The 288358-nt window shown below is 42.4% G+C and overlaps 5 protein-coding genes across 6 annotated transcripts; 3 read left to right on the forward strand and 2 right to left on the reverse strand.

The window, feature by feature from the left end:
- Positions 1 to 8453: 8453 nt before the first annotated feature.
- LOC115141383 (growth/differentiation factor 6-A-like) lies at positions 8454 to 16189 on the reverse strand. Its single transcript, XM_029680182.2, has 2 exons — positions 15719 to 16189; positions 8454 to 11558 (listed from the first exon to the last, which is right to left on the reverse strand). Exons 1-2 carry the CDS (start codon positions 16068 to 16070, stop codon positions 10666 to 10668), a joined length of 1245 nt encoding a protein of 414 aa, XP_029536042.1. The 5' UTR covers positions 16071 to 16189; the 3' UTR covers positions 8454 to 10665.
- A 9537-nt stretch (positions 16190 to 25726) lies between these two features.
- Positions 25727 to 38497, forward strand: LOC115141384 (syntabulin-like). Of its 2 annotated transcripts, XM_029680184.2 has the most exons (8): positions 25727 to 28107; positions 30319 to 30373; positions 30679 to 30856; positions 31200 to 31394; positions 34774 to 34873; positions 35235 to 35375; positions 36476 to 36628; positions 36767 to 38497. In XM_029680184.2, the coding sequence occupies exons 1-8, from the start codon at positions 28025 to 28027 to the stop codon at positions 37887 to 37889; spliced, it is 2028 nt and encodes a 675-aa protein (XP_029536044.2). In that variant the 5' UTR covers positions 25727 to 28024; the 3' UTR covers positions 37890 to 38497. The 2 variants fall into 2 exon arrangements, with proteins under 2 accessions (XP_029536044.2, XP_029536043.2); XM_029680183.2 differs by having other exon boundaries at positions 28077 to 30373.
- A 2583-nt stretch (positions 38498 to 41080) lies between these two features.
- On the reverse strand, positions 41081 to 56506 carry LOC115141387 (receptor-binding cancer antigen expressed on SiSo cells-like). The gene is made up of 7 exons (XM_029680186.2): positions 56162 to 56506; positions 52303 to 52397; positions 51910 to 51988; positions 51514 to 51666; positions 50814 to 50921; positions 48680 to 48774; positions 41081 to 43141 (listed from the first exon to the last, which is right to left on the reverse strand). The coding sequence occupies exons 2-7, from the start codon at positions 52383 to 52385 to the stop codon at positions 43024 to 43026; spliced, it is 636 nt and encodes a 211-aa protein (XP_029536046.1). The 5' UTR covers positions 52386 to 52397; positions 56162 to 56506; the 3' UTR covers positions 41081 to 43023.
- Positions 56507 to 56885: 379 nt separating this feature from the next.
- Positions 56886 to 68700, forward strand: LOC115142096 (dual specificity protein kinase Ttk-like). Its single transcript, XM_065000145.1, has 24 exons — positions 56886 to 57430; positions 58848 to 59070; positions 59613 to 59719; positions 60221 to 60364; positions 60749 to 60878; positions 60987 to 61089; positions 61633 to 61739; positions 61827 to 61908; positions 62109 to 62217; positions 62412 to 62634; positions 62772 to 62878; positions 62996 to 63139; positions 63377 to 63543; positions 63765 to 63904; positions 64366 to 64498; positions 64697 to 64789; positions 65019 to 65176; positions 65911 to 66062; positions 66203 to 66327; positions 66437 to 66511; positions 66654 to 66830; positions 66946 to 67045; positions 67173 to 67258; positions 67345 to 68700. Exons 1-24 carry the CDS (start codon positions 57289 to 57291, stop codon positions 67378 to 67380), a joined length of 3063 nt encoding a protein of 1020 aa, XP_064856217.1. The 5' UTR covers positions 56886 to 57288; the 3' UTR covers positions 67381 to 68700.
- A 16817-nt stretch (positions 68701 to 85517) lies between these two features.
- LOC115141388 (2-oxoisovalerate dehydrogenase subunit beta, mitochondrial-like) lies at positions 85518 to 170231 on the forward strand. Its single transcript, XM_029680188.2, has 11 exons — positions 85518 to 85748; positions 93967 to 94044; positions 94168 to 94236; positions 96645 to 96778; positions 103475 to 103630; positions 104698 to 104806; positions 113628 to 113725; positions 115137 to 115247; positions 147266 to 147352; positions 161501 to 161662; positions 169741 to 170231. The coding sequence occupies exons 1-10, from the start codon at positions 85553 to 85555 to the stop codon at positions 161639 to 161641; spliced, it is 1179 nt and encodes a 392-aa protein (XP_029536048.1). The 5' UTR covers positions 85518 to 85552; the 3' UTR covers positions 161642 to 161662; positions 169741 to 170231.
- Positions 170232 to 288358: the final 118127 nt, after the last annotated feature.

Consider the following 288358-nt stretch of genomic DNA (forward strand, 5'->3'; position numbering starts at 1 on the left):
GGTTGGTGAGTCATTGGCCCAGTCTGACACGGACATAGTCTTCAAGAGCAGGATGAGATTTGTCAGTCAGGACTCAGTGAGCACAGGGTCAAGTGGAGCAAATCAGACATCAGATCCAGACCGACCTGGAGCTCTGAACATCTTCACTGAAACCAAGCACAATACACACACACACACAAGCGCTGATGCACGCATGTACACACACACGCACATACACACATAGATATACACACAGACTCACACATACAGACACACACACTTGCACAGAGAGAGAGAAAGGAATGCTGTTTGCTCACTGTTTGCTCACTGTTTTCTCACTGCACTCGTCCATGAATTTTTTTTCCATCTCAGTTAGACATTCTCTTCTGTTCTCTCCTTCTGTTCCGCAGCATGTCCAGCTACCACTGCCCCTTACCACCCCCCTCACCCCACTCCAGAAACACCACCACCACTTTACCAGCACAAAAAGATACGGCACGGCACTTTCCTTTTCACCCTAGCATGCAAGCCCCGGCCCCCACCCCATTTCTCCCACCTTTGTATCAGTTGAAAGGCATATGGTTACTGCCATTTGATTCCACCGGCTGAAAGTGCCTTTCACTTAACCTCAGTTCACAAAGAGGTCAAACTAGAGCAAACCGAAATATTGTGTGAGAGCTCTTTTTTGTTTTGCTTAAGCTAAGAGATGTGAGAGACACAAGAATAGAAAAAAAAGAATGAATACCTGATAAGGTTACATCTGGTCAAACAAAACTCACTACATTCCTCATGCCATAAAAGACCACAATAATTTATGTCGCTCTAAGTAGAAAGTGGTATTTTAAGGAACTAATCCAAATAAAAATCTAAAGTTATGGCAACTACATATCGTATAATTCAACTTTGAATAAATGCCCAATTTGAACCATGTTGGATGTCATAACATAAAGCAAAAATGGTCCTGAGGTATTACGCAGGTATTACACAGGTATTACACAGGTATTACGCAGGTATTACGCAGGTATTACGCAGGTATTACGCCAGTATTACACAGGTATTACGCAGGTATTAGGCAGGTATTACGCAGGTATTACGCAGGTATTACCCAGGTATTACGCAGGTATTACGCAGGTATTACGCAGGTATTACGCCGTCTAGAAAGAAGATCTGAGAACAACAGTGGCTACAGTCTTTCTGTGTAAGTAATGTCATATGGTGACATTTTCAGTGACCGACGAAGGCCTGACATCTCAAATATCATGTCACAATGGAAAAATCAATCAGCAATCTGACATTTATCCCCCCAGGATTGATTGGAGAGCGGCATCAAAAATGTCACCGTGGTCTCTCTGTGTGTAGCACGACAAGCCTGTGCTTAGGTCACAAAGGCCTCTGGGTCCTCTGGGCTATCTAGTCTCGCCAGACCTCTTTGTCTCCGTCTGGTAAATGATTCATATCAACTGTTCCTCTGCTGACCTTGTTTGTTAAAAGACTTGTACCTGACAACTTTCCACAGTTTGTTCTCTGAAGAGAAACTGTTGGTGACACGCACAAGCCTTCTCCTGTTTCAAAATGTCTCCTTGTGTTGGTTATGACTTGTCAAATAAGTTCAGCACTTTAAAGCTCTTTGGGTCCCCACTGCCTGCCATATAGTCTCTTTTGTAAACCTTAATAATTGTAGCCATGACTCGGAGGGGGACTTTTTAGTATGTAGCCCTGTAATTAGACTGCTGCTCATCCATCAATTTATGGCCAATATTTTGCTAAGGCATAAAAGCTACTGAACTGTAGATTTGATTCACAGTCCAACTTTAGGGGAACCGCACCAAAACAGCCTCTGAAAAGAAACCACAGCAAGAGACCTCGGCACATCAAACACGTCACTGAGAACCCAAAGAGATTACTGTTGGAAAAAAGTTAACCGGTCTTTACTGTTTGCTTTTTTACGATGGTTACTTTAAGCAGGATAACATTTGGTGTGAATGTGTCATAGTTGGTTTGATTCTCTGCCTGATATCTGTCCACAGACCAGGGGCTCTCCGAGGAGGTCTCCACAGTTTACTCCCTCCCGTGAAAAGAGGCTGTCGGCCAGCCTGGAAGCCTACCTATTGGAGGGGCCATCAAACATGTATTTTTCTTTTAGACTGCTGCCAACAACCTCGGTGACCATATAGGCCAGCTCGGTAGGAGGAGAAAACTGCTCTTGAAACATTTTGACTTACTCCTAATTTGAATATGCACTTTTTTTTCATGTTTCATCCACTTTAGGGGGAGAAGCCTTACAAAAATGTAACAACTCCGGAACTTCTCATCCTTGTGTGTGTGTGTAAAAGGGAACAGGGGGTGGGAAGGGGATGGCATTCCTGAATAGAGGACTGAGTTGCACCATAAATCTGTCTCTCATCGGGAAGACAAAATGAAAAGGGCCCCCGTCATAAAACATCTGTAACAGTTCCATCCGCCACCAACGCGTAATGGGGTAATTGCTGTGAGGGGGCTGGGACAGCGTGAAGCCTTTTACTCTCTTTTGTACACCATGCAGTGTGTGTACGTGCTCTCCTGCTACCCAACCCACCACCACATGACACAAGAGCTATAAAACAGACAGTATCGGAGAATCCAAAGACTCCAAATCCAAATGCTTATTGAGCTTTGCCTAGAAAGACTGTGTGTGTGTGTGTGTGTGTGTGGGTGGGGGGCTTAGCAAACTGTTAAAGACCTGGTGTATGTTCCCCTTGCCCTGTTGCTTTGGTAACAGACAGGCTCATCCAATCTGAAGCTGCATTATTGATGTCTGATCTTTTCTGGAGGCGGGGCCTGGGCGCTGTGTCTTCCACACCTCGTAATCAAGCGTAATTGAGGTGAACTGTACGGCGTGGCTGAAACGCTAGACAGGTAAGCCGCAACGGCTCATGATTAATGTAGTGTGTTAGTGTTCTGGGCTCTGACCTTTTGAGATACCCCAGGCACCATTTTTATAAGTGAAAGTTTTGCCTTCGCAGAGCTGTGGAGTTGCCCATCAAGTATTCCTAACACCCCACCACCCTGCCCCTCTATCTCCTACTCAGTGAGATCCTAGTCTTCCTGAATCATTGCCCCTGACCCATGTTCGTTTTTCTCCCTGTCTCGTTTTACAGTACAGAACAAAGACCTCTGTCTGTTTCTCCCATCTGGTCCATTGGTTTAATCAGGGGCTATGTTCTCACTAAATACGAATCAAACCAGGTTAATGTTCTATGTTGAAATGATTTGATATGGCTACCTGATGTATGGTTTCCAAATCACTCTGTTGGGTTGGACAAGCTCCACTTATGGTGTGTGCTTGAGGTCTTGACCAATGAAAGGCATGCCCAGCCCCCTGGCCAATCATCATCCTCCTGCCACCACCACTCCCGTGGCCATCACACATGTGATTTGACAGGGAGGTTGTGTGCTGGCTTTGCATAAGCATTGTCAAACATAAGCATTGTCAAAGTTACTGAGAAAATGTACTCTGGTCTTCAGCACATTCAGATTCACATACAAACACACACCAACACTAGTCAGTCTCACACACAGATACTCAGACACGTGCTCTCACGAAAAAACTATCTATACGCACACACAGGACAAGCGCTCAGTGAGGTGCATCTATTTGCATATGCTTATATGTCTACGGTAACGCCTGTGCTTAAGCCTTTGGTACACTGTCAATTTGAGGAAATGTTGCTTTCCTGGCAATAAGACAGTTCACCATCAGAGACATACTCCTGGTTAGTAGCAACAAGATGAAGAGAGATGAAAGGGCACTCTGGGACATTCCTTGAGAAAATAAACAGGCGCTTGAAAGGTGCCCCCATATAGATCAATCAACATCACCCAATTGACATTCTGTTTCTGGTGGAGTCTTCAGTCAGTGCTTTTATTTTAAAACCTTTCCCTCGGGATCAAGTCTTCCAAACGCCCCTCCCTCACCCCAATTTACAGCACCCCTCGCAAAAATCTATCCATGCTCCAATTTGATTTGGGATATTGAGATAGGATGGATAGTAAAGTGAAGAGGGCCTCAAAGGGTGTGATGTAATACAATTAGCAGGTGATCTGCAGGGAAGTGGAGGTGTCCGCCAGTCTGTCCCCCGTATGGCCTGATGGTACCCCTGATGGTGGGGTAGGGTGGGCTACCATAGGGCCACAGAGGGTCCTGGCTAACCTTCCACAGGGCTGGAGAAAAAAGAAGCCCAGCAGATGCCCCATCAGAGGGAACACCATAGTCCTTTGTTATGCTACTCCTGTGCTTTCCTTTTTTTTCGTACTTAGTGAGCAGCTGCCAAGGGCAACCACCTCTCTTTACAGCATCACTGTCTCTTGTGAGTCAATCGCAGGAAATATAAAGGTTAAAATCATGATAGATAGAAAAGGGTTCAATCATTTCTTCTTTTCTCTCTCATTCCCTCTTGGTTGCCCCACTCAACACGCTCGACTGTCTGCCTCAGAAGAAAAGAAGTATATGGACAAAATGGGACCTCTGGCATTAAGGCACAAGCAAGTATATTTAATGTTTGGATCTGCCCCTGCCTTTGTGTGCAGGCCAGTGGTTCAATGCAGGGTGTCAGTGGGGGTCAGTCCAGGCATCTGCCGCTACTCTGCAGCACTCATCTGCCCATCTGTGTATGCTGCTGTCCTTCTGTCCTCCAGCACACACACACACACACACACACGCACACACACACACACACACACACACACACACAAATACACGCACACACACACACATTACACAATATACATGCATGTTCACTCTCACATTCAAATATACTTGTACTCTCTAAACCAACACAATTTGTGTCACACACTCTGGGGTTCTGAGTATTTATTTTCTTTCATAGGGAAAGAAACCACCTTGCACTGGCCTGTGAGGCAAAGGGGAGGTTGGGGAATGAGCCACAACCCAGCCAGGCTCTATTAACGAATTAAAAAAGGAATAAGGAGGAATCTCTTTCCAGAGATAAACAGAAATCTCTGAGAGGAGAAACAGACACTGAAAATCCATGATAAAGAAATTCCAATTTGATGTCATCAATAGTGTCATGAACAGTTTGAGTTCAGGCCTTTGCACTGTCCCAGCATTCCCTTTCTCTGCATCCCAAATGCAGCCATTCAACAAATCACAATGAGAGTTCTCGTACTTAACAAAAATTATATCATACTTCACTATGCCCATTTCCCTATATACTCACTGAAAAGTTGCTTGCAGCCTAAATGTTAAGTTTGATTTATCTCCTCACTGCACAGTTTATGAGGACATCACTGATAACAGTGGGGTTAGGTATGGGGGAAATGTCTATCTCTATTGGAGCCAACTTGTGTTTTTAGACATTGGAGAGACTCCCGGACGGTTTGGAAAAACACATTGTAGATCTTGACTTTGTTATCATGCATCATCATGGACCATGAAGAGGCGGTCCACAGATGTGGGGTGTCAAGGCTATTTGTGTTAAACATTCTCTGCATATTCTGATGAAAAAGGAGCTGTGCCTTTGCCAATACAACACTGGTTAAATAAATATATTAGATAGAAATGTTAAACAAGGCATTCTCTCGGAATGGCTTCGCCATACTGGTGACTAAGACAATTATGCAACTATGAGGACGAACCTGTTATTCTTTATGAAACCATTAAAGCTAACGAGTGAGTGATGGAGACGACTAAACGAAAGCATTCCTTCCTTTTCATCGGCATGCAACCATTCTCAAAACTTCCTCCATCAACCCAGCGTCCAAGCCAGATATATAATGCCTGTGTCCAATAAAATAACGGGACCTAAAATGTAAGGGGAATTGAAATTCCAAGCCCTCATCTTTCACAGAAGCAGCGTACGCCATCTCACAGGTAAGGTAAGAGCATAGAGGACATTTGACTAATGGCAGTCAACTTGTCACACACATTATGTCTTTCCTTTCAGACCTGTGTCTGTGTTTAAACTTGTACTGCACGTCTGCTAGTAAGGTATCAACATGCTATGGGTATCACCAACGGACTGCACTTTAGGGGAGTTAGCAAGTAGGACCTAGCATTAGCCACATAGCATCCTGATGCTATTCAATATTGACACACAGACATAGCCTGAACGGCCATTTGGTTTTTGCTCAGGGAAGTCGTTGCTGTGTCAGTCATTTGCAGGGGCAACTAAAGAGTGCACTTAGTGTCCTCTCTTTTCCCCAGCAACCATGCGGGGAGTGACATGATACTGTACAAGAGCCTGGACAACGTATAACATTTCAAAGTCATTTCCTAATTGTTTCCAGGCCAAGGTCGATAGCCTATATGGAAGCAATCCCTGCTTTCAAACTTTTTTCATCCTTAGATTGGGAAACATTAAAGTGTTAAGTAAACTTGACCCAGGGGGGTGGCTAATTCATTGGGAAATAGCTGCGGTTCATCCATTCAGTACCATATCAGTGACAGTCAATGCATTTCCTTGTACTTGAATGGCCACCACATGTTAACATAGTTTTAGCATCGCGCTGAGCCGGCAAAACACTGAACAATGACACTCATTGTCTGTTTACATGTTAGTGAAAACACTAAATTATCCTGTGGCTTGAATCAGAGAGCCCTATGACTTCCAATAAGTTCATGACCTACACAGTACCATCAATCATAGCCTAAAGTGCCTTCAGAAAGTATTCAGACCCCTTGACCTTTTCCACATTTTGTGACGTTACAGCCTTATTCTAAAATTGATCAAATAAATAAAAACTCAGCAATCTACACACAATAGCCCATAATAACGAAGTGAAAACAGGTTTTTAGAACTGTTTGCAAATGTATTCAAAAAACGAACAGCCATACCTTATTTACATATGTATTCAGACTATTTGTATGAGACTCGAAATTGAGCTCAGGTGCATCCTGTTTCCATTGATCATCCTTCAGATGTTTCTACAACTGATTGGAGTCCACCTGTGGTGATTTCAATTGATTGGACATGATTTGGAAAGCACACACCTATCTATATAAGGTCCCACAGTTGACAGTGCATGTCAGAGAAAAAAACAAGCTGTGAAGTCAAATAAATTGTCCATAGAGCTCCGAGAAAGGCTTGTGTCGAGGCACAGATCTGGGGAAGGGAACCAGCATTGAAGGTACCCAAGAACACAGTGGCCTCCATCATTCTTAAATGGAAGAAGTTTGGAACCACCAAGACTCTTCCAGTGTTGGCCGCCAGGCCAAACTGAGCAATCAGGGGAGGAAGGGCCTTTTTTCAGGGAGGTGACCAAGAACCCGATGGTCACTCTAACAGAGCTCCAGAGTTCCTCTGTGGAGATGGGAGAAAAATGCAGAAGGACAACTATCTCTGCAGCACTCTACCAAACATGCCTTTATGGTAGAGTGGCCAGATGGAAGCCACTCTTCAGTAAAAGGCACATGACAGCCTGCTTGGAGTTTGGCAAAGGCACCTAAGGACTTTCAGACCATGAGAAACAAGATTCTGTGGTCTGATGAAACCAAGATTGAACTCTTTGGCCTGAATGCCGAGCGTCACGTCTGAAGTAAACCTGGCACGATCCCTATGGTGAAGCATGGTGGTGGCAGCATCATGCTGTGGGGATGTTTTTCAATGGCAGGGACTGGGAGACTAGTCAGGATCAAGGCAAAGATGAATGGAGAAAAGTACAGAGAGATCCTTGATGAAAACCTACTCCAGAGTGTTCAGGACCTCTGAATGGGGCGAAGGTTCATCTTCCAGCAGGACAACGACCCAAATCACACAGCCAAGACAACACTGAAGTGGCTTTGGGACAAGTCTATGAATGTCCTTGAGTGGCCCATCCAGAGCCTGGACTTGAACCCAATCAAACATCTCTGGAGGAACCAGAAAATAGCTGTGCAGTAACGCTCCCCATCCAACCTGACAGAGCTTGTTAGGATCTGCAGAGAAGAATGGGAGAAACTACCCAAATACAGGTGTGCCAAGCTTGTAGCGTTATACCCAAGAAGACTCGATGCTGTAATCACTGCCAAAGGTGCTTCAACAAAGTACTGAGTAAAGGGTCTAAATACTTATGCAAATGCGATATTTTTTTTATTTATAAATTAGCAAACATTTTTAAAAACCTGTTTTTGCTTTGTCATTATGGGGTATTGTGTGTAGTAGATTGATGAGGGAAAACAACAATGTTATCGATGTTAGAATAAGACTGTATAGTAACAAAATGTGTAAAAAGTCAACGGGTCTGAATACTTCCCGAAGGCACTGTATATCAACTCCTACCAATAAAGATGTATGCTTTGTTTACATTGCATACATTTTTAAAGGAAGCTGAACTCCATTGCCACCACCACTGAGTTCTACTGCATGAGTTCTACAACAACTATAACTCTCAATGTCAAGCGCTTCGGTGCTGTAACCAGCAGCACTAACTATAATCCTACATGGGTAGAAGGATCTGTATCCCCTGCTAGAAATAAAACACCATGCTTTGCTAAAAGCTAGTTTTGTAATTCAAGCACATTTAATGGTTCAAATTTGGAAGTACATCATGGATTCATTGTGATCCGATAAGACTGATATTAATGAAATATGCATAGATAGGGTTGAGCAACAGAACACTATACAAACAAACAGCATATCTGCTTATATACAGGCTTTGTAAGAAAGGGTAAAACAAGTGATTCTTTTTCCATAGTTAATATAATCCAATGATCAAAGGAGACATTCTTCTCACTTCTTATTTTGGTCAACATGAAAAAATGCACAAAGGCCTGATTGAAGTGTGAATTTTTCCCATTATTCAAATCAAATCCATGTAGACCACTTGATTTAGCATGATATGTACAATAACGTTAGGTACTGTAATTAGTGTGATTCATATCTGTAACTTCATTAGAAACAAGCCGAGTTATAAATCACCTAAAAACGATGTTTTCTCTCTGTCACAGAGGATCAACTCACAGATTTCTGGGAAATTAATTATAGGGGGGAGTTAAGTCATCCGAAGCACAAGAGTGTTGGATGTTTTTTTCTTCACTTTATTAGTACAGTAATAGTGTGGAATAATATCCATTAATATATATATATATATATATATATATATATATATATATATATATATATATATATATTGGCCTATATAAATGTATAATTTCATATATCATTTAAAAAGAATTTAACACAGTTGAATGCACCTCAGAACTCAGAACCTAGGTAATTATGAGGTAGACATCAATAATGGTATTTTCACCCTCAACATTTTTTTATACAGCTTAAATTACTCTCGTCAATGTAAGAAATATATGATTATCATGAAACTCTGTACATCACAATTAATAAAATTATTATAGAATAGATATTATAACGATTTGAGTGCATTTAAAGTATGTACATTTACAAAGAAATGCCTTTTGTCATTTCTTCATAAGTTGCGCTTGTAAAGTTTTAACTATACAAATATTTACAGCTCAAATAATGAACAGCAGTGCATTCAAAGCTAATGTGCATTTAAATATCTCGTTTGCGAGTCTTTTCTGGTCAGTCGATTATCATGAAAAAAGGTGTTCTTCCTGACTACATGACATTGGCGCAGTCAGTTGTGGAAGTGCCTTTAGTAAAGATGCAGACGTTGAAGATGCAAATGTTTGTCTTGATTATTTAACGTGGCCTTTGCTCCTGTGCGCAACCGGGTCCAACTGCCTTTCAGTGTGCCTTCAGCAAGTCATCGAAATACAGTCAGCTGTCAATGGCAGGCACAATACGAATGCCTATGTCCGTGTCCATGTTAAGAATCGTCTGTTTAGTCTTGCATTCGTTGCCCGAGGGCTGTGATGACTCGAGCGCGCACTCCATTCTGATGAAACAGGACGCACAGGGAAATCTCTTGTAGGCATATCTGCGCTATCTCTTTTCCTCCGCGCCCATTGTGTGTTTGGTAGATTACATTCACCTTTTAGAGAGAGAGGGAGAGAGAGAGAGAGAGAGAGAGAGAGAGAGAGAGAGCGATCGAGAAAGAAATAGATTTGAAAGAGAGAGATTGGAGGGGGGGGGGTGCTAGGGCCGATTGATAACGCATCAGAAGAGCTCGATAGTTTCAGCTGGACACTGGCAGTGAGCCTGGAAACACCCGCTACAAATGAGTCCTCTTTACAAGACCGTTGCAGGGAGCTGCAACAATGCACAAGGGCTATCCCGTGACTGCGGCCTAGTTTGAACAGGTGCATTCCACTGTGCCCATTTCGGACAGAATCCACTGATGGAACATCAAGAATTCCAAGTCTGCTCAGAAAAATTAAAAATAATAGCATATCACTAGTATGTTGATACCCACTCCTCTACTGCGGACTAATGGTTTATGACGACCTGCCTATCCATGTCCGGGCCTCGCAAAACAATAGACTATGCTCTTGAAAAACATGGACGCAAATGTAGGCTAGGAGTAGGTATTAGTTTAACACAAAAAATGGACATCTAAGACTATGTGAGATTGTACGGAGATTAAATTTGATCAAAAATAAATATGCTTGCATAGGCCTACGCTAGAAATGATGTCTCTCGCGGATCCCTTTTGAGTGAAGTTTAGGCGCACCATGATATGGCAAGAACGCATGGGTCTATATGCTTAAGATATGCCACAGCTTTCATATCCTGACCTGGACCGAGTGACTTATCTTTGATTTTGCGGGGTTTAAATACGCAGAAGAAAAGGACGCTACCTGCAGCCACACTGCTCTACCACCATGTCCTCATACTGTTTGTACACAACGTTATTGCCCGAGTCTATGTAAAGAATGCTGATGGGACTGAGTTTGGTGGGAACACAACAGCTAGGAGGTGTGCTATTGGGATCCATTGAATTCATGAGAGTTTGAATGATGGCATGGTTTGTTGGCTCTAAATGCGATCTCAAAGGGAAGTCGCACACGCCCTCACAGTGGTACGCCTCGTAATCCAATGGCGCAATGATCCAGTCATCCCACCCTAGCTCTTTGAAATTAACGTGCAGAGCCTTTTTGCTGCATCTAGATTTGGACTTTTTGCCATGTCTTTTCCCATGCCGATTGTTCAATGCAGTCCTCCGTCGGCGCCTGGCTTTGAACCGCAGGCCCCTCTCCTCCTCCGACCTGCTCCCCAATCCACGAGACCTGATCTTCTCTTTCATTTCGTTGAACAGGTTCTCCCTTTTCTTGGACCTGGTGTAAACCACCAAGATGGCCTTCTCTTGCTGAGTTCGACCGGTTCTGTCAAATCCCATCTGTTTTAAATCGATTTCCATTTCTGATTTACCAAGAGTGCCCTTGAGCTGGAGACAAAGCTGGCTCCCCTGGGCAGAGTGATGCCGGTTTTTAAACATTTCCCACACGTTCAAAACCTCCCATCCTGGTTTTCGGGAATCCAGAGGATCAAGGGATCTTGCATCCAGTAGCCGTTCTGATCGACAGGAGAGTAATTGAATGTCATAGAGACCTGTCGGGGACGTTTGCAAATCCCCGGGTACTTTTCTAAATATCCTTAATTCAGCTCCAACCAACTCCTCTTTGTCTGAAAGGGTTGAGACATCAAACAGATACTTTTGTCTTCGCAAAGGAGAGTGCAAGAGATCGTCTGCAAGATAAAAAGAAATAATTGCAGTCAGATTCACTTAGGGTGTACAGTGTTCAGGAGAGGGAGTGGGAGGAGGAGGGTTCACATTCTCACAAAAAGGCCAGATCCACTGGCCTTCTTTCTTGTTTTTCAGTGCCCATTCAAAAGTCGAGCTGAGACAAACTACGACTGACACGTCATTTCTGAGCAGAAAGGGTGTATTATAATTTACTGTATAATAACCATCTTCACTCTTAACATCAATAATCAACAGATGCAAACTTAGCAGAACAACTACCATAACAACTACCATAATAATTAAGGTGTCGCCTGTTTGAATCAATTTATTTCCATGTTAGTAAGATATAATTGTTGAGACAGTAACCTGAATATTGTAGGCTAAGCCTATGATCACAATACAACAGCTGGCAATTACCTCTTTCGGTCTCTCTCTCTCTCTCTCTCTCTCTCTCTCTCTCTCTCTCTCTCTCTCTCTCACACACACACACACACTGTCCTTTTGGATTTTATACCCTTTCGATGTGCAAAATACCGTTCAGTAGCCTATAATCCTATAATTTTGCCCTGTACTTTAAATGTTGTAAATTTTTACTATTAGATAAGACTCGAAATATAGCCTATGTATTTGAATTCTTATGGGGAGAAATGTGAAATTCGGAAGCAAACTTCAATTGAATTGTCAATTGAATCTTATCATCATTTTTGTATGTTAATGTAGGCTATTGTTTTCTAATATCATCCCGAATGATTCACTTCAGAGAATACTTTGCTTTTTCAATGTAGGTCTATCATCACTAAACGAAGAGCCTGATTAAATTAGTGACTATTTTATCAAACCAGTTTATTAATTATTCTTTGCTTGGGAAATATTACTTCTGAAACTATTATCAAAGTTGTGGAGCATAGAAACGAGGGGCCTAGTGATATGACGGGAGGGGATTCTGCCAGACTCAACCGACCGAAGGCGACATAGGTTACTGTACACTCAACTGAACAATACACAATTAATATATTATTCCCTGCTCGAGACCCACGAGGCCCAGGCTACACATATTTGATCCCAGCAAAGCAATGTGCTCTCATATAAATTGTAATATTGTTCATTTCTGCTGTAAAAGGTTTACTGGCGGTGTGCAGTGTTTTTTTTTATATCTAAAACCCAAGGTTTCATAAAATACATTAGAGCTTTTAAAACACAGTTTTCTAAAGATTTTTCGATTACTTACGAGACAGTTAGATTTTTGTCATATTTTATCAGTCAAATATAATTATACATAGGCATAATAGGGGAAATGCTCAAAAAGGCTGAAGTAAAAACGAATCTGTTTTACTTTGAAGGCTACCATGAAAAAAATGTGTTGCCCAAACACAGTGCGATTTTCTTCAGCATTCACGATAACAGGAATATACTAGGCATACATGAGACAGATCAACCTGTGGTCTTGGGAAATATCAATCAAATGTGATTCCGTCCATCAAATTAAATGCACTGGAAAATGTGTTCCTTAATAAAAAACAACATTTGTGGGTAGCCTGTTCTAGGCCTAAACAATTGCTCCCTGTGTATAGGCTATTAATCTATAAATCTAACATAGATGCCATATTTCAAAATAATATGAGTTTATTCGAAATAGATATTTGAATTTGGTTGCCAATACTTTCCCCCCTCTGTGAACCCTGCATAGTTTAATAGTAAACGTAGAGTGAAACCTTGTGTTTGTTTCAGTAACTTTGCGCGTATGGTCTGCATTAAGGTTTTTTATAAGACCTCAAACAAATCGTATACAAGGTCACCAAATAATTAACAGTTCTGAATTCCCCTCTTCCTCATTAAAATACTTCCCCGCTTATATTTCATCTCCTCTTGCCAACGACAACATTCCCGGTTCAAAAGTGCTTGGCCTGATTATGCTGACTTTAAGTTACAGCGCGAATCTGTTTTAAATAACTTGACAATGCAGTTGGTTGATTTTGAGATATGATTCGACAAATTAAGATACGCATTTCGATTCACCTCATTTGCTTGGAAAATATAAACATTTGGACATAATGGAGCCTGTGCGTAATTTACATATTTATCTGACCAAAATAGGAACGATACGACGTCAACCACTTATGTTAGGCCTATTGTTGTATTATCTGAGGTTGTGGACAACATATAACATTGATGTTACGCTTTCTTCTATGTATTAGGCAGCGACTTTCTAAAGGCTGAGAAAGAGAGCGAAGAGAGGAGCGAAAGAGAGAGAGAGACTTCTAGTGCTGTGGTTTCCGAGGCCAGCGAGCACCATCTGCGTTTTAATGAGTTACTTCAAGTGCCAAAAGTCATTTTCATACATTTGGTTTATTCTTGTCTGACCTTGCGACCACAACGAACATAGGGACGTCTCCTATTCTGTTTTGCATAAATTGTTTTCATTTTACCTGCAGAGGGGAAAAGCTACACAATATAAAATATTTCAGTTTTATACAAAAAATGTCGTCTATCGTACAAGTGTTTCCAAAAAAACAGCTGTGCGTAATAGCTGAAAAACGCAAAATTAAAATATTACGCACAAACGTTGTCGCTTGAGTATTACTGTTCGGACTTTTAAAGTGCAACAAAATAATATGTTGTAGTCTATTATACAATACAACTCAACACTCGAGGGCCTGGTAGAATCTTAACAGAAACCACCAATGTGCTGAGAGAACGGAATAAAAAAATATTTTCAACAATTAAAGTGGCGGTCGCACAGCGAGGTACACAGTAAAATACTAACCACTTCGTAGCGAAGGACATGGTCTTACATTTTTTCCCTTTGTTTTTGGTGATGTGCCATTGGCTGAGCTGGGTCATTATGGGAGAATAGACAGTATTTGATATGTTATGACATGAACACTCAATTAGATCACGAGTTCAAATACTCCAATCAGCGGTTCGATGCTAAGCAACCCTCAGAGAGTCCAGAGAAGGGTCAGAGCCAGTGACACATCAAATCAAAATCAGGGGGAAAGTGAGGCTTTTTCACATGTTACAGATGGGAAATAATGCCAATAATGACGTTAACTGATTGTATTTCTCCTCTAAAGATAAAGCTGACTTACATGTGTTCGGTTTGTTGGTGTTTATCTGCCGTTGTTTGTCTAATCAAATCCGTCAAATCACTTGGTTACAGAGTTAACTGTCCCTAATCACCTGCAGCCCACCACCTGCAGCCCACCCTAACCCATTCAAATATAACCGTTTATTAACTGCAGAGTTGGCTATACAGATTGCACTGATGGCATGACGATCTGTAACACAAAATGTTCATTCCTATCCTGATGCAAGCCAACTGTAAGGTCCTGTTTCACGTGTTCACTGAATCCTACACCAATGTTTAAATTAATGCACAAGTTCTGTGGAAATATAACTTTTTCTATGATTATCTCAATTGACCCTGTTTTGAGTCTAGTCTGACGCCAAGGCAAGGTTTGAACAGGATGGGTTTGGTGCAAGCGGGGACTCATAGAGAATGATTTACTACCTTCATTTAGATAGGGCCTCAATTAGTGTTTTATTGTCGTGTAACCTGGGGGTCAATGTAAGTCTAATATAACTTTATACTTTGCAAAACTGACGTACTCCTATGGCTCTTTAAACGGTGTCCCAAGGGCTCAAATGGAACTGAATGCGACAACAAAACGTAATGCGTCCCTCATAAAACGGTCCTAAAGCTCCAGTGCAACTAAAATAACTTTGAGGCTGACAAGATAATTGCACTTTAGCTTGTGAAATATCGTTTTATGCATTAATTAATGGTACATTTTACAATTCAAGCTGTTACATATTTAGATTGGATCACATCTAAATCTGCACCATCGAGTGATAGGCCAGCACACTATTTTGATGTGGTTATTTTATGTTATTTTATGGCAGTCTTTGTGGGTCAAGAGTAGAACAGGAACACAATTGTTCCACATTTCAACTTGCAACTCCAGCATGTCGTTCAATAACAGAGACATTGTAAAATTAATAGTTTATGTTATTGTGAAAGGGGCTTTATTTTCCAGATTAAAAAATGCATACCATGGCTGCAGCGATGTGTGCAAATCTAGAACAAATGTAGCAAGATTCTCACTTGGTCGTATGCAACCGTAGTAGACTACATAGCTAAGTCATTTTAGTTGTGACCAACCTGTTCCTCTGTCCACAAAACTTGTTATGGTGTTTGCAGACTTTGAGGAGCGGAAAAAACTTGCGTTTAGTCCGAGTCTCTCTGCAGCCGAATACGTCCTGTATATGGAGAGCATGTAATCGTGGGGCACAATTGCGTCCTTATTAAAGTCTTCTCCGTGATGGCTTAAGATAGGAGAAGATGCGAAGATCTCTTTGGGAAATTTGGTTGACCTTTGTCCATCATGAAGGATCTTGGCTCCCTTGTTTCTCCTTGGCACAGAAGGAGATATGATGGCAGCTGACTGAAAACATGGTATATTCCAAATGAAGATCAGTAACATATATAACGATAGTACTTGAAATACGTCCATGGTGGTAGTGTCCCAAATATGTTTCAAAGCCCTCTCCACAATGAAGCGATTTTAGACGGCAAGAGCTGAAGATAGACTGCGCGTCAGAGCTAGACTTCTGCGTTCCCTTCTCACCAGAAAAGTGCGTTCGCGCCCTCGACATCGCACAAGAGCCGAGACTGTTGAATCAACAGAGAAACACGCCCACTTGCAGACGCTCATGTAGGCTACTTATTGGAGAACTTTTCCCAGTCTTTCTATGGACGTTGAGACGGAAGAGACATCTCCGACGGCCGAGGAGTCGTGTCTCACCGCCATAAGTTACGCCACAGGATGCCAAGTTTAAAGGTACAATAACACGTTGACAAAGGTCAAGAGGTGGACAAAGATTTCAACAGAGCAGAGGTCATGGAACGTTCCAACCCAGCTGACAGAGTAGCCTATTGGCCTATATTGATGAATGTACCCAATTATCATTGTCTATTTGCATTTCTATAAACTTTTATGCACGAAAACATGAAGATCAGTGATTTATTTCAAACATGCACATTTTTTGGGGCCATTTTGTTTTACACCTTAGCAATAGTTCAGCTATTTGGGGCGATGTGCTACATCCCTAACGAAGGTCACAGATGCAATTTAGACTTTTCAAGACAAAGGGCCTCGGTTATATATATATATTGTATTTATGTCCGTAAACCAAACTGGCATTGTCCCCGAGGGCATCAATAGATTATGAAAGTACCGAAGAGAATATGTTCCATTCAATAAAATATATGGCAAGAAGAACACGATTCATTACGCTATTCAGCTTCTCTTTTTGCTGTACTCTACCGACCTCCAATGGTACTTCCGTGAACTGCAAGTGGCTTCAAAATCATACGAACCATACTTCTCTTAATATCTAGGCCCACTTGATGAAGACATGATAATAATTTATCCTCAAAAATGTGTCATTCAGATCATGATAAGGCCACCATGTCTCCAGATAAAGGACTTAATGAAAATCCCTTGTGGAAATCTCCACTCTTGAACGGGTTAGTGTTGAGATGTGTACATAGGCCTTGTCAGTAACATATTGACTAACTGTGGTGTTAGTAGGTCAACAAACAGACAATGTCCTTCACAGTGATAAGATGTCAAATTGTTTGAGACAGGAAACAACTTCACAGTGATTGATAATGCATGCACTAATTGTGTGTCTGCCATAGCTTTTACTCTGTGTATGTTTAGGACTATAGCCTATTTCTATGCAGACCCTATTTCTAATGACAGTTGGGTAAGATTGGATCCAGGGGATCCACCTACCGAATACCGTACCTATTTTTGAAAAACTCCACAAAATCAATTTCTGATGCTGATTTCTTTGTAGTATGTAAAGTTTTCGCTTTTATCTACATTACCGGTCAACAGTTTTAGAACACCTACTCATTGTCTATTTGCATTTCTATAAATTGGTATGTGGAGGAATAAACGTGATTAAATCAGTCCATAGAATAGCATGTGGTTGAAATAGCATTATTTGGTATTCCTTTGTGTAGCAGTACATTCCAACAGAGGGCAGCATTTGCCCACCATCGAGCTTTCACTCTTTAGATTTACTCTTAAAACACATGGACAGGGTCAGTATTTTATTCCAAATGTTTCAAATGAGAATAGGCCTTAGATGTCTCACACAATTAAGTAGCCGTTGGTCACAGGGGTAGGCTATTTGAATGTTCTGGCCACTACTCAGTATCCCCCACCTCTTTGACCTGGGCTTTTTGACAGCCTCCCTCCGCTGAATTATGTTTTTCATCTCTGCAATCTGAACATTGAGTTTGGAGAGCTTGTCCTCAACTAAATGTTGCTCTCAACAGCCCCGCTGCATTATGTTATTCACTTCTTTCGTCCGTATGAGCCAGTATACAGCATCAATGTAACAGTATAACTTTAGTCCGTCCCCTCGCGCGAACCAGGGACCCTCTGCACACAGACAACAGTCACCCACGAAGCATCGTTACCCATCGCTCCACAAAAGCCGCGGCCCTTGCAGAGCAAGAGGACCCACTACTTTAAGGTCTCAGAGCAAGTGACGTCTCCGATTGAAACGCTATTAGCGCGCACCACCGCTAAGTAGCTAGCCATTTCACATCCGTTACAAAAGCTGCTGAGCTGCTTCTTTTCCGACCTGGGCCAGTGCAGCCCACCGTAGACGATCTGGTGGGCCCGGGCTACCCCATGAGTACTATATCGACACTGAATTTAGTGCGGATACCCGTTCGACATAGAGCGCCAACCTCAGCTTCCGGGGGACTTGGGTTACAGGCACGCGCCCGGCGCCATCCCCAGCTGCAAGTAGAGGTGATACCGGGAGTAGTGTGTGACGCCATTTCAAAGGCACGCTTACAACCCTTTTCAAAGTCGACGAGTAGAACTAAAGACTATATAGTTTTCTATAAACTAGGCTTCAAGCGCTTCAAATTTACCCTCAGATTTGACAATATTTTAATAGAAAGTCGGAGTACAGAAAATCTCTGATAGTCATTTTTTTCTCTTTGTAAGATGATGGAAGGTTATCTGTGCTGCTGAAGGTTGTAAGAAATAAAGTAAGGTTAATGCATTTATGCTTTACCAAATATTGTGGAAGATTACAGTAACAACAAAAAAACACCTTGAACCACAATGAGATTGTAGTATTGTATTTGTATTTTTTAAATTTTAAAACAGTTACATAAATGCAATATATATTTTTTGAAAAAGCCATCATTTATTTTGACTTTTGCTAAGGCAAAAACAAGATTTGATAAACACAACCACATCATTTCTCTATGCGGATTTCATTCACAATGGACAGAAAATAAAAACCAAACGTAGACCTATCATTCATATTACCCATATTTTGCTTTAAATACATTCATTAATGTTGCCAATTATTCACCCTTACTGTTACTTTAGAAATATGAATTATTTTCACATTATAGTCAAAGACATAACTGAATTTCTGTATTGACAATATTGTAAGACACGTGGACAGGGTGAGTTCTTTATTTCAGCTGTTTCAAATGAGAAAAGTAGGCATGGATCACAGTAGTGCATTCGAATATTCTGGTCACTGCTGCGAAGCAGTTCAGTATCCCCACCTCGGGATTTTTTTGTTGACAGCCCCTCTCTGATGATCTGCAATCTGAACATTACATTTGGAGAGCTTTGACAGTTCCTTGACCTCAAATTAATTTTGCTCTCAACGGGCCCTGCTGCATTATACACTTCATTCATCAGTGGGGAGTCAGTTGAACCATAATCTGTGTTTATAGGATACGTTGAATATGGCGATTCTATTCAACCGACTCCCGTAAACCCAGATTCTGGTTCAGGAGTCAGTTGAACCATAATCTGTGTTTTATAGCATACGTTGAATATGGCGATTCTATTCAACCGACTCCCGTAAACCCAGATTCTGGTTCAGGAGTCAGTTGAACCATAATCTATGTTTATAGGATACGTTGAATATGGCGATTCTATTCAACCGACTCCCGTAAACCCAGATTCTGGTTCAGGAGTCAGTAGGCCCTATAACTCTCAGAAGAACAACATAAGGTAAACTGATGACGAGTTTGGTCGACTGGTTACTGTTAAAAAAAAATCATGGCATGTTAAATCTTTTGTAGAGGGAATTTTCATCCGTGAAGCAGTTTTTTTTTAAACAAGACAAAAAAAAATGATAAAGTAGACCGGGTTTCGATGTTTTGCCAAGGCTGCACTGCAGTGTCTACTCACTACTAGACGGAACCGGGGCTTTGACCTGGTTTGTTTCCGACCTGGGCCGGTGTACCCCTCTTTAGACGACCTGGTGGTCTCGGGCAGGAGCACCATATCACGAGCAAACTTGGTGCGGACAGCCGTTCTGCATAGCGTACTACAGCCCAGAGCTCATCAACTAACTCGATTCGCCAACTTCAGCCTCCCAGGGACTTGGATTACAGGGACGAGCCACTGTGTCAGGAGAAAAATGTAGCTGAAGGTAAAATTGATAAAAGGGGTAATCTGTGACGTCATTTCAAGAGAAGAACTAAAGACTGGTTGTCTATAAACTAGGCTTCTAAACGGTCTCAAATTACCCTAAAATTTGATATTTTTTTCATACAAAGTCGAAGTACAGAAAATTTCTTATGGTCAGCTATTTGTCTTTGTAAGAGGATGGAATGTCTGTGACGCTGACTAGCATGTTGTAAGAAATAAAATAATGTTTTTATGCTTTACCATACATTTTGGAAGAGCACAACCCCCCACCTGTAACTGATAATAAGATTGTATTTGTATTACTTTATTTAAAACAGTTACATGAATTCAATATAATTTTCAGAACAAACAATATTTTCATTTGAAATCTGCTTAGGCAAAACATGATTTGATAAAAATCATCATCATGTTTAGTTTCTGTTTCGGCCTAGTATGGTTCTCAATCAGAGGCAGGTGTCGTTAGTTGTCTCTGATTGAGAATCATACTTAGGTAGCCTGGGTTTCACTGTTAGTTTGTGGGTGTTTGTTTTCCGAGTCAGTGTTTGTCACCACACGGAACTGTTTCGTTGATGCACGTTATTTTTGTTTTGTTTGAGTGTTCAGTTGTTTTCGTAACAAATCATTATGGACACTTACCCGGCTGCATCTTGGTCCGATACCTACTCCTCTTCAGAAGAGGAGGAGGAATGCCATTACAGAAACACCCACCAACCAAGGACCAAGCAGCGTGGTAAAGGACAGCAGCAGCAGTGGCAAAGTACACAGGACTCCTGGACATGGGAGGAGATTCTGGACGGCAAAGGACCCTGGACTCAGCCAGGGGAATATCGCCGTCCCAAGGCAGAGCTGGAGGCAGCAAAGGCAGAAAGGCGCTGGTATGAGGAGGCAGCACAGCAGCGCGGCTGGAAGCCCCAAACATTTCTTGGGGGGGCCACACGGGGAGTGTGGTGAAGCCTGGTAGGAGACCTGCGCCAACTTCCCGTGCTTACCGGAGAGAGAGAGACCGGGCAAGCACTGTGTTATGCGGTGGAGCGCACAGTTTCCCAAGTGCGTGTGCATAGCCTGGTGCGGTACATTCCAGCTCCTCGTATCGGCCGGGCTAGAGTGGGCATCGAGCCAGGTGCCATGAAGCCGGCTCTATGTATCTGGTCTCCAGTGCGTCTCCTTGGGCCGGCGTACATGGCACCAGCCTTACGCATGGTGTCCCCGGTTCGCCAGCACAGCCCAGTGCGGGCTATTCCACCTCGCCGCACTGGCCTGGCTACCGTCTTCTGCCTACAGGTGCTCCCACCTGTTCAGCGCTGCCAGAGCCTTCCGTCTGTCCTGAGTCGCCAGAGTCTCCCGTCTGTCCTGAGCCGCCAGAGTCTCCCGTCTGTCCTGAGCCGCCCGAGTCTCCCGTCTGTCCTGAGCCGCCCGAGTCTCCCGTCTGTCCTGAGCCGCCAGAGTCTCCCGTCTGTCCTGAGCCGCCAGAGTCTCCCGTCTGTCCTGAGTCGCCCGAGTCTCCCGTCTGTCCTGAGCCGCCAGAGTCTCCCGTCTGTCCTGAGCCGCCAGAGTCTCCCGTCTGTCCTGAACCGCCAGTCTCCCGTCTGTCCTGAGCCGCCAGAGTCTCCCATCTGTCCTGAGCTGCTAGAGTCTCCCGTCTGTCCTGAGCTGCTAGTCTCCAGTCTGTCCTGAGCCGTCAGAGCCGCCAGTCTGTCATGAGCCGCCAGTCAGCCAGGAGCTGCCAGAGCCGTCAGTCAGCCAGGAGCTGCCAGAGCCGCCAGCCAGGAGCTGCCAGAGCTGGCAGTCAGCCAGGAGCTGCCAGAGCCGTCAGTCAGCCAGGAGCTGCCAGAGCCGCCAGCCAGCCAGGAGCTGCCAGAGCCGTCAGTCAGCCAGGAGCTGCCAGAGCCGCCAGCCAGGAGCTGCCAGAGCCGCCAGCCAGGAGCTGCCAAAGCTGGCAGTCAGCCAGGAGCTGCCAGAGCCGTCAGTCAGCCAGGAGCTGCCAGAGCCGCCAGCCAGCCAGGAGCTGCCAGAGCCGTCAGTCAGCCAGGAGCTGCCAGAGCCGCCAGCCAGGAGCTGCCAGAGCTGGCAGTCAGCCAGGAGCTGCCAGAGCCGTCAGTCAGCCAGGAGCTGCCAGAGCTGTCAGTCAGCCAGGAGCTGCCAGAGCCATCAGCCAGCCAGGAGCTGCCAGAGCCGTCAGTCAGCTAGGCGATGCCAGAATCGCCCTTCACTCCGGAGCTGCCGGAGTCTCCCGCCTGTCCGCCGCTCCCGGAGTCTCCCATCGCTCCGCCGCTCCCGGAGTCTCCCGCCTGTCCGGCGCTCCCGGAGTCTCCCAACGCTCCGCCACTCCCGGAGTCTCCCGCCTGTCCGCCGCTCCCGGAGTCTCCCAACGCTCCGCCGCTCCCGGAGTCTCCCGTCCGTCCGGCGCTGCCGGAATCTCCCGTCCGTCCGGCGCTGCCGGAATCTCCCATCCATTTGGGACCCATGGCTAGGGTCCCCAGTCGGAGGTCGGCGACGAGGGTTGCCGCTCATAAGAGGCCACGGGGGCGGTTGAGGAGGCGGACAAAAACTGTGGTGAAGTGGCCTAAAGAATTGTCAAAGACTCCAGTCACATAGACTGTTCTCTCTGCTACCGCACGGCAAGCGGTACCAGAGCGCCACATTTTTTATATATTTGCAAAAAAGTCTAACAAAGTTTTTGCTTTGTCATGATGTGGCATTGTGTGTAGATTGATTTGAAGATATTCAGGGCTTAGCCGAAAACCGGTAGAGGGGTCTAAGGGCATTCTCCCCCAGCACATAAAAATAAGCTACATGTAGCAACAGCTATATGTGTGAATTTGGTGCACTTTGAGATGAATATTGAGAGATTAGAACATTTAGAGATTTGATATTTTTCAGGCAACTTGTACCTTCCCACCTGTCACAGCAGACGCTGCCAGTACTCAATTACAATTGATGCTGTGGGTCTCTCTACTCTAGAACAATCTTTACTCTGGAATACATACATCTACAGTGTATTTCCAAAAACCATTAAACAACTTCAAACATAGTCCTCGACCTTACCAATCAGGCAAAACTGCTGAAAGAATGCCACAGTAACTAAACCCCCCACCTCTCTCTCCCTCTCTCACCTCTCACTCAGGATTGAAAGAAACCCAACCTTCATTTACGGTGTGATGCAGTCACAACCACAAGTCTCACAAAACTCAGATTTGGACAAGAATTACTTTATAACCCTAAATGATCCCATTTACACTTTGTAGTCAATTTTGACAAGATAATAATAGTTTCTGACTTTTCTTTGGGGTAATTGCTGTTTAAAGTTTCGACCAGGGCAACTCAGCTGTAAAGAAAAATTCAAGTGTCTGCATAATAGCGCAACACAACTCCAAACATGACAGATAAGAAGCTACATAGCCCCTAGGCCAGGGAGGGGCAACGCCAGTCTTCAGGGGCCGGAGTAGTGTCACAATTTCCTCCCATTCATAGAAAACACAGCTGATTAAACCAAATGCATTCTGAACTGGAGATCATGATTAGTTGATTATTGGAGTAGGGTTTGTGAACTGGGCCTGAGGCAAAAGTGTGACAACAATCAGGAGTTGCCCATCCCTACCCTAGGCAATGCATTCGGAAAGTATTCAGACCCCTTCCAAATTGTGTTACGTTGCAGTCTTACTCTAAAATTGATTAAATTAAAAAAAGTCCTCATCAATCTACACACAATACCCCATAAGGATAAAGCGAAAACCGTTTTTTCAACATTTTTGCAAATGTAGTATAAAAAATACAAACAGAAATAACTTAATTACATATTATCCAGACCCTTTGCTATGAGACTCGATATTTGAGCCCAGGGTCTGGATAATATGTAATTAAGTTATGTCTGTGTTTCTACAACTTGTTTCTACAACTTGATTGGAGTCCAACTGTGGTAAATCCAATTGACTGAACATGATTTGAAAAGGCACACACCTGTCTATATAAGGTCTCACAGTTGACAGTGCATGTCAGAGCAAAAACCAAGCCATGAGGTCTAAGGAATTGTCCATAGAGATGCAAGACAGGATTGTTTCGATGCACAGGGTACCAAGAAATGTCTGCAGTATTGAAGGTCCCCAAGAACACAGTGGCCTCCATCATTCTTAAATGAGCTGGCCATCTGGACAAACTGAGCAATCGGGGGAGAAGGGCCTTGGTCAGGGAGGTGACCAAGAACCTGATGGTCACTCTGACAGAGCTCCAGAGTTCATCAGTGGAGATGAAAGAAACTTCCAGAAGGACAACCATCTCTTCAGCACTCCACCAATCAGACCGTTATCGTACAGTGGCCAGACTCCCCATCCAACCTGACAGAGCTTGAGAGGACCTGCAGAGAAGAATGTGAGAATGTTTTATATACTTGCAAAAATATCTAAAAAACTGTATTTGCTTTGTCATGATGTGGTATTGTGTGTGTGTGTGTGGGGGGGGGGGGGGGGGGGGGGAGGGGAAACACTTTTTATCATGATTTACACCAACATCCTTTGCTTGCCCATTCACTAAATATACTGCTAAATAACTCTGACTGACACCCAATAGCTTAAGGATGCGTAGCGCTAGCGCTAATTCTAGTTTATTAGCATTGGTCAACCCTTATTCTGAGGGAGACAATTCAGTTAGCTACCACAAACCCTGCACAAACCTCTAACTCTGCTGCAATTTTTTGGCTGTCCTGCCATCTACACCTCATCATTGACATCTAACCGGTGCTACAAGGGTGGGCGAGGGGTCAAGGGACGTGACTGGTCCCCTGCGATGTGAAATCTCGATCAATCACAGCAGGCACTGTGTCATTCTAGGGGCTTCTTTCAGTGCCTTCTGCCTAGCGCATTATATTGTATTGTTTATTTATATCACAAAAATAAGTCAGTAAAACGTTTTCTTAGAAATTCTGCATAGTGCAAGTGATGTGTGGTTATGCAAACTCATATCAGACTGAAATGTAAGAAGGTTGACGGCTGGAGCAAAAAAAAGGCCTGATGATGCCACTGCTCAATTCCTGGACTCGCCCAGTGACTTCAGCACCATGGACAGGAAACTCTAAGCCGCGCCCCAATCATACTGACATTGCCTGAGACGCAACTGTATTGTTTCAAAATGTAGATATGTTGTTGTTATTTCATGCATTTCTTGTTGTCACACACCCTGATATTATTGTCTGTGTCATTCTACACGGGCTATGGGAAGTGGAAGTAGGCGATTCCAGGACGGAACAATCATGCCTGCGTTACTTAACCCAACACTGTTCGAACATTGGTCATATTTGACTTCGAGAGCGCGCTGTCACTGTTGGTGCGTGTTTAGCAGCTTCATCCTCGTCCAATCCTGTGTGCACAGTGTCATTTCCACATATCAAAACACAGAGTGGGATGGGCTCGACAGTCAGACTCGTGATGAACACTGGAGTAACAAGGGACTCGTTGTGGTGTCCGTGATTTAGGCTACACCCGCATCCTTTGCAACTGGGGGAATCATCACCAAACATCCAGGCTAGTACAATTATATGTTTATGTAAATAGTTGGATGAAAACATTTAGGAAAAAATAGGAATAGGAAAAAACGATACGCATGTAATTCTGATTTCAAGCTAGCCTATGATGTTGTTTACTTTCCCATTTATTATCACAATTTGCTATCCATTAGCATATTGTCGTATTTAGTTAAATTCGAAATTATGATTGTAAAATACATGTAATTTAGTTAAGCTATTGCGCACTAACCAAATGTTAAAGGTGGGGCTGGTTGAAAAAACGGTCAGGTTAAATTTGAACTCATACATCGCTTGATCATATTCAGCACCACGAGACGGTGGACAGCGCCAAAGATTTCAACTGCGTGTTAAATTAATCCCATGGGCGACCATCCTCCTATGCATTGATATCTTTCTTCTGGGATTACAAGAGCGACAAAACATATTTTGGTAGCTATATTTCAGTAAGTTTATGGGCTAGACTATATGTTTTGCATTCGTTGCTGGAGTTTGTGAGAATGGTCTAAAATCATTGACAAACCATTAAGAATTCATACATGTGGCGGGAAACTTTTGATTTTAGGCCTGCCTTTGATATTCAACTTGGGCAGAGCAGGTAAGAAAAACTAAAAAACTAAAAACTACAATAACCTTCATTCAAGTCACCATGAAGCACATCACATACTGTAACTTATACATTGACAAACATGGTCAGCATTTGCAGAAACAGATATTATAAGGATATTAAGGAACGTTTTGCCATCATAAATTGGCCGATGTGAGCTGTCTGTATTCTCTCTGTAAATAATGTGTATTTAGAGTATTTAGAGTGTATTTAGAACGCACTGAATTGGATGTTATTGACCACCAATAGCAAGTGAAAGGTTTTACACCTTGCCATTGTTATGGGTATTTACACACACCATTCAGGTTGATAAGGATAATCTATGTTGGATTTGGGGAAAATCTATCAAAACACTATAATAGAACTGTACATTTTCAGATGTGGTTTTATTGGAGACACTGTAATGTATTCCTTTGTGAACATTATCAAAAGACAGAAAATTAGACACCTTGAAACACAGCTTCTATCATCATCCTGAATGCTCACACATGTTTGCATGTACACACATACACACATACACATACACAATATGTCCTGTCCAATAAACTTATGTTCTCTGTTTTTATATGGTTTTAAATATATGATTATGTGCCATACCATATGTAAACCCTCTCAGAGGAAAATATTGGATTATATCATGCTTCATACAGTTGACTGCCCGAAAGTGCACACTCAAACCAAGCAGGCAGACTAAATACAGATTGAACAGATTAAGGACGCAGTATCGTGAGATAATTCCCAGATCAGAAATAACCTTTACGTCTAAGTACAACGCAAAAAAAAACAAATAAAACTACTTGAATTAAATGAAACCATTATACCCACTAAACATAACTAAATTATTTATCTTGTTAAAATATGAGCTTGCCATACCCTGTAGATCTGTGCAGCTATTTAAAGGCCCAGAGGTCTTATATATTTCCACACTGTGCTGGAAAAATACTGTGAAATTGTGAAAATTATAATAATACACTTTTAGTGTAAGAGCTGTTTGAAAATACCACCTGAAATGTCAGCCTGTTTTGCTGGGATGGCATTTTGGTGACACCACCAGGTGTTAAATTTGTGAATAGACCAAGTACAAAGAGCGTTCCAAACCTCTGCCAATGACAGCTAATTTCAGTTTTCCCCTCCCCACTCAGATTACTACCAGACAGTCCTAGCTACATTTTTGTTTGAGAAATTGCTCTTTGCTAAGAAGCAATTTTTTGGACCATTTTCATTTAAAACAATCACAGAAAGGTAAATAAAATGGTTACCCAGAAATTATTTGATATTGCGATAAACGACTGCAAACCACTAGAAGGGATGAGTAACCTTGCCTGCAGAACAGAACATTATGTTAACTCCCAAAGACTTTAGCCTGGTGGGCTAACACAGTCTTGAGTTATGCAGAACATCCGGATTTGATACCCAGTTGATTGCGTAAGTTCCAGCCGTAGGACCAATGCCAGGAACATTGTGAACAAAACAGCCAGGTCACCCGTGATACAAGTCAGTATTAGACGTCTATCCATGTCTGAGGACGTCAGGAGATGATGTGGAAACCAGCCACAATGGGCAACAGTGAGAGCTGTTAGTCTCAAATTGGTTTATGTTTTTGAAAGTGGACAGGGATGGGGATGGGTGTAAGCATCTACCTCTAATGCCAAAGGTTGCATGTTCAATCCAGCTATAGAAAGTAGTTTGAGATTGGTTTCCCTTACCTTAACCATTCAAAAAAAAAATTCTAATCTTAAGATTTCAACACTTGGGAAACATGGACGAATTCTGACGTGAGACTGTGAGAGCTTGTTGCAGATGGTCACGTTGTTTTGCATCTTATCTACTGAGAGCATGCATGGGCAGGCTTAGATGAAAACATCTCTCTGTGAATCTGAGGCTGTCAACCTTCCACCCAGGATTCTATCTGCTAAGGGACCACCTTTACCTGCAAGGTAAATGAAATGTTTTAAAATATTTTGAAACGGAGTGAAAATATGCGCTTTTTATTTGACAAGCCCAGGTAGTCTCTCACCGTTTCAGTCTGTTTTCTTTGATATTTTCTTCACCTGGGTCATTCCTCATGACCCAGGAGAAGGATATTTACAAGCCCTGCTGAGATTCAATCAGCATTGAGACACTGTATGGACATTATATGATAACAACTATTGAGTATAGTAATGTACAAACCTGATTGCATTTTCCTGACATTGATTGCTGCTGATGTGCACAGAGACAATGGCTCACGTGCGCTTGATCATATGGGAGCACACCTGACCTTGTTGTAACACTCCCCTCACACTGCCCTAGGCCACACCCGAAGTAAACCACATTGACCTTTGTTATGTTGCAGGAGGAAAACCCTCCTATTGCACGCTTGTTAGATGCAGAACTGTCTGCAAATTTCATTGGCCTGTCTTCCTTGCAGTAATTTTCCTCTGTTGCTAAGTATGTTGCTAGGGCATGGTTTGGTTGGTAGCTCTGAGACTGTGCCTGCTGCCTAATCTGATTCCACTTTGAAGCTGTGTGCCAGCTATCCAAAGGCGGGTAGAAACTAAAAGGAAAACATATCGAGGCATAAAATGCTGGCATACTGCTGTTTTATTGTGATGCTCATGACACACTTCTCAGTTGCCTTAAGAGGTACAAAAAGCTGAGCTCATTTCAGGTGAACTTTTGGGGTGTTCTCATATCAGGGCTGTAGGACCTAGAAGACTAAAAGTGCATACAATCTGATATAAAAACCTGCCTTCAAGTATAATCTCTTTGTGGTTTAGCTGTTGAACTTATTTCTTCACTCTTACGTGCTGAAAACATACCTGGAGTGTAAGACATGATAGTCAGGGTACACAGTGTTTTTCAAGATGGGTGTTTGCTTGGGGACAGGGACAGCAGATGTCCTGAGCTACATTTACCAACATCCTGGGTGCCATGCAGTCAAAATAAAGAGACACAGTCCAGATGCTAAGGGGGAAAAAGTCTGGATTCAGTAAAGAGAGAACGAATCAGAGCTTAGGGGTCAATTCCGTCATTTTTTATATAAAAAAAAAGAGAAGATCAAACACGTTCACACTTACATAACCAACTCCTTCAAGCGATGATGCTAAGAGAGGCACAAAATTCAACAGGAGAGGGGGAATGGATAAGGAATTGAGTGATGTCATAATGTGCAGTCAGGCATTATGTGAACCATGATTTATTCAGCCATGTACTGGAGCCTGGATGTCTTTTGTATGTCTATGTCAACATGGAGAGGGTGAATTCAACTACGTGTATAGGGTCTGTGAAAATCAATATAAACTCAAAACACCATACACTATTATTCTGTCATTCTTATCTCAATATTCAGTGAGCGGTTTGCCGGTGCTACTCTCTGGTGTCATCTTGTTGACAGCAAAAAGGCTATTTGGCACAGGATCCCAAATGGAAGAAATGTCATAATTCTATTATGTTTTTTGGCAGAATGAATCATGGCGCTGAGGAAAACCTTAGTCAGCCCCTCTCTAATAGATGTGCCCCCGCACTTTGACTCTGTACCTGTACATAGCCTCGCTATTTTTTTTAAACTTACCACTTATTTTTCTTTAAACTCCATTGTTGGTTAAGGGCTTGCAAGTAAGCATTTCACTGTACATGTCTAAACCGGTTGTATTCGGCACATGTGACAAATACAATTTGATTTGAGATGTTTGAATATGTTGCTGTGTGCTTTCCACCTAGTGGGACATCATTTATTCATTCATTTCTAAATGAAGAGTTAGAAACACACCCAGATCCTCTCTGCAGCATCATTCGCGACTAGATAATAGATTTTAGATTGTATTTTCTCTGGCACATGCATGTGAAGGACTGTAAACCTGGGTTTTATTGGATTTAAGAAAGGGTCTCATGCCTTTGTTCCATGTTTGAGGAAATACATGCAAAATATTTTCAAGTAAAACAAAAATGTTTTCAATCTGGTAGCCTATATTTGATTTGGGGCTCACTGGTTTAATGACCAAGGTCCGGTCAGTGTCTGTGCCAGGCAGGGGTGGACGTAGGCGGAGGAGACATTATTTACATAACCAATTTCGGAGAGTCGGCCTTGTTCGTAAATGGTTCAGTGCCAGTGTGCCACATCAGGATGCCTTGGACAGAAATACACCTCACCGTTACTTTTCTCACAGATCCAAAGGGGAAAACGCAGCGTCAAGCACAATGGGACCATTCCAGGAATATGAGGTGTGTGTCATTGCAACACTTTGAAAGTTGATCGTTTTTAATCTTAACAATTCCACTAATATTTTTGTTCAAATTTCATGAGAATGATAATAGTGATAGAATGATAATCTAATCTAGACTGTCACATAAGTAGACCATAATTATTTAATGATTGTGCTGCTGTGACAGAGCTAATGTAGCAAGACAAAAACAAAATGCGCAAAGTTGTATTTACTCACACCGAATCGCATATGAATTGGATTTGTTCTTGTGGCAAAAATGCAAGTGGTGAGTTGTGATAGTTGTGATACCTGTATGGTTCTCAGGAAAAGAAGTCAGCAGGGAAGGAAAGCGCCCGCAGCCGCATCCCACGCTTGATCCTTCATCCTTTCCACCCTAATGAGAAAGGGTCACCCTTGTCCGAATCACCCATTTCAGAGGAGGAGGGTAAGGACTGTGACATTAGCTCGGACAACTCCAAACGGACCATCAGCTTTTGCTCAGGTATGTTGTTCCCATGTTTCAGATCTAGGTTAGGGTGCATCATAAAAATCTAAAAATAGTTATTTTAATCTCACTAAATTTATCTGAAAACATAAAATGAATAGGAATTTGCTTTCACTTGTCAGTATTGTCACTAGCAGCCAGGGCAGTACTGGCAATGGCAGATGGGCTGGTCTCTCTTTAGCCCAGTGGGCCTTCCTAAATCTAATTTGTGTGTGCAGAATTAATGGCCGCCAGTGTGCTAGAAATGCCCAGGACGATTTCTGATCCCAAGGTTCAGTCCCTCTTAATGATTGACTGCTGTGTGTTCCATGCATATTCTTGGCTATACCTGTCTACATAGATGACACTGGCTGCCCCAGTAGTCAGTCTGTGTCCCCCTCCAAAACCCTGTCAGGGTCAGACAACAGTCCACATGGCTCCCCCATGCCCACTGCCGAGTGCAAGACCAAGGTGAAGAGGGTGAGGGTGATGGCAGAGTGGCACGCACCACCGCCGAGGCGCAAGAGGGAGCAGCGATCGTCCACATTGCCCAGAGGTAGGCCACTGCAGGGAATGGCTTCAGGTTTTTTGTGTAGGTGGGGTTAGGAGGCACGTACATACTATAAGGGCACAGGGCGAGACCCAGATGTAGACACGGGAGGCAGATGGTTTGAGTCTCTGATATTTATTATAATCCAAGGGGTAGGCAAGAGAATTGTCGTGGACAGGCAACAAAGTCAAAACCAGAGAGTTCAGGAGGTACAAAGTGGCAGGCAGGCTCGAGGTCAGGGCAGGCAGCATGATCAGGCAGGCAGGTTCAGAGTCAAGGCAGGCAAGGGTCAAAATCGGGAGGACTAGAAAAGCAGGAGCACGGAAAACCACGCTGGTTGACTTGACAAGACGAACTAGCAACAGACAAACAGGGAACACCAGAATAAATACCCAGGCACTAATGGGGAAGACAGGTGATACCCAGAGGTGGGTGGAGATAATCACAAAGACAGGTGAAACAGTACCCTCCCCCTCCCCAGGGGTGCCACCTGGCATGCTACCTGGGCACATACCTGGCTGACGGCGGTGAAAGTCGGTGAGGAGGGCCGGGTCCAGGATGTCTTTAGCGGGAATCCAGCACCTCTGCCCTGGGCCATAACCCTCCCTCAACCAGGTACTGGAAACGCCTGCCCCGTGGTTGAACCCTCAGGAGGTGTCTCACCGTATACACTGGCTGACCTTCGATGACACACGGGGGGAGGGATGGGCCTAGAAGCAGAAGGGCTGTGAGACAAGGGTTTAAATCTTGAACACATGAAAAGTAGGGTGAACACGGACTGGGTAACAGCAGTGGGACTAAGGACTCTAGAAGATGGGGAAAGTTTGCGGGATTCCACCCAGAGGGGCAGATCCCGTGTGGACAACCATTCCCTCTGCCTGACCATTCCCTCTGCCTGATAGCGGGGAACAAGAATCCGGAGGTGGTCCGCTTGTCGACGATACCTGGAGGTGGTCTTGAAAAAGAGCTTGGGCGGCTCTTCTCCAGGTACGCCAACAGCGGCGAACAAACATCTGGGCTGAGGGTGTTGACCTTCTTGTGAAGAGGGATGAAATGGGCGGCTTTGGAAAACCTATCCACCACCGTCAGAATGGTGGGGTTACCATCTGATGGGGGGGGGCCCTGGATGACAGGTAAGCCCGGAGGAGTGAGCCCATTCCAGGACTTGAGGCCATGTATCGAATCAGGAACGAACATCCGGTTAGCATTCCTGTAGATGTCCATCAATCCTAATGGTGAGGGCGATGAGGGAATCGAGATCCACTGGTAACACCCAAGCAGCTAGTTAAACTTTTATCACCTCTGATAATCCGTGAAGGTGGGTATCGAATAGGTACTCCGGATTCCAGGCACTCTCGGCGGCCAATTTACGAAAGTCAACAGTGTAGCCTGCCACACTACGGGAGTCGGCAGGGTAGCCTAGTGGTTAGAGCGTTGGACTAGTAACCGGAAGGTTGCAAGTTCAAATCCCCGAGCTGACAAGGTACAAATCTGTCGTTCTACCCCTGAACAGGCAGTTAACCCTAGGCCGTCATTGAAAATAAGAATTTGTTCTTAACTGACTCGTCTAGTTAAATAAAGGTTAAATTTTTAAAAAATTATTCAAGATATTTTTGGGCCACCTCTCTCCCGGATACCGAAGAATCAAAAACCTTCCTCGCCTCTGTTTGAATGTTAAATGACGAGATTACCCATAACAACCTCTGCCACGAAGTCTTCCAGATGATGACAAATAGCGGATTGTTGCTCCCAAACTGCCGTAGCCCAGGAGAGCGCCCTTCCCGACATTAGCATAATAATATACGCTATTGTCGACCGAGGCAAACATGGCTGCAACTCAAAAATGAGGGAGCACTGAGAAAGAAAACCCTGGCAGGTTCCACAATCCCCAGAATATCGCCCCGGAGGTTGTAAGCGAGGGTCTCTGGGAGCCGGGGTAGGCTGTACAAACCCACGACTAATAGTAAGAAGGTGGGTGGTGGTGGTGGGGGGGAGACACGGGAGGCAAATGGTTTGAGTCTGATATTTACTAAAACCCAAGAATAGTTGTGGACAGGTAAAAGATCATAAACAAGTGGCAGGCAGGCTCAAGGTCAGAGCAGGCAGGCAGGCAGTATGGTCAGACAGGTGAGTTCAGCGTTAAGACATAGAGGGGACTAGCAAAAGCGAGATAAGAAAAAGCAGGCACATGGAAAACCACACTGGTTGACTTGACAAGACAAACAGGGAACACCAGAATAAATACCCAGGGACTAATGGGGAAACGAGGGACACCTGGAGGTGGATGGAGACCATCACAAAGACAGGTGAAACAGATCAGGGCGTGACACATATGTTGTCTGACATATGTTATAGCAATCTGGTGCCCACCTATGACAACATCCTAAATATCTCTCACAGTGTACACTTGTTCACTTCCCTTCATGGATTTGAAAGGAACTGACTGGTATAAGAAATATGGTAGAAACTTCCTCTAGCCCGTGCCTACACCAATCCAATGCTTTTACATTTCTGGGGAATACTGAACGAGTGCAGGAAGAAGGAGATATTATTGGGACGTATTCAATGGTTGTGTTCCCCTGCTCAGACATTGTATGCATTAATCAATTGTTGCATGACACTTCATCAATTGTGCCTTTGGGCACCAGATTGCTATAACATATGTCATATGATGTGGTTAGCTGATATGTAAAATAGTTATCCAGGCCTTCCTTGTAAAAGTCTGGCATGCGTCAGCGACGTCTGTGCAGAGGAACGCCAACATTGAGGGGATTCGATTAATCTGGCCCGGGCACCCCGTTTGAAACCCACATTGATGTTGGCTCAAAACAAAAGTGATGTAAATAAGCACGTGGAGTATTGAGTAGGATTCTGTGTTTTCACGTGCAAAAGTTATTGCTTTTGATATAAATACTTTATCTGCCTTCCAAATTAAAAATAGTTTGAAAATTAAAACATATACTATATGTTTCTGGACACTGCGCCATGCTGCCTTGGTGACGACATGACCGAGCAGCGCAGATTACTGTTTGATTTAAGAAGGGCACTCCTCCCTCACTCCTTTTGCCCGTGCAGGTCACGGGCCATGTACTGGTGCCCCGAGGTTCAGCATAATTGAATCCGCCCAACGGCTTGAGCAAGGTTCCAATCCAGAAAGGCTGCTGATTGGATAAATAATGTTGGGCCTGAGGTTTTTCAATTTGGCTGATTAGTAGTTGTTAACAGTCAGACTTCACGTGTTGGTTGGCAGCACATTGTACCTGCAATTGACTCACTCAGCGTTGAAGGTTCTGTTTTGTTGTTAGTTCATCACAAATTCACAGTGAGCACTTTACTATGGTTTTATCGAATGGAAAGAGGTGCAATTCAGTGTGTCTGACTGCAGGTAGCGAAGCAGACTTCAGCTCCTCCAGCAGCACGGGCAGCCTAAAGAGAGGGGAGAGCCTGGCCCACAACTCCACAGGGAAGAAGATCTCCTCACGCAGGTGATATATGGGGTGGCTCTGTTTCTCTACTGCCTCCATTCTAAAAGCAGACGCTCCATTACCAATATCTTACCCCACCAGTGGGTGTTTACATTTAAAGGGCTAGTTTCCCCAGACCATATTCGGCCTTATCCTAAACTAAAATGCACTTCCAACAAAAATGTAATTGGGTCTGGGAAACTGTTTCAAAACGTATAGCTCTGCTATTTCTTTATTGCTGTATCTTTTCCTGCGGGTATGTTTTATTTATGAAAAATAATAATAAATCCTTCCCCAATGATAAATGGACAACATTACAAGACTGTTGTGGAAAAAGTAATCTCCTTAGCTTTGCCTAACTACTGCATGTATTTTCCCACAGTCGTGGTGCCCACATCAGGAGCCTAACGATGTTCAAGCTGGCAGGGAGCCCCTCAGGATCCCACGATGCAGAGCTCTATGCCCCATACAGGACAGTCCCCTCATCCACCAGCAGCAACTCCAGCCCCAAAATACCCTCCAGGTAAACAGCCATGTCACACCCATACACTGGCCAGTTCCAGAAACAACCTCCAGTGTTTCCCCTTCTGGTATTTTTGTTGTTGCCATATTGCTTATGTGGACAGGGCCTAGATCTGAAATGTTTGGATAGCTCAAAGCAGTATGGCAATAATTCTGCCCAGCCTATCAAAGTACAAGAGCAACTACCATGTTCCTAGCATTTCAACATGAAATGCCCTAGGAAGAAGGGGCTAGGGGTCCATTTTGTAATGGTGCATCTGTTGCTCTGGGAGGGGTGGGTGTTCACTAGGTGGGGAAATGGTGGATAGATTAGGCTCTATGCCGGGACTGTCATCTCCTTTTCTGAGACAGGGATTATATCGGTCAGGATTGGGCATGCCAAGATTATATAATTTTATAAACAGTCTGGATTTTGTTATTGTGTCTGTGTGCATGGGTGTCAACCTTGGGTTTATAGGAGAGGAAGAGGTCATGAATATTTCATTACTCAGTCAATAGCCAGACTGGCTTGCCTGGCTGCATTCCTGCCCCCCCACTGTCTCACATTTGGTGGTAGTGCTTCTGGGATCCGTGTTGCTATGTGGCAGAATATTCACTCCAGGGTTCCTGTGCTGCCATGACGGCAGCACTGCACGTACAAGCTCAACCTTGCCTTTCTGCTCGGACTGTAAAATAACTAACCAGAGCCCTCTTGAATTCAGCCCACAGGCTTAATGTGAGTCATTCCCTATGCAACACAATCCCTACTTATTTATCTTATGCGGAACGTCCATGACTGTATTTCTGTTGCTACAGGTAGTCCCTTCGGTAGCAGCTTTTTGTTCTCCCTAAAACGAGCTGTTTTGCGTCATGCACGTTGCACCAATACCTTTTATTTTTTTTCCATTGCCTAGTTCCTTCCCCAAATCCCTGATGGAGCCTCCTGTAGATGGGGCTCAGCACTGCTTGTTGTACTGAACACCGTACAGGATGGTGTGTACAATACATGGGGTGTCCTCTTCCTCAGTATCCATGTTGAGAAAAAGATGGTGTCTCACCAGCAGAACATACAGTATGTGATTCAGGGAAAACGTGTCATTTCCTGCCTCCTCTCCCCATAAGGATGCCCCCCGGACGTTACCACTCCTGTGGGGACAACCATGGGCTCAGATCCCCCAATCCAGAGCAGTATCTCACCCCCCTGCAGCAGAAGGAGGTGGCCATTCGCCACCTGAGAAGCAAGCTGAGGGAAGCGGAGAACACCGTCCATGACAGGTTACCTTCTCAGTGAACAGCTCATGTTTAGCTTGTTTCCTAAATGCATCCCATAGAGTACATTCTACCTACAGTGTAGAAAAACATTGCAATCCTGTACAGCTGTAACTACTAGCTTAACACTATTTTCTCCCTCAGGGACTCTGAGATCGAGGAGCTCAAGTCCCAGCTGGGCAGGATGAGGGAGGACTGGATCGAGGAGGAGTGCCACCGTGTGGAGGCGCAGCTGGCCCTAAAGGACGCACGCAAGGAGATCAAGCAGCTCCGGCAGGCTGTGGAGACCATGAAGAGCAGCCTGATGGAGAAGGACAAGGGCATCCAGAAGTACTTTGTCGACATCAACATCCAGAACCGCAAGCTGGAGTGCCTGCTGCACAGCATGGAGATGGCCCAGAGCGGCTCCATGCTGCAAGACGAGCCAACCATGGACTTCATCTGTGGTGACTCCCCTGTCAATGATAGGCAGGGGGAGGTGGGTGACCAGGCGGTGGAGGAGATGGCAGACTGTGGGCTGCTGGTCAACGACAACCTGGCACACATGCTCATGTCCACAGAAGTGGACTCTAGCGGTAAGCTACGCTGCCACCCAGAGGCTGGTCCTGGGGTGTCCACTCTACTCCACAGTCTGGAGGAGAAAATCGCACCACTGCCTCCACCACCCTCCAACACGTTCTGCTGCAGCACACTCCCTTTCCCTGCTCCAGAGGAGAAGGCCGTTCAGACCGAGATGGTGTCCTTCCCTCCTGACCTGCACGCCCTCCTGCTGCAGCTGCTGAAGTTCCATGGTGGTGCAGTTGGAGATGCTCTCCTTCCAGCTTCTACCAGCCTCCTACAAATCCCAGCACAGCAGGGCCCAGACTTGGCCCCTATCCCGTCCACCTTAAGCCTGCCTAGCTCCTGCCAGCCCATTCCAGTTCTGCCAGTGAGCCCTTATATGTTAAGTAATTCAGGGCTGTGTTGCTCAGACCCTGAGGTGGTCTCCATGCGCTTCATGGAGGAGCTGGATTTTGAGGTGAGCAGTGAGGAGCCCTGCAAGGCCCTCGGGATGGCTGTGGTCAACAAAAGCTATTGGAGCAGTAGCTTCCTTGTTGATCTTGTTGCTGTGGCCGTACCAGTGTTGCCCACAGTGGCCTGGCTGTATTCCCGGCATGGCGTGGATGGGGCGGCGCCAGTCTACAACATCGCAGCATTGATCCGCGGCTGTTGCATCATGGGATTGCACTCTCTCCGTCACGTCACTCATCATGGGGCAGATGTGTAACGGTCTCACGACCCCTGCGTGCACAGCCCGACCCCTCAACTTAAAGCACTTCAACATCCGTTAATCAAAGAGTATTTGAATATTTAGTTTTTCTACACTTGTGAATATTAATGCTACAGTTATTACTTTAGGTTCCCACGCGGTTACTTTGCACTGTGTACAGTTGTTGCGGTGAGTTAAGTCATTGTTTATGGTGAAGGGATTTTGTTAATTGTATTTATTTTGCCTCTGTTCTCTTGTGTATAATCTGAGTAGGTGGTTATGCATCATTGATGTCCTGGGCTGGCACTAGTTACCCCTACTTAAAGCAACCATGTTTTTTTTCTGAAAGTATTAGGATTTGTGAGGGTGGAGATGAAATTGAATGAGTGTTTGTAGTGGTTTATGTTCCAAAATAATCTTAAACCTGCAGCCAAAGCTTTATTAATGAATGTTTATTCTTTATTTTTCTACCTGGGAGTAGAGCGTACATGTGTAACAAATTGTTGATAGGTGTCTGAGACCAACGCTTCAAAACAACTCAGACTTGTTTGTGCCTGAGCTACTGTGTGTAATACTCTTAACATCAAATGTCCTAATATATTTACTATTAAAGCATGATAATCCCATCCATGTTTGATTCCTCTTGGGCATGTTCTGGTGCCAAGGGTTTAGCAGACTTTAGTCCCAAGCATTTTATAGTGAACATACATTCTAAATGGCATATATCCACAACTGTTATGTTCTGTTTCATTGTTCTACAACCAATTGAGATGTGTTGTCGTTCTCATGGGTGCCAATTTCAATGGGTGATTTTCAGTTTCTCTTTAAATGCCAACAAGAAGGATATTTGAGTGAGCAAATTAAACGAAAGACTTCTTGTATTTACTGTTTAATCTCCGGTTTATAAGGGGATCCTTAATTGCAAAGCCACATGTCTGAGGCCAGCTCTGAAAACAGCAGAACACAATGTTCTCGGCCCTGAACACGAGGGCACATGTTTCTGCATCCGCACAACAGCTCTTAACTACGGAACAAGTTCACATGAATTAAACAGAGCTCTGTCTGAGCCTTTGCATATTACGCTGAACCAAAAATAAACCCTATGTAAAGTGTTGGTTTCATGAGCTGAAATAAGATCCCAGATATTTTCCATGTGCACAAAAAGCTTATTTTTGAGCACAAATGAGTTTGCATCCCTGTTAGTGAGCATTTCTCCTTTGCCAAAATAATTAATCCACCTGACTGGTGTGGCATATCAAGAAGCTGATTAAATGGCATGATCATTACGCAGGTGCACCTTGTGCTGGGGACAAAGGGCCACTCAAATGTGTAATTTTGTCACGACACATCTGTGGCATTAAGTTTTGAGGGATCGTGCAATTGTCATGCTGAAATCCATAGAATAGGGACTAATTCAATTGACTGATTTCCTAATATGAACTGTAACTCAGTAGAATCTTTGAAAGTGTTGCATGTACATTTTTGTTCAGTGTTTACCAAACAAAAAATGCAATGGCTTTTTCAGGCTGTGTTCAATGTCCCCTGGGCAGATTACAATGGAAGTGCATTAGACTTGCCAGAGTGGAACTTCAAGATGGTGGTTCTGAGTCCGACAATCTTTGAAGAAGGGTCATGCCACAGATCAGCAGAGACTGTTTACACACACAGACTATGTTTTCACATGTCACGATACATCTATGTTTGTGTGAGGATTAAAGTAAATCTAATCACCCGGCAGACTGATGCATTGAGACTGGAGTTGGAATGAGAAGTCCCATGCGATGCTAAATAACCCATTTCCCCTACTGCCATATGGGGATGTTCCGTTACATAACCATGACCCTCTGTTCATTAGAGTGCAAGCAGACTGATGAATCATTCCATCTGCTGTAATCTCTCTCTGCAACCAGGCCTGGTAGCAAAGAGCAGGAATAATCTATATGGGGAGGGAGGGTGGAGTCATGCTGCGTTCGTTACCAGTGGGAATTTACCACATACGAATGGCCCTCCAACAGGTAATTACTAGTGGGGAACTCATTTATCATCCTGAGCTCTCATTTCTCTCACCTGTTGACCTCTGACATAAACTACTAAGGAAATGACCTTTGATAACAGCATTTTCGGCAGTTAAATGCAATAAAACTTTATAAAATGCAATCTATTAATATGGTTTTTGAACATAATTTGTTTACAGGCATGATAGCCGAACTTTTAGTTTATGTTTTACTCAGCTTGTTGGCCATTAGCCAATTAGCGTTTCTCAACGAGTTCATAGCATGTGAATGCATTCAACTGTTATTTATGACTTCACAACTGGTCAATTCCCACCTCCCACTTGGTTACAAATGCAGCATTAGCTGAGTTCAGGGCTGTCTCAATTTGTCTTTCTTCGAATCCATGCATCCTATCTCCCTGCATCCTTCTCAATTGTATTGGAGACAGACCAAGGTCCTTCCCCTCTGACCTTCTCCAATGCATTTTGAGGAGGGGAGGCCGATCGGATGTGAGGAATCCAGGAAAGATGGATTGAGATAGTGCCAGAGAGAGCTAGTAGTGGTTAACATACCAGCAGGATAAAATATGGATAGTTTACTTAGAATGGCTATTACTGACACAGATGAGACAATTTCATTTTTACAATGGAAAAATAATTATAATTCTGCAGGAACCGAGCAGATTATCCCTCAGCGATGTCTACCCCAACTCTTCCCGAAAAACTGATGAGTGAGACATTTCGTTCCTAAAAGTAGGTCATGATCAGTCTTTGAGTGGTTTGGTCAAGCAGGGGTGTTTTTGAGAGACATTGAATTTGTGATGATGTTGTTACATGTCTGACCTTGGATTTGAAAAGCATTTGAAAGGAATTTGCCTTGCACGAGATTAAAATGCCCTATTAATCTAGTTAGAGAACAAGCATATCTAATGACACTGGGCTACAGGCACGTAAAATGTTTATTCATAATGGGAGTTTTTCCTAATGCAATAAATCATGGGTGGTTCAGAGAAATAATATGGCTTGAGTGAATCTTGGGAGGACATTTTATTCCAATACTAAAAATCCACACAAGTATGAAAAGAGCAAAAGTGATTTAATCTTGAAATTCACTTGCTTCATTGGTTTTGTATTTTTGTTTCTGTCATGACTCTAAATATTGGTTAACATTTAGACAATTGAAAAGGGATCCAGAGATTTACCATAGAAAAATAAGGAATGTGCAAAAGAAGAGCTCTTTATTGACAAAGAAAAACATTTTCATGTATCCCCATCATGCGGACTTTGATAACAATTGGAAGAATTTGCAAAGAAAGCAAAAGGACAAAGGTCAGCAGTATTTTCATAATTGTCTGTGGCTAACAACCTTTCTTCCTGATCCAATGTTCCATGCAATGGGCAATATAATACTATCAATATTCTTTATTATCAATATCATCCATATCAATACTCTGAAAAAAATAAATGAATCCCTCATTTACCACAAAGCCCCACCTAAAATAACCATGAAAACACCAATGTTTAAAAGGCATCGTTCACTTAGACATTCAATATAAAAACTACTTTTGCCAGAATCCCCATATTATATTCAGGATACCCCACTGATGGTATAAGGAAAACACAAATGTGGAAAAGGGACTATCAATTGTTATTCTAATCCAACAGGTCTGTTTAATTGCAAATGCCTTACGTCAGTTCTACAGCGCCATCTCTGCAAACATGTTTCCATGGCAACCAGACCCTTCTGCTTGACATTCCAGTCTCATACACCAGTTGCTGGGCACTCGCACACAACACATACTTCCATCACAAAAAGATCCACTTGATTCGACACCGATTGACCATACCAAAATCATATTGATACGTAACAGGTTATTGGTCCAGGCAACGGAAAAGGCTTTAACTTATGAAATCTTTTGACTGATTCTGTTATTAACCATCCGCAAATTACTGAGGAGGGGAGCACAGAGCTTTGCATCTTTTTATTTGCTATGATCACTGATCAAGGATGTGAGTTGGCCATGTCTGATAACCAAACTTTCTCAGATAACACAGATACAGAGTTTGTATGCGTTATGCTACATTGAACGTGTAAAATAAAAAAATGAAAACACATTCAACATAATAATAAAGACAAAAGTCGTTAAGAGTCGCCGCTTCTATTTTGGTGTATTAAAAAGCAGGGATAAGAACAAAACAGGAAAATGTTTTGATTATTCAAGACGTCAAAAATGTTGAGCCTGGCCGATCAGTAACCATAGGATTACCATAGGAATCCACAGCCAACTCTTGAGTAAGGCTCAATTAAATTCCCAAATCCCCTTGACAGTGTCCACACCCTCAGTCTGAAACTCTTCTTTTAAAGCCTTCAATTCAAAATGTGCAATTCAGCATATTGAAGGCTGTACAGCAAAAGTACATCAGGAATATCAAGCAACGTCAATGAGAGAATGTGTTTTCGAACAATGACGACGAGAAACGTAATTAAAAAGCACAATAACCAAGCCAACAAAGGGATGTATGTAACTGATACACAGTGAGACTTACATTTAATTACACACCTTTGTCCTTCATGTTATAAATAAGACAATGTCATAGAAATAAGTCTCTTTTGAGACTCCACTTGTACTATAGGTACCAGTATATTTACACATATTCCTGGGAAATACAAATGGACAACTCAAAACTATCTACCTGAACCCAGTGTCATACTTAGCCAGAGTGACATTTGATACCCAGTCTCGGACATAGGGCAATACCAAAGGGCATTGCGCAGAGTATGGTCACGCGAACTGCAATTAAATCAGGGTAGTGTTCATTCAGCGCAAAACAGAAGAAAATGGACTGATACGGGGAGTGACTTCCTGGACTTGTCAGATAAGAAATGCTCATTTCCGTTTTCCATTGCGTGCCCTAATGAACACATCCCAGGAATGAAGTGCCTTCTGATAGCTGAATGCAACAGTCACTGAACAAACATCACACTGGCCAAGCCATGCCTCGAATGATGGCTGGTGGACAGAGATTTCTTTTAAATGACCGCTTTGTGGAGTAGAGATGATCTTCGTGTGGAGATGACTAGAGGATGGCATGATGAAGTGTGTCTCAGTGTTTCTTTTTTTGCCTTCTGGCTCAAGGGACGAGTGCTCTAAAAAAATGTTACGAGAGCTTGACAGCAATCTTCTGGTCCTTCTTCATCATCCTCTGAACCTCCTTCTCCATCTTCTTCCTCTGCTGTTCCATGGAACGCTTTTCTCTCTCTGCCATCTTCTGTTGTCTGGAAGACATTGAAACGACAGAAAAAGGTATGAGTTTAAAAGGATTGCAACAAACCTCATTACTAAGCTTTTTGAGAGAGCAAAGGTGATGGTTCACAGAGGTAGAGAGAGCAAAAAACCTCACAAAAAGTACTGCCAGACAAGTTTCCCTGAAGCCAGAATTTTCTTTGTGAAAATAATGCCGTTCTTTCGTGTTGAAGCTGTGTTGAACATTCTTAATATACTGCCACCTGCTGGATAACAATTAAACTTTTAGATCAACTATATGACAGCAATATGACACTGAACATGACAGGAGTTTCACATTGAACTAGGGCTGTCCCCAACTAAAACAAATATTGGTCGACCTTGAGCTGTCTAGTCTAGTTCTAAACGTGTATTCTTCCATAAAATGACACATCCTATGTGTTTTAACCAAATCAACTATACGCACTGAGCTTGTCTGATGCTCACCGTTTGATGAAATAATTCAAAGATACAAATGACTAGAGGGAGTACGACCGCATTTGATTTGATTGTGTAGGGCAGGGCTCAGACTTGACAGCGAGTGACTGTGTGACTTGCAACCATTGTCTCCCTCTCGTCCCTGCTGCAGTGAACACCACAGAACAGCAACAGTGTTTATTGCGCTGTCCATGTTGCTGAAGCTGCAACATAATTACAGCCATTTCTGACTGAAAAGTTATGTTACTGACATCCCTAACTTGTTTAGGAGAAACATGCCCTATTCCCTCAACCCTTGCTCTAGTTAGGTGACAAATGTATGCATCACATGCACGTGACCAATGGGGCCTGACCTATAGCATATCATAATCACATCAAACAATTGGTTATAACTAACTCTGAACACATGCAGAGGACGGGACAAATAAACTCGAAACGAGGGGAATGTTTTAATGGTTGCTCAGGAGGTAAAGGGGAAGTCAGATGTGTGGAATAAATGTTACTTTTTGTGGAAAATATTGGAGATCAACAAAAATGTTTTATTTGTAAAGCCTTTATCACAGCAAAGACTAAAAACAGTCGCATTCATTTGTGAATGCAATTTCCGAAATGGAACGTTTTATTTATTGTTTACAGCAATAATTTAAAAACGAAAATGCTTGATTGCATTTCAAATCATGAATGATTCGTATGCTGTGTGATGACATGAACAAATTAATGATTGATACAGTAGCCTATATAAAGTATTGAAATACAGGCCTAAGTAAGTTACGGTATAAAGCCTAAACAGGATGAGCTCTTAGGCCTACAACTCGATGGTGGTTATTCAAGGCTGTTATATAAGTTTCCTAATGACAATGACATTACTTATTATTATAATGATGATCATAATAATAATAACAATAAGGAGATCAAGAAAAAGGAGGGTCATTATTATAAATATAATTTTTCCTGACAATTTGGAACAGTGTAAACAAACACTAAATAAATAATACATACCAGAGGCACTGTTCTAACAGAAAAAAAAGTGAAAAGCTTTTATTACAGCATAGCAAAGATTAAAAACACACAAATGTGAAATTGTTAATCCGACATGTTTTGGTTGCACGAGGCTTGGTGCACTTAACAGTTAGGCTATTGATTATAGATCTAATTAAGTTGGGGATTCCAATCTCCTCACATTTCTTTGAAAATTAAGACAAGGGCTGTTTTCTCATCTCCTAACTCTGTTGCTGCCTCCGCCCATTGTTCTCAACAGTGGTGTAGAGTACTTAAGTAAAAATACTTTAAAGTACAACTTAAGTCGTTTTTGGGGGGTATCTGTACTTTACCATTTATATTTTTGACAACTTTAAATTCACCACCTTCGTAAAGAAAATAATGTACTTTTTACTCCATACAATTTCCCTGACACCCAAAAGTACTTGCTACGTTTTGAATGCTTAGCAGGACAGGAAATAGACCAATTCACGCACTTATTAAAGAGAACATCCCTGGTCATCCCACTGCCTCTGATCTGGCGGACTCACTAAACACACGGTATGTTTGTAAATGATGTCTGAGTGTTGGAGTGTGCCCTGGCTATCCTACATTTTTTTTTACATTTATAAAACAAATACAATAAAAATGGTGCCATTAAAAGGTATCTTTTACAATTGGTTACTTTTTTCACCATTGATTCTCAACTAGAGGTCGACCGATTATGATTTTTCAATGCTGATACCGATTATTGGAGAACCCAAAAAAAAGCCGATACCAATTAAAATCGGTCGATTTTGAAAATGTATTTATTTGTAATAATGACAATTACAACAATACTGAATGAACACTTTTAGTTTAACTTAATATAATATATCATTACAATCAATTTAGCCTCAAATATATAATGAAACGTGTTCAATTTGGTTTAAATAATGCAAAAACAAAATGTTGGAGAAGAAAGTAAAAATGCAATATGTGCCATGTAAAAAAGCTAACGTTTAAGTTCCTTGCTCAGAACATAAGAAAGCTGGTGGTTCCTTTTCACATGAGTCTTCAATATTCCCAGGTAAGAAGTTTTAGGTTGTAGTTGTTATAGGACTATTTCTCTCTTTACCATTTGTATTTCATATACCTTTGACTATTGGATGTTCTTATAGGCACTTTAGTATTGCCAGAGTAACAGTATAGCTTCCGTCCCTCTCCTCGCCCCTACCTGGGCTCGAACCAGGAACACATCGACAAAAGTTACCCACGAAGCATCGTTACCCATGGCTCCACAAAAGCCGCGGCCCTTGCAGAGCAAGGGGAACAACTACTTCAAGGTCTCGGAGGGAGTGACGTCACCGATTGAAACGCTATTAGCGCGCACCCCGCTAACTAGCTCGGGAGTTGATAGGCTTGAAGTCATAAACAGCTCAATGCTTGAAGCACAGCGAAGAGCTGCTGGCAAACGCACGAAAGTGCTGTTTGAATGAATGCTTACGAGGCTGCTGCTGCCTAACACCGCTCAGTCAGACTGCTCTATCAAATCATAGACTTAATAACACACAGAAATACAAGCCTTAGGTCATTAATATGGTCAAATCCGGAAACTATAATGTAGAAAACAAAACGTTTACTCTTTCAGTGAAATACGGAACCGTTCCGTATTTTATCTAACGGGTGGCATCCATAAGTCTAAATATTCCTGTTACATTGCACAACCTTCAATGTTGTCATAATTACGTAAAATTCTGGCAAATTAGTTCGCAACGAGCCAGGCTGCCCAAACTGTTGCATATACCCTGACTCTGCGTGCAATGAACACAAGAGAAGTGACACAATTTCCCTAGTTTAATATTGCCTGCTAACCTGGATTTATTTTAACGAAATATGCAGGTTTAATAAAATATACTTCTGTGTATTGATTTTAAGAAGGGCATTGATGTTTATGATTAGGTACATTCGTGCAAATGCGCTTTTGTTAAATCATCCCCCGTTTGGCGAAGTTGGTTGTCTTTGTTAGGAATAAATAGTCTTCACACAGTTCGCAACGAGCCAGGCGGCCCAAACTGCTGCATATACCCTGACTCTGTAGCACAGAACGCTAAGAGAAGTGACAATTTCCCTTGTTAAAAGAAATTCATGTTAGCAGGCAATATTAACTAAATATGCAGGTTAAAATACTTGTGTATTGATTTTAAGAAAGGCTTTGTTTATGGTTTGGTACACATTGGTGCAACGACAGTGCTTTTTTTCACGAATGCGCTGGTTAAATCACCCGTTAGGCAAAGTAGGCTGTGATTCAATGATAAATTAACAGGCACCGCATTGATTGTATGCAACACAGGACAAGCTAGATAAACTAGTAATATCATCAACCATGTGTAGTTAACTAGTGATTATGTTATGATTGTTTTTTATAAAGATACGTTTAAATGCTAGCTAGCACCTTGCCTTGGCTCCTTGCTGCACTCGCATAACAGGTAGTCAAGCCTGCCACGCAGTCTCCTCGGGGAGTGCAATGTAATCGGCCATGATCGGTGTCCAAAAATGCCGATTACCAATTGTTATGAAAGCTTGAAATCGGCCCAAATTAAATCGGCCATTCCGATTAATCGGTCGACCTCTATTCTCAACACCAATATGCTGGTTAACTTTGATATTACTCACATAGCAACAAGGTCTAGGAAAAGGCGCCAATTCAATATTGCACATATGTGTTCCAAAGCCGCAGAGAGTGACTGCTATCCAACACGGGAGAAAGCGCATTTGTTAGAAAATAATATAATTTTTATTAATGTTGCACCATTGTTCTTATGTAATATAACCATATATATTTTAATTCTAGATGATTTTGTGGTTCCAACTTTGTTTCAACAGTTTGGGGAAGGCCCTTTCCTGTTTCAGCATGACAATCAAATCCAATTTATTTATATAGCCCTTCTTACATCACGCGATATATCAAAGTGCTGTACAGAAACCCAGCCTAAAACCCCAAACAGCAACCAATGCAGGTGTAGAAGCACAGTGGCTATGAAAAACTCCCTAGAAAGGCCAAAACCTAGGAAGAAACCTAGAGAGGATGCCTCCATGCACAAAGCAAGGTCCATACAGAAATGGTTTGTCGAGATCGGTGTGGAAGAACTTGACTGTCTGCACAGAACCCTGACCTCAATCCCATTGAACACCTTTGGGATGAATTGGAACGCCGACTGTGAGCCAGGCCTAATCGCCCAACATCAGTGCCCAACCACACTAATGCTCGTGGCTGAATGGAAGCAAGTCCCCTCAGCAATGTTCCAACATCTAGTGAAAAGCCTCCCAAGAAGAGTGGAGGCTGTTATAGCAGAAAAGGGGGGAACAACTCCATATTAATGCCCATGAGATTGGAATGAGATGTTCGATGAGCAGGTGTCCACATACTTTTGGTCATATAGTGTATATGTTTGGTCTCATTGAAATAGAGTAGGCTGCCAATGCATGGGTGAAGAATCACTGGCAGTTATCTTTCCAAGGAAATGTACGACCTGAATATGATGAGGCTATAGTTTACTACATTGCCTAGAAATAAATATTTATAACCCATATTTGTCTTAGTCTGAAAGGCTATAAAAATAGCTCAAGAGAAAGTGCAAGTCTCTCCAACTCTGCTCTCTTCAAACTATGTCTAGCATATTGGCTGATACAGCCCAGTAATACCGAAGGCTTAATATAATGGGACACGCGAGAATCTCAGGAAATTTAACCTAGGCTATTTCCTGGGTTATTTTTGTGCATTTTGATATTGCCTAATGGTGCAAAATTGCTGGGACCAATGCTGGCAAGTGAGCTGCATCACATATGCCTAAAATAACATTGCAGGTCTGCAGTTGGGTTCAGAACCAGTTATGAGGTAGCGGGTGGGAGCAGGATGAAGCCATCAGTCCCGCGCAGACTACATTAAAACCAGTTCCACTGCTCCCCGCCCCCCCCACATTCTTCCCCTCCAATCAGGGACTGGGACACCAGGGTAGGTGCAATTCATTATCAGGCAAAACAAAAAACCAGCAGGTTTCGGACATTGTAGGGTAATATTTGAAAACCCCTGCTTTAGACAATATAGTAATAATAATAATAGAAAGTGCTATCACCTGAGCACTAAATCGGCCTCCCAGGCAGCATCTGACGACTCATCCTCCCAGGCGTTGGTATCCTCGTGCCAGGTATCCATGTCTCCAAGCTCAGACTGTGGGACAGAGAGGAGGACAGGAATGCAGTCAGGACACAGTCACTGACACAGTATAGGATGGCAGTGGTGACCTAATCTCCATTAGCAACTATTCTTCACACCGCTATAAACCTTAATTCAACCGGAATACAGAGAACTGTGGCCCTGGAGGACTTGTGCACTCCTGGAAATTTGCACTTCTGGGAATGAACAAATGTCACAGCACTGATCCAACTAAAGCAAACTACTTTTGAGATGGTGAACTAAAAAGAAACCCAGACTTCATCATAGTGCAGTTGTGAACTGGTCTGTAATCCTTGGAACAAGAAATTGGACAGGTGCTGGCTAGCTTCTCAGCTTTTGGTGGCTGAGGTTTTGAAATCTGGAAACAGTGGATGGAGCAGTGCAACCCCTCTCCAAGCTTCTGCCAAAGCCCCTCCCCAGCACGTCCCCTTTCAAAAGTCCACCTATGTTTACAATCCAGGCTGTACAACAAATTTAGGATGTTATCAGTGACCATTCAAGTATTTTTTTTTTTAAACCCACCCAACTTCAAATACCACCTCTGCAAAATCAGTATTCATCAAAAAAGAATTAGTGACAGTAATCCACCGTACAAGGAGCTCACCTCACCCCCATCTTAGAATCAGCAGAGGCCAACAGATGATAATATAAATGTTAACAGTCTGTTAACTGTAGTGGTACAGTGCCTATAGAAAGTCAACACCCCCTTGAACTTTTTTCCACAGTTTGCTGCCTTAAAATGTAAGAAGGGATTCAATTAGACACAACCTACTCCACAGTTTTAAAGTGAAAGTTATAGAACATTTTCCAAATTAAGAAAAAAATATCCAATTATGATACTTCAGTTTTGCTAAGTCTCCACCCCCATGTGTCAATACTTGGTGGAAGCACCTTTGGCAGCCATTACAGCTGTGAATAACTTGGAATAAGATTCTTCCAACTTCGCACAACTCTTAGGGCAACATTTATCCATTGTTTTTGTCAAAATTGCTCAAGCTCTTTACATTTGGTTGGAAATATTTTATGGACAGCCATATTCAAACCTTGTCTCTGATTTTTTTTAAGCAGATTTAAGTCAGGACTGAGACTTACACTCAACACCTCTTGAAAAGCCGTTCTAGTATGTCTATCCCAGAGTTAAGTTTTCAGAAACTGAACGCAACAACATTGCATTCACTCCATATTCCTGGCCTGTATGAAAAAGTGAAAATAAATAAGCCAGTGTAAAAAATAAAAAATTTTTTAAAAAACACTGCAAATGATCCACTTTGTTTGTAACAAGGCTGTTAAGTAATATTAAAAATGACAGGGTTGGGTCAAATCCAATACAACACAAAGTGAAACCCTCTCTATTTGCAAGTATTGTGGTGGCAGCATCATGTTATGGGTATGCTTGTCATCGGCAGGGACTGCGAATTTTGTCAGGATCAAAAAGTTAGAGGAAAACCCGAGTCTTCTGTAACCCTAAACCTGAGATATACTTAACCTTTTTCAGGGAGACAATTACACACATTTTAACGCCAAAGACACGCCAGAATAGCTTTCCAAGAGGTGTTGAGTGTTTCAGTGTGGTCTAGTCTCAGTCCTGACTTTAACCTGCTACAAAAGAATCTAAGACAAAGTTTAAATATTGCTGTCTCTCAATGATCCCCAGCTAAATGTTATGAGTTTGAGCAATTTTGACAAAAACAATGGATATATGTTGCCCTAAGAGTTGTGCAAAATTGGTATAATCTTATTCCAAATTATTAACAGCTGCAATGGCTGCCAAAGGTGCTTCCACCAAGTATTAACACAGGGGAGTGGAGACTTATCCAATTATGATATTTCAGTCGTTTTTTCTTCATTTAGAACATTTTCTATAACTTTCTTTCACTTTGAAAATGAGGTGTGGGTTGTGTAGCTCCGTAGGAAGAACAACATCTAAATCTCTTTTTAGATTTAATTTTATGGGAGCAAAATGTGAAAAAAAGTTCAAGGGGTTGTAAACTGTCTATAGACACTGTACATTGGTCGGTGGTACACGAACTCACAGATGGCTGGATGAAGGAGGTGTCCTGAGTGGCTGCCAGTCTGCTGGAGAAGCCCACACTGCCATCGGGCACCAAGTAGTTGAGTGGCTCCCTCTTCTTCAGCACAATCTGGGGTGGGGACAGAGAAAGAAAGGAGACAAGTTAAAACTACTAAGAATCAACAACATGATATGGCATGACTACAAGCAGCAGTGTGGCCAGCGATATTGTCGAACAGAGTGTGAGGCAAGAGGCTGCACTCATCATCACCAATATAGATACTGTTAAGCATCAGCGCATGTGCACGGGATTTTTCTTCACTCTCTCATGCCATGTGATAGCTGGGTGATAACAAAATGTTGAACAGTGCAGCCTCGCCCATTAGACTATTTTTGTTTGTGTTGGGAATTACCCTGCTCCTCCCTTTTGGTAAATGTATATTGCTAAGTCTACCTTCAATTAGTGTTGAGACGTGCACTTAAAGCTGGAATCTGTACTTAGTGAAAATGCCTCTTCCATTTGGGATACTTCAACAACAAGAAAGTTAAGTCAAACAACAAACACGTCCCCCCCCGGACATCATTGCATGCGCATCACACCACGCTGCAGGACACTCCTCTCCTGAGTTTCAACTAAACAAAACAAACACAACAACAAAAGATGCTGGGGCGAACAGTGGCACTTTACACAGATTTCAGCTTTAAATGAAGACCCAGCCTACTTTCTGTGTTTTCCTGATGGTGGGAGCCATGTCTTTGAAGTAGTCTGGTTCCTCTTCCTCGTCGGGCTGAGGTGGCACGTTGCCGTTACCGCCCTCGATCTTGATACTCGTGGGACCTTCTTCATCCCACGAGCTCCATTCTTCAATCTCTGGCTGCACAGGGTTTGGTCAAAAGATGTAAATTAACTTTATTGTAAAAAATAATATGACAAAAATAAAGAGAAAGCATTTAAGTGTGCCACAATCTAAAAAAAATCTGACTGTTGGTTGCAGAATAAATGTTTGATGATGTAATTAATGACAACAGGTTTGTTAGGGATGTAAAGGGAATCGACTAAGCACTTGCCTCATGTTAGCAATAATGGGCTGTAGCTTATAAACTTGTATATCACTGACCTGTTTGGGCACCGATGAGAAATCAACCGTAATTGGAAGAGATATCTGATCGCCGCTTAGCTTACGCAACCTCCCAGATCTATGTCGAAAAACACAATGTGCTTACCATCAAACTGTGGGCCACCACAAAAACATACATTTTAGAGCAAAGGCATTCCATGGGATGCAATTTTCACATGCAAATCGGATTTCATTTCTATGCTAATGTGTTTGTTGTCCTCAAGGAATAACGTACCAGGAGATTAAACATTCATTTCAACCAAGTAAAATGACTGGAAATCTTACACACTGTGGCTTTAAGATGTGGAAAAATCTATGCAGACATAGTCTGACACGGCAAAGGGTTCTAATCAGTTTTGCTTCTTTCAATTCAACATAATGGTTGTTCCTTACCTGCACATTAACCTTCTGAAGAATGAAAGGAAGGTTGCAAGCCATGTGCAAATCTTGAAAAGGCGAAACTGAGAGATGGCCATGGTGAAGTTGAGCTAAAAGGAGGAAATACCATTGTTAGCAAATCCATTGCATTTATAATCAGAATTTTCCAGCAAGACTGTCATCAACATCTATCTAATAATGAGTAAGCTTGCTAGCTGTTATAGCTTTTGACATTAGCATAGCTAGAAAGTTAGCTAGATATTTTCTTCCAGGTTACTTCTTCCTCCTGGCAAGCTAAAGAATACACAGTATGTGTCATAATACCCATAAAACCTAGTGGTCCAATAGGGAAACGGTTCCAATTGTTCTTCCACCATTAATACATTTTTCCCAGAGAGTATTTTAGAAACACTTAAAATAAGGACTGTATTTAGTGTAGGCTTACCTTGGCGTGATGTTTTAATAACCGTGTAAAATCTCTCTAGGACAAGGTGACTTTTATCAATATATCCGCCTGTATTGACCCAACAAAAATGAAACGCTAAATAGCTGCCAATGTCGCTATCATAAAGAACTACAGGTGTCAAGATGATCTGGATGACTGTTAAATCGGGGCAAAGGTAAGCAATCTCTGGATTAACTACCTAATGTTACCTAAATGTAGTAATGAACAAATTGGATACATTTCTTTAAATGAGAAATTCTGTGAACGGTCTTGTGCAAGTTTAAAAAATGTACAATGTCTGTCAGCAAAGGTGTCAGCTGGAGATGACATGCAGGAGCTTGCAGGGATTAAAGAAGTCTCGAGGTATTGCTCTCCTGAGGAAGAGTACCTTATGATAAGCTGTCGACCGCACTATCTGTATTATTCGTAGCCGTCTATTTACCAACCACAAAATAAAACTGGCACTAAGACCGCTCTCAACCAACTCCATAAAGCTATAAGCAAACAAGAAAATTATCACCCAGAAGCAGCGTTCCTAGTGACCGGGGACGTTAATGCAGGCAAATTTAAATCAGTTTTACCAGCATGTCACATGTTCAACCGGGGGGGGGGTCCAAGACCATCTTTACTCCACACACAGAGATGCATACAAAGCTCTCCCCCACCCTCCATCTGGCAAATCTGACCATAATTGTATCCTCCTGATTCCTGCTAACAAGCAAAAACTAAAGCAGGAAGTGCCAGTGTCTCGCTCAATATGGAAGTGGTCAGATGACGCAGATGCTACACTACAGGACTGTTTTGCTAGCACAGACTGGAATATGTTCCGGGTTTCATCCAATGGCATTGAGGAATACACCACCTCAGTCATCGGCTTCATCAATAAGTGCATCGAGGACGTCGTCCCCTCAGTGACTGTATGTACATATCCCAACCAGAAGCCATGTATTACATGCAACATCCTCATCGAGCAAAAGGTTAGAGCTGCCGCTTTCAAGGAGTGGGTAACTAATCTGAATGCTTATAAGAAATCCCGCTATGCCCTCAGACGAACCATCAAACAAACAAAGCATCAATACAGGATTAAGATTGAATCTTACTACACCGGCTCTGACGCTCGTCGGATGTGGCAGGGCTTGAAAACTATTACGGACTACAAAGGGAAACCCAGATACGAGATGCCCAGTGACGCAAGCCTACCAGATGAGCGAAATGCCTTTTATGCTTGCTTTGAGGCAAGCAACACTGAAGCATGCACAAGAGCACCAGCTGTTTTGGATGAACAGGTCAACATTCACAAAACCGCTGGGCCAGACGGAAATCCTAGGATGTGTAAACAAAGCATGAGCGGACCAACTATCAAGTGTCTTCACCCAACTGACATTTTCAACCTCTCCCTGACAGAGTCTGTAATACCTGCATTTTTCAAGCAGACCACCATAGTCCCTGTGCCCAAGGAAGCGAAGGTAACCTGCCTAAATGATTACCGCCTCGTTGCACTCACGTCGGTAGCCATGAAGTGCTTTGAAAGGCTGGTCATGGCTCACATCAAAAGCATCCTGGAAACCAATTTGCATACTGCATCAATAGATTCACAGATGACGCAATCTCAATCACACTCCACACTGCCATTTCTCACCTGGACAAAAGGAACACCTATGTTGCGAATGTTGACTACAGCTCAGTGTTCAACACCATAGTGCCCACGAAGCTCATTACTAAGCTAAGGACTGGGACTAAACACCTCCCCCTGCAACTGGATACTGGACTTCCTGACGGGCCGACCCCAGGTGGTAAGAGTAGGCAACAGCACCTCTGCCATGCTGATCCTTAACACAGGGGCCCCTCAGGGGCGTGCCCTTAGACCCCTCCTGTATTCCCTGTTCACTCATGACTGCGTGGCCAAACAAGACTCCAACACCATCATTAAGTTTGCTGAGGACGCAACAGTGGTAAGCCTGATCACCGACAACGATGAGACGGCCTATAGGGAGGAGGTCAGAGAACTGGCGCCAGGACAACAACCTCTCTCTCAATGTGAGCAAGACAAAGGAGCTGATCGTGGACTACAGGAAAAGGCGGTCTGAACAGACCAACATCGATGGGGCTGAAGTGGAGCGGGTCGAGAGTTTCAAGTGCCTTGGTGTCCACATCACCAACAAACTATCATGGTCAAAACATACCAAGACAGCCGTGAAGAGGGCACGACAAATCCTTTTCCCCCTCAGGAGACTGAAAAGATTGGGCATGTGTCCCCAGATCCTCAAAAGTTTCTACAGCTGCACCATCGAGAGCATCCTGATCGGTTCCATCACCACCTGCTATGGCAACTGCTCGGCATCTGACCGTAAGGCGCTTACAGAGGGTAGTGCAAACGGCCCAGTACATCACTGGGGCCAAGCTTCCTGCCATCCAGGACCTATATATTTCCTATCAGAGGAAAGCCCAGAAATTTGTCACAGAGTCCAGTCACCCAAGTTATAGACTGTTTTCTCTGCTACCGCATGGGAAGCAGTACCGGAGTGCCAAGTCTAGAACCAAAAGGCTCCTCAACAGCTTCTACCCGCAAGCCATTAGACTGCTTAACAATTCCCCTTCTACCCCCCTCTCTTGTACACTACTGCTACTCACCATTTGTTTGTTACCTATGCAGTCACTTCGCCCCCACCTACATGTACAGATTACCTCAACTAGCCTGTACCCCTGCACACTAACTTGGTACCGGTGCCCCCTGTATATAGCCTCGTTATTCTTATTGTGTTACTTTTTATTTTAGCCTACTTGGTAAATATTTTCTTCTTCTCGAACTGCACTGTTGGTTTAGGGTTTGTAAGTAAACATTTCACAGTAAAGTCTACACTTGTTGTATTTGGCTAATAAAGTTTGATTTGTAGTTTTGCATGTCTACTTTGATGCTACTTAGCACTTGAATCTGAGAGTAAATAGTTTAATGTATTGGTAAGTCACATTGTCAGAGATAACCATGGTTATCAAAACATCACGCCAGGGTAAGCATACACAAAACACAGCCCTTATTTTGTGTTTCTAAAGTCCCATATGGGAAAAATGTATGTTTGAAAAACGATTGGAACCATTTCCCTGTTTGACCTCTAGGTTTTATGGGTATTGTGACACCAACCACTGTGGTGCTCTATTGCTGCATCGTCTTATGCCCCATTCAAAACAACTGAGAACTCAAAAATATACTAGGTCAGTGATATTCAGGTCGGTGCTCTGGAAAGAGGTCCGAGTTCCCGAGTTAGATGACCGTTCAGATCTATTTTTTCTTTCGTATATCGTTTTTTTCCCTGAGTTCCGAGTTGTCTTGAACGGGGCATTCTTATCAAGTCTATGTAGCTAGATTTTTGTCTGAAACGGATATAGGAAGGTAGCCACAGTTCATTGTCTTCATAGCTAAAATACACTCACCGCACAGATCAATATGCTTGTTTAGCTGACAGCTGGCGAATCAGATGTGGCCGTCCCCAGAATTCATTTATTTGGCTAGCTTAGCAAATGAGCATACCGGTATGCAACGTATTTTTTCTTATAAATCTCACTCTAAAAACAGCACACTTGCAATAATGATATACCAGTCATATCACAGGCGTATGTGTCTAAAGCTGCTACCTAGTATCTGTTTTCATAATTTATTCCAGAAACATTTATCGCTTCTTCATAGCCTCATGGCTGCCATCTTGAAACAGAGGAGATGATGTGGAACTAAAGCCGGGGCAAGAGGCACCCTCAGCATCGCTGTGCTTTGCTATGCATTTGTCTTCTGCCCCCCAATGGTAGAACACATCATAGGACTTTGGCTTTATTTGTCTTCCCTGAACGAGCTGTTATGTGAAATGTAATAAGCTAAAACAAAACAGTATTTGGTTAATAAAAGCATAAATGTCATCCAGGCAAACTGGATTTATTATGGCCAACTAATTAGGGCACCCCGTAGCCCACTAACACATTGCAATATTGCAGGGATCATCAACTATATTCAGGTCCGCACGATTTTTAATTGAACCCTTGGAACGGATGGTCAGATGGTCGGAGGCCCGGAGCATAATTTCAAATAATTTTCATTGAAGTGGGAGGAGTATTTCGAATATTTGGGGGCGTAGTCAACCATACAAACTGACGAAGTAATTGGAAGTGGTGATTTTTAAACTAAGTGTGTTATGAACAGACAGACGTTTTTTTGTAAGGAAGTATAATTCTTTCACGTGAAAGTACATTTGTAGAAAATGTGAGATTCGTTTTAATCTAATGTACGGTGTAAAACAAAAAGTGATTTGGACTGCTTTTTAGCTTTGCACGTCTTTGTGCTCCGCAACGACCCGTAGCGAACTTGATAGAGCTAACGTTATTAACTAAGCTAGCTTTGCTTTGGCCAGACAATATGCAGATGGTTAGATACCTAAGGGCGTTAACTTAGCAACACATATCCCAACCAGCTGGTTATTTACACCAGGGTCCGTTTTCTGCTTGTTAATTCACACATCAGAAGTATATATCGCACTATAGCGTAGATGTCATATTTGTGTGTATAGATAGCTATGCTCACAGTCAGTAACGTTAGCTGCCTCAACATATTAGCTACATTCTGCAGAGATGTTGGAGGAGGAGCAGACAGACAGCACCAACTTGCCATGTTATGTCAGAAGCTCGACCGAATTAAAACAAGATATCTAATCGAAGGTAATAACACGTTTTCATACGTTCCATGGCGAAGACAAAATGCGTCATATATTGTACATAATGATATGCCCGTATATAAGACCACTAAGTTTGCAGATACAGTATCAGTCAAAAGTTTGAACACCTACTCATTCCAGGGTTTGTCTTTGTATCACTATTTTCTACATTGTATAATAATAGTGAAGACAAACTATGAAATCACACATGGAATCATGTAGTAATCAAAACTGTCAAATGTGAGATTCTTTGAAGTAGCCACCATTTGCCTTGATGACAGCTTTGTACATTTTTGGCATTATCTCAACCAGCTTTATGAGGTAGTCACCTGGAATTCAATTAACAGGTGTTCATTGTTAAGTTAATTTGTTGAATTTCATTCCTTCTTAATGCATTTGAGCCAATCAGTTGTGTTGTGACAAGTCAATACGGAACATTTCAAGAACTGAACGTTTCTTCAAGTGTAGTAGCAAAAAACATCAAGCTCTATGATGAAACTGTCTCTCATGAGGACCACCACAGGAAAGGAAGACCCTGAGTTACCTCTGCTGCAAAGGATAAGTTCATTAGAGTTAACTGCACCTCAGATTGCAGCCCAAATAAATACTTTACAGCGTTCAAGTAACAGACACATCTCAACATCAACTGTTCAGAGGAGACTGCGTGAATCAGGCCTTCATGGTCGAATTGCTGCGTAGAAACCACTACTAAAGGACACCAATAATAAGAAGAGACTTGCTAGGGCCAAGAAACACGAGCGCTGGAAATCTGTCCTTTGGTCTGATGAGTCCAAATTTGAGATTTTTGGTTCCAGCTGCTGTGTCTTTGTGCGACAGAGTAGGTGAACAAATTATCTTTGCATGTGTGGGAACCACACATGAATTGCGTGAATTTCGATATGCAATCCCATCTGGTTTGCGCTTAGTGGGACTATCATTTGTTTTTCAACAGGACAATGACCCAACACACCTACAGGCTGTGTGAGGGCTATTTGACCAAGAAGGAGAGTGATGGAGTGCTGCATCCACAATCACCTGACCTCAACCCAATTCAATGGTTTGGGATGAGTTGGACCGCCGAGTGAAGGAAAAGCAGCCAACAAGTGCTCAGCATATGTGGCAACTCCTTCAAGACTGTTAGAAAAGCATTACTCATGAAGCTGGTTGAGAGAATGCCAAGAGTGTGCAAAGCTGTCATCAAGGCAAAGGGTGGCTACTTTGAAGAATATTAAGTATTTTTATTGCTAAAACATTTGGTTACTACATGATTCCGTATGTGTTAATTCATAGTTTTGATGTATTCACTATTATTCTACATTATAGTAAAAATAAAGAGAAACCAGTGAATGACTAGGTGTGTCAACTTTTGATTGGTACTGTAAATGGTCACACACTGTCTTTTTCCTTGCATTTTCATGCAGATGAAACTGATAATATCAACCAGGCCATTGGCTCAAATTCCCCTGAAACGTGTCTCGCATATCTGATGGAATTGGAGAAGAAAGGAGACCCTCACTTGGATCCTAGTCATCTCACAAAGCTTACATACTTCTATACCCGTGTATTCTCAACTATGCCACTGGGAAAACACTGCAAAAATGAGAGCTATGCCAGAATGCTGGTCAGATTTGCAGAGCTGAATGTGTGAGTGATCCGTGATCATACTTTTCCATGAGAGGGTTGAGCCTTGTTTTGCAACATGTTCCTCTGTGATTGTACTTTAGCTACATCAGTTAAAAATACAATGTGTAGGGTGTATTAATAATATTTAAAGTGGCAATCTGGGATTCGGGAAAACAACAAAGTAGGCGCCCTGACACATTTTGGTTAGCAGCTGAGGGATAAGGTTAGAGAAATTTAACCACTCAAATTCATGGATGCAAGGACTGACCATCCATGAGTTCAAAATGATAGTTTTATCCATGTTTTGAAGCTATTCAGTCTTTGTTTACAATTACATGGTTTACAAATAAGTTTAGATGTTGGGTTCTGATGGATTACGATAGTTGAACTATAAGCTCATGAGAAATGTATACTAGTAAATGTATTTTCTTCCAAAAATCAATGGCTAATTTCCTAGTTTAAATCCCAAAAATGGATGTACCATTCCCAGATTGCCCATTTGAAAAGAGCTCTTTTTAGTATTTAGTTTAGGTCTGTCAAATGAGTCCTTTAATATCTTTCAGAATCCAAGACACCAATGGGGCAGAGGACAACTTCAATGTTGCGACTACACACTGCCAGGATTTTGCTTTTGTCCACATTGCACACGCTCAGTTTGAACTGTCTCAAGGTAGAGAGATGCACAACAATCTTAGGTTTGACTGTCGTAGATGATTTATACACACAGATGACACAATTTGGGTTATTTACTCAACTTTAGCTCCATGGATTTACCAGCTTTCTCATATTGATAAATACTCAGACACCCATAGCAACTATTGTATCTCTAACATCTTATTTATTTACTGACAATACATTCATCAGTCCAATCTGTGAAACTCATATTCAGAAACTCCATAATGCTGCAGGAAAGTACTATTGGTAGGTAGCCTAGTGGTTAGAGCGTTGGGCCAGTAACCGAAAGGTTGCTTGATCGAATACCCGAGCTGACAAGGTAAAAATGTGTCATTCTGCCCCTGAACAAGGCAGTTAACCCACTGTTTCCCGGTGAGCTGTCATTGTAAATAAGAATTTGTTCTTAAATGACTTGCCTAGTTAAATAAATGAAAAACATCTAGTCAGTAAGTTTATTTTTTATTATGTATATATTTTTACTCCCACATCTCAAAAGGCAACACAAAGAAAAGTACTTGGATACTTCAGAGGGCCATTGAACTGAGTGCCAAACCCAACGACCTGCTGGAGGCTGCTATGCAGAACTTGACTTTGGGCAAAGCAGAACTTCTTTCCTCTGAGGATAAGGAAAATGTACCAGGTTTGTTTTTGTTATTAACCTGAGACCATTGGGGAGGCAGGTTGCCTAGTGGTTAGAGCATTGGACTAGTAACCAAAAGGTTGCAAGATCGAATCCCTGAGCTGACAAGGTAAAAATCTGTCGTTCTGCCCCTGAACAAGGCAGTTAACCCACAGTTCCTAGGCTGTCATTGAAAATAATATGTTCTTAACTGATTTGCCTATTTAAATAAAGGTAAAAAATAAAAAAATCTTGATTTATATAATAAATAAATACATGTTTCTTCAGACCATGTTTCTTCAGCCTAGATTTTTTTAAATACAATCACAGCTTTTATGCTACTTTAGTGTACTAGTACTGTATATTAATTGTCTTAATGTTTTGTCAAAACTATTTTTCCTTCAGTCTCAACTTATAATACACATGGTTCTGCGAAAAATGGAACAGAATTTCGCAAAGTCTCGAGAAACTCCGACGGTACAGGCGACTGTACCGTCGGTACAGGCGAATCACTTTCCAGTGATTTTTCTTCAGGGTAAAAGAAGTGTTTTGTTTTTTACAGTTCCAAGTTCTCACACCAAGCTTCTCTCTTTGTTTTGCTTTACATTCTTCTATTCTGTCTCGTGAAAGACAATTGACACAGGTCTTCTCATTCTCTTCGAACAATGGAACCACGGAATGGACCCCAAGAGGACAAGGTTCCAGCTTGGAGGTCTGGTTCTCAACGAAAGAGAGCCGTTGGCATGGTTAGTTTTTATTAGTAGTAGTGTTGGGGTGGGGGGGTGGTGGTAATTGATACAGTTACATATCGCAATATTTTTTGGGACAATATTGTATCGATACTTTGACAAGTATCGATTGTTTTTTGTTAGGTAGTGTTAGCTAGTGCTAGTTGGCTGTACCTGTGGCAAAACTCGGATACTTTTCATCCTATAGCTTGTTCTCCATATTATTTTTAAATAGTGAGCCAACATCTTGTCTCATATTGTCAGCCCTTTTTTTCATGACTGATCAAAACTAGTTTTTTTTATTATGGCTCTCTCTTGTCTCTGCAGCAGACATATAGTGAGGGTTATGTTTGGAACATCAAATCGCAATTAAATCACAGTATCGAATCACAATGCATATAGAATCGTGAGAATCGCAATACATACCGTATCGGTACCTAAGTATCGTGAGAATATCACATCGTGAGGTGCTTGGCAATTCCCACCCCTAGTTTTAAAGTAGTTTTTCTATCACTTCTCTGGTTTTAAATAATATCCTGTTCTTTATTATCCTGCCTCTAGGCAGGGAGAGAGAGCAGTAGACTACAGGCAATCTCAGAAATGGATGATGATGACAGTGATGGAAGACAAGTGAATATGGAGGCTCTCATCTCAAGTAGCTTGTCCAGGTAAGCATTCTTTACCGATGTCAAGGGAACACTATCAGAACACACAGGATTACAAAGCCTAAACTGATGAATGTAACTTTGTTTTAGGCAAACTTCTGGTTCAAGTGCGATGTTATCCTTGTCCTCGGCCAAGAAGCGTGTTGAAGATGGGGATTTCCTCAATCTAAAGGTTTGTGAATGAAAATCCCCACCTTTCAGTGGTAATTCTAGATTGTTTAAGAATTTTCTAGTGCCTGGCCCAACTGTTTACAATTATATACAATAACATGGAGAGCAGAGCATAGTAAAATGACATCTTACATAATCTTATTTTAAAGACTGGAGTTGATTGGGACAGTCATATATATCATTGTTGATTTGCTCTCTCAGACACCTATCATTACCCCTGAGCCACGCCCATGGAAGGACATGGGAATTGTGGACTCCACCACTACACTGCTGCACAGGCAAGATAGGAGAGATGACACTAGGATGGAAGGTATGTACCTTTACATTGAAGTGAAACCATTTTGGCCTAGTTGATGACGGTGCAAAAATGCTTGTTTAGTGAGAAGCATTAGTTGGCGCACACCAACATATTCATAGAGGTGCGCACTAACGGAATGGTAAACTTGGGGGAAAAATGTATTCTCACGCATATCGAGTTTATGTTCTCTGCTGTTTCAATGGTAGATACCACTGACAATATAAACCAGATAATTGTTTCCAACTCCCCTGAGGCTTGCCAGATGTATCTGACCAAGCTGGAGAAGAGGGGCAATCCTCAGACAGACACCAACCTTCTCCTAAAGCTGAAGGACAGCTATTCCAGAGTCTTCTCCAGACTGCCATTGGGAATGTACAGCAACAGTGAGAGCTATGCCAAGATGCTGGTCCGATATGCTGAACTCAAAGGGTGAGTGTACTTCAGGATGTTTTAGGGTATAAAAAAAAAACTGCATATATTCACATACGTTATCCAGTATTCTAGAATTGGTTTGATGTATACATAAAAATAAAAAATTAATTAATTAAAAACGATGTCCTCCGTAGCATTGATGACCCAGATGATGCTCGGGACAACTTCATCGTTGCGAGATCCAACTGCAAAAGCTTTGCCTTTGTGCACATAGCACATGCTCAGTTTGAGGTTGCTCGAGGTAGATTGCTCTTTTTTAAATTTATTTGACATAAACGATTGTGCATAATATATGGTTTAGACACTGAACATTTATATTTTGATACTAAAGAGATTTTTGTTCATATTCTTCCAAAAGGTCAGGTCAAGAAAGGCACGTCAATACTACAGAAAGCCCTTCAGGTGAACGCAAAGCCCACTGAACTAATTGAGACTGCAATGCAGAAACTAAAAGCTGGGAATTACCAGTTTCTCCCCGCAGAAGACCGAGAGAGTCTCCCAGGTAGGTTTCATTTAAATGTAGTCAGTTATCTCTTTAGTTATGTTCAGTTATGTCTTGGTGGTGTTCATTAAGGCCTGGAATGGAAAACGGAGTCCCTCTCTCTTTTCTCCTGTTTGGTACCTAATGAACATGACCCTGTTCATCCTGACTACAAAGTGATAACGGCTTCAAGCTTAAAGCTTGCAAACCTGATGTAAGTTTTAGTTGAATATATTCCTTATGTGTTTCTTTTTTTAGAGCCACTGTCTCACGGGTCATTGAGTCTGTCAAACTATGGTAGAGAGAGGGAGCCGGAGATTACCACCCGTTTACCTCTGAGCCAGACACAGCCCAAACCCTCTAGCATGGAGCTGTCTTCAGGGTGGAAAATACCAGCCCATGTAAGCAGAGTCGTGTCTCCAGAGGTTTGGCTTTCCATTTTATTTTTGGGGTTACAACTATGTTATCAACATGGAAGGTGCTGGCATCAAACTCCATTTTAGTTTGTTCATTCTTATGACTGAGTTAAAACCTCTCTTTTTGCCTCTGTTTTGACACTCTTAACACTTATATTTTTGTTTTCTTTTGGGTTCTTCTATTTTAACCTCCTGAGTTTAACGTTGTGTGTGTGTTTGGTCGTCATCAGGAGAAGCACACCCCTCCTGATTTCACGCCCATTCCACGTCTGGTGGACTCTCTACCCACCCCGTCACTTCCTCTCCCTTCCAGACTCAACCCACCTGTCGCCTGCCAGATGCCCAACTACAAAGACACCAGGGCCAACAGGTGAGGGGCTGGATAGGACATGTATATAACATAACAGCTCTTGTACAATGATCCTAATCACCATAATCGAATGATTCTATTTCAGCTCTTGAGATATTAGGAAATGGTATTGTCAGTGTTGGGGAAGCTAATCTGAAAAGATGGTTTATCACGCTACCAATTACTTCCCATTGCAAGAAGTTGAGCTACAGTAAAGCTGCCCTCAAGAAAAATATAGTTGAACTAAAGTTACTTTGAGAACTACCTCGTGGAAAAATTATCATATTTAAATCTGAACTGTCATAATGCAAATTTAAGTCTGTCATCCATACTGTGACATGGCGTAAGTAACAGTCACAGCAGACAGTGTAGTGAGATCTGTGAGTGCATTTAGTCTTGGAATCCAGAGGAAAGATGGGAAGCAGTGATGCAAAAAAAAAAAGAGGACTTTCTTTGACATTTGAATCCCCCTCTCCTCACAGTTACTTTACCCCTGGGGTCAAGAGGAACTCCCCATATGCGGGCCCTCTCTCAGCAGCCCATAAAGCCGGCCCTGCCCAGCAGCAGCCGTGCACCCCCCTCAGCCAGGTGTCCTATGCCCAACAGAACCACCAGGTAAACCATAAATGCCATCCATGGGATTTCCCTGATCACTTGACCTGAACAGGCAAAACGCAGTCAGGCCAGGAGGAACTAAGTCATGGCCCTAGTTATGTTCTCTTTTTGTGAGTTTGCTGTTTAAATTATAGGCCTATTGTCAAATGAAATGTGGACTCTATGGTTTAATGACTCTGCACTTGTCTGTTACTTCAGGGTTCTGCCGTTGCTCTCTCAAACGAGTCCATTGTGATAAAGGGCAAACGGTTCCTCGTCCTGAAGATGATTGGCCGAGGTGGCTCCAGTAAGGTAGGGGTTAGTTGTCTTGTTCATTAGGGCACAATGTAACAAAAGCTCTCATAACATTGTGCAACGGAAAACAAAAAACAGACAACTTACTTGTTGGACAATTTAAGATGGTACTTCCCTGTTTCAATTGGTTTGAAACCTGAAGATACCAGGGAAGTACTACAGGTGTTTTTTGGGCTAATTGGATGTTTTTTCAGCTGGTGTGATGGTAGGTTCTCTGTCTTTTCAGGTGTACCAGGTTCTGGACCAATGTAATCAGCTGTTTGCTGTGAAGTATGTGAACCTGGAGGAGGCCGATGCCCAGACAGTGGAGAGCTACAAGAACGAGATAGAGCATCTCAATCGCCTGCAGCAGTACAGTGATCAGATCATCAAGCTGTATGATTAGTGAGTGTTCACTACTCTGACTTATTCAGCTAAGGTACATTTATTATATTTTTTGATGAAAATGGATACACATACGTATACATCCAAAACATAAGAAAAACTTGTGGTACTGGTACGTACATAAAAATAAAATACACATGGCCTAAATACAATTTTAAAATTAAGAATAACACAACGTATTTCAAATGTGTTTGTTTTTTTACCCCATTTTCGTGATGTCCAATTGGTAGTTACGATCTTGTCTCATCAATCTTGTATCAACTCCCCAACGGGAGAGGCGAAGGTTGAGTCATGCGTCCTCCGAAACATGACCCGCAAAGCTGCACTGCTTCTTAACACCTGCTCGTTTAACCTTGAAGCCAGCTGCACCAATATGTCAGAGGAAACAGTTCTACTGACGAGTGAAGTCAGCTTGCAGGCGCCCGCCACAAGGAGTCGCTAGAGCGCGATGAGCCAAGGAAAGCCCCCCGGCCACAAAACCCTCCCCTACCCGGAAGACGCTGGGCCAATTGTGCGCCACCCTATGGGACTCCCGGTCACGTCTGGCTGTGACACAGCCTGGGATCGATCCCCAGGCTGTAGTAACGCCTCAACACTGCGATGCAGTGCCTTAGACCACTGTGCCACTCGGGAGGACCCGACACAACGTATTTTGATTGTGGTCCTCTGTTCCATCCCACTATACATGTCATGTGATTCCCAGTGAGCAGTGCTTTTTATCTCTTTTATTCCAGTGAAATAACCAACAGCTACATCTACATGCTGATGGAATGTGGTAACCTGGACCTCAGCACCTGGCTACACAACCGTAAAACTGTCAACCCGCTGGAGAGGAAGTTATACTGGAAGAATATGCTGGAGGCATTCCAGACCATCCACAAACATGGTTATTATCTCTCCATCTATCTTGAACTCTGTATCTCTCTTCATCAGTATCCCTTATGTTTTCTAAGTTCCTAATAACCAAGCATTGCAGTCTCTATGACAAGCCTTTTAACTTTTTTCTGTAACTTTTTTTTTGTGTAGATATTGTCCATAGTGACTTGAAGCCAGCCAATTTTGTGATTGTGAATGCCTCGCTGAAATTGATCGACTTTGGCATTGCAAACCGCATCCAGCCTGATGTGACAAGCATTATGAAAGATTCTCAGGTAAGAGCACAACCCCCATCTCCAACTGTAGTTAATAATGTATGTATACATAACCAGAAGCTTTCCAGAATAAGGATATTGATCTTCAAGAAAAAAATCCTAAACACAGGTTGGGACCTTGAACTACATGCCCCCTGAAACCATCAAAGACACTTCATCCCAGCCAGGGAAGGCAAGCTCTAAGGTTGCGCTGATATCCCTTCCTTCTTATCCAAAACAATGTATTTTTAATACATGCATATTCCATATGGACTCATTTATATCAATGTTGGAAGCTTATGCATGTTTAATGATGTATGATGAATCTCTGTTGATTTGATTCATAGATTAGTACTAAAGGTGATGTGTGGTCCCTTGGTTGCATCATGTACTGCATGACCTATGAGAAGACTCCATTCCAGACCATCACCAACCAGATCACCAAGCTACACGCCATCATTGACCCGACCCATGAGATGGAGTTCCCTGACATTGCAGAGAAGGATCTGCTAGATGTGTTGAAGGTGAGCGATTCCATTCATTCTGCAATGTATTGGCTTTTTGGTTGAGTTTTTATTTATTGTGAATGACATGGATAAATGGGATCTGGTGGGTTATGTTTTTTCTCCTTACCACCAGAGGTGCTTGGTACGAAACCCAAGAGAGCGGATTTCCATCACGGAACTGCTGGAGCATTCATACCTAAAGCTTCAGTCTCAGCAACAGTCACCTGTGCCAGGTACATAAACGTGCACACATTATGCATATTTATACCTCATACCTGCCATAATACCAAGTTTTTTTTTTTTTATAAGAAAAATGATTGCAACAACTTTCATTTTGTCTGCCTCTCTATCTCCTTTCAGCACCTCCTGACAATAATGATCTGAAGAGGATCCTCAACGAGCTCGCTGCCTTACAGTCTCCCAACAGCATTGCCAGGGCTGCTAATGTAAGCATGACAATGTGGAATTTCCAATAATAATTGTCTTATCGTCGTTTGTTTTAACTGACTGGCGTCTTCTCTGCAATCGACAGAACTTGGCGACCAGCCATCTCAACTGGAAGATGTAGATGCTCCACTGATGGCCTAAAAAAAAACAAAGGGGTCAGCAGATGGGACTCCATTCCTAGCCTAAGTCGAGCTTTACCCGATAGATACACTGCCCATTCCATGCTTCAGCACAACCCGAAAAATACATGCTGTTTGGCAGTACACTGGCCCTGTTTGAATACTTTGAAAATGTTTCCTTCCCCTTTTTAAAGTAATCACTGATCTGTCATGTCTGGAATGGTGAAAGCTATGAAGTGGAACCTTTGCTTTTATTCTATCCAAGTATGTTAGATCAGCGATAACACAGAGGATGGGTCCATAAATGCCCTAGAGAGCTCTACCATCTCCATGTTTTATTCTCTCATGTCTTCATGACTTCCCCTTGCTTGTATCTTGAAGGATACGGATCTATACTTTTTTTTAAATTTTAAGATGGACATTTTTTTGTGTTTTTTGTTGGAAGACAAAATAAGGACAGAAGAAAAAGGAAAAGAAAAGGACAACAAAGTGAAACCTCTAAAGAAACAAGAGACCATAATACAAGAAACAGCACTATAGAGAGATAGAACAACAACAACGCAGCCACTGCCAGCTAGCCTACTTCAGCAGTACTGTATCATTTGAATTATTTTAGTCAATAAGATTCCTGCTACGTAAGCTTAACTTTCTGAACATTCGAGACGTGTAGTCCATTTGTCATTCCAATCTCCTTTGCATTAGCGTAGCCTCTTCTGTAGCCTGTCAACTATGTGTCTGTCTATCCCTGTTCTCTCCCGCGGCCACTCTAATCTGGTGGTCCCAGCGCGCACGACCCACGTGGAGTTCCAGGTCTCCGGTAGCCTCTGGAACTGCCGATCTGCGGCCAACAAGGCAGAGTTCATCTCAGCCTATGCCTCCCTCCAGTCCCTCGACTTCTTGGCACTGACGGAAACATGGATCACCACAGATAACACTGCTACTCCTACTGCTCTCTCTTCGTCCGCCCACGTGTTCTCGCACACCCCGAGAGCTTCTGGTCAGCGGGGTGGTGGCACCGGGATCCTCATCTCTCCCAAGTGGTCATTCTCTCTTTCTCCCCTTACCCATCTGTCTATCGCCTCCTTTGAATTCCATGCTGTCACAGTTACCAGCCCTTTCAAGCTTAACATCCTTATCATTTATCGCACTCCAGGTTCCCTCGGAGAGTTCATCAATGAGCTTGATGCCTTGATAAGCTCCTTTCCTGAGGATGGCTCACCTCTCACAGTTCTGGGCGACTTTAACCTCCCCACGTCTACCTTTGACTCATTCCTCTCTGCCTCCTTCTTTCCACTCCTCTCCTCTTTTGACCTCACCCTCTCACCTTCCCCCTCTACTCACAAGGCAGGCAATACGCTCAACCTCATCTTTACTAGATGCTGTTCTTCCACTAACCTCACTGCAACTCCCCTCCAAGTCTCCGACCACTACCTTGTATCCTTTTCCCTCTTGCTCTCATCCAACACTTCCCACACTGCCCCTACTCGGATGGTATCGCGCCGTCCCAATCTTCGCTCTCTCTCCCCCGCTACTCTCTCCTCTTCCATCCTATCATCTCTTCCCTCTGCTCAAACCTTCTCCAACCTATCTCCTGATTCTGCCTCCTCAACCCTCCTCTCCTCCCTTTCTGCATCCCTTGATTCTCTATGTCCCCTATCCTCCAGGCCGGCTCGGTCCTCCTCTCCTGCTCCGTGGCTCGACGACTCATTGCGAGCTCACAGAACAGGGCTCCGGGCAGCCGGCGGAAATGGAGGAAAACTCGCCTCCCTGCGGACCTGGCATCCTTTCACTCCCTCCTCTCTACATTTTCCTCTTCTGTCTCTGCTGCTAAAGCCACTTTCTACCACTCTAAAGTCCAAGCATCTGCCTCTAACCCTAGGAAGCTCTTTTCCACCTTCTCCTCCCTCCTGAATCCTCCTCCCCCTCCCCCCTCCTCCCTCTCTGCAGATGACTTCGTCAACCATTTTGAAAAGAAGGTCGACGACATCCGATCCTCGTTTGCTAAGTCAAACGACACCGCTGGTTCTGCTCACACTGCCCTACCCTGTGCTCTGACCTCTTTCTCCCCTTTCTCTCCAGATGAAATCTCGCGTCTTGTGACGGCCGGCCGCCCAACAACCTGCCCGCTTGACCCTATTCCCTCCTCTCTTCTCCAGACCATTTCCGGAGACCTTCTCCCTTACCTCACCTCGCTCATCAACTCATCCCTGACCGCTGGCTACGTGCCTTCTGTCTTCAAGAGAGCGAGAGTTGCATCCCTTCTGAAAAAACCTACACTCGATCCCTCCGATGTCAACAACTACAGACCAGTATCCCTTCTTTCTTTTCTCTCCAAAACTCTTGAACGTGCCGTCCTTGGCCAGCTCTCCCGCTATCTCTCTCAGAATGACCTTCTTGATCCAAATCAGTCTGGTTTCAAGACTAGTCATTCAACTGAGACTGCTCTTCTCTGTATCACGGAGGCCCTCCGCACTGCTAAAGCTAACTCTCTCTCCTCTGCTCTCATCCTTCTAGACCTATCGGCTGCCTTCGATACTGTGAACCATCAGATCCTCCTCTCCACCCTCTCCGAGTTGGGCATCTCCGGCGCGGCCCACGCTTGGATTGCGTCCTACCTGACAGGTCGCTCCTACCAGGTGGCGTGGCGAGAATCTGTCTCCTCACCACGCGCTCTCACCACTGGCGTCCCCCAGGGCTCTGTTCTAGGCCCTCTCCCATTCTCGCTATACACCAAGTCACTTGGCTCTGTCATAACCTCACATGGTCTCTCCTATCATTGCTATGCAGACGACACACAATTAATCTTCTCCTTTCCCCCTTCTGATGACCAGGTGGCGAATCGCATCTCTGCATGTCTGGCAGACATATCAGTGTGGATGACGGATCACCACCTCAAGCTGAACCTCGGCAAGACGGAGCTGCTCTTCCTCCCGGGGAAGGACTGCCCGTTCCATGATCTCGCCATCACGGTTGACAACTCCATTGTGTCCTCCCAGAGCGCTAAGAACCTTGGCGTGATCCTGGACAACACCCTGTCGTTCTCAACTAACATCATGGCGGTGGCCCGTTCTTGTAGGTTCATGCTCTACAACATCCGCAGAGTACGACCCTGCCTCACACAGGAAGCAGCGCAGGTCCTAATCCAGGCACTTGTCATCTCCCGTCTGGATTACTGCAACTCGCTGTTGGCTGGGCTCCCTGCCTGTGCCATTAAACCCCTACAACTCATCCAGAACGCCGCAGCCCGTCTGGTGTTCAACCTTCCCAAGTTCTCTCACGTCACCCCGCTCCTCCGCTCTCTCCACTGGCTTCCAGTTGAAGCTCGCATCCGCTACAAGACCATGGTGCTTGCCTACGGAGCTGTGAGGGGAACGGCACCTCAGTACCTCCAGGCTCTGATCAGGCCCTACACCCAAACAAGGGCACTGCGTTCATCCACCTCTGGCCTGCTCGCCTCCCTACCACTGAGGAAGTACAGTTCCCGCGCAGCCCAGTCAAAACTGTTCGCTGCTCTGGCCCCCAATGGTGGAACAAACTCCCTCACGACGCCAGGACAGCGGAGTCAATCACCACCTTCTGGAGACACCTGAAACCCCACCTCTTTCAGGAATACCTAGGATAGGATAAAGTAATCCTTCTCACCCCCCTTAAAAGATTTAGATGCACTATTGTAAAGTGGCTGTTCCACTGGATGTCTTAAGGTGAACGCACCAATTTGTAAGTCGCTCTGGATAAGAGCGTCTGCTAAATGACTTAAATGTAAATGTAATGTAAATGTGTTTCTTTACTTTGCACATTTTACTGTACTCTCAAACATGTAACTACAAAAAAATGCTCAACAAATGAACTAGCTAACTGTATTATTGATGTTTCTTTCTTTCAGCTGTCAATTTCATCTGTAGTTATTTATAGGTGTGTGTATATACAGTTGAAGTCGGAAGTTTACATACATGTTAGCCAAATATATTTAAACTCAGTTTTTCACAATTCCTGACATTTAATCCTAGTAAAAAAGTCCCCGTCTTAGGTCAGTTAGGATCACCACTTTATTTTAAGAATGTGAAATGGCAGAATAAGAGAGAATGATATATTTCAGCTTTTATTCCTTTCATCACATTCCCAGTTGGACAGAAGTTTACATACACACAATTAGTATTTGGTAGCATTGCCTTTAAATTGTTTATCTTGGGTCAAACGTTTCAGCTAGCCTTCCACAAGCTTCCCACAATAAGTTGGGTGAATTTTGGCCCATTCCTCCTGACAGAGCTGGTGTAACTGAGTCAGGTTTGTAGGCCTCCTTGATCACACATGCTTTTTCAGTTCTGCCCACAAATGTTCTGTAGGATTGCGGTCAGGGCTTTGTGGTGGCCACTCCAATACCTTGACTTTGTTGTCCTTAAGCCATTTTGCCACAACTTTGGAAGTTGTCCATTTGGAAGACCCATTTGTGACCAAGCTTTAACTTCCTGACTGATGTCTTGAGATGTTGCTTCAATATATCCACATAATTTTCCTTGCCATCTATTTTGTGAAGTGCACCAATCCCTCCTGCAGCAAAGCACCCCCACAACATGATGTAACCGTGCTTCACGGTTGGGATGGTGTTCTTCGACTTGCATGCCTCCCTCTTTTTCTTCCAAATATAAGGATGGTCATTATGGCCAAACAGTTATATTTTTGTTTCATCAGACCAGAGGACATTTCTCCAAGAAGTACAATCTTTGTCCCCATGTGCAGTTGCAAACCGTTAGTCTGGCTTTTTTATGGTGGTTTTGGAGCAGTGGCTTCTTCCTTGCTGAGTGGCCTTTCAGGTTATGTCGATATAGGACTCGTTTCGCACATTGGATATAGATACTTTTGTACCCGTTTCCTCCATCTTCACAAGGTCCATTGCTGATGTTCTGGGATTGATTTGCACTTTTTGCACCAAAGTACGACAGAGCATGTCTCCTTCCTGAGCGGTACGACGGCAGCATGGTCCCATGGTGTTTATACTTGCATACTATTGTTTGTACAGATGACTGTGGTACCTTCAGGCGTTTGGAAATTGCTCCCAAGGATGAACAAGACTGGTGGAGGTCTACAATTTTTGTTTGGCTTGTTTCTTTTGATTTCCCCATGATGTCAAGCAAAGAGGCACTGAGTTTGAAGGTAGGCCTTGAAATACATCCACAGGTACACCTCCAATTGACTCAAATGATGTCAATTAGCCTATCAGAAGCTTCTAAATCCAGGACATCGTTTTCTTTAATTTTCCAAGCTGTTTAAAGGCACAGTCAACTTAGTGTGTGTAAACTTCTGACCCACTGCAATTGTGATACAGTGATATAATCTGTAAACAGTTGTTGGAAAAATAACTTGTCATGCACAAAGTAGATGTCCGAACTGACTTGCCAAAACTAGTTTGTTAACAAAAAATTTGTGGAGTGGTTGAAAAATGAGTTTTAATGACTCCAACCTAATTGAATGTAAACTTTTGACTTCAACTGTGTGTGTGTGTGTATGTATGTATATATATACATTAATACTTGCACTGGTAGGATACAAATAACTGGAAGTCTTGAATGAATTATAAGTGAAGCTGCTAAATGGATGAGAGGAGGAATTTGATGTGGGGGTGATAACATGCTCTGACAATATAAGATGGGCTGATTTCAGTGTATGGTAATAATGCTGTCTCAAATTGATATCAAAACCAACCAAAGGATTTCAGCACCAGATCAGCGAGAGCTTTGAATACTGCATGCACCATTTTCTAATACCTCCATCAGCATGACTGTTCCATGCTCTTCATGACACCAGACATATTCCTCTCTTTTTTTCCACCTTTTGCACCCAGGAATGGTTTCCACTAGATAGCACAACCACAAAGTCAAAATGAGCTTTTGTAAAAATTCATGAAAAACAAAAATGTGCTTTTTGGACTTTAAGGTTAGCAGTGTGTTTAAACGCGTCATGAGTATACCTTTTACCTAAGCACAGTCCTTAACTTGGGCAGGAGCTCACCGGAAATGAGTAAAGGATTTTATTCTGCTAGAGTTCCTGAGCCTCCTATAGAATATTATCTCAAAGGTATTGAGTTCCTAAATATAAATGAGTACCGGCACGTATTTCAGGCCAAGTCAAGCACTGGCCTAAACTTGCATTTATAGTCAGGTAAAATTCATAGCAAGCAGTGGGGAGGGGGTGGGAAAACAAAAGGGATATATGGTATATATTGACAAGAATACATTTTATTTGGCAGATGCCTTTCAGGACACTCAAGAACATCTTACATAAAATCTGGTACTGTAAATTAAATCTATTTAATTTAGGTCTATGTAATGAATTAGAATTTTGCTTTATTATTTACAGGGAAAATACAAAAACATCATTTTAAAAACTATCAGCTTATTTTTAGAATAATGGCCAGGTTCTGACACGTGTCACTTCACACTTGTACCATGTGCAGTGAACAGTAGCTATTGCTGTGTAGGCTACACATCGTTAGCTAGACTCACAAGGCTAGCAAAAACAAGGGGCCAAACAAAGCTCACTGTTCAATGTTTTCAAGAGGCAGTGTATAGAAGATGATGTTGGAGCATGTGTCAAGTCATTTGATATCAGTGATTTTGCCATGAAGGGCCTCCAGTCCCCCTCTATATCAATCACTGATTGCATTGATCTAATCGAGGGCCTTAAAGACAGTTTCAGTACATTCAGAGGCAATGATCAGCACTACAATGCTGTTTTTATTCAGCACTTTTAGAAATCATGAAACACTCTTCTCCACTTCGACTTGCACTCCCTCCCTCGGGGAGAAATTACTCTGATTTGCCTCACAGGTAATAGGCTACAACAACTGGCCTATTACCAGTGTTTTCATATTGCCTAGTTTGAGACTCAAGTTTAGAAATATAAGGGACTCTACATTATATTAAGGGGAAGGCCTACATTACATCCTTTAGGCCTACAATCAGACCTCTTATTGTCACGCCTTGGTCATAGTGTTTTGTGTTTTAGTTATAGGGTTGGTCAGGCCAGGGTGTGACATGGGTTTATGTGTTGTATTTCGTATTGGGGTTTTGTATTAGTGGGATTGCGGTTGAGTAGGGGTGTTGTTAGGCTGGGCTGCCTGAGGCGGTTCTCAATTAAGAGTCAGGTGCTTCTCGTTGTCTCGGATTGGGAACCGTATTTAGGTAGCCTGAGTTCGCGTTGTATTTCGTGGGTGATTGTCCCTGTCTTTGTGTATTCACCAGATAGGCTGTAATAGTGTCACGTTCCGTTTGTTGTTTTGTTTTGTATTGTATAGTTATTTCATGTATCACGTTTTTCTTCATTAAAGTCATGAGTAATCAACACGCTGCATTTCGGTCCGACTCTCTTTCCACAAACGAAGAACGCCGTTACACTTATTGCAATTGAAAATAGGAAAGTGCATGAAACAATATTTCCAGTCAATGTAAATAGCTAATTTCCAATTAAATTGCATTACAAATATCTTTGCCCTGTGCTTTTCCACCAATGCACTATAGTTAGGCCCTATAGGCTATTGATAATTTAATTGATATCACACAATACATCGTCGGCGCACTTGATCAGACTTGCGCTCGATTTGCATTTTGATCTCGACTAAGAAAAGGTCGTTGACCACTGTTCTAGTCTATAAAGGCTATGGCCTATTATTATTTAAAAGCTGGGTGGTTTGAGCCCTGAATGCTGATTGGCTGACAGCCGTGGTATATCAGACCGTATACCACGGGTATGACAAAGCATTTATTTTTACTGCTCTACTTAGGTTGGTAGCCAGATTATAATAGCAATAAGGCATCTCGGGGCTTTGTGGTATATGGCCAATATACCATGGCTAAAGGCTGTATCCAGGTACTCTGCGTTGTGTCATGCCAAGAACAGTCCTTAGCCGTGGTATATTGGCAATATACCACACCCCCTCGTGCCTTATTGCTTAAGTGTATTAGCATACTCTTAGGTTATTATCTAAGTTTCCTTTAATGGTGTTTTAATATGCAGCATGTAACCTAACACAAAGCTGATCTAATTTGATTGGCCTTCTTGCCAGTGATTAACACTAGAAATATCTGCCCTCTCTGGACCCACCTTTCGGGCTAATGATGTGTCTTTTCAACATGCTAGCAGTCTAATAAACACAATGCATTCGGAATGTATTCAGACCCCTTGACTTTTTCAAAAATGTTATGTTACAGCCTTATTCTAAAGTTTATGAAATATTTTTCCCCCTCATCAATCTACACACAATACTCCATAATGACAAAGCAAAAACAGGTTTTTAGACATTTTTGAAAATGTATACATATATATTAATATATATATATTTATATAACATTTACATAAGTATTCAGACCCTTAACTCAGTACTTTGTGGAAGAACCTTTGGCAGCAATTACAACCTTGAGTTTCTTGGGTATGACGCTACAAGCTTGGCACACCTGTATTTAGGGAGTTTCCCCCATTCTTCTCTGCAGATCCTCTCAAGCTCTGTCAGGTTTGATTGGGAGCGTCGCTGCACAGCTATTTTCAGGTCTCTCCAGAGATGTTCGAACAGGTTCAAGCCACACATGCTTTGTCTTGGCTGTGTGCTTAGGGTTGTTGTCCTGTTGGAAGGTGAATCTTCACCCCAGCCTGAGGTCCTGAACACTCTGGAGCAGGTTTTCATCAAGGATCTCTCTGCACTTTGCTCCGTTCATCTTTCCCTTGATCTTGACTAGTCTCCCAGTCCCTGCCGCTGAAAAACATCCCCACAGCATGATGCTGCCACCAACATGCTTCACCGTAGGGATGATGCCAGGTTTCCACCAGACGTGACACTTGGCATTCAGGCCAAAGAGTTCAATCATGATTTCATCAGACCAGAGAAAATAGGTTCATGGTCTGAGAGTCCTTTAGGTGCCTTTTGGCAAACTCCAAGTGGGCTGTCATGTGCCTTTTACTGAGGAGTGGCTTATGTCTGGCCACTCTACCATAAATGCCTGATTGGTGGAGTGCTGCAGAGATGGTTGTCCTTCTGTAAGGTTCTCCCATCTCCCCAGAGGAACTCTGGAGCTCTGTCAGAGTGAACGTCAGGTTCTTGGTCACCTCCCTAACCATGACCCTTCTCCCCTGATTGCTCAGTTTGGCCGGGCGGCCAGCTCTATGAAAAGTCTTGGTGGATCCAAACTTCTTCCATTTAAGAATGATGGAGGCCACTGTGTTCTTGGGGACCTTCAATGCTGCAGAAGCATTAACCACACTTTTAGTATGTAAAGAGAGGTGGGAAAAGAGAGCCTCACCCCAACCTGCTACCCCATTCCCCCAACCCCACCCATCCAGCATGTCTCCTTTCAATATTATTGCAATTATGTTAGCACAGCTGAGAACTGTTGTTCTGATTAAAAAAACAATAAAACAGGCCTTTTTAGACTAGTTGAGTATCTGGAACATCAGAATATCTGGGTTCGATTACAGACTCAAAATGGCCAGAAACAAATAGCTTTCTTCTGAAACTCATCAGGCTATTCTTGTTCTGAGAAATAAAGGCTATTCCATGTGAGAAATTGCCAAGAAACTGAAGATCTCATACAACACTGTGTACTACTCCCTTCACAGAACAGCGCAAACTGTCTCTAACCAGAATAGAAAGAGGAGTGGGAGGCCCGGGTGCACTTAATCTTTTCTTTTTATTGGCCAGTCTGAGATATGCTGAAAGGGATATTCAATGTCAGATTTTTTTATTTCTATCCATCAACCAATAGGTTCCCTTCTTTGCGAGGCATTGGAAAACCTCCCTGAACTTTGGGGTTAAATCTGTGTTTGAAATTCACTGCTCGACTGATTGGCCTTACATATAATTGCACGTGTGGAGTGCAGAGAATATTATTGCACACAAAGTGAGTCCATGAAACGTGACTTGTTACGAACGTTTTTACTCCTGAACTTATTTAGGCTTGCCATAACAAAAGAGTTGAATACTTATTGACTCAATACATTTCAGCTTTTAATTTTGTATTAATTTGTAAAACTTTCTAAAAACATATTTCAACTTAACATTATGGGATATTTTGTGTAGACCAGTGACACACAATCTGAAATTAATCCATTTTAAATTCAGGCTGTAGCACAACAAAATGTGAAAAAAAGTAAAGATGTGTGAATACTTTCTGAAGGCACTACTTTTGTAGGAGAATTTTCAAAAGTCACTTTTTGGCACTCTGTTTCATTCCCCTGCCTCTGTGTCAATTCCAAGCTGCGTCTTCATATACAATATAAACAACTGATACAATTCTCACACATCAGGCTATTGTAAATGTAATCTTGTCTATCAGCTAACTATTGTTATATGTTTGAAATGACTTTTGGCAGAGTAATTCAAAAATGTAATTAGCTTTGAATCAATGTAAAGCTTTCCTGGTGTTAAATGGTTGCATTTGTGGCCCCTGAGCCAGTGAGAGGTTACCAAGCTCATTGTGATTATTACTGTTTAAATATAATTGATAAATAGGGCACTATGTTCTAGTCTCAGTCTATTCATAATAGACCTACGGTCAGGGTGTGAATTATGGGGTCTAAGATATTGTCACGTCCTGACCTTAGTTCCTTTTTTATGTCTCTATTTTGGTTTGGTCAGGGCGTGAGTTGGGGTGGGCATTCTATGTTTTTCATTCTCTGTTTTGTTCTGTGTGTTGTATTTCTATGTGTTTGGCCTGGTATGGTTCCCAATCAGAGGCAGCTGTCAATCATTGTCTCTGATTGAGAACCATACTTAGGTAGCCTGTTCCCACCTGTGTTTGTGGGTAGTTTTGTGTATTGCACCTTGCGGAACTGTTTGGTTGTTGTTTTTGTGCTAGTATTTATTAAACGTATTATGAATACTTACCATGCTGCACCTTGGTCCTCTTCTCCTTATCCCGACGATATTCGTTTTCAGATATCTCCGTTTCAGCTTAGAGAGAAGAAGCCTCGTGAGGTATTGGTCTGTCACATGTTATGAACTAGTATTGGACGGTCACTTGAATGAAACAAAATGGTAATTTATTAATGAATTATGCTAAATCATGCAAACATACCATCTGTGTAGAGCCATATATAAGACAACAGCTGGGACTGCCCAGGCAGAGCTCCTGATTGACTTATGTACTATGGGGCATTGAGTTGGTTGGAACCTCTCCAGCTCGCTGACAAATAAAGGATGATTAATTTAAGATTGACTTTGAGTGTCCCTATGTAAGAATTTCCATGACAATTTCACATCACAAACTGCATTATTGATTCTGCCCGGGAACTTTCCAGTGGCGGTCTGTATGGAAAACTGGTGGCACATTTTGGGAAGCGTGAGGGAAATTCTCGTCTGACCAAAAGACGACGAGATCCGCCCAGAACAGACCCTTACTGTGAACTGCCCATGATTCAATTTAAATGAATCTGTATAAAAATAAAGTACATAACCAATCAAATTAAACATAAAGATGTAGAAGGAGGGTACCACTAGCCTACAAAATAACACAAGGAGTTTTTGAATACGAGGTGTTATTTACATGTATGGTAAACGGCAAGACTATAGAATGTATGACTATATAAACTATTGACGCTGAGGGACTATAGAATGCTGTAGGGACCATTATTTTTTATTAATTTTACTAGGCAAATTCTTAGTTACAATAACAGCCAAACCCAGATGATACTTGGCCAATTGTGCACCACCCTATGGGACTCCCAGGAACCGTTGAAGGAACCGTTGAAAATACATATGACGTGGAAGAAGGCTTGAGCTATTCTTAGAGAGAAGACTAGAGCGAGAACAAGTAAAGGTACCACACTGACAGCTGTCTTTAGGCATTTATAAGAGAGATGTCTACGTGGTCTGCAGCCACTGGTATAGAACAGCATAAGGTGCCCTCTGTGCTATCATATATATATATAGTGAATATACATATGGTGCATAGGAGGTAACAGAGAATCGTTGAAATTACACGTGGTAATAAGGGAGATTACGGAGTGTGTTTTGGAATAGTATTATGTGGATGTGAAAGTTGTGTATGGTTGTGTGAGTGTGGAAAGGACGTGTTAAGCTGATTGACATTTGGATAATAAATTGATTGATTGAAATGTGGGTGTTAATCTCATTGAAATTTGGATAATAAAATGATTGATTGAAACTTAGACATTAAGAGATTGAAATGTGGATATTAAGCTGACTGTACAGAGTGAATGAGAGCTGTCAGGGGACTACCTCCAGTGTGAAAGAGGATTACTGAGTATGTGAAAGAATGGATACACCAACCAGTTCTGTGTGAGCTGAGGTTTGAGATCTATAACCTTATCTAGGGGTCTGTCCACCACTGCCCATCGATCTACAGGTAGTGAGCACTAACAGAAGAAGCCATTGAAAGATATGTGTACCTCTAGGGCTGCTGTGCTATGATTATTGCTGCGGTGTTGAGGTGAAAACCTAAAGATTTATAACGTTATAAAGGGATTCTGTTTGGAGATATGAAAGGAGAAAGTAATACTTTAAATAGAAAACTAGTGAATATTTAAACCCCTGTATGAAAAGAACACTGGGTGTAGATGAGGAATTTGTGATGTAGCACAAATGCATAATGGGTTACTGGAGATAAAGTAACATAATATTTGTATAATTGGTTATTATGATGATCGCTGGTGAAAAGTTTGTTTCTTTTGTAGAATTTTTCATCTCTCTCCCTCTCTCTCTCGGTTGTGGTTATAGTGGATAATTCAGAGTGACATTCGTTTGTTTCGTTATAGAATGGATGTTTCGGCGGTTGTCATTCTTTGCGTTCAATGATACCGAATTCCTAGCTGCAGACTAGTAATTAATATCAAAGACTTGTTCTTATTCTGTCAGTATCGATAGTCTAAGAGTTTAACCACGTGGTATGGTTAAAATATTCAGCAATGGTCTACAACCTTTGTCCCTCCTAATGGAGAAAAACATGGTCTGCAACCTTTAGCCATCTCGTAATTGAGGTAAACTCGGTTTGCTGATCGAAAACCAGAGTGGGAGTTTTATTCGGAAGGGCCGAATAGGGCTGTCCCAGGATGTCTGACCCTAACTGAGCTCAGGGGCGGTCCTCTGATTTAGTTCAAATCAAAAGGGAATTGTATTTTTCTTCATTAAACAGTCCAAAATCAGATTACACAATTTTACAAAGTATCATACTCACTCATTCATCTTATACAACAATTAGATGTAAACCTCATATCTGAGGCTATTATATAAACAGCTTTTTATGGTAACGTGGCCACACCGTCTCCCATGAGCTTCCCCAAGTTGTGACAAACATACCAGTTCGTAGCTGGATTCTTCACCGATCTTTTATACTTTCTCCGGAACATGAAATTTGTTTGTACCTCAAGTTCTGTGAGGTGGAAGAAATTCCTTTGTTCTCCATGAAAATCTACTCTCTCTATACTGTGTGGCCCTGTGGCAGGGTCTTCTCAGGAATTTACGACGTCTCTCTGACCACAGCAACCTAGTTGAAGGAGGCAAGGGGGAGGCAGGGAGAGGGGGATGGGTTAGAGATAACCTTCCTGTGGAACAATAGATAGCCACCAGTACACACCGAACTCAAACAGGCTGTGAGAGACACAGTGGGGAAATTTGGGACAGTTTGTACAGAATTGAATGTCAATGCAACAGGTAAAAAAATATTAAGATTACAAGAGATTCAGCTTACAGGACACCGTATCATCTGATGTTTCTGCAGTATAATTCTGTATCCGCATGGGTTTATTGAGACTTCCTGCCCAAGATGCAGCAAACTCGATTAATGATTAAGAATTTTTAGGACTGATTAAATTGTAGCATAGTGAAACTAAGTACATGTTTATTTCCTTTATTCCAGGACTGATGGAATGTCCGCTACCAAGTTTTTATTTTCATGTTCATCAATGATTCTGTATCTCTCCCTTTGAAAGGCTTCCTGAGGCAGGTGCCTTGGGAGAGCAGTTAAAAGTACCCGGATCCAGCTGTTAAGGGTCCTCCCAAATTAAGCAAGGCCTGGCCATGTTTACCCTATGATTTTTGCCACACATACCAGCACCCACACACCCCACCTGCTAATGAAAATGTGTTAGTGGTTAATACACTGTTTGATTTAGAAGTGGGGGTCTTTTTATTTGATTTTAGTGGGTTTTTCACATGTTAGAAATAATGCTGTGTCACGTTCTGACCTTCGTTATTTTGTTATGTCTTTGTTTTAGCTTGGTCAGGGCGTGAGTTGGGTGGGTTGTCTATCTTTGTTTTTCTATGATTTGGGATTTCTGTGTTTGGCCTGGTATGGTTCTCAATCAGAGGCAGCTGTCAATTGTTGTCCCTGATTGAGAACCATACTTAGGTAGCCTGTTTTTACCCTTGTTGTGGGTGATTATTTTCTGTTATGTGTATGCCACCGGTCAGAACTGTTTAGTTTCTCCTTTGTTATTTTGTTTAGTGTTCTCGGTTTAATAAATATATGATGAACACTTACCATGCTGCGCTTTGGTCCTCACCTCATTCCAACGACGACCGTGACATGCTGTACACAAATGAACATTTCTATTGTCAGAGTTTTGGTTGCACACATGTCCATTCTCTTGATTAGAAGATATGTACTGAAAAACCCAATGTAAACCTAATACACAATGTTTTAATAAATATCTTTAAATAATATCTGAGGTACAGGAAAACAAATACTCACTTAATAGGGCTGACCTCTGTTCTGACTTCCTGGTGAGGCTAGAAAGACAGCAGATATTATTTTTGTATTTATTTACGGGCTATGTAAAAACAAATATTTAAGAAGAAGTGTATAATTTATCAATAGCCTTAAGTTCAGCTGTGTGTTTTCATTATTTTCTAAATTTGTCTTTGGATTTCCTAATAATAATAATTTCTCATACAGTAAATCATTTGTCTGGATTTCCTGAATTACAAATGCCCTAAACTAAACTGTTGTTCTGGTCTGACCAGATGATCTAGTGTAACGGCGTTCTTCGTTTGTGGAAAGAGAGTCGGACCGAAATGCAGCGTGTTGGTTACTCATGTTACTTTAATGAAAGAAAACGTGGTACATGAAATAACTCATACTATGAAAACAACAAACAGAACGTGAAACCTAAATACAGCCTATCTGGTGAACTACACAGAGACAGGAACAAACACCCACGAAATACCAAGCGAAACTCAGGCTGCCTAAATATGGTTCCCAATCAGAGACAACGAAAGCACCTGACTCTAATTGAGAATCGCCTCAGGCAGCCAAGCCTATACCACACCTCTAATCAGCCGCAATCCCAAATAATACAAACCCCAATACGAAACATAACATATAAACCCATGTCACACCCTGGCCTACCCAAACAATTGAAAAAAACACAAAATACAATGACCAAGGCGTGACATCTAGATGATATCTAGATGGGTGGAAGATAATTCTGCCGAGAACAGTGTGAACCTCAACACCCCCTCTAACTGGCTGAAAATGGCGTTCAGTATGGTCCTTCACCACTTCTACAGAGAAACCTGAGTCCGAGCCAGCAACCTGTACACAGCATCCAGAAGCCGTCAACTTCCTTTTCTCTCATGCTTTTTCTCCCAGGAGTGTGATGTGGGTCCACGTAGAGTGAGCATGGAGAAAATCCAGTCTAAACTTCTCTCATGCTGCTGGCGTACTGGTAGGAAAATGGACAAGACATAATGGACTGTAAAGGACACCGGCGGCTCAGGTGAGAGACATTATCAACGGCCATCCACTTCAAATGTGCCATTAAAAGGACAAACTGAAACACTATCTGAAGAAGAACATGAAGAAATGCCAGGAAAGGAAGGATGAGTGCCAGGGACGGAGGGGGTGGTCAACTGTGCCTGTAATTGATTTAGGCTTATCCAAAATTGTTTATTTAGGGTATCAGGTTGATTGTGCACACAGCAAAATGTAAAGCAATTTAGACTAAGAATGCATTGAAATACCAATCTGTCATTACCATAGGTGATGAGAAAAGTTAGGGTCTTAAATTAAAGTGATAGAACCAACATGAAGCACTAAGGACTGTCATTATAAATTTGGTTTAGATAATTTATGAACAGTTATAGTTAGGATTTGGAAAGGCAAGGCTTCTAGAGACAGAGCTCTGCCCTAAAAATGTGAGGAGAGCCACTAGATTGTATCTTCGGCTAACCTTGCCCCGATCTCCTTCTTAGCAGGTTTGGTGTGAAACTGTTATAACATGTGTTCTCTTTCTCTTCCCTGTGAAATGTTATTAACATGCTGTAAGGTGATATGCACCTATGCACCTCCCATTTCCCCCTGTAAATATGGACGATAAGTAATGATTGAAGGTTGTTTTCTTTTAACAAGTTGGGGTAAGGTCATCTAAACCCTTAACCTGTTTACATCATGTGGAACACTGAGCTGATGAGCAAGCACCAACCTTGTGAAGGTCTTAGCAGAATTGTTAAATAAGAGGGTTTTATACTGTATTTCGACTAAGTTGATGTCCCAGTGACAGTTAGTGAAAAACATAGGTCAATGCAACCCAATTGTGGTGAGAAATATGGATACAATGGTTAATATTGAGAGATTTATTCACCTCAGTTTCAAGGTCTCAGATTAGAGAGAAGAAGCCTCATGAGGTATTGGTCTATCACATGTTATGAACCAGTTTTGGTCAGTCACATGAATGAAACAAAACGGTAATGATGAATTAATTATGCTAAATCGTGCAAATATAACTTGTCTGTGTATAGCCGAATATAAGAAAACTGCTGGGATTGACATGTGTACTATGGTGCATTGAGTTGGTTGGAACCTCTCCAGTGCGCTGACAAACTGCTTCTTAACACAGCACAGCGCGCATCCAACCCGGAAGCCAGCCGCACCAATGTGTCGGAGGAAACACTGTGAACCTGGCAACCTTGGTTAGCGTGCACTGCGCCCGGCCCGCCACAGGAGTCGCTGGTGCGCGATGAGACAAGGATATCCTTACCGGCCAAGCCGTCCCTAACCCGGACGACGCTATGCCAATTGTGCGGTTACAACAGAGCCTGGGCGCGAACCCAGAGTCTCTGGTGGCACAGCTGGCGCTGTAGTACAGCACCCTTAACCACTGCGCCAGCCAGGAGGCCCAGCGTGGCAACTTTGAGAGAAAAAACACTATAAGGGAGTTGTCTCGAGATGGTTATGCATATTCGTTAAATTAGTTGGGAGCATCTCTATCCATTGAATACAGGTGGGTGACGTCAACAACCCTCGTGCTTATTACATCACTTTACATCACTTTTACATCGAATATTCAAAAACAGATTTACAGTAATGAGATGTATCCACCAATCCAAAGAAAGGATGAGCGGAAGCTAGACAGCCCGCCGTGCCGTTTGGTGGACAACGATTCCCAGTGCCAGGGCGGAGAGACTATCTTGTCAGTATATCCATAATCTTTGGCACAACTTCATTACCTTAGTCAAAGGCTGTGTTCGAGAGCGTCAAAACCATGATGTATCATTGTTAAATTGTGACTGACTTACTGATCTACAAAGACTATTGAGTTGTTATTTAGGATGCACGGTGATTTGTAGATCAGTCAGTCTCGACTCGCTTTTAAAATTGGCTGCAATGTCGAAAAGTCAAGGTGGATGTTCGATTAATTTTGCCCGGGCGCCCGACTAGGCGTGTTTTACACCCGCTGAAAGTTGATTGTTGACTTCGGGCTAGAATCGGGTGCCCGCTCTGTCGGACGGCGAAGTTGGCTCAAAATAAAAGTGATGTAAAAAGCACGTGTAATGAGTATGATTCTGTGTTTTCCCATGCAAAGTGATTGCTTTTGATACAAATGCTTTATCTGACATCCAATAAAACAAACATAAAACATATATTTGATGGAAAATGTATGTTGTATGTTTCTGGACGATACCATGCTGCCTTGTTGACAACATCAACCGATCGGCGCAGATTACTGTTCGATATGAGAGGCGCTCCTCCCTACCCGCTTTCGCCAGACGACGTGACGGACACTTCAACGCGGGCCAGGTTAAAATAGGTCCCTCAAGTATTCAGGGTCGATTGGACAAGAGGCTTAAACCCTCTGACACCACCCACTGTTTCAACCAACTACAGTCCCTTTCGACTAAAAAGGGACGCTGTCATTATTATCTTCTTCCTGTTCAGTCCACTCACAACAGCAATGGCGGCTGCTGCACGGTTTCTTCTCAGAGGTGCAGTCTCCAAAGCCTCCATCGCGAATGTAAATGTCGGTGCTCAGAGCTCGTTTGGGATCACACTGCTGAGGTTATCCCCGAATTGCTCATCCAAAACTAAAACACAAAGAAGGAATGCTGCGCACTTCACCTACCACCCTGACCCTGTCCCCACAGAGTATGGTAAGTGAAATGCCCTTGCGTTCTAAAATAATTTCTCATACAGCCAACTATCTTTGCTGAAATGGTAAAGATCATTTGGAAATATCTTCAATTCGTGGTCTGTACATTTTTTTCTATATGAGTTAGCTAGCTATCTAACTAACATGATAACATTAGCTAGTTGGTTATAACGTTATTCCAGCTGCATTCCTGCTTTGCTTTTTCTGTTGGCAAATTGGCTGTGTTGCATGCCCATACTTTTGTTTGGCAGATGTAGATGGCCGTCACATGGCTCTTTCAATGGTATCAGTGAGCATTTCTGGCAGTGGACAGCTGTTTGGAGCTGCTTAGAAAGTAATTCATAATAATTTATTTAAAAATGTTTTCTTCATGTTAATACATTAATATATGAAGGGGGAACATATATATATTCAATACAGCTAATTCATGAGTTGAATCAACCGCTATGTTTAAACCCTTTCTCGTGCTTTGGAGTCTTCAGATTTGGCTAAAATCGAGTGACATAAAACACATGTTCTTTCCTACATGTATGATACATCTACCAACATGCACATATTTACCTCGACTAACCGGCGCCCCACACATTGACTCTGTAACGGTACTCCCTGTATATAGCCTCACTATTTTATTGCTGCTCTTTAGTTATTTGTTACTTTTGTTTCTTATTTTTTACTTATATTTTTCTTAGAATTGCATTGTTGGTTAAGGGCTTGTAAAGTAAGCATTTCACTAAGGTGCATGTGACATAAAATGTGATTTTGATACTGTTTGTTGTTATCATATACTATGCATTTTACAATTGAATTATACATTGACATTGATCCTGGGAAATTCCTGGATATTGCTGTGACTCACTTTGTTTTGTGTGGAGACCTCAGAAGTGTACTGTAACATTTCGTATCTCCCAATGTTACAGTGTGAAGTTTTCAAAGGCTCACATACATGAAGTTTATGTGATTGCAAAAAATTCTATGCTTCAAACCATAAAGAAGTACTTTAATATGATAAAAAACAAATTGATACTGTCATTAACAGGGTTTTTCAATAATTACTCATTGTTTTCATTAAGTGGAGACATTATCGCACAACATCAGCTGATTCAGGAAAGGATTTTTCTGAATGACAAGTTAAGTGATAAAGACCTTGTGTGATACTGCACACAATTTAACAAAAGCCAAAGTGCGGGAATTAATGTTCATCTCAAGGATTGACAGAACATTTGTGTCTGTTGGGGCGGTCAAGATAATTAGCCTACTACGTGGACAACATTAAATCAAGATTCCTGAGGTAAAGATTAGGGTTCGCGTATGTTTTGATTGTTTGTTTTCCGAGTTAAAACGGCCTGTTATTAGTTTGAGAATATAAAACCAAAAAAAACAACTTGATATTTAAATGGTTAAATGTGGAATGGCTGGTCAAGTGCACAGCCAACACTTCCCGTCCTTTCAAAGTAGGTCACCCTTAAATAAAAACATTTTTTTAAATAGGCTAGTCAGTTAAGAACACATTTTTATTTTCAATGACGGCCTAACAAAAGTCAAAAAGCCTCCTGCGCAGACGGGGGCTGGTATTAAAATATAGGACAAAACACACATGACGAGAAGCATCCACAATGGTCAGTAAGACTGTCCATGATTTGATTCTTTGAATGAAGAGATAAAAGGTCCAGTGAGGTTTTTTTGCAGTACGTTCCATTCGCTAGCTGCAGTGAACTGAAAAGAGCCAAAGTGCGGGAATTAATGTTGATCTCGATGAGGGATGTGTGTGCTTTGGGGACCTTTTAGCAGAATGTGACTGGCAGAACGGGTGTTGTATGTGGAGGACAGGGGCTGCTATAGGTATATCAGATAAGGGTGGGGAGTGAGGCATAAGAGGGTTTTATAAATAAGCATCAACCAGTGGGTCCTGTGACAGGTATACAGAAATTAGGAATATAGAGGGCAGTGTCCGATAAGGAGCATTGGTGGCAAATCCGATGGCTGAATGGTAAAGAACATCTAGCCGCTCTAGAGCACCCTTACCTGCCGATCTATAAATTACGTCTCCGTAATCTAGCATGAGTAAGATGGTCATCTGAATCCGAGTTAGTTTGGCAGCTTGGGTGTAAGAGGAGCAATTTCGATTGCGGAAACCAAGTCTAGATTTAACCTTAGCCTGCGGTTTTGGAGTATCTTGGCAAAGGAGAAATGATCTCTGACAGGGATGTAAGCACATTTCTGCACAAAATTTGAGTGAACTAAGCTTTTTGTGCATATGCATTTATTTCAACTAACACTTTACATTTTGCGTTTAGATTTTTGCTCAGTGTAGTATCAGCTGTCTGTATCTTCCTAACAGGTGGTTCTTTTTTTTTTTTTTACATTTTAAAGAAACTAAATATGCTTCTCTACATTTCTGCTGAAGTTTGGGTAAAAGATTGAAAGGAATAGTTCCTGGATGTTACAAGACTGTTAGCCCTCTTAGCTAAAGTCCATAGGGATGAGATGAGGAAGGTAATGTAAAGGATGACACACTGCTTGCTTCATGAGTACCGCTACCCCCTAATTCAGCTTATATCCAAAGTTGAGCTAGGGACCTCTGCTTCAGACATGTCTGCCCTTACAATAAAACACAGTGTTTTATTGGTCGTCTTAAACAAATCTACTTTGAAACAAAAGTATAGACCTTACACACATGGTAATGTTCTTTAAAAAAGACACCTGTACCATGTCAGATGTAGAGTTGAAATGTATTCAATTTTGAGTTTGTATCCCAATATTACACTTTTATACATCACAGAGGACTAAATTATAACGAAACTGTTTGACATAGAAACATCAGATTTTCTGCCGCCCCCCCACAAAAATGAAATTATGAAAAATATTAACATTCCACCCATGGGGGCACTAGGTAATTTTACTGCAGGAAACAGTAAGGATTCTTCAGTGAAGTCTGTTGCCATTCAACGAGGGATGACTTGTTTCCAGCCAAACTGAAGTATGCGGACACCTTTAGTTTCATGTCTCTGGCAAGGGCACATATTATAAGGGTAACGTGACTGACTGGGTTAAGACTTTGTTAGCCTGTGGAGCTAAGGCCTAGGCTTTGGTTCTGTGACTTGCGACGCTTTCGTGATGAGTAACTTGTTAGAGACCTGAAAAGTTGCATTGTGTCGTGCACAGGAGACCTGAGTTAGAACCCCATCAGTCAAACTAATATGTCTTCAGGTCAAAGGCAATAATGTTGCACATTACTTGCAGTCTCATTGGAGTACACAGAACCTTCTGCTTCTGTTTGCCAAAGAACGTGTTGTTGTGCAGTAGGCTTGAGGTTGAACCCAGTCAGTCATGTACAAAATTATTGGCACCCTTAATCAAGATGAGCAAAAAAATATTGTCTAAAATAAATCGTGCAAATCCTATGTTTTATTGTATGCAACAAAAAAAAAAAGTATATTTTATACTGAAACAATTGCCCAGAGAGATTTTGTTTAACAAGTGACAATATTTATTCTAAAGAATATGGGTCAAAATGATTTGCTCCCATGCTTAAAAAAAATGTATTTAATTTTTTTTATATACCTTTTAATACCTCCACCTTGTGAGGATGATGGCATTGAGACTTTTTCTAAAATGTTTAATGAGACTGGAGAACTCCATACATAATATTTCCAGATCCTTGATATTCTGACATGGCCATTGCAAAATGTAGATTTTTGTGGTCAATTAACAATTTCTTTGGATTTTGGGTGACTTGGGGTTATTGATTTGCTGGAAGATCCACCTTCTGGCCAAGTTTCAGCCTCCTTGCAGAGGCAACCAGTTTTTTTGGGGGCAAAAATATTAGGGTACTGGTTAAAGTTCATGATGCCGTTGACCTTAACAAGGGCCCCAGGACCAGTGGAAACAAAATGGCCCCATTAAAATCCGATCAACCACCATACTTTACAGTCGGTATAGGGTTATTTCCTGCTTATGCATCCTTATTTTGACCCCAAACCCACAACTGGTGTGCGTGGCCAAAAAGCTATATTTTTATTTATTTTATTCACCACCTTCCGGAGACACCTGAAAAAAGCTATATTTTTATATCACTGTTCCACCAACAAATGTAAACGCTAAATGACTTAAATGTAAATGTAAATGTATATCATCCAACAAATTTAATAAACTGCATTGGCACTTTGATTGGAATTGGTGCTATGGTCAGATGACGTGAGAAAAGGTTATCGGAGCCAAATAGCATTTCTTGTCACATATAACGTGTGTATATATAACATATAACGTGTCCTGCCCATTCTGTGAAGATAATGCAGAAGGCACAACCATGTTCCAGTGTGTCTAAGGTTTCAGGAATAGGGTCATAGTAGCTTATAGCCCAAGCGGTTCAAACGCTAGTCATGTTCATAGGAAGAAAATAAATTCAACATTTTGATTTATTAGGATCACCATTAGCCGACACCAATGGCAACAACCAGTCTTACGGGGGTTCGACACATAACGAAAAATACTATACAATTGACATTTAAAACATTAACGTGTGTGTATCTATCTGTTACACATACATGTCAGTACATATCAACAAGTAGGTCACATGAGGGAGAGGCGTTGTGCCGTGAGTTGTTTCTTTATTCTAACTTTTTTTAGACCAGGTTTGCTATTCACTTGCGCGATATAAGATGGGAGTTCCATGCCTTCATGGCTGTGTACGTTTCCTTGAATTTGTTCTGGACCTGGGGACCGGGAATATATCCTTGGTGGCATGTCTGGTGGGGTAAGTGTGTGTAAGTTGACTATGCAAACAATTTAGGATTTTCCAACACAATGTTTCTTAAAGAAACAACAAGTCAGTCTTTCCTCAACTCTTAGCCAAGCGAGACTGGTAAGCATAGTATTAATAACCATTTCTTTCTTTGCAGCACTTGACCATATGACTGGACAATAATCAAGATAAAACTAGAGCCTGCAGGAATTGCATTGTGGAGTGTGGTGTCAAAAAAAATCTGCATCTCTTTATTACGAACAGACCTCACCCCATCTTTACAACCTTTTGAATCTATGTTTTGACCATTACAGTTCACAATCGAAGGTAACGCCAAGTAATTTAGTCTCCTCAACTTGTTCAACAGTCACACCATTCATTACCAGATTCAGCTGAGGTTTAGAACTTAGGGAATGATATAATGCTCTTAATTTTAGAGCTGTTCAGGACCAGTTTTATTTCTGGCCACCCATTCTAAAACAGACTGCAACTCTTTAAGGGTTTCAGTGGCTTCATTAGCTGGGGTTGCTGATGCGTATATGGTTGAGTCAGCAGCATACTTGGACACACATGCTTTGATTAATGCCAGTGGCAGGTCATTGCTAAAAATAGAAAGTGTTGAGGGCCTCGAGTGCTGCCCTACGGTACACCACACTTTACATGTTTGACGTTAGAGAAGCTTCCATTTGAAAAAAGCTCTGTAAAGCCATAATACATACAGTACCAGTTAAAAGTTGGGACACACCTATTCATTCAAGAGTTTTTCTTTATTTTGACTCTTTTCTACATTGTGGAATAATATTCAAGACATCAAAACTATGAAATAACACATGGAATCATGTAGTAACCAAAATAAGTGTGTATGACAAGTAATTTTTCCACCAGTTGTTTAAGACAGATTATTTCACTTATAATTCACTACCACAATTCCAGTGGTCAGAAGTTTACATACACTAAGTTGACTGTGCCTTTAAACAGCTTGGGAAATTCCAGAAAATTATGTCCCGGCTTTAGAAGCTTCTAATTTACATAATTTGAGTCATTTGCAGGTGTACCTTCAAACGCAGTTCCTCTTTGCCTGACATCATGGGAAAATCAAAAGAAATCAGGCAAGAGCTCAGAAAAAAATTGGACCTCCACAAGTCTGGTTCATCCTTGGGAGCAATTTCCAAACGCCTGAAGGTACCATGTTCATCTGTACAAACGATAGTACGCAAGTATAAACACCATGGGACCACACAGCTGTCTTCCCTCTCAAGAAGGAGACGTGTTGTGTCTCCTAGAGATTACGGGAAACGGGTACAAAAGTATCTATATCCACAGTAAAACGAGTCCTGTGTCGACATAACCTGAAAGGCCGCTCAGCAAGGAAGAAGCCACTGTTCTTAAAAGCCAGACTACGATTTGCAACTGCACATGGGGACAAAGATTGTACTTCTTGGAGAAATGTCCTCTAGTCTGATGAAACAAAAATAGAACTGTTTGGCCATAATGACCATCGTTATGTTTGGAGGAAAAAGGGGGACGCTGGCAAGCCGAATAACACCATCCCAACCGTGAAGCACGGGGGTGTTAGCATCATGTTGTGGGGTTGCTTTGCTACTGTAGGGACTGGTTCACTTCACAAAATAGATGGCATCATGAGGAAGGGAAATTATGTGAATATATTGAAGCAACATCTCAAGACATCAGTCAGGAAGTTAAATCTTGGTCGTAAATGGGTCTTCCAAATGGACAATGACCCCAAGCATACTTCCAAAGTTGTGGCAAAATGGCTTAAGGACAACAAAGTCAAGGTATTGGAGTGGCCATCACAAAGCCCTGACCTCAATCCTATAGAAAATATGTGGGCAGAACTGAAAAAGCGTGTGCGAGCAAGGAGGCCTACAAACCTGACTCAGTTACACCAGCTCTGTCACAGAGGAATGGGCCAAAATTCACCCAACTTATTGTGGGAAGCTTGTGGAAGGCTACCTGAAACGTTTGACCCAAGATAAACAATTTAAAGGCAATGCTACCAAATACTAATTGTGTGTATGTAAACTTCTGTCCAACTGGGAATGTGATGAAAGGAATAAAAGCTGAAATATATCATTCTCTCTTATTCTGCCATTTCACATTCTTAAAATAAAGTGGTGATCCTAACTGACCTAAGACGGGGACTTTTTTACAAGGATTAAATGTCAGGAATTGTGAAACTGTTTAAATGTAGTTGGCTAAGATGTATGTATATTCTGACTTCAAATGTATCTAACAGTACAGCTCCCACAATCTTCCTATCGTACATTTCTTTCAAACAAACCAATCTTCAGTCATTCGTCAGTGCAGCACATGTTGAGTGCCTTTCTCTATAAGCATGCTTAAAGTCTGTTGTTAAATGGAATTGTATTTGGTCAAACACAATGTTTTCCACCAGTTTTCTGAGAGTTGGTAGCAAGCTGATAGGGCTGCTGTTAACCAGAAAAGGCCGCTTTAACACTCTTAGATTGCGGAATGACTTTGGCTTCCCTCCAGGCCTGAGGACAAAGACTTTCCTCTTGGTTTCGATTTAAAGATATGACACAGGAGTAGCCGTAGAGTGTGCTACCATCCTCTGCATATTTCCATCAAAGTTGTCAATGCCAGGTTTGTCATTATTGATCGATAACAATATTGTCTCCACCTCTCCCACACTGACTTTACTAAAATTACGACTTACATTGCTTTTCTTTCAATATTTATTTTTATGTATGAGTATGATGGCTCACTGTTCGTTGTTGGCATTTCCTGCCTAAATTTGCTCACTTTGCCAATTAAGTAATCATTAAAATAATTGGAAACATTGGCTTCAGAAACTGCCAGAAACCTGTTTAACACAGCGTTTGATTCTGTCTGTTCTCTTCTAGCATTCTTTGCTGGCAAAGTACCAGAATGTTGTCTCTGTAAATTCAGTTCTCCAAATTAATTTAAAATAACCAATCTGAATGCTGAAGTGCGACATGGTTACTCGCATATGTGCCAAATATTTTGCTGTGCATCCTGATGTAAAAATTTAGGGAGTGCCAGTGCGGCTAGAATTTATTTTTCATTGTTCTCCTAAATACCTTTTTGTGTGCCTACATTTTTCAACTTAGGCACTCATGTGTTCCTTGTAAAAAGGTCAGAGTAGAATCTTGAAATGTGTATGAGAAGATGAATATATAAACCTTTGGTAAAATTGGAAATTATAGTTGGAACTTGGTACACATACAATGAATGTGATATTTACCATATTGGAACTGATTATATAAATATAGAATTTTAATACTAACCTAATTTGAAATCTGAATGCAATATTCATTCAGTTTCAAATTAAATACAAGTTCAATTTATGAATTAAACGATTCCATCTGTACATTACAAATTCTCTCTCTCATATATGTCTATTTAAAAAATATGGAATTCAAATCGTTACTGTTGCACTTTAATCGTTCAATAAAATTCTCCCAACTTCTTCTAGGCCCCACTACAAAGATGAACTTATTTCAGTCTGTGACCAGTGCCTTGGACAACACTCTCGCCAGCGACCCCACCGCAGGTAATTAAACTGGTCTGGGTAGTCATTTCATGTATTCATCAATATCTTGGAAGACATGCAATTTAGAAATATTAGGTTTATGTATTACCGTGTCAATCAATATGAGCTTTATCTGTGCTTCAGTCATCTTTGGGGAGGATGTCGCCTTTGGTGGAGTATTTCGTTGCACCGTGGGTCTCCGAGACAAATATGGTAAGAGGCTGAATCCTTTCCCCTTACCATTTTAGACAAATAAATCAGTATGTTTGTGCTGATTAATTTTAATGACATTGTGATGCCACCAGATGGCAGCCGAGGATCATTTTCATGCCCTTGTTGGTCAGAACTCCTAGTGTGTGTGTGTTGTGTGTGTGCATACACCTATTGGCCAAAACTCCAAAATTGTGTGTGTTACTTTGCATGTGTGTGTGATAGTCCTGACATAGCTGTGCTTGCTTACAATTGTTGATGGCAAGGAGACTCATTTCTACAGAAGCTCTTTTTTTTCATATAGTAGTAATAATTTTTGTCAGCTATGCCCATGCATACTGTTAGGCTATTCATTGCACAGTTGTATTCCTTCTCTTATTATCCTAATATGAAATGATGGATTGACTTGTGCGGGTGTACTGCTGCTACAAATGTGCGGGTTTTGAAATGGCCATTATATCTTTTGTGTGCTGCCTCCTCATAATGTAGAATTCTTTACCCTCAACTCCATAATGTGGAAACCAGTCGTGGTTCACCCCTGGCTAGGTGGAAATGTATGATTAGGTTTTGGAAAAGCCAATGCACGTCTCCCTCTGCTGTCTTTTGTTGTCATTGACGTCAGATGTGTTGACCTTCTGCTAGGGATCATTATTTTTAATCTCGTCTGAGGGAGGTAGATGGCGGAGAGGGATTTTTAAATTTTTTATTATCCCCCTCTCTCTACCATTATACTACATGCAGGTTTATGGGCAGTATCCTGATCTCTATTTGTGTGGCTGACTGACTCATTCACCCCAGTGATGCATTACTCCTCCACTGAGTAGCGTGCGCACAGGAAGTGTCTCCTGCGCCGTTCACCTGGAAACGACTAGCCACTTCGACCTCGGTCTTTCAAACATGTGCAAGTGCAGTGCATATTCATCAAATGTGAGCTCCAAAAGTGTTTGGACAGTGACACAATACTTGTGTAACCAAAAGTATTGGGGCAAATTCACTTATGTGTATTAAAGTCGTCAAAAGATTAGTATTTGATCCCATATTCCTAGCACGCAATGTTTAAATCAGGCCTGTGACTCTACAAACTTGTTGGATGCATTTGCTGTATGTTTTGATCGTGTTTCAGATTAGTTTGTGCCCAAATGAAATGAATGGTAAGTAATGTATTGTGTCATTTTGGAGTCACTTTTTTTATTGTAAATAAGAATAGAATGTTCTTTTCGTAATGGTCAGAGGTTAGCGTGTCTTGAGGGTATGATATTTGTGCGTCTAACATTGTCACTCATTATTCACGATTCATTCAGGACTATCCGTAATCATGGTAGCATCCACATTCATGTAGAAGTGACTCCAAAATGACACGATACATCATCTGTAACACAACCAAACACAAACACAAACAGAAAATGCATCCATCAAGTTTGTAGAGTCACGCTATGATGTAATCATTGCATGCTTGGAATATAGGATCAAATACTAAACTTTTGACTATAATATAATACACAAGTGAACTTGTGGTCCCCTAAAATAGGGAGACTGTAAAAAGCACTGTCATTTCTAAACAGTTCACCCGATATGGATGAAGATAAAGTGCAGACGGTAACACCATAGTCATTGTATCATTTCAAATACAAAGTTCTGGATTACAGAGCCAAAACGACGACAAAGCATTCTCACTCCCCAACACATTTGGAGCTCACTGTGTCACTCATTGACCACCAGATTTATTTGTAAAACACAGCCAGAGTATACAACAAGTACACAGGATTCTTATTTGACTGACAGGTTGGCCTAATTCTTCATTTCTGAGGGCTTGTAGGGCTCTAATGGTGTCCGATTTTTGGTGAGAAGTGGGCACTTGTGGTAAGGACAGAAAAGAGGTTTGGAGGGATCAATGAAAGAAAATACTTGCTTCTTGGCCATTAAACAAAGCAAAGGACCCAAAATAACATTCCTCCCAAAATGTAGAGCCCCAGTCCTGCGGCTCCCAGTGAAGATTATAGAGTGCAGGATGGAAAAATAGTTTGTTTATTATTCAGACTAGGGCTTTTTAGTGCATCACAGCCTAATTTGCTCCAGTTGAGGTGGAGTCATCTCTCTCTCTGAATGTCACTTATTTTAAGTCCGGATGCTATTTTAAGGAGACACTGCAATGAATTAACACACTTATGAAGCAAGTGTTGGGTAGGGGAGTGACTGACAAAACCTTGTCATCCATCATTGTCCTATTACACTGCATTTTGCTTGGATTTCATCCCTAATTGAGAAGGAATGAGTGGATGTTTTTGAAGTGATTAGTCAGCAATGCACAGCATTAACTCTTTCCTTTGGTTGATATGGGTGTGCTGTTATTTGTCGTCATCAGCCCCCTTGGTAGATAACTGAGTAACCCTCTCCCCTCTTTCTCTCTCCAGGTAAAGACCGTGTCTTCAACACTCCTCTGTGTGAGCAAGGCATTGTGGGATTTGGAATCGGTGCGGCAGTTGCCGGTGCCACGGCCATCGCTGAGATCCAGTTTGCCGACTACATTTACCCTGCCTTCGACCAGGTGAGCCAGTCTGACTGTGCGCTGTGCATGAAGTGTAATTTCTCAGTCACTTGTTTGCCTGTTTGCTTACGCTGATGGTTTTATTTGTTATTGTCATAGCCCAGCCTCTTGTGTGACGGGAACAGATTTGATCAGGGACTACTGGGATCCATTTCCCACTTCTGCTTCACTCGTGCATATGTTTTCACCCACCAACAAACACCTGCCTCATCTGCATCCATGTCAATCTTGTGTAATTAGTGTAAATATAATATTTTCCCTAGTGAGTTCTCTGCTCATAAGTGATTTGGCTTCCTCACAATCAAGTTGTAATCAAACGATGTCAAAAAAGCAAAACATTATAATTGAGGTGCAATTTGGCCCGATGCCAACCACACACTAGCTTTTAACATGATCTGCTGACGCATTTCCACTCTAAATAGCACAGCTGGTGTTTGAAAGACAGGAAATTGACACCGGAAATCTGCCCTAACTATGCCTCCCTCACTGTAAAAATTTGCTCAAAGATAACACTAGGGTAGTGAGTCTACCTCAGAAGATAGCAATGGGGCTTTAATGCACTGACCTGGAAATCGTGCGCGGGTTCACTATCCGGCCTTGTCTGTTATGCTGGCACTCGTTTCCAGGCAGCATATCCGCATCCCAAAGACCAATGAGTTTCCCTCCCTTGTCAAGGCAACCGAAAAACTGCTGAATGTTGATAATGATGAGATATTTCAGACTGCTGCCATATTGCTACAGAGCAAAATGGCATACACATGAATCACACACACACACACACACACACACACACACACACACGCTACTCTCTCTGTACTCTCAATTAAAATGAGGGAATCCAACATGGCCCCCAGAGATGCATAAAATCAAGAAAGAATTGTCTACCTGAATATTAGATGAAATAGAGCCTTGGACACCACCAGTGGAAGGGTCAGGTTCTGGCAACCGTGAATACGTAGGGGGGGAAATGGTTCTGAAATCAGGGTTCCTAGGGACTTTGAGTTATTCACCTGTTTATATGATAGTCAGAATGTATTGACAAGAATGAAGTATGCTTGAATATATTAACCACAGACTTAAAAGACCCCTCAGAAGCTGTGGTCTTCAATAGTTTTTTTGTGGTGGTAAAGGTCAATTGTAGCGTGGTAATATTCTATATAAAGTATTTACTGTGCATTCTGAAAGTTTTCAGAGCCCTTCACTTTTTGAACATTTTGTTACGTTACAGCCTTATTATAAAATTGATCAACTATTTTTTTCCCCTCATCAATCTACACACACTACCCCATAATGACAAAGCGAAAACAGGTTTAGAAATGTTTTCAAGTATTCAGACCCTTTTGCTGTGAGACTCAAAATTGTGCTCAAATGCACCCTGTTTTCTTTGATCATCCTTGAGATATTTTATCAACTTGATTGGAGGCCACCTGTGTTAAATTCAATTGATTGGACATGATTTGGAAAGGCACACACCCGTCTATATAAGGTCCCACAGTTTACAGTATATGTCAGAGCAATAACCAAGCCATGAGGTCGAAGGAATTGTCCGTAGAGCTCCGAGCTTTCTGGAAAAGGGTACCAAACACGTTCTGTAGCATTGAAGGTCCCTAAGAACACAGTGGCCTTCATCATTCTTAAATGGAAGAAGTTTGGAACCACCAAGACTCTTCCAAGAGCTGGCCACCCGGCCAAACTGAGCAATCGTGGGAGAAGGGCCTTGGTCAGGGAGGTGATCAAGAACTCGATGGTCACTCTGACAACACTCCAGAGTTCCTCTGTTGAGATGGGAGAACCTTCCAGAAGGACAACCATCTCTGCAGCACTCCACCAATCAAGCCTTTATGGTAGAGTGGCCAGACGGAAGCCACTCCTCAGAAAAGACAAATGACAGCCCACTTGCAGTTTGCCAAAAGGCACCTAAAGGACTCCGACCATGAGAAACAAGGTTCTTCGGTCTGATGAAACCAAGATTGAACTCTTTGGGCTGAATGCCAAGCATCACGTCTGGTGGAAACCTGACAACATCCCTATGGTAAAGCATGGCGGTGGCAGCATCATGCTGTGGTTATGTTTTTCAGCGGCAGGTGAATAGGAGACTTCAGGATCAAGGGAAAGATGAACGTACAGAGAACCTTGATGAACGTACAGAGAGAACCTTGATGAACACCTCAGTCTGAGTTCCTGAGCAGGTTAAGGTTCACCTTCTAACAGGACAACAACCCTAAGTACACAACCAAATAGCGCAGGAGTTGCTTCAGAACAAGTCTCTGAATGTCCTTGAGTGGCCTAGCCAGAGCCCGGACTTGAACCCGATCGAACATCGCTGCAGAGACCTGAAAATAACTGTCCAGCAACCCTCCCCATCCAACCTGACAGAGCTTGAGAGGATCTGCAGAGAAGAAATCTCCCCAAATACAGGTGTGCCAAGCTTGTAGCGTTATAGCAAAGAAGACTCGAGGCTGTAATCGCTACCAAGGGTGCTTCAACAAAGTACTGAGTAAAGGGTCTGAATACTTATGTAAATGTCATATTTCAATTTTTTATTTTTAAACATTTACAAAACAAATTACTTTCTTTTTGCTTTGTCATTATGGGGTATTGTGTGTGTCAAATAGCCACCTGGACTATTTACATTGACAACCCCTTTGTTTTTACACTGCTGCTACTCGCTGTTTATTATCTATAAATAGTCACTTTACCCCTACCTACATGTACAAATTACCTCAACTAGCCTGTACTCCGCACATTGACTTAGTACCGGTACCCCCTGTATATAGCCTCATTATTGTTATTTTGTTTTTATTTTTTACTTTAGTAGTACTTTCTTAGCTATTATTTGAACTACATTGTTGGCGTGTAGGTAAGCATTTCACTGTAAGGTTATATCGGTGCATGTGACAAATAACATTTGATTTAAGATTGAGGGGGAAAAATGTGGAGAAAGTCAATTGGTCTGAACACTTTCTGAATCGAGTGTGTGTGTGTGTGTGTGTATATACTCATTAAAAACACTTTTTTTATATTGAGTTGCCCTCGGCAAACTCAATTTGTTGGGGCATGGAATCTACAAGGTGTCAAAAGCGTTCCATAGGGATGCTGGCCCATGTTGACTCCAATGCTTCCCACAGTTGTCAAGTTGGCTAGATGTACTTTGGGTGGTGGACTATTCTTGATACACACGGGAAGCTGTTGAGCATGAAAAACCCAGCAGCATTGCAGTTCTTGACATAAACCGATGCACCTGGCAGTTACTACCATACCCCGTTCAGAGGCACTTAAAACCTGTTACGGCTAGACGTTCCGCTGGCGACGAAAGCAAACCATGCGATTATCTGAGGACAGCGCCCCATCATACAAACACATGAAAATCATATTTCAACCAAGCAGGAGCGACACGAAAGTCAGAAATAACTAAATAATTAATGCCTTACCTTTGAAGATCTTCTGTTGGCACTCCAATATGTCCCAGAAACATCACAAATGGTCCTTTTGTTAGATAAACTCCTTCTTTATATCCCCAAAATGTCCATTTATTTGGCGCGTTTGATTATGGAAATACACCGGTTCCAACTCGCCCAACATGACTACAAATAATCAAATAAATTACCTGTGAACTTGGTCCAAACATTTCAAACAACTTTCCTAATCAAACTTTAGGTATCCTAAAACGTAAATAAACGATCAAATTTAAGACTATATACTGTGTTCAATAGCGGATAAAAACAAAGTGGAGCGAGCTCCAGGTTCCACGCACCAAACGAGTCCACTTGGCTTGACACTCAGACTGAATAGCCCTACTTCTTCATTTCTCAAAGGAGAAACATCAACCAATTTCTAATGACTGTTGACATCTAGTGGAAGCCATAGGAACTGCAACCAGGTGCCTCATAAATCTAGTTTCCCATAGAAACCCAATAGAAAACACAGTGACCTCAATATTTTTTTCCCTGGTTGGTTTGTCCAAATAAATTCTGTTATACTCACAGGCATTTATTTTAACTTTTTTTTTTTGTTGTTGAAAATTTAATGTTTTCTATCCAAATCTGCATATCCTAGCTTCTGGGCCTGAGTAGCAGGCAGTTTACTTTGGGCACGCTTTTCATCCGGACGTGAAAATACCACCACCACCTATCCCAAACTGTTTAAATATTTTGTATTGCCCATTCACCCTCTGAATGGCACTCATAAACAATCCATGCTTAAAAATATTTTTTTAACTTGTCCCCTTCTACACTGATTTTTAAGTGGATGTAACAAGTGACATCAATAAGGGGAGGATCATAGCTTTTACCTGGATTCACTTTGTCAGTCTGTCATGGAAAGAGCAGGTGTTCTCAATATTTTGTGCACACATGCGACCTGTAGTAAGACAATGCAATTGGCCTAATTGAAATGTTTTATCTGACTCATTTAACATTCTAGTAAAACTATGTGAAATCAAGTATTATGGAATTGTCATGATAAGTGAATATCAAAGCAAGTATTATTTAATAACTGTAAAATGAATGGATTCACATACAAGGCATAAAACTTACGTTACAAGGCAATACCGGGGTGGCAGGTAGCCTAGTGGTTAGAGCGTTGGGCCAGTAACCAAAAGGTTGCTAGATCGAATCCCCGAGCTGACAAGGTAAAAATCTGTCATTCTGCCCCTGAACAAGGCAGTTAACCCACTGTTCCCCGGTAGGCTGTCATTGTAAATAAGAATTTGTACTTAACTGACTTGTCTCTACAACCTTATTCCATGGGCAGGATACAGGAGAAGAGCGAAAACAGACCTTCATCCCATTTATACCAGATATATTCAAAATTCAGTTGTTGCCCAATCTACAGACTAAACCAAAGGTAGTAAAACTAACCAGCCAAAATCCTCTAGGAAGCGGGTCACTTCTATGTGTGAGGGGGTGGGCTGTGTCATGACGTTGCCCTCTGAGTACAGCGAGCACCATCCCCCGCTCTCTGCTTCTACAACCAGACTGCTGTGGGCAGAGTGAGGTCGTAAATTCCTAAGGAAAACCTTGCCTCATGGACACACAGAGTAGTTTTTCATGGAGACAAAGAAAATCCTTCCACCTCACAGAGAACAAATTTCATGTTCCAGAGAAAGTGTAAAAGATCTGTGAAGAATCCAGCTACGAACTGGTCTGTTTGGCACAACTTGGGAAGCTCAAGAGTGACGGTGTGGCCACATTACCATAACGCTGTTTATATAATAGCCTCAGATATGAGGTTTACATCCAATTGTTGTATAAGATGAATGATTGATGATACGGTTTGTATGATTGTGGACTGTTTAATGAAGAAAAATACCATTCCCTTTTGGTTTGAACTAAATCAGAGGACCGCCCCTGAGCCCAGTTAGGGTCAGACATCCTGGTCCAGCCCTTTTCTGCCATTCCAAATAAAACCCAACTTTGAGAAATTATCACGGGACCAAGCTTACCTCAATTACGAGATGGCTAAAGGTTGTAGAATCTTTTAACCATACCACGTGGTTAAACTCTTAGATTATCGATACCGACAGAATGAGAACAAGTCTTTCGATACCGACACAATAAGAACAAGTCTTTGATATTAATTACTAGTCTGCAGCTAGGAATTCGGTATCATTGAACGCGAAGAACGACAACCGCCGAAAACATCCATTCTATAACGAATGTCACTTTGAACTATCCCCTCTAACCAAGACAGAGGGAGAGAGACGGACAATTCTACAAAAGAAAGACTTTTCACCAGCGATCAAGACACACACTGAGTGTAAATATATATATATATATATTGATTGCAATTGTTCCCGAACGTGTGAGCGTTCATGTGTAAAGGATTAGCACTTTAATTGTTATAATTAACTCTGTAGTGACTTCTTGGTAAAACCCCCACTCCCCTTTTGTCAAACAAGCCGCCATGCCGGGTCAGCCCACTAGGGCACATTCCATCATTTCATGTAACCATATTTACTGTTTGTTTATGCATTTCTGTGAATTACTTAGTTAGTAAAAAAATAAATGATTTAAGACAATTGATGTATGGATGACTCCTAGTGAAGACTGGGTTCGTGCAGATAACCAACAATTTACGACGTTTGGAATGAGACTAACGTGAGGTAAAATAAATAAATCATTCATCAGAAGACTATTGATCAGATATGAAAATATCTGAATGGTTATATTGGGAAATTATAACATTGTAATCTGAATACTTTCCTTGGTGCCCCAACTTCCTAGTTAATTACAGTTACATGATTATTCAGTTTAATTGAGTAACTAATTACAGAGAATCTTTGATAAAAACGAAGTCTTCAGTTTAATGATAGTAAAGACACGACAGCTGGGTAGTACAATTTTATACAGTGTCGACAGACTCTGAACAACTGCAAGTAACCATAGAGATCATACATATAGCGTTCTATTCTGAAGACACTTTTTTGTTGTTGTTGTCTGTCAGCCATGTTTGGTTTCTTACACACATTTCAGTAGTCGATTCTCTGGTTTCTGTTGGAGAGTTTTGGCCCCTCGGAGGTGGGAAGGGCGTACTGGTCCTTGGGCATAAATTAGGGCCGAGCCTACAAAATCGTGTTGAGGTCCAAGTCTTTCTGTTATGGGGGACTGAGGTATTGTTATGAATGTCTAGCTATGACTGACCAACTTGATGAGTGGTGATGTTATTATTTATGTATCTCTGTCTGTCTGCCCTCAGATTGTAAATGAAGCCGCAAAGTACCGCTATCGCTCCGGCAACCTATTTGACTGCGGGAACCTCACCATCCGGGCGCCGTGGGGCTGCGTGGGCCACGGCTCGCTCTACCATTCCCAGAGTCCAGAGGCCTTCTTCGCCCACTGCCCAGGCATCAAGGTTAGACAGTCATCCCTATTTCCTTCCTTCCCTCCCTCCCTCCCTCAATCCCATCCTCCACTCACTCACTTCTCCACCTCACATGTACTTTTAAAGCACCTTATAACCTATTTACTTCTGCACTGCTTGCCCCTTCCTTAATGAGCCTGTCTTTATGGTCTAAGGCACACACACATCTTTCTCTTTGTATCAGTTAGCCAACCTCTCCCTTCACTTCACTGCACTTATTACACGTATTTTGGTGTAGTCGATCTCTGTGTATGTACCTTGCTAAAACACCCACTGGACTGTTTGGATTGTTGATTTGTTGAGGGTAGAAAAATATCTACCTCATATTGCTGTTGACCTATTCATGCACCCACTCCCTTCATTTCTAAACCCTGCTGGCTGCTGCATAGTGCTTTACATCCATAGAAATTAAAGGTAAATTAAGCACACAGACTCTCAAATAAATACCTGACTCACTGTACGCCGTGTGCTGTCACCTGGGGTTCAACTGGCTGATCTGTGAGCGTGTGTGATATAAGCTGGCATTTAAGGCACGTACGCTCGGAGGGAAACGAGTGCGTGCTAAAAATGTCAAATATGATTCACCCCCTCCCACCACACACCATCATGAAAGGAATAAAAGTCTAAAGTTCTCCTACGCAGCCAAGCACCACAGCACCAGTTAGCGCTTTACAGCCATAGTCAATTCAGTAAACATCCTCTGTTGTCTTTTTCAAAGGTCAAGGTAATAAACACTGCAAGGGGTGAGAGAAGGCTCAAATGTCTTGCTCAGATATAGAGGAAGCCGGCTTCTGCTTTCCACCCAATTGCACATTGTTTGGATCTGGGTTGTTTGTGTGCGTATCAGTTGAATAGTATGGTCTGTTCTGGTACAGATACACCCTGTTTGCACTACTAAGTCAAGGCTGTACTGTTGTCCTGGGTACACTGCCTTAGTAGTTGCTGTAACCGTGCTGAAAAAGGACAACGTTATAAGAAAATGTCCGAGCCAGTACAGTTCAGGTTGGCATGATATATAGTGTGGAAAAGGTAATATTGTACTATGTATATCACTCCAGGTTGTAATACCCAGAGGTCCGGTCCAGTGTAAGGGACTGCTGCTGTCGTGCATCGCAGATCAGAACCCCTGCATATTCTTCGAGCCCAAGATCCTCTACAGAGCAGCGGGTGAGTTAAAGAGCCCATCTGACCCAGGTGATGTGTGTTTGTAGGTGAGGTGTGTTTACAACAAGTTTCCTCAAGCATTCTCAATGACCTTCTGTCAGCCTTTTTGTCTCCTTGGTGACAGATGGCTTGTTATTGTTGTGCCAGAACAGAACAGCAAACAAACTGTGTCCTGGCTGCTTGGCTCTGGACTGAGTGTGAGTGAGTTCAACAGATTCAATCGCAAGTGTGAACCAGCTGGTCCAAATGGGCCGTAAAGTGCTGACAGCCTCTGGCCTGGCCTGTGTCCTGTCCTCTGGCTGGCTGTCCACTCTAGCTCTGGCAGGAATGGCAGCATGCTGGCTCGGGCGCCTGCCTCAGGCCTACATCGTTTTTTTGGGCTATTAGAGCAGGGATCGACGGCCTTCACGACAGAATGACCTCTTATTATCCCTTTCAACAAAGCCTATAATTTCCACACACAGCTTTGGGTGATAAGTCTATTCAATTTAGTTGTGAGATTGTTTTGATTAAGGCATTAGAAAGTTGTCATGCCCAGAACATTCTTTTTCTTCTCAGGCGTTAAAACCACTCGATCCAAACAAGCCTTATGTCTGTTTTTCCCTCTGTCTCTTCTGGGATTGTGTTCAAATCAAATTTTATTGGTCACATACACGTGATTAGAAGATGTTATTGTGGGTGTAGCGGAATTCTTGTGCTTCTAGCTCCGACAGTGCAGTAATATCTAACAACATACAGTTGAAGTCGGAAGTTTACTTGCACTTAGGTTGGAGTCATTAAAACTAGTTTTTCAACCCCTCACAAATTTCTTGTTAACCTCTCTAGGGTATAGGGGACGCTAGCGTCCCATCTGGCCAACATCCAGTAAGGTTGCAGAGCGCCAAATTCAATTACAGAAATGCTCGTTATAAAAATTCAGAAAACAAAACATATTTTACATAGGTTTAAAGATGAACTTCTTGTTAAACCAACCACAGTGTCATATTTATAAAATGCTTTTCGGCGAAAGCATACCTAGCCCAGAACATAGCCCAGTTGACAAATTATTACAAACAGTAACCAGCCAAGCAGAAGCGTTATAAAACTCAGAAATAGAGATAAAATGAATCCCTTACCTTTGATGATCTTCATATGGTGGCAATCAGAAGACATTAATTTACTCAATAAATGTTCCTTTTGTTCGATTAAGTCTCTTTATATCCAAAAACCTCAGTTTTGTTAGCGCGTTTTCTTCAGTAATCCACAGGCTCAAACTCAGTCAAAACAATCAGACAAAAAATCCAAATTGTATCCGTAAAGTTCATAGAAACATGTCAACCGATGTTTATATTCAATCCTCAGGTTGTTTTTTTAGCCTAAATGATCTATAATATTTCAACCGGACAATAACGTCGTCAATATAAAATATAAACAAGAAATGCACATGCGCCTGAAAACTCTGCGTCACGTTAGGTTCCACTCGTTCAGACTGGTCTTACTCCCTCATTTATAAGAATACAAGCCTGAAACGATTTCTAAAGACGGTTGACTTCTAGTGGAAGGCATAGGAACTGCAAATGGAGTCCTAAGTCAATGGATACTGTAATGGCATTGAATAGAAAACTACAAAACCAAAAAAAAAGATACTTGGATTTTTCTCAGGTTTTCGCCTGCTAAATCAGTTCTGTTCTACTCAGACACTATTTTAACAGTTTTGGAAACGTTAGAGTGTTTTCTGTCCAAATCTACCAGTTATATGCATATCATATCCTCTGGGCCCGAGTAGCAGGCCGTTTAATTTGGGCATGCTTTTCATCCAAAATTCCGAATTGCTGCCCCCTACCCTAGAGGTTAAACTATAGTTTTGGCAAGTCTGTTAGGACATTTACTTTGTGCATGATGACACATATATATTTTTTCCAAGAATTGTTTACAGACAGATGTTTTTCACATATAATTCACTGTATCACAATTCCAGTGGGTCAGAAGTTTGCATACACGAAGTTGACTGTGCCTTTAAACAGCTTGGAAAATTCCAGAAAATTATGTCATGGCTTTAGAATCTTCTGATAGGCTAATTGACATAATTTGAGTCAATTGGAGGTGTACCTTTGGATGTATTTCAAGGCCTACCTTGACATCATGAGAAACAAAAGAAATCAGCCCAAAATTGTAGACCTCCACAAGTCTGGTTCATGCCTGAAGGTACCACGGTCATCTGTACAAGCAATAGTACGCAAGTATAAACACCATGGGACCACGCAGCCGTCATACCGCTCAGGAAGGAGGCGCGTTCTCTCTCCTAGAGATGAACGTACTTTGGTGCGAAAAGTGCAAATCAATCCCAGAACAACAGCAAAGGACCTTTTGAAGATGCTGGAGGAAACGGGTACAACAGTATCTATATCCACAGTAAAACGAGTCCTGTATTGACATAACCTGAAAGGCCCCTCAGCAAGGAAGAAGCCACTTCTCCAAGACCGACATAAAAAAGCCAGACTACGGTTTGCACATGGGGTCAAAGATCATACTTTTTGGAGAAATGTCCTCTGGTCTGATGAATCAAAAATAGAACTGCCCATAATGACCATCGTTATGTTTGGAGGAAAAAGGGGGACGCTTGCAAGCAGAAGAACACCATCCCAACCTTGAAGCACGGGGGTGGCAGCATCATGTTGTTCGGGTGCTTTGCTGCAGGAGGGACTGGTGCACTTCACAAAATAGATGGCTTCATGAGGATGGAATTTATTTGGATATATTGAAGCAACATCTCAAGACATCAGTCAGAAAGTTGAAGTTTGGTCGCAAATGGGTCTTCCAAATGGACAATGACCCCAAGCATACTTCCAAAGTTGTGGCAAAATGGCTTAGGGACAACAAAGTCAAGGTATTGGAGTGTCCATCACAAAGCCCTGACCTCAATCCTATAGAAAATTGTTGAGCAGAACTTAAAAAGCGTGTATGAGCAAGGAGGCCAACAAACCTGACTCAGTTACACCAGTTCTGTCAGGAGGACTGGGCCAGAATTCACCCAACTTATTGTGGGAAGCTTGTGGAAGGCTACCTGAAACGTTTTGACCGAAGTTAAGCAATTTAAAGGCAATGTGGGAATGTGATGAAAGAAACAAAAGCTGAAATAAATCATTCTCTCTCCTATTATTCTGATATTTCACATTCTTAAAATAAAGTGGTGATCCTAACTGACCTAAGACAGGGAATTTTTAATAGGATTAAATGTCAGGAATTGTGAAAAACTGAGTTTAAATGTAGTTGGCTAAATGTAGTTGGTATGTAAACTTCCGTCTTCAACCCAATGCAAACAAATCTAAGTAGGAATGAATTAAGACTTTATACTAATGGACGAGCGACATCAGAGAGGAACGGACTAAGATACTGTAAAATAGTATAGAAAACAGTATATACATATGAGATGAGTAATGCAAGATATGTTAACATTAAGTGAATGATAGACCGTAGAATAGTATAGGAAACAGTATATGCATATGAGATGAGTAATGCCAGATATGTAAATATTATTAAAGTGACAAGCGTTCCATTCCTTAAAGTGGCCAGTGATTCCTAGTCTATGCCTATAGGCAGCAGCCTCTAATGTGCTAGTGATGGCTGTTTAACAGTCTGACGGCCTTGAGATAGAAGCTGTTTTTCACTCTCTGTCCCAGCTTTGATGCACCTGTACTGACCTTGCCTTCTGGATGATAGCGGGTAGGGTAGTTTGCCCCCGGTAATGCATTGGGCTGACCGCACTACCCTCTGGAGAACCTTGCGGTGATACAGCCCGACAGGATGCTTTCAATCATGTGTCTGTAAAAGTTTGAGGGTTTTAGGTAACAAGCCAAATTTCTTTAGCCTCCTGAGGTTGAAGAGGCTCTGTTGCGCCGTCTTCACCACACCGTCTGTGTGGGTGGTCCAGTTCAGTTTGTCTGTGATGTGTATGCCAAGAAACTTGAAGAATTCCAACTTCTCTGCTGTGGTCCTGTTGATGTAGACAGGGGGGTGCACCCTCTGCTGTTTCCAGAAGTAGTCCACGATCATCTCCTTTGTTTTGTTGACGTTGAGTGAGAGGTTGTTTTCCAGGTACCACACTCCCAGAGCCCTCACCACCTCCCTGCAGGCTGTCTCGTCATAGCTGGTAATCAAGCCTACTACTGTTGTGTCGTCTGATAACTTGATGATTGAGTTGGAGGCGTGCTTGGCCACGCAGTCATGGGTGAAGAGGTAGTTCAGTAGGGGGCTGAGCATGCGCCCTTGTGGGGCCCCAGTGTTGAGGATCAGCAGAGTGGAGGTGATGTTTCCTACTTTCGCCACCTGGGGGTGGCCCATCAGGAAGTCCAGGACCCAGTTGCACAGGGCGGGGTTCAGACCCAGGGCCTCGAGCTTAATGATTTAGCTTGGAGGGTAATATTGTAGTAATAATGCTATTTTCAATCTATGTAATTGATGAAAAAACAAACAACTGTCAAATTCCCGAAGCTGTAAGGTCATTATGTAGATTATTTATGACATGCATGCCACACACAGCCTAATCTGTCTGGTAGTAAGAGCATGTAGTGCTCAACTTGTAGTTGTGTGGAGCAGCTCACAGAATTAATATGGCAAGACAGCCTGTGTGACTGACACTTAAAAAAAAAAAAAATGTATTTGACCTTTTTATGTAACTAAGGCAAGTCAGTTAAGAACAAATTCTTATTTTCAATGACGGCCTAGGAACAGTGGGTTAACTGGTCAGGGGCAGAACGAGAGATTTTTACCTTGTCAGCTCGGGGAATTGTGCTCCATCATGGTAAGCGCCACACACACATAAACAAACCGGTTCCTCGATGAAGCTCCACCATAAATTAATATTAGAAAAGATTTCCCTGATTTCTCTGCCCAGGTTTTCAACAATATTATCTTTCGTCATGATTCGTCCAGTTTTAGCATGTGATTTGGCGCCATAGCCCAATGGTGGTTTTAGCTGAGTTATTTTTTTATTGCGGGGGGCAATACCATCGTATATCATTTACATAGTCACGATAGGACAAAGGTTGACATCGGCCAACCCTAGATTACGTAACAAAGTAAACAGAGAAGCAACGCACAATAGGCAGCAGTTATACGACTAACTATGAAGAACAACATACAGATGTCACAACTCACTTGGTGCACTCACACCATCCCACAAGTCCACAGAGATATGGAGGAGTCCAGTTGTTGAGGTGTAGGAGCTTGCTCCCCTTTCTGCAATTGCTTGGAGACTGTGTAGTGTGAGACCTGGAGAATCAGAAGGGTGTTTTGCCCCCTAGCAACTGCCATAGCTACTTCCTTGGCAACCAATAAGAGCCAGGTCACACAGGTCCGAGAGAGTTTGAGAGGTCAGTTTATGGTACCCATAGACTTTCAGGCACCACTCCTGGTTGGATGGGGAGTGGAGTGTGCAACTTGAAAGGGTTGTGAGGTGCTAGTAAGAGGCACTGTCAGGGAATTCGTGACACTATGCAACATTCTGCTAAATGTGGAAAGCTATGCTGTCATCAGTGTGCAGTTTATAATGTAGTCATTAACTTGGCGTGAGTGTATGCTTCCAAATGGCAGAATATAGGATATGTGGCAGTGTTGCCTTTTTTTTTCTTTTTTTTTTGTGCACCTCTGCCATTTCTATGTATGTCTGAAGTTTATTATTGCCTAAACTGCAGGTGTCTCCATTTACATTCAACACTGGGTTGATTTTTCCTTGAGCGGATGGTCGGAGAGAGGGAACATACTTATAAATAATGTATACACTGCCTATTGACCGCAAGAATCCCAAACAGATATAGTATTTGACAAAAACAATCATTTCAAACCTTGATTACATTGCAATATCACATATGCCTCTCTATTTATGGGTGGGAATAGTAGTGAACTTCCTAAATTAAAATAACTTTTAGCTGATTTTCCTGGTGATTTTTTTTAAAACAGATTTTATGCTATAAGGACTTTATGGGGGGGGGCAAATAAAATCACCCGCTGGCCGAATTTGGCCTGTGGGCAGCCTTTTGGGATAACCCAGCTCTAGTCTGACAGTAATATAGTGAGGTGAACTGTTAGTCACAGTAATATAGTTTAACAATCAAGTTGAATTCTGCCTCTTTAGGGCCTGCAAGGATATGTTTCAGTTTTGCAATGTTCTTGGCACAGAAAAGCAGTTGCCACATGTATTTTTCCACTCCTTATCTTTATTTTGGATGTCAAATTGTGTTCGATGCTTCTCAGGAAGTCAAGAGCAGCCTTTTTATCCCACTGCAGAGTAAAAATCATATGAGCCATGACACTTACTGTCGGTCTCTCAAAATGTGAATGGAATAGCACCTCCGTTTTATATATCCCTCAACAAAACCCTAGGTCTTTCTGTGAGGTTTGTTGTTTCATTTTCAGATGGACTAAACCCAGTTACTTGGAAGTACAGTGGGATATGCAGGTCCAAATTGTGTACAGTGTCTATGACTTAATGAAACCACGTCAGAGAGGGAGAGATTCGGTGCGTCTCTTTGAGAAGTAACTCTTGTCTGACTGAAATAGTTCCATGGCATACCACCCAATGGATATTTCTCTCCTTTCCTTTTCTGAAAATATCTCCTAGCTATGTTTCCCCATAGCGAAATGGCTCAATTTTGTTCCTTTCCCCCCCGAACTTGGTGTCAACAATCCCTCGTCTGTTTCCCACAGGGCTCTCAGAACTGGTAGCAGTTAGGGAATCACTTTAATTTCCGAAAAGCGCAGAAAGCACTACCTCGTGCCGGGTCCTAATCCCTCTGAGCGATGCTTGTTTAGATGATGTCATGTAATGTTTTTAATTGAAACAGTCATTTTCTTTTCTTACCAAGCCAGAGGGGATGGAACCACAAGCGCTGGCTTTATCAGGACCGTAGTTAAATGTAGGCTAGTTAGTGATAGAGATTCCCAATATTAAGAGAATATTTTTTCATGAAGACTGTTATACATCACCATTGTCACGTGAGCTTATGATCTCACAGCTGGACCTCCTTTAAGTGAGTTGGGGACTGAAAAAAGGCAATCACTGCCTGACATTGGTCTTCTTGAGTAAGATCGGTCACTACTACTATAAAATGACTGCTGTGTCACGGTCTGAAACGGGGAAGCTATGTACACCAGAGGAGGTTGATGAAATTACACTATATAAAGATCCCTGAATCCAGTCAACAGTAGTTCACTGTTTTGTTCGTTGGTGGCAGGCGTGGGATTTTACTTGATGCCTGTTGTGGCTTTCTGTGTAAGGTTAACTTAGTAGTTTACTGTATGCTTACGTATTAGAAGTATCGCAAGATGTTCCGAGAGAGAAATAATTTGAAATTCCATCATTGGAGTTGGTATTTTGAAAGAGTGCATTTTCTTTTTCCAATTCCACGTCTTTCTAAATAACCCTGAGGATTAGATGACTTGCTCTGAGAGATACTGATTAACCAAAATAAGCAGCCTCTCATCCCTGACATCACTTAAATTTGGAAGCCATTTAATTGTAAATAAATGTCCCATGTGGCCTATAGGTGAATCTATGATTCATTTGAACCATGTACCAGCACACACTGACTTCAGGATTGGGTTGGGAAAAGGCTTGCCAGAGGTAGCTCTTTTGACTCGTTTGAAATTGAAGTCTGCAGCCTGTTTCTTAACCTCTAGAGGGGGAATGGGTGGAAGTCATCCCGACTGTTCCAGGAAGAGTAGAGTCGGAAACCGTAATGTCTCCCTCGAGTATCAATAGTACGCCCAGTGGCTGTTGCAGTTCATGTGTTACCTTGCAAGAGACTTTTATTTAAAGAGCACCAGTCTCCCCACTGAACACCCACACACACCTTTTGAAGGTCTTATCTTGCTTGTCAGGGTCAAAGCTGTGTATGATGAGCGCAAAAGACCTGTGTAATGTTGTTACCAAATAACTACATAATAGGCTATGTTGGTGCCTCAGTTTTTTTTTTTTTTGTCACCAAGTGTTTAGGAACTCCAAGATTACTACAAATAGGGTGCCAAAGGGTCGGATGCATGAATATAATGTCCCTTGTGTGTGGAACACATTTTGAACTATATCCTGTCCCGCAAATGTTTTGTTGTCCACATTGATCAGGGTGACTGGCCTATAGTTGTTCACTAGATATTGTTAGCGCATAGATTTATTTTCTTATTAATAATAATATGCCATTCGGCAGACGTTGTTATCCAAAGCGACTTAGTCATGCGTGCATAAATGTTAGGTATTTGTGGTCCCGGCAATCGAACCCACTACCCCTGGTGTTGCAAGCGTCATGCTCTACAAACATAGCAGCAGAGGACCATAGAGAGGCGCGCACACAAGGCTCCTTGTGATTGATGAGGTCTGGGAAAAGCATCTCAAATGAGCCAGAGACTTTGTTCCTAACTGGAAGCACAGATTGTAGGCTTTCATTTGTGAGTGTGCCGGTTATTTCCCTTCTTGTCATCCACTCCATCATTGAGCTCTACGGGTGGTTATGGACCATCGTTTGACAGAGCAACCACAGTTGGCCATAACAGAGTGATTAATGTGTGTGTTCGGATTTTGACCCCCAATTATATTCCTAGCGTGTGTAGTACTGTAGTTGCGTATGTGCACCAGGTCATGCTGGCCGTACTGATAAGATACTTGGGCTCTTTCTAAAAAAATATATATATTCTCCTTCACTGCACTGATCTGCAAGATTAGCTTCCATCATAGGGTTTCACCTGTCAACTAATTTACAATCAGTGCGGATGAAAGGGAGGAGATGCGAGTACAGGTTTTGAAACAATTGAGACAGAGGTCGTGTTTTAGTTTTTTTCTTTGTTTGCTTTGCAGTGGAGCAGGTCCCTACAGAGGCCTACACCATCCCACTTTCGCAGGCCGAGGTAATACAGGAAGGAAGTGACGTCACTCTGGTCGCGTGGGGAACACAGGTGAGACGTGGAAGAAGGAGCCATGGGTTGATTCTACGTACTCGAGCCATAGAGGAGATGGAGCTATATATCTATTTATGACTGTGCATGAGTCATGACCTTAGCCAGAAGTCATTGTTTATGGTATGGAGGCGGGCAGAGTAGGGACATCCGCATTACATCTTGGGTCTTTGACATTTTTAAGCCGACACGGACGAGCCATGGATTACCTCCTAGCTCCATCACAAGCCCACGCCTCTCAACAGTGGCTTTCTCACCAGGGGTTGGTGGTTTATCGTGTCTACACTGACGTCTCCGTTGGACCGATGCTGCTCCACAGTGTTAACAGTCCACGTCTACACAAGGCCTTCCATTGTCTTCAACTCCTGTCCCCCTGATTTATTTTCCTCAGGAGAGGATTATGGTCTCTATAGCACTCTTGGTGTCGTTGCCCCTTACAAAGATTATGCTAGCCCACTTAATGGGCTTAACCCACCCAGAGAAGGAGACTAATGTAGGTACAGCTGAAGAGCAGAGGGGGTCTAAGCCTGAGGGCCTGGAATAACTGGGAAATCAACTCCTTCAAAGCCATCATTTTGCAAAGATGAAAAATCCACCCAAGTAGTGGAAATCGGGGCTTTTTAAAATGCCACACCATTACTCCGGTAATCCATCAGCCCTCCATGGACGAGTGAAAAGAAAACAACTCCCAGCAAGTTTAGCGGTCGGAACCGCGCCTGGATCCTGCCGTGAAGGCCTGCTAATGAGCGTAACAGAGGGGTTCATTTCGCCAGTCCTGAAAATCCCTACTGTTTATATTGTAAAGTTTCAGAGGACCGTTGGCATTTTATTGCGCACTTTAAACCTGTTCATATCTTGACAGAAGTACTAGGCTATATCATTGCTTCAGCAATATTCAGTATATTAGTAGTCAACTCTAGCAAGGTTGACTAACACCAGAATATAATATTTATCTTTTTAATTTGCCTATTGTAGACTCGTGTCTATATGGGCTAGAAGCCTGTAGATTGCTGTGTTCTTTTCTTTTATCAATTGCCTGTCTGATTTATGACTCATGACTATCACTCAAGACCCAAACTTTAATAGATTTTATTCATTAACCCTCACACACATTCATAGACTAACTCAAAGCCCTGATGCACAGTTTAGGGATAACGATGGAGCCAGTATGTCCTGCTGTTAGATTGCCGGTGATTCACAGGCACAGCAGTCTAATCTGACAATAAACATGGAGTCTATCCAAGCAACTTTCTCCGTTAGTCCAAACTGACTTGAAAGTTAATAAGGGGTGCTGTGCAGTGGTTTTCTGCTGACTCTAAAAGGGGTTCTTGATGGTATTATGAAGTGTTCTAAAATCCATTCTGGATTAGAATGGAATACATGGCCTTGATCGCTGACTCCTGCCTTGCAGATCCATGTCCTGAGGGAAGTGGCCAACATGGCTCAGGAGAAGCTGGGTGTGTCCTGCGAACTCATAGATCTACAGACCATTTTGCCTTGGGACACTGAGACTGTTTGCAAGGTAAGACGCATGATAAGCTATATAAATTTGCATACACACACACACACTCAGGGCTGGGTAGGTTACTTTCTAAATGTAATACTTTAGTTACTTGTCCAAAATTATTAGCAGTAACTTAAGTAACCAAATCTGATTACTTTCAGTTACTTTTAGATTGCTTTCCCCTTAAGACATTAGACATCAAAATAAAATTGTATTTGTCACATGCTTTGTAAACAACCTTTGTAGACTAACTGTGAAATGCTTACTTACAGGCCCTTCCCAACAATGCAGAGAAATATATAGAAACGATTATAGCACAAGGAATAAATGCACAATGAGTAATAATAACTTATATAAACTTATATAAACAGGGTAACAGTACCGAGTAGATGTGCAGGGGTTCCAAGGTAAATATGTACATATAGGTAGGGGTAAAGTGTCTAGGCAGCAGGATAATTAATAAACGCTGGTAGCAGCAGCATATGTAACGAGTCAAAAGAGTGCGAAAGATGGTCAATTAGGGTCCGTGCAGCCATTTGATTAACTAGTGATTAGTATTCTGGCTTGGGGTAGAAGTTGTTTAGGGTCCTGTTGGTTCCAGACTTGGTGCATCGGTGCCACTTGCCATGCGGTAGCAGAGAGAAAAGTCTGTCTTGAGCAGCTGGAGTCTTTGTAAATGTATAGGGCCTTCTTCTCACACCGCCTGCTATAGAGGTCCTGGATGGCAGGGAGCCTGGCCCCAGTGATGTACTGGGTCATACGCACTACCCTCTGTAGCGCCTTGCGGTCGGATGCCAAGCAGTTGCCATACCAAGCGGTAATGAAGCCAGTCAAGATGCTCTCAGTGGTGCAGCTCTACAAGGTTTTGTGGATCTGAGATCCCATGCCAAATCTTTTCAACTTTTTTTATCCCATAGGCTGGGATCCGCACTATGCAGCTGAGGCAAGAGCGCATTTTTCACAGGCTGTCCACTGGCCTCAAAAATTATTGCTATGCAGCTTAAACTTCTTCAATTCAACCATTTGAGTTATACATATCCAATTGTGAACAGCCATCCACAATTTCCACAATAAGGAAGGCGCAAATGGCTAAATGAGAGGGCAGCAGTGTGATTTACATCAATGCGCTATGTAGATATCAATAATATGTAGCCCGTAGGCTACATCACTGCTGTTGTCCTTGCCCTTAGCGTTTTTATTTTGTTTGGATAATCTTTGGATGCCGACAGCGGTTGCACTATTGGAAGACATGGCTTGGACAGTAGGCTACAAAATCCTATTCCTGCTCTTTTCCCGCGATCCCTCAAACACTTTCGGTGTGTCATCATAGTGGTCTCTGGTCAGACTTCCTCAGGCGGAATAAAAAACATGGCTGAGGATTATTTCTGTCTAATAAAACTCTTGTTGATTGATATCCCCTCCCAGGTGGCTGTACCCCTGCCCAATCATGTGAAAGCCATAGATTAGGACCTAATTCATTTATTTCAATTGACTGATTTCCATATTTGAACTGTAACTCGGTAAAATCTTTGAAATTGTTGCATGTTGCGTTTTATTTTTGTTCAGTATAGTTGATGATCCCTGCAGTAGACTGTGTAATTTAGCACTTAAATTTCCCTTCAATGTGGCACAGAAACCATGTTATTTTTCTCTATAGTGCAGTTTCTGCCGTTCCTGATTGATTGAATTCCAACTTTATTCTCCCACAGCTGGTATGATTTCATTAGGGCTGTATTTCTACTTTGCCGTGCGATTAAAGTAACCGTAGCACTCACTCGTGTTATTATGTAATGGAGGAGAGAAACTGTTTTGTTAGCCTTTCAAAGTATTCTAATGATGTCTTGAGTTTAAAGTTATGGTCCATTCAAGCCTAGAGGAATGGGGGGAAAGGAGGTAAGCGAGGCCTGTATATTTTGTCCACATACAGTGCCTTCAGAAAGTATTTACACCCCTTGACCTTTTCCATATTTTGTTGTTAGTCTGAATTTATTTTATTTTTTGTCAATGGCCTACACACAATAGCCCATAATGTTAAAGTAGAATTAAGTTAATAAAAACATTTAAAAAATGAACAAATTTAATAAAACAATGAAAGCTGAAATGTATTCAGTCTAAGTATTCAGCCCATTTGTTATGGCAAGCCTAAATCATTTCAGGAGTAAAGATTTGCTAACAAGTCCCTTGATAAGTTGCATGGACATAAAAAAAAACATTTTAATGACTACCTCATCTCTGTACCCCACACATACAATTATCTGTAAGGTCCCTCAGTCGAGCAGTGAATTTCAAGCACAGATTCAACCACAGACTAGGGAGGTTTTCCAATGCCTTGCAAAGAAGGGCACCTGTTGGTAGATGGGTAAAAAATTGAATATCCCTTTGAGCAGGGTGAAGTTATTAATTACACTTTGGATGGCATATTAATACACCCAGTCACTACAAATGTACAGGCCTCCTTCCTTACTCAGTTGCCTGAGAGGAAGGAAACCATTCAGGGATTTCACAATAAGGCCAATGATGACTTTAAAACAGTTATGGAGTTTAATGGCTGTGATAGGAGAAAAATGAAGATGACTCAACAACATTGTAGTTACTCCACAATACTAAGCTAATTGGCAGAGGGAAAAGAATGCCTGTACAGAATACAAATATTCCAGAACATGCATCCTGTTTGCAACAAGGCACTTAAGTAATACTGCAAAAAAATGTGGTAATGCAATTCACTTTTTGTCCTGTATACAAAGTGTTATGTTTGGGGTAAATCCAATATAAAAAATTACTGAGTACCACTCTCCATATTTTCAAGTACAGTGGTGGCTGCATCATGGTATGGGTATGCCTGTAATCGTTAAGGACTGGGGAGTTTTTCAGGAGAAAAAATGTACGGAATAGAGCTGAGCACTGGCAAAATCCTAGAAGGGAAAAAAATCAATGGCAAGACCTGAAAATGTCTCTCTAGCAATGATCAACAACCAATAATGGGCAAATGTTGCACAATCCAGGTGTGAAAAGCATTGAGTCTTACCTAGAAAGACTCAGGGGTTTGAATACTTATGTAAATTAGATTTCTGTATTTCATCTTTAATACCTTTGCAAAAATGTCTGAAAACAACATGTTTTCACTGTCGTTAGGGGGCATTGTGTGCAGATGGGTGAGGGGCGGAAATAAATAATGTCTATAGATAGATATCTCTAACACAACAAAATGTGGATTAAGTCAAGCAGTATGAATACTTTCTGAAGGCACCGTATTTTGTCACCTCCCGAGATGTGCCAATGCCATGCATTTTAAATGGCCCACTTCAAACGTGCCACATACTGTTTTGTTGTGGACGTGGCAAGCCGCTGGTGACTCGATACCGGATTGATTTTTATATTGCCTGTTTTATCATGCAATTTGAAAGTCCCTCTGGTGAAGCACATGACACAGTTGGTAAGCTCTGCGAGGCCTGGCGCTGCCAAGTAAATCTTATAACTGACAGTTAAGGCACAAGATGAAAATTGTGGTCACAGGCCGGTAATTTAATAGGGAGCCCAATTGGAATCGGTGGCATATATTATTATTTTCTTGGCACCAGGGGCGCTTCAAATGAAGTGAGCAACAGTCTGTTATGGGCTGTTTGTTCAGAGACAATTTTCTCAAATAAACGGGGTGATTTTCAGCATTGGCCGCTCCATTAAACCGGCTCTATGAAATTGAATAGTGTGTTTATATACCACTTATGGTTCTCGGGGGCAAGGCCGCCGTCTCCACCTTGCCAACAACACTTGTCTTCCTCTCCACTGTTTTCTCTCCTCTCCTTCAGCTAAACGTGTTGAGGATTATCTGTCCTCACACCTTTTTTACATTTCCCCTTTCCTTGTCAGTTTATAGCCTCTTATCTCCTCATTCTCTTATTACGTATTCTTCTGTTTTCTCTTGAATGATGTCCTCACTCAGTCCTATAGCCATACAATTCAAATGCCGACAACACTGCCTGGGAATGTGTTGTCTCTCATCCTCAGTGTCTTGCCCTATGTGACCCATGTGGCATTATTTGAAGGTTGTGGTTGAGTAGAGAACCTTTTAATCATGCAATTAACTGGAGAGGATGAATTAACCACAGGCGAAATAATCCCCATGTTCTTTGTACCCGATTTTTGTCATGAATGCAACGTTAAAATATTTTGTTTTATCTTTTAATAAATCTGAAGCATAAAGAACTTTATGTTCCAGATGTCAAATTAGGAACAAATGCGGGTCTCTGTAAAAATGATGTTTTCAGACAGTGGGGCCAGCTAATGAAAACAACCCTGACATTAAATAGAATATAGTCTCCTTTTTTGCACGAAAGGTGGGTTAGTGGACAGGGAAATGGGGTTCCGTTACCCAGAAATGGCTATGCTGAAGTACTGCGTTTTAAAAAATGTTGTCTGTCTTAGCAGTGCCTGTTTTGGTCACAACGCACAATAAAACAAATGCCCCATGTTTCAGTATCATCATTGCAAATGGTCACCCCTGACTGAGTGTATACTTAATTTCCCACCTGTGGCCAATGGTCTGCCTCTACAATGATTGTGTGTGTGTCTTGGTGTGAAGACTAGACACAAGTATTCATCCACTGAGTGAAATAATGGATTATTTTTGTTATATACTCCTGTCGTCTTCATTGGGAAGTGCTGGCTGCTGAGCGGTTGAATTACAGGTTTTGACCAGTGTAGGTTCCCTTGAGCGCTACAATGTATAGCACATGAAGGTTGCCTTTGAAATGAGTCTACCTTTCCATATCTGCATTTGAAGAGCAAGCTGATTTTACTCTCATTGCATAGCAATTTAGGGGGGCATAGCTGCCTGACGATAGGGAAAATATTTCACTTTTATGGTTGGTTTTACTAACCCATATTGAATAAATCCAAGAGTAACAGAGAACTAAAAATGTTATTTCATTAGCATTGACGTAACTGGGATTTCAGACATCAGGCCAGGACTATCGAGTCTGAGTGGAACCTTTTTAAATCATATGAATTGCTGTCCAGGAATATGTCTACAAAACTAAATTATCATTCATCCTACATAAAAAATGCAATCTAGTCCAGGTCCCTGCTTAATCTCTGTGAAACAGACTCCTTATGTGTGCTTACGCTACTCTTTCTGTCAACTCTGACTACCCAGAATCCTCCACTTCCAATCCTAAAGTAGGCCCTATATTCAAAGGTTAGGTGGAGAGTGAGGTCAAACCTTGGTGCCCCTGGTCACCGTGACTGACTGCAGACTGACAGAGGGCTAGCCCTGAGTGAGCCCTGCCTGCCTGCCTGCCCTGGCTCTGGCTAGAACTACTGCTGATGCTGAGCCTTTTACAGACACTGGGGCATTCACGCAAGACAGCTATGGCAGGAATGTCCAAATGCATTTACATTTAGCATTTTTTTGTATATTATTTCAGGGTCAGCCGGCCCTACAAGTGTTTGTTTGGGGCACAATTGTCACAAACCTCTTCTCTCCTTCTCTTGACTCACCCTACTACTGAGCTCTCTGACAGACCAGCTATTTTAGATTTACAGGGGACGACTGTGGCCAGAATTACACAAGTCACACAGCCCTCTCTCGCCTTAGATCTTTTGCTACTAAAGGGGCGATGTGACATTTCATGAAAGGATTGCTCCGAGGAATAACTCTCAGAGCATTGTGACCTCCATCTTCATCCTGTTCCATCTGAGTTGGCTTTCTCTGTTGTGACTTCCTAGGATTCATTATGTGCCAGTCTATATGCTGAGGTAAGGGGGGGAAATGGCACAATTGGAACCATCAGAGGCTAGTAAATAGTATTATTCTCTGATCCATTGCTTTTGATTGTCAGTGCTGTTCTTGGTTTCAAGTACATGTCAGAAAGAATTGTCTGCTTTTTAATTCAGTGGTTGTTCGCTTGATCTCCAGCGTTTCCAGGAATACCTACGTGCTTTCACATCGGCTTGCATTAAATGGGTGATAGGCTCATGAGCAGACGGAGTGTGTGTACACACATGCTCAGCTTGTTGGTCTATGGACGCACATCCAAACACGGACGCACATTCAATTAGGACTTCATATACATCTATGAGTCACAGTCGGCTCCTGCGTCTCTCCTCAGCGTCTTTCAACAGCGGACATCCATGCCCAGATTGACCACGATGTCCATATGAGTCAGTTCTTATCTCTTTGAGCCTGGTGGGTCTTTATAGAGGAGTGTCCGTGTGTGTCTCTTAGTACATGTGATCATTAACACGATAGCTCTGGGTTTCCTGTTCCCTTCATCCGGAGCCATCCACCCCGGTGGTAACCGGCGGCGACACAGGGATCTAAATATACAGTCAAGTCTCTTGTTGACAAAGGGAATAGACAGAAATTGCTGTAGAAATGGAGAGAAACTGTATTTTGTCCCGCTGTCTGCGGCAGTCCAGTAAATGTAATAGTCGTTCATTTAAGGGATAAACAAAATGACTGGTTTGCCCCTGCCAGACCACCAGGCTCAAATGATATAATGTGGAAAGTCTCCCTCTCTCTTGCTCCTGGGTCAAAAGCCAGTGTGGTAATTTATTTAAAAAACCCATATCATCCTCTTTGACAGACCTTCAGTCTTGTTGTTTTGAGTTGCCTACATCTTAAGTGCTCTTGAGCTGGCTTTTGTGCAATCTAATTTTGATCTGACATTTCTACCACATTGTACAGCTCATTGTCCATATTCAATACTTAGCACAGATTCGTATTAGTGCCTAGTCAGTGATTCAGAGTCATTTTCCAGGCCTGGTCAGACTCCGTTCTGGTCAGTGCGAAACCGCCTTTTGAGGGTGTGCAGTCAGTAATAGAGCGGTGCCTCAGTTAGCAGTGATTTGGAGATGTCTCTTCCCATGCCGCACAAACCAGACCCGTCAGCCAAAAGGCCTGGGAGCTGGAAGACCTTGAGGAGCTCAGGCCCTCTCCCTACAATGAACCTCTTAATACTTTCCACCCATACCTTCAGCTCTCTCCATTGAAATATAGCTATTTTGACTGCTTCGTCCTCATGACACACAATACCCTTCCAGACTGGGTCTTTCCAAACAAAGCAAAGAAACTAGCTAACATGATCAAGATGTGGCTCGGGCTCATGCTTTGAGGTTCCAAGCTCCATGCGCGCAGGTCCACTATAAAATGCATCTGAGGAAATTCACGGTAAACGTATGTATTTGTTTGATTTTACAGTGAGACTTGGAAAGGCGTTTTGTACCCCGGCCCTAGTCTGTGCGCTAGGCATCTGGAGGGGTCATGCTCAATTCTTTAGTATCCGGACGGCAGAGTTCATGTACTGTTTAATTTAGTTGTGTCCTCATTGCCTTAAGTCAGTGGGTTCAAAGATTTTTTTTAAAGACTTCTTCTCAGGCTCATTTTAAGGTCACTAAAGCGCTGATGAAATAAGTTGTTCCACTATGAACAACCAAGATTAGCTTATTTCACCTGGGATTGCTCTCACAGCAGAGGGCCATGGAGCTGACATTATCATAAGATGGCATATCCCTTCGGTCACGGCTGGGAAATGCTATTTTAGAAATCTCCTTGTCTCCCATCTCTCCTCACACTTGGTCATGGTCTGTTAACTCTCTTGGTCATTAATATCCCCTTTTACTTGACTTTTACCTCTCTTGGCCTCACTTTCTTACTCTCCCCTCTCTCAACATCGCTATTGTTATCGCACACAATATTTATTCTTCAATATTTATATCTCAGGCAGCAAGTCTATGCTGGTTTGGGAGTCTGCAAGTCCTATCTGCTCCCATAAAACACACCGTTCCCATTTCCCCAGCCCCAAACTCGGCACACATTCCACATCATATGGTGTCCCTTAATGACCCCTGGAAGTGTGTGTGTGTGCTCACTTCTCCCTCCTCCTCTCCAGAAATATGTAGGACTTTGCCAAAGAAAAGCCAGAACACCCACTGTAACAGAGCAAAAAGTAAAGGATAGCGAAGACTTAACCGAGACCACTGACTCTCCGCAGCATGGAGGAAACTCCACTCCTTCACCCTTCTGCTACCTCAGAGCACCGCTGCCACAGATAGCTGCTGGTGTGTCCTATTTGACAAGTAGAAAGGGATGTGTAAACATGTGATATGTTCTCCCTGTCTGCTCTGAGTGATGTGGGCATAGCGTGTTTTCTGAACTTGGTTACCCGAGGGGCTGGTGTTCCCAGCAGTCGGCACTTCACACTGAGGGCTAACACCTGCCATGGTAACAGAGATGTGTTGGCAGGTGCTGGCTGGCCGTACCCTGTTTCATTAGTTTATTCAAAGTTCACCGGAAGTGGAACATTTTAATTTAAAAAGCCCCAGGGTTGCATGGGTACTTCAAGGCGTGGATATAAAAGGTGTGATTGTCACTGCAGAAGCTGTATATTATCCATAGTGGATTACCATCAGTCACTCCATTTGTCAATAGATTAATTTGTAGCAGTGAATGGAAGACGTTAGACTGTGTGTACGGTTTTTGGCCATATCTTGACCAAGAAAATATCACTTAAATCCGTATCGGCCTAGAATTTTCACTACTGTTCAAAAGTTAGAGGTCACTTAGAAATGTCCTTGTTTTTGAAAGAAAACCACGTTTCTTGTCCATTAAAATAGCATGAAATTGATCAGAAATGCAGTGTAGACATTAATGTTGTAAATGACTTTTGTAGCTGGAAACGGCTGATTTTATAATGGAATATCTACATAGGCGTACAGAGGTCCATTATCAGCAACCATCACTCCTGTGTTCCAATGGCACGTTCTGTTGGCAAATCCAAGTTTATCATTTTAAAAGGCCAATTGATCATTAGAAAACCCTTTTGCAATTATGTTAGCACAGCTGAAAACTGTTGTGCTGATTTTTAAAAAGCAATAAATCTGGCCTTTAGACTAGTTGAGTATCTGGATTATCAGCATTTGTGGGTTCGATTACAGGCTCAAAATGGCTCGAAACAAACAACTTTCTTCTGCAGCTCATCAGTCTATTCTTGTTCTGAGAAATGAAGGCTATTCCATGCGAGAAGTTGCCAAGAAACTGAAGATCAAAAAAAAGTTGATTAGTGTCTAGTTTGAGAAACCGACGCCTCACAAGTCCTCAACTGGCAGCTTCATTAAAGGCCAGCATCCCGGAGTCACCTCTTCACTGTTGACGTTGAGACTGGTGTTTTGCGGGTACTATTTAATGAAGCATATAAATTATCAGTGGAGAGGTCTGTCTGCCTATAGGCCCGCTGGTGACACGGGTAGGGGCTACCCTTTTTGGTGCGATAGTGTGAAAAGCTCATAATGCTCCTGTTTTGATTTAATATGTATACTTCCTAGAAAATGGTTCCTCTTAATATAATTGTGTTTCCTTCAGTTAGACTGACTCAAAGTGTTGGGCCTCTGCCCTCGTGGTGACGCAACCCATTTGCTTAACCCGTAAGAGGCAAGAGTCATTGTGTGTTTGCACACGCCAATCTCTCTGCTAAATGAAGATGTCTGTTGTGAGAGAGAAATAGATGATGGTATGAGAATTGGGGGGCACAGATGCAATCTCGGTAGCGTGGCCTGCACTGTGTTTCTGGGAAGTGGTGCTGCTGACTGTATAGGATGCTCTGGAGCCTGTTCACTTGCTTTAGATAAGACTTACCACTTACCAACCTGGCCCACCTCACCCGCTAAGTGCCTCACACACTAAGTGCTGTCTTACTCAAAGAAAGCTAGCAAATATACTGTACCGGCAGTGGAACGGAGTGTTCAGACTTTGTTTGTTTGTCATGAACTGGGATGGAAGCAATGCGAAATGCAAACACTTTTTAGGATTGGTGGAGTTTTTTGGATACAATGTCACAAGTAACAGGCTTTTCCTCATTGCTGTGGTGGTACTGTAGTTTTTTGGTAGTAAATTTTTTTTTAAACTTTTGAATACATTTTTACTTGGCTTGTCCTTCAAAATGTGCTTTTAATGTCACATGCACAAGTACAGTAAAATGCCTTCATTGCAAACTCTAAACCCAACAATGCAATATTCAATAACAATGTGTTATAACTTTTGCAACCTCCTGAGGGGAGAGGCACTGTCGCGCCTTCACGACTGTGTGTCTGTCTTTGGACCATTTTAAGTTTAGTGATTTTGGAGGAACTTGAAGCTGTCTAACAGGCTCCACTGTTCTGGGGAGGCTTTCCACTGATGTAGGATCATTACTGCTGGACTTGATTCCATTCAGCCACAAGAGCATTAGTGAGGTCGGGCACTGACCTTGGGCGATTAGGCCTAGCTTGCAGTCTGCATTCCAATTAATCCAAGATGTGTTCGATGGGGTTGAGGTCAGGGCTCTGTGCAGGCCAGTCAAGTTCTCTCGACAAACCATTACTGTATGGACCTCGCTTTGTGCACAGGGGAATGGTCATGCTGAAACAGGAAAGGGCCTTCCAACTTTGTGGCAACAGTTTGGGGAAGCACAGAATCGTCTAGAATGTCATTGAATGCTGTAACATTAAGATTTCCCTTCACTGGAACAAGGGGCCTAGCCCGAACCATGAAAAACAGCCCCAGACCATTATTCCTCTTCCACCGAACTATACAGTTGGCACTATGCATTTGGGCAGGTAGCATTCTCCTGGCATCTGCCAAACCCAGGTTTGTCCATCGGACTGCCAGATGGTAATTCGTCACTTCAGAGAACGCGTTTCCACTGCTCCAGAGTCCAATGGCGGCGATCTTTACACCACTCCAGCCGATGCTTGGCATTACGCATGGTGATCATAGGCTCGGCCATGGAAACCCATTTCATGAAGCTCCCGATGAACAGTTCTTGCGGTGACGTTGCTTCCAGAGGGACTTTGGAACTCGGTTGCGATTGTTACACGCTTCAGCACTCTGCAGTCCCGTTCTGTGAGCTTGTGTGCCCTACCACTTCGCGGTTGAGCCGTTACGGTTCTTAGACTTTTCTACTTCACAATAACAGCACTAACAATTGACCAGTGCAGCTCTAGTGGGGAAAACATTGACAAACTGAGTTTTTAATATGGCATCCGATGTCGGTGCCACGTTGGAAGTCACTGAGTTCTTTCGTAAGGCCATTCTACTGCCAATGTGCACGCCTGTTTGCTCGATTTTTATACACCTGTCAGCAATGGGTGTGGCTGAAATAGCCAAATCCACTCATTTTCTAGGCAAAGTTGCGAAGAAAAAGCCATATCTCAGACTGGCCAATAAAAATAAAAGATTAAGATGGGCAAAATAACACAGCCACTGGACATAGGAACTCTGCATTGAAGGCCAACATCCCAGAGTCGCCTCTTCACTGTTGCCGTTCAGACTGGTGTTTTGTGGGTACTATTTAATGAAGCTGCCAGTTGAGGACTTGGGGAGGCGTCTGTTTCTCAAACTAGGCGCTCTAATGTACTTTTCCTCTTGCTCAGTTGTGCACTGCGGCCTCCCACTCCTCTTTCAATTCTGGTTAGAGCCAGTTTGGGCTGTTCTGTGAAGGGAGTTGTACGAGATCTTCAGCTTCTTGGCAACTTCTCGCATGGTATAGCCTTCATTTCTCAGAACAAGTACAGCCTGATGAGTTTCAGAAGGAAGTAGTTTGTTTCTGGCCATTTTGAGTCTGTAATCAAACTCAGAAATGCTGAGGGTCCAGATACTCAACTAGTCTAAAGAAGGCCAGTTTTATTGCTTCTTTAATCAGCACGTTTTCAGCTGTGCTAACATAATTGCAAAAGTTTTTTTTAATGATCAATTATTCTTTTTTTAAATGATAAACTTGGATTAACTAACACAATGTGCCATTGGAACACAGGAGTGATGGTTTGCGTATAATGGTTCTCTGTACGCCTATGTAGATATTCCATGAACATCTGCAGTTTCCAGCTACAATAGTCATTTACACCATTAACAATGTCTACACTCTGTATTTGTGATCAATTTCATGTTATTTTAATGGACAAAAAATGTGTTTTTCTTTAAAAAATGAGGACATTTCTAAGTGACCCCTAACTTTTGAATGGTGTGTGTGTGTATATGTGTATACAGTTGAAATCTGTATACAGTTAACTCGTTTTTCAAAAACTCCACAAATTCTTGTTAACAAACTATAGTTTCGGCAAGTCTGTTAGGACATCTACTTTGTGTATGACACAAGTAATTTTTCCAACAATTTGTTTACAGACAGATTATTTCACTTATAATTCACTATCACAATTCCAGTGGGTCAGAAGTTTACACTAAGTTGACTGTGCCTTTTAAACAGCTTGGAAAATTCCAGAAAATGTGATGGCTTTAGGAGCTTCTGATAGGCTAATTGACATAATGAGTCAATTGGAGGTGTACCTGTGGATGTATTTCAAGGCCTACCTTCAACCTCAGTGCCTCGTTGCTTGACATCATGGGGAAATCAAAAGAAATCAGCCAAGACCTCCACAAGTCTGGTTCATCCTTGGGAGCAATTTTCAAACGCCTGAAGGTACCACGTTCATCTGTGCGTACTATTGTTTATAAACACCATGGTACCACGCAGCCGTCATACCGCTCAGGAAGGAGACACGTTCTGTCTCCTAGAGATGAACGTACTTTGGTGTGCAAATCAATCCCAGAACAACAGTGAAAGACCTTGTGAAGATACTGGAGGAAACCGATACAAAAGTATCTACATCCACAGTAAAACGAGTTCTATATCGACACAAGGCCGCTCAGCAAGGAAGAAGCCACAGCTCCAAACTGCTATAAAAAATCCAGACTACGGTTTGCAACTGCACATGGGGACAAAGATCATACTTTTTGGAGAAATGTCCTCTGGTCTGATGAAACAAAAATGGAACTGTTTGGCTTGCAAGCTGAAGAACACCATCCCAACCGTGAAGCACAGGGGTGGCAGAATCATGTTGTGGGGGTGCTTTGCTGCAGGAGGGACTGGTACACTTCACAAAATAGATGGCATCATGAGGTAGGAAAATGATGTGGATATATTGAAGCAACTCAAGACATCAGTCAGGAAGTTAAAGCTTGTTCGCAAATGGGTCTTCCAAATGGACAACAAAGTCAAGTTACTGGAGTTGCCATCACAAAGCCCTGACCTCAGTCCTATAGAACATTTGTGGGCAGAACTTAAAAAGTGTGTGCAAGCAAGGAGGCCTACAAACCTGACTCAGTTACACCAGCTCTGTCAGGAGGAATTGGCCAAAATTCACCCAACTTATTGTGGGAAGCTTGACCCAAGTTAAACAATTTTAAGGCAATACACTCAATTAATATTCGGTAGCATGTAAACTTCTGACACACTGGGAATGTGATGAAAGAAACAAAAGCTGAAATAAATCATTCTCTCTACTATTATTCTGACATTCTTAAAATAAAGTGGTGATCCTAACTGACCTAAGACGGGGAATTTTTACTCTGATTAAATTTCAGGAATTGTGAAAAACTGAGTTTAAATGTATTTGGCTAAGGTGTATGTATACTTCCGACTTCAACTGTGTGTGAGATATATAAACTCAAAGGTACTTCCTAAATATCCAAATAACTTCAGATCTTCATTGTAAAGCGTTTAAACACGGTTTCCCATGCTTGTTCAATGAACCATAAACAATTAATAAACATGCACCTGTGGAACAGTCGTTAAGACACGAACAGCTTACAGGCGGTAGGCAGTTAGTTATGAAAACTTAGGACACTAAAGAGGCCGTTCTACTGGGTCCCTGCTCATCTGCGTAAATGTGCCTTAGGCATGCTGCAAGGAGGCATGAGAACTGAGGATGTTGCCAGGGCAATAAATTGCATTGTCCGTACTATGAGATGCTAAAGTCAGTGCTTCGGGGAGACAGGACGGACAGCTGATCGTCCTCGCAGTGGCAGACCACGTGTAACAACACCTGCACAGGATTGGTAACATCACACCTGCGGGACGGGTACAGGATGGCAACAACCACTGCTCGAGTTACACCAGGAACACACAATCACTCCATCAGTGCTCAGACTGTCCGCAATAGGCTGAGAGAGGCTGGACTGAGGGCTTGTTGGCCTGTTGTAAGGCAGGTCCTCACCAGACATCACTGGCAGCAATGTCGACTATGGGCACAAACCTACCGTCACTGGACCAGACAGGACTGGAAAAAAGTGCTCTTCACTGACTCGTCGCGCGGTTTTGTCTCACCGGGGTGAGGGTCTGATTGTGTGTGCATATCACCTAATTTTAATATGCTGTTGTAAAGAGCACGTTCCATTTCATAAGTCATATTTTCCCATCTCAAGAGCTCAAATTTAGGAAAAGTGCCAAAAAAGGGTTGACGATTGTATCTTAAATCAGCCATAACTCCCCTAGTGACAGGGAATGTGCAACAGGGAGGGACAATTGCATGCAAGCTTAACAAAAAAGTTACTTGTTAAAACATGCCTAGTCCACCTATCTATCTATATGGGTTACAGGGTCGATGTGTTATGCTCTATACCACAAAACACCAGAATTTTTTTTTAAATCAAGAAAAGAGTAGAACCAGCTCACCTGCTTTCACACTATGATTTGACTATTAATGTTCAATGTTTCTTTTGAAATAAATATTTTAACAAGGAATATTTTCACCATATTAAAATATTACACAAAATATATAATCTTCAGAAATGACTTTGTCAAAGCAATTATATAACTAGGGCTTTACAATGATGGTGAAAACTTTTGTGGTTAAGTGAGTTAAAATCTTCCTCAAAGTGATGTGAGTGGGAGGCATTGGGAAGGTGGGGGATCAATAGGGAATGTTCTGGATGAGGAGTTTTTATTGGTTTCTCAGTCAAACTGAATTGGAAACCAATTTACAAACATAATTATATGATGTTATCCTGGGTAGAATATATTTATATTCCGGACATTGCTCATTCTGATATTTCTTAATTTCTTTCTTTTTAGCTTTTTGGATTATGTGTGTATTGTATTACTGAAATTTTGGAGCTAGAAACGCAAGCATTTCGCTTCCCTTGCGATAACATATGCAAATATATTTTTGTACGTGACTAAACTTTGATTTTGGTTACAGGCTACAATTTGTTGCGCGCCCCCCACGCTTCTGCAGGGTCATCACCTCAACTGTTCCCGTGGATTCAGTGCCTGTTTTGAGGGAGGTAATATCCTCTCGCCTCCAGGCGTGGGCAATCAGTGTTTTTTTTATGTCGGATCCAGGATGGCTGGTGCAGCCGGTCTTTCCTGGTTCCGAAATGCATTCAAGACTTTACCCCTGTTCTATACTTACAGTGCGTTCAGAAAGTATTCATACCCGTTGACATTTTCCACATTTTGTTGTTACAGCTAGAATTTAAAATTGATTAAATTGCGATGGGCTTTGTTACACCGACCACAACAGTTGACTACTCCAATTTCGACACTTTATATTAGGCCTACTGATTTGATTAAATTATATTTAATAATACCATATACAGTGCCTTCAGAATGTCTTTTTCCACATTACAGCCTGAATTTAAAATAGGTTGAATTGATATGTTGTCACTGGTCTACACACAATAACACATAATGTAAAAGTGGAATTACATATTATTATTTTATTTAACAGTTTTACAAGTTAATTAAAAATGAAAAGCTAAAATGTCTTGTCAATTATTCAACTCCTTGGTTATGGCAAGCCTAAATAAGTTCAGTAGAAAAATATGCATAAGTTACAAGTTGCATAATAGTGTTTAACATGATTTTTTTTTTAATGACTACCTATTCTCTGTACCCCAGACATACAATTATCTGTAAGGTCCCTCAGTCGAGCAGTGAATTTCAGGCACAGATTCAACCACAAATAACAGGGAGGTTTTCCAATGCCTTGCAAAGAAGGGCACCTTTTGGTAGATGTGTTTTAAAAAATTAAATACAAATTTAAGAGCAGACATTGAATATCCCTTTGAGTATGGGGAAGTTATTAATTGCACTTTGGATGGTGTATTAATACATCCAGTCACTACAAAGATACTGGCGTCCTTCCTAACTCAGTTGCCGGAGAGGAAGGAAACTGTTCAGAGATTTCAATTACATAGTTTTCCCTTCTCACACCCATTAACTGAGGATGGATCAACAACATTGTAGTTACTACACGATACGAACCTAATTGACTGAGTGAAAAGAAGTGTGTACGTAAATAAATATTCCAAAACATGCATCCTGTTTGCGACAGTATGTGCCAAAGCGATTCACTTTTTGTCCTGAATACAAAGTGCTATGTTTGGGGAAAATCCAATACAGCACATTACTGAATACCGCTCTCCATATGTTTTAAGCATAGTGGTGGCTGGATCATGTTATCGGTATGCTCGTGATCGTGATCGTTAAGGATTGGAGTTTTTATGAAGAAAAAATGAACCGAATGGAGCTAAACACAGGCAAAATCCTAGAGGAAACTCCTTTTCAGCAGGACAATAAGCTAAAACACAAGGCCAAATCTACACCATAGATGCTTACCAAAAGGACAGTGAATGTTCCTGAGTGACCGAGTTACAGTTTTAACTTAAATCTATGGCAAGACCTAAAAATAGTTGTCTAGCAATGATCTACAACCAATTTGACAGAGCTTGAAGAATTTTGAAAAGAATAATGGCCACATTTTGCACAATCCAGGTTAGAAGTCGACCGATTTTAATCGGCATGGCCGATTTCAAGTTTTCATGACGATCAGTAATCAGCCTTTTTGGATGCCGATTTATGGCCAATTTACATTGCAATCCACGAGGAGACTGTGGCAGGCTGACCACCTGTTACTCAAGTGCAGCGTCAAAATGACCTTGTGGCTGCAAGGAGCCAAGGTAAGTTGCTAGCTAGCATTAAACTTATCTTATAAAAAAACAATCCATCTTCACATAATCACTAGTTAACTACACATGGTTGATGATATTACTAGGTTAACTAGCGTGTCCTATGTTGCATATAATCAATGCGGTGCCTGTTAATTTCTCATCGAATCACAACCTACTTCACCAAACGGGTGGTGATTTTAACAAAAGCGCATTCGTGACAAAAGCACAATTGTTGCACAAATGTACCTAGCTATAAACATCCATGCCTTTCTTAAAAAATCAATACACACACATAGTCGACAGGTCATAATTCTTATAACTACAACTTAAAACTGGGAATATTGAAGACTCATGTTAAAAGGAACCACCGGCTTTCATATGTTCTCATGTTCTGAGCAAGGAATTAAACGTTAGCTTTTTTACATGGCACATATTGCACTTTTGCTTTCTTCTTCAACACTGTGTTTTTGCGTTATTTAAACAAATTGAACATGTTTCATTATTTATTTGAGACCAATTGATTTTATTTATGTATTATATTAAGTTGAAATAAGTGTTCATTTGTTCATTCAGTATTGTTTTAATTGTCATTTATTACGTGTGTGTATGCGTGCGTGTATGCATGCATGTAAATTATGTATTTCTAAAAACATGTTTTCACTTTGTCATTATGGGGGGCGGGGTGTGTGTATGTATTTAATATATTTTAATTTCAGGCTGTTACACAAAGTGGAATAAGTCTAGGGGTATTTATACTTTCTGAAGGCACTCAGTCTATGAATTCAGAATACTCACAAGCCACCGATTTATTACAGTCGATTGGCTGGGGGCAAGCAGTGTTACGCACACACACACACAGTACCAGTCAAAAGTTTGGACACATTTACTCATTCAAGGGTTTTCCTTAATTTGCACAATTATTTACATTGTAGAATAATTGTGAAGACATCAACACTATGAAATAACACATGGAATCATGTAGTAACCAAAAAAGTGTTAAACAAAGTGGTTTCTTGGCAGCAATTCGACCATGAAGGCCTAATTCACGTGGTCTCCTCTGAACAGTTGATATTTGAGATGTCTGTTACTTGAACTCTCTGAAGCATTTATTTGGGCTGCAATGGGAGGTGCAGTTAACTCTAATGAATTTATCCTCTGCAGCAGAGGTACACTACCGGTCAAAAGTTTTAGAACAGCTACTCATTCAAGGGTTTTTCTTTTTATTTGTACTATTTTCTACATTGTAGAATAATAGTGAAGACATAAACTTGTTGCCATAATATGGACTTGGTCCAAATAGGACTACCTTCTGTATACCACCCCTAACATGTCACAACACAACTGATTTGGCTCAAACTTATTAAGAAGGAGAGAAATTCCACAAATTAAGACACACCTGTTAATTGAAATGCATTCCAGGTGACTACCTCATGAAGCTGGTTGAGAGAATTCCAGGAGTGTGCAAAGCGGTCATCGAGGCAAAGGGTGGCTACTTTGAAGAATGTCAAATATAAAATATATTTTGATTTGTTTAACACTTTTTTGGGGGGTACTACATAATTCCGTGTGTTATTTCATAGTTTTTATGTCTAAAATGTAGAAAATAGTAAAAAAAACTAAGAAAAACCCTGGAATGAGTAGGTGTCAATTTTTCACTGGTACTGGACAAGCTGGTCTCTCTAGGCTTGATAGGAAACCAGAAAAAAGCTGTCAGACTTAATCTCACCGCATTCCATTCTCCAATGAGACTCACACACAAATTACACTTTTCTCTCCATTGGGTGTGTCCAGATTCTGTCTCTGATTAGACATATTTCAGCTGCATCACGCAGTGCTTTTTTGCCAGTGCCTACGCCTACTGGGGATGATGGCTTCTGTGATAGAAGCCCCCCCCTAGGGCTATTGTTGTAGCCTTTCCTGTGCTGAGTGCTAGTTGCTCACCTAGTCTCATCTCACAGCTTAAACCATTCTTTTTGGGTGTCCACGTCAGGCCTACAGGCCAATGTATTGTCAGTGTGCTCCCGTGGGTTCAGTTGTACCCTGCAGTGTGATCAATCTGATGGAGCCTTCAACCCGAAAGTCATCGCTATGTCCTACAGGTCTTTTAGCTTTTTGAGTTATTTCCCATTTTGCATCCTTTTTGCTTCTGAAGAGCAGCTGAGTTTAAATGCCCAGTGTCCAGTAATAGCATTATGCACGTACATTAACCGGATATCCCAGATCCGCTCATGTGACCAGCTTTTAGTTTGTTTTGCTAATCCAGCTGGTAGCTAATGATTAGCAGACGCTCTCCCCTGGCAGGCCCAAGGTTAGAGCCTGTATCTGCTTACTGGGTCGCACTTATTCTATAATATCTTTGGTCCGTCATAAGCCGAAAGGCCCTGGAAACAATCACTAGAGAAAATGTCACACGAAGAAAGAGCCTTGTGGTTTTTGGGGCTGGCTCCCTACATATTTATTGTTGAAGCCAATGTCTGTAATTACAATATTAACACATGCTCTGGTCTGGCCTAGTGGGGTTGCGTGCTTATTGGCCAGTATGTCATAACCTTGTCATGTGTCCTTACTGTGGTGATGTTTCGGCGGTTATATCAGTGGAAAATGACTCATGGTTGTTTTTCGGTGGTGGCTCTCGCTCGCTGCCTGGTGAAATTATGGCGTGACCCGACACTGCCAGAGGCATAGCCTGTGGTGGACTGGTGAGTAGTTTTTCAGACGACAGGGACTTACTCAGGTGAAATAAAGTTTTATCCATAGTGTTATATTAAGCCCATTGTTGATTTTTTTTTTTTAGTGCCTTTGTTTTAACACTGTTTGTGAGATTAATATGGTGTCTCTTGATCTGCATCTCTTCATTCAGGCTCTCTCTCATCACCTTTTCCTCCTCTCTCTATCACTCACTCCCACTGCTTTCCCATTGACTTTCCAGGCTGCAGCCAGCGTTCTACATTCCTCGGCAATGGAGATTTCTAGAATTCCTCTCCTGTGTCACCTTCTAGCGGAGGCCAGGCTTACATTAGCTAAATCCACACAGAGGCATTCAAAAAAGGGTGAGAGGAACAAGGGGCTCTTTATCCTTTTTTGGAGGCACTTTTTCCTAGAGGAGTTCAAGGATGTGGTGCAGATTGAATCTAAAGTGGTCTAACTGGCCACTGAGGGAGCTCACGGTCAGGGTTGACATGACATACAGTCAGTGTGGGTGCTGTGAGACAACCCTACTGTGTACAAGTGAGTGATGCACAGCCATTGGCACCTTACAGATGCACACATTGGGAATGATGCGCACACACACAGTGATGGAGAATAGGCCTGGTCAATAATGAGCCACCAATTCCCCACTGCACTGATGCGTTTTCCCTGTTTTTTGTTTTCATAAATTGGCACAACCGACACTTCCAGCAGGGGCTGATGGTGTTCTCTTGAGATTGAACCTGTGAAAGCGTAAGCCACTTAACATTTGATGGGCTGCTGGGTCGTCAGTTTTCCACTCGGCGATAGGAAACTATTGGATAAGGGTCTGGACAGATTAAGATCATTAAGGTCAGCTTGGAGCATGGACTGGTAGCAGCAGGCCTGAGTGGAAAAAATAGTGAGAGAGAGACCGGGCTGTTAGTCATGAGGATGGTACTGGGATCCAGGGTCTAGCACGGCCTCAGAGAGAGAGACAGGGAGGGAATGCTCTTTTTTTTTTATTTATTTCACCTTTATTTAACCAGGTAAGCAAGTTGAGAACAAGTTCTCATTTACAATTGCGACCTGGCCAAGATAAAGCAAAGCAGTTCGACACATACAACGACACAGAGTTACACATGGAGTAAAACAAACATACAGTCAATAATACAGTAAAAAAAAACAAGTCTATATACAATGTGAGCAAATTAGGTGAGAAGGGAGGTAAAGGCAAAAAAGGCCATGGTGGCAAAGTAAATACAATATAGCAAGTAAAACACTGGAATGGTAGTATTGCAATGGAAGAATGTGCAAAGTAGAAATAAAAATAATGGGGTGCAAAGGAGCAAAATAAATAAATAAATTAAATACAGTTAGGAAAGAGGTAGTTGTTTGGGCTAAATTATAGGTGGGCTATGTACAGGTGCAGTAATCTGTAAGATGCTCTGACAGTTGGTGTTTAAAGCTAGTGAGGGAGATAAGTGTTTCCAATTTAAGAGATTTTTGTAGTTCGTTCCAGTCATTGGCAGCAGAGAACTGGAAGAGAGGCGGCCAAAGAAAGAATTGGTTTTGGGGGTGACTAGAGATATACCTGCTGGAGCGTGTGCTACAGGTGGGAGATGCTATGGTGACCAGCGAGCTGAGATAAGGGGGACTTTACCTAGCAGGGTCTTGTAGATGACATGGAGCCAGTGGGTTTGGCGACGAGTATGAAGCGAGGGCCAGCCAACGAGAGCGTACAGGTCGCAATGGTGGGTAGTATATGGGGCTTTGGTGACAAAACGGATAGCACTGTGATAGACTGCATCCAATTTGTTGAGTAGGGTATTGGAGGCTATTTTGTAAATGACATCGCCAAAGTCGAGGATTGGTAGGATGGTCAATTTTACAAGGGTATGTTTGGCAGCATGAGTGAAGGATGCTTTGTTGCGAAATAGGAAGCCAATTCTAGATTTAACTTTGGATTGGAGATGTTTGATATGGGTCTGGAAGGAGAGTTTACAGTCTAACCAGACACCTAAGTATTTGTAGTTGTCCACGTATTCTAAGTCAGAGCCGTCCAGAGTAGTGATGTTGGACAGGCGGGTAGGTGCAGGTAGCGATCGGTTGAAGAGCATGCATTTAGTTTTACTTGTATTTAAGAGCAATTGGAGGCCACGGAAGGAGAGTTGTATGGCATTGAAGCTTGCCTGGAGGGTTGTTAACACAGTGTCCAAAGAAGGGCCGGAAGTATACAGAATGGTGTCGTCTGCGTAGAGGTGGATCAGAGACTCACCAGCAGCAAGAGCAACATCATTGATGTATACAGAGAAGAGAGTCGGTCCAAGAATTGAACCCTGTGGCACCCCCATAGAGACTGCCAGAGGTCCGGACAGCAGACCCTCCGATTTGACACACTGAACTCTATCAGAGAAGTAGTTGGTGAACCAGGCGAGGCAATCATTTGAGAAACCAAGGCTGTCGAGTCTGCCGATAAGGATGTGGTGGTTGACAGAGTCGAAAGCCTTGGCCAGATCAATGAATACGGCTGCACAGTAATGTTTCTTATCGATGGCGGTTAAGATATCGTTTAGGACCTTGAGCGTGGCTGAGGTGCACCCATGACCAGCTCTGAAACCAGATTGCATAGCAGAGAAGGTATGGTGAGATTCGAAATGGTCGGTAATCTGTTTGTTGACTTGGCTTTCGAAGACCTTAGAAAGGCATGGTAGGATAGATATAGGTCTGTAGCAGTTTGGGTCAAGAGTGTCCCCCCCTTTGAAGAGGGGGATGACCGCAGCTGCTTTCCAATCTTTGGGAATCTCAGATGACAAGAAAGAGAGGTTGAACAGGCTAGTAATAGGGTTTAGCGTCCCCTCTTGTTTAACAGGGGACGTTCAAATAAAATTGTATTTGTCACATGCGCCGAATACAACCGGTACATAGACCTTACAGTGAAATGCTTACTTACAAGCCCTTAATTGTTCAACTATTTACTAAAATAAACAAGAAAATGGAGAAATAGCAAATGATTAAAGAGCAACAATAAAATTAGCAGTAGCGAGGCTATATACAGGGGGTACCGGTGCAGGGGGCACAGGTTAGTTGAGGTAATTGAGGTGGTATGTACATGTAGGTAGAGGTAAAGTGATTATGCATAGATAATAAACAGAGAGTAGCAGCAGTGTAAAAATGGGGGTGGGGGACAATGCAAATAGTCCAGGTAGCCATTTGATTAGCTGTCAAGGAGTCTCATAGCTTGAGGGGGTAGAAGCTGTTAGTGAAGACACCGTCCAGCTGGTCAGCGCATGCTCTGAGCACGTGTTCTGGTAATCCGTCTGGCCCTGCTGCCTTGAATGTTAACCTGTTTAAAGGTCTTACTCACATCGGCTACAGAGAACGTGATCATATGACACAAGTTAAACTCCCCCTTTGTTCCATTTCCCAACGTCTACAGACCACTGCTCATGCCCTATCAGAGCTGTTCGTCAGGTCCTATGGTCTGTGCTCCGAGTTGTTGATGGCGTTATGGTTTAAGGGCAGAAAGGTAGTGTAATTTTATGGAATGTCGGGAGTTATTTCTGTCTGAGGTCTCCCCCGGTGTCCTAACTCCTCTCTCTGTAGGCAGGCTTGGACAAGGGCCCAGTGCCTGAAACATTTTCCTCCCACTCTCTGTGCTTTAACTGGCCTCTCACTCACCCCTCTCGCTAATCGTGCAGCGCCACTTAAAAGGACTGAGTAACGAGTCAAGCTGCTCCGCGACTACCATTTGCCATTGCGATCTCAAGGCGGCGGTGTGAGTTAGGACCCGGCGGCGGTGATTACAGGGTGGGCCGGGCGACTCAAAGCCCAAAGGGGCCACAACTCCTCGCTGGTTGCAGGGTTCACCATCTTCACTTCTTGTCCCGGGGTTTTGACGGAGTGCCCTGTGGATGAGAAGGGTTGGGGGAAAACGCTGGGAGCTTCTTGCAGGTGCTCTGGCGACTCTCCCGGGATGTTTTTTTTTGTGTGTAGCGTGTGTGCTGGATTTTGTTGTCAACCCTGCTATTTATGTACTTTCTTAGCCATGTGAAGTATAGGCTAGATCTCACCTGTACATTTTCTAAAATGTTTCTCCTAATATATACAACTTATTGTGTTGGACTTTTGGCAATATGAAAAACATTGATTTCTTCTGTACCACTCAACCGCAGTGTTTGTTCGCTTCTCTGACTGCACACAGTCCTACAGAGGGAGAGTCCATGATCAGTTTGGGGTTGTACTTTGTGTCTCTTTCATTCTGCTTTCCTGCAGACATCAATATCGGCTTCTGAAGATTTTCAAAGCAGCCAGGAAATCGATTGAACTGAAATCAGAAAAGGTGTAGCGTGTGGAGTTGCAATATTGGCAGGTCTTGGGCAATAATAGAACTGTCAGTCAGTCGAGGTTCAACTGCAACAAAGTTTCTATTCGAAAGAGGAATTTTAGCCTGCAACCGAGTCTATATGAGTGGACCCAGTGACCCTGAGGCAGAGGCAGAGTTGGACTGGATGGGCACAGGCCTGAAGGCTGTGCTATTGGGTTAGCTGACTGCATGTTGGTTGGTGGTAGTGCGGTTGGGACGAGCGTAGGCTGCATGGCCTGGGACTCCAAGGCAGAGTAGAGTGAAGCTGAGCGCTTCTCATTATGTTGGGTGTGTATGGGAACGCCTGTAAACATGACATTCCCTCTCCAGCGAGCGGGCCTGGGTTAATGACAGCCCTGCAGCACAATGAGCAGTAAAGTGCGGCCACCACTGTCGCCACCCGATGGCCAGGACCTTCCTACTCCCAGGCCAGGACTGCGACGCGACAGACCCAGAGTGGACATTAACCCCTCTGTCCCACCCATTGAAATAGAATGACTACAATGGACATCCATTCAAATCCATATCTTTTTTCTCACGCTCTCTTGACACCCTCTTTCTGTCAACTCTTCTTTCTGCCTTCCCTTCCTTCCCTCTCCTCTCTCCCCTTTTATCCCTTTCTTTTAAGTCTTCCATATTTTCCAGAGAGGACATTAACCTCTTTCCCACCATACACCACTTTGACTCTCTCTCCACTCCTCTTTTCTGCTCATCTACCCGACTGACTCTGGGTTCTCACCATTCACCCAACTCTGCCTACCTTCTACACTCCTCCATCCATTTCATCACTTTTCTCAGATTTCCCTTCCTTTCCCTCTCCTCTTTCATGCTCTCTTATTTTAATTTCCCCCATTACCTTCTGGTCTTGCTCTTCTCTCTCGTTACTCTTTCATATGGGAGGTGGAGCAGTGATTTATCGTGCAGCCTCCTAGCTCCGTACTCATTGTTTCAGAGGTTTTTGAAAGCTCTACTTGAGTCTTGATTACACGCAATCCACTCTTCCTCTCCTCCTCATCTCCCTCTCCTCCTCATCTCCCTCTCCTTCTGTCTTCTCTCTCACACACACACACACTTTGACTCATCAGGCCACTGTCCAAGTAGTTAAATCGTAGCAATAAAAGCCTCCTGTCAATATGCATGCCTGTTTTTGTCAGGCTGGAGTGTACAGTGATATTCATGGCATGTTCGTGTGCTCTCATTGCTCCAAGCGTATAATTCTCATGTGGAAAAAGCCTACTGCTCATATTTGGGCCCTCTGCTGTGGCTCCACCACTGTCTATATAAGGCAACTTGACATTACGACATTGGGTCCATGTTCACCAACATGAAAGACTGGTTTTGATGAGTGAAATAAATCGGTAGTGTGCTACTGAGAAAGGGTCACTGGCTCCTCTGAAAAGGAAGAGTCAGGGTTAAAGGTCGGGGCCACAATTACTATGTTTGAGTAAATGAGTACACTACTGTCATTGTGTGTGTGTCCAAGAAAAGTGTCTGGCCCATCCCTGTCCCCTGGGTGAGGCAGTGATTTGAGATGAGTGAGTAGGACAGTGCCAGTGTTGCGGCCAGCAGTATTTGGGGCGGCCGGTGGCCTAGTGGTTAGAGCGTTGGACTAGTAACTGAAAGGTTGCTAGATTGAATCCCCGAGCTGACAAGGTAAAAATCTGTCGTTCTGCCCCTGAACAAGGCAGTTAAGCCACTGTTCCTAGGCCGTCATTGTAAATAAGAATGTGTTCTTAACTGACTTGCCTAGTTAAATAAAGGTTAAATAAAATTAAAATAAGCTGAGGTCTGACAGCAGCCGCCATGGTATTTGCCCTTTTTTAAAAGTGTTGTGTGCCAGACACTGAGAGAGCGAGACAGACGGGACACTGATAAATGGAATACGAAGAAAAGGCGGGGGACCTGCAGGGTGGAAGGCGTGGGACAGGCGGAAGACTCAGACAGACAGGCAGGGGACCGACCGGGGGGTGCTGGCAGATGGATGGACAGAAGATGCGGGCGGGCGAGTAGGAGACACAAGACAGAAAACGGGTAGAAGGAAAATGGACAGACTGAAAGAAGACAAACGGACACATTTGAGAGGTTGAGGGAAAAGTAGAGATCAGATGGACGTAAGAGCCGTTTTTTGTCTGTCCCACAAAATCTTTACCCAAACACGTAAGCAGTGATTATAGCTTTAAACGGTCGAGCTCACAATGAAATGTCAGTTGCTTCATAACAAAAGATTGCTGGGTATGATCTAGCATTTGAGGCAAGAGATCTGGGAGCTGGAATACTCCTCAGTTTGAATCTGAGAGTGTTTATTACATTACATTTGTGACTATTATTAAGAGTGTGATCTCACATAATCTTGGCCTAAGCCTCACCTGGTTCTCAAATTCTTATTTAGCCCACATAGTCCAACATTTTGGGCACCCCTGCTTTACATTCAGCAATACTCCTGCGGTGTGGGCCAGATGTGAATAGCTCCATTTTGTCTTGTCCATTTGTCACAGCATGCACTGGAATCACAGTCACAATCACACATCAGAATACCCGTCGGCAAGGGACAGGCTTTCCCAAACCACCATCCCACCTATTAGTGCAGAAATCCAGAAAGCATTTGGAGTGTGATTACTAAATGGGTCATTCGATTCCCTGGCCCCCGGGGGGTGAAATTCTTTCTCACGATATTGAGAATAACAGCGCTGGTGCCTTTGTCAGAAGCATCTGAAGAATGTGCTTGTGTTGGAGTATGGTATGCAGCTCCACTCCTGGCACTGAGGTAGAGGCAGCCCCTAGTGTTTAGGGGTAAAGTAAAACGCTTATTTAAACACAATCTCTCTCTCTCTCTCTCTCTGACAACAAGCAGGAGGACTGGGGTCAATTTAGCTGCAGGGAATTGGGCGGTAGCCTCACTTATTTATCTTACCTGTGAGTCATATTCCGTAACATGTCACACCATGATATTGGTGCCCTCTCTCACCCCTTGCCTGATATGCTATCTGCGTTATATTTTAGCCAGGTACCGTTACCCTCTGGTTCTCCCAATTTCCAACCCTTTAAAGCAAAATGATATAGCCTGTGGTGCTGTTTTGTTTTATGTGATAAAGGTATTTCACCTGGTTGTCAGTTACTCAAGCTCAGTAGACAAGGATACAAATATAATTGAAATTATTATTTTAAAGGGATGGGACAAAAATGTATTCCTGATCACACAACGAGGCACTGCCGCAACCAAACCAGGGACCCCAGCGACGTAAACAAACACTCAACCAGCCTCTTTAATATCAGCGACACCCAGAACGCTTTTGGTTCTGATACTGTATCTGTGGTTCTTTTGTGGAAAGCAAATGAAGCTATAGTTTTGTATCATTCTATATCCATGTGTTGCGTATTTCTATGGTATGTTTTGAGTGACGTCAGGAGTCTCCATACCAAATGGAAAATAAAGCTGTATATAAGCTGCGGTGCTTACTCAAAAAGGTATTGTAGATAGGGCATGTTGTGATACATCGGGCGTTCACTTGCCAAGTGGTTTAGAAGGTGGAGGAGCCAGGCGATAATTCTCCTCCTGTCTGTTCTAGCTGCAGTGTGTCACATGCCTGCAGTAGACCCTCTTGTATAGGGGAATGAGGGAATCACAGCTTTGTCTGTGTAGTCCATTATCTCTGTGGAAACAATATTCTCATTCCAAACCGGAGAAGGAATTTCGCTTCACTCATAGCTATAGCTCAGGGCTGCATGATCCAATAGAAACAGTCCAGCTGAACCAGTCCATTACTACCACATAACACTAGCAGGTTTTTACAGCCTGGATTGATGGAGGCTAACTGTACGTCCGTCAATTATAATTGCTATACCAGTATTTGTCTCCTAATCAAGAGTCGGGATATAATCTATTGAGGATAGAGCGATGTGATTTGGAGACGATGGAGTTAAGGAGAGACGGACGAGGTTTGGATGAGATCAGACTATACGGTAGTGTTAGTTATACGCTGTGGTCTGTTGTGCGCTGTTGCATCTTCCACCGCAACCTATTCTTCGTCCTGCTGCTGCTGTAAAGTAGGGTTTACAGTAAAGCCAGATGAACAGCCTCTCCACATGTCATCCAGCTCGTTACCTACCAGCTTAAATCAAACCCAAGTAGCATTTCAAAAGAACACATCCTACTGCTCTCCAACATCCATACCACACAAAGCCTGGCCATGCAAACAAAGCCTGGCCATGCAAACATACTTTTCGTTCCGTTCCACTGTTCCAACCAGCAAAATAAAGTTCTGAACCGGTTCACCCCACAAAAAAGTAGTTCTGTTTATATCATTCCTTTTTTAACTAGATTTTTTTAAACATATATTTTTTTAAACAGTCTAACTAATTAAATTACTTAACCAGTCAGTGCGGATAGAGCAGGCAAGCTAGTTGTTTACATGCATGATGGACAGACAAATTAATACTATGGTGCAAGATGCGATAGCAATTTTGCGGGTGGTGAAAGAGGGGGAGAGTGTTGAGATGAGGCTTGAAGCACTGGGCATCTTATGACATGCATTATTTGAATTAGGCCCACAGAATTCTATCTAGGAGGAGTGTCTTCTATGGAGGAACTCTGAATGTCTTTTTGAGCTAGCTAGCTAACAAGCTTAAGCAAGCAAGCGAGCTAGCTAAGAAGCTTGTGTGTGCAGAGCGGCACCAGAATTAAAAACACATCTTACCTTTTTGTAGTTAATAAATCCAATGTGAAACGTGATATAGCCTATAGTATCCCTAACTAGCATTGAAAAAGTTTATCCTTCTCTAACTAATTTCAAATCTCTCTCCCCATCTTCTGAATCATGCTTGTACAACAGTACAGTAGCCTATGCTTCGGAGGGTCAGGTAGCCTAAACGCACGGCACACACACTGGCAAAGATTTTCAGCTTTTAGGCAGACACTTGAATGATGTTCTGAGGGACAGGGTGAGGGCTTTGAATAGGTGCTTTGTTGTGTTTTTTTTGTGGGACTGGAAACATTGTTGTGGCACGTGAGAACTTTTATTACGCGGTTCCCAAGTTTTTAAAGTAACGGTTCTGTTCCGGAACAGTATGGTTCACCTTTGTTCCAGGTTCTGATTCTGTTCCTTGAAAAAAATATATATATTTTCAGTTTTTTGCTCCTGCTCCCTGAAAATGTTCCAACCCCTGATATTGTCCTCTGTTGAGTTTTGTGTGATTTGCACAATACATTGAGCTGTGTGTTTTTGAAAGGTTGTATCTTATTTAGTCAATTAGATAATGAAATTGTAATCCAAATATGATCTGACCCAGTTTCTGATGAGAAGTAATTATTTGGTTGATGAATTTATAGGAACAATTGACAAGAGACCCTGAAAGGAAGCACAAGAGACTTCAAATTAGGAGTATGAAAGCTCCGCTTAGCTAGCCTGTATGTTTCCATAGCATAGAGTTTCACACTACCCTACACAGTGATGTCACCCCACAATAACATAAGTAGCCCCCTGTTTAAGACCCCCGTCTCATTCCCCCTTGTGAACAGTGATATGGCAGAGCAGTGGTATGTGATACGCTCACTCCCCTTACAGAGCACCTTCAGCACTTCACCGCTAACCCCACACACACACATACGGTCAGTGTTTTCCCTAAGTACATGGTGTAGCAAGGGAGTTCTGGGCTGGGGAGGGGTATGCCCCCAGTGAATTTCTTTTGCAGTACGAGTTCTATTTTGGTGGCCTCTGGTATGTTATAATGCCTTGATTCCATCCGAAATAAACAGGTACATTATTGAATAGTTTAACAACTTTTACCGCCCAGATTTGTAAAATGGGTTATGGTATTGAAAAGACGTGACTTTAAAATAAAAATTACTGAAACTGTAGGAATGCAATGTGTTGGTAGATTTGGTTATCGCCTAGGCTTATATGATCATGACTATTTTCTAAATAAGAACCTTTTTTTAACATTAATCCCGTCTTCTCTTAAGATTAGTCATATTTACAGTTGTCCTGCAATATATGAATTGCCACAATGATGTTTGTTCTTCAAATATGTATAGTATTGGCTCTACTGCTGTGGACACTCAGTGTAAGGAAACCAATGTATCTTTTTGTAATTTGGGTGAACTATCCCTTTAGCAGTTTGGCCTGTCAATCGATCACTGTGGGTGGGATTGTCAGGGAAGGATGTTTGTGAGTCAGTTGGTAGGGTTCCAGACCTGTCAATCAATCACTGTGTGGGTGGGACTTTTAGGAAAGGCGGTAGATGAGTGATCTAGTTAGAAAAACTAGTCGTACAAATGTAATTTACTGTGGAAAATACTCAATCTAGTCTACTCTTTTAATTTAGTTTATTGTGGCAAAAAAACTGAGAAAGGTTTTCTTTCCGTCTAGCAAATATGGTTCTATGTTGAGAAATAATATAGAATTGCAAGAAAATGCTATAAAATAAAAAAAAGTCGGGAAGGACCACCAAACTCCCTGCCAGGTTGTGCACTCCCAGTTTTATACAAAGTCAGGCAACCATGAATAGACCAGAGGCTGGTGGGAGGAGCTATAGGAGGACTGACTCATTGTCATGGCTGGAATGGAGTCAATGGAAATCTATCCAACACATCAAACATTTGGAAATCACGTTTGACTCAGTTCCATTAATTCCATTCCAGCCATTACAATGAGCCCATCCTTTTATAGCTCCTCACATCAGCCTCCACTGGAATAGACCTACAGGTATGAATGAAGCAGGTGCTAAAAATGGGCTTTGCTAGACCGAATGCAACAGTTGACTACTCCAGTTTCTACACTTTAATCAAATCTTTAGGCCTACATCAATATATTAAATAATACCATATATAGTGCCTTTAGAAAGTATTCACACCCCTCGACTTTTTTCACATTTTGTTGTGTTACAGCCTCCATTTAAAATGGCTTAAATTGAGGTTTTGTGTCACTGGCCTACACACAATAGCCCATAATGTCAAAGTGGAATTATGCTTTTTGAAATGTTTACAAATGAATAAAAAGTGGAAGCTGAAATGTCAGCTATGGCAAGGCTAAATACGTTCAGTAGTAAAAATGTGCTTCAAAAGTCACATAATAAATTGACTGTGTGCAATAATAGTCATTCAAAAATCATGTTAAACACTAATCAATTACCTGTAAGGTCCCTCAGTCGAGCATTGAATTTCAAACACAGATTCAACCACAAATACCAGCGAGGTTTTCCAATGCCTTGCAAAGAAAGGCACCTATTGGTAGATGGGTAAGAATAATAAAAGCAGACATTGAAGTTATTCATTACAATTTGGATGGTATAACAATACATTAAGTCACAACAAAGATAGTCATCCTTCCTAACTCAGTTGCCGGAGAGGAAGGAAACCGCTCAGGGATTTCACCATGAGGCCAATGGTGACTTTAAAATGGTTACATAGTTTTCAGTCCGAAAGAAAATAAATGAATGGGCCACAGAACAATAATTTTGTGGATTTCAACTCATCATTACCACTTACATTACATGGGACGTCCCATGGGATCTCCCTCCTCCGTGAAAGAAATTCAACTGCAGCCAACCAGAACGCACAAAAATAACACGGATACTGAGAGGGGGACAGACAGCACACTGACAAACCAGCAGTGTCCCTGTCATGACTGACAGGTGCCTGTCCTATCACTAGAAGATGCATGTCGTTCATTCTATTGGGAGAAGGCTATATAGACCTTTCTGGCTATCGAATTGAAACTTTTAAATTAGAAAAAGCCTAGTAAATTAAGTGGAAAAGGTATCCAGCTAACTATGAGTCTGAGGCTATTTTAAGCAAAAGCCAGCGCTTATAGAAAATACTGCACTCGTTTGTGCTCACACATATGCTAAACAAATTGTTAGAATGGGGTGTGTGTGTGTGTGTTTGAGTATTTATTATCTCCGGGGAGCTATTGTGTGATGAATTGTTACTCATGGGCTGACTGCACTAACTGTACTAAAATGTATCAAATGTGAAATAGGGGTCCCTCTGGGTTAAAGGTTGTGAACCCCTGTGTTAGAACATGCTACAAACTGTGTTTGCATACTCAAATCATGTTCACCTTCTACCTCATTGTACATTTGTCATGATACCATAATACAATGCTTGTCTCGTTGCCTGCCACATGCTTGCCTTAGACACCACAGGCAGGCTGGGGAGAGACAGTATGTGTACAGTAACCATAGATTTTGTCTATGGGTGATGTCACACTGTATGGATCAGACTGTGTGTGTTGTGTTTTTCAGTCGGTGGCCAAGACCGGACGGTTGCTTATCAGTCACGAGGCTCCAATCACCGGAGGCTTTGCTGCCGAGATCAGCTCCACAGTGCAAGTAAGTTTGTTTTGTGTGTGTGGTCATGCATGCAGAGGGTTCTATTGGAATCCCTGGGGGCCTTCAGAGGTGAGATGTGGGATGGGTTGCAGATAGACAGTAGGGTATCTATATCTGTGTGGATTGGGGTATGGGTTGTACTTTCTCTGTTTGAAATGTGAAATGAAATTCAAATATTTGTCAGTGGGTGTCCTCGGTCAGGCAATAAATCTGATCTTAAGAGGCACTGACTGATACAGTCGAAGTTGGAAGTTTACCTACACTTAGGGTAGGGTCATTAAAACTCGTTTTTCAACCACTCCACAAATTTCTTGTTAGCAAACTATAGTTTTGGCAAGTTGGTTAGGACATCTACTTTGTGTATGACACAAGTAATTTTTCCAACAATTGTTTAGAGATTATTTCAACTTATAATTCACTGTATCACAATTCCAGTGGGTCAGAAGTTTACATACACTAAATTGACTGCCTTTAAACAGCTTGGAAAATTCCAGAAAATGTCATGGCTTTAGAAGCTTCTGATATGCTAATTGACATCATTTGAGTCAACTGGAGGTGTACCTGTGGATGTATTTCAAGGCCTACCTTCAAACTCAGTGCCTCTTTGCTTGACATCATGGGAAAATCAAAAGAAATCAGCCAAGACCTCTGAAAATAAAATTGTAGACCTCCACATGTCTGATTCATCTTTGGGCGCAATTTCAAAACAACTGAAGGTACCACGCGTACTATTGTTTGTACAGTTGAACAAGTATAAACACCATGGGACCACGCAGCCATCATACCGCTCAGGAAGGAGACGCGTTCTGTCTCCTAGAGATGATCGTACTTTGGTGTAAAAATTGCAAATCAATCCCAGAACAACAGCAAAAGACCTTGTGAAGATGCTGGAGGAAACAAAAAGTATCTATATCCGCAGTAAAACAAGTCCTATATCGACATAACCTGAAAGGACGCTCAGCAAGGAAGAAGCCACTGCTCCTAAACCGTCATAAAAAAGCCAGACTACGGTTTGCAACTGCACATGGGGACCAAGATTGTACTTTTTGGGGAAACTGTTTGTCCATAATGACCATTGTTATGATTGGAGAAAGAAGGGGGAGGCTTGCAAGCCGAAGAACTCCATCCCAACCGTGAAGCACGGGGGTGTCAGCATCATGTTGTGGGGGTGTTTTGCTGCAGGAGGGACTGGTGCACTTCACAAAATAAATGGCATCATGAGGTAGGAAAATTATGTGGATATATTGAAGACATCAGTGGATATCTCAAGACATCAGTCAGGAAGTTAAATCTTGGTCGCAAATGGGTCTTCCAAATAGACAATGATCCCAAGCATACTTCCAAAGTTGTGGCAAAATGGCTTAAGGACAACAAAGTCAAGGCATTGGAGTGGCCAACACAAAGCCCTGACCTCAATCCTATCGAACATTTGTGGGCAAAACTGAAAAAGCGTGTGTGAGCAAGGAGGCCTACAAACCTGATTCAGGTACACTAGCTCTGTATGGAGGAATGGGCCAAAATTCACCCAACTTTTTGTGGAAGGCTACCCAAAACGTTTGACCCAAGTTAAACTATTTAAAGGCAATGCTACCAAATACTAATTGAGTTCATGTAAACTTCTGACCCACTGGGAATGTCATGAAATAAATAAACAGACATTTCACATAGAAATAGACATTTCACATTCTTAAAATAAAGTGTTGATCCTAACTGACCTAAGACTAAATGTATTTGGTTACGGTGTATGTAAACTTCTGACCTCAACTGTGTGTCAGATATGTCATACTCAAACTTGGTAGACTTTGTCAGTTGAAATGAGTCATATATATATATATTAGATCAAGACAGTTGAAACTAATACTCAAACCTTGGACTGTACTTTACTGACTGGACTGGAGATGTATCCCCTCTCCCCCACTCCATGTTTCCCTCCATACCTCCCTCCCCCCCCTCCGTCTAGTGAAGACTGCTCTGGCCTGGTGAGGGCATGATCAAAGTATGTGCTGTGTTCCGTTCAGGGAGAATGTGAGGGGGCATAAGCCACAGTTTCAACTCCATCGCTTTGTTTTTTCTTCCTAGACCACACTCAAAGGTATCTGGATAATGGCATGCTATTCAGTGTAGGCATTACCTCAAGTGGATGATGCCCTGTGTGTCTGCATCAGCGCTGGTCTAGCGCTGAGATGAGGGCCCTGGAATTGGTCCTTCTCATCTCCCTGGCTGTCACTCATGTTGTTTTCCCCAGACCTGCTTATTGGTAGGATTAATGGTCTGAGTCATACCCATGTTTTCACATGTTTTGTGTCCCGAAGTAACCATTGTTGAATGTGAGATAGCATATGGTGAATATAACTGTTTAAAGCGTTTAATACCTTGTTTTTATTGTGTATAGCCATTAGCTTTATGAGCTTTGTGTATGATGAGGTATTGTTGAGACTGCTTTCATCTCGCGCCAAATTAATCCTCAACCACTACTGACAGAATAAATGATCACACGCACTTGCACCTCATGTCTAATGTCTAAGTGTATCCAGGTGTTGCGGCCATGTGCCACGTTGTCGGGCACACACACTCTCGTGGCCAAGGTCCCTTGGCAACGTGACAGCACTGGCTCTGGAGGGCCCACTTGCCCCCTGTCCAGATGGCCCAAGGGTGATGGTCAGTACTGCAACTCGCCGGACTGTGTTGACTCACCCGCTATTAACGAGGATGTGGTGTGGGTTCTGCACTGATAACGCAATGAAACGGAAAAGGCTCTAAAAATAGGGCTTTTAGCAGAAAGGTGTTGAGCTATCGGACCTGGGTCAAACCTCTGGGAACTACCATAACAACAACATATCAAGTGCTCTCAAGGGAACGACCAGAAAGGGAGACCTAAACCACTACTTAACAAGAGTCAAGAGCAGAGAGGAAGACCTGCAGCACCAGAGCTTAGAGCAGAGAGGGAGATCTGCACCACACCTCACCACCAGTCAAAAGCAAGACTCGACCTGGAATATCCTATTCAGGGGCACATGGTGGGAATGAAGGCTTGTGATACAAATGGCTTATAGTCTTGTATGGGTTACTGTTACAATTGACAAAGTGCATGCTCAGCTGTCAGAGTCCTGGACTCAACTTTTATTCTATTCTCTATGTGAAATATACTTTGAACAATGTGCAAATAGATTTTCTTAGAAGTGACAGGGCTGAGAGAATGCCTTGATTTACCCACCCTGGAGCTTGTTGTTTAATTTGGATTGTTGTTGAATAAATAATTGAAATCAGGCCGTCAGTAGGCTTATCCCAATGGTCAGCAGTTTTGTTATCTGGCTTTGAGGCATGTGCAAAACTCTTTCCACCCCTTTCCATGTTTTAAAGTGACTCCAGGAGTGGCTATATATAATGCTTTTGTCAATGTATTATGTCTGGACAGGAGGGTGAAACTAAAGGATAATCGGGTCAAAGCCAACTGCCTCAGGGCAGTGTAAGCACGGTCCAATTATGGATTAGTTTTACTTTCTTTAAAATTTGGAACTGCAGAGTTGATGGATGAAAGTTTCCATTCGGTGTATTAGCTGCACCTCACAAAAGGTGTTGTCATTGGCTGACCTCTACTCATATCAGAGCTTCTCTGCTGACTTACAATGGACCTCAGGGATACAAAGAGTGCCATGGTAAAGTTGAGCAGCCTCTCCCATACTACTGTGCGTTCAGCTTTGTGACAATTAACACATGGACCTTGCTGTGCTACATACAGTACCAGTCAAAAGCTTGGACACTTCCACTCATTCAATGATTTTTCTTTATTTTTATTATTTTCTACATTGGAGAATAATACTGAAGACATCAAAACTATGAAATAAAACACATGGAATCATGTAGTACCCCAAAAAGTGTAAAGCAATTCAATATATTTTTTTAGATTTTTCAATGTTGCCACCCTTTGCCTTGATGACAGCTTTGTGCACTCTTTGCATTCTCTCAACCAGCTTCACCTGGAATGTTTTCCAAAAGTCTTGGAAGGAGTTCCCACATCTGCTGAGCACTTGTTGGCTGATTTGACTGATTTGGCAATGCTACCACGAAGAGCTGATTTGCGTAGTCTCCTCTGAACAGTTGATGTTGAGATGTCTGTTACTTGAACTCTAAAACATTTATTTGGGCTGCAATCTGAGGCTGGTAACTCTAATGAACTTATCCTCTGCAGCAGAGGTAACTCTGGGTCTTCCTTTCCTGTGGCGGTCCTCATGAGAGCCAGTTTCATCATAGCTCTTGTTGGTTTTTTGACTGCACTTGAAGAAACTTTCTTGAATGTTCTGCATTGACTGACCTTCATGTTTAAAGTAATGATGGACTGTCGTTTCTCTTTTCTGATTTGAGCTATTCCTTGTCACAACACAACTGATGGGCTCAAACGCATTAAGAAGGGAAAATGCATTACAGGTGACTACCTCATGAAGCTGCTTGAGAGAATGCCAAGAGTGTGGAAAGCTGTCAAGGCAAAGAGTGGCTACTTTGAAGAATATCAAATATATTTTGATTTAACTTTTTTTTTTTGGTTACTACATGATTCCATATGTGTTATTTCATAGTTTTGATGTCTTCACTATTATTCTACAATGTAGAAAGTAGTAAAAATAAAGAAAATCCCTGAATGAGTAGATGTGTAAAAGACTGGTACTGTATAGTATTTATAGGCTAGACCCCTGAGATTGGATTGTACAGTAGAGGCTGTGTTTACAAGCCACCCTGTGGCTTTAAGTCTGTTTCACGCTATACATGGAAGTACACTTAGGGATGAAGCAGAATAGTTCATGCTGCATCTCCCCAGTCACTGCAAACACCAATCCCAGATTATAAACTGGGTGGTTTGAGTCCTGAATGCTGATTGGCTGTGGTATATCAGACCGTATTCCACGGGTATGACAAAACGTGTTTTTACTGCTCTAATTAAGTTGGTAACCCGTCTATAATAGCAATAGTTTTGTCGTGCCTAAGACCAGCCATTAGTCGTGGTATTTCGGCCATATACCACACGCCCTCGGGCCTTAATGCTTAATTATACACAGCCTTTGGTCCCGTAACCTTTGCTGTAGCCCTACCACAGCTTTTAGACACGTTGGAATCATTCACTCTGGTTGCTCTGCAGAGTTCCTTCCTTTTATTTGTGTGTAATGGGAATGGTGCGGAGTCCAGCATCAAACTCCAACCCAACGCTTATCGCTGAGCTGTGGTCAGGCCCGGATTACTGGTCCGGGCCTCACATCAAGGATGGCCGTCTTCCATTCCGGCCCAGTTGGGGTTGGTCAAAGATGAAGGCCTGTGTTTTTCTGCCATAAATGCCTTCCGAATCAGAAGCAGAGCCCTTGTTTGGCTGTCAGGCTGTTTTAAAGAAAGCCGGGTTTTTTCCTCAGGCGCTGTTTTCCTGCGCCTTCCACTGTAAAACCATGGCTGGATGCCCCATCTCTCTCCCTCACAGGATACACCAATCTCCTTCAAAGGGATGTGTTTATGGAAGAGGGCTGTTAGGCTACACACACACTGAGGAAAGTGAAATTGAATAGCCTGCAGGCTGTGGTAGAGTATGGACATGAGGTATCGCTCCAAGCTCCATGTTCTCTTTATTGACAATTGATGGGTTGAATGGCCACAGCCTAGCATGAACCACTCTTTGGCCAGTTTGGGTGTTAATTCATCCATAGTGGTCCATCCTTTACCTGTAGAGGTAGATTTTAATCTAAATTGCAAGGAATTTCCCTAAATTTGACCTTCAATAGGATGATCAGAGAATGTGTGACTCATTTTTCCTTCCAGGAAGTTGCTTAGTAAGTATTATATGTCAGTACTAGTACACAGGAAGTCTTTAATTAACTCCTCTAATCAGTCTCTAAAAGCTTCCAGTCTTTATGAACCCACTATCTGCGGCTGTCTTTGAACCCTCTGAAACCATTGTTCATATGGGAACCATGGAAGTAAACAAATACTTTAAAGATCCAAATGGATTTTCCAAGATGTCTTTTTTTTTTTTATGACCACACCATGTATTATTTGTAAACCCAGTAAAATAAGAACTCTGATAAAAACTATTGATGGACTGCTGTCAACCTCGGAGCGGTGTTTAAATGGCCTATGTTTGTTGATAATCAGTCATTGGAGAGCCTATGTAAGTCTGATAAAGGTACAGATTAATCGGTGCTGAGAGACTAGGCAGAGGAAAGTACACACGTGTATAAAAAAAATACTTAACTGAAATATCTTATTTACATAAGTATTCAGACCTTTGTCCTCGGTTGCAACACTCACTACCGAGTTCCAAACTGCCTCTGGAAGCAACGCCAGCACAATAACTTCGTTGGGAGCTTCATGAAATGAGTTTCCATGGCCCAGCAGCCAAACACAAGCCTAAGATCATGCGCAATGGCAAGCGTTGTCTGGAGTGGCGTAAAGCTCGTGGCCATTGGACTCTGGAGCACTGAAATGTGTTTTCTGGAGCAATGAATCACTTTACCATCTGGCGGACAAATCTGGGCTTGGCGGATGCCAGGCGAACACTACCTGCCCCAATGTATAGTGCCAACTGTAAAGTTTAGTGGAGGTGGAATAATGGTCTGGGGCTGTTTTTCATGGTTTGGTAGTGAATTTGGCATCCTATTTATAGGGCTAATGGTAGCTATTTCAACATTTCCTAAGATGGAAGAATGAGCGTATACCTAGCTAAATGTTGAAATGATGGTGTCCTTTATTGAGCAAATCCGATGTCAATGTAGCCTACATAAACTCAACCTTACTAAGAAAAGTTAGTTATTTTCAACTATTCAGTGTATTTTTGGTAGTCTACTCAAATTAGTATGGAAGCTTATCAATGTCTAAATGTGTTGACAGGGTAGGTCCGCTGAATTGAACACAGCTTGTTTCCAAATCTAAGCAGGGTACATAGGAGGTAATCATCTGGACGGTAGACTTGTTCTCTCTGAAGTGCATTGCCTCTTGTATACCAGTAGGAGTCAATGTTCAGGCAGGAATCGTTGGATTTTGGATTCACATTTTATTTCAATATACCTCTATATTTAGGTTCATGAGGCATGACACTAAAACGATGTTGATTCAACCATACCATTTTACTATCAACATTGAAACAAGTTAAAATAAAATGTCTAGGGCTGTCCCTGACTTTAAAAAAAAAATCTTAGTCGACCGAGAGTCCAATCCAATCGATTAGTCAAAAGTTTTAAATGTGAATATTTCTATATGTTTTAATAAACTATATGTAGGCTACTGAGCTTGTCTGATGCTTTAAGCATTGTAATTAAAAATGGAGACACAAATTACCAAAGAGGGAGCCAGACCTCAATATATCCTAACTAGAAGAAAATAACCTGTTCCTAACCACCTCCTCCAGCTGCTACTGTTTCTGTTAAGCTCCTGAAGTTGCTGGTAAAGGCCTACACCAGCGGTCTGCAAGCTTTTCAAATTGGAGTGCCAAGTTATCGTACCATTTCTACGGATCTGCGTGCCAGTTATGATTTTTACATGCACATTTTCGTGGAACAGTTTATTATACATTTAGTCTTTATATCTCAATGTCTTGTCGTTAATCTAAATGAAAAAGATGCCAATCTAATAGTAACTTTCTATTGCCATTGCCAATATGTAAAAATAGCAGCCTGCAGGTAGCTAATATCCTGATAAAAATAAATATCCTATAAGTCATATTGGCTACACATGGCCTGTTTGCAAGGAACCTGAAACATTAGTATCAACTATCAACTTGGTCCAGCCTGACGCTAGTGCTAGCAAACTTACAACATTAAATAAAATATTTAGTTATTTAGCCCTCAGTTTCCCACACCAGTGATCTCCTGACACACAGCTGTAGGCTATTTGCGCAAGGGTTAAGAAGTAATCAGGTAGGCCTATTTTATGGAGCATGACATTTTCTTCCCCTTTCATGCTGAGTGGTTATGGAAGGAGAGCGAGCTGGAAAGATTTTTCAAATAGGCTGTGTTGAGGAACTATTGTCATTCTCAATGGATCTAAAAACAGACTTTGTTTACGTGGTGTTAGAGGTGAAGAAAAAAATACTTTTGAGAGGCTCCACAGTGGTGGTGAGTTAAGACAGTCAGAAATAGAATCAGATCCCCAGATCTGGGCACATTTATAGGCCTACATTTGCTCGCAGGCCAGGAATCCTAGGCCTACTTCTATACGTAATCAGGTGCATTTCCTTTCTCTAGACTGACATTTAAAAAAAAAAATGTGTATATATATATATATATACAGTGCATTTCGGAAAGTATTCAAACCCCTTAACTTTTTCCACATTTTGTTACCTAACAGCCTTATTCAAAAATTGATTAAATATTTTTTCCTCATCAATCTACACACAATACCCCATAATGACAATCAAAAAGTTTATTTTTGCAAATGTATAAAAAATGTAAACTGAAATGTCACCTTTTACATAAGTATTCAGACCCTTTACTCAGTACTTTGTTGAAGCGCCTTTGGCAGCAATTACAGCCAGTATAACGCTACAAGCTTGGCACTGTATTTGGAGTTTCTTCCATTCCTCTCCTCTCAAGCTCTGTTACTTTGGATGGGGAGCTTTGCTGCACAGCTATTTTCAGGTCTGTCCAGAAATGTTTGTTTGGGTTCAAGTCCGGGCTCTGGCTGGGCCACTCAAAGATATTCAAAGACTTGTCCCGAAGCCACTCCTGCATTGTCTTGGCTGTATGCATAGGGTCGTTGTCCTGTTGGAAGGTGAACCTTCACCCTAGTCCCACCTCTTTAAGGAATACCTAGGATAGGATAAAGTAATCCTTCTCACCCCCCCCCCCCCCCCCCCCCTTAAAAGATTTAGATGCACTATTGTAAAGTGGCTGTTCCACTGGATGTCATAAGGTGAATGCACCAATTTGTAAGTCGCTCTGGATAAGAGCGTCTGCTAAATGACTTAAATGTAAATGTAAATGTAGGTCCTAAGCACTCTGGAGCAGGTTTTCGTCAGGGATCTCTCTGTCCTTTGCTCTGTTCATCTTTGCCTGGATCCTGACTAGTCTCCCAGCCCTGCCACTGAAAAACATCCCCACAGCATGATGCTGCCACCACCATCCTTCACCGTAAGGATGGTGCCAGGTTTCCTCCGGACGTGATGCTTGGCATTCAGGCCAAAGAGTTCAATCTTGCTTTCATCAGACCAGAGAATCTTGTTTCTCATGGTCTGAGAGTCTTTTGGTGAACTACAAGTGGGCTGTCATTGGCCTTTTACTGAGGAGTTGCTTCAGTCTGGACAGTCTACCGTAAAGGCCTGCTTGGTGGAGTGCAGCAGAGATGATTGTCTTTCTGGAAGGTTCTCCCATCTCCACAGAGGAACTCTAAGAGCTCTGTCAGAGTGACCATCAGGTTCTTGGTCACCTCCATGACCAAACCCCTTCTCCCCCGAGAAGGCTCTACGAAGAGTCTTGGTGGTTCCAAACTTGATGATGGAGGCCACTCTGTTCTTGTGGACCTTTAATGCTGTAGAAATGTTTTTGTACTCTACCCCAGATCTGTGCCCCGACACAATCCTGTCTCTGAGCTCTACGGACAATTCCTTCGACCACATGGCTTGGTTTTTGCCTAGACATGCGCTGTCAACTATGGGACCTTTTTATATAGACAGGTGTGTGCTTTTCCAAATCATGTCCAATCTCAAGGATGATCAATGGAAACAGGATGCACCTGAGCTCAATGTCGAGTCTCAATGCTTATGTAAATAAGGTATTTCTGTTTTATTTTTTATAAATAAGCAAACGTTTCTAAAAACCTGTTTTTCACTTTTGTCAATATGGAGTATTGTTTTAGATTGCTGATACATTTTTATTTATTTTAGCCATTTTAGAATAAGGCTGTAACTTAACAAAATGTGGAAAAAATCAAGGGGTCTGAGTACTTTACAAAGGCAATATATTTGGGACTAAATATAAAAAAGTATCGAATAGTTGACTAAATGGGGTCAGTCCTAAAAATGACATAAAATTCAACAAAATTTCAACCACCCAAGTGAATGTAGGATGAAAAATATATTTTTGTTTCTCTGACATTTTCAATGCAATTTCAACATGAAATGGTTCTGATGATTATGTTGAAATTAGATTGTGACAACCTGTTAGAGGTTAAGTCAATATATTTAAGTGAACATTTTACCCTAATTTCAATGTTTACAATGCTGGTTCAAATTAGATCAAAACATATAACTGGTTGATTACTTATTTCAAATCCAATGTATTTTCTACATTGATTCCTAGTCACAATACGGATTCAGCTAGTGTGTGCCAAGGGGGCAGTGTGTGATTTGTCGTTGTTGGCAGTCCCATTTGGTAATATTGGTATAACCCGGGAGTGACTGAATTCCCCAATCTGTGGCTGTCGCTGACACACTTTTTCCGTGTGACAGGAGGCAAAACGCACAACTGCAAATCTAAACCCCCCCCCAGTTGGTATTTTTATATTTTTCAATATTGAGAGAGAGAGAGAGAGAGAGAGACCGCCATTTTGTCATATTTATATGCAGACATTTAAGTCAGATTGCATATAATGATGTGTTTTCTCCAAAGATAAACAGCGATTTGAGTGAAATCGGAGTTCTGTGGCACATCACCATTTAGCTGTGGTGACAAGCAACCAGGCTGTTCCTTCCTCCTGCTTCCAGTAAGTAAGTGTATTTAGAGGAGATTACAGTTTGGAATCTGACAGGAAAAAGCCTTTAGTACTGTCTTTGTCTGCCTGTGGATCATAGACTGTCTCATGAGACGTTTTCCCTTAATGCTCTGCACTCTAGAGACATGGATGGTCCTCAATCATGACAGTAAATTAGGAGAGATGGACTAGGCTACATGGCCTATGCTACATGTTTTCATTCTTTAAAAAAAAAAGTCTGACAGGATTTATCACACTTCTGATGTAACTCTACAAAAATGCAGGCCTGACCAGACTCATCTTAAGTTTTAAGCTTCATCTTCATGATTAAGTGTGCTGTCAATCTGTCACTGAAGTCCACTGCAGGCCCCCTCCAGCTGTCACACACGTGTCTGGACTTTTTACACTGTTACACTCCTAGCCCCCATGACCAGGAATAGCTTTCCACTGAGCAACATGGCAAGGAAAACTGGTCAAAGATTATAATTAGCAGCTCAAATGTTTTTATTTTCCTTAGTGGCATACATGCCATTGCCAGACATTGTGAGCGTCCTTTCTGAGAGTTCTGCATCAAGACAATCTTCACCTTCCAAGTGTCGAAGAGCTATTAAAGTTCTTCAAGACTGTGAAAACTAATTTTGGACTTATAAGATTTTAACCTTACAGAGGCTAAATTGATTAATGTTCTTGCCTCAACTAGGTGCAATAGGTGAATCGATGTATTTGACTATAGAATGTGAACTTATGGTCTTATACATACAATGCATCATGCCCAGTTTCCCAGCTCTGCCCAAGACTGTTTGAGAGGACAGAAGGACTCATCCACGGAAACCGTTTGGCCCACATGGCCAAGGAGGGGTAGGATTGGATGGGGAGGGAGGGATGGGAGGGGATGCTGGCTGGCACTAACTGCAGGCATCCATTAAAGCTAATCAACACGAATTAGCGCGGCAGAGTGGGGATGCCTGTTGTGGGCTGAGTAATGACACCCCCACCCCCCTTTGATACACTGCAGTGGGCCATGAGCCATACACATGAGCACACTGTAAACTTGTGATGGATTCTGGGTTCTGACTGCTAAACTTGGAAAAGTGTTAATTATCAGGTATACTATTGAAATATTGAGCGCTATGGTCTCGAGGGTCTACACCAGAAGTTAATGGTTATCTGTAGGAGGAATGTATATGGTGGAGGCAATTACATTTGGAATGTGCTGAGTGCAGTGAAAACGATCAGATGTTGGCAGGCACTGATAAGGGTGGAGAGCTGTGAATTAGTGAGGAAGCGGGTCGAGGTCAGGTCACCTTAAGGGGGAAGGAACCGTTTGTGGCCCGTAATCATTTAACTTCTTGCCTAGCAATAAAGATGTAATATTTAAAGAGGCGGAGGATACTCCACCCAAATTGGGGTGTATATATATATATACTACCACTGGTGGAAACGTGTCTTTGTCTGTGCAGCTGTATTGACCCAATGGGTGGATTAACTTGGTTTAAGCTTTCCTAATCGTCCGTGAGGTAATAGGGTCATTTAGAACCTAACACCTGGAGAGAAAAAAATGAATTGCTTTTAACACCGATTTATGACCTCTGTTGTAACCACAGTGGTAATAGTGTATACTGCATATGTATTCCTGTCTCGTGGTACAGTAAACCCTTATGGCCCAGAGGACCATTTTGTCTGTCTGCTAATTCCCTTTTAACATATTAAAGGATCCCGAGACATGCCGCTGCTGGCAATGCTGAAGCTATAGCTGTGAATTAGACTCCGCGGGCCTGGCATGGTACTGGGGACGTGGAGCCGACACGCATCTGCAGGCTCTCTATTGTGTTTTTACAGTCCGTGAAATAAGGAGACGCACAAAGGCTTTCTCATGGAGCCTGACGTTCTTCTGAACACTGCCAGATGTTTTTGAGGAGATGAAAAACATTACTGCAGAAACATGCAAATACAACACAATGTCTACAGAGTAGGGCTAGCCTGTCTGTCTGTGTGTGTGAATGCTAGTTGCTAAGACCTTATGGTTAATTTGGCTCAGCGATGGCTTTTCTCTCCTGTGGAAGCTATTGGCCCCTTCATCGCATTCAGATGCTGTGGGAGGAGGTCAAAAGCCAATAGAGACAAGTGATGGCTTGTTTTCCAGTGCTGCCAAAACACAAGCTGTGCTTGGCCAGCTCTGAGCTGTGATTTTAAATATGCCATTTGTCTCCCAACTTTTAAGGGTAGTGGTAGTGAATTCACTGAACCTGTTGGCAATGTTTCAGTGAAGCACTTCTAGTGTTACTGTGGCTACAGCCATGACAGTGAAGCTGATTCCATTCCACTGGCTCAGTGTCTAGCACAGAACAGGGGCCTGGAGTTTATTCTGGTATTTGGTATTGCATTAGGATACCCATTTAGCTGTTGAAAAAGCAGCAGCTACTCTTCCTGGGGACCACACAAAACATGAAACATGACATAATACTGAACATTAATAGACAAGAACAGATCATGGACAGAACTACATCAAAAATGTTTAAGGCACACGTAGCCTACATATCAATACCATACACACAAACTCTCTAGGTCAAATAGCGGAGAGGCGTTTTGCCGTGAGGTGTAGCTTCATCTGTTTTTTGAAACCAGGTTTGCTGTTTATTTGAACAATGTGAAATGAAACTGAGTTCCATGTAATAATGGCTCTATATAATACTGTACACTTTATTGAATTTGTTCTGGATTTGGGGACTGTGAAAAGATCCCAGGTGGCATGTCTGGTTGGGTAAGTGTGTGTGTCAGTGCTGTGTGTAAGTTGACTATGCGAACAATTTGGAATTTTTAGCACATTAATGTTGCTTATAAAAAAACAAGTGATGCAGTCAGTCTCTTCTCTACTCTTAGCCAAGAGAGACTGGCATGCATAGTATTTACTGGACTGAACCAGTCGACTGGACCACACGACTGGACCACACGACTGAACAATAACCAAGATTAGACAAAACTAGAGCCTGTACGAATTGCATTGTGGAGTGTGGTGTCAAAAAAGCAGAGCATCTCTTTATTACGGACAGACCTCTCCCCATCTTTACAACCATTGAAACTATATGTTTTGACCATGCCGGTTTACAATCTAAGGTAACGCCAAGTAATTTGGTCTTCTCAACTTGTTCAACAGCCACACCGTTCATTACCAGATTCAGCTGAGGTCTAGAACTTAGGGAATGTGGTCAAGAAAATTGCTGGCCCTATGTGTGTAATGCAAAGTCCGATAAACAGTTGCATTAACTGGGTCATGTTTATGCACAAGAAGGATGGAAACCTAGTAAAACGGGGAGGTGCTATTTGAACATGTCTGACTACAAATACTTTCAGATTTCCTCTTGCAAATTTTTTCCAACGAATGCCCTAATGAACACGAATTGTTGCGAATACCCAAACACCAGCAGAGCCTGTCATCCATGTCCAGAGGGATGTGATGAGACTGACCACGTACCTGTTGTGTGTCCACAGGAGGAATGCTTCCTCAACCTAGAGGCGCCCATCGCTAGAGTCTGCGGCTACGACACTCCCTTCCCCCACATCTTCGAACCCTTCTACATCCCAGACAAGTGGAAGTGCTTTGACGCCATCAAGAAGTTGATCAGCTACTGATCTCAAACGACTGATCCCCAGGTGAGTACCACATTGGAAATAGATGTGTCTGTTCTCTGGGGTTTGTAGTTTTTAACTGTGCACCTTTTTGAACCCCCCATTATTCTTTTTTTTTGTCCAATCAAAAATCACCTCCAACCACTTTTTAACAATGATTCATAAAGAACAATATAGATTATATCAGGAGTCTTATATCAGGTATGCGTTCAGGAGTCGCAATGTTCTGGAACGTTGACAATAGAAATGTACAGTGGCAGGAAAAAGTATGTGAACCCTTTGGAATTACCTGGATAAATGCATAAATTGGTCATCAATTTTGATCTGATTTTCATCTAAATCACAACAATAGACAAAGTGTGCTTATTAAACTAATAAAACATAAATTATTGTATTTTTCTTGTCTATATTGAATATATTATTTAAACATTCACAGTGTAGGTTGGGAAAAGTATGTGAACCCCAAGACTAATAACTTCTCCAAAAGCTAATTGGAGTCAGGAGTCCGCTAACTTGGAGTCCAATCAATGAGACGAGATTGGAGATGTTGGTTACAGCTGCCTTGCCCTATAAAACACTCACAAAATGTGAGTTTGCTATTCACAAGAAGCATTGCCTGATATGAACCATGCCTTGAACAAAAGAGATCTCAGAAGACCTAAGATTAATTATTGTTGACTTGCGTGAAGCTGGAAAGGGTTACAAAAGTATCTCTAAAAGCCTTGATGTTCATCAGTCCACGGTAAGACAAATTGTCTATAAATGGAGAAAGTTCAGCACTGTTGCTACTCTCCCTAGGAGTGGCCGCCCTCCAAAGATGACTGCAAGAGCACCGTGCAGAATACTCAATGGGGTTAAGAAGAATCCTAGAGTGTCAGCTAAAGACTTACAGAAATCTCTGGAACATGTTAACGTCTGTTGACAAGTCTACAATATGTAAAACATTAAACAAGAATGGTGTTCCTGGGAGGACACCACAGAAGAAGCCATTGCTGTCCAAAAAAAACATTGCTGCACATCTGAAGTTTGCAAAAGTGCACCAGGATGTTCCCCAGCGCTACTGGCAAAATATTATGTGGACAGATGGAACTACAGTTAAGTTGTTTGGAAAGAACACACAACACTATGTTTGGAGAAAAAAAGGCACAGCACACTAACATCAAAACCTCATCCCAACTGTAAAGTATGGTGGAGGGATCATCATGGTTTGGGGCTGCGTGGCTGCCTCAGGGCCTGGACAGCTTGGGATCATCAACCAAAAAATGAATTCCCAATTTTATCAAGCCATTTTGCAGGAGAATGTAAGGCTATCTATTGAAGCTCAACAGAAGTTGGGTGATGCAACAGGACAACGACCCAAAACACAGAAGTAAATCAACAACAGAATGGCTTCAACAGAAGAAAATGCACCTTCTGGATTGGCCCAGTCAGATTCCTGACCTCAACCCGATTTGAGATGCAGTACCATGACCTCGAGAGCAGTTCACACAAGACACTAGAGGTCGACCGATTATGATTTAACGCCGATACCGATTATTGGAGGACCAAAAAAGCCGATACCGAATAATCGGCCAATTAAAAAAATGTATTTGTAATAAATCAAATCAAATTTTATTTGTCACATGCAGATGTTAATGCGAGTGTAGCGAAATGCTTGTGCTTCTAGTTCCGACAATGCAGTAATAACCAACGAGTAATCTAACTAACAATTCCAAGACTACTACCGTAATTGCTGGACTATAAGCCACACTTTGAACCTCGCGGTTTATACAATGACGCGGCTAATTTATGGATTTTTCCCGCTTTCGCAAGATTCATGCCGCCGCCAAAACACTGAGCACCGTTACAGAATGTGACCGCCAAAACACTGAGCACCGTTACAGAATGTGACGTAAATCGAGCGCGCTCAAACTTCCCATCATTCTGATTACGGTAGTAATTTTGTCACCCTCATCATGGCAAAGACACGGAGAAATGCATATGATGCAGCTTTCAAGTTGAAGGCGATCGATCTGGCTGTTGGAAAAACAAATAGAGCTGCTGCATGGGAGCTTGGCCTTAATGAGTCGATTATAAGACTTTGTAAACAGCAGCGTGAGGAACTGACTCAGTGCAAAAAGACAACAAACCTTTCAGAGGGAAGAAAAGCAGATGGCCCAAAGTATTTGCAGCCACTCGACATCAGTGTAAAACGTGCATTTAAGGTGGCGCTCCGTGTTCAGTGGGAGGCTTGGATGACAAGTGGGGAGAAATCCTTCACTAAAACGGGCCGCATGCGAAGAGCAACTTATGGTCAAGTCTGCCAGTGGGTCCTGAGAGCGTGGAGCATTGTCAAAAAATCCACTATCATCAACTGGTTTCGAAAGGCTGGACTGCTGCGTGTTGAAGGGGCAGCATGAGCTCAGCGGGGTATTTGCCTCTGGATGAAAGTGACGAGAGCGACAATGAAAACGACCCAACATCGGATGAAGCAATTCTGAGGCTATTCAACTCCGACACCGAAGGAGATGACTTCAGTGGTTTCAGTGCACAGGAGGGGGCTTGGTAGGCTACTGTTTTAATTTTTGTTACAAGCCGTGTTTCGTTAAAGCCTATTTATTTTTGTTACAAGCCGTGTTTCGTTTAAAGGCTGTGTAAAGTTCATTTGTTTCAATGTACCGGTAGGCACCTGCGGCTTATAGACATGTGCGGCGTATTTATGTACAAAATACATATTTTTTAATAATTCAGTGGGTGCGGTTTATATTCAGGTGCGCTTAATAGTCCAGCAATTACGGTACCTTATACACACAAGTGTAAGGAGATAAAGAATATGTACATAAAGATATATGAATGAGTGATGGTACAGAGCGGCATAGGCAAGATGCAGTAGATGGTATCGAGTACAGTATATACATATGAGATGAGTATGTAAACAAAGTGGCATAGTTTAAAGTGGCTAGTGATACATGTATTACATAAAGATGCAGTAGATGATATAGAGTACAGTATATACGTATACATATGAGATGAATAATGTAGGGTATGTAAACATTATATTAAGTAGCATTGTTTAAAGTGGCTAGTGATATATTTTACATAAATTCCCATCAATTCCCATTATTAAAGTGGCTGGAGTTGAGTCAGTGTGTTGGCAGCAGCCACTCAATGTTAGTGGTGGCTGTTTAACAGTCTGATGGCCTTGAGATAGAAGCTGTTTTTCAGTCTCTCGGTCCCAGCTTTGATGCACCTGTACTGACCTCGCCTTCTGGATGATAGCGGGGTGAACAGGCAGTGGCTCGGGTGGTTGTTGTCCTTGATGATCTTCATGGCCTTCCTGTGACATCGGGTGGTGTAGGTGTCCTGGAGGGCAGGTAGTTTGCCCCCGGTGATGCGTTGTGCAGACCTCACTACCCTCTGGAGAGCCTTACGGTTGTGGGCGGAGCAGTTGCCGTACCAGGCGGTGATACAGCCCGACAGGATGCTCTCGATTGTGCATCTGTAGAAGTTTGTGAGTGCTTTTGGTGACAAGCCGAATTTCTTCAGCCTCCTGAGGTTGAAGAGGCGCTGCTGCGCCTTCTTCACGATGCTGTCTGTGTGGGTGGACCAATTCAGTTTGTCTGTGATGTGTACGCCGAGGAACTTAAAACTTACTACCCTCTCCACTACTGTTCCATCGATGTGGATAGGGGGGTGTTCCCTCTGCTGTTTCCTGAAGTCCACAATCATCTCCTTAGTTTTGTTGACGTTGAGTGTGAGGTTATTTTCCTGACACCACACTCCGAGGGCCCTCACCTCCTCCCTGTAGGCCGTTTCGTCGTTGTTTGTAATCAAGCCTACCACTGTTATGTCGTCCGCAAACCTGATGATTGAGTTGGAGGCGTGCGTGGCCACGCATTCGTGGGTGAACAGGGAGGACAGGAGAGGGCTCAGAACGCACCCTTGTGGGGCCCCAGTGTTGAGGATCAGCGGGGTGGAGATGTTGTTACCTACCCTCACCACCTGGGGGCGGCCCGTCAGGAAGTCCAGTACCTAGTTGCACAGGGCGGGGTCGAGACCCAGGGTCTCGAGCTTGATGACAAGTTTGGAGGGTACTATGGTGTTAAATGCTGAGCTGTAGTCGATGAACAACATTCTCACATAGGTATTCCTCTTGTCCAGATGGTTAGGGCAGTGTGCAGTGTGGTTGAGATTGCATCGTCTGTGGACCTATTTGGGCGGTAAGCAAATTGGAGTGGGTCTAGGGTGTCAGGTAGGGTGGAGGTGATATGGTCCTTGACTAGTCTCTCAAAGCACTTCATGATGACGGAAGTGAGTGCTACGGGGCGGTAGTCGTTTAGCTCAGTTACCTTAGCTTTCTTGGGAACAGGAACAATGGTGGCCCTCTTGAAGCATGTGGGAACAGCAGACTGGGATAGGGATTGATTGAATATGTCCGTAAACACACCAGCCAGCTGGTCTGCGCATGCTCTGAGGGCGCGGCTGGGGATGCCGTCTGGGCCTGCAGCCTTGCGAGGGTTAACACGTTTTACTCACCTCTGCTGCAGTTAAGGAGAGTCCGCATGTTTTGGTTGCGGGCCGTGTCAGTGGCACTGTATTGTCCTCAAAGCGGGCAAAAAAGTTATTAAGTCTGCCTGGGAGCAAGACATCCTGGTCCGTGACTGGGCTGGTTTTCTTTTTGTAATCCGTGATTGACTGTAGACCCTGCCACATACCTCTTGTGTCTGAGCCGTTGAATTGCGATTCTACTTTGTCTCTATACTGACGCTTAACTTGTTTGATTGCCTTACGGAGGGAATAGCTACACTGTTTGTATTCGGTCATGTTTCCGGTCACCTTGCCCTGATTAAAAGCAGTGGTTCGCGCTTTCAGTTTCATGCGAATTCTGCCATCAATCCACGGTTTCTGGTTTGGGACTGTTTTAATCGTGGCTATGGGAACGACATCTTCAACGCACGTTCTAATGAACTCGCTCACCGAATCAGCGTATTCGTCAATGTTGTTGTTTGACGCAATACGAAACATATCCCAGTCCACGTCGGACCAGCGTTGAACAGACCTCAGCGCGGGAGGTCTGTTCAGCGCAGGAGCTTCTTGTTTTAGCTTCTGTCTGTAGGCAGGGAGCAACAGAATGGAGTCGTGGTCAGCTGTTCCCGAAAGGAGAGCGGGGGAGGGCCTTATATGCGTTGCGGAAGTTATAATAGCAATGATCCAAGGTTTTGCCAGCCCTGGTTGCGCAATCGATATGCTGATACAATTTAGGGAGTCTTGTTTTCAGATTAGCCTTGTTAAAATCCCCAGCTACAATGAATGCAGCCAGGATATGTGGATTCCAGTTTGCAAAGAGTCAAATAAAGTTAGTTCAGAGCCATCGATGTGTCTGCTTGGGGGGGAATATATACGACTGTGATTATAATCGAAGACAATTCCCTTGGTAGATAATGCGGTCGACATTTGATTGTGAGGAATTCTAAATCAGGTGAACAGAAGGACTTGAGTTCCTGTATGTTGTTGTGACCACACCACGTCTCGTTAACCATAAAGCAAACGCCCCCGCCTCTCTTCTTACCAGAAAGATGTTTGTTTCTGTCGGCACGATGCGTGGTGAAACCAGCTGGCTGCACCGACTCCGATAGCGTCTCTCCAGTGAGCCATGTTTCCGTGAAGCAAAGAACGTTACAGTCCCTGATGTCCCTCTGGAATGGTACCCTTGCTCGGATTTCATCAACCTTGTTGTCAAGAGACTGGACATCGGCGAGAAGTATGCTAGGGAGTGGTGCGTGATGTGCCCGTCTCCGGAGCCTGACCAGAAGACCGCTTCGTTTCCCTCTTTTACGAAGTCGTTTTTTTGGGTCGCAGGCTGGGATCCATTCCATTGTCCTGGGTGAAAGGCAGAACACAGGATCCGCTTCGCGAAAGTCATATTCTTGGTCGTACTGATGGTGAGTTGACGCTGCCCTTATATTCAGTAGTTCTTCTCGACTGTATGTAATGAAACCTAAGATGACCTGGGGTACCAATGTAAGAAATAACACATAAAAAAAGTAGTTTCCTAGGAACGCGAAGCGAGGCGGCCATCTCTGTCGGCGCCGGAAGTTGGAGACTTAATAATGACAATTATAACAATACTGAATGAACACTTATTTTAACTTAATATAATACATCAATACAATCAATTTAGCCTCAAGTAAATGAAACATGTTCAATTTCGTTTAAATAATGCAAAAACAAAGTGTTGGAGAAGAAAATAAAAGTGCAATATGTGCTATGTAAGAAAGCTAACGTTTCAGTTCCTTGCTCAGAACATGAGAACATATGAAAGCTGGTGGTTCCTTTTAACATGAGTCTTCAATATTCCCAGGTAAGAAGTTTTAGGTTGTAGTTATTACAGGAATTATAGGACTATTTCCCTCTACCATTTGTATTTCATTAACCTTTGACTATTGAATGTTCCTATAGGGACTTTAGTATTGCCAGTGTAAAAGTATTGCTTCCGTCCCTCTCCTCGCTCCTCCCTGGGCTGGAATCGGCAACACAACGACAATTAGCGTGCGCTAACTAGCTAGCCATTTCACTTCGGTTACACGAGCCGCCTCTCGGGAGTTGATAGGCTTGTAGTCATAAACAGCTCAATGCACGAAAGTGCTGTTTGAATGAATGTTTACTCGCCTTCTTCTGCCTACCACCGCTCAGTCAGATACTTGTATGCTCAGTCAGATTATATGCAACGCAGGACATGCTAGGTAATATCATCAACCATGTGTAGTTAACTAGTGATTATGATTGATTGTTTTTTATTAGATAAGTTTAATGCTAGCTAGCAACTTACCTTGGCTTACTGCATTCGCGTAACAGGCAGTCTCCTTGTGGAGTGCAACGAGAGAGAGAGGCAGGTCTTTATTGCGTTGGTCTAGTTAACTGTAAGTTTGCAAGATTGGATCCCCCGAGCTGACAAGGTGAAAATCTGTCGTGCTGCCCCTGAACAAAGCAGTTAACCCACCGTTCCTAGGCCGTCATTGAAACTAAGAATGTGTTCTTAACGGACTTTCCTAGTTAAATAAAGGTCTAAAAAAAAAAATACAAATTTAATCAGCAAATTGGCGCCCAAAAATACAGATTTCAAGTTTTTCATAACAATCGGAAATCGGTATTTTTGGGCACCGATTTGCTGATTTAAAAAATATATATATTTTTTAGACCTTTTATTTAACTAGGAAAGTCAGTTAAGAACACATTCTTATTAATCGGTCGACCTCTGCAAGACACAGAATATATATAGACACAAGAATATTGCAAAACTGTTTCAGTTTTGCAAATTCCTCCTAACCATTGTGCAGGTCTGATCCGCAACTACTGAAAACATTTGGTTGAGGTTATTGCTGCCAAAGAAGGGTCAACCTGTTATTAAATCCAAGGGTTTGCATACTTTTTCCACCTTGCACTGTTTACACGATGTGTTCAATAAATACATGAAAATGTATAGTTGTTTGTTATTAGTTTAAGCAGTAGTTAAGCAATAGTTTGTCTATTGTTATGACCTAGATGAAGATCAGATCAAATTGTATTACCAATTTATGCAAAAGTCCAGGTAATTCCAAAGGGTTCTCACATACATTTTCTTCCCACTGTATTTTGTAGAGCTGACATGACTGAGGACCAGTTCTGAATGATATATTTCTATCTGAAAAATCAAACATTACAACCCACTGAACGCACTGAACCTGATCTCTGTGCTGCTTGTATGGCTGACTGACAAGACGTCTAGATTTAATGATTATGCTTCATGTCTCCAATTGAACTTGTGTAGCTCCATGCTGTTTTTTTATAGTTTGTGCAAATGATTATCTTTTATTTGTGGCAGCGTTGATGAGTAATTCACTGTGAATTGGAGAGCACTGTCGTCATTCGCCTCGATCGGCTGTGTTTTTAATCCCTTTTTTAATTGCCTGTGTCGTTTTGAGCACCATGTTGTAAAAACAAGCCTGGGAAGAAGTCACCAAAGGCATGGTAAATTGAATTCCACATGAGTCAACCCCCGCCTTTCTCTCGCTCTCCCTCTGCAATTTCAAATATGATATCTGGACTGACGTTCTGAACCTTTCTCTTCTCCTTATTTTTCCCAGAGCCACGTCTCGGGGGAACTGGACTCAGAGCTTCCTCTCGCCATTGTTCTCACCAATGGACATTATCCAGAAAAATACACTTTGTCGGCCATCCAATCAGGAAGCATAATCCAGACTGTTCTTTTGGCCCTCCATGTGCAAGCACAGAGACTGTTACTTCTGGTTTAGTGAACCTTTTCTGTAAATGGGGAATAGGTGTCCTCTTGGTCGTCTCTCTTACTACTGTAAGCTTTCTAACTTCCATGGTAAATCGGATCCACACAGACAGTTTCACAAACACTAATGTGAGTACCAGTAAGGGTTATTCTATAGGAACTCTGACTGTTACGATTGTTGAATGTGTCTCTGCCTCAGTCTTCCCCACTCTTCGAATGACTCTATGCCTTTTCTAATTTTAGTTTTGTTTCACGTCACGTTGACTGTACTAAAAATAATGGACCTGTTTTTTTAATGAAAATAAAGTAATTGACCCTAGTGGTACATCAGCCTCATTATGTTTAACAGTTCTTTAAAGGGACAATCTGAAGTAACTACATCCATTTTTTTTACTTAGAAATTAATAATAGGTACCCATTGATTCTTGAAGAATATAACTTAGAAATGTCTCATGAGTTCAACTGTCGTAACCCATCAAAACCCACAATATAAGCTCGTATTACTCCAATGTTTGCAAACACAGTCAATGTATACAAACCCTGTATAGCCTCAAAATATGATTACTATCATTTTTATATCATGGATGGTCAGTCCTTGCATCCATAGCTCTATCTATGAAATTGAGTGGTTAGCTTTTTGGCGAAACAGTGGCGGGGAGTACACTTTATTGTTTCAACTGCTGATTGCCACTTTAATGTCTTGATGGTTTTCATAGCTGAGATAGCAGTTTTTATACTGGTCATTCACTTGTATGATGAAGCTATGGAGGTGACCTTTGAGAATATTTGAGTAAGATCTACTGAATCTGTTGTGGAATACCTCCATGGGCTCTCGAGTAGCGCAGAGGCCTAAGGCACTGCATCTGTGCTAGGGGTGTCACTGCAGACCCTGGTTCGATTCCAAGCTGTATCACAACCGGCCGTGATTGGGAATCCCATAGAGCAGCGCAAAATTGGCCCAGCGTCGTCCTGGTTAGGGTTTGGCCGGGGTAGGCCGTCATTGTAAATAAGAATTTGTTCTTTTAACTGACTTGCCTAGTTAAATAAATCTGGTTTGTGCACAATTAGGGCACTAAAAGGAAAATGTTTTAAAACCCAAATTAGTTTCTTATAGGACAAGTACAAATAGTCCCTCCCTGTTTCAATTCACTTTCTTACACTTGGTTGCCTAATGAACACGACCCTGATAAATGACAGTAAACATGAGTGTGGCGGATTGAGCACAGAAAAGGCTGACTGAATCAGCTCTCCAATGCCTTCAAGTACCCTATCAATCATTCTCTCTGATGTCCCAACCCTCAGCTAGATGCACACATGAGAAAATACCTTAAGACTCCTGGGGCGCGTAGACAGCCTGACTCACTTTAATCAACATGTCTAACCACAGCTCTGACCTGGAGACTAGAGATAAGAATTAAAGGGGCTTCAAGGAGGCGTATGGGATTTTGAAGGTGGAACAGTCTGACTGATGGAGCTAGGCATCGCTATTAGGGTATCTAGATTAAACACTACAGAATCCCATGACTTTTACATGTTCCTACTATGTACCCTGGGAATCTGTACACATGGGTGTTCAGAGTCACACTTCAACACACGCACACACACAGAGAGAGAGAGTTAACTCCCATACAGTCCGTGTATTCAGCCTTTCTATCTCTCTTCCCTTATCAAGGTAAATGTTACAACAGCACCTCACCCTCCAGCATATTTCACTTTGGGCCTCCTGTGCTCCTCTGGCTCACCCACAGAGTAATACGATCGGAAAGATTTGAGAGGCCTCATTCGTGAAACTACACTGAACAAAAATATAAATGCAACATGTAAAGTGTTAATGATGGCATGTATATCATGAGCTGAAATCAAATATTCTAGAAATGTTCTGTACGTCCCTGTTCGTGTGCATTTCTCCTTTGCCAAGAAAATCCATCCACCTGACCAAGAAGCTGACTAAACAGCATGATCATTACAAAGGTGATGGGAACAATAAAAGGCCACCAAGGTGCACCTGGCAACCTTGGCTGGCGCGCACTGCGCCCGGCCCGCCACAGGAGTCGCTGGTGCGCGATGAGACAAGGATATTCCTACCGGCCAAGCCCTCCCTAACCCAGACAACGCTATGCCATGTGCGTTGCTCCACGGACCTCCCGGTCAGAGCCTGGGCGCGAACCCAGGGTCTCTGGTAGTACAGCGCCCTTAACCACTGCGCCACCCGGGAGGCTGCCAAAGAATTTAATGTTAATTTCTCTTTGTTTTAGAGAATTTAGCAGTATGTCCAACTGGCCTCACAACTGCAGACCAAGTGTATGTTGTCGTGTGGGCGAGCGGTTTGCATATATCGTTGTGAACAGATGGTGGCGGTGGGGATATGGTATGGGTGGGCATAAGCTGCCGACAACGATCACAATTGCAACTTATCAATGGCAATTTGAATGCACAGAGATACCATTACGAGATCCTGAGGCCCATTGTGGTGCCATTCATTAGACACCATCACCTCCTGTTTCAGCATGATCATGCACGGCCCCATGTCTCAAGGATCTACACAATTCCAGAAAGCTGAAAATGTCCCAGTTCTACCATGGCCTGCATTTTCACCAGACATGTCACCCATTGATCACGTTTGAGAGGCTCTCGAACGACATGGACGAAAGGCGCGTTCCAGCCATTGAAGAGGAGTGGGACAACATTCCACAGGACACAAGCAACAGCCTGATCAACTCTATGCGAAGGAGATGTCGCGCTGCATGAGGCAAATGTTGGTCACACCCCTACCTTTTTCTTTAGGTATCTGTGACCAAAAGATGCATATCTATATTCCCAGTTATGTAAAATCCATAGATTAGGGCCTAGTTAATTTATTTCAATTGACTGATTTCCTTATATGAACTGTTACTCAGTAAAATCTTTGAAATTGTTGCTTGTTGCGTTTATATTTTTGTTCAATACAGTAATATGCACAGATTGTATTTTAAATTGTACATACAATAAAGTTCATGCCAAAACTGATTCATAAATCTTAAATTTGATATGAAAATACTTAATTTAAATATGTAAATACACAAGATAATTTGTATTTATACTATGATTTTTACTCTTAGGTTTATATTGTTCAAAATATTCAGTAGAAAATAGCAATTCATAGTGCAGTAGATACTATGTTTACAAATTGCATAGCAATGGTTGTACAGTGCCTTTGGGAAGTATTCAGACCCCTTGACCTTTTCCACATTTTGTTACGTTCCAGCCTTATTCAAAAAAGGATTTAATAAAATTCCTCAGCAATCTACACACTAACCCATCATGACAAAGCGAAAACAGGTTTTTTGAAATTGTTGCACATTTATAAAAATTAAAAACGGATACCTTATTTATATAAGTATTCAGACCCTTTGCATCCTGTTTCTATTGATCATCCTTGAGATGTTTCTACAACTTGATTGGAGTCCACCTATGGAAAATTCAATTGATTGGACATGATTTGGAAAGGCACACACCTGTCTATATAAGGTCCACAGTTGACATTGCCTGTCAGAGCAAAAATCAGGCCATGAGGTCGAAGGAATTGTCTGTAGGGCTCCGAGACAGGATTGTGTCGAGAAACAGATCTGGGGAAGGTTACAAAAACGAGGTTCTCAAGAACACAGTGCCCTCCATCATTCTTAAATGGAAGTTTGGAACCACCAAGACTCAGCCAAACTGAGCAATTAGGGGAGAAGAGTCTTTGTCAAGGAGGTGACCAAGAACGCTATGGTCACTCTGACAGAACTCCAGAGTTCCTCTGTGGACATGGGAGAACATTCCAGAAGGACAACCATCTCTGCAGCACTCCACCAATCAGGCCTTTATGGTAGAGTGGCTAGACGGAAGCCCCTTCATGACAGCCTGCTTGGAGTTTGCTAAAAGGCACCTAAAGGACTCTGACCATGAGAAACAATATTCTCTGGTCTGATGAAAGCAAGATTGAACTCTTTGGCCTGAATGCGAAGAGTCACGTCTGGAGGAAACCTGGCGCCATCCCTACAATGACGCATGGTGGTGGCAGCATCAGGCAGTGGGGATGTTTTTCAGTGGCAGGGACTAAGAGATTAGTCAGGCTTGAGGGAAAGATGAACGTACAGTAGCAAAGAACAGAGAGAAATTCCCCAAATACAGTTTGGAACCACCAATACTCTTCCTAGAGCTGGCCGGCCGGCCAAACTGAGCATTCGGGGGAGAAGGGTCCTTGTCAGTGAGGTGACCAACAACCCAATGGTCTGACAGAGCTCTAGATTTGCTCTGTGGAGATGGGAGAACCTTCCAGAAGGACAACCATCTCTGCAGCACTGCACCAATCAATTATGGTGGATTGGCCAGACGGAATACACTCTGCAGTAAAAGACACACGACAGCCCGCTTGGAGTTCGCCAAAAGGCACCTAAAGACTCTGACCATGAAAAACAAGATTCTCTGGTCTGATGAAACCAAGATTGAACTCTTTGGCCTGAATGTCAACCATCACGTCTGGAGGAAACTTGGCACCATCCTTACGGTGAAGCATGGTGGTGGCAGCATCATGCTGTGGGATGTTTTTCAGCGGCAAGGACTGGGGGACTAGTTAGGATCGAGGCAAAGATTAATGGTGCAAAGTACAGAGAGATCTTTGATCAAAACCTGGTCCAGAGAGCACAGGACCTCAGACTGGGGCGAAGGTTCACCTTCCAACAGGGCAATGACCTTAAGCACACAGCCAAGACAACGCAGGAGTGTCTTCGGGACTAGTCTCTGAATGTTCTTGAGTGGCCCAGCCAGAGCCCGGAATTGAACCCGATCGAATATCTCTGGAGAAACCTGAAAATAGCTGTGCAGCAACGCTCCCCATCCAACATGACAGAGCTTGAGGGAATCTGCAGAGAAGAATGGGAGAAACTCCCCAAATACAGGTGTGCCAAGCTTGTAACTTCATACCCAAGAAGACTCGATGCTGTAATTGCTGCCGAAGGTGCCTCAACAAAGTAGAGTAACAAAGTAGAGTAACAAGTCTGAATACTTACAGTTGAAGTCGGAAGTTTACATACACTTAGGTTGGACTCATTAAAACTCGTTTTTCAACCACTCCACAAGTTTCTTGTTAACAAACTATAGTTTTGGCAAGTCGGTTAGGACATCTACTTTGTGCATGGCACAAGTAATTTTTCCAACAAATGTTTACGGACAGATGATTTCACTTCACTGTATCACAATTCCAGTGGGTCAGAAGTTTACATATACTAAGTTGACTGTGCCTTTAAAATAGATAGCATCATGAGAAGGACAATTATGTGGATACATTGAAGCAACATCTCAAGACATCAGTCAGGAAGTTAAAGTTTGGTTGCAAATGGGTCTTCCAAATGGACAATGACCACAAGCATACTTCCAAAGTTGTGGCAAAATGGCTTAAGGTCAATGTATTGACCTCAATCCCATAGAACATTTGTGGGCAGAACTGAAAAAGCATGTGCGAGCGTGGAAGCCTACAAACCTGACTAAGTTACACCAGCTCTGTCGGGAGGACTGGGCCAAAATTCACCCAACTTATTGTGGGAAGCTTGTGGAAGGCTACCCGAAACGTTTGACCCAAGTTAAACAATGTAAAGGCAATGCTACCAAATACTAATTGAGTGTATGTAAACTTCTGACCCATTGGGAATGTGATGAAAGAAACAAAAGCTAAAATAAATCATTCTCTCTCCTATTATTCTGACATTTCACATTCTTAAAATACAGTGGTGATCCTGACTGACCTAGGACAGGGAATTTCTACTCAGATTAAATGTCATGAATTGTGAAAACCTGAGTTTAAATGCATTTGGCTAAGGTGTGTGTAAACTTCCAATTTCAACTGTATGTAATTGTGATATTTCAGTTCGCATTGTTTTTAATAAATTAGCAAATTTCTGCAAACCTGTTTTTGCTTTGTCATTATGGGGTATTGTGTGTAAATTGATTTACGCTGAAAAACTGTGTAGTACATTTTAGAATAACGCTGTAACGGAACAAAATGTGGAAAAGGTCAAGGGGTCTGAATACCTTCCGAAGGCACTGTATATGTTTAGTTGAGAGCAGTAAATGTGTACTACCGGTCAGTGATCACGGCTATTCAACATGTCACTCTGTCTATTGGATGTTGGCTAGGCTCAGAGCCAGAGTTATGGTTGGGCCTCAGGAGGCCTGGCCCAACCTACCGTACCTCCTTGCCAATCCAAATAAAATATTTGAATATTGTTTTGACCAAGATGCACAGCGACAGAAAGACTCATCAATCTTAGATAAAGTATTAGAGTGAGAAACACAGTGCCCTTCTGGCTCAGTATGTGTAGTCCATGTAGCTGATGCTGTCTGGACAAAAAAAAAAACGAGTATGTCATGTCATACTTTATTGGCCAAACATCATCAGATTACATCTGCTACATATAGTGAGGCAGAGAGGTGCTGTTTCGCTCTCTCGGATGCTTTCTCCAGTGAGATTTGTTTCAGCCACTTGTGAATTGAAGGAAAGTTGGCGGGTGCACAGTGCGCTGTTCGGATGCTAGAATTATTTTGGACGAACGTGCAAAGGTAACCTACTATTTGAAGTGATTTTTTTTTTGACAGTGAGGTGAAAACATCATGACTGGTTGTGTTCATGCCACTTTAAAAGGTAAAACATTTTTACAGTTAAATTACATACCTTTACTCTCAAAACTATTTAAATGTAGGAGCCTGTGGGGAAAAAAATGTGCCCTTCTATGGAAATCAAATGCCCGTCCAACTGATTTGTTCTGGCCGGCCCTGGATTAGGTAAAGGAATTGTTTGGGATTTCGGCAATGAGGCCCGCTATCTACTTCCCCAGAGTCCAATGAACTCGAGGATACCATTTTCTTTTGTCTCTGCGTGTAGTTTGAAGGAACTTGCTTTCTAGCGATTGTGCAATTGCTAACGAGTGATAGTTTAATGACTGGAATTCTATGGGAACAGTGGACTTCCAGTCATTGCGCTAACACCAGTTAGTATTGGCTTGCAAAACTACCTCTAACTTCCTTCATACTGGACGCCGATACGTAAAAATGGTATGGGAAGTAGATGAAAGGCCTCATTGACAAAATCCCAAACTATCCCTTTAACGTACAGTATGAAACATATGGCCCCAATAACAGGGCCAGCTTCCCCCTACAGGTAAAGTATGAGCCTTTGGAAAGATTAATGAATAGAATGCATGAAACATCCTGAGATGATGTAAGATTGACATTTTCAGAGTGGAAAAGTATGTATGTGTGTTAGGATTAATCATCTGAAACACTTTGCAACGATGGAACCTCACACAGGGACTAAGAGCCACACACGGGGACTAAGTGCATGAAAGGAGTGGCCTGTTGTGGCCGCGGCCAAATATACAGTACGAGGTCTCATCCCCGAGGATTCATTTGCTCTCCAAGTGTAAAACTCAAACCACCTGCACGCTTTGGAGGAGAAAGGTAGATCGTACATCAAAGCAGCACTAACAAGAACTGAGCGTACAGTAATTCTTTCCTCATGGCCAGCGCCATATGAGATCAAATAAAGAGGACAGAGCTGGTCTGCCTTGTCCAGATGATGCCCAGGACAGCTGGGCTGAGGAGATCTGGACACCGGGGAAGTGTCTTGTGGGCTTAATCAGGAACACAACATGTGTTGGACTTTGTTCTGAGAGGACTGTGACCGCTAGTCAATGTGCACTTTTGGCCCTTTCTGTGTTCTATGGATGTCATCTTGACTGCAATGGTGTAGGCCACACATTGGAATGACGTGTTGTTGAGAGCAATTGTTTCTTTGCCTGCTGTTCCTCAATTTGTTTGGTGAAGAATTTTAGAAGACATCAAACAAAAGCAGGTTGAACTCTAAACGTTAGTTGATGTATTGTAGTGGCTTGGACTGATTCTGAGCACGGCTTTGCCGAGATAAATATATCTATCCTCTAATGACGATGTCTCTCACATTACTACAAAGTAAGATGGATGCCTTGACCTCTTCCGCAATCGTTCAACACCAACTGTCCTAAAGTTCTTGCGGTTCACATCAACAGGAAGCAGCGATTTTGGTCTTCAAAGGCGACCAAATAAACTGAGAAAGTAACAAACGTTGAACTATTAAGTTGAACCTTTTATTAGTTAAAGGTAAAAAATAATAATAAGACAATGCCACTAATCACCCAGTCTCTGCCAACCTCATGTTCGCTTCGCTGAGAATTCTCAGCACTCCCGACTGCGAAACCCCAGAGAAAATGTAAAGATAAAATGTCTGTCATTTTGGTTAGGGCAAAAGCTGGGCCTGTAACCGCGGTGGTGAGGTGGCCCCACCCTAGGGTGTGGCAGGCAGCAGAGATGACCTCTGGTTTGAAGGGTATAATAGAATCTATGCTCTGACACTGTCATTAGGCACTATATTTACATGAAACACGAAACCACACGGTGGGCTGGCTGGTCACCGTTCAGTGTATCCCTCCTCTGCAAGGGGGAAAGGATCCACTGTGGTCCCTTTTCAACTCTAACTTGTGTTTATTTTGGGGGAAAACATCAAGCTTTTCATGTACAGTGTTATATGACTGCTGTGTCATTGAAAATAAAAAATATTGCTTACAAAATTCTGCGAAATGTTTACTGTCACATATTTCCTCTCTGCCTTCACCACCCCTATTCAAAGTCAAAGGACCACTGTAATATTTTATAATATGCTGAGTGTTTCAAATGCATATAGGAGAAATGTTGAATTGACTGAGAAAGTCAATAAAATAGTGCATTTATTTGCATGATGCAACAGATTCTAATGAAAAAGCACTGAAGACATGCTGTCAGTGAGGTCAGTCGTGAGGTCAGTCTTGCATTACCACTTTAATTGAATTTGGTGAACTCATCCTCAAGAAACATGTTCAAATCTTTGCACTTGATATAACAAAATGGCATTATAGTCCCTCCTGTGTATTATTTATAATTAACTAGAAGCCAATTTGTCACAATATTTGTCCACAATTTGTCCAATATTCAAAGTGTTCTCAAGATACGATGTGATGATCACGTCATGTACCATTGGCATCTTTGTGACGTTGATTAATTCCCTATTTCTCGGCCTTAGTAAGATGCCTCTGTGACTGTGGGCAGGTAGCCCAGCGTTAAGAGCGTTAGGCCAGTAACGGGCCAGTAAGGGCAATGGTTCGAATCCCTGAGCCAGCAAGGTGGAGAAATCTGCCGTTCTGCCGTTGAGCAAGGCACTTAACCCCCAACAACAATTGCTCCCCGGGCACTGATGATTTCAAGGCAGCCCCTCCGCACCTCTCTGAATCAGAGGGGTTTGGTTAAATGTGGAAGACACATTTCATTTGAATGCATTCAATAGTGACTAGATTTCCCCTTTCCCCATCCCTGTTGGTGCATTCAGACAGACTACAGCTGAACTTTAAGGAAACTCAGATTCCAGTCATTTCTTGTTCTGATTGGTCAAAGCTCTCAGACGTTCAACACCGCAAGACATTTTGCTGTTTTCTTCAGCTTCCGCATTCCCATCCATCCCATGATTCGTTCAATCTTCCCAATGTAATAACGGAAAACGTGTTTTATTGTTTCCTTGGGATCAAGCAAAGAATGTGGTGGACATCGATATCCTATTCAATTACTAATATATAATAGTAAAGAATTGGAACGCTAAGATATTTTCTTGAGGTCAACCATTTAAACTCCAGCGTTAAATCCACATGCCAGTCTCCAATGTACATGGAGGCATTACATCCCCTAAGGAGATACAAATAGGCTTATGATGTTGATCCAAGACTGAAACCTCTTGGAGTTGAAGGTATTGACAGGAGCATTGACAGGAGAAAACCCACTAACCAGCTGTTCATCTGTTCCCCTCCAGACACAGACATAGACACACACACACACTCATTCTACGTTTGTTGACTGGAGTCACAGAGGACTTATTGTGTGTCCTTATGCTGATTATTCAAACTTCATCAAACATTTACCTGAAATCGGACACACACACACCTACACTTTGTGCTCTCAGCCCATTAGGACACTGATGGCAGAGCAACAGAAGGGGTTCATTGGGCACACAGGTCTCCTAGCAGCATCAAACCCCTACTGAATACACACACTCTAATAATACATACATTATACACGTAATGGTCCGTCTCTGTCTTTCTGTCTCGGTCTTTCTCTCTTTACTGTGTTTTAGTAGTGTAAAGTACTTGAGTAAAAATACTTTTAAAGTCGTTTTTTGAGGGGTATCTGTACTTTACTTTACTGATTTATATTTTTGACTACTTTTACTTTTACTTCGCTACATTCCTAAAGAAAATGATGTACATTTTACTCCATACATTTTCCTTGACCTAAAAGTACTTGTTACATTTTAAATGCTTAGCAGGACGGGAAAATTGTGCAATTCACACACTTATCAAGTGAACATCCCTGGTCATCCCTACTGCCTTTGGTCTAGTGGACTCAATTAACACACTTGCTTTGTTTATACATGATTGAGTGTTGGAGTGGGCCCCGGGCTATCTGTTAATAAAAACGTTTTTTTTTTTTAATTGTGCTGTCTGGTTTGCTTAATATAAGGAATTTGAAATAATTGATACTTTTACTTTTGATACTTAAGTATATTTTAGCAATTACATTTACTTGTGATACTTAAGTATATTTAAAAACAAATATTTTTAGACTTTTACTCAAGCAGTATTTTATTCGGTGGCTTTCACTTTTACTTTAGTAATTTTCTAGTAAGGTATCTTTACTTTTACTCAAGTACAGTGGCAGGAAAAAGTATGTGAACCCTTTGGAATTACCTGGATAAATGCATAAATTGGTCATCAATTCTGATCTGATCTTCTTCTGAGTCACAACAATAGACAAACAAAGTGTGATTAAAATAATAACATATCAATTATTGTGTTTTTCTTGTCTATATTGAATACATCATTTAAACATTCACAGTCTATGTTGGAAAAAGTATGTGAACCCCTAGGGTAATAACTTCTCCAAAAGCTAATTGGAGTCAGGAGTCCACTAACCTGGAGTCCAATCAACTCTCACAAAACGTGAGTTTGCTATTCACAAGAAGCATTGCCTGATATGAAACATGCCTTGAACAAAAGAGATCTCAGAAGACCTAAGATGAATTATTGTTGACTTGCGTGAAGCTGGAAAGGGTTACAAAAGTATCTCTAAAACCCTTGACGTTCATCAGTCCACGGTAAGACAAATAAATGGAGAAAGTTCAGCACTGTTGCTACTCTCCCTAGGAGTAGCCATCCTGCAAGGATGACTGCAAGAGCACCGTGCAGAATGCTCAATGGGGTTAAGAAGAATCCGAGTGTCAGCTAAAGACGTACAGAAATCTCTGGAACATGTTAACGTCTGTTGACAAGTCTACAATACGTAAAACACTAAACAAGAATGGTGTTCCTGGGAGGACACCACAGAAGAAGCCATTGCTGTCCAAAAGAAAACATTGCTGCACGTCTGAAGTTTTTTTTTTAAGTGCACCTGGATGTTGCCCAGCGCTACTGGCAAAATATTCTGTGGACAGATGAAACTACAGTTGATTTGTTTGGAAGGAACACACAACACTACGTGTGGAGAAAAAAGGCACAGCACACTAACATCAAAACCTCATCCCAACTGTAAAGTATGGTGGAGGGAGCATCATGGTTTGGGGCTGCTTTGCTGCCTCAGGGCCTGGACAGCTTGCTATCATCTATTGAAAAATTAATTCCCAAGTTTATCAAGACATTTTGCAGGAGAATGTTAGTCTTTTTGTCTGCCACTAGAAGCTCAACAGAAGTTGGGTGATGCAACAAGACAACGACCCAAAACACAGAAGTAAATCAACAACAGAATGGCTTCAACAGAAGAAAATGCACCCTCTGGAGTGGCCCAGTCAGAGTCCTGACCTCAACCCGATTGAGATGCTGTGGCATGACCTCAAGAGACTAGTTCACACAAGACATTCCAAGAATATTGCTGAACTGAAACAGTTTTGTAAAGAGGAATATCCAAAATTCCTCCAGACCGTTGTGCAGGTCTGATCCGCAACTACAGAAGACGTTTGGTTGAGGTTATTGCTGCCAAAGGAGGGTCAACCAGTTATTAAATCCAACGGTTCACAAACAATTTCACCCCCTGGACTGTGAATGTTTACACGGTGTGTTCAATAAATACATGAAAACGTAGAATTGTTTGTAAGTTTAAGCAGACTGTTTGTCTATTGTTGTGACCTAGATGAAGATCAGATCTAATTTTTTCACAAATTTATGCAGAAATCCAGATATTTCCAAAGGGTTCACATACTTTTTCTTGCCACTATGTGACAATCGGGTACTTTTTCCACCACCGCTGTGTTCTTCCTTTCTATAGTCCGTTTGTGTGTCGTCCTGTGATGCCGGCTGACGGGCCTAATGAATGGTTGCTAGGGGGACTCAAACACACTGTCAGCGGAGTTCATTTGGCTTGGCTGACCGTTTGACTGGGTGATTGTTTTTCTAACGATGACGTGCTCTTTGAGACCGAGGGCAGCTCAGTCTCATGACGTAAGTGGCACTAATTTGTGTGTCGATTAAGTATTTCCAACTCTAATTGAGGCAGCCTTGCATGTCATGCTCCACACTTGCCCACTTAACCCTTGCATGTCATGCTCCACACTTGCCCACTTAACCCTTGTGTGGTGTTCATGTTTTTGTTATTCACCCAATGTTCACCGATCTGATGGACCCACAACATTATAGATTTTTTTAAACAATACAGCCATAACAATTTACTTAAAAATACCTCTGCTAGATCACATTTATCAATAAAAGTGCTATTCATTTTATTTAAATAACATTTGATTTTTCAAGACGTGTGGAATTAATCATGTTTACCTTTTTACCGGTTTTCATCATTGTTGATGTTTATTGCTTTAAACTGGACAAATTGGAGAGACAAATTTTGCATACAGTATTTTATGGAAATGATACGAGCCGCATTGAACACAAATTAAGGCCAGTCTACACACAACATGAGGGACAGTGTTTTACTGTGTGTGTGTTGCAAACATATTTCTTGCACTTGATGCATGTGTACTGTGTCTTCCTGTCTTTCTTCGGTCCACACACATCGTATCACCTCTTCTTGTTGCTACCGGCTGCCATCTAGAATGATGAAAACACTTAGTTCAGAAATTTTACTCACTCACATATATAGTTACAGCTGTGCGTTACAGCAATGTTCTTCGCAGTATCATTTTTTAGCAAACATTGAAAATGGGTCAGACAGACCCGAACACCACACAAAGGGTTAAGCCCCATGGCAAACAACAAAATGTGAGGTTTCCACCAGTGGCTCTGAGGTAGTGAGGAGAGAGATTGTGTGACATCTTTCTACACCACGGACAAGCTTTCAAATGTTTCGCTTTGCCTGGAGCGAGCATTGTGTATGACAGCTGACACAATAGGACTGAAAAGGCAACATAGCATTTGAAAAGGTTTAGCCAGAAGCATCAGCACTGGTTCTGACCGTGTATACAGCAACTCATTGCATTTAGTGAGTAAACAACATTTTCAAGAAGTTTTGGGAAACTGGTCATAATAAAGTCCGACTGAGCAGCATTACTCTCTATGGCCTATGATAATAAGTACACCTCACACCATAGACCTAGGACTAGGAGTGAGGCATTACAGTGTACATTTCTATGACATCCCTGTGTAGAGTGTGGTCATAGCTGGTGTGTGTATTGTGTGTGGAGTTTGTGTTCAGACTAGCGGTGTTTACTTACTTACTTATGAATCCATCTCATTCCTGGAGGGACATAAAGGCCTGTTGCCTGTCTTGGGATGCATTCTTTGCCTCAGGCTATGACAAGTGGATCTTCTTCAGTTCTGAGTCTACACCTGCGCCAGGTCCTTGTTGGACGTCCTCTTCTTCGCTTTCCTTGTGGATTCTGTGTGACCAACCCATCTCCACTTCCGCTCCTTAATGGTGCTCGAGGCAGGCTTCTTCCACAGGTCTATATTAGAGATCCACTCAGGCCACCATATGTGCAAGATTTGTCTGAGGCAGGAGTTGACTAAGACCTGCAGCTTGTGTTTTAGGTTCTTGATCGGAGTGGTATGTTTAGTGTACAGTCAATGTCGATCCCTCTCCAGCTGTCTGGAGTGTATACAGTGTATGTTCAGAGCAAACCTTGCTAAGTGTGTGTAGTGTGTGTATTGTGTAGCCAGAGCATCAGTGTCCAGCATATGGACAGCGTTGATGCATTCCAGCAGTCTGAGTCAGAGGCTTTAAGGGTGGCCAAGTGGAGGTTAGAGGTCAAGTGAAGCAGTCGGATGTTGTGAGATGTTGATGATGAAATGGAGGAGGAGGACTATCTCATCTCCTTCCAAGCTTTGATCTCACTGGGTTTGTTTTAATTTGAACCCAAAGTCATCTGAGTATGATTTATATGCACAGATGTAAATTGAACAAAAATATAAACGCAACATGTGAAGCGTTGGTCCCATGTTTCATGACCTGAAATTAAAGATCTCAGAAATATAACATATACCCAATCAGCTTATTTCTCTCAAATGTTGGTGCACAAATGTGTTTACATCCTTGTTAGTGAGCTTTCCTCCTTTGCCAAGATAATCCATCCACCTGACAGGTGTGGCTTATCAAGAAGCTGATTAAACAGCATGAACAATATACAGATGTACCTTGTGCTTGTGACAATAGAAGGCCTCTCTAAAATGTGCCAAAGCCTATCGTGCATTGTCTTGGCTGTGTGCTTAGGGTCATTGTCATGTTGAAAGGTGAACCTTCACCCCTGTCTGAGGTCCTGAGCACTCTGGAGCAGGTTTTCATCAAGGATCTCTCTGTACTTTGCTCCGTTCATCTTTGCCTCGGTCCTGAATTTTCTCCCAGTCCTTTGCCCCTGAAAAAAAAACACAGCATGATTCTGCCATCGCCATGCTTCACAGTAGGGATGGTGCCAGGTTTCCTCAATGCGTGACGCTTGGCATTCAAGCCAAAGAGTTGAACTTGGTTTCATCAGACCAGAGAGTCCTTTAGTGGGCTGTCATTTGTATTTTACTGAGGAGTGGCTTCCGTCAGGCCACTATACCACAAAGGCCTGTTTGGTGGAGTGCTGCAGAGATGGTTGTCCTTCTGGAAGGTTCTCCCATCTCCACAGAGCAAATCTAGAGCTCTGTCAGAGTGACCATCGGGTTGTTGGTCACCTCCCTGACCAAGGCCCTTCTCCCCCGGATTGCTCAGTTTTGCCGGGTGACCAGCTCTAGGAAGATTCTTGGTGGTTCCAAACTTCTTCCATTTAAGAATGATAGAGGCCACTGTGTTATTGAGGACCTTCAATGCCGCAGAATTTCTTTGGTACCCTTCCCCAGATCTGTACCTCGACACAATCCTGTCTCGGAGCTCTACGGACAATTCCTTCGACCTCATGGCTTGGTTTTTGCTCTGACACGCACCTTCAACTGTGGGGCCTTATATAGACAGGTGTGAGCCTTTCCAAATCATGTCTAATCAATTGAACTTTCCACAGGTGGGCTCCAATCAAGTTGTAGAAACATCTCAAGGAGGATCAATCAAAGCAGGATGCACCTGAGCTCAATTTCGAGTCTCTTAGCCAAGGGTCTGAATACTTATGTTAATAAGCTATTTCTGTTTTTTATTTGTAATAAATGTGCAAAAATTCTAAAAAACTGTATTCACTTTGTCATTATGGGGTATTGTGTTTAGATTGCTGAGGATCTTTTTTTATTTCATCCATTTTAGAATGCTGTGTAACAAAATGTGGAAAAATTCAAGGCTTTGAATACTTTCTCGAAGGCACTGTACTTTTTATCCCATTTAACACTATACCAAATCACCCTACATATGCATTCTACTGCATTCAAAAAAGTATTTCTCTGTTCTCATTCTGCTTCTATGCTTTTGTTTCATATTTCCACTGCTGCAGAACATTGCCAGTCTAGGCTTGTGGCATGAGGCTTGTATTCTCCTGCCACAGGCTTATGTACTTTCACTTTTCAAACACCCTTGTAGAGACAGACCCCTTGATCTACTCCCGATCCACAGTTCTGTCAGATGTAACTTACTGATCATGGTGCTGAAGGATCCAAAGGAATGTGATTTCTGCTTGGAGAACATAGAGGGATGAGTTATCAGAGTTCAGCGAAGGGGAGAAATGTATGAACATTAAAAACATTCCACTTTCCTGGTGACTGAAACACAGACACTCAAATCAGAAGACGGGCAGGCACAGAGTTACCAAATACAGCTGGGAATGATGGGAACTGATTGACCCAAGAACAGACTGGAGATTTGTGATGGACAGAAGAATTACATTATTACCCCCTGCTAATATCCACACAGGGAAATACAGCTGTTGTTTGGTTGCCCTACGTAAGGGATCATCCAAGATTTGACAAAGTCATCAAATCAAGGTCAGGGAGAGGTCTGTCAGTAGACTGTGTGGAAATCAGTTTAAGTAATCAATGCCAGCTGGACAACCCTCAAAATACAGATCCATCTGTATGACAGTATAACATTATAACGCACTGAATGGTCATAATACTATCAACATGTTTTCTTTGACAAAGATTCTCACAGTAATGACTGGTTTATACAGAGATGCATTGCAAAGATCTTTCACATACAAATGGAAATGAAGACACAATGCATGTGTGCATGGGACTACGCTCTTACTAAAGAACTCAGTGGCAGTATGAGACAGGAATGCAACACACTAGTACAGTATGTGTAGAACATTACGTCAGGGACATTGTCCTTCGAATAATGTCACACATGTCAACGAGATGGCCAAACCAGGTAGTGGCAGTGCTGGCAACACTAGCTGCAGTAACCCATGGGGAGGAGGTCACGCTCGGACTATCAGAAAGGGGGCAGATTATTGTGGCCCTGGTGGCACAAAATAATCAAAAGTTCTGACTGCACAGAGATGAGTGGTAAAATGGTCACAACAGATGACCAGCGTGTGTGGTGCATCTGAGCTCCATCAGCTAGGACTTGACATTGATTAATGAAATCTTCCCATTCTTGCTCAATTTTGTATGCCTTCTCAAACGGCTTCAACTGTATATGCCACAGGAGGTTGGTGGCACCTAAATTGGGCAGGACGGGCTCGTGGTAATGGCTGGAGCGGAATAAGTGGGATGGCATCAAATACTTCAAACACATTGTTTCCATGTGTTTAATGTCATTCCATTTGCTCCAATCCAGCCATTATTATAAGCCGTCCTCCCCACAGCAGCCTCCACTGGTATATGAATTCGTTCATCAAGTCTTCTCTTGAGTTGGGCTCGGGGATGGAACAACTGTTGAACATCTGAGCTTGTGGTTGTTTGTGGAGGAAGGGTGTGTGTGTGTGTGTGTGTGTGTGTGTGTGTGTATCCCACATCTGTTGCTATGGAGTAATGATGTTAGGGACAATAAAGGATGAATCCCAATAACTGTTTGCCAAAAATATTGTTTTTGTCATGCGAATCCTGGTTACAGATAACAATCCTTCGTATGAACTGCTTACATTGTTATGCATATGATTTGATAATTGTGGAACTAAATTAAGATATGCAAGATTTTCTTAGGCATATATATTTTTTTTTAATAATTGTTACCATACATTCGAAGTGAAGGCATTGGAAATGCTTTTGGTAGTTTATCTGTTTCTGTTCTTTGAGTGGCGCTGTGTGCTCTTTTAAAAGAGGACCTAGGATGGACAGGGATGGTCTGCCAGTCACTGAGACGACAGTCTAACTTGGGATGGGGGGAGGCTTTAGCGGGTGGAATAGTGGAACGCAATTGGAGGTTTACTCAGTAACTGTGAAAATGCCATGGTACAGCTATATGGACACTCAATCATTATGGTACTTTTTCTTTTTACAACATCTCGCTTTCGGTCATTTCAATATGAAACAATCTCCAAAATATTGCTTTTTTAAAAATAAGCCATTGAAAGTTTATTGCAATTTCAGTTTAATCCACCAGAAAATACAAACAATTATTACAGCAAACATTATGGTTCAACTCAACTATACTAATTGAAAAAAATATATAAAATAAAACAAACAAAAAATTGTATAATCTTTGTAAATTATATCATAAATAGGACTGGTGGGGTTATGTCACACATGCAGCTAAGAAACATTTATAGAAAAGTCTGCTCTACTGAACATTGCAACCAACTAATTGCAGCATTACCACAAAAATGGAAGAGGCAAGTGGAAGGGGGAGAAAGAAAGGAACTTGTCTGTCGGCCCTGCATTGGGGTCTAGGGTGTCAGGTAGGGTGGAGGTGATATGATCCTTGAGAGATTAGTCAAGGATCATATCACCTCCACCCTACCTGACACCCTAGACCCACTCCAATTTGCTTACTGCCCCAATAGGTCCACAGAAGACGCAATCACACTGCTCTAACCCATCTGGACAAGAGGAATACCTATGTAAGAATGCTGTTCATCGATTACAGCTCAGCATTGTCGTGACGTTGTATTAGTTAATGTGACGACTGCTGCTCATCGAATGATTAAGGGTTTATAATGAATCAGGCGATTATTAACTCATTAACCTGGGGCACCATGGGAAATTTGTTTTATTGAGTTTCTATTTCCCAAATTAACTCAAAGAATATCAGAATATCGATTTTACAACAGTCGCTAATGAATCAATTTCCTCTACAGTCTCATTCTGAACTTCACATAATCTGGGAATCTGCACATAATCTGGGAATCTGCACAATACTTTTAGTTGATTATTTATTTACTAGAAAGCTAAAATTATAATAAAACATACACATACACAAAAACATAGTCTAGGCTATTGATTAGAACTTAGTATAACGGGCCAACACCCTATGACGCGTGTTACCCAAAATGGGGATTTCAAAGAGAGAGAAACAGAGAAAGTACACGAGAGAAATATACATTTGGGTGCATCTTGCCATCTACTGCATCATCGCTCATCCATATATTTATATGTACATATTCTTAGTCATTCCTTTACACTTGTGTGCATAAGGCAGTTGTTGTGAAATTATTAGATTTTATGTTTGATATTACTGCACGGTCGGAACTAGAAGCACAAGCATTTCGCTACACTCACATTAACATCTGCTAACCATGTGTATGTGACCAATAAAATTGGATTTGATTTGATTAAAGACCAAAATTGGTTAAAGAAAATGGTGATGAATGAAAAACTATACCAAAAAATTGACAGCTGTGCCATATAGATTGCAAAATAGTTTGGAAGTGATTTTTTATGTATCGATTCCATGGCACATGGTTATGAACTGATACACAAAATTACGCTGAATTCTAAAACTTGGTACTGTCCATACAGTATTTATTAGTAGTACTTATTTTCCACCATAATTTGTAAATAAATTCATTAAAAATCCTACAATGTGATTTTTCTGGATTTTGTTTCCTCATTTTGTCTGTCGTAGTTGAAGTGTACCTATGATGAAAATTGCAGGCCTCTCTCATCTTTTTAAGTGGGAGAACTTGCACAATTGCTGGCTGACTAAATACTTTTTTGCCCCACTGTATGTATTTATAAAATATATATATATAATGGAATGGAAATTATGCAGATAGTTACATTGATGGAAGACAACATCTATATGCAATATCAAAGCTGATCTACCCACCCCCACCCACAAAAAAGAAAAAATGTTTAAAAGCATCTTTATTTTTTTCCCATTCTCCATGCATAAATGCATAATAGCTACTGATAAGAGATAGGTAAATGAGTAATTTATTTGGAGAAGGGGATTGTAAAATACACATAGTAATTGTTAACTATAAAAAAAAATCTTTATGATCCCTGGAGACGAATGTGAAACCAAGCCATAATGAAGCATACAGAAAATCATATTTACATTTAAGTCTCATTTAGCAGACGCTCTTATCCAGAGCGACTTACAAATTGGTGCATTCACCTTATGACATCCAGTGGAACAGTAGTGCATCTAAATCTTTTAAGGGGGGGGGGGGGGGGTGAGAGGGATTACTTTATCCTATCCTAGGTATTCCTTAAAGAGGTGGGGTTTTATGTGACATGTACTGTGCCTCCTTTTCCACAATAGAATATGCTATAAATAGCTGTGCCGTTATTCAGAATTGTTATTGTGTGCCCTCATAATTTGCGTGGATGAAATGTGAACTCCCAAGCTAGGCTTCTGTAGAGCTTAACCTGCCCAGTTGAAGTATACACCTTAGAATGTTTTAATTATAGCCTATGCCCCGGATTTTCTCAGTTTTATTTGACAATTTGTATCATCTTAAATATTAGCCATTAATGGGAGCCACCGTCAATAACACACACATACATTTGTAACGGTCACTTTAGCGCTTCTCTTTAAACTGTAGCTTACATTTTGAATCATTCTCTTCCGTTTACCTTTCTTTCCTCTGTTGCCTCCGTGTAAGTAGTTCCTGAGGGTCACTAGCATTAGTGGATCATATTAGGCTAATGTTGTTCAAATAATTTGGGACATGGAACCTCTGAATCATCATGGGACTCCACACGTAGCAGGATAAACCTGGAGCCTGGCGCACGGTTCACGACGACTGGAACGTTGTCATACATTTCCATGATTAGTGAGGGTAGATTGATGACCACTGTTCCAGCCCTATTCTAAAAAAAAAATCCACCATCCATTATTTAATGGATTGAACTTGAATATGACAACTTTCAGGATGAATCAAACCACTGTATCTTTATTCATCAATATATTTAGCATGTATTGGCTCTCCAAACCTGTTTTTTTTATGATTCATACATACTAAACCTAAAATTTGCCAAAATAATCTATAAGATTAGAGTATGTTTTAATATACCAGTCTGTGCTGAAACAGAGACGAAGCTGCATAGATGGTATTCTTTCACTGATCCCTATTTTCTGAACCCGTTCTCTCTATGTATTTTAGTTTGTTGTCAAAATTCTAATTAAACATACACCATATTTAAAGCGATGGCTTAAGATAATTGTACTGAAAATACTATTGAATGAAAACTTCATGTGAAAATCTGTTGGCCAGCAAGTGGGAGGGTTTTCAGCAGTTTAATTAAATGTACTCAGCTCATGCAAGGGAACCACGCCTGCAATCCCATTACGTGACTGAATAAGGTCTGAATACCAAATATTGAGAAGTGTGTTGGCTTAAATTTCTAAATCGGAATCGGCCTCTTTGTCATTATGGGGTATTGTGTGTAGATGAGTGAGAAAATAAAATCTATTTAATCCATTTTGAATTGAGGCTGTAACACAACCAAATGTGAAATAACTCAAGAGGTATGAATACTTTCTGAAGAAACTGTGCATTGAAAAAAGTTTCATTTTCAATTAACTGAAAGTGAGAGGTTGTAATCTGGATAAAGGCAAAAATGCATTTTTTTTATTAATCTACTGGAGAACCAGTTTTGGTTTAAGTATAACTTTTGCATGACTGAAGCTATTCGCCAGGGGGTTGATGCTTTGATATTTAATAACTGTCGCCCCCCCAAGCTCATATTAATTATATAAATATGCACATTTAATTGTCTGGCTTACCTTTCCAAATAAAGTGAAATATTATTTGCTCATATAATTCAAAAACAATTTGTCTGGAGTAGGCAACGCCATAAGTAAATAAGTAAACTGTGATATGACTAAATAGTTAATCAGTGTGATTTTTCCATAAAGAAACAGGTGGTTGCAAGGTCTTGTCTATATTTGCCTACTTTCTATTGCAATTTGTTGTAGTGAGTTCATTCAATTTTTTAAGGATATGAATACCAATTATGTTTACTTCACCATCAGACCATTTTATTGGCAAACTATAGGGTAATGTACATGTTGTGTCTTTTAGTGATCCAATATGTAATATAGTACACTTATCATATTTAGGTTTTGGTCCAGAGAAGCTAGAGAAATTATCTAGATCATCAATGAGATCCAGATTGTGGACTTAAAAGAGAATTTGAGTCATCAGCATACATTGACACTTTTTTTTTGTAAGCCCTTCATTTTTAACTCCTTGACATTATTGTTGGATCTGATTTGAATATTTTGATGGCCAAAACAAATTGATATGGAGACAATGGACACCCTTGTTTTACTCCTCTTGACAGTTCAAGTAACCATTTTTACTATTTTACACATGGGGTACCTATACATAACTTTTACCCATTGTATAAGAGATTCTCCAAAATTAAAATAGTCCAGGCATTTATAAAGAAATTGTACTTTATCAAAGGCCTTTTCAACATTCAAACATTTGCCTTGAAGACCAGACTTGGCTTCTTCGATGTTTCATAGTATTCTATTGTTTCAAGTAATTATCTTATATTATCTCCAATGTATCGTCCATATAAAAAACCTGTCTGATCAGGATGAATAATATCCAGTAAAACCTTTTTCATTTTGCCAGGATTTCTGCATCACAACATTAAAGTGTGAAGGGCCTCCATTTTTTAAATGGACTGGATCTTTATACTTACAGTGGTTGCTCAACTAAAAGTTTTGAGATTATGCTGCAGGATTTAGAGGTAATTTGTGGTTTAGTACAGTGCCCTGCATCACTGCATTACTGCTCCAGACCAGCGCAAGGGGGAGTTAGAGCACTGATTATGCTTACTGGAAAATACTCTTTCAAAATTAATGGACGTGTGGAAGGGGAAAAAACAGCATTCAGAGATCAAAGACAGCGCTGCTCTAAGACAAGCATGGGACTGCTCTTGAAAAATCAATGAGATTTTTTATTTATTTTTTTATTTCACTGAATCTCAGTTTGGTTATTGGTTAGACTACAATTAGGGTGTGGAAATGCTAGGGTTATTTTGCTCTTACTGTAGTACTGTAGCCTACTCTCAACCGGTCATGTTGTGCACTGCCATTATGGGCTAATATAAGGGCAATAGATACTTTGTGCAAGGCAATTGATCAGCATAAAAAATGGATGGGGCCTCCCGAGTGTCGTAGCAGTCTAAGACACTGCATCGCAGTGCAAACTGCGTTGCTACAAATGCTTGTTCGATACCCATGCCAGCCTCACTCTCTAAAAACAGAAATAAATCATTCTAAATAAGAAACTGGCTTTAGTTACAAATGAGTAAGAATGTCTCACCCCATGTTCAAGAACGGCCTTTTTCTCGTTCACTTTCAGTTACTTGAAAATGAAATCATCTCCAAAATATTGTTATTTTTTAAACAAGGACCTGAAAATGAGATTGTGAACTCTGCAAACAATGTTTCCAGTCCGAGAATGAGAGAAAAATAAATAATATATATATATATATATATATTGGTCTTATTGCTCCCAATTGGCGCAGCGGTCTAAGGCACTGCATCTCAGTGCAAGAGGCATCACTATAGTCCCACTATAGTCCCTTGAATCCAGGCTGTATCACATCCGGCTGTGATTGGGAGTCACGTAGGGCGGTGCAAAATTGGCCCATCATCATCTGGGTTTTGCACGGGTAGGCCATCATTGTAAATAAGAATTTGTTCTTTAACTGACTTGCCTAGTTAAATAAAGGTTCAAATATTTTATTTTTTGCAATTTTATAATGTGTTTTGTTTCGTAAATAGTTTTGTAAATATTAATTCACATTTGTGGTGCCACTAAATAAACAATGAAAAAATACACTTTTTTTTTGTTTCTACTTGATCAGAACAAGCTGTAACTGGACTGTAGTAGCATATTACTTACTAAACTGTTTTTACACTAAGGTTTTGTAAACTCTAAAAGTAATTGGAAAGGTAGATTCAAATTATTTGTGACATTGTGGTTACAATAAAGAATGCTATGTTTTTATTTACAGTAGTGATGGACAGCTGAAAGCATTTTGAAAATGGATTTACACTAGTGTACTGTAGTACTGTAACAGGTGTAGCCCATCATGCAAACAATGTTTTCAGTAGACTCTTCATAGCTTGGCTACTGTAGGCGTGACAATTTGCAATGTATTCGATGCTTAAGTGTTACATTTCTAACTCAAGACCTCATGCAACCGCAAAATGCCGGAGAGCCATTTAGATTGCAAAATAGTTGGGAAGAGATTCCATGGCACATGGTTTATGAATTGACGCGCAACTCTTCATTACCCAGCTGCTGTAAGTGTGAAAATCACCCAATTTGGTTTGGGTCATTGTCTGCATTTGGGGAATAAAAAAATACATTTAGACTAACAGCTAACATTAGGTACTATACTAGAAATATACATGTAAATAGGCCTAAACATAACAAAATATTGCTATAATCCTACCTTGAAAGAAACAATCTGGTCCCAGAAACACCTCTCTGAGTCCAGTATATCTCTTGATGATTTCTTCATCAAAGAAATCTCAAGCCACGATACCTGAAAAAGGAGGCAACAGTGAATTATTGTGGAACACATAGCAGTTTGTAAGTTAAATAATCTCCAATTTATCATTATTTTTTAAACAAGCCATATGAAGTTGGTTGCAATTTCAGTGTAATCCACCAGAATTGACAGAACAAATAATACAACAAATATCGTGGTTAAACTCAAATATACTAATTGATTAAAAATATCAATTGGACCCTTTAACATGTAGAAGGGGAGAAAAGTATTGTTATTATTATTGATCCTGTTTTTCACAAACATCACAGGCTGTGAATTCTGCAAACATCGTTTCTAGTATGGGCTATTAGCAGGTCAATGGCAGTGGTCTAAGGCACAGAATCTCAATGCAAGAGGCATCACTACACTCCCTGGTTCGAATCCAGGCTGTATCACATCCGGCTGTGATTGGGAGTCCGGGTTATGGGAGGGTTTGGCTGGCCGGGGATGTCCTTGTCCAAAAGAATAGGCACATGGGCATTTGGTTTCTCTCCCTCTAAAAACAAAAATATATATTTTGGTCTTTATTCAGATTACAATCACTCACTTTTGGTTATTTGAAAACGAAATAATCTCCAAAATATAGTTATTTTTTAAACAAAGCAATTATTATTATTATTATTATTATTATTAATTAATTTAGAATAATATAAAAGCCCATCAGATATTCTCACAGATCAGATTTGCCCTAACAAAACATAACAATTAGATATTAATTTAGAATACTCCAATCCTCTAAATGTTTTTTTTTTTTAGATATACTGTAGGCCTACTATAGGCGACATGAGTCTCCCCAGTGTTGAGTAATGTGCTTTTAAAAATGGTGTAGGTCTTATTTATTTAAAAAAAACATTGAAGTTAGAAGCATTAGGATTTGAAGCAATAGCCTACCCGCGTGTGGTCAACTATTTCAGCACAGTTTCTCACTGCTCTGAGACAAGCATGGGGACTGGTCTTGATGAATCAATGAGATTTCTATTTTCACTGAATCTCCGTTTGGGTATTGGTGTGGAAATGTTATGCTCTTAGTACTGTACCCTACTTCTGACAGTCACGTTGTACAGCACCATATTTTCCGAACGGAAAACCTAGGGTTTTGTTTTTATTTTGGGGGGAATAGAAACACCATAATATTTATCAAATTAACTAAGCAAAATCTCTTAAAATCAATCCCATATACAGTGGGGAGAACAAGTATTTGATACAGTAACACACAATTAATTACTTAAAAATCATACAATGTGATTTTCTGGATTTTTGTTTTAGATTCCGTCTCACACAGTTGAAATGTACCTATGATAAAAATTACAGACCTCTACATGCTTTGTAAGTAGGAAAACCGTCTAAATCAGCAGTGTATCAAATACTTGTTCTCCCCACTGTATTATGTTCTTGCAAAAAAGGTTTTAAATTCTCTAGTACAGCCAATATTAAAGACTATCAAATGTTTCTCAAAGATCCCCTCTGGTGGTCAAACTAGCACTAACTAGCATTAATGGCAACAATGGCTGACAATTAAATAATGTGCAATAGAATTCTGCAGCAGCCCGCAAGGTGGGCTGCAGTATGACGCAACTTTTACAGGAAGTAAAACTGTACCACCTGGGTCCAATTTCAGTAATATTTCAGTAATTTTGAAGTCAGACCTTGCTGTGTATCTATAATTTTTATAGGAGTAGTTAACACATGCTAATAGTGTATTTTTGAGTACATCAAAAAGGTTTGATATAACTCAACTGGTATTCCATCAATCCCTGGAGTTTTCCCCTGAAATAAATAATTCTCTCTACTATTATTCTCTACTATCATTTCACATTCTTAAAATAAAGTGGTGATCCTAACTGACCTTGGACAGGGATTTTTTATTAGGATTAAATGTCAGGAATTGTGAAAAACTGAGTTTAAATGTATTTGGCTAAGGTGCATGTAAACTTTGTACCAACACATCCTCAGAGAGCAACTTAGCCAATCACTACCAAGATCCTAACAATTATTCCCTTGTGTTCTTTACCAATTAATAATAATAATATTAATACTAATACTAATATTGGTATTAATCATAAATACGATAATATAATTAGGTATAATGATAGATATAATAATAATAATATCAACAACAATGCAATCATCGTCCTCATTACTGTCATCATCGGAAAAACTGTACTAGCCAAACGCAAGAAACGTAATGTCCAGATATTCCCATACAAGCTGCTCATTATCAGCTCACTTTGCAAGTTGGCAGTTGTCAATCACAACAAAAGAAAGGCATATCAGACCATTTTGTTCAGTTCATTAGATCTGTTTGCCAATAAAATTCAGTTCAGTAAAAACATTATAGGCTCACCTATTTGCATTCCGACAATCACAATAGAGGAATGGCATATCAGCCGAGTTCGTTCAGTTCATTAGATCCGAATGTCAGTAAAACAAGAGATAGAAATGGAAAACAATTGGAGACATTGTCTGTGGCTCCAATGGATTGTAGAAAGAGTAGTGTGGTTTTTAGAACCTATAGATCAGTTGAGGACATAGCACAGTACACCTCCACCGCCTTAAGTCAAACAAATTCAGTAAACAAAATGCAACTCACACATTGTCTTACAGACACACGTTTAAAAGAATCCCCATCTTGTTTTATTTGGGGTTTCGCCTGTGATTTATTTTGTCAAAATGTTTATAATTTTTATTTGTTGAGTTTTGTTTTAATTTGGGTGTATGTAACTCTTCCTGTTGCTGGGCCGTTGCCCGGCTGAGAGAGAGCCTCTAATTAGAACAGCAGAAATACATACTTAGAGACATGTGGCTTTTGGGAGACTCTTTATTTAAGTCTGAGGGGAGAACAATGGAGGAACGATGCCTGTAGAAGAGATTTTTTCATTTAGCCTACGGTGTCGATACATTCAGACCTGCTCAGCATACTAGATCTGAGGTCTAATGTAGGCTATCAACCTCTCATTGGAGAAAGAAACTGATTGCTGTTTTATGTTTATTGTTAATTATCTATCAGCTTCCAGACTTACCACACACACACTTTCATATCTAGACCCCTGAATCAGATAAGTCAAATCCTCTCCAAATTAAATCTATTGAACATTTTTTTATGAATAGTGTCCGTTTGTAATCAAGACTCTTCATTTACCAAGTGAAACTCCCTCTCCCTCATTTGTAACATGATCATGGTGATTAACAGTGTAATAATAGCAGCTCTGGAACATAAACAGGCAATAAGAATCCATCTACGGTGGTGTTGATGTGAGAAAGCCATGTCTTCATCCTGATAGCGATTTGGTTTTAGCGTTATCTCCGTCAAGGCAGGCTTGTACAGGAAGTGTGGGTGAGCCCGAGAGACATTTCCCTTGGCTCACTTGGCAGACTCCTTTGAAAGCAAAAGCCCTGATGGTGATAGATGTCTCCACTCTCAGACTGAGGTGGATCTATATCAAGATTATAAAGCAATTGCAGTGGGGATGTGACTCGCCTACACTTCGTTTTCATTTCCTATAAGAAGCAGAGACGCAGTTAAATGATACCTTAGCTGAGACACGTTCTTTAATTTCCCTTCTTAAAACATTGTTTGGTCTGATCACGTTCACCCACTAACATTTTCATGTGAAGTGGGGCCCTTGCCATACAGCTTGGTAGCATTTGCTTCCCCCTGGTTTGATGGTGACAGTTTCCATAATGAAAATGTAATGTAAGCCATCACTCAGCACACAGCGTGGCAGCCCAGATGTTTAGGGATAAACATGCTGGTAATTAGGGTTCTGAACTCACCCTGCTATTTACCCTAGGCATAGACACTGGAAGATCACGCCCCTCACACCCTCTTCACGTAGCCCCTCACACCCTGGTCTAACACCCCTTGACCCCCGGAGCCTAGCCCGGACCAGCCATCTCCCAGCAGGGTGAATATTTAGGGGAATGGCTTATTTCCCCTTTTCCCTGAGGAGTTATTCAAAGAATGATGTGCTTCTAGGAAGCAATGTGGCATTCTGGAGAATGCAGCTGTGAGGGGTGTTAGCTAACCACTTAGTTCCTAATTAACACTCATTTACTGGACATTACAGCCTTCCTCCCTAACCAGCAATGCCAACTCAGAAGTCAGAGTGGCTGTTAGGAGGTTGTAAGAAATCCTGGATAGGGGGGAAACAACTGTTGCTACGTTCCAGGTATTGAGGGAGCAGACAAACTTTCCACGCCTCTGTCATCTCCTCTCTCACATATGTATGTATGCAGTATACATTTAGGGATGTTTCACCGAGATTTTGTGTGGAAAATGCCGGTAACTTTAGTTGAATGGCCCCGTATAGATGATCTACACATGATCACATGATCAACAAACGATCCACTGCAACTCTGGTTGATATGTAATCGCTTGATTAGGTCATGGTTAGGGTTAAGTTTAGGGTTAGGGTTAGACTAAAAATGTGTCTTAGTCCAGGACTAGGCTATGCTCAATCTTGTCCATACTGTAGGCTACCTTCCTCTCATTCTTTTTATGTTATTTTACTGCTGCATGCTATCTCTTCTTAAGCCCCTATTGTCCATCATGTTTGTCTTTGTTTGATGCTGATCTCTGCACTGTTTCAAGATCAGAAAGCATCTCCCCATCTCAACCTACCTTGTATGACACGCTACTCAATACAGCTGTGCCACTGTCCATTATTCTCTCTCTCTCTCACTGAAATTAAATTCAGATTGCTTTGTTGGCATGAAATACAATTGGTAGATATTGCCAAAGCAGTAGAGTGGTACAGCATTTTAGTAAATACACTACAATGCAATGAGGATAATGAAATACAGTTAATTCAGGATTAGTAATAATAGTACATTAATAATAGGAGTAGTAATAATAGCCATTTCAGCAACACCCGTTGCTGACAGGTGTATAAAATTGAGCAAACAGCCATGCAATCTCCATAGACAAACAGTGGCAGTAGATTGGCCTTACTGAAGAGCTCAGTGACTTTCAATGTGGCACCGTCATAGGATGCCACCTATCCAACAAGTCAGTTCTCCAAATTTCTGTCCTGCTAGAGCTGACCCTGTAAAATGTAAGTGCTGTTATTGTGAAGTGAAAACGTCTAGGAGCCGCTCAGGCGCGAAGTGGTTAGGCCACACAAGCTCACAGAATGGCACCGCCGATTGCTGAAGCGCGTAGCGCGTACAAATCGTCTGTCCTCGGTTGCAACACTCACTATCGTGTTCCAAACTGCCTCTGGAAGCAACGGTAGCACAATAACTGTTCATCGGGAGCTTCATGAAATGGGTTTCCATGGCCGAGCAGCACCACACAAGCCTAAGTTAACAATGGGCAATGCTAAGCATCGGCTGGAGTGGTGTAAAGCTCACTGCCATTGGACTCTGGAGCAGTCGGAACGCATTCTCTGGAGTGATGAATCCCGCTTTACCATGTGGCAGTCTTCACCATGTGGTAGTCTGACAGATGAATCTCGGTTTGGCGGATGCCAGGAGAATGCTACCTGCTCGAATGCATAGTTCCAATTGTAAAGTTTGGTGGAGGAGCAATAATGGTCTGGGGCTGTTTATCATGGTTCAAGGTAGGCCCCTTGGTTTTAGTGAAGGGAAATCTTAACGCTACAGCATTCAATGACATTCTAGACAATTTTGTGCTTCCAACTTTGTGGAAACAGTTTGGGGAAGGTCCTTGCCTGTTTCATCATGACAATGCTCCTGTGCACAAAGTGAGGTCCGTACAGAAATGGTTTGTTGAGATCAGTGTGGAAGAACTTGACAGGCCTGCCCAAAGCTCTGACCTTAACCCCATCGAACACCTTTGGGATGAATTGGAATGCCGACCTCGAGCCAGGCCTAATCGCCCAACCTCACTAATGGTCTTGTGGCTGAAGGTGTTCACATACTTTTGGTAATGTAGTGTAATCATGTATACATGTGCAACATTACTGCTGTTGTATTGTTTGATCTTCAGTCAAAAGACTTAATTAAATACAAATAACATTATAATAAAAATGGCAAAAAAATAAACAACAGAATGTATGATGGTTACACTATGTATTACTTGAAAGTTATATACAATGTAAATACTTCAGGGAATTAATGTTCATGGGATGTCCATCAGGCTATGGCAATCATACACATAACTGGCAGTTATATTTGTGGTTTCTCCCTCACCAAGAATAATTCCCAGCGTTATGTCATTATTTTAACGTCATTAAGCAGACACTCTTATCCAGAGTGACTTACAGTAGGGAGTGCATACATTTTCATATTTGCTCCTCTTTGGGTAGCCATATCTTTTTGTGTCTCCCTTTTTCTATAGCCAATTGGTGGTCGCTGAGCATGTATTTGGTCAGGATCTGTCTCTTTTGTGTATCTCTGACAAAGTAAAGATATTCTGCCAATTTGTATTCTCTTTTGAGGGCCAAATAGCAGTTTAGTTCATTCTGGGATGTTGTTTAATTTTCCCAATTTGTATAAAAGGAGGTTTAATATCTGTAACAATCTGATTGATTTCCCTGTGTGTTTGGATAATCGGGTTGTTTAGTATTTTTAACAGCTGACTCAGGGGACCCTTTTCAAGGTTTAACTGTTGGGTTTACAGGGGCTGAATAACTTTGCACGCCCAATTTTTCAGTTTTTGATTTGTTAATTAAAAAAAAAAAAAAAGTTTGAAATATCCAATAAATGTCATTCCACTTCATGATTGTGTCCCACTTGTTGTTGATTCTTCACAAATAAATACAGTTTTATATCTTTATGTTTGAAGCCTGAAATGTGGCAAAGGTCGCAAAGTTCAAGGGGGCCGAATACTTTCGCAAGGCACTGTATTTGCAGTGTTGACCCTTCTTTTTCAAGACCTCTGCAATCTGCCCTGGCATGCTGTCAATTAACTTCTGGGCCACATCCTGACTGATGGCAGCCTATTCTTGCATAATGAATGCTTGGAGTTAGTCAGAATTTGTGGGTTTTTGTTTGTCCACCCGTCTCTTGAGGATTGATCACAAGTTCTCAATGGGATTAAGGTCTGGGGAGTTTCCTGGCCATGGACCCAAAATATCGATGTTTTGTTCCCCGAGCCACTTAGTTATCACTTTTGGCCAATGGCAAGGTGCTCCATCATGCTGGAAATGGCATTGTTCATCACCAAACTGTTCCTGGTTGGTTGGGAGAAGTTGCTCTCTGAGGATGTGTTGGTACCATTCTTTGTTCATGGCTGTGTTCTTAGGCAAAATTGTGAGTGAGCCCACTGCCTTGGATGAGAAGCAACGCCACACATGAATGGTCTCGGGATGCTTTACTGTTGGCATGACACAGGATGGTAGCGCTCACCTTGTCTTCTCCGGACAAGCTTTTTTCCAGAGGCCCCAAACAATCGGAAAGTGGATTCATCAGAGAAAATGACTGTACCCCAGTCCTCAGCAGTCCAATCCCTGTACCTTTTGCAGAATATCAGTCTGTCCCTGATGTTTTTCCTGGAGAGAAGTGGCTTCTTTGCTGCCCTTCTTGACACCAAGCCATCTGCCAAAAGTCTTCGCCTCACTGTGCGTGCAGATGCACTCACACCTGCATGCTGCCATTCCTGAGCAAACTCTGTACTGGTGGTGCCCCGATCCCACAGCTGAATCAACTTTAGGAGACGGTCCTGGCGCTTGCTAGACTTTCTTGGGCACCCTGAAGCCTTCTTCACAACAATTGAACCGCTCTCCTTGAAATTCTTGATGATCCGATAAATGGTTGATTTAGGTGCAATCGTACTGGCAGCAATATCCTTGCCCGTGAAGCCCTTTTTGTGCAAAGGAATGATGACGGCACATGTTTCCATGGTTAACAGAGGAAGAACAATGATTCCAAGCACCACTCTCCTTTTGAAGCTTCCAGTCTGTTATTCAAACTCAATCAGCATGACAGAGTGATCTCCAGCCTTGTCCTCGTCAACACTCACACATATGTTAACAAGAGAATCACTGACATGATGCGAGCTGGTCCTTTTGTGGCAGGGATTAAATGCAGTGGAAATGTTTTTGGGGGATCCAGTTCATTTGCATGGCAAAGAGGGACTTTGCAATTAATTGCAATTCATCTGATCACTCTTCATAACATTCTGGAGTATATGCAAATTTCCATCATACAAACTGAGGCAGCAGACTTTCTGAAAATGTATATTTGTGTAATTTTCAAAACTTTTGGCCACGACTGTATACTTTACCCGCAATGCCGCTTTGGAGGGTTTTGTAATATAATCCATCATGCCATATGTAATCAAAAGCATTCTTAATTAACAAAACATGCAAATACTTTTCCTCTGCTTTTCTGATGAACATGCTAGTTTATTAGTGTGTGTAATGTGTGTATGTGTTTGGGTTGAAAGACAATTCGTTTTTTGCTGAGAGCGTTGTGTGAAGGTCTGTGTTTGGTCACTGAGAATAGAGCAGAACAGTTTCCTCATGTGGTGACACATTCCCATATTGATATCAGGGTGTAATTTGTCACCTTTTTTATATATGGGGTTATGAGGCCCCTGGTTCTAAAAATCAGGGAAGCAGCCACTCTCCAAAACCAGGTTGAATAGTTGTACATTTTTTTTCAATTGCTAACAAGCATCGGTCAATACTTAAGCCACTTTTTCAAAACTCTTCACAGTCTGCATTACCAACATGAATCTGGGCCAAACAGTTAATCTCACCTTCAATAATTCACTCTAACCACTTCATACATGTCTCAAAATAAGCTTGTTCGACCATAACACTGGCAACAGTTCTCACTCAGAAAGCATACATTGTCACTAATAACACACTGACCTAAAGAAAACTAACACGGAGCACTACATAAATGGTTAACTTCTCCTTGAAGTTTGAGTGATTTCACATATATCAGTATTTCATTATAGAATAAGTATAACACCTTTTCACTTTATTGACTGTACTAAAGTATATGTAACAAGAATGCATCAGAAATGCAGCAATTTGCTTCAATAGCCTTTATTTTTCTCTATATCTTCGCATATAGTCATTTACTTGTGAAAAGTAAAAAGATTAAACACATAATCATTTAAAAAAACATCAACATGTATAGTATAGTCACTCATACTGTTCAGTATTGTGAGGGTTCTCGTTCTCCCTCTCTCCTGCGTTGGCCACAAGTTCTCATCAACATCACATCTTATGTCTTCTCTGGCGATGCATCTTGAAAAGCATCTTCTGGAATGTCTAATCCAACAATTGCAGCCTTCAGGATAAGTATCTCCACACCCCACATTCATGGCATCCAGTCATGTGGATGGTTGGTGGTCATAAACCTTCCACCTCCATGGAAACAAAAACTCCTCTATGGGGTTTAGGAAGGGGGAGTTTGGAGGCAGGAATAGTACTGACATCCTGGGATGTGCAGCAAACCAGTTTGTGACTGCAGCAGAGTGGTGGAATGCAACATTATCCAACCCAACAATGAAGGTATGGCAGTTTCTTGCCCCTCTCTCCTCCGCTGGCACAAGTCAATTATGCAGGTCATCCAGAAAATAAATGAGCCTCTCTGTATTGTAGGGGCCAATGAGTGGTTTGTGTAACAGCAAACCATCATTGGACAGTGCTGCACACATTGTGATGATAGCTTCTCTCTGGCCGGGGACAACCACGGTTGCACTCTGTCCAATCACATTTCTTCCCCCTGCGGCGTGTTTTTGCTAGATTGAATCCAGCTTCTTCCACAAAGATGAATGTACGTGCAGTTTGCCTGGCTTCCGTCGCCATTAAAATACAGTAAATCCACAGTTTTACAGTACTTTACATTATGCATAGCTATACCTTACTGCCATACCTTCACCTGCATAACTGCATTGTCGGAACTAGAAGCACAAGCATTTCGCTACACTCGCATTAACATCTGCTAACCATGTGCATGTGACAAATAAAATTTGATTTGATTTGTATGTGCCCTGTTAAGTTACTGAACAGACATCTTACCTAGACATATTGATATCGGAGTTCTTTCCCACATTCACCGTTTCTCTCAAAGGGTACAGTGTACAACTGCTTCATCCTTATTTTATGTTTCTCTAGGACTCTGGTAATTGTCGTTGTGCTGACCGTATTCACATTCCCAAAAGTGATATTGTCTGCCAGCACTCTGTCCCAAATTTCCTGTCCCAATTACCATGTCAACAATGGGAATTTCCTGCGCATCTGATAATGTTCTGCCTCGCCCTCCTTTGGGAGGCAACCCTTGGATCCTACTGAAAAACACAATCAATATATTATTTCAAAATGTTAGTATATGTACAAATGCTAACATACTGTATTGCACTGTAATCTGTAGTTCATTTATCATTGAAGGATGCACATCTCACCTGTTGTTTTGCTGGAAAATGTGTACTATTGATGCAACTGTTGAACGCTGCAGATTTGGTTGCACCCTTAAACCGGACTCTCTCAAAGAGAGACCATGGTTTACAACATGGTCAATAATTGTGGCCCTTATCTCATCAGAGACCACCGCTCTTGGTCTTCCTCTCCTTTGTCCTCCACGCATTCTCCCTCTTCCTGCCGCTCTTCTTTCCCCACCAACCTGTCTTCCTTGATCCATGTTTCCAAACTAAATCATTCCGAAGATGTCCTCTTTTGTCTGTTTGGTAACGAGACTAAAAACAGAAAACTTGGGTAGGCTATCAGCTGAAATTGCAATCAGCTGTGTTTCTATATGTTTCAATCTGATTACTGCAGAAATGGACAACATTTTTACCATTATTCCGTTTTGAATGTGTTTTTAACAGTTTTGGAAACAGTGTGTTAGCATTTGAAAACGTGCTGCAAATATATCGTTTTGCAGGTGGTGGAGTATGAACTAGAAAAGAAGAGTGTGAAGAGTTTTGATAATGTAACTTCAGTTTTGACCAATGCATATTAGCAATTGAAAAAAACTTTAATAAGGCATCTTGCAGCTCATTATTGATGCTGTCATGGGCACATGCCTTTCCAGGTTTATTTATTTGTATTTTCTTAGAAGTTCAGCATGTGTAATTTGGTAGTCAATTGGGTTCTGGTTGTTTTTAATTGTGTGTTCTAGGGAGCTGAGTTTTTCTTGCCTATTTTCAGGGTTTAAAGTAAGGTCTTCTGATGGTATTATTGCATAGAGACATTCAAAATGGTTAGGTTTTCCATTTAGACCATTCTATTTCTGCCTCACTCTCTCTCTTTCTCCTCGCTCTCTCTTTTTCTCTCTCGCGCACTCTTTCTCCCTCTCTCTCTCTCGTTAGTATCTCTTCAATCTTCCTTCCCTTCAGGAACTTTACATGTCATATATTAAAATGAAGAGAGAGAAATGAAGAGAAACAGAGAAACCGAGAAAGAGAGGAAAGGGTTATTCAGGTCATCTTCCAACAGTGGTGTCGATTACCCAAAATTATTTTTAGTTTGATGAAGGCCCTCTCCACACTCCACTCTATCATACATGCAAATATTTACATGATAACGCACACACACACACACACACACACACACACACACACACACACACACACACACACACACACACACACACACACACACACAGAAATATGAATTAAAACTCAAATACCACAGACACTCACACAAATATATTTTATACACACATCCAGAGTGATTGATAGCTGCACACAAGGGATCCCGGTGGAATATCCAGTAATAAATTCGTATTTTCATAGAACCTGATATGCCAAGAACTTTTGAGCAAGCAGAGAGATCCCTGCCTGCAACAATGACTGTGAACACAATTTAAGAATGTAATTTAGCGTATGATTTATTTTCAAATGTTTCTCCTGACTGCATTGCTAAGGCCTTGGATTTCCACCTTATCAGTGTTAGCGGACACAAATTAAATGTCTCTACAGTGGCTTCTCATAGTAAGGAGTGTGTGTGTGTGTGTGTGTGTGTGTGTGTGTGTGTGTGTGTGTGTGTGTGTGTGTGTGTGTGTGTGTGTGTGTGTGTGTGTGTGTGTGTGTGTGTGTGTGTGTGTGTGTGTGTGTGTAAGAGTGAAAGACTGAGAAGAAAATATTTTCCCTGTACTCACAGAGCTGCCTGAGCTCCGATTTCGACCAGTAGGACGTCCAATCAGATAATCAGCTGAAGGGAGTCCTTTCCTCACAGAGGAAATAACTCAAATTATTCCAATCACAGACGAATACTGTGCAGGCTACTGTTAACATGCAGTCAGTTTGTATGGTAAATGTATTATGTTCTTAAGGACCTGTACATTTTAATTTCTTTTTGATAGTAATGTTTTATTTCATGTCCTGTTGTCTGATGAGGACTGAGCATTTTTTTCTGAGAATTGTCAATCCAATACATTAGAGCATGAAAGAAGATGTTAAGCAAGGTTCTCTCCTGGGTAACTTGCAGAGTAACTTGTTTAACCTGTTCAACCTATGGGGGCGCTATGTCATTATTGGATAAAAAGACGTGCCCGTTTTAAGCGCAATATTTTGTCACGAAAAGATGCTCGACTATGCATGGAATTGACAGCCTTGGAAAGACAAAACTCTGACGTCTCCAAAACTGCAAAGATATTATCTGTGAGTGCCCCAGAACTAATGCAACAGGCGAAACCAAGATGAAGTTTCATACAGGAAATGCCCCAGATTCTGAAGGCGCTGTGTTCCAATGTCTCCTTATATGGCTGTGAATGTGCCAGGAATGAGCCTGCGGTTTCTGTCTATTCCCCGAGGTGTCTGCAGCATTGTGACGTGTTTGTAGGCATATCATTGGAAGATTGACCATAAGAGACTACATTTACCTGGTGTCCCGCCCGGTGTCCTGTGTGCGTAATCTGTAGGTCCATGCGCGTTCCATTTCTTCAGAAGCGAAAGTAAACTGCCACGATGGATTTTATCGTCGATAGATATGTGAAAAACACCTTGAGGATTGATTCTAAACATCGGTTTGCCATGTTTCTGTCGATATTATGGAGTTAATTTGGAAAAAAGTTTGCGTTTTAATGACTTAATAAAATATATATTTTTTCCCTCCCCAAATGTGATGAACAAAACGGAGCGATTAGTCGACACAAATAATATTTTTTGTAAAAACGGAACATTTGCTATCTAAGAGAGTCTCCTCATTGAAAACATCTGAAGTTCTTCATGAATAGTTAACGTTGTGTTATGCTAATGAGCTTGCGGATAGATTTACACAATCCTGGGTACAGGTTTTTTTTTCGTAGCTAAACGTGACGCAGAAAACGGAGCGATTTGTCCTAAACAAATAATCTTTCAGGAAAAACTGAACATTTGCTATCTGAGAGTCTCCTCATTGAAAACATCCGAAGTTCTTCAAAGGTAAATTATTTTATTTTAATTATTTTCTGGTTTTTGTGGAAAATGTTGCATGCTGAATGCTAGGCTTAATGCAATGCTAGGCTATCAATACTCTTACACAAATGCTTGTTTAGCTATGGTTCAAAAGCATATTTTGAAAATCTGAGATGACAGTGTTGTTAACAAAAGGCTAAGCTTGAGAGCAAATAGATTAATTTCATTTCATTTGCGATTTTCATGAATAGTTAACGTTGTGTTATGCTAATGAGCTTGCGGATAGATTTACACAATCCTGGGTACAGGTTTTTTTTCGTAGCTAAACGTGACGCAGAACACGGAGCGATTTGTCCTAAACAAATAATCTTTCAGGAAAAACTGAACATTTGCTATCTGAGAGTCTCCTCATTGAAAACATCCGAAGTTCTTCAAAGGTAAATGATTTTATTTTAATTATTTTCTGGTTTTTGTGGAAAATGTTGCATGCTGAATGCTAGGCTTAATGCAATGCTAGGCTATCAATACTCTTACACAAATGCTTGTTTAGCTATGGTTCAAAAGCATATTTTGAAAATCTGAGATGACAGTGTTGTTAACCTCTTAAGACTCTAGGGGCAGTATTTCATTTTTGGATAAAAAGACGTGCCCGTTTTAAGCGCAATATTTTGTCACGAAAAGATGCTCGACTATGCATGGAATTGATAGCTTTGGAAAGAAAACACTCTGACGTTTCCAGAACTGCAAAGATTTTCACTGTGAGTGCCCTAGAACAAAACCTTCAGGCAAAACCAAGATGTTTCAGCAACCAGGAAATGAACAGGATTTCCGAAGCTACGTTTTCCATGATCTCCTTATATGGCTGTGAATGCGCCAGGAATGAGCCTGCACTTTCTGTCGTTTCCCCAAGGTGTCTGCAGCATTGTGACGTATTTGCAGGCATATCATTGGAAGATTGACCATAAGAGACTACAATTGCCAAGTGTCCGCACGGTGTCCTGCGTGGAAATTGGTGCGCAAAACTCAGCTACTGGTATTTTTCCATGCGATTCTGAGAAGAAAGCATGCTTCCACGAACGGCATTTCAATGAAGAGATATATGACAAAACACCTTGAGGATTGATTCAAACAACGTTTGCCATGTTTCAGTCGATATTATGGAGTTAATTCGGAAAAAAGTTCGACGTGTAGGTGACTGAATTTTCAGTTAGTTTCGGTAGCCAAATGCATAGTAACAAAACGGAGCGATTTGTCCTACACAAAGAATCTTTCAGGAAAAACTGGACATCTGCTATGTAACTGAGAGTCTCCTCATTGAAACATCTGAAGTTCTTCAAAGGTAAATTATTTTATTTGATTCCTTTGCTGGTTTTTGTGAATATGTTGCGTGCTAAATGCTACGCTAAATGCTAAGCTAGCTATCAACACTCTTACACAAATGATTGATTTTCTCTGGTTCAAAAGCATATTTTGAAAATCTGAGATGACAGTGTTGTTAAGAAAAGGATAAGCTTGAGAGCAGGCATATTTATTTCATTTCATTTGCGATTTTTAGAAATCGCTAACGTTGCGTTATGGTAATGAGCTTGAGGCTTGTAGTCACGAACCCGCATACGGGGTGGGGCGGACTAAGAAGTTAACAAAGGGCTAAGCTTGAGAGCAAATAGATTAATTTCATTTCATTTGTTATTTTCATGAATAGTTAACGTTGTGTTATGCTAATGAGCTAAACAAATAATCTTTCAGGAAAAACTGAACATTTGCTATCTGAGAGTCTCCTCATTAAAAACATCCGAAGTTCTTCAAAGGTAAATGATTTTATTTGAATGCTTTTTCTGGTTTTTGTGGAAAATGTTGACGGCTGAATGCTAACGCTAAATGCTAAGCTAAATGCTACATTAGCTATCAATACAGTTACACAAATGCTTGTTTTGCAATGGTTGAGAAGCATATTTTGAAAATCTGAGATGACAGTGTTGTTAACAAAAGGCTAAGCTTGAGAGCAAATAGATTAATTTCATTTCATTTGTGATTTTCATGAATAGTTAACGTTGCGTTATGGTAATGAACTTGAGGCTGTAGTCACGATACCGGATCCGGGATGGCTCGACGCAAGAAGTTAAGGATATTGGTGTTCGGGACACCTCTGTGTGTACCCAGACATCACTTCCACCGAGGAGTACTGTATGTATGAGGACTGAGGTGCTGCTGTGTATAGAGGCAGTCTTGTGCTTCTAGTCCTGTAATCAATCTGCCAAGCTTCTGCCAAGATCACTCCACAGCAGGGTGACCGGAGGAGGGCTGGAGAAAACTCAGCCAGAGAGGAGAGGGAGAGGGAGAGAGGGAAATGGGGAGGGGGCAGTATTTTGATGTTTGGATGAAAAACGTACAGGCCCAGAATCTAGAATATGCATATAATTGTCAGATTAGGATAAGAATTACTCTAAAGTTTCCAAAACTGTCACACTATTGTCTGTGAGTATAACAGAACTGATATTGCAGGTGAAAACCTGAGGAAAATCCAACAAGGAAGTGCCTAAGAGAAACGAATCTCCCTGTTCCATTGCATGCCTTCCCTCCATTTAAAGAGATATCAACCAGATTCCTTTCCCTATGGCTTCCACATGGTGTGAACAGTCTTTAGACATAGTTTCAGGCTTTTATTCTAAAAAAGGAGCGAGAAGGATCACATCAAGTCAGTGGATGGCTGGGTGCCAGCAGAGTTTTGCATGCGCAACAGCTTGGAGCAGACATTTTCTCTCTCTCTCCTATTGAAAAAGCTACGGTCGGATGAAATATTATCGATTATTTATTGTAAAAACAACCTGAGGATTGTTTATAAAAAAAGATTGACATGTTTCTACGAACTTTACGGATACTATTTGGAATTTTCGTCTGCCCCGTCGTGACCGCTCGAGCCTGTGGATTTCTGAACAAAATGAGCCAACCAAATGGAGGTATTTTGGATATAAAAATAATCTTTATGGAACAAAAGGAACATTTATTGTGTAACTGGGAGTCTCGTGAGTGCAAACATCCGAAGATCATCAAAGGTAAGCGATTCATTTTTATTGCTTTTCTGACATTCGTGACCAATCTGCTTTGCTGCTAGCTGTTTGTAATGTTTTGTCTGCTGAGAGAGATGTCCTAACATAAACGCTTTGATAGTTTTTACTGTAAAGCTTCTTTGAAATCTGACACATCAGATGGATTAACAACAAGCTAAGCTGTGTTTTGGTATATTGCTCTTGTGATTTCATGAAAATTAAATATTTTTAGTAATTTAATTTGAATTGCGTGCTCTGCAATTCAGAGGATGTTGACGAAAATGATCCCGCTATCGAGATGGGTGCGCCAAGAAGTTAAAGATCCTAAAACAGCCCCTTCCTTTAGCACCAACACAGTTCTGGAGAAAACTGGGAAACAAAACAGAAGCTATTAGCAGGTAAGCCCATACACAGTATGATTCATTACCTCTTGATTATACTGAGAACCTCACTATGGTAAAAAGGGGCCTTATGTAAGCACTATATTCTAAATCAACAGTATTGGAATCCAACAGCGAAGTTTTGAATATATCGATGTGTGATTAAACAGCAGCAACAGTTTTCCTATACCAGTTTATTACTCACTAGACGCAATATGTTATCATTGATAAGCCACCGAAATGTATGCTTTTGCGAAAAAGATAGTCACACATGGTCCATGATTCATAAATCAATACACTGCATTAGATTAGATTAGCTTTCTGACAGAGCAGACCACTCTTAGAGGAGTGTCATCCCCTGCCTCTGCTCTGCTCATGTTTCTGCAGGTTGTTAGGCAGGGTCTTTCCTAAATTCCCAAACTGAAACTAATTACTCTGACATCTAAAAAGTTGTTTTTGTGCCAAATTCTCAGTGATTTCATAGTAGTGAATTCAAATCTCCAGAGCAGTTCCACCTCTGTTGCAAATTATGCTGGGAGAGGTGCCAGTTCCCAGTCCTTGACCACCTGTGTGTCCTCGTAGGATCTCACTCTGCACCCCCCAGGAGGAGACAGCAGACTCACCTCTGCTGGCCTTTAAACAGGTGCCAGGGTCATCAGGCTCTTAAAGGGCACAAAACTGATGTAATTTCAGATCTCCTTTCATTTTTAAAATCATTTTAGCAAACACTCTTATCCAGAGCGACTTATAGTAGTGAGTGCATACACTTTCGTACTTGTCCCCCGTGGGAAGCACCATGCTCTACCACCTGAGCTACACGGGACCCTTCATCTACAGGACCCATCTCCTATTCTAATCCAAGATGGCGTAGCAGTAGGACGTCTGTTTGTCTTGTCCCATGTATATATATTTTTCTTCGTATATATTTTTATATTTTTATATTTTTAAATCTCAATTTCCGTCTTCCGACTGAACATAATCTCCTGCAACCCACCTCACCCAATGTGGTACGGATCTGCTATTTTTTACACTTTAGAACTGGAACCCCCATCAGAAGCTAGCCAGATAACTAGCTAGTAGTCAGTTAGCTAGTTAGCGGTCATCACCGTTAACTCGGACATCAGCCAGCCTCAGCCCGGTTCATTCCTGCCAGTCTGCACAGCATGATGTCAAACCAGAGCATATCGGACTGTTTTTTCTCTACCACATCTCCGGATTCCTAATGCAAGCTCTGAACCTGTACACAGGATCATCACAGCTAGCTAGCTGCTATCCGAGTGGCTACTCCTGGCTAACATCTCTGTACCGAAGCAAGCACCAGTTAGCTTGGAGCTAGCCTCGAGCTAGGCCCATTGCCCAGTTAGCTGAAGAGGTCCATCAGCCAGTTCTTGGGCTACAATACCTACCTATTGACCAGGACCCTTTTACTGCCGACATTGAGCCCTGCCAGTCCATCACGACTGGTCTGCCGATGTATCCGTCCAAGAAGTTTTCAACAGGCTCTCCCATTGCAACGTCCCCCAAAGGCCCATCTGCTAGCCTGCTATCCCCGGTCTGCAAGCTGTCTGAATCGCCATGTCTCCAGCTCGCCTAGCTACTCACTGGACCCTATGATCAATCGGCTACACATGCCTCTCCTTAATATCAATATGCCTTGTCCATTGCTGTTTTGGTTAGTGATTATTGAGGGTGAATGTTTCCGTGTCGGTGTTTGTTTCACCACACGGTACTGTTTCGGTTATTCACGTTTCATTTATTGTTTTGTAGTGTTTCGCTTTATTCATTAAAAACAACTATGGGCACTTCGGTCCGCAGGTAGTATAACTTTTCATTACATTTCATTACATTTCATTATAGTACAACGGTTTGATTTGTCTAATCTTAGCAATTTCTTCTTAGCTAGCTACATAGCCGTATAACTTTTCATTACATTTCATTACATTTCATTATAGTACAACGGTTTGATTTTGTATTTCTTCTTAGCTTCTCAAAGATAATTGCGTAATTATCGTATTTCTTAGTCGTCCTAACGTAGTCTACACTGCTATCTGCCCAGCAGCTAGCCAGCTAGCCAGCTAGCAAACGTCCACCGTCTACCGAATAGCAGCACTGTAAAAACTATTACACTCAACTGAACGACTTGATTAGTGTAGTGTTAGCTAGCTACATAGTTGTCTTTGCTGTCTTCGTATCCAAGATAATTGTGTAGTTTAGAGTGTGTAGTCTTAGAGTGATTATCTTAATTTACCGAGGTTAGCTAGCCAGCTATTTGTCGTCCTTAACGTAGGAGACACTGCTAGCTAGCCAACAGCTAGCCAACGTCTACCGAATAGAACTTCCTCACTCAACAACCCGGTCGCATTCCGCTTCGCTCCACAGGTAGTATCACATTTTCATTTCATTTCATTACAGTACAACGGTTTGATTTGTTTGATCGTAGCTAGCTACATAGCTAGCTACATAGCCGTCTTTGTATCAAAGATAATTGTGTAGTCTAGAGCGATTTTCTAGGTTAGCTAGCCAGCTATTGTCGTTCTTTTAACGCAACGTAACGTAATCAACACTGCTAGCTAGCCAGCTAGCCCCGAATAGCAGCACTGTAGAAACTATCACACTCAACGGAACGACTTGATTAGTGTAGTGCCAACAACGCAGCCACTGCCAGCTAGCCTACAAAGTCAACAACGCAGCCACTGCCAGCTAGCCTACTTCAGCAGTACTGTATCATTTTAATCATTTTAGTCAATAAGATTCTTTACGTAAGCTTAACTTTCTGAACATTCGAGACGTGTAGTCCACTTGTCATTCCAATCTCCTTTGCATTAGCGTAGCCTCTTCTGTAGCCTGTCAACTATGTGTCTGTCTATCCCTGTTCTCTCCTCTCTGCACAGACCATACAAACGCTCCACCGCGTGGCCGCGGCCACCCTAATCTGGTGGTCCCAGCGCGCATGACCCACGTGGAGTTCCAGGTCTCCGGTAGCCTCTGGAACTGCCGATCTGCGGCCAACAAGGCAGAGTTCATCTCAGCCTATGCCTCCCTCCAGTCCCTCGACTTCTTGGCACTGACGGAAACATGGATCACCACAGATAACACTGCTACTCCTACTGCTCTCTCTTCGTCCGCCCACGTGTTCTCGCACACCCCGAGAGCTTCTGGTCAGCGGGGTGGTGACACCGGGATCCTCATCTCTCCCAAGTGGTCATTCTCTCTTTCTCCCTTACCCATCTGTCTATCGCCTCCTTTGAATTCCATGCTGTCACAGTTACCAGCCCTTTCAAGCTTAACATCCTTATCATTTATCGCCCTCCAGGTTCCCTCGGAGAGTTCATCAATGAGCTTGATGCCTTGATAAGCTCCTTTCCTGAGGACGGCTCACCTCTCACAGTTCTGGGCGACTTTAACCTCCCCACGTCTACCTTTGACTCATTCCTCTCTGCCTCCTTCTTTCCACTCCTCTCCTCTTTTGACCTCACCCTCTCACCTTCCCCCCTACTCACAAGGCAGGCAATACGCTCGACCTCATCTTTACTAGATGCTGTTCTTCCACTAACCTCATTGCAACTCCCCTCCAAGTCTCCGACCACTACCTTGTATCCTTTTCCCTCTCGCTCTCATCCAACACTTCCCACACTGCCCCTACTCGGATGGTATCGCGCCGTCCCAACCTTCGCTCTCTCTCCCCGCTACTCTCTCCTCTTCCATCCTATCATCTCTTCCCTCTGCTCAAACCTTCTCCAACCTATCTCCTGATTCTGCCTCCTCAACCCTCCTCTCCTCCCTTTCTGCATCCTTTGACTCTCTATGTCCCCTATCCTCCAGGCCGGCTCGGTCCTCCCCTCCCGCCTCCGTGGCTCGACGACTCATTGCGAGCTCACAGAACAGGGCTCCGGGCAGCCGAGCGGAAATGAAGGAAAACTCGCCTCCCTGCGGACCTGGCATCCTTTCACTCCCTCCTCTCTATATTTTCCTCTTCTGTCTCTGCTGCTAAAGCCACTTTCTACCACTCTAAATTCCAAGCATCTGCCTCTAACCCTAGGAAGCTCTTTGCCACCTTCTCCTCCCTCCTGAATCCTCCTCCCCCTCCCCCTCCTCCCTCTCTGCAGATGACTTCGTCAACCATTTTGAAAAGAAGGTCGACGACATCCGATCCTCGTTTGCTAAGTCAAACGACACCGCTGGTTCTGCTCACACTGCCCTACCCTGTGCTCTGACCTCTTTCTCCCCTCTCTCTCCAGATGAAATCTCGCGTCTTGTGACGGCCGGCCGCCCAACAACCTGCCCGCTTGACCCTATCCCCTCCTCTCTTCTCCAGACCATTTCCGGAGACCTTCTCCGTTACCTCACCTCGCTCATCAACTCATCCCTGACCGCTGGCTACGTCCCTTCCGTCTTCAAGAGAGCGAGAGTTGCACCCCTTCTGAAAAAACCTACACTCGATCCCTCCGATGTCAACAACTACAGACCAGTATCCCTTCTTTCTTTTCTCTCCAAAACTCTTGAACGTGCCGTCCTTGGCCAGCTCTCCCGCTATCTCTCTCAGAATGACCTTCTTGATCCAAATCAGTCAGGTTTCAAGACTAGTCATTCAACTGAGACTGCTCTTCTCTGTATCACGGAGGCGCTCCGCACTGCTAAAGCTAACTCTCTCTCCTCTGCTCTCATCCTTCTAGACCTATCGGCTGCCTTCGATACTGTGAACCATCAGATCCTCCTCTCCACCCTCTCCGAGTTGGGCATCTCCGGCGCGGCCCACGCTTGGATTGCGTCCTACCTGACAGGTCGCTCCTACCAGGTGGCGTGGCGAGAATCTGTCTCCTCACCACGCGCTCTCACCACTGGTGTCCCCCAGGGCTCTGTTCTAGGCCCTCTCCTATTCTCGCTATACACCAAGTCACTTGGCTCTGTCATAACCTCACATGGTCTCTCCTATCATTGCTATGCAGACGACACACAATTAATCTTCTCCTTTCCCCCTTCTGATGACCAGGTGGCGAATCGCATCTCTGCATGTCTGGCAGACATATCAGTGTGGATGACGGATCACCACCTCAAGCTGAACCTCGGCAAGACGGAGCTGCTCTTCCTCCCGGGGAAGGACTGCCCGTTCCATGATCTCGCCATCACGGTTGACAACTCCATTGTGTCCTCCTCCCAGAGCGCTAAGAACCTTGGCGTGATCCTGGACAACACCCTGTCGTTCTCAACTAACATCAAGGCGGTGGCCCGTTCCTGTAGGTTCATGCTCTACAACATCCGCAGAGTACGACCCTGCCTCACACAGGAAGCGGCGCAGGTCCTAATCCAGGCACTTGTCATCTCCCATCTCCCTGGATTACTGCAACTCGCTGTTGGCTGGGCTCCCTGCCTGTACCATTAAACCCCTACAACTCATCCAGAACGCCGCAGCCCGTCTGGTGTTCAACCTTCCCAAGTTCTCTCACGTCACCCCGCTCCTCCGCTCTCTCCACTGGCTTCCAGTTGAAGCTCACATCCGCTACAAGACCATGGTGCTTGCCTACGGAGCTGTGAGGGGAACGGCACCTCAGTACCTCCAGGCTCTGATCAGGCCCTACACCCAAACAAGGGCACTGCGTTCATCCACCTCTGGCCTGCCCACCTCCCTACCACTGAGGAAGTACAGTTCCCGCTCAGCCCAGTCAAAACTGTTCGCTGCTCTGGCCCCCCAATGGTGGAACAAACTCCCTCACGACGCCAGGACAGCGGAGTCAATCACCACCTTCCGGAGACACCTGAAACCCCACCTCTTTAAGGAATACCTAGGATAGGATGAAGTAATCCCTCTCACCCCCCCCCCCCTTAAAAGATTTAGATGCACTATTGTAAAGTGGCTGTTCCACTGGATGTCTTAAGGTGAACGCACCAATTTGTAGGTCGCTCTGGATAAGAGCGTCTGCTAAATGACTTAAATGTAAATGTAATTATTGTCTTATTTCATTGTAGAGCCTCCAGCCCTGCTCAATATTCCTTAGCTAGCCCTTTTGTTCCACTCCCCACACATGCGGTGACCTCACCTGGCTTAAGTGTTGCTTGCCTCGAAGCAAGCATAGAAGGCATTTAGCTCGTCTGGTAGGCTCACATCACTGGGCAGCTCGCATCTGGGTTTCCCTTTGTAGTCCATAACAGTTTTCAAGCCCTGCCACATCCGAAGAGCATCAGAGCCGGTGCAGTAGGATTCAATCTCAATCCTGTATTGACGCTTTGCTTGTTTGATGGTTAGTCTGAGTGCATAGCAGGATTTCTTATAAACTTCCAGATGAGTGTCCCGCTCCTTGAAAGCGGCAGCTTTAGCCATTAGCTCGATGCGGATGTTGCCTGGCTTCTGGTTGGAATATGTACGCACGGTCACTGTGGGGACGACGTCGTCGATGCACTTATTGATGAAGCCGATGACTGAGGTGGTATAATCCTCAAAAAAAAAAAAAATAGCACAAATGGTTACGGGCATGTAAAATTTTGGCCATCTCTCTCTCTCTCTCTCTCTCTCTCTCTCTCTCTCCTCTCTCTCTCTCTCTCTATCTCTCTCTCTCTTAGATTAGATCAAGAGATGTGCTGATGGATATTGACAGTTCCATTTCAGAATGGCTCTGATCTGTTGCTAATAATGTGTGCACAGTCAATAACAACAACCCTCTGTGGGCTAGAAGGAGAAAGTGCATACCAGATGTGACACACATGGCGTAGAAAGCATGTGGCCCAAAGGGAGTGCACTGCCCTGGAGCTTGCAGAGGTAGTTGAAAACAGCTGTTTGACTTACAGGTGTGTGTCCTCTGGTCTGTTGAAAGCAGAGTCATGGAGAAGTCATAGTGTGTCAGGTTCCAAGCACAGCAGGGTCACAACATAAAAGACATCAACCTGTCTCACCACTCTCGCTGATCTCTGAGGTGATAATCAAGCTCAAAGACCCGGTGCTAGATGACGTCACCAAGCTGCCAAAGCACTTCATCCCACTGGGCACACCACTTAATTTCAAAGTGGGAATTCTGTGAATTTTTGGTTGAGACATTGGTCAACGAGATGTCAACCTTTATTTGCCCACTGAAAAGACAGAATGTTGTTGCATAACCAAATTCCAATAGAAAAACAACGTCAGATTTTTGGTTTAGTTGTCATCTTACTGTGTTATCACTTCGCTTTCAACCACTTAAAAGCACAAACATGTTAAAGTGGGAATACAAAGTCCAATATTTTGTATTTATTCAACAACTTAATTTGTTATCTCTGTGCCAATAGCACAACCAAATGCCCTGGATTGCAGTAGAGATTACATTAAATTCACATTGTGCAAGTGATTCTTGCAAGTTCTGTACAGACTTTCTTCTTTTCACTCTGTCAATTAGGTTAGTAACTACAATGTTGTTGTTGATCTATCCTCAGTTTTCTCCTATCACAGCCATTAAACTTGGTAACAGTTTTAAAATCACCACTGGCCTCATTGTTCCTCTCAGCTAACTTCTTTCGAATTTCTTTCCTCTCAGAGTTAGGAAGGACGCCTGTGTCTTTGTAGTGACTAGGTGTATTGATTCACCATGGTCAAAGGGATATTCAATGTCGGCTTTTAAAGTTTTTACCCATCTACCAATACTGTATTTGTGAGGCATTGGAAAACCTTCCTGTGTCACGCCTGCTCCCGCTCTTCCCCCTGGTGCTCGTGGGTGCCAGGCTGCCCAGCACTACGCACACCTGCCTTCCCTCGTCACGCACTTCAGCGATATTGGACTCACCTCACTCAACCTGTTTATTACCTTCCTTATATTTGTCAGTTCCCCAGTTCTGTTCTCGCTGCTGCATTTTTTGTCATGTGTCCGTGTCACCCCTGTTCTGTCTTGTTCTATGTCTGTTCCCGAATACATGTCTGACTCCCCATACCTGCTTACAGAATGCAGCAGCCATCACACGAAGCATCGGGGAGTACTGGCGTTCTGGTTGATGATGACGTCGGTCCTGGGTCGCCACCGATGGAACCGGGGGTGCCTAGCCAGCTTGTCGGGCTTCCACGCCCTAGCTGGCTTGAATGGCTTCCTTGCCCCCGTTTCCTTGCCCCCGTTGGCACCCAACCCACGAGCCTCAGCCGGATCGTAAGTTTTTCTGTTTTGTTGGTGACATCGGGCTTGGATTCCACCGCCGCTGATGGAACCGGGGGTGCCTAAAGCCAGCTCCTCGGGCTTCCATGTCCTAGCTGGCTCAAAAGGTTTCCTTGCCTCGGTTGGCTCGGCAGGTTCCCATCCCACGTCATGCTCTGCCCTATCATCGGGCTTCCACGCCGCAGGGGGATCGACAGGCATTCATGCCTCCTATGCCTCAGCCGGCTCGCCAGGCTCCCCTGCCCCTGCCAGTTTGTGGGGAGTTTACCCCCAGCCGGTTTGCCCAAGTCTCGGCCGGCTCACACAGGTGGGACACCGGGTGGCACTGTCAGGCCTGCTCCCTCTCTTCCCCCTGGCGCTTATGGGCGCCAGGCTTCCCTGCGTTACGCACTCCTGCAACCATCATCTATGCACACTTGCCTTCCCCCATCAAGCGCTTCAGCGATATTTGACTCAACTGGACTCACTCAATCACCGGTTTATTACCTCCCCTATATTTGTCAGTTCCCCAGCTCTGTTCCCCACTGCTGCATTGTTTTGTCATATGTCCGTGTTACCCGAGTGCTGACGCTGTTCCTGTCTTGTTCTGTCTGTTCGCAAATAAATGTCTGACTCCCTGTACCTGCTTCTCCTGTCCGGCGTCGGCCCTTACACCCTGGTCTTTGTGGTTGAATCTGTGTTTGAAATGCACTGATCGAATGAGAGACCATACAGATAATTGTATGTGTGGGGTACAGAGATAAGGTCGTCATTCAAAAATCATGTTAAACACTATTATTGCACACAGAGTGAGTCCATGCAACTAATTATATGACTAAGAGGTTGAATACTTATTGACTCAAGACATTTCAGCTTTTCATTTTTAATTAATTTGAAAGAATTTCTAAAAACATTATTGCCTTAACAGGAAGCCAGTGTAGGGAGCTTAGCACTGGAGTAATATGATCCATTTTTGGGGTTCTTGTCAGGATTCTAGCAGCCGTATTTAGCACTAACTGAAGTTTATTTAGTGCTTTATCCGGATAGCTGGAAAGTAGAGCATTGCAGTAGTCTAACCTAGAAGTAACAAAGCATGGATACATTTTTCTGCATCATTTTTGGACAGAAAGTTTGATATGTTCGTCAAAAGAGAGATCAGGGTCCAGAGTAACGCCGAGGTCCTTCACAGTTTTATTTGAGACGACTGTACAGCCATCAAGATTAATTGTCAGATTCAACAGAAGATCTCTTTGTTTCTTGGGACCTAGAACATGCATCTCTGTTTGGTCCAAGTTTAAAAGTAGAAAGTTTGCAGCCATCCACTTCCTTATGTCTGAAACACAGGCTTCTAGCGAGGGTAATGTACAGCTGCGTGTCATCCGCATAGCAGTGAAAGTTAACATTATGTTTTCGAATGACATCCCCTAGAGGTAAAATATGTAGCGAAAACAATAGTGGTCCTAAAACGGAACCTTGAGGAACACCGACATTTCCATTTGATTTGTCAGAAGACAAACCATTCACAGAGACAAACTGATATCTTTCCGACAGATAAGATCTAAACCAGGCCAGAACTTGTCCGTGTAGACCAATTTGGGTTTCCAATCTCTCCCAAAAAAGGTGGTGATCGATGGTATCAAAAGCAGCACTAAGGTCTAGGAGCACGAGGACAGATGCAGAGCCTCGGTCTGACACCATTAAAAGGTAATTTACCACCTTCACAAGTGCAGTCTCATTGCTATGATGGCGTTTAAAACCAGACTGAAGCACTTCGTATACATTGTTTGTCTTCAGGAAGGCAGTGAGTTGCTGCGCAACAGCTTTTTCTAAAAGCTTTTTCTAAAAGCTCATGAAGCTGGTTGAGAGAATGCCAAGAGTGTGCAAAGCTGTCATCAAGGCAAAGGATGGCTACTTTGAAGAATCTCAAATATAAAATATGTTTTGATTTGTTTAACACTTTTTTGGTTACTACATTATTCCATTTGTGTTATTTCATAGTGTTGATGTCTTCACTCTTACTCTACAATGTAGAAAATATGAGCATTTGCAAAGTCATCAACAACCAGTGTCAATTCAACCCAGTGTTCAACAAAAAATATCCAGTACATATAGGCCTACGGTTTCAAGCTTTGGTCAATTTCAAATTTAATCTACAAGTTCAAAATAAATGTTTGATTCACGTCTCCATCTCAACCAAAAGTCAAAGTTAAAGAATTGGACTAAATCAAATCAAACTTTATTTAAAGTTCAAGTGTATTTAAAGTTTGATCTGATTATGTCCTATTCTTTAACTTTGACTTTTGGTTGAGATGGAGACATGAATCAAACATTTAAATTATTAATTTGTAGACAAACTGAATATTGAATTGTGAAAATATCAACATTTTGAAGGAGATGTATCTTCCGCTTGGATAGTTCCATCTGTGCCAATGACTTACAGTAATGCCAATACTGAATACTATCAAATGCTTCTCAAAGATGCCATCTGATGGTCAAATTAGCAATAGCTTGCAGTAACAGAAAAAATTTCAGAGAATTAAATGACGTGCTGCGGTAGTATGCAAGGTGTGCCGCAGCATGACGCAACTTTTAAAGGAGGAACCACTAGTCTGGCTTTAATTACAGTTTGTATACAAATTAATAATTGATATTTTGGATTCACCTCTCCATCTCAAATCTAAGTTGAAGAATATGACTAAATCTAAAAATCAAACTTTAAATGCACTTTAAATTAAGTTTGGATTGACAAACAAACACAATTCAATATAACTTTTGCAATACAGTAAATAGCCTAATGACCTGTCAAGAAGTAAACAAATTACACTGAACAAAAATATAAACGCAACATGCAACAATTGACTATTTTACTGAGTTACAGTTCACATTAGGAAATCAGTCACTTTAAATAAATGAATTATGCCCTAATCTATGGATTTGACAAATACCTTAAAAAAAAATAGGTAGGCGCATGGATCAGAAAACCAGTCAGTGTCTGGTGTGACAACCTCACACATCTCCTTCGCATAGAGTTGATTAGGCTGTTGATTGTGACCTGTGGAATGGCTGTGTGAAGTTGCTGGATATAGGCGGGAACTGGAACACGCTGTCGTACAAATCGATCCAGAACATCCCAAACATGCTCAGTGGGTGACATATCTGGTGAGTATGCAGGCCAATGTTCAGCTTCCAGGAAAATGTTCAGCTTCCAGGAATTGTGTACAGATCCTTGCGACATGTTGCCATGCATTATCTGAAACATGAGGTGATTGCAGTGGATAAATGACACGACAATGGGCCTCAGGATCTAGTCACTGTATCTCTGTGCACTCAAATTGCCATCGATAAAATGCAATTGCGTTCGTTGTCCGTAGCTTATGCCTGCCAATACCATAACCCCACCATGGGGCAGTCTGTTCACAACGTCACCCACACGACGCCATACATGCTGTCTGCCATCTGCTCGGTACAGTTGAAACTGGGATTAATCCGTGAAGAGCACACTTCTGAAGTGTGCTAGTGGCCTTCGAAGGTGAGCATTTGCCCAGTCAGTATGCCAATTGCACACTCCCTGTGTTGTGTGACAAAACTGCACATTTTAGAGTGGCATTTTATTGTCCACAGCACAAGGTGCACCTGTGTAATGATAATGCTGTTTAATCAGCTTCTTGATATAATATAATTTGAGAGAAATAAGCTTTTTTGTGCAAATGGAACATTTCTGGGATCTTTTATTTCAGCTCATGAAACATGGGACCAACACTTTGCATGTTGTGTTTACATTTTAGATCAGTTATATGTTGAATTCACATCTCCAACTAAACCAAAAGTTAAAGAATAGGATTAAGGCAGTGGATCAGATCAAACTACCCAAGCATTAGATACTTCTTTAAATGTTAATATTTGGTTGTGTTGTCAACCAAACACAATTCAATGTTGCTTTTGTAATACGGTTACTAGCCTAAAGTTAAGGCTATATTACAAACTAATGTAATAGTATTTATTCAACCTTAAAGGGATACTTCGGGATTTTCAGATGAACTCGTGGATACTATTTTTATGTTTCTGTGTCCAGTATGAAGGAAGTTAGGGGTAGTTTTGCGAGCCAATGCTAACTAGCATTAGCTTAATGTCTGGAAGTATATGGGTATCTGATAGCATGCAGAGATAAAAAATGTATCCCTGAGTTAATCTGACTCTGGGGAAGTAGATTAAGGTCTTTATTGACAAAATCCCGAAATATCTTCTTAAATTGAGTAACACATCCATGGCCACATTTTGAGGTTACTGTACCTATAAATGTCTTCTTATGTAATCCTCTTCACAATTACTATAATAATCTGTGCAGAATCTAGAACACCATTGCATTATGTATTTTTAATGTAATCTCAACTGCAAACTGCAATCCAGGTCATTTATTGTGCGATTAGATGAAGCACAGTGATTACACATTAAGTTGTTGTATTTCCCATTTGAACTTTGTTATCTTTTTGAGTGGGTGAATAAAGGTTGAAATCTCATTGATCAAAGTCTCAACCAAGTATCCACGTTGAAAAGATGTGGTGTGCACACTGGGACACAGTGGAGCATGTTGAGTGCTTCAAGTTCCTTCGTGTCCACATCACCAGCAAACTAACATGGTCCAAGCACACCAAGACAGTCGTGAGAGGGCACGACAAAACCTATTCCCCCTCAGGAGACTGAAAAGATTTGGCATGGGTCCTCAGATCCTCAAATGGTTCTACAGCTGCACCAGCGAGAGCCTGGTATGGCAACTGCTCGGCCTCTGTCCGCAAGGCACTACAGAGGGTAGTGCGTACGGCCCAGTATATCACTAGGGCCAAGCTTCCTGCCATCCAGGATATCAGAAGAAGGCCCTAAAAATGGTTAACTCCACTGCAAGCGGTACCGGAGCACCATGTCTAGGGCCAAGAGGCTTCTAAACAGCCTCTATCCCCAAGCCATAAGACTCCTGAACATCTAATCAAATGCCTACCCAGAATATTTGAATTGCCCCCCCCCCTGTTTTACACCACTGCTACTCTCTGTTATTATCTATGCATAGTCACTTTAATAACTCTACCTGCATGTACATATTACCGGTACCCCCCGTATATAGTCTCACTATTGTTATTTTACTGCTGCTATTTAACTACTTGTTACTTTTTTTTCTTATTCTTATTCATATTTTTTTCAATGCATTTTTGGTTAGGGGCTTGTAAGTAAGCATTTCACTGTAATTCGGCGCATGTGACCAATAAAATGTGCTTTGATTTGTTATGCCCACATAGATCACAAATTCACATTCTCCCAGTCTGGTTTCCACTCTGCTCTGACCATCCAACTCCCCTCTTGTAGGGAACATCCTCTTCAGTTTTCACATGCTGTGTAATTATGTCGGAGTGTCTCTCGGCCCGCTTCAGATGGGGAACCACAAAAAATGTTACTGTCAGAAAAGGCATGTATTACCCTCCCATACCTTACCTTATTGTCAACCTCTCCTTGTGGTACAGCCATAACCTCTCTGTCTGTTTGATGTGCAGGACCACAAGGAGACTGCTTACTCTACTGTAGACTCCAATTTGTATACACACTGCTGTGTATAGAGACAGACTGCGCTGTTACTGTAGTTTCTATGCAAAGACAGATTAGGTCTGAGAGAGTGGGGTGGGTATATGATTTGTATGGGAAAGTGAGGTGGGTATTTCAACACAACTGGTACTTTCTGTTGTCAAAACAGATGTTGCAAATATCCAACATGGCAATTAGATGTTTTATGTACTGTACAGTAGGTATGGTTTCTCAGAACAGGCCTCGTAGACAGGGCCCCACTCTCCTCACTAACACTTTGTCCATAGCTGCTCTTCAAAGGCAACGATGACATGCTGAGCTGACCCCAAACTATGTATGCTTGTAGTTAGCTACAGTCACATTTTGGCCTGCAGAACATGTCTGTTGATTCAAATGTGGAGAGACTGAGTCAATCAGTCCCCTAAACATTGAGGCTGAGAATCCATTCAAATGCATCACATGGCAAAAACCAAAGACAGTCAGATGACATCTCTACTTGGTTAGTCACTTGGTTTTGGCAAATTATGATAATTGATGGTCAGGGACAGGATTCATCTTGCACGTATTAGGGCATACATTTGGACAAAGCTGAAAAACGACACTCTTTCTATCACTCCTCTCCACGGGTCCCAATGATGGCTCTTTTTGTCAGACTAATCAGGAATTCAGTCATGTTAGTGGAATTTAACTGTCTTCTGCATTTAAATATTAACATTTGTTCATGCTTTGCCAAATATAACAACAATTGAGGGATGTTACAGTAAAACTCCCAAAGTTTAGGAGATTTGTCAACCCTGAATACGAGGCTGCATTAAGCACCACAAAATGACCGTGAGTTTGTGACAGACAGAACGTTCAGTCTCTTTTATTTTTTTCTGTGGTTGTTTGAGGTTCGTTCGAGGCTGGGACAAGGTGACATGATGCTAGGTACATCCTGTAATAATTCCTTAGTCTGACACTGAGAGGAGGGAGGAAGCTAGAGGGGGGTAAATACAAAAGGGATAGAGAGAGAGTATTACAGCGAGGATCAAGACAGGAGTCAGTATGACACTTTCACTGACCACACTCACGATTCAATTGGAAAAGTGAAGCCATGTCAAAGCCACCCCTGGTGAAGGACCACTCAGGGTCAGTCGCACTGACCAGGAAGGCAGTGTCCATATAAGACAAACCCTGGTAAATGACCACTTCTAGAGTCAGTCAGAATATAAACACATCTGAGAAGACAATGTGATCGACCATCAGCACTCATTGCCGGGGCCTGTAACCCATACTGATATGAAATATATTGGCCATATTTTTAAAAACTTTCTATGGACCATCTGTGTCTATCTGTAAAACAGTGCCATCGGAAAATATTCAGACCCCTTGACTTTTTCCACATTTTGTTATGGTACAGCCTTATTCAAAAATCTACACACAATAGCCTGTAACAACAAAGTGAGCACATTTTTGCAAATGTATTATTGACATAAGTATTCAAAACCCTTTACTATGAGACTCGAAATTGTGCTCAGGTACATCCTGTTTCCATTGATCATCCTTGAGATGTTTCTACAACTTGATTGGAGTCCACCTGTGGTAAATTCAATTGATTGGACATGATTTGGAAAGGCTCACACCTGTCTATATATGGTCCCACAGTTGAAGGTGCATGTCAGAGAAAAAACCAAGCCACGAGGTCGAAGGTATTGTCCGTAGAACTCCAAGAGGCACAATACTGGGAAAGGGTACCAAAAATGTCTGCAGCTTTGAAGATCCCCCAAGAACACAGTGGCCTCCATCATTCTTAAATGGAAGAAGTTTGGAACCACCAAGACTCTTCCCAGAGCTGGCCACCAGACAAATGAGCAATCGGGGGAGAAGGGCCTTGGTCAGGGAGGTGACCAAGAACCGGATGGCCACTCTGACAGAGCTCTAGTTCTTCTGTGGAGATGGGAGAACCTTCCAGGACAACCATCTCTGCAACACTCCACCAATCAGGCCTTTATGGTAGAGTGGCCAGACAGAAGCCACTCCTCAGTAAAAGGCACATGAAAGCCCGCTTGGAGTTTGCCAAAAGGCACCTAAAGACTGGCTTCAGGACAAGTCTCTGAATGTCCTTGACTGACCTAGCCAGAACCCAGACTTGAACCCGGTCAAACATCTCTGGAGAGACCTGAAAATGAGGTTAAGTTCAGGGAGGAGGCAAGGGCTTGGTCGACAAACTTCCGTGGCACCGGAGTCCACTACAGCTGTAGAGACAACACTTGAGGGACAGCCAGCGAAATGGGAATCAGAAAGGGTTTGGAGGATAACAATGATAATAGAATACTCACGCCTAACTGGGACACGGAAGGCCGCCTTCTGCTCATAGGGCCGCCCTTCTGCTCTAGTGGACCACGGGTTAGGATGTACCGAACACCGCTGAAGCTGGTACCCCTCCTGGCCTCAATAGGGGCAGAGCTCCAGCTATCGCCAGCGACGCCTCTCTGCTACAGAGAGGTGTGTGGCCCCTACCTCTATAGGTTCAGGCTCTGCCTCAGGACAGCCAAAGGAGGGGGGTGAGTTGGACACCGACACTCCCAAAGAAGGTTATCCAGACGGGTGGCCATTGCAATGAGAGCCTCCAAGGATATGTTGTCATCCCAAATCCATCTGGACCTCTTTGCGCAGTCCACTCCTGAATAGAGTAAGGAGCACCAGCTCATTCCATCCACTGAAGGCTGCCATAGTCTGAAAGGTGATGGCATACTCCTCAACTGTCTGGGCACCCTGCTGGAGTTGTAGAAGTTGCTCACCTCCCTCTCAGGAGGATGGTCGTAGACCGCCCTGAACCTCTCATAGGCACCCAGCTCCTCTTCTCTCTCCCAGATGGCCATTGCCCACTGCACCACCTGTCCGGACAGCAGGGAAATCACCATGGCAACCTTGGACCTCTCGGTGGAGGGGGCTTCCATCTGATAGGCAAAATAGAGGGAGCACTGGAGTAGGAAGCCACAGCATTTTGATGGAGTGCCATCATACTTCTCCTGAAGGGACAGTTGGGCATCACTGACCTGGGCGGATGGCTGGGTAGGCTGGGGAACTGGCTCCCTGTGACAACCCATGGTAGGAGGTATGGAGAACTTTGCTGGAACTTTGCTGGTGGTGTCAAGGAGGTGGAGAACGCAGAGGACTTCCTTCAGGGTTGTACACAGTAGAGCCAGCTGGTTGTGGTGTTGGTGGAGTAGATGACCCTGTTCCTAAACCGTCTGGAAGATGGTGTAATCATCTGCTGCTTCCATGATTTCAGAGGCAATGTTCTGTTACGAAGACACAGGGAGTCAGGAAGCAGGTGCAGATGGTGAGCTTAATAATAACGATCGTGGAGAGTTACAAAACAAGCAACGCATCTGGACATGAAAACAGAAACAACACTGGCTGACGAGTGAGGTTGGTGAGGGCTATATGACGGGAGAGTAATGAGGGTGGTGATGAAGTCCAGGTGTGCTTAACGATGGGGAACAGGTGTGCGCAATGATGGTTGCCAGGTGTACGCAATGTGGGTTTCCAGGACCAGTGGTTAGTAGACCGGTGACGTCAAGCGCCAGAGGGAGAAAGCAGGAGTATGTGTGACAAACATAGAGCAACAGATGTACGTATTTGTGAGTCTCCCCTTTCATAGAGTGGTCATAATAGTTTTATCTTCATGTGGTGCAAACAGGAAACACAACAACAAATAAAATGCATAATATACATAAATATGCGTAGCACTACATTTACATTACAATTCAGCCATTTATTGCTAGCTTGAGTTACCTGGGGTAGCAAAAATGTTAAATTTAATCATGGCTCTATTTAACACTGTGTGTTTCCCAGCCTCTGCTCTGGACCTGGGGACTGTGAAGAGATCTTTGGTTGCATGTCTTGTGTGATACAGATGAGTGTCCGAACTGTTTGCCAACTGCTTGAACAGACTGTTTGGTACCTTTAACACATCAACACCTCGCACAAAGACCAATAGTGATGCAGTGATGCAGCCCTCTCCTCAACTTTGAGCCAGGGGAGATTGACATGCATGTCATTGACATTCGCTCTCTGTGTACATCTAAGTGCAATACCTGCTGCTCTGTTTTTGGTCCAACTGCAATTTTCCTATGCCCTTCTTTGCAGCAACTGACCACGCAACTGGACAGTAGTCCAGGTGCAACAAAACTAGGGCCTGTAAGACCTGTCTGGTTGACTGAGATATCAAGAAAGAAGCTAATGGGGATCCATAATAAATACAATACAATAAATCCAAAGAATCATGGACAGACCTCTTCTCATTTTAGTAACCAGCAGTTTAGTCTCTTCAACTCGCTCAATAGCCACATTATTAAATAACAGATCCAGATGAGGTATAGGGTTGAGCGAGTGAATTGTCCCAAAAATTTAACTTAAATATTTTTCTGTTGATATTTAGCACCAGCCTATTACTAGTTACCATAAGGGTGTCAGTTATTTATTTTACTATTGCAGCCAACGTGTATACTGTTGAATCATCCGCATACATCCACAGGCATTATTCATGATCAGTGGAAGGTCATTAGTAAAAAACAATAATGGTCCAAGCCGGCAACCCTGTGGTACACCACACTCAACCGAATCTGCATTAGAGGCTTCCATTAACGAAAAACCTCTGTGTTCTATTGGATAGGTAACTGTACATCCATGATAAGGCAAAGGATTTTAATCTATAACAGGTATGTTTTTTCAGCAATATGATACGATCAATAATATCAAAGGCTGCACTGAAGCCTAACAAAACAGCTCCCACAATCTTCTTATTAGCAATTTCTTACAGCCAATCATCAGCCATGTGTGTCAGTGCCGAGCATGTTGAGCGCCCTTCCCTGTTAATTTGTTTTCTGTAAAGTAGCATTGTATTTGGTCGAACACAATTTTTTACAAAAGTTTGCTTGGCACCGGTAACAGGCTGATTGGTCTGCTGTGATCTATTAAAGGGTGCTTGCCCTTTTTAGGCAGCGGAATTACCTTTACCTCCCTGTGACGTAGAAGTCCGTCACTGGCCGCGGGCAGCATTTGGTTCTTTAACGCACACACATATTCATCACTCCTCCCTGCGCCATTATAAGATAAGTTAACAATGTGGGTCGACACACAAATTAACTTCTGTCTTGGTGCATGCATTTCACACTTGTCAATGTTCATATTTGAGAGATACAATAATTATTATACTTATCAATGTTGTGGATGAGCGCATTGTTTGTTTGTTCTGTTCGTCTCTCTCCATCTCTGTAGCTTCCGGGTATGCTGGAAAAGGACCCGAGCTAAGGGAATTGGGTTGGCTTTATAGTGCCTGTCCCAAATGGCTCATTAATGCATATGGGCATATTGAAAGATATTGTCAGTAGTGATGTAATGTTGTAAATGTTATGTTGTGATATTGTTTAAGACCGTGTTGCAATGTATATCGTTTAGTATGTTTAGTTCATGGAAAATGTAGGTTTGTATTGTTAATTGATTAATTAATGAGGGTTAATTGTTCTGAGGGGAGGGGCTAGCCCTACAAAAGGGAGCCTCTCTTTCAGTCATTTTTTACATTTACATTTAAGTCATTTAGCAGACGCTCTTATCCAGAGCGACTTACAAATTGGTGCATTCACCTTATGACCTCCAGTGGAACAGTAGTGCATCTAAATCTTTTCAGGGGGAGGGGGGGTGAGAGGGATTACTTTATCCTATCCTAGGTATTCCTTAAAGAGGTGGGGTTTCAGGTGTCTCCGGAAGGTGGTGATTGACTCCGCTGTCCTGGCGTCGTGAGGGAGTTTGTTCCACCATTGGGGGGCCAGAGCAGCGAACAGTTTTGACTGGGCTGAGCGGGAACTGTACTTCCTCAGTGGTAGGGAGGCGAGCAGGCCAGAGGTGGATGAACGCAGTGCCCTTGTTTGGGTGTAGGGCCTGATCAGAGCCTGGAGGTACTGAGGTGCCGTTCCCCTCACAGCTCCGTAGGCAAGCACCATGGTCTTGTAGCGGATGCGAGCTTCAACTGGAAGCCAGTGGAGGGAGCGGAGGAGCGGGGTGACGTGAGAGAACTTGGGAAGGTTGAACACCAGACGGGCTGCGGCGTTCTGGATGAGTTGTAGGGGTTTAATGGCACAGGCAGGGAGCCCAGCCAACAGCGAGTTGCAGTAATCCAGACGGGAGATGACAAGTGCCTGGATTAGGACCTGCGCCGCTTCCTGTGTGAGGCAGGGTCGTACTCTGCGGATGTTGTAGAGCATGAACCTACAGGAGAGGCATTTTGGATTGAGCTGTGGATGGGGCAGCATTGTTTTTAAGCTGTCCCATAAGGTAGACGTTGATGGCAGTACTGTTGTTTTTTGTTCCGGAACCACTTGTAAATAAACACCTTTGCACAGAAGAACTTTTGCGGCTCTGCCATCTTTTTATTTTGATAGAGGTTAGGTTATCCAGTTTAGCCTTCTGGCCTACTCTACGTGACATATGGTGGCAGTGGTGGGATGGCGTACCGCAAATCAGTGAATTCCAACAAGAGAGGTAAAGGAATGCGTACAGGATTGCGTTCTCAGCAACAGCATCAACTGTCAGAAAAGGTACCTGAAGTTGAACCGGGGTGGAATACCATGGAATCGTCTGGTGAAGAAGAGGTCAAGTATGAGAAACTAGGAGCCCGACCGCGGGGCCAAAGACAACCAGAACTGGGTGAGCTGCTGACTGAAGGAGCAGTTGGGGGACCAGAACCACACCCAACCATGGTAACCCTTTTTCAGCAACTTTTCACCTGCCTTGAGAGGAGGGACGAAGACCTCAAGCAGGAGTTACGTGGCCTACGCCAATCTATCCTCACAGCTCCCCACCAGGCGGAATTCCTCAGTGAGAGCCCAAGATTGGGTCTTCCAACACCAGGACGACAATGGCTCGATGCAGCAGGGACTTCAACTCCACAGCAGGCACCCCAAGCAGTAATGAGGCCAGCACCAGGAGACCAGTCCAGCAGTGTTAACGTCCATCTTCCAGCATTCCTGAGGAAGGAGCCAAAGATGCCCTCATACCAGCAGGGGGAGGACATTGAAAACTACCTGCTGAGGTTTGAGCGCATGGCTAAGACGTGGCAGTGGCCTGAGGTAGAGTGGGCCTGCAGGCTTGTCCCATTGCTCACGGGCAAGGCCTTAGAGGCTTACACAGCAATGGATGAGGGGCTGGCCAATGTCTACAAGGGCTTGAAGGAAGCGCTGCTGGTGAAGTTTGACATCTCACCGGAAACCTACCGTCAACGCTTCAGAGCTGCATCAACGCCATCGGGTGAGTCGCCGACAGAGACGTACCACCGCCTCAAGGGTCTCTACCGACGATGGGTTCGACCGGGGGAGAAGACACAGGACGAAATCGGGGAGGTCATCATCCTCGAGCAACTTCTACAAGTTCTACCACACGACATTCGAACCTGGGTCCGAGAGCACGAGCCCAAGGACGGGCTTATGGCGGCCAAGCTTGCACTGCAGTATCTTAATGCACGTAAAGGGGGCCCACCACAACCTGCAGCACCCGCTCCAAGGAGTCTCAGAGACACAAGGGACATCAGAAACGCCAGAGATGGTGGAGGTAACTCTGGGGGTTATGTGTCTGGGAGGGAGATAAGGGATCATGCAGTTCGCTCTGATGGGAGGGGTCTGACCTGTTATTACTGCCGGCAGCAGGGGCACAAAGCTTCAATGTGTCCGCTACGTAAATCCAAGCTCTCAGGTTACTGTTATGTACCCAGAGAGGGGGATGGTGTTCAGAATAGACAGACTCGGGAAGGGTCATGCTTGGTACCTGTAAAAGTGAATGGTAAAAGTCTTACTGCAATGATTGACACCGGCAGTTCCCTGTCATTGATCAGAAAAGGTAATGTACCTGTTAATGACATTGATTATGGTCATCAGACACTGATCCAATGTGTCCATGGTGACCAGTCACAGCAGCCCACAGCTGAGCTCACAGTTGAGATTCAGGGTCAGAAATACCTCCTCAAAGTTGGGGTAATGGAGAAGCTACCTTTGGAGATGATTTTGGGGAGGGATGTGCCTGTACTCTCTGATCTGTTGGGAAGTGTGGGGGGTCAGCTATATGAGCAGTCAGTTTGCCAGTCTGATGTTCAGATGGCATGTTCAGTTGTCACGCGTGCCCAGGCCAAAGCTGGTTTGCAACCTCTGCCTGACTTGTGTGATAGTCTGTGCGAGGGGGGAACCAAAGGGCCCAGAAAGTCACGCCGCCAACGGCGTCTTGAGAAGTATGTGGGAACCCCTGTACCTGTTGCTGATGTGTCTGGGTTAGAGGTGCAATGGGATGTTCCACAAAATTTTGCTACACTGCAGAAGTCTGACGCAACCTTGAAATGTTTGTTTGACAAGGCCTTAGCTGGGGACAGTCAATCTTCATGTGGGGGGATTTACACAGTAGACAACCACATACTCTACCTTGGGTCAGAGGCAGATAGCAGGAAGTTGGTGGTGCCATCTACCTGTAGACCACTTGTTCTCAACCTTGCACATACAGTTCCATGGGCAGGCCATTTAGGGCAACATAAGACCTATCTTAGGCTAGGCTCCCGTTTCTTTTGGCCCTCCATGTATACTGATGTACAAAAATACTGCAAATCATGCCCCACGTGCCAGAAAACCAGTGCTGTCCGTAGGTCTCAACGGGATCCTCTATGTTCACTGCCAGTTATCTCTACCCCATTCAAGAGAATTGCAATGGACATTGTTGGACCCTTGGAGAAGAGTAGTGCAGGTTACAAGTATATATTGGTGATCTGTGACTATGCCACCCGGTTCCCAGAAGCCTTCCCACTCCGTTCCATAACCACTCCAAAAATAATCAGTACTCTTGTTCAGCTCTTCTCTCGTGTAGGAATCCCAGATGAAATCCTGACGGACCAAGGGACAAACTTCACCTCGCGACTGATGGTTCAACTCCACCGACAGCTGGGCATTAAAGGCTTGAGGACTACTCCCTACCATCCCCAAACGGATGGGCTCGTAGAGAGATTCAATCAAACGCTCAAGAACATGCTGAGGAAGTTTGTGGCTGACACTGGTAAAGACTGGGATAAGTGGTTACACTTTCTGCTTTTTGCTTACAGGGAGGTGCCTCAGGCATCGACAGGTTTCTCGCCATTCGAACTCCTCTATGGATGGCCAGTGCAAGGACCACTGGACCTGCTGAAGAAGTGCTGGGAAGGTTCCCCAGTAGCTACCTCAGGACAGGGGATTGTCCAGTATGTCCTCCAGATGCGAGACAGGTTGGAACGGTACCGAGAGGAAGCTAGAGCAAACCTTCAGCAAGCCCAGAAGGCCCAGAAGAGAGGCTATGACCAGCACGCTCGCCACAGAGAGTTTGAGCCAGGACAGAAAGTCCTGCTCCTCCTTCCCTCGTCTACCAGCAAGCTCCTTGCGCAATGGCAAGGACCGTACCTAATCGGGAGGAAGATGGGCCCAGTGACCTACGAGGTGCTGCACCCGGACAAGGGTAAGAAGAAGCAAACCTACCATGTGAACCTTCTCAAGGCCTGGGAGGAGAAAGAGGAACTTTCCAAAGGAAAGTCCTTTCTGGTCCGCAGAGTAGAAGAGGATGAGTCGGATGGGGTCACAGAGGCATGGAAAGAACGAGCAGAAGTCATACTGGCTCACCTGGAAGAAGACAAGCAAGATGAGCTGAAGCAGCTGTTTGGCAAGTATCCGGCCCTTTTCAGTCAGAGACCAGGAAGAACCAAAGTCCTAGAACACGTCATTCGTTTGAAACCTGGCCAGAACCCTGTCCGCCAGCATCCTTACCGTGTGCCTGAGAGGCTGGTGGTAGCCCTCAAGGAAGAGGTCCACACCATGATAGAGATGGATGTTGTCGAGCCATCTTCAAGTGAATGGAGCAGCCCTATTGTCATTGTCCCAAAGAAGGATGGCTCTTTGCGCGTCTGCATGGACTTCCGTAAGGTGAATGCCATCTCCCAGTTTGATGCCTATCCCATGCCCCGCATTGACGACTTACTGGAGAGAATAGGTAGAGCTCATTACATCACCACATTGGATCTCTGCAAAGGGTACTGGCAGGTGCCCCTGGATGAACAATCCAAGGCCTACACTGCATTCCGGACGCCAATGGGCCTGTTCCAGTTCAAGGTCATGCCGTTTGGCCTTCATGGGGCCCCTGCGACTTTCCAGAGGCTGATGGACAAGGTCCTCCAGGACTGTGACGATTACTGTGCTGCTTACTGGGACGACGTGGTGATCTACAGCCACTCCTGGGAGGAGCACATACAGCATGTTAGCAGAGTCCTGGGGAAGATCCATGAAGCAGGCCTCACGCTTAACCTCCTGAAGTGTGAGTGGGCGAAACAGGAGACAAAGTACCTGGGTTACCAGCTGGGTAAGGGTGAAGTTCGGCCTCAGGTGGAGAAAGTGGAGTCCATCAGGAATAGCCCTCAACCCAGAACCAAGAAACAGGTGAAGTCCTTCCTAGGTCTGGCAGGGTGGTACCGGAGATTCATTCCACAGTTTTCGACCATCGCTGTCCCTCTGACCAACCTCACTTCGAAGGGGGCCAGCAACCATGTGAAGTGGACTGAGGAGTGTGAGGAAGCCTTCATGACACTGAAAAAACGACTGTGCTCATTCCCTGTTCTCCAGACCCCTGATTTTCAGAAGAGATTTCTCGTGCAGGTGGACGCTTCGGCTGTAGGAATTGGAGCTGTACTGGCCCAAGGGGAGCCAAGAGAAGAGCTTCCTGTGCTGTACCTGAGTCGGAAGCTGTTGCCCAGGGAAACCAGGTATTCTACAATCGAAAAGGAGTGCCTGGCTATAAAGTGGGCCCTAGATAGCCTCCGTTACTACCTTCTTGGGAGGGAATTTGACCTGCACACGGACCACAGAGCACTGACCTGGATCCAGACCATGAAGGACCGGAATTCTCGTGTGACCAGGTGGTATCTGGAGCTCCAGCCCTTCAGGTTCTGTGTCCGTCACAAGGCAGGAAAAGAGAACGTTACTGCGGACTACCTATCAAGGCTCCCTAATCTGAAGTATAAAACCATATACAAAATTGACGAGCTACATTATTCTTCAACCAGACACGATCAAGTTGAAACCTATTTTCGTGCTCTCTCTCCAGGCCTGAGGACATACTCTGTCTTCTAGGCTTACTGTAGATTGAAGATCAAATAGGAGCTATAATGTATTCCGCTCCCAACCTCAGTAATTTACCATCCAGGTTATCGGTTCCAGGTGTTTTGTCCTTAGTTATAGATAGCAATAATTTTTCACCTCTTCCACACTAACTTTGCACAATTCAAAGTCTTCCATTATCTGGTCCGTTATGCATGAATATGAAGGCTCAGCATTTGCTGTTTGCACGTCATGACTAAGTTTGCTAATCTTGTCAACAAAAAAGTTATTAAAGTGGCTGTCAATATCAAAGGGTTCTGTCATGAATGAGCCATCAGCATCAATGAAAGATGGAGCTGAAATCGGACCTGTCTGAAATGAAAACGTATGGCCCTCCCTTCAGCAAAATATATTTAACCTAAACCCTCTCTGAACGCTTATAAAAACAAGCGACCATTCCCTATACCCAAAATAATAATTATAACAAAGTGGATAGCAGAGAACACGTCTACCATTTACCCTCAATTCTTGGACTGAGTCTTAGATATGATGTTTTAGAAACTGTTCATCGTCCTGTAAACATTACATGGTAAAGCAGGAATTTTAATAGCGCACAGGGCTGCGGGCCAGAAGGTTGTGGGTTCGCAAGCCACTGTGGATAAGAATAGGGCTGGAAAGATGAACTTTATAGTAAAAGCACTGCATGAATCTACCATCGTATTTGCAGGTTCGAGAAAAAATAGCCTTTAATAAAAATTCGACAGAATTTGACCTATTAGCAGAGTAATTGTTAATACCACACAATATACTGAAATTACAGGCTAAGAATGGACAGAGAGATTGGCCTATGTGTTCATCTTATCATATCTCTCCAATGACAAATAAGTGTCTTGTTTGCATCAACACTTTCCCTGTTTGTAAACAATTTAATCTGAGACATGATTAGTAATCTGAGCATGGTACTTTCAAAAGTTAGGCCTACCTTTCCACCTCAGACAGAGTAGGCCTACTGGCGCAGACAAATGTAAGCTTTGATTTCTGGCTACTCTTCTTCCGTGGCTTAACCCAACGAGAGAAGGTCACAAGTGTTCCCCTAAAAGCTGTCTGGGTTTAAACATCTTCTATTGTACAGAAAGTGAATAACCTCCCACGTGGCGCAGTGGTCTATGTCACTGTATTGCAGTCCTAGAGGTGTCACTACAGACCCTGGTTCGGTCCCAGACTGTGTCACAACCGGCCGTGATTGGGAGTCCCATAGGGCGGCGCACAATTGGCCCAGCATCATCAGGGGAGGGTATGGCTGGGGTGGGTAGGCCATCATTGTAAATAAGAATTTGTTCTCATATGACTTGACTAGTTAAATAAAAGGTAAAAAATAAAAGTGACAGAATTAGATTAGTTCCCAAACAAAGTACATTTTTTGTCTCCTTGGCTATAGGTTGTTGCTCAGCCTCAATGTGAAACAAAACAATGATATCCCCATATGCATCGGAGTCACATCTTTCCCAGATGTTTTACAGCTTGTTCTAGCATAAAGCACTTTATATAATCAGCCTGTGTTTTTTGTCATTCTCTTTACCCTCTTATACCCCCTAATTACGAGTCTTGGTTTTAATTTAACAGCCCTTCACTGACACAGAGGAAGGCTAGAGTGCATGGTGGGTGGAGGAATTGACCGACAAATCTATGGCTAAAGCAGCCTATAGCCTAATTTTGTCTGTCAAACAGGTAGGCCTGTCACGCCCTGATTTGGAGTCTGCCTGCCGTCCTGTACCTTTGCCCCTACTCTGGATTACTGATCTCTGCCTGATCTGAGCCTGCCTGCCGTCCTGTACCTTTGCCCCTACTCTGGATTACTGATCTCTGCCTGATCTGAGCCTGCCTGCCGTCCTGTACCTTTGCCTCTACTCTGGATTACTGATCTCTGCCTGATCTGAGCCTGCCTGCCGTCCTGTACCTTTGCCTCTACTCTGGATTACTGATCTCTGCCTGATCTGAGCCTGCCTGCCGTCCTGTACCTTTGCCCCTACTCTGGATTACTGATCTCTGCCTGATCTGAGCCTGCCTGCCGTCCTGTACCTTTGCCTCTACTCTGGATTACTGATCTCTGCCTGATCTGAGCCTGCCTGCCGTCCTGTACCTTTGCCTCTACTCTGGATTACTGATCTCTGCCTGATCTGAGCCTGCCTGCCGTCCTGTACCTTTGCCTCTACTCTGGATTACTGATCTCTGCCTGATCTGAGCCTGCCTGCCGTCCTGTACCTTTGCCTCTACTCTGGATTACTGATCTCTGCCTGATCTGAGCCTGCCTGCCGTCCTGTACCTTTGCCTCTACTCTGGATTACTGATCTCTGCCTGATCTGAGCCTGCCTGCCGTCCTGTACCTTTGCCTCTACTCTGGATTACTGATCTCTGCCTGATCTGAGCCTGCCTGCCGTCCTGTACCTTTGCCCCACCACTCTGGATTATTGACCCCTGTCTGCCTTGACCTGTCGTTTGCCTGTTGCTGTAATAAACATTGTTACTTCAACACAGTCTGCATTTGGGTCTTACCTGAAACATGATAGGCCTACCTCTTATTTCTGAAAATAGGCGCCAACACAGAGCCCTCTTGATGTTAGTCTAATTAAAATGAAGACGGATTAATTGAATTATGCCTACTTGAAAATGCCTACTTTCAGAACCATAAACTGTCCATTTGACAGTGCCGCAGCTGCTGATAAATCCGAAGAAGCATTTGACTCTTCTCCGCCACTCTAGGCCTACACCGCAAAGCCCTTGGTTAGGCAGAACACAAAAATGTTTTTGTGCAAGAGCAGAGCAGGCTGGGGCTCAGGATTGGAATATCCATTGGAGTGTGTAATGCAGTCTAGGTGTATTTACACCAGCCCAGCAGCTATCTTAGAAATATAACTTTGCTCTGTGCTTCTCCAAGCATACACTTCTTAGCCTATAGCTTATAGGCTATGGACCATTTGATTGAGACCACACTAAATATCCTATAGGCGCACCTGATATTGTGTGGCCAGGAGAATCAGTGGCGGCGGCAGGCACACATCAATATACAGCCTAATAAGCAACTCATTCTAAAACACTGAGAAACATAGAAATTTCATCAATTACAAATTACATGACGCTCCACTGGACTGATTTAAAAAAAATACTAAACCCTCCTCTTGACTGAAATTGAAAAAGAATGATCCTCCCCCATTATCCTCGAGGTAACCATTCTGCAAATGTCGATCCGTCCATTAGTTACGTGATATCTCATGTTTGCCAATCTGCTGCGTTGCCAGACTTATTTGCCATTCCCTTAGCCTCATCTCTATCAGTCATACAGTGTTTCAATTAAGCATCTATCCATGTGGATTTGGCAGTTTAAACAGTCAGTTTCTTTATGTGCTCATGCCTGTCAGTAACCTGAAAAAGCTATTTCATAAATGCTTCAAGTGTTCCTTATTACACACATCAGACGAATAAATAATTTTCACATCTTCAACATAGGAAACATTACAAAAGACCTTGGATGATCACTTATACACTATTTTAGGCTTGATGAAAGCCAGTCAATATTGAGGTCAACCAGAAAATATAACGCTGTTGACATCACATACAGTAACAAGCATTTCACACATTTTATACAGATACTGACTGTTAGCACTTCAACAGCATTTGACACCCCATACACACACACACACACACACACACACACACACACACACACACACACACACACACACACACACACACACACACACACACACATGCACAATCACACACACAGACACACTTTTGCACTCATCATTTGCTGCTGCTACTCTGTACTGTATTTGAATCGTATTATTATCTATACTGATGCCTTGTCACTTGACCCTGCCTTCATGTACATACTGTATCTACCTCAAATACCTCGTACTTGGAACTTTGTCCTGATACTGGTACTCTGTAGCTCCGTTCTTTCGTATTTTATATTTTTCTTCATGTTACTATTTGACTATTGTTAACTCTACATCATTGGGAAGGTTTCAAAAGCAAGCATTTCACGGTAACGTCTACACCAGTTTGATTTGAAGATGTTTTTTTTTGTTTATTGACAATTCTTTTCACATTGTAAAACCCACTAAAATAATTGTGCCTTGTTACTACAGTATGCTAGGCTAGCTGCCATCTCTCATCAGTACTATCAAACAGACAGGGGCTTGAGCCTTTTCACTGCACTCAGCAGCTGACCTTCACTGAACAAGGTGACAACGGTGCCAGGATCAAAATATAAAAGGAGCAAATCCCAGCAAAAAAATTAGAGGAGAACCTGCCACAAATCCTGAAGGCATAAACCTGGGATAGAGTTTTATTTGTCAGCAGGACAATTACACACAATTTAAGGTCAAAGTGGTTTGTGTTCCTGAGTGGTCCAGTCTCCGACCTGACTTAAATTTCATTGAAAATGAGAGATACCATTTGAATATTGCTATCCATCAATGATTCCCAACCAAATTGACTGAGCAATTTAGACATGAACCATGTATATACATATGCTGCCCTAAAAGTTGTACAAAGCTGGTGGAATCCACCTAGTACTACCTGCCATCTCTCATCAGTACCACCAACCAGGCAGGGACTGGAGATTTTCGCTGCACTCAGCAGCTGACCTACACTAATCAAGGTGACAACGGTGGAATGGAGTGAATGAATTGTGTTTCTCTTCTTTTTCATAATGTAGGGTATCATTCCAAAAGAGTGTGTAGTCTTGGCAGTATTGAGTAACTCTCCCAAAACATTTTATGAGTTTGTTGTGAATCATGTTCTAGGCCAAAGGTAGGATGTGCAGTAGTGTTTCTCAACCTCTGATCCCTAAAAGGACTCTAATCGGTCTATGACATGGTTAGCTGACACTGATTTAGTCAATTCTCAAGTGCTAGATTTATTAATGTAAACAGTCCTCAAAGGAGAAAGGACCATAGCTAGCAGTCTCTGATACAAAAATGGTTGAGAAACACTACGTAAGGTTAAGCAGTGGGCAATGCACATAGTTAAAATTCAAAATGTACCTCAACATAGCAGCTGTCATCAAAATCAGTGATGTGATGCCACACAGATGCATGCTGGGACTGGTGACAACATGGCCGCCTATCATCTGGTTCTGATGTATCTTTGGGAAGTCTTGGCCAATGGTAATAAACAAGATATTTGGGCAGTGAAAACCAGGACTTTGAACTCTCTTTACCAATAGCCTACAGTAATTGTCCCTGGATCCAATTGTGCTCTTTGTGCTTCAAACATTGTTTTTGCCAAATGGATTGTCTTACAACTAGCCTAACAAACCTCAAATAGAGTCAACCATTCGGCATGTTTGTGAAATGGCGCTCAGATCTACTTACAGATTTTTTTGACAGAATCTGAAAATGATTAGCAAGTATGTAAAAACAATATGCTACCATTCATTTCAACTGATATGTTTACTCGTTGAGCTAAGGTCATTTAGCAGGTTTGTCGCATTTCAACAGCCATAATAGCTTTTACATTTTCACATACGAAGAACTGACATTAACGCCATAGGACCATTGCAACATGGCAAGTAAATAAACATGGGAAGATATAGATACAGTTGAAGCTGGAGGTTTACATACACCTTAGCCAAATACATTTAAACTCAGTTTATCACAATTCCTGACATTTAATCCAAGTAAAAATTAACTGTATTAGGTTAGTTAGTTAGGATCACCACTTTATTTTAAGAATGTGAAATGTCAGAACAATAGTAGAGAGAATTTTTTATTTCTTTCATCACATTCCCAGTGGGTCAGAAGTTTACATACACTCAATTAGTATTTGGTAGCTTTGCCATCAAATAGTTTAATATGGGTCAAGCATTTTGGGTAGCCTTCCACAAGCTCGCCACAATAAGTTGGGTGAATTTTGGCCCATTCCTCCTGACAGAGCTGGTGTAACTGAGTCAGGTTTATAGGCCTCCTTGCTCGCACACACATTTTCTAAGGGATTGGGGCTTTGTGATGGCTTCTCCAATACCTTGACTTTGTTGTCCTTAAGCCACTTTGCCACAACTTTGGAAGTATGCTTGGGGTCATTGTCCATTTGGAAAACCCATTTGCGACCAAGCTGTAACTTCCTGACCGATGTCCTGAGATGTTGCTTCAATATATCCACATAATTTTCCTACCTCATGAAGCCATCTATTTTGTGAAGGGCACCAGTCCCTCCTGCAGCAAAGCACCCCCACAACATGATGCTGCCACCCCGTGCTTCACAGTTGGGATGGTGTTCTTTTGCTAGCAAGCCTCCCCGTTTTTTCTCCAAACATACCGATGGTCATTATGGCCAAACAGTTCTATTTTTGTTTCACCAGACCAGACGACATTTCTCCAAAAAGTATGATCTTCGTCCCCATGTACAGTTGCTAACCGTAGTCTGGCTTTTTTATGGCGGTTTTGGAGCAGTGACTTCTTCCTTGCTGAGCGTCCTTTCAGGCTATGTCGATATAGGACTCATTTTACTGTGGATATAGATTATTTTGTACCTGATTCCTCCAGCATCTTCACAAGGTCCCTTGCTGTTGTTCTGGGATTTATTTGCACTTTTCGCACCAAAGTACATTCATCTCTAGGAGACAGAACGCATCTCCATCCTGAGCGGTATGATGGCTTCGTGGTCCCATGGTGTTTATACTTGCGTACTATTGTTTGTACAGATGAACGTGGTACCTTCAGGCGTTTGGAAATAGCTCCCAAGGATGGCCTTGTGGAGGTCTACAACCTTTATTCTGCGGTCTTGACTGATTTCTTTTGATTTTCGCAAAGAGGCACTGAGTTTGAAGTTAGTCCTTGAAATACATTCACAGGTACACCTCCAATTGACTCAAATGATGCCAATTAGCCTATCAGAAGCTTCTAAAGCCATGACATCATTTTCGGGAATTTTCCAAGCTGTTTAAAGGCACAGTCAACTTAGTGTATGTAAACTTCTGACCCACTGGAATTGTGATACAGTGAGTTGTAAATGAAATAATCTGTCTGTAAACCATTGTTGGAAAAATTACTTGTGTCATGCACAATGTAGATGTCCCAACCGACTTGCCAAAACTATAGTTTGTTAACAAGAAATGTGTGGAGTGGTTGGAAAACGAGTTTTAAAGACTTCAACCTAAGTGTATGTAAACTTCTGACTTCAACTGTAAATATCAGCTAGGTGTTATGCAAACACACGCAGACACATACAGTGCCTTGCGAAAGTATTCGGCCCCCTTGAACTTTGCGACCTTTTGCCACATTTCAGGCTTCAAACATAAAGATATAAAACTGTATTTTTTGTGAAGAATCAACAACAAGTGGGACACAATCATGAAGTGGAACGACATTTATTGGATATTTCAAACTTTTTTAACAAATCAAAAACTGAAAAATTGGGTGTGCAAAATTATTCAGCCCCCTTAAGTTAATACTTTGTAGTGCCACCTTTTGCTGAGATTACAGCTGTAAATCGCTTGGGGTATGTCTCTATCAGTTTTGCACATCGAGAGACTGAAATTTTTTCCCATTCCTCCTTGCAAAACAGCTCGAGCTCAGTGAGGTTGGATGGAGAGCATTTGTGAACAGCAGTTTTCAGTTCTTTCCACAGATTCTCGATTGGATTCAGGTCTGGACTTTGACTTGGCCATTCTAACACCTGGATATGTTTATTTTTGAACCATTCCATTGTAGATTTTGCTTTATGTTTTGGATCATTGTCTTGTTGGAAGACAAATCTCCGTCCCAGTCTCAGGTCTTTTGCAGACTCCATCAGGTTTTCTTCCAGAATGGTCCTGTATTTAGCTCCATCCATCTTCCCATCAATTTTAACCATCTTCCCTGTCCCTGCTGAAGAAAAGCAGGCCCAAACCATGATGCTGCCACCACCATGTTTGACAGTGGGGATGGTGTGTTCAGGGTGATGAGCTGTGTTGCTTTTACGCCAAACATAACGTTTTGCATTGTTGCCAAAAAGTTCAATTTTGGTTTCATCTGACCAGAGCACCTTCTTCCACATGTTTGGTGTGTCTCCCAGGTGGCATGTGGCAAACTTTAAATGACACTTTTTATGGATATCTTTAAGAAATGGCTTTCTTCTTGCCACTCTTCCATAAAGGCCAGATTTGTGCAATATACGACTGATTGTTGTCCTATGGACAGAGTCTCCCACCTCAGCTGTAGATCTCTGCAGTTCATCCAGAGTGATCATGGGCCTCTTGGCTGCATCTCTGATCAGTCTTCTCCTTGTATGAGCTGAAAGTTTAGAGGGACGGCCAGGTCTTGGTAGATTTGCAGTGGTCTGATACTCCTTCCATTTCAATATTATATTAATATATTAATATTAATATTATATTAATATTATTCAATATTATATTAAGGGGGCCGAATACTTTCGCAAGGCACTGTATGCACGCACACATGCAAGCTTGCACACACACACTGGCAGTCTGCACTTTAACCTCATGGTCATTGTATCATTTTGGGTCTGAGGTGTTGGAGTGCAGAGCCAAGACAGCATGGGATGTGTCATTGGCCAAATACTTTTGGACCTCACTGCATATATGCTAATTTGCATGCTGATATGTATGATAGATATGGATATGTTTGCTGGTATGTACAGTGCCTTCAGAAAGTATTCATACCCCTTGACTTATTCCACATTCTGTTGTCTTACAGCCTGAATTAAAAATGTATTAAATAGATTTTTCACCTCACCCATCTACATACAATACTCCATAATGTGAAAACATGTTTTAAGAAAATTGTGCAAATGAATTGAAAATGAAATACAGAAATATCTCATTTACATAAGTATTCACAATCCTGAGTCAATACATTAGAATCACCTTTGGCAGTGATTACAGCTGGGAGTCTTTCTGGGTAAGTCTCTAAGAGCTTTGCACACTGAGATTGTGCAATCTTGTGCAACATAATTTCTAGACAACCATTTTACATGTCTTGTCATAAGTCAAAACTGTAACTCGACCGCTCATGAATATTCACTATCCTCCTGGTAAGCAACTTCAGTGTAGATTTGACCAGGTGCTTTATGTTATTGTCCTGGTGAAAGATAAATTCATCTCCCAGTGTCTGGTGGAAAGCAGACAACCAGCCTTCTCTTGGATTTTGCTTGTTCTAACCACCATTCCGTTGATTTTTTATCCTGAAAAGCTCCCCAGTCCTTAACGATTACAAGCATACCCATAACATGGTACAGCCACCACTATGCTTGAAAACATGGAGAGTGGTACTTATTCATTTACATTTTAGTCGTTTAGCAGACACTCGTACAGGAGCAATTTGGGTAAAGTGTCTTGCTCGAGGGCACATCAGATTTTTTTCACCTAGTCATCTTGGGGATTCTAACCAGTGACCTTTCGGTAACTGGTCCAGTGCTCTTAACAACTAGGCTGCTTTGTATTCAGGACAAAAAGTGATTTGCTTTGTCACAGTTTTTGCAGTATTACTTTAGTGCCTAGTTGCAAACATGACGCATGAGTAATTAATTAGTATTCCTCAGGGTAAAAAAAATATCGTGCTTGTTGGGTTCATCTATCGAATTCAGTAAAAAAAAAATAGAGGTCATCTCTCTGAAGTTATCTTCCAAACAGCTCTGTGTCTTGAAAGATCACACTAGGCACACACTGATTGAATCAACGTTGTTTCCATGTCATTTCAATGAAATTACGTTGAATCAACGTGGAAAAAATGATGAATTGACGTCGGTTCCCAGTGAGATAACTATTTTTTGTATCTATTACATCACTTTGACACAGGGTCAGTTACCTCTTTCAATCTTGACCCTTCAGTAATCACCACCCCAACCATTGACCTCTGAACCAGCAGTCTCATATGGAGCAATTTCAGTGCCAATATAATTGTATAAATTTGACTTTGTGTTAGGATTTTGAATTTTATCATTTAGAATTTGTGTCAGGATATTACATTTTAATTAAACATTTTTGAATTGTTAATGCACAAATTGAATGATTAAATTCCTAAATTGAACTTGTATTTCATGTTTTGAAACAGAATTAATTGCATTTCAAATTCATAAAATGGTATATATTGCATTAATTTTCTGTCTATCAAGTTTGCGAACAATCATTTAAAATTTGCATTCAGATTCAGTTTTCAAATTAATTTTCTAAATTAATTTACAAAACTGCTCTGAATACATCCTGGTACTTTGCCAGACAGTAAAAGTAGGAGAGCAATGATAAATCTAACTCCCTTACAGCCAATTGCAAAGTTAAACAGGCTACCACCTGATCGCATTAAGGGCTGTTGCCTCGACTGTCTTTGTTTGCAGAAGAAGCAAGAGACAGCAGTGATAACTGAGCAGTCGTATTAACTTACTCTTCTAAGAAATCAGTCGTATTTGATATTACACCTGATCAAGCACAATATGGCCATTGACGGGCAGAGTGGTTAAAAGCGCATGAGCCACTGTTTTGTTATGAGGATAAAACCGAGCAGTCAAACAGGGAAATAGTTCCGGGACTGAAATGAGTTGGGATGCAAATTAGTTGAGAAGAAAAACAGTGTTGAAAAAAATATGGCAGTAGCAGATGATGACGTGGATTCTGAATCTAATGGCGGTAGAAACAAAGAGAATTAGAATATTGTCCAAAAGAATGGAAAACGGAGCAAAGTAGTGTACAGTGATGAGAATGTCACTTCGTATCTTGTAGGAGTACGGTTTGTTAATGAGGAGCAGCTGATCGAATTACCAATCTTGAGGTATCCATTTGAGATATCTGATGGAGAGAGTGCTGGGTAGAGTGACAGCTGTGAGAATCTAGAGAGGCGGGCTTGTTTTGATTTTTTGTGCTTCTGCGGATCAGAAAACGTGTTGCGTCTCACCCGATTTGATAAGTTTGAAGTGTTGTGTATGTCTCTTTGGAACAGGGCACCCCTCATAGGGGTTATATCTGGCGTCTCGTGGGAAGTCGATGTTGAAGAGATTAAAAATGTTCCTGGTTTGATTGAGGCACGTTGGATGAACCGTGTGGTGAATTAAGAAAAAGTCTGTCTCTTCTTTTGTTTTTTGATATGGAGCCACTACCTACTCAAATGCAGTTAGGGTATAGTAACTACAGAGTTAGAGATGGCAGCATCGCGACTAGCTCTTAGGAAACTTTGCAGTATTTCGTTTTTTTATGTACTATTTTTCACATTATTAGCTCAGGAAATGTTTTGGTCATTACATACAGCTGGGAAGAATTATTGGATATTAGAGCGGCGGTAACTCACCAGAACTACCAGCATTATGACCAGGAATACAACTTCCCCGGAGCAATTGAACTTATTCCAGAGGCCGACCCAAAACATCGACGGAGGAGGAGAGGCACTCGAGGCAGCCTGATGGTTCAACTTAGGAGGCACGCACACCACCCACGGCTTCCGAGTATATTACTTGCAAATGTTCAGTCTTTTGATAACAAAGTTGACGAGCTTAGAGCAAGGATTTCTTTCCAGAGAGACATCGGGGCCTGTAACATACTTTGTTTCGCGGAAAATTGGCTCTCTCAGGATACTCTGTCGAAGTCGGTAAACCAAGCAGGATTCTCAGTACATCTCGTAGACAGGAGTAAAAATCTCTTCGGGAAGCAGAAGGGCGGAGGGGTCTGTTTCATGATTAATGACTTATGGTGTAATTCTAGGAACATACAGGAACTCAAGTAATTTTGTTCACCCGACCTAGAATACCTCACAATTAAATGCCGGCCATATTATCTCCCAAGAGATTTCTGGAAAAATCTCTGAAAGACTGAATGAAACAGTTTTCCCTCAAGAATGTCCCTGTATTTAGCGCCATCCATCATTCCTTTAATTCTGACTAGTTTCCCAGTCCCTGTCAATGAAAAACATCCCCACAGCATGATGCTGCCATCACCATGCTTCACTGTGGGGATGGTGTTCTAGGGGTGATGATTGGTGTTGGGTTTGCGCCAGACATAGCGCTTTCCTTGATTGCCAAAAAGCTCCATTTTAGTCTCATCTGACCCGAGCACCTTCTTCCATATGTTTGGGGAGTCTCCCACATGCCTCTTTACCTTTATTTAACTAGGCAGGTCAGTTAAGAACAAATTCTTATTTTCAATGACGGCCTAGGAACAGTGGGTTAACTGCCTTGTTCAGGGGCAGAACGACAGATTTTTACCTTGTCAGATCGGGGGATTCGATCTTGCAACCTTCCTGTTACTAGTCCAATGCTCTAACCGAACACCAAATGTGTTTGCTTACTTTTTTCTTTAAGCAATGGCATTTTTTTCTGGCCACTCTTCCATAAAGCCCAGCTCTGTGGAGTGTACGGCTTAAAGTGGTCCCATGGACAGATACTCCAATCTCCGCTGTGGAGCTTCACAGCTCCTTCAGGGTTATCTTTGGTCTCTTTGTTGCCTCTCTGACCTCATAAGGATGTTGCGAATTTTCGCAGCTTTTTGTTAAAAATCGCGCAACATTTCAGCGCCCTGCTATTCATGCCAGGAATATAGTATATGCATATGATTAGTATCTGTGGATAGAAAACACTCAGACGTTTCCAAAACTGGTTAAATCGTGTCTGTGGCTATAACACAACGTGTTTAGCAGTAAAAATCCCTCGAAAAACTGTTCTCCAAAAACACAAAAAATATATTACTCCGCCAGTCAATGTATTGTTAAAGACGAACGGAAATACATCAGGCCGTAATGTAAACGCCTACAGCTTCCACACGATGTCGCCAGTGCTGGCATTTTGAGCAGACTTAATCCTTGGTTCTATTACGTTTTACCCTTTCCTGTTTCAGTTTGTCAACAGGAAGTTATTAAAATGGGAAAGATGGCCGTTGATTTCCAGACTAGCTGCTATCGAATACAAATCGCCCCGTGATGAATTGTATAGCTAATTAACGTTTATTAATACCTAAAGTTGGGTTAGAAAAGTAATTTGAAGTGTTTTGTAAAAGTATATAGGCACCTTTTGTCATTTTAAAAAGTGACGTTGCGTCTTGGAAAACAGAATATTCCTGGATCAGACCGGTCTTCAGAAAATGACATTTTGGCTATACAATGACGGATTTAATCGGGAAAAAGACCCAACTGGGATGTTTATGGGATATATAGGAGTGCCAAGAAAGAAGCTCGTCAACGGTAATGAATGTTTTATATTTTATTTCAGCGTTTTGGGTAGCGACGGATAACGCAAAATCTGTCGTTTTAGGTGACGTTGCAGTATTTTGAGGGTGCATGGTATCAGATAATAGCTTCTCATGCTTTCCCCGAAAAGCATTTTACAAATCTGACTTGGTTGATAGATTCACAACGAGTGTAGCTTTAATTCAGTACGTTGTATGTGTGTATTAATGAAAGTTTGAGTTTTATCAAAAACTATACGTGGCGCACTTGAAATTTCCGCTGATTTGATCCCCACAGCGGGAGCACTTCTCTAACAAGTTTTAATGCCCTCCTTGCATGGTCTGTGAGATTTGGTGGACGGGCCTCTCTTGGCAGGTTTGTTGTGGTGCCATATTCTTTAAATGTTTATGGATTCAATGGTGCTCCGTTGGATGTTCAAAGTTCCAGATATTTTTTTATAGCCCAACCCTGATCTGTACTTCTCCACAACTTTGTCCCTGACCTGTTTGGAGAGCTCCTTTGTCTTCATGGTGCCGCTTGCTTGGTGGTGCTCCTTGCTCAGTGGTTGGGCCTTTCAAAACAGGTGTATATATACTGAGATCATGTGACAGCTCATGTGACACTTAGATTGCACACATGTGGACTTTATTTAACTAATTATGTGACTTCTGGAGGTAATTTGTTGCACCTGATCTTATTTAGGGGCTTCCTAGCAATGGGGGTGAATACCTATGCACACACCACTTTTCCGTTTCTGTTTTTTGTTGAAACAAGTCGTTTTTTTTTCATTTCACTTCACCAATTTGGACTATTTTGTGTATGTCCATTACATGAAATCCAAATAAAAATACATTTAACCTGTTGCTTCTACTCGGGACGGTTGCGTCCCAACAAGAGCTCTGGAAATGCAAATGCGCTACGCTAAATGCTAATAGTATTAGTTAAAACTCAAAAGTTCATTAAAATACACATGCAGGGTATCGAATTAAAGCTACACTCGTTGTGAATCCAGGCAACAAGTCAGATTTTTAAAATGCTTTTCGGCGAAAGCATGAGAAGCTATTATCTGATAGCATGCAACACCCCAAAAGACCCACAGGGGACGTAAACAAAATAATTAGCATTTCGGCGTTACACAAACCGCACAATAAAATAGAAAACATTCATTACCTTTCACCATCTTCTTTGTTGGCACTCCTATATGTCCCATAAACACTATTTGGGTCTTTATTTCGATTAAATCGGTCCATATAAAGCCTAGATATCGTTATATGTAGACTGTGTGATAAACGAAAAAAACATTGTTTCAAAACGTAACGTCATTTTTTTAAATTCAAAAAGTCGACGATAAACTTTCACAAAACACTTCGAAATACGTTTGTAATGCAACTTTAGGTATTAGTAAACGTTAATAAGCGATAAAATTCATCAGGAGGCGATGTAAAGATCATTAGCTGTCCGTCTGGAAAAATGTCCGGCTAGAAACTCAACGAAAATATCCGGTCCTAGACCGGATTAGATACGGTGTCCTGCATGTGTTTGACCAAGAAAAAACTCGAAGGGAAATGACAAGACTCTAGACACCGTGTGGAAGCTGTAGGTACTGCAACCTCAGTCAATTAACTGTGGTTCACCTTTATCAATGGGATCAAGTAGCGCATGGATATATTTTCCCATTTTCAGTGATCAGTTTTTCCTGTGCTTTTCGATGTAAATGCCGTTCTGGTAAAGCCACAGCAGTGATTTAACCAGTTTTTTAAACGTCTGAGTGTTTTCTATCCACACAGACTAAGCAAATGCATATACTATATTCCTGGCATGAGTAGCAGGGCGCTGAAATGTTGCGCGATTTTTAACAGAATGTTCAAAAAAGTAGAGGGTCGACTGAAGAGGTTAAATTACTGGTTGTAATGCAACAAAATAGAAAAAATGCAAAGGGGGATGCATAGTTTTGCAAAGCACTGTAGCTCAGCATTCAATACCATATTACCCTCCAAGCCCATCATTAAGCTCGAGGCCCTGGGTCTAAACCCCACCTTGTGCAACTGGATCCTGGACATCCTGACGGGCCACCCCCAGTAGGAAACATCACCTCCACTCTGCTGATCCTCAACACTGGGGCCCCACAAGGGTGCCTGCTCAGCCCCCTCCTGTACTCACTGTTCACCCATGACTGCGTGGCCAAGCACACCTCCAACTCTGAGTGAGAGGTTGTTTTCCAGGCACCACACTCACAGAGTCCTCACCTCCTCCCTGTAGGCTGGTTTGTTATCTTTGGTAATCAAGCCTACTACTGTTATGTCGTCTGTAACAGTAGTAGGTTTGATTATCAACGTTGACAGAACAGCCTAAGGGAGAAGGTGAAGGGTTGTGAGAGTGGTGCCTGGAAAAAAACCTCTCACTCAAAGTCAACAAAACAAAGGAGATGATCGTGGACTTCAGGAAACAGCAGAGGGTGCACCCCCCTATCTACATCGACGGGACGACAGTAAAGGTGAAAAGCTTCAAGTTCCTTGGCATACACATCACTGAAAACTGAAATGAACCACCCACACAGACAGTGTGGTGAAGAAGGCGCAACAGAGCCTCTTCAACCTCAGGAGGCTAATGAAATGTGGCTTGTCACCTAAAACCCTTACAAACTTTTACAGATGCACAATTGAAAGTATTACCACATGGTATGGCAACTGCACTGCCCGCAACCTCAAGGCCTTCCAGAAGGTGGTACGGTCTGCCCAATGCATTACCGGGGGCAAACTACCCGCCCTCCAGGACACCTGATCATCAAGGATATCAAGCACCCGAGCCACTGCCTGTTCACCCCTCTATCATCCAGAAGGCGAGGTCAGTACAGATGCATCAAAGCTGGGACCGAGAGATTGAAAAACAGCTTCTATCTGTTTAGAAATCACTGGCCACTTTAAGGAATGGAACACTAGTCACTTTAATAATGTTTACATTTCTGGCATTGCTCATCTCATATGTATATACTGTTTTCTATACTATTCTACTGTACCTTAGTCCGTTCTGCTCTGACATCGCTCGTCCATATGTATATAGTGTTAAAAAGGATCCGCCCCTTTTTTTACATTTTCACTTGAAATTACATACTCAAATCTAACTGCCTGTAGCTCGGGCCCTGAAGCAAGGATACGCATATTCTTGCTACCATTTGAAAGGAAACACTTTGAAGTTTGTGTAAATTTGAAAAGAATGTAGGAGAATAACACATTAGATCTGGTAAAAGATAATACAAAGAAGAAAACAAACATTATTTTGTATTTTTTTGTACCATCATCTTTGAAATGCAAGAGAAAGGCCATAATGTATTATTCTAGCCCGGGTGCAATATACATTTTGGTCACTAGATGGCAGCAGTGTACGTGCAAAATTTTAGACTGATCCAATGAACCATTGTATTTATGTTAAAAATGTTGTATCAAGACTGCCAAAATGTGCCTAATTTGTTTATTAATAACTTTTTATGTTCAAAATTGTGCACTCTCCTCAAACAATAGCATGACAAAACAAACAAACAAAAGCACAAGTTTTCCGCTACACCCGCAATAACATTTGCTAATCACGTGTATGTGACCAATAAAATTTAATTTGTGGCTGAAATATTTCTCTGCGAAGGAGTTACATGGAATATTATCACAAATGGCACCACCCTCTCAGGTCCTAGAGCCTGATAAGTGAGATATGGAGATTTGAAAGAAGGAAGAAGTAGGAGTTTTGTTTTGTCAATGTGCTGTTTTTATTTGGGTGGATTACGTATGGATTTCTTTTTATCGTGTTTTGGTTTCAACCCATCCAGTTGGTGGCGGCAATACACCTTTTTGGGTTGTAGTCCGCTATAAAACCCACAGAAGAAGAAGAAGCACAATGTGTCACGATGCCACTGTACCACCACCGTCAATGTTAAGTTTGAACGTTTTTTTCCCTCACCAATCTCCACACAATAACCCATAAAGCCAAAGCAAGAACAGGTCGTTTTTTTCAGCAAATGTATAAAAAATGACCCTTTGCTATGAGACTCGAAATTGAGCTCAGGTGCATCCTGTTTCCATTGATCATCATTGAGATGTTTCAACAACTTGATTGGAGTCCACCTGTGGTAAATTCAATTGATTGGACATGATTTGGAGAGTCACACATCTGTCAAATAAGGTCCCACAGTTGACACAGAATTGTGTCAAGGCACATATCTGGGCATGGGTACCAAAAATTGTCTGCATCATTAAAGGTCCCCAAGAACACCATGGCCTCTATTATTCTTAAATGGAAGACGTTTGGTACCACCAAGACTCTTCCTGGATCTGACCGCTCTGCATACTGAGCAATTGGGGGAGAAGGGGATTGGTCAGGGAGGTGACCAAGAACTTGATGGTACCTCTGACTAAGTTCTAGAGTTCCTCTGTGGAGATGGGAGAACCTTCCAGGACAACCATCTCTGCAGCACTCCACCAATCAGGCCTTTATGGTAGAGTGGCCAGACGGAAGCCACTCCTCAGTAAAAGGCAAATGACAGCCCACTTGGAATTTGCCAAAAGGCACCTAAATGGAATCTCAGACGATGAGAAACACGATTCTCTGGTCTGATGAAACCAAGATTGAACTCTTTGACCTGAATACCAAGTGTCACGCCTGGAGGAAACCTGGCACCATCTCTATGGTGAAGCGTGGTGGTGGCAGCGCTCAGGACCTCAGACTGGGGCGAAGGTTCACCTTCCAACAGGACAATGACCCTAAGCACACAGCCAAGACAGGTCAGGAGTGGCTTCGGGACAAGTCTCTGAATGTCCTTGAGTGGCCCAGCCAGAGCCCGGACTTGAACCCGAACCCCAGGAAGTCCAGTCGGGTGAAGTGTAACCATCTACAGGGGGAAAGCAGCACCAGCCTCTGCCCCTGACCGCCAGCAGACCTCCAACTTCTTGACCTGCCCGTTGTAGGCTAATCCTATGATGCAAAATGTGTGCTTTATGTCTGGATCTGTCTAACCAAGCCATGGGGTAAACTGTTGCTAGCATAGCTAGCTACCTTTATAAGAAGCCTGTTTTAAGATGTTTTGGTTGCTGATTAAATACAATTTAACATCAACCAATGTGTTAGTTTCTCTGTTTTTAGTTAACCCAAGAGTTTGCATTGCAGTTGACAATCAACTAAGTTAGCAACGTAATCGCAATATATATATGTTTTTTTTACCTACTCTAGCTAGCTAATGTTACCGCCCTATCCTGCATTCCACTAATTAGCATCTAATTATGTCAAAGTATGACAGACTGTTAAAACTGTGCTTGAGCAGGTATTGTCAAAGACAACTCCTTTCTCAGAAGACTTAGTTAATATGACTGTTCAGTTATCACTACTGTCTCTTGCTTCTTCTGCCAGCAAACACAGTCAAGGCAACAGCCATTAATCAGGTCAGGTGGTAGCCTGTTTTACTTTGCAATTGGCTGGAAGGAAGTTAGATTTATCATTGTTCTTCTACTTTTCCTGGCTGGTGAAGTACTAGGATGTTCTTGAGAGCAGTTTTGAATCTGAATTTATAAACAGAAATAGAAAACAGAAGTTGAAAACTGAAACTGAATGCAAACTTGAAATGATAGTTTGTAAAGTTGATAGGCAGAAAATGAAGGCAATATCTACCATATTGAAACTAAATCTATAAATATTGAATTTGAATATTGAATTCAATTTGAAAACTGAATGCAATATTACTTAAATTCAGTTTCAAATCAGAAGATACAAGTTACATTTTGGAATTTAATGATTTCAGTTCAAATTCAAAATCCTAACACAAATTATAAAATTCCAATACAATTTCTGTGTGCACTGAAATCGCTACATTGTCCCATACCATTGACCTTCTGTCAACTGACACCTTACTTAAAACAAAGTTAGAGGTGTTGAATTACAAGTTAACTACTGATTATTTCTTCACTAAATTGACCCTAGTATTTTAGCACATCTGCTTAGCTATGTTATTTATCCGTGTGAGAAAAGAGTGGATAAACTTAGAGCAGCTGGATCCAGCAGCCAAGCATTTCCTCTGGGCAGAAGTGCCCTGTATGGATTTTGTAAAACCAACTTTCATTTGACCAGAAACTACCATGGCAAACCATAACCGCCCTTTAAAAGAATCGTCAGCACTAGAGTATGGGAAACTTTTCTCCCTCTAGTTATTTATTTTTCACTCAATCAGCATTTCCATGATAGTAAAAAAAAAAACATGCTGATGTGCTCTCCCAATAAAGACACGCACCAACGAAGAAGAATCTTTCCTTCATGCTAGTAACTCTGTGACAATTTACTATGTAACCGTTGAAGATTTCAAAGGCTGCCAACAATGTGTGAACTCAAAAAATGTGCTTGCACACACAAAAGAAAGAATGTTTGTATATGGCCTGCTGTCACTTATCCCCCCCAGCATTCTGCACTCAGCAAGGATGCACTGTGTCTCTCCACATCCCTGTGCTGGAGTTCGAACACTTTCACTCTCCTGAGGGACCTAAGATTCACATTCTCAAAGTGGAGTCATAGAATATCCCCCCACACAGATACACATACAGATACACACACACACACAGGGGCAAGGGAAAGTGAGGGATCCTGGGAAACGCTCCATCTTCCTGTCGAGATCCTGGGTTCATGGGGGAGCCCTTGTTTCCATAGTGACACAACTCAGTAGGGAGCGAGAGAGAGTAATTAGTAAGACTAATGCTGGATCCATAGAGCGCAGACATAGTTGCTAATGGGCCTCTTCCTTAGATTGTTATATGTGTCTCTTCCCTACTGTGGATCAGACCTGTCAATTAGCATAGAATCATCTCTTCACTATGCTTCAGAGAGGGAGCGGGAAGACCTCAAGGAAATAAGAATACTTCGATACGATTGATTTCCACTGAAAAAAATTTCAGTTTTGAAACAGCAGTAAAAGTGCAGTAACTGCAGTCAACTGTGATATTTTGGACGCAGTAATTGTAGAATAACTGCAGTTACACTGCAAAATTATTGCAGTAAAAAATATGGTGTTTTTTTGGATGCAGTATTTGCAGCATACTGCAGTTATACTGCACTCTCAATCTGTATGGCTGGAAATGGAAATTACATGACAGATAGGCCTTATTATCTGTACAGTGATTAATCACGATCCAAGATAAGTATAGTAAAAAGAGAAGAGGTTGGGCAGGACAGGTCAATAGTGGACATAATCATCAAATACTTTCTCAAGTCTTCCATTATTTTCAGTATTCTGACATCTCGTCTAGGCCTGCACTCTCTCACCACTGTTCGCCAAATGTTAGCCCAATACCATGGAATTTCACTCCTATAAAAACCTTTGAAGCTGCGTCTCTCTTCCTCTCCTTGGAAGAGGGCATACAGTGTATATCACATGTGTGTTTTTACATTGAAAATGATCTAGTCTCGCCTTGGTATGTCAATAGCAGTACAGGCTCTCTATATAAACAGAGTCCCATTAATGTTTTTATAGTTACATGACTAAAACTAATACTTTCCTAGAAAATGCACCTCTTTGGCTCTCTGCTCTGGCTCTGTAATGTTTCTGTGGGGAATGAAAGGTGCAGCATAAGAAGTCCTTCATTTTATTTTATTCAACTTTATTTTCATGTTACTTAGCTAAAGGCTATTTAATTTGTAGTTACATAACTATAGTGAATAATTCCCTACAAAATTCGGAGAGTATACAGAACCCTTTGACTTTTTCCACATTTTGTTAAATTACAGCTTTATTCAAAAAATGTATTCAAAAACCAAAATTATCCTCATCAATCTACACACAATACCCCATAACGACAAAGCAAAAACATTTAAAAAAATATGTTTTGCAAATGTATTACAAAAAAAACAAACGGACATATGACATTTAGACCCTTTACTCAGTACTTTGTTGAAGCCCTTTGGCAATGATTACAACCTCAAGTCTTCTTTGGTATGACGCTACAAGTTTGGCACACCTGTATTTGGGTAGTTTCTCCCATTCTTCTCTGCAGATCCTCTCAAGCTCTGTCAGGTTGGATGGGGAGAGTTGCTGCACAGCTATTTTCATGTCTCTCCAGAGATGTTCGATCGGGTTCAAGTCCAGGCTCTGGCTGGACCACTCAAGGACATTCAGAGACTTGTCCTGAAGCCACTCCTGTGTTTTCTTGGCTGTGTGCTTAGGGTCGTTGTCCTGTTGGAAGGTGAACCTTCACCCCATTCTGAGGTCCTGAGCGCTCTAGAGCAAGTTTTCATCAAGGATCTCTCTTTACTGCTCCGTTCATCTTTCCCTTGATCCCGACTAGTCTCCCAGTCACTGCCGCTGAAAAACATCCCCACAGCATGATGCTGCCACCACCATGCTTCACTGTAGGGATGGTATTGGCCAGGTGATGAGCGGTGCCAGAGAATCTTGTTTTTCATGGTCTGAAAGTCCTTTGCAAACTCCAAGCGGGCTGCCATGTGTATTTTACCATAAATGCCCGATTGGTGGAGTTCTGCAGAGATGGTTCTCCCATCTCCACAGAGGAACTCTGTAGCTCTGTCAGGGTGACCATGCGGTTCTTGCTCACCTACCTTACTAAGGCCCTTCACCCCCAATTGCTCAGTTTGGAAGAGTCTTGCTGTTTCCAAACGTATTCCATTTAAGAATTGAGGCCACAATGTTCTTAGGACCTTCAATGCTGCAGACATTTTTGGTACCCTTCCCCAGATCTGTGCCTTGACACATTCCTGTCTCGGAGCTCTACGGACAATTCCTTCAACCTCATGGCTTGGGTTTTGCTCTGACATGCACTGTCAACTGTGGACCTCATGTAGGCAGGTGTGTGCCTTTCCAAATCATGCCCAATCAATTGAATTTACCACGGGTGGACTAATCATGCTGTAGAAACATCTCAAGGATGATCAATGGAAACAGGATGCACTTGAGCTCAATTTTGAGTCTCATAGCAAAGGGTCTGTTTTCGCTTAGTCATTATGGGGTATTGTGTGTAGATTGATGAGGGAAAACATTAATTGTATCTATTTTAGAATAAGTCTGTAACGTAACAAAATGTGGAAAAAGTGAAGGGGTCTGAATATTTCCGAATGCACTTTATTTGTCTTTCTGCTCTGGCTGTGTAATGTTTCTCTGGGGCTGTGGCAAATCAAATGAAAAGTGCAGCATAAGGAGTAGTTTGTTTTATTTCATTTAACTATTTTATTTTACTTTCAAGTTTGTTTCATTTCCTGAAAGGGCAATACTTGTGATCTGTGAGAAAATGTGTGTGACTGGTTCTACTAGAGCAGTGGTTCCCAAACATTTTATAGTCCCTTATCCCTTCAAACATTCAACCTCCAGCTGTGTACACCCTCTAGCACCAGGGTCAGCGCACCCTCAAATGTTGTTTTTTGCCATCGTCATAAGCCTGCCACACACACACTATATGATACGTTTATTAAACATAAGAATGAGTGTGAGTTGTTTTCACAACCCGGCTCGTGGCAAGTGACAAAGAGCTCTTATAGGACCAGGATGCAAATAATAATATAATAATAATCTTACATATAAAACCTTAATTGTTAATCACAAATGGTTAATAACTCACCACAGTTTAATGAGAAGGGTGTGCTTGAAAGGATGCACATGACTCTGCAATCTTGGGTTGTATTGGAGAGAGTCTCAGTCTTAAATCATTTTCCACAGTCTATGTCTGTATTTAGTTTTCATGCTAGTGAGGGCCGAGAATCCACTCTCACATATGTACGTGGTTGCAATGGGCATCAGTGTCTTAATGGCGCGATTTGCCAAGGTAAGAAACTATGAGCGCAGACCTATCCAGAAATCTGGCAGTGGCTTCTGATTTAAATTCAATTTTCACAGAACCACTTGTTGCAAATTCGATGAGGCTCTCTTGTTCAGATATCGGTAAGTGGACTGGAGGCAGGGCATGGAAGGGATAACGATTCCTGTTATTTGTGACATCCATTTCGGGAAAGAACCTGCGTAATTGCGCACCCAACTCACTCAGGTGCTTCGCTATATCACATTTGACATTGTCCTTTAGCTTGAGTTCATTTGCACACAAAAATCATATAATTATGGAAAGAGCTGTGTGTTGTTCTTGTTGATGCAGACAGAAAAGAGCTCCAACTTCTTAATCATAACCTTCAATTATGTCCTCCACATTGAATATAGTTGCGGAGAATCCCTGTAATCCTAGATTTAGATCATTCAGGCGAGAATAAACATCACCGAGATAGGCCAGTCGTGTAAGAAACGTGTCATCATGCAAAACAGTCAGACAAGTGAAAATTATGGTCAGTAAAGAAAACTTTAAGCTCGTCTCTCAATTAAAAAAAACGTGTCAATACTTTGCCCCTCGATAACCAGCGCACGTCTGTATGTTGTAAAAGCGTTACATGGTCGCTGCCCATATCATTGCATAATGCAGAAAATACACAAGAGTTCAGGGGCCTTGCTTTAACAAAGTTAACCATTTTCATTGTTGTGTCCAAAACGTCTTTCAAGCTGTCAAGCATTCCCTTGGCAGCAAGAGCCTCTCAGTGGATGCTGCAGTGTACCCAAGTGACGTCGGAAGAACTGCTTGCATGAGCGTTACCACTCCACTATGTCTCCCTGTCGTGGCTTTTGCGCCATCAGTACAGATACCAACACATCTTGACCACCAAAGTCCATTTGATATCACAAAGCTGTCCAGTACTTTAAAAATATCTTATCATATTGTCCTGGTTTCCAGAAGAGGATGTCTTCCTTAATTGACCCCCCCCATAAATGTAACGGACATATACCAGGAGCTGTGCCAGGCCCACCACGTCTGTTGACTCATCCAGCTGTAACGCATATAATTCACTGGCTTGTATGCGAAGCAGTAATTGTTTCAAAACATCTCCTGCCTTATCACTGATGCCTTGTGAAACAGTGTTGTTTGATGAAGGAATTGTCTGTATAGTTTTTTGGGCCTTTTCCCCCAGCACTGCCATATCCACGGCAGCAGGAAGAATTAAGTATTCCACAATAGTATGGGGCTTGCCTGTCTAAGTTACTCGGTAGCTCACCATATAAGACTCTTCTATCCACTTTTAATTAATGGTATCTGTTGCTTTTACACGTCTTACTATTCGAAAGTCATCTTTATTCTCGCTCAAAAAACTCCCATGGCTTATTTTTCAAATTGTCATGTTTCGTTTCTAAATCTCCGCGCAAGAGTGAAGGTTAATGTGATTGGATGTTAATTATTTGACTAGGCTACCTGAATTTGACATTGTGTTGCTGTTTCGCTCGATGGTTTAATTACATTTTTCGGCAGTGAAACGAGGCTACTCAGGGCGAGAGAAAAAACTCACCCAAATGTGTTGCCCCGTTGGAAAATATATATGTACTATTTGAAAATGTGAAGAATTAAAAAATATATATAATTAAAAAATTAAATGTGAATCACAATTATTTGGCGTACCACCAATAGCATTGTGCATACCCCAGTTTGGGAATAACTGTACTAGATTATAAAAGCTCCTTAATGTCATTTATAATAATGTAGCAATACAACACACCATACATACTTCATGTATCATGAAGCTAAGTGAAAGAGACATGTTTTGATGGAAATAAAGTGAACAACCTCATCTGCATGATACATCTAACTGTTCCATTCATAAATAGTTTGTTTCACGTGGCTTCACTGCTCCTCATGTCTCTACACGCCACATAGCTTCCTCATTTATGGTTTTGTGGAAAAAAAGTATCCTCTCCTCCTCCTTCCTTCTTTCTCTCTTCAATCTCCATTTAAACAGGCAGACAGCTGGGCTTCATCACCTCAGGGATTGTTGCTGGAGTGTTTAAGTATGGTCTTTTTAACCTCTAACTGTGCCCTTCCTCAACCAATTGACACTGCTATCCCTGTATTTGTTTCAGGATGGCTCAACCTATAGCTCTAACTCTAACAGGGTTAAATTACAGTGACACATGAGCACTTCTGGAGGGTTGCAGGGCAGGCCCATGCAAGCGTACAGAGTCATATATTCACACAGACACGTGATGTATGCAAGGCAAGCACAAAGCAGTGTATTGTTGAAGATCTTAGGAGTTGTTCTGTGTTCTGTGTTTGGTGAGTATTGTGTGTTTAACGGATGCTCTATGCTAGGTGTGTGTGTGCCTCAACATTGACAGGGCTCTTAACTCAAGCTCCACGATGACAGAGAATGCAGGCAAGGCAGCAGGCAGTTAGCCAGCCTGTCAGTTTAGTGGAGTCTGCCACTAGTACAGTTAGTGTAGTCAGCTCAGCTTTCACAATTGAGACCGTGTCTGTTCCTCAATCTAGATTAGGTAGTCACGCTGTAGCACGTGACTGTTCTGGAATTCCTCCAGATGGAACTTAAGGGTGGTATTCTGCTGTATAGCACAGTCCACTTGGGCACTTAGAATACTTATTTCAGACACGTGAGTGTTGCACTTGCTCCATTCGTCCTCATACTTATCAGTCATGGTTTGCAGGTAGGGGTCTTGAGTACGGAGTGAGAGATTCAGTGATAAGATTTCCTCTACTTGCTTAGAAATCAATATTTCCATCTTCATCACCTGAGTTCTCTCATCATTCATTTGTTCTGCGACTTCAATGAGTTCTGCTGATTTGTCATCCAACTTGGTCATTGGGTTCATTAACTTCTTGCGTATCAGTGGGACGCTAGCGTTTTGCTCCCATTTCGACAACTTCCGGTGAAATTTCAGAGCGCCAAATTCAAATTAAATTGCGAAAGCAAACCATGCGATTATCTGAGGACAGCGCCCTGCCCACAAATGCATAACAGATCATTTTCAACCAGGGAGTTGCGACACGGAAGTCAGAAATAGCGATATAATATATGCCTTACCTTTGAAGACCTTCTTCTGTTGGCACTCCAAAAGGTCGCAGTTACATTACAAATGGTCATTTTGTTCGATCAAGTCCTTCTTTATATCCATAACTCAGTTTAGCTGGCGCGCTTCAGTCAATAATCCACACAGTTTCCCTCCATCAAAATGCATACAAAATGAATCCCAAACGTTACCAATAAACTTATCCAAATAAGTCAATCAACGTTTATAATCAAACCTTTAGGTACCCTAACACACAAATAAATGATCCAATTTAAGACGGAGAATCGTTATTGTCTTTACCGGAGAAAAATACCAAAGAACGGGTTCTCATCCACACGCTTGGAAACACTACAGCCAAAATGGGAGCCACCTAGAAAAACTACAATTTCTGGCAAATCTTTCCAAAAAAACAGCCTAAAACTCTTTCTAAAGACTGTTGACATCTAGTGGAAGCCCTAGGAACTGCAATCGGGCACGATTTCGCCCAATTATAAAAGTGCCAGCCATTGAAATCAGTGGTAGGATGAAAATAATTTTGGGGGGGATGGTTTATCCTCGGGGTTTCACCTGCCATTTCAGTTCTGTTATACTCACAGACATAATTTTAACAGTTTTAGAATCTTTAGATTGTTTTCTATCCAAACCTACCAATTATATGCATATCCTAGCTTCTGGGCCTGAGTATCAGTTTACTTTGGGAACGCTTTTCATCCGGACGTCAAAATACCGCCCCCTATCCCAAAGATCGTCTTTGGTCTGTAACATTTGGATTAGAACATTGTTGCTTTGAGTAACGTTCATCAAAACTGCATGCATGTTATCAAGTTGGAAAAATGTTCTCCTTTTTTTCAAAGTTTGGGTTTTGAGACATTGGAAGCTGCAAAATTATTTTAATCTATTTATAGACGTTAATGAACCTTCAATACTGATTCAGTAATATTGAAGTTGACTCCAATTTAATTGATGAATCAATGTTAATAATTAATCATCCCTGTATAGGCTATCTGGGAATTAAACTTTAATTAACCTGAAAGCGTCGCTGTATCTAGGTTAATGTGTAAAAGTAAAAAATGTCTCATTGGTTGAAACAAATCAATTCGGACCTTATCCAAATGATCAACCTGAAAAGGTTTGTTTGGCAATTTAATTCCCTTAAATTGAATGAGACAGCGATGTCCAATCAGTCGAAATTGGCTGGATATCATAAGCTGACGTCTGTTTACAATGTGTTACGCTTATGATATCCAGCCAATTTCGACTGATTGGACATCGCTGTCTCATTCAATTTAAGGGAATTAAATTGCCAAACAAACCTTTTTTGTTTTCACTATATATTCTACCTCTTGGTGATGTCATTCTGAAATACAATGTTAACTTTCACTGCGACACACAGCTGTACATTTCAATGAAATATGGAGAAGCCCCAAAATTGCCTAACCTGGAAGCCTTTGTTTCAGACATAAGGAAGTGGATGGCGGAAAATGTTTTACTTTTAAACTCGGACAAAACAGCGATGCTAGTTCTAGGTACCAAGAAACAAAGAGATCTGACAATTAATCTTGATGGTTGTACAGTCATCTCATATAAAACTGTGAAGGACCTCGTGTTACTCTGGACCCTGATCTCTCTTTTTACAAACATATCAATAATATTTCAAGGAAGCTTTTTTCCATCTTCGTAACATTACAAATATCAGAAACGTTTTGTCCAAAAATTATGCAGAAAAGCTAATCCATGCTTTTGTCACTTCTAGATTAGACTACTGTGATGACCTACAAAGCATTATATGGACTTGCTCCTACCTAGCTCTCAGATTTGGTCCTGCCATACATACCTACACATACCGTACGGTCACAAGATGCAGGCCTCCTTATTGTCCCTAGAATTTCTAAGCAAACAGCTGGAGGAAGAGCTTTCTCCTATAGAGCTACATTTTTATGGAATGGTCTGACTATCCATGTGAGAGACGCAAATTTGATCTCAACCTTTAAGTCTCAACCTTTAAGTCTTCAGTAGGTCCTATAATTGAGTGTAGTCTGGCCCAGGGGTGTGAAGGTGAATGGCAAGGCACTGGAGTGACGTCCGCCCTTGCTGTCTTCGCCTGTCACACACTGAACAGTTTCACCTGTCTATGTTTTATGACTTAACAACCGGGTTGTAAGTACCTTGCAGGAATTCTCTCTCCCACTCTGCGGAAATGGAAGTTAAAAATCCCTTTCTACCACAGAGTGAGACTTTGCAGTAATGTAACATCAAAACGTTCGACATTGAGACAATATTCCCAACACAAGGAATGTGGGAATTGAACAATTATGTCAGATCAGTTGTTGTTTTGTGATATCATTAAGGATGGTATAACCAAATAACAGTAACTATACAAATGTATAAGTCCCAGTTATCAGATTTACATCTAAATGTTGTGGAACTTATATGATTAAATTTGAAACTATTTGTGAGAAGATGAAATGTGATTTTAGCCTCTACATGAGAGAATTGTTTTTCATGTAAAGTTTTACCCAGTCAGTAACCACGCCCACGTGAGCACAGACCTTGTGGCAACGTGATGGAACCACCCTCCAAGGCGGGGGTATAAAAGGGCCACTAACGAAATTTAGACAAGAGAACGTGAGGACCATCCACACGTTGAAATGGTTGGAATCTCTACAAACCAGTATACGGACGGTAAAATGGTTGGACTCTACATTAGACCAGTTTGACCGACAGCATGAGCTGAAAGGTACGAAATGGTTAGAAACTCTGAAACTTTCAACAGAGAAGAAGAAAATCTCTACCAGACCAGAAAACGTGGAGACCCTCTGAATCTCTCTCTAGAAGAAGGACAAGAACAAGAACACAGGAACATTCAGTCTGCAGCTATTCATGCACTGTTAGTCTAGGAAACTTGACCGGAGACGAGAGACGAAGAACAATTTCCTCCACTATAGGTATGTCTAGGGTATCTATTCTAAACAAGAAGAATGAGGCCCACTGAACACCGCGTGGTACACCTCTGGAAGATAGGTTCTAACAGACACTCCGAGACCAACCTACAACAACTACAAAGTACATGGTGACCTCTGGTGGACAACCACAGACTTACACAACCAGAGACTTTCTGTCGACTGACTCCAGAGACTGATCGGATGTTTTCAACGGAGCGAGACGACAAAGACATGACCTTGATCCTGCCCGCCGTTCTGTACCTGCCTGACTCTAATTTGGATTACAACCCTTTGCCTGCCTTGACTTACCTTTTGCCTGCCCCTTGAACTATATTAAACTCTGAGACTTTGCCTCCTGTGTCTGCATCTGGGTCTTAGTCTGAGCCGTGATACTGCCTGGACGGCTCCCCTCTCTCCACTGGGATTTTCTGCCTCTGACCCTATTACAGGGGCTGAGTCACTGGCTTACTAGAGCTCTTCGATGTCGCCACAATAAAGCCTTTTTTCTCTATACCCGACTTGAGTGGGATGAGTCACTGACATGATCTTCCTGTCCAGTTTTGCACCCCCTCAGAGTCGTGTGTTGGAGGAGATCTTCATGGGCTATACTCAGCCTTGTCTCAGGGTAGTAAGTTGGTAGTCTGTTTATATCCCTCTAGTGGTGTGGGGGCTGTACTTTGGCAAAGTGGGTGGGGTTATATCCTGCCTGGTTGGCCCCGTCTGGGGGTATTGTGCTGCAATAGTCTGTGCCAGGGTGCTAGGGTCAGTCTGTCCTATATGGTGAAATTATCCTGTCTTTTCTGGTGTCCTGTGTGATCGATATAGGGGGCGCTATTTTAATTTTTGGATGAAAAACGTTCCCGTTTTAAACAAGATATTTTGTCATGAAAAGATGCTCGACTATGCATATAATTGACAGCTTTAGAAAGAAAACACTCTGACGTTTCCAAAACTGCAAAGATATTGTCTGTGAGTGCCACAGAACTGATGTTACAGGCGAAACCCAGATAAATATCCAATCAGGAAGTGCCGCATTTTTTGAAACCGCCTCATGCCAATGACTCCTTATATGGCTGTGAATGGGCCACGAATGAGCTTAGGCTTTCTGTCGCTTCCCCAAGGTGTCAACAGCATTGTGACGTATTTGTAGGCATATCATTGGAAGATTGACCATAAGAGACTACATCTACCAGGTGGTTGCTTGGTGTCCTCCATTGCAATTATTGCGTAATCTCCAGCTGCAGTATTTTTCCGTTCGCTTCTGATGAGAAACCAACTGTCACGACTGATATATTATCGAATAGATATGTGAAAAACACCTTGAGGATTGATTCTAAACAACGTTTGCCATGTTTCTGTCGATATTAATGGAGCTAATTTGGAAAAAAGTTTGGCGTTGTAGTGACTGCATTTTCCGGTCTTTTTCTTAGCCAAACGTGATGAACAAAACGGAGCTATTTCGCCTACACAAATAATATTTTTGGAAAAAATGAACATTTGCTATCTAACTGAGAGTCTCGTCATTGAAAACATCCGAAGTTCTTCAAAGGTAAATGATTTTATTTGAATGCTTTTCTTGTTTTTGTGAAAATGTTGCCTGCTGAATGCTAGGCTTAATGCTATGCTAGGCTATCAATACTCTTACACAAATGCTTGTGTAGCTTTGGTTGAAAAGCATATTTTGAAAATCTGAGATGACAGTGTTGTTAACAAAAGGCTAAGCTTGTGTTTGAATATATTTATTTAATTTGCGATTTTCATGAATAGGAAACGTTGCGTTATGGTAATGCGCTTGAGGCTATGATTACGCTCCCGGATACGGGTTTGGTAGTCGCAAGAAGTTAAGTATCATCCCTCTAATTCTCTCTCCCTTCCAGGAGAACCTGAGCCCTAGGACCATGCCTCAGGACTACCTGGCCTGATGACTACTGGCTGTCCCTGTCCCCAGTCCACCTTGTCGTGCTGCTGCTCCAGTTTCAACTGTTCTGCCTGCGGCTATGGAACCCTGATCTGTTCACCGGACGTGCTACCTTGTCCCGAACCTGATGTTTTCGACACTCTCTCTCACCATCCCTCTCTTATTTCCCATCTACCGCAATTGTTGTCTCAACCTCTGAACGCGCAGCTATGAAAAGCCAACTGACATTTACTCCTGAGGTGCTGACCTGTGACACCTTCTAAAACCACTGCTGGTCATCTATGAACATTTTAACATCTTGAATAACGATCTGGCCATGTACTCTTATAATCTCTGCACAACTAGAAGAGGACTGGCCACCCCTCAGAGCCTGGTTCCTCTCTAGGTTTCTTCCTAGGTTCCTGCCTTTCTAGGGTTTTTCCTAGCCACTGTGCTTCTACATCTGCATTTCTTGATGTTTGGGGTTTTAGGCTGGGTTTCTGTATAAGCACTTTGTGACATCTGCTGATGTAAAAAGGGCTTTATAAATACATTTGATTAACTGTGTGTGTGTGTGTATGTGTTTGTGTTGTCCCTCCAGGGGATTGAGATTGTCAGAGTCTGGTTCCAAGGCCTTGACCTTGACTGTTTGACATCCTCTCCTGAGTCATCCCTCCCTCTGGTCCATATCAGAGCTGTCTGTCTGTCTGCCTGTCTGTCTACAGCAGTAGTAGACCTATTTGTCTAACCACATTGGATGACCGCTCAATAGCTGTGTCTTATCCCACAATCCTTAGCCTGCTCCTCTCTTTCCTTTCCTTTCCTTCCCGCTCTCACTCTTGCTCTCTCTCAGACCTCTCTCTCTCTCTCTGTCTCTCAGTGGTTGTCAGTGAACACATTAGCACAATTCAGGGTAATAATCGTGTGGAAGTGATACTTGTGCTAGTCGCTACCAGCAGGTAGGTGTATAAATGTGTGATGGGGGTAATAAAAGTAGTAAAATATGGGAAGGAGTTTCCCTTTCAGATTGTGATCACACTCCATAAACCCAAAGTCTCTCTGGCAAATGTACAAGGAGTTATAATAATGGTTTGCTAATCTCAATCATGGATTTAAAGATCAATCAGATAGTTTGTAGTTTATCGCGTTCCCATTATCCTTTTCCTTTTCCCAGGCCTATTTTTCTGTCATGTCATCATATTTTGTTTTTATGTGACAACTGATCCTTGTCACAAGGATTCTTTTCTGTTCTCATGTTCTCTCTTATGTTTCCGATGTGTTTTACTTCTGAGAGCAAAGGATAGCTTAGGCTATAAATCATTAGATGGGTCTTTCTGTACAACATAAGTGAGGTATCTTAATTTGATCACTCTGAGAATGTTGCCTTTGCCTTGATGACAGCTTTGCACACTCTTGGCATTCTCTCAACCACTCTAGCGTCCCACCTAGCGCAGAGGTTAAATATATTACTGCGCAGTTTTGCATACATGCTGGGAGTGTTTGTAATCAAGGTCATTGCCAAAAAGTAATTTTTTGAAATATAGTTTGAGGGGCCATCTTTAAGAGTTGTTCGACAGGGATAGCGTATTTGAAAACTGCAGAATCTGCTCTTTCTGATACTGTGAAGACATCAAAACGGCTTACATCCTTGTGAATCTGTAGGAGAATTTGAAAAAGTCACTTGTTGGTGCTCCATTTCATTTCCCTGCCTCTGTGTCAATTCTAAGCTGTGCTCCTCATCAGTTCTTCATCCAATTTAAAATGTTCACTGTTCCATTATTTAAGTGACCACTGATTCCTTGTCGATCTACAGTTGAAGTTGGACGTTTACATACACGTAAAGCCAAATACATTTAACATTTAATTTACATTTAAGTCATTTAGCAGACGCTCTTATCCAGAGCGACTTACAAATTGGTGCATTCACCTTATGACTCAGTTTTTCACAATTCCTGACATTTAATCATAGTTAAAATGCCCTGTCTTAGGTCAGTTAGGTGGTGGTCCACTTTATTTTAAGAATGTGAAATGTCAGAATAATAGGAGAGAGAATTATTTATTTCAGCTTTTATTTATTTCATCACATTCCCAGTGGGTCAGAAGTTTACATACACTCAATTAGAATTTGGTTTCATTGCCTTTAAAATTACATTTAACATTTTACATTTAAGTCATTTAGCAGACGCTCTTATCCAGAGCGACTTACAAATTGGTGCGTTCACCTTAAGACATCCAGTGGAACAGCCACTTTACAATAGTGCATCTAAATCTTTCAAGGGGGGGGGGGGGGGGGGGGGTGAGAAGGATTACTTTATCCTATCCTAGGTATTCCTGAAAGAGGTGGGGTTTCAGGTGTCTCCGGAAGGTGGTGATTGACTCCGCTGTCCTGGCGTCGTGAGGGAGTTTGTTCCACCATTGGGGGGCCAGAGCAGCGAACAGTTTTGACTGGGCTGCGCAGGAACTGTACTTCCTCAGTGGTAGGGAGGCGAGCAGGCCAGAGGTGGATGAACGCAGTGCCCTTGTTTGGGTGTAGGGCCTGATCAGAGCCTGGAGGTACTGAGGTGCCGTTCCCCTCACAGCTCCGTAGGCAAGCACCATGGTCTTGTAGCGGATGCGAGCTTCAACTGGAAGCCAGTGGAGAGAGCGGAGGAGCGGGGTGACGTGAGAGAACTTGGGAAGGTTGAACACCAGACGGGCTGCGGCGTTCATTCGTTAAAATGTTTAACTTTGGTCACATGTTTCGGAAAGCTTTCCACAAGGTCCGAGAGAGAGAGAGAGAGAGAGAGAGAGAGAGAGAGAGAGATTCAGATAACTTTTCCGTTTGCTTTCAGAACACTGTCGGTTAGTATGGCAGAATATTGACACTGTGTGGCATGGAGAGGAGGTGAGGTCTTGATTGTTTCAGCTGAGGAAGCTCCACTGCCAGAGAACCGTGAACAAAGCCTTTGTGGCTGTGCTAAGTGTGGACAATTATAGGCAACATATCATAAAGGAGCCAGAGCTGTCTATACACTCACAGATATACAATCCAAAAGAGTTGCAACTCAGCAAACCTCTTGAGTTAGATGGATGTTTCTGAGGGCTTGGGGTGTTATCAGAATGGTGTGAGTCATCCTGCCGATGCCTGTTCTCACACCAGGATGGTTATCTACTGGTAGCGGTGCAGCCAAAGCTGTGGTGAGTGTTTACCAGTTCTGGTGTGAGATATGAATGGGCCCTGGGTCTGCTGTCCTGTCTGTCTGCCTCCTGTCTCCCTTCTTAGCCAGCCAGGCTAACTAACCCCCCCCCCCCCCCACACACACACACACACTGATTTATTGTCCTGATCGTCAAAGCATCAGAATATAAATCTGAGCCCAGAAGCCGATGAAACGCCTGTTTAGCTCTTGGCATGACAACCACAGCCTGCTGGATATGATTTTGACGATGTTGGTTCGCTCTACCTTCTTCCCCCCTCTCTCTGTCTCTCTCTCCGTCTCTATCTCTCTCCCAGCTCCCTCAGCTTTCTCTCTCTATCCTTCCCTCTCTCTCTTCTCTCTCTCTCTGATGTTTTTACAGGCATAGGCCAAAACTGCTATGTCCTAACACATGAAATAGAGTAACTCAAAGTCATCGTAAGTCTAAAATACTTCATGTAAATATACAGGTAACTGACAAAATAAAGGAAACACCAGCATAGTGTTTTCATAGGGCGTTGGGCTACCACTAGCCCCCAGAACAGTTTCAATGCTCCTTGGCATAGATTCTAGAACTCTATTGGAGGGATGCGACGCCATTCTTCCACGAGAAATGTCATCATTTTGTGTTTTGTTGATGGTGGTGGAAAAGGCTGTCTCAGTCGCCACTCCAGAATCTCCCATAATGGTTTAATTGGGTTTGACGTGGTGACAATAGCATATTGTGAAACATCAACAAGTTGAGCAGTCTCTGTCACTGAAGCTCCTGCAAAACACACCCCAACAATCACCCCTCTTTCAAGTCACTGAGTCTCTTGTTCTAGGCATGGTAGCCAAAATAATGGGCAACTGGGGCCTAAAACAACCATTTTTATACATGACCCTTAGCATGAAATGGATGTTAATTCCAAACCTGTGTGGAAACACCTGCTTTCAAAATACTTTGTATCCCTCATTTACTCAATTGTTTCCTCTTTTTCTCAGTTAACTGTATATTGTATATTCAGTATAAAACACTGGATTTCAATTGTTTATTAGGGGAAAATGGCAAAGGTACTATTGTAACTGTGTTGCGCGGGACTCATGTGCCTTCCAAACGTGATGGTATGCCGAGGTGTGCAAAATGCATTACAAAACAGGGAGGAAAGTTGGCTTAATTGCAATCCTTGCTTCAAGTTGGTTATCATTTCAGAAAGAGCTACTCATTCATGTCTATGGAGGCATCTGTCAACTGCACAGTTGTACTTACAACTCGGTCCACAGGTGTGTGTGTGTGTGTGTGGGGGGGGGGGGGGCTGTGCTGTGGGGATTCCACCTGCACAGAACCAGGTAGGATGATGATAACCTGATAATTACTATCATCTGAGCCCAGCTAAGTATAGCTGTGGCTCTGCGGTTCTGGATCTAAAGTTTTCCTCACTGAGACAGAGAGACATGGACACGGTGGCTGAAATGAACGCGAAGAGAGTCACGCTTTCACTGTTATGCTCCAATAGAGGGGTTTATAAGCTTTTAACTGGTGTAATTTTAACTTTAATGAGCACTGGAGAAGATAGGTATGTCCACAATTACTACTGTGTGCCAATAAAAACCTTTCAAAACGAAGCGCCTGCCAAAGTGAAATCTTGCTGCCACTTGTATTGCCTCAAATTTCTTCTTCCGAGCTGTTTTAAATATACATTACTGTGGCTGACAGGCTAGCCTAACTCCATTTACTTGGCCTAAACGCATACTTACAGACTTATATACACTTGAACATTCACATAGCAACATAACCTACTTAACCTACATGCAGTAATGTTTTCTTAGAAACAAAGAATGATCTCATTGAGACTGTAAACATACAGTACATTACCTTGATGGGTGTGTGAGTCAGACTTAGAACAGGGCTCAATAACTGACCAAGACAGTGAATAGGTGTAAATGAGGATCACTGCTATATAGCTGGATAACTCAGTGCTATACAATAGAATACAAGAGGATGACAAAAGTCATGTTATGCTTCAGAATTCCCATGCAAGTCTTCCTTAGCTTCATCACAGAAATAGAATTACTAGAATGGTAATTCCCATTCAAGTTAATGGGTCTGTGATTTTTTGATTGAACCTTTATTTAACTAGGCAAGTCAGTTAAGAACAAATTCTTATTTACAATGACAGCCTACCCCAGCAAAAACCCGGACTATGCTGGGCCAATTGTGCGCCACCCTATGGGACTCCCATTCACGCCAGGATGTGATAGTCGGGATTCAAACCAGGGACGGTAGTGACGCCTCTTGCACTGAGATGTAGTGCCTTAGACCACTGTGCCACTCCGGTGGACTGGCAGCTAGTTCTATTTCTATGAGTTAAACCATCTGGGGACGATCACCCTCCTGGCCTCTTTGGGGAGCTAGACCGGTTACGAAACATCCTGCCACCAAATGCCTTAGATGCTCCCTGTCCAAAGTCCAAACCCCTAAACCACGCTGGTCCATTTACAAGGCTCAGTCTGGGGGTTTGGGTCATCTTCTCAGGAAATGAAAAGGAAAACGGTTATAAAATTAATGATGCGCTGAGTCATCAAGAGACCTGGCACTCAGTGGACTCTAACTAGAGATGAGTTTAGACCAGTGGTAAGCTGTGTGTTCTGCGCTGCCGGCCGGATGTGTCAGCACTGGGCTCGTCCTGCCCTAAAGTTTGTGTTTTTTATTTGAGCTTGTGCTGTGTGTGGAATTACACCCCAGGAGAAAATAAAACAGCTGTGAGACAATGAATTACTGTCCTGCAACCAGACAAGTGTTCCTCTGAGGATGCTGTGTGTGGACCAGGAAGCTGCCCAGAAATAGCATAGAACTCACACAGACACGTACTGTGTGTACGTACGTACGTACGTACGTACACACACACACACACACACACACACACACACACACACACACACACACACACACACACACACACACACACACACACACACACACACACACACACACACACACACACACACACACACACACACACCACATTTTATATCCTAACAATGTCCTAAGTTTGCTGTGCGTATTGTGTCATATACTGTACCTCCATTGTTGCATACACAGCTAGGTGTTTAGTGCTGACAGGAATCTCTTCTGGGAAAATTCCAGACACCAAAATCTGGAATTCCAGACACCAAAATCCTAAACAGAGCTCTGAGAGATCTGTGAGTCTCACCCTGGCAGCCGTGTGGCTTTGCAGAGTAAACAGAGCACTTCCGCAGGCTGACTCCTGTGAACCTGCCCCACACTATAGTCCAGTCAGTGTGAACTGCACAAGGCCCTCTCAATGTGGCTCACACATGACTGTTACCAGCAGCAGTCTTGGGCTCCTCTCCTCATCCACTCACCCGCCTCACAGCACATAAGGGTCTCTGAGGTGTAGAGATACCTTATAGACCGTTTGTGGTTGTATTTGTGTGCGTGCGTGTGTGTCATGGATGTGTGCGTGTGTTCTGCCTGCATGCACACATTTCAAATTCAGATTTAGGAAATAACAGTTATCAAATCAATTCTCGACCGGTATGGCTCTATTGTGGTTTCATATGGAAAACCAATCTCTGCTGGTGAGGACTCCAGGCCTCTCTCGTGTGGTTTGGCTCTCATCACATTTAATTCCACTGTAATCAAATTTCTGTTTAAGGAAATGATAGAGTTTGCTTGAAGCTTGGCCTCCAGAGAGGAGGATAGGATACCTTTTCTCCATTCATTTTATGAGTGGGTCTGGTCGAGTGTATGTTTGGCTGCTCCTGTTGAAAAGGGTAGCTGCTGCTGCTTGTTTTAATGGCCTAGTGTAATCTAAACTTACCTGCCTTTTATATCAGCAGTACCATCTGGGTCCCATTACCCCAGCCATCCACTCTTCCTCATCCAACAGCTGATGAGCCAGCCCAAAATGTTTTCATTTGTCCCAGAGAAAAGAAGATTTCTGTTTATCCAGAAAGGTTATGTGTGTTATATGGGCTAGGCTAAAACACACTTCCAATTGCTTGGATGGGATTCAGTCCTGTCAAATAGTTTATTGCTGCCATATAAATAGAGCTATTTCGAGATCAGTTAATAAGAGATTTGATAATGGTCTCCATTCTAGACAGCTTGAAATCTCCAACACTATTATCACGATAAGAAACAGATCCATGTTTATCGTAGGAAGAGTGAATTACGTTGTGGTTAGTGTGAAAAATGCTTTGCAGAGGCAATTTGTTTAGTTCAACAGAAGCGTTTAAAATGGTATGTCCAATGGAACATACGGTTGTCTTCAGAAATGATTCTTACTCCTTGACTTATTAAACAGCCTGAATTCAAAATGTATAACATTTTTTCTCACCCATCTACACACAATACCCCATAATGACAAAGTGAAAACATGTTTTAGAAATGTTTAAAAATGTATTGAAAATTAAATACAGAAATATCTCATTTACATAAGTATTCACACCCCTGAGTCAGTACTTTGCAGAAGCACATTTGGCAGCGATTATAGCTGTGAGTCTTTCTGGATAAGACCCTTAAGAGCTTTTCACACCTGGATTGTGCAACATTATTTATTTGTACATTTGCCCATTATTTTTGGCAACATTATTCAAGCTCTATCAAAGTGGTTGTTGATCATTGCTAAATAACTATTTTCAGGTCTTGCCATAGATTTTCAAGGAGATTTAAGTCAAAACTGTAACTCGGCCACTCAGGAACAGTCACTGTCTTCTTGGTAAGCAACTCCAGTGTTGTTTTGGCCTGGTTGTTGTCCTGATGAAAAGTGAATCTGTCTCCCAATTTCTGTTGGAAAGCAAACTGAACCAGGTTTTCCTCTAGGTTTTCCCTGTGTTTAGCTCCATTCCATTTCTTTTTTTATCTTGAAAAACTCCCCAGTCCTTAACGGTTACAAATATACCAATAACATGATTCAGCCTCCACTATGCTTGAAAATATGGAGACTGGTACTCAGTAATGTTGTTGATCCATCCTAAGTTTTCTCCTATGACAGCCATTAAACTCTGTAACTGTTTTAAAGTCACCATTGGCCTAATGGTGAAATCCCTGAGCAGTTTCTTTTCTCTCCGGCAACTGAGTTAGGAAGGACGCCTGTATCTTTTTAGTGACTTTGGATGGTATTGATACACCATCCAAATGGTAATTAACAAATCATGTTAAAAACTATTATTGCACACAGAGTTAGTCCAGACAACTTATTATGTGATTTGTTAAGCACATTTTTACTCCTGAACTCATTTAGGCTCACCATAACAAAGGGGTTTGTGCGTCGCCCCACAGACCTCCCGGTCGCGGACGGTTTTCGACAGAGCCTAGGCGCGAACCCAGGGTCTCTGGTGGCACAGCTGGCGCTGCAGTACAGCGCCCTTAACCACTGCGCCACCCGGGAGGCCCCAGGGGTTGAATATTGACTTAAGAAATTTCAGCTTTTAATTTTTAATTCATTAGAAACTGTCACACCCTGATCTGTTTCACCTGTCTTTGTGATTTTCTCCATCCACCTCCAGGTGTCACCTGTTTTCCTCATTAGTCCCTGGGTACGTATTCCTGTGTTCCCTGTTTGTCTGTTGCCAGTTCATCTTGTTAAGTCAACCATCGTGTTATTTCCTTGCGCTTGTTTTAGCCTTTTCTCTGTTTTTGCTAGTCCTCCCGGTTTTGACCCTTGCCTGCCTTGACTCTGAACCCGCCTGCCTGCCACCCTGTACCTCCTGGACGCTGAGCTTTTGACATTATGGGGTATTGTGTGTAGTCCAGTGACATTTTAACTTCAGGCTGTAACTCAACATGTGGAAAAAGTGGATGGTGGATAGCTGTAAACATCTGACCAAAGGTTCCATGTTTGAATCCAGCAATATAATTACATTTTTGTTTTAAGCCTATCCCAAATCTTAACCCTTACCTTAACCATTTGGATTGAATGCCTAATCTTAACCTTAATCACTTTGAAACTTCTACCTCTGGTTGCATGTTCGAATCCAGCGATAGAAAGTTGTTTTTATATTTTAGTTTTAAACTTATCTGAAACCTTAACCATTCGGAGTTCATGCCTAACCTTAAGATTTCAGAGTTAATGCCTAAACTTAACCTTAAACAATTTGAAATTTGACGTTTGAGACACATGGATGAATTTCTAATTCTGATGTGAGACAGAGCTTGTTGGGTGGGTAGGTTACTGTAATACTCAGTGCCTCTTGAGAGAAGCAATCTTATTCAGCCTGGTATTAGTTTATAAGCATGATGCGTTTGCAAAACGATAGGCATCAAGAACTGTAAAGCTAAGTCAATAAAGTACATCTTATTAGAATGTCACAGAAACCCACTCCAGTACCTGGGTGGGATGGATTCCATCTACCGCACACAGGCTCTTTGACTATTCTAGTGTTCTGTAAAGTCAATGGAAGATTTATATCTGCTATTCAATAACCGTATCAGGGACAGTAATAGTCATGCTAACATTGAACGTTGAACATTTTAACATTGAAAGTTGCTGTCCTTATGGTATTATCAATATGACAATCTGAATGGATAAGCTAGAACACTTTGAACATGTGAGATTCATTTCAGTTTGGGTTGAAATTTTGAACAAAAGGATATCCACATATTTTATTATCATTATATTTGGTCAATAGTATTAATGCAGCCAAAACTAGAGAACACACAAATAATAAAAGCTTCTTGAAGTCTGCAGGCATTGTTCCCGAGACTACTTGGAAACCAAACCAAAATGTCAATCAGTTTCCTGACAACAACATAATATTCTTAAATGTACCCATTTGTCATATTTGAGTAAAAGCACAGATATCTTAATAGAAAATGACTCAAGTAAAAGTGAAAGTCACCTAGTAAAATATTACTTGAGTAAAAGTCTAAAAGTATTTGGTTTTTAAATATACTTAAATATCAAAAGTAAATGCTAAAATATACTAATTTCAAATTCCTTATATTAAGCAAACCAATTTTCATGTTATTTTTATTTACTGATAGCCAAGGGCACACTCCAACACTCTTACAAAACGTGTGTTTAGTGAGTCCACCAGATCGGAGACAGTAGGGATAACCAGGGATGTTCTCTTGAGTACTTTTGGGTGTCAGGGAAAATGTATGCAGGGAATGTACATCATTTTCTTTATGTAGTGAAGTAACAGTAAAAGTTGTCAAAAACATAAATACTAAAGTAAAGTACAGATACCCCCAAAAAACAACTTCAGTAGAACTTAAAAGTATTTTTACTTTAAGTACTTTACACCACTGCTCAAGACCCAATCAGGACTGAAGGAGAGAGTGAGCCAGCCATTCCCTTTTCATTCCTGTCTTTTCAATGAGTGCAATTATCATGGGTACAAGTTAATTATCGCTGCACAGGCCCTGCACTGCCAATCATTGCTAGTACTGTAGTTGGACACAGTAAAGGTGCGGTTGGGTCAAGAGGATACGAACATGGACACATTTATGGACGCACACACACAAATGTGCACGTACTGTACACACACTCACGTGGAGACAAGCTCCTAACAGAAGACTTACCTGTGGACTTTGGGCCACTGACCCTGGCCGCATTAGTCTACCTCATTCCCTTTTGAGCCTAAGCCAATATCCACAGCAGTAACCATAGCCTCTCGTAGCTTCCTAGAGAATGAGGCTGACAACACGTTGGCTGCCATACTTCACTGAGCATCCAGATATAGATTTCAAGAATAAGAATACAATAACACAATAAGTGAATAAGACAAGTCCAACGTCAACACACACACTCAGTGTCTCACACACACACTTTCTGATAACTGATGTTTCCTGTCTAGGGAACAACCTATACTTTGAGAGTTCCCTTTTAGTCAGTCAACTTCGGTAGAACATACTATCGGGGAGTCGCACTCTTGCTACTTCGGTCGAAATCTGCGTCCCGCTGGGGGACTAGCTATGTAGCTAGCTACGATCAAACAAATCAAGCCGTTGTACTGTAATGAAATGAAATGAAAAATGTGATACTACCTGTGAAGCGAAATGCGACCGGGTTGTTGAGTGAGGAAGTTCAATTCGGTTGCAGTGTCTCCTACGTTAAGGACGACAAATAGCTGGCTAGCTAACCTCGGTAAATTAAGATAATCACTCTAAAACTAAACACTCTAAACTACACAATTATCTTGGATACGAAGACAGCAAAGACAACTATGTAGCTAGCTAACACTACACTAATCAAGTCGTTCAGTTGAGTGTAATAGTTGTGCTGCTAATCGGTAGATGGTGGACTAGCTAACGGTGGACGTTAGCTAGCTGGCTAGCTGCGGGGCAGTGTAGACTGCGTTAGGACGACGAAATACGATAATTACGCAATTATCTATGATACAAAGACGGCTATGTAGCTAGCTAAGAAGAAATTGCTAAGATTAGACAAATCAAACCGTTGTACTATAATGAAATGTAATGAAATGTAATACTACCTGCGGACCGAGTGCAGATGCGACCGCTCGCTCCAACCCGGAAGTAACATGCCAGTACCTTGAGGTCATTCATAGAAATACACGTTTCGAGGTGAAGTGTCCATGCCGCCCCCGTGGCAAAAGTAATCCAAATTCGGTAAGAAGTATCTGCTCCCCGTGGCAGCCACAGTCAAGCACCACCTGCCCCTGTTTCAGGATTTCGTCAAGTTAAACTGATGCTGCATGGGTGTTCCCCTTTCATGGATCTGGAGGAGATGGAGGGGGTGGGGGGCCCATGCACTGGCCCTGGAGGCCATGGAGGCTCGGTTCGGGGCCAAAAAGAGCAGGAGGAGTGTGGAATATTCTAATCAAGTGATAGAGACTTTGTCATTTCTTCAAACAATCATCTTTATTCAATATCGATTTAATTATTTACATTTACATTTAGTCATTTAGCAGACGCTCTTATCCAGAGCGACTTACAAATTGGTGCCGTTCACCTTAAGACATCCAGTGGAACAGCCACTTTACAATAGTGCATCTAAATCTTTTAAGGGGGGGGGTGAGAAGGATTACTTTATCCTATCCTAGGTATTCCTGAAAGAGGTGGGGTTTCAGGTGTCATTATTGAAATAATGAGACTGGTCAACCCAACAGTCTTGACGGAGAACCTTTACAGAAATGCAGAGTTCATTATATAGCTAACACTAAGAATGCTTAGTCATGGATGGTTCCACCCCTCCCATGCAGACCAAGGGGCATCATAAACCACTCTGGGTTCAACCGGTTGTTATCTGCACGGGGTTGTTGTCTTAACCCCTCTCTGGCTTAGTTTCCCAAATGCAGGGATGATTTTGAGACAACGAGGTAGATTGTTCTACTCTTAAGCTATCTCTAGTAAAACACATTATTGTCTGTGTAATGCTGTCTTCAACTCATTTGTCAGCTCAAGCCATCTCTAGTGACCATATGCCCAGATTAACTACAGGGAACTAGAGTGGAGACCATAAAAACACAGCATTAGTAGGACAAAAATATCTTACTATCAATTAAATATTAATGGCTAACAATTCATATAAAATAAATCAGGTAAATATGTAATTTTTCTATCACAAGAGGCTACAATTCGTTGTACGCCCCCCACATTTTTGAAACGTCATCAAGTCGACTGTTCCCCTGTTCACCTTGGCTCAGCACCAGTATGAGGCAGAAACAGGCAATACGAGTGGTTTGTCTATGGGAAGCCCCGGACGACTTGCACAGTCTGTATTTCCTGGTTCTGAAAAGGGACGGGGGTTTATGCCCCATTCCAGAACAGCGTGCCCTGAACAAGCATCTCAGAGTTTGCATGTTTAAAATGCAAAACAAATCAGCAGCTGTTATGGTCCATGCATTCCAGTCATTGGTTCACCACCATCAACCTAAAGGAATGCGTACTTTCATGTGCCCATGTACCCGAGGTTCCATTATGAGGCAATAGCCTAAAATATTTGGTTTCCTCTCACCAAACGTCTTTTCAAAGGTGGTGGAGGCGTCTCTGGCACCCATGAGGGGTCAGGGGCTGAGGGTGTTGGCCTATCTAGATGATGGATTGGCTGATAGTAGCAAGGTAAAGGGATCAAGTGGTGTTACACACATCCAGGATAGTGTCCCATGTTCAGTCTCTAGGTTTTATTGTAAACCAGAAAAAACACTGTCTAGTGCGTTCCCATCCTTGATCTTGAGTTAGTCTCATGCATATTTTGCACTTTTCTTTCCCCAGAAAGGGTGTCCTGTTCCAGCTCTGCTTCGCCCAATTCCTGGGGATGATGGCTTCTATGATAGTGGTCATTCCTCTGGGACTATTATTGATGCGGCTGTTCCAGAGCTGGGTGCTAGCCACTCGCTTGGATTAATCTCACCATGTCGGTGTTCCCAACATGCCTTCGTGCACTGGCCCAGTGGAGTATCAGGGAGTATGAACAGTGTCACAGTTTTTCCAGCATATCAATTACCTGGAACTTCTAATGGTGTTGTTAGCGCTCAGGCACCTCTTCCAACGTTTGTCGGGCATCATAACAATGGTGGCGTTCATTAACAGGCCGGGTCGGGGAACGGTCCCGCCCTCTCCTCACCTTGGCTCGGACCCTGTTGCTGAGGAGCAGAGCACATTTGCTATCACTATGGGCAAAGTATATTCCTGGTTGCCTCAAGGGTGCAGATACGCTATCCAGGGGGGGGGGGGGCTCTTCCTCAGGAGTGGAGACTACACCCCTAGGTGGTTGTCCAGATATGAGAGAGTTTCAGTAGCGCCAACGTAGATCTTTTACGCAGCTCGAGAAAACATGGAGTGTTATCTATTTTTGTCATTGAGAGACCTGAGTGCCCCATTGGGAATAGACGATCTGGCGCACCAGTGGCCTCGGACCCTCCTTTCTGCGTTTCCACCAGTGGTTGTGATTCTGCCCACGTTGGAGAGGGTCTGCCATTCCAGGTGAACAGGCAGGTTTAGCACGCAAGGCCAGAGATTTGGTTCCTATGTGCCTGGCCCCTGAGAGGGCCAATCTGATGGCTAGAGGTTTACATCCGAATGTTATTGCTACCATTTAGTCCACAAGTGCACCCTCCACGAGAGGGCTGTATGCATATAAGTGGCAAGCGTTTGAGTTCTGGTATCAAGAAAAATGCCTGGTTCCTTTTCAGTGTTCTGTGAGGGACATCTGTATGTACCTACAGGAACTTTTTGAGCAGAGGGCAGGCATTCTCCACCTTAAAAGTGTACGTGGCCGCTATCTCAGTGTGTCATGTGGGAATTGACGAAGCCACACCGGGGAAGCCACCCCCCGGTTGTACGGTTCCTGAAACGTGTACGTTGTCTCAGACCGGTCTCTAAACCTATTGCACCCAAATGGGTTCTTGGAGCTCGATTAGGAGACACTGTGTGCAGCCCCTTTGAGCCTCTGTAGTCAGTGGAACTGAAGATCCTCTCCTACAAATCAAATCAAAATGTATTTGTCACCTGCGCCGAACACGACGTGTAGACCTTACCGTGAAATGCTTACTTTACAAGCCCTTAACCAACAGTGCAGTTCAAGAAGAGTTAAGAAAATATTTACCAAATAAACTAAAGTAAAAAATAATAAAAAGTAACACAATTAAATAACAATGAGGCTACATACAGGGGGTACCGGTACCGAGTCAATGTGGGGGGGGGGGGGGGGGGTACAGGTCAGTCGAGGTAATTTTTGTACACGTAGGTAGGGGTGAAGTGATAATAAACAGCAAGTAGCAGCAGTGTAAAAAACAAAAGGTGGGGGGTGTCAATGTAAATAATCTGGTGGCCATTTGATTAATTGATCATCAGTCTTATGGCTTAGTCTTAAACGGTACCACTTGCCATGCGGTAGCAAAGAAAACAGTCTATGACTTGGGTGATGGAGTATTTGACCATTTTTGTGGATTTCCTCTGGCACCGCCTAGTATATAGGTCCTAGATGGCCCGGAAGCTTGGCCCCAGTGATGTACTGGGCTGTATGCGCTACCCTCTGTAGCACCTTACGGTCAGATGGCAAGCAATTACCGTACCAAGTGGTACTGGTCAGGATGCTCTCGATGGTGCAGTTATAGAACTTTTTGAGGATCTGTGGAACCCATGCAAAATCTTTTCAGTCTCCTGAAGAAAAAAGGTGTTGTCGTGCCCTCTTCACGACTGTCTTGGTGTTTGGACCATGATAGTTTGTTGGTGATGTGGACACCAAGGAACTTGAAACTCTCGACCCGCTCCACTACAGCCCTGTCGATGTTAATGGGGGCCTATTTGGCCCGCCTTTTCCCGTAGTCCAAGATCAGCTCTTTTGTCTTGCTCACATTGAGGGATAGGTTGTTGTCCTGGCACCACACTGCCAGGTCTCTGACATCCCTAGAGGCTGTCTCATCATTGTCGGTGATCAGGCCTCCCACTGTTGTGTCGTCAGCAAACTTAATGATGGTGTTGGGGTTGTGTTTAGCCACACAGTCGTGGGTGAACCAGGAGTACAGGAGGGGTCTAAGCACACACCCCTGAGGGGCCCCAGTGTTGAGGATCAGCGTAGCAGAAGTGTTGTTGCCTACCCTTACCCCCTGGGGGTGGCCCGTCAGGAAGTCCGGGATCCAGTTGCAGAGGGAGGTGTTTAATCCCAGGGTCCTTAGCTTAGTGATGAGCTTTGTTGGTACTATGGTGTTGAACGCTGAGCTGAAGTCAATGAACAGCATTCTCACATAGGTGTTCCCTTTGTCCAGGTGGGAAAGGGCAGTGTGGAGTGCGATTGAGATTGTGTCATCTGTGGATCTGTTGGGGTGGTATGCGAATTGGAGTGGGTCTAGGGTATCCGGGAGGATGCTGTTGATGTGAGCCATGACCAGCCTTTCAAAGCACTTCATGGCTACCGACATGAGTGCTACAGGGCGGTAATCGTTTAGGTGGGTTACCTTCGCTTCCTTGGACACAGGGACTATGTTGGTCTGCTTGAAACATGTAGTTATTACAGACTCAGTCAAGGAGAGGTTAAAAATGTCAGTGAAGACACTTGCCAGTTGGTCCGCGCATGCTTTGAGTACACGTCCTGGTCTATTCCCGCGGCTTGTGAATGTTGACCTGTTTAAAGTTCTAGCTCACATTGGCTACCGAGAGCATTATCACACAGTCGTCCAGAACCACTGGTGCTCTCATGCATGCTTCAGTGTTGCTTGCCTTGAAGCGAGCATAAAGACATTAAGCTCATCTGGTAGGCTCGGGTTTCCCTTTGTAGTCGTAATAGTTTTCAAGCTCTGCCACATCCGACAAGCGTCAGAGCCGGTGTAGTAGGATTAAATCTTAATCCTGTATTGATGCTTTGCTTGTGTGATGGTTCATCTGAGGGTATAGCGGGATTTCTTATAAGTGTCCGGATTAGAGTTCCGCTCCTTGAAAGTGGCAGCTTTAGCCTTTAGCTCAACGCAGATGTTGCCTGTAATCCATGGCTTCTGGTTGGGATATGTACATACGGTCACTGTCGGGATGATGTCGTCGATGCACTTACTGATGCTGCCGATGACTGAGGTGGTATACTCCTCAATGCCTTTTGATGAATTCCAGAACATATTCCAGTCTGTGTTAGCAAAACAGTCCTGTAGCGTAGCATCCGCGTCATCTGACCATTTCTGTATTGAGCGAGTTACTGGTACTTCCTACTTTAGTTTTTGCTTGTAAGCATGAATAAGGATTATAGAATTATGGTCAGATTTGCCAAATGGAGGGCGGGGGAGAGCTTTGTATGCATCTCTGTGTGTGGAGTAAATGTGGTCTAGAGTTTCTTTTCCTCTGGTTACACATGTGGGTGGCAGGTAGGGATGGCAGGTAGCCTAGTGGTTAAAGGTAAAATAAAAAATGTGACATGCTGGTAGAAATTAGGTCAAACGGATTTAAGTTTGCCTGCATTAAAGATCCCCGGCCACTAGGAGCGCTGCTTCTGGGTGAGTATTTTCCTGTTTGCTTATGGCCTTATACAGCTGGTTGAGTGTGTCTTAGTGCCAGCATCGGTTTGTGGTGGTAAATAGAAGGCTATGAATAATATAGATGAGAAATATCTTGGTAGATAGTGTAGTCTACTGCTTATCATAAGGTACTCGACCTCAGGCGAGCAATACCTCGAGACTTCTTTAATATTAGGCAGCACGTGCCAGTTGTTATTGACAAATAGACACACACCCCTGCCCATCATTTTACCAGACATACACTACTGTTCAAAAGTTTGGGGTCACTTAGAAATGTTCTTGTTTTCCATAAAAACATACATGAAATGAGTTAAAAAATGAATAGGAAATATAGTCAAGACTTTGACAAGGTTATAAATAATGACTTTTTATTGAAATAATAATAATAAGTGTCATTCAAACTTTGCTTTTGTCAAAGAATCCTCCATTCGCGGCAATTACAGCCTTGCAGACCTTTGGCATTCTAGATGTCAATTTGTTAAGTAATCTGAAGAGATTTCACTCCATGCTTCCTGAAGCACCTCCCGCAAGTTGGATTGGCTTGATGGGCACTTCTTACGTACCACACGGTCAAGCTGCTCCCACACCAGCTCAATAGGGTTGAGATCCGGTAACTGTGCTTGCCACTCCATTATAGACAGAATACCTGACTGCTTCTTCCCAAAATAGTTCTTGCCTAGTTTGGAGCTGTGCTTTGGGTCATTGTCCTGTTGTAGGGGGAAATTGGCTCCAATTAAGCGCCATCCACAGGGTATTGCATGGCGTTGCAAAATGGAGCAATAGCCTTCCTTCTTCAAGATCCCTTTTACTCTGCACAAATCTCCCACTTTACCACCACCAAAGCACCCCCAGACCATCACATTGCCTTCATCTTGACAGATGGCGTCAAACCCTCGTCCAGCATCGTTTCATTTTTTCCTGCGTCTCAAAGATGTTCTTCTTGGTGATCAGAACACCTCAAACTTAGATTTGTCTGTCCATAACACATTTTCCCAATCTTCCTATGTCCAGTGTCTGTTTTTTTTTTTGCCCATCTTAATATTTTATTTTTATTGTCCAGTCTGAGATATGGCTTTTTCTTTGCAACTCTGCCTAGAATGCCAGCATTCCGGAGATGCCTCTTCACTGTTGATGTTGAGACGGGTGTTCTATGGGTACTATTTAATCAAGCTGCCAGTTGAGGACTTCTGAGGCGTCTGTTTCTCAAACTAGACACTCTAATGTACTTGTCCTCTAGCTCAGTTGTGCACCACTCCTCTTTCTATTCTGGTTAGGGCCAGTTTGCACTGTTCTGTGAAGGGAGTAGTACACAGCGTGGTACAAGATCTTAAGTTTCTTGGCAATTTCTCGCACGAAATAGCCTTCATTTCTCACAACAAGAATAGACTGATGAGTTTCAGAAGAAAGTTCTTTATTTCTGGCCATTTTGAGCCTGTAATCGAACCCACAAATGCTGATGCGCCAGATACTCAACTAGTTTAAAGAAGGCCAGTGTGATTGCTTCTTTAATGAGCACAACAGTTTTCAGCTGTGCTAACAAAAAGGGTTTTCTAATGATCAATTAGCCTTTTAAAATAATAAACTTGGATTAGCTAACACAACGTGCCATTGGAACACAGGAGTGATGGTTGCTGATAATGGGCCTCTGTACACCTATGTAAATATTCCATTATAAATCAGCCGTTTCCAACTACAATAGTCATTCACAACATTAACAATGTCTACACTGTATTTCTGATCAATTTGATGTCATTTTAATGGACAAAAAAAATAGCTTTTCTTTCAAAAACAAGGACATTTCTAAGTGACCCGAAACTTTTGAACAGTAGTATAGCTTCTCTGTCCTGTCGGTGCATGGAAAATCCCGCCAGCTGTATATTATCCACGTCGTCGTTCAGCCACGACTCGGTGAAACATAAGATATTACAATTTTTTACGCCTGTTGGTAGTATAATCTTGACCGTAGGTCATCCATTTTTATTTTCCAATGATTGCAAGTTGGCCAATAGAACGGATGGAGGTGGGAGTTTACTCACTCGCCTACGAATTCTCAGAAGGCAGCCTGACCTCCGCACCCTTTATCGCCATCTTTTATTCATGCAAATGATGGCGATTTAGGCCCATTCAGGAGAAAGCAGTATATCTTTCGCGTTGGACTCGTTAAAGAAAAATCCTTCTTCCAGTTCAAGGTGGCTAATCGCTGTTCTGATGACCAGAAGTTATTTTCGGTCCTATGAGATGGTAGCAGCAACATTATGTATAAAAAAAGTTTAAAAATAAGTTACAAACAACGCAAATAAACTAACAAAATAGCACAGTTGGTTAGGAGCACATAAAACGTCAGCCATCCCCTCCGGTGCCGTTCTACTCCCTGTTCATCGCTTTCGCCTCAGCTAAACATGTTGGGGAGTTCCACAAGTTATCCATACACCCTTCCTGAACTTAGTTCGCCCCCAGGCGACTCTAAGGTTACGTTGAGACCTACAGGTCCTTAGCTTTTGAGCTATTTCCCTATTATCCTCCTTTTGCTTTTGAAGAGTAACAGAGGTTACATGCCCTGTGCTTTACGGGGGATAACCAGCTATGTGCCCGGCTTTTTGTCCCACTGGATCTCTCCGGGCCGGTTTCACAAAAGCATCTTAAATCTTAAGGATCCTATGGTTATAGCGATGAACTTAGCCTTCAGATGCTTTTTGGAAACCAGGCCCTGGCGTATAGCGGCAAAGGGCAAGGGTTACTTAGTGGTGTACGCACCCATTCCACCAGGGGTCTGGCAGCGTCTTGCGTGTTGTTTAAAGGGTTGACTGTATGAGATATTTGTGCTGCGGCGAGTTGGGCATCACCATACACTTTTGTGAGGTTTTATTGCTTGGATGTCACTGCTCCCAGTGTAGCCCACAGTGTGTTTATAGCTGGGACAGGGGAAAGTTACTAGGCAGCACGCCGTGTGCACAATGCAAGGACTGAGGCATTTGGGGTCAGGTCTGCCATGGGCCGTTTCATTTAGTATCCTTTGGGGTCAGCTTGGGGTGGGATTCTGTTTCCCCATAGTATGTTGTACCAAAGTTGTCTATAACTGCTGTTCCCTGAAGGAGACAAATGAGGTACACCGCCTGTTTGGCCCCGCACCGCCCATTCCTGGGCTCATTAAAGAGAGGTGTTAAATAATAGGAATGAATCCAAGCTTCTAGCTTATCACTTGTGGAAGGAGGGGCTTCCAGTGAGGCGTGGATTTCATTAGCCCTGTCAGGTGTCATTTTAGGTCCTTCAACCAAAGTCACGAGAGTGAGACTCCCCCATACTATGTTGTACCTCTTTTCACTCCTGCAGGAAACAGTAGTTACAGTCATAACATTACATTTACGAGTGTGTTTAAAAGGTAAGGGCAGAGCCGAGCCCTACTGGCTGACAAGTTTACCACCTATGCATAGGTGTTGTGTTCCAGTTTCAATATGTTTAAATACGTATCAGTGTGTTTGTGTTCGCTAGGTAACACTTGAATAAACAGTAGCATTTATTTTTTATTGATGTATGGGTTAACTAGTATTGACAAGTCTCTCCATGCCACACACCCATAGTAAACAGTGCTACACCCAAATCAACACTGCACACGGTGTGTCATGCCAATGTGTGTGCATGTTTCCCTCATCCCTTTCTCTCTCTCTCTTCATCTATCCTTGTATACATCTTTCTCCCTGTCAGCATGGTTATTTTTCCTTTTCAAAACATTCTCTCTCCCCCTATTTCTACCTCAGGTGCTGAGAGTGTGATATGATTATCCGTGCTGTAGGCTACAGGGTCTGACTAACCTCAAGGAGTCTAATCCCCCAGACAAGAGGATCACCTTCCCTTTCTCTCTACCCCCCCTCCCCCTCATTCTCTCTGACTCTCTCACCCGTGCCATCCCCTCCACTCACAGTTTATCCTGCTCTCCCCCTCTCAATCTCACCACCCCTCTCTCTCTCTGTCTCTCTCTGCGCCAGCCAGTGAGGTGCGGCGCAGGCGGTGGCTGGGTTGCCACTGGCTATTATCAAAACCAGATTTACTCACAAATATAACTTGATGAAGTTCACCATACAACAGATAGCTCCAACAACCAGAGTGACATAGGCTATTAACCAAAATTGACAAACAATTTTCACCAAAATACCAATGTAGCCAAGACACACTCTGATTGCAGCATATTTGACGTTATCTGACAAAATGACACAGCCGTAGACTGATGTGGCATCCTCAGTTACAACTGATATGTGGCACTAAAATATCAATAATACGGACATATTTCATCCAAATAGTTTGCAACGCAAACTCCATAGCCTTTCACAATGGATTTACAATTATTCCTATAACACTGCGCACAGCACGCGCAAACACACACACACACACATTTGGTTTGTTCTCGTGTTCATACAACAGTAGCCTAACCTGCAAATTGCAAAAGAAAATGCATTTAGGCCTGTAGTTGAAATCTATTTGTCTGTCCTTCAAGGTGAATCTCTCAGTCACAACGTTTTAGAAGTCACAGCAGAACACCATGTCCACAGTCGTGTGGGAGGCGCATCGCCAACGGCCTCCATTGGTTCCATTTTCACACGGACACAATAAGTCACACGGACACAAACATTAGCTGGTAGAACAGTTATCCCCCCACACAGAACACAGGTAGGCTCGTCCATCAATTAGGGCA

This window comes from Oncorhynchus nerka, linkage group LG14, assembly GCF_034236695.1.
Source record: "Oncorhynchus nerka isolate Pitt River linkage group LG14, Oner_Uvic_2.0, whole genome shotgun sequence".
Lineage (NCBI taxonomy): Eukaryota > Metazoa > Chordata > Actinopteri > Salmoniformes > Salmonidae > Oncorhynchus > Oncorhynchus nerka.

Excerpts from the sequence above, each read along its gene's own strand:
- LOC115141383 (XM_029680182.2), bottom strand. The coding sequence starts at position 16,070 with ATGGACGTATTTCAAGTACTATCGTTATATATGTTACTGATCTTCATT. Across the intron at positions 11,559-15,718 it reads TTTTGTGGACAGAGGAACAG|ACGATCTCTTGCACTCTCCT; the intron begins GTTGGTCACAAC and ends TTTATCTTGCAG.
- LOC115141384 (XM_029680183.2), top strand. The coding sequence starts at position 30,146 with ATGACCAAGGTCCGGTCAGTGTCTGTGCCAGGCAGGGGTGGACGTAGG. Across the intron at positions 30,374-30,678 it reads GACCATTCCAGGAATATGAG|GAAAAGAAGTCAGCAGGGAA; the intron begins GTGTGTGTCATT and ends TATGGTTCTCAG. Across the intron at positions 31,395-34,773 it reads ATCGTCCACATTGCCCAGAG|GTAGCGAAGCAGACTTCAGC; the intron begins GTAGGCCACTGC and ends GTCTGACTGCAG.
- LOC115141387 (XM_029680186.2), bottom strand. The coding sequence starts at position 52,385 with ATGGCCATCTCTCAGTTTCGCCTTTTCAAGATTTGCACATGGCTTGCA. Across the intron at positions 51,989-52,302 it reads TTCAGAAGGTTAATGTGCAG|ATCTGGGAGGTTGCGTAAGC; the intron begins GTAAGGAACAAC and ends TTTTCGACATAG. Across the intron at positions 48,775-50,813 it reads CCTCCTTCATCCAGCCATCT|TCTGAGCTTGGAGACATGGA; the intron begins GTGAGTTCGTGT and ends TCTGTCCCACAG.
- LOC115142096 (XM_065000145.1), top strand. The coding sequence starts at position 57,289 with ATGCTCACAGTCAGTAACGTTAGCTGCCTCAACATATTAGCTACATTC. Across the intron at positions 62,218-62,411 it reads AGATGACACTAGGATGGAAG|ATACCACTGACAATATAAAC; the intron begins GTATGTACCTTT and ends TTTCAATGGTAG. Across the intron at positions 62,879-62,995 it reads TCAGTTTGAGGTTGCTCGAG|GTCAGGTCAAGAAAGGCACG; the intron begins GTAGATTGCTCT and ends TTCTTCCAAAAG.
- LOC115141388 (XM_029680188.2), top strand. The coding sequence starts at position 85,553 with ATGGCGGCTGCTGCACGGTTTCTTCTCAGAGGTGCAGTCTCCAAAGCC. Across the intron at positions 85,749-93,966 it reads CCCTGTCCCCACAGAGTATG|GCCCCACTACAAAGATGAAC; the intron begins GTAAGTGAAATG and ends AACTTCTTCTAG. Across the intron at positions 147,353-161,500 it reads AGATCAGCTCCACAGTGCAA|GAGGAATGCTTCCTCAACCT; the intron begins GTAAGTTTGTTT and ends GTGTGTCCACAG.